Source organism: Lampetra planeri, chromosome 6, assembly GCF_965212315.1.
Source record: "Lampetra planeri chromosome 6, kcLamPlan1.2.h2, whole genome shotgun sequence".
Classification (NCBI taxonomy): domain Eukaryota; kingdom Metazoa; phylum Chordata; class Hyperoartia; order Petromyzontiformes; family Petromyzontidae; genus Lampetra; species Lampetra planeri.
The window spans coordinates 13,298,577-13,526,999 of record NC_136112.1 but is presented as its reverse complement, the minus strand read 5'-3'; the positions used below and the strand labels follow the sequence as shown (position 1 = coordinate 13,526,999).

Genomic DNA, 228,423 nt, shown 5'->3' with positions numbered 1-228,423 from the left:
TCCCCCCTCCCCACCGCTTCTCCCCCCCCACCGCTTCACCCCCCCCCCCCACCGCTTCGCCCCCCACCGCTTCTTCCCCCCACCGCTTCTCCCCCCCCCCCCCACCGCTTCTCCCCCCCCCCCCACCGCTTCACCCCCCCCCCACCGCTTCACCCCCCCCCACCACCGCTTCACCCCCCCACCACCGCTTCACCCCCCCACCACCGCTTCACCCCCCCCCCCGCTTCTCCCCCCCCCCCCACCACCGCTTCACCCCCCCCCCCCCACCGCTTCTCCCCCCCCACCGCTTATCCCCCCCCACCACCGCTTCACCCCCCCCCCCACCGCTTCACCCCCCCCCCCCCACCGCTTCATCCCCCCCCCACCGCTTCATCCCCCCCCCCCACCGCTTCATCCCCCCCCCCCCCCACCGCTTCACCCCCCCCCCCCCCCACCGCTTCACCCCCTTCCCCACCGCTTCTCCCCCACCACCGCTTCCCCCACCACCGCTTCCCCCCCCCCTCGCTCCCCCACCCCGCCTCGCATCCCCCCTAAACCACGCCCCCGCTCCTCCCAAACTCCACCCCGCTCCTCCCAACCCCCCCCTGCCCCCCCCCAAACCCCCCGCTGCCCCCAAACCTCCTCCAGCCCCCAACCCCCCTCCCCACTACCCCAACCCCCCTCGCTCCCCCCCCGCTCCTGCACAGGCAAACCTCGCTTAGCGCGACCCCATAAAACGCTCTTTGTCCTGGACACATAATTTTTTACTCAAATTTTTAATTAAAAAAATCTACAAAGCGCTTACGAGTGAGAGAACACACAGCAGCGTTGGCCGAGAAAACGTACCCGCCCCCATCATTCGCTCAGTCAATGAGAGCGATGAGTAGCAATGTGTAATAATAGGGGTTTCCCCCCTTTTTTGGCAACTAAACTGAAACCTTTTTACAAGGATTAATGTCTGCATTAACCACAATACTTGCAGTCAAAATGCAAAAAAAAAACCACTATGCTAATATATGCATTGTCCTTGAAACTGATTGGTCCACACCAAGGGACGGCTTTCTTTTGAGCCTCGACCCAATTGGTGCTCAACCAGAGGACACCAAAAGGCGTACAGCTCAAACACAATGCACTATCAAAGTAATGAGGGCTCGGGGTGGGCATCTACATCGAGCACCAATTGGGTCGAGGCTCAAAAGAAAGCCGTCCCTTGGTGTGGACCAATCAGTTTCAAGGACAATGCATATATTATCATAGTGTGTTTTTTGTTTGCATTTTGACTGCAAGTATTGTGGTTAACGCAGACATGAATCATCGTAAAAATGTTTCCGTTTTGTTGCCATAAAAAAGGGGAAAACCCCTATTATTATATTTTGGTACTGCCAAAAGAGGTCTAATGATGGAGTAGCAATGTGATTAATCATTCATAGTTTGGGTGAGATCACCGCGTGACTAAAATATGTGTCGTATACCCTGCTCCACCCGACAACAACCAATTAATAAACGTGTGTCAGAAGTGAGAAAACGTGTCGATTTATTAATAACTGTTTTTTTTTAGATCAGAGCCACCGAGTGAGGAGATGTGTGTCGTAAACCCTCCTCCACCCGACACTATTACTCATTCAACAGACCACCTAAATTAAGTTCAGCCCCGATGAAGCTTGAAGACCTGGAGTTCAAAATAACTCTCACACAAACACCTTCTAAAACACCCAATGCAGAATATCCCTGGGTTTGATCTTCCACGAAGCTCATGGTCCATCCTAAACCACATCCACTGCACAAACCGTGGCAGATGCGGATACCTGATGCACAAATGCAAAAACACTCCAATATGCGACTGTGGTCATCCAGAACAAATCGTACGACATTTCACGACGCAATTCCCCGATCCGCAAATAATACGAAGGAGACATCACAGCGACACCCTCCACTACTCCTGATGCGGTTATCTGCCTTGACCACCTGGAATGTGAAGTTGTGGTTGTTGCTCTGCATCTAGACCAACTAAAGAAGAAGAAGAAGCAGAAAACCTACCGGGTGTGTCGGGAGAGCAATACACACACATTTGTAGAGGTGATAGCTACTCATTATTCGGGGACCTACGGTACAGCGTTGCCTCCCTCGGTAAACGGTCGGGGTCAGGGAGAGGTGAGATCGGATCGTATTTACAGATTCCCGCCAGACTAACGGCCAAGGGTCAGATAAGGGGAAAAAGGATCCAAACGACAGATTTGGAAGAACCGATCAGAGAGTAGCGTGGCATTGGACAAGCCAAGCCACGAACCAGTATAAAAGTCAGAGCGCTGAGAGCTCTGGCTCAGTTCTCCCCACACGAAGACCGAAGCCCAGGCTGAAGAAAATAGGACCCTGGACCAAGCCTTCCAGCCCTTCTGGGGGCTGAGGCTCAGTGTTCCTAGAGGTCAGGGGAGAATAGGTCCTGGATAGGCAGGACCCTGGGTCCCAGCCTTCCAGCTCTTCTAAGGGCTGAGGCTCTGCGTGACCAGAGGTCGGGTACCCACCGAGCCAGCGGTGGGTCAGTTAGCCTCCCCTAGGTCCCAGCCGGAGGACGCTAGGTTATGCGGGTAGACTCGAGTATAGTCCCCGCCAAGTCCGGAGGGTGTACCTCCTTAGGTTAGCAGGTAGGCTGTGTGTAGGTCACGCCAAGCCCGGAGGCTGTACCTCCTCAGGTTAAGGGGACCGTATACCTCCTTGTGTGTTAGGGACCGTGTCGAAAGAAAGACAATAATTCTAGATTTGAAGCTTTCGTTACTGCAAGGATTCATACTCTTAGGGTTTTTTTCGGTAAAGTCACGTAGGTAAAAATTAAAATTAATAATAGAAATAAAATAATAAATCACGACGTTTCGGAGGCAACACAAGTCTCCGTCATCAGGTGGGTAAATCTAGCTATGACGGTCCCACCTGATGACGGAGACTTGTGTTGTCTCCAAAACGTCGTGATTTATTATTTTATTTCTATTATTAATTTTAATTTCATTTTTTACCTATACGTGACTTTACCGAAAAAAACCTAAGAGTAGAAAGACAATAAACAGTGTGTGCCTCAAAGGAGTCTATTCGTCCGTGATTCAAGACACTACACATTTAACAAGTCGCTAGGGGACGTTTCGTTGGCAGTTACAACCGGCATCATCAGGCGGTTGCCAAAGAATTGTGCAACGATAATTGCGCAACGATTCCGGCAATTGCTGTAGCGGTAATGCATTTGGCAGCGTTTGTTAACGAGGCAGTTTCGTGAATTGGGTGCGTCGGGTGGATGAGATTGCACGGCACATATTTTACTCACACGCGATCGGACCCAACATCAATTATTGATCACAGCGTACGTAACTTGACAGAGCCAATTCCTTTTCGTCTACAACGGCTGTCTAAGCTGAGGAATATCAATTTACAGATGTTACAAATGTAAAGTTTGTTGCAATACCCAGACGGTTTTAGATCCCTACAGGGTGATCTCCAACTACAAGTCAGTCGTATGCTAAGAAGGGCCATTGCGCGAAACGTCGCCTATTAAATATATATTTTTTACTTTTAAGGCCACTGTTGTTGATGAACGTGTTGAGCGTTATTGTTGTTAATTATACAAGTCAGTCAACCTATCTAGACTCTGAAGACGTCCGTTCCACACTATTACGTAACCGATGAGTCTATGATTAATACGTGTCAGACTTCACACTTACAGTAGTACGTACATACTCTTTGGTTCTTCCGGTAAAGTCACGTAGGTATAAAATAAAATCAATCACGACGTTTCGGGCGCAACACAAGCGTCCGTCACCTGATGACCTGATGTGACTTTACGTAACTTTACCGAAAGAACCAAAGAGTATGGATTCCTGCAGTCACGAAAGCTGCAAATCAAGTATTTGGTACCTCCGATTGTCATGATTGGCTCGGTGCGGTACAAACGAAGTTCAACATCCATACCCGAGGAGTCTCTGGTAAATACGTGACATCTCGTGGCTGATGATGGTACTGTAGCCAATATGAAATTCGGCGATGCTGCTGCGTTGGCAGTGGTGCATAATAATCACAGTTGACAAAAACTCTTTCTTAGCAGGGACATTGCCCAAAACGTCGCCGATTATATGTTCTATTAAATATTTTTACTTCTTAGGCCACAGTGTTATTGACGAAAGTGTTGAGTGCTCGTGCAATAACAGATATGCAGTCTTCTTAGGTTTTTTCGGTAAAGTCACGTAGAAAGCATAACAAATGTAACGGATAGGTCCGTTACATTTGTTATGCTCTTAAACTTTTCTACTGTACTTTATGCAAGCTATATGATTAGTGAACAGTTCCTCCCAATTGATGCTTTAACAAGGGCTCCCGTTTCTTTGATATTGTACACATTTACCATCTGGTCCAGAAGTTCTTCTCACACTTTTCATACCATGAAGGCCAGAATTTACTTCCAGTGGGGACACGTTTAAGACGGTCCATATCCAGGACAAAAAAAATGTTTTGATAAGAAAGGTTTTTTGGGTTAGATCGCGTCATTATAAATGTGTCGTAACCCTCCACCACCCGACACAGCCAGTAAGGTTTGTCACGTAAACAAAACGTGCAAATCCGTTACTTCTTCAGCTCACGGGTGTGTTGGAGAGTAAATGCACAACATTTGCTGGCTGTGTCGGGTGGTGGAAGGTTACGACACATTTATACTTACGCGATCTAACCCGTACGCTTTTGCGACCAATATCATCCATAATACAGGGTTTTTTTCCGGGTTATATCGCGTAAATTTATGCGATCTAACTTCACGTAAATTTACGCGATTGAACCGAAAAAACCTGTATTATGGCGATCTAACACAAAACTTTTATTATGAATATATTAGTCGCGAAAGCCTGCGTGTTAAACACTTTTTGGCTTTGCACATCCCCCCCCCACCACCTAATTTCAATAGTCTATTTCAATCGTAAGTTATGGTTACATTTCTCTCCCCGAAGAGCGACCGGTTTTTATGATTAAAAACTTTTTTTATTGAACTTGCCTCGTTGTCTACTTACATTCTTTGGAATATTTGACGCTTAATATCTTCGGATCTACGAAGCCTGGCGAACTGAACTCGTATACAGTCGCCTACTCGCATGACAATTCAATATTTCATTATTTTGTATTTGTTCCAGGTCCTGCCGATCCTGGGCCGATTCGTGTTTTATTACTTAATTTGAATAATTAATCATGCTCAAGTTGAGCGAGCAGGCGAGACATAGGCAACCCTGATCATGATTTACAATTAAATGCCGTAATGTTGTTCCTATTTTGATTGCCAAAATCTTCTAATTATGATTGTTGATATGAATTATTTAAATGAAAGTGCTAAATCTGTGCACGTTGAATACGGTGTTAAGATAAGCACCGTTGTGCATATGCGGGCATTATGGCATTGCAGTATATGGGGCCGTCCATAAATGACGTCACGCACCTAGGGGGGAGGGGTCAGACATTTGTGACGATGTGTGACGAGGGGGGGGGGTGAAAAATGTGACGTCACATGAAAATGCGCAACTTTCAATAAATATAGACAACACATTCTACTTAATTAAATAGACTTTTTAATAAATGTCTTTCCTACAACATCAGAGTGCAGCACTGCAGCGGCACATTAAATACGCACTACAATGACAATACTTTAAAGCGATTTGAAGCATGTTTTATTTTTTGGGTGGGGGGGGGGCAGAGCTTTGTGACGTCACATTTGAGGGGGGGTCTGACTTTTTGTGACGCCGTGTGACGAGGGGGGGGGGTCAAAAATCGTCCAAAATCGCGTGACGTCATTTATGGACGGACCCTATGTGTATTGCCGTCTTTCGTACAGAACAGTACTTAATGATTGCAAACACGAAAATTTAATGCATTGTACGTTTTGGGTTGTTATAAATGTAATTTCACTACTTTGCAATCGTGGCGATCGGTATTGTAATTGTAATAGCCGTGCTGCATGCTATAAAATTTTCATAACGTAGACTGTTGTAAAGCAATGCGCATGCTTCTATGTATTGTAGGGTCAACGGTTGACGTAGGCAAGTGATCATTGTCATCTCTACAGGGTCATACAATTTGTACCAAGTAGTCAGTGGTTGTTAAAGATGGTCCCTGGCATGAGTGAGAATGCAGGATTTCGACTGGTTGGAGATGAGCTCTGCACAATGCCCGTAGGAGCATAGAGACCTTGTGTCAATCCACTGCTGGATGAGGGCCTCCCCACGCCGTGCTGGTTGTGGAGGCCGTTTGACCATACTTCACCCCGGCTGGTCAGTGCGGATTGTTAAGGCGACCATCATAATGACGATGTTTACACACCGCACTAGGTAATCATTTTGAGGCTGAGTCGACCTAGGGGAGGCCCAGGACGGGTTCAGATAATCACTGGTGTTGGCCGTGAGCGGGAATCAAACTCGGGTCGCCATGTTCATAGGGCAGTATGCTAACTGCTACGCTACCACTCCCTACACACACCTGTACACACACCACACTACGTACGGTGCGAAAGAAGTTAAACGTACATATAGTAATCCGTTAAGACGAGACGAACCCAGCGCAGTCCCATACCAGGTTTACATGTGCCAATTCTAGATTTGAAGCTTTCGTGACTGCATGGATTCATATTCTTAGGTTTTTTCGGTAAAGTCACGTAGGTAAAACATCAAAATTAATAAAAATAAAATAAAGATCACGACGTTTCGGAGGCAACACAAGTCTCCGTCATCAGGTGGGACCGTCACAGCCAGATTAGCTGCATCAAGTGAGGCAATTCTTTTAAGGGATTACATATTGAATCATTGCCTCACTTGATGCAGCTAATCTGGCTGTGACGGTCCCACCTGATGACGGAGACTTGTGTTGCCTCCGAAACGTCGTGATCTTTATTTTATTTTTTATTAATTTTGATGTTTTACCTACGTGACTTTACCGAAAAAAACCTAAGAATATGATTACATGTGCCAGTTGCCTACAACTCGCATGGCGAGGGGAGATTGAACCCAGGTCGTCCACGATCTTAGGAGCAAGCACACAAAAAAATCCCACTGCTCCACTTCGCTCCACCGACACAATTTTTTGAATATAGACAAGAATAAAACCGTAAACATTAAATATACGCACACGCATATACAAGTTAAAGTGTTTAAAAAAGGTTTATTTGAAAAGCCATTTTTAGTGAAATTCCTAACAACTACAAGAAAGCCAGTACATGAGAGGAAGAGACAGAAACAGGAAGACGGAGGGAGGGAGAGAGAGACAGAAAGGAGGGGCAAATGATGGACAGTGAATGAGAGAGAGAGAGACAGACAAGGTGAGACGTAGAGGAAGGTGGACCGGAGGGCCAAAGGGAGATAGAGAGACAGAGAGGTGAGAAGAGAACAGGTCAATAATTGTCCCATTCCACCAAAATGTATATGACAGTTCGATAGTACATTAAAACTCACAGCACACTCCACGCCAATGAACTTAAATTACATTCAATTAACTTAAATTAACATCAACAACAAGCGTATAACTTAAATCTCAAACACATGTGCTTTCAAAATCGTTAATAATAACAACAAATTAAGTTAATAGATAAGTAGTGTACGTCTCAATTCAATATCCGTCGGTCAATTTGTCATGGTTTGTTTTGCTACTGAATGCTCTGTGGTTAACGTGTCACGATTGAACACAATCTTCAAGGCCCTTTTTGGGTCGCACACAAACCAAGGCCAGACCTTTCTTACTTAATCCTTCGGTCCTCGTGTTCATAAGGGAAGAAATGCTGTCTGCCGTCACGATTCATTGATCATCTACTCGTTTTGTCAACCAGCTGGACCTGTTTGGAGTGTTCGATGCAATGTGTGGAAATGCCAATAAATTGGTAAGCAGCTTTGACCAACAGATTTAAATTTTTAAATTTTTACTCACGGGAGGTGTATTATATATTTTTTTATGAAAAGCCATACTCTTTGCCTTTCCTACACCAGGAGTTATTAACCGAAACAATGACGATGCAATTGTTGTAATTCTGATACAGTACATGCCAACTTAATGGTCAAAGTGTGAACACTGGTAAACGTGGATTGAATTCATAATTTATTTGTAAATTTCGATTTAAAGCTTTCGTGACTGCATGGATTCATATTCTTGGTTCTTTCGGTAAAGTCACGAGGACGGCTACTTGCGTTGTGGCCGAGACGTCGTGAGAATGTTATCTTATTATGTTTTATTTTTATTATTTTATTATTTCCCTTCTACGTGACTGTACCGAAAGAACCAAGAATATAAAACATAATTGATTTGTTCGGTCAGATTGCGCATTTAAAATGTGTGCCGTAAACCGTCTACCTCTCAATGTTGCTACATGTGAGATCGTGATTTAGGTCTGCATGAGAGCCTGGGGTCCTAACCATCGTGGTGCTGGTTCAGTTTCCCTGAGCCATCCAAACACTGTGAATCCGAAGAGACAAAACAGACAGCATTACTCCCCTCTCTTAAACTAATCTTGTGCCCAAGCCACTGATTAATCGTGGTCACCGATGACACAAGCCATTTCGAACGGTTCAGTGAGACATTCATTTATCCAGTTAAATCAGCTTCTTCCAAATAAGAACACGAAGTGTAAGCCAACCTCTCGAACCATCAATTTACTGTGTACAATCGTATAACACAACCCAGTCACAAATTCGTTTTATGACATTCTGCAAAAGCTGGTCTGTCTGAAAGCATGGGTGGAATGAACTGAGCTGCGTCAGGGCTTGCGAAACAAACCGCATCAGTTTCCCAGTAATTTCCCTGTATTCACATTTCCCTGTTTTCCTGTATGTCCCCCCCTGAATAAAAGTCACGTAATTGTCAATTTCCAGTGAATCCCACTCGCAAGGATAAACCCATTCCAGTCAAAAGTTACACACATATCCCTGGGTCAGTTTCTCCCAAGCTTGCGTGCACATGGTGAGGTTAGCTTTTCTCGACAGTAGTCCTCTTATAGTTTTCCAGTTTTAACTGTGCTGCATTTTCCAGTGAAACTACCACTGACAGAACCCACTCGTTCCTACAACGCCCCACACATTACAATGCGAATTATTACAGGTATTATTATTCGTGTTACAACAGTGCCAGATATATAGCTTAAGTTGGTAGAGCAGGTGAGTTCCCAAACTGTACGATTGGGAGTTCAAATCCGATCAAGGAGCGGACACATCATTACCACCACCATAATTATCATCACTCCGGGCACAGTGGTATGGATATCACCGAAAGTATTCGAAAACACCATCTTACCACTTGTTTTGCATACAGTGCCAAAGCATAGCCGATTACAGTCAACATATCCAACAACGCACAACTGTTCTAAGAATGGGGGTCTATGCAGGGGAATCATTGTATAAAGCTGCTCATTGGTACCGATTGATGGGCAGCCATGGAAGTTTTGAAACCAGACGAGGGCCCATAAAAGAGAGGACGGCTCTTTGCAAGGCGACTCAATACGTTGCATGACCATCCCACAATGCACAGCGGCACTCACGGGGTCATGCCTGGGAAGCAGTGTGAAGGCTATTTTTGCTTTTGTGCTTTCGGACAATAATAATTATAACAATATGACCATCAGCATCATCCTCCTCATCGATTGCTATTGTAATCAATAATATATAATTTCAAAAATAACTTATATAACAACAAAAACCATGTAAATCTATAAATACTACACAACAAACACATTTGAAACCTGTATGGAAGCATAAGTTAGAAATTATTTATATTAATTGAAAATAACTAACTCGTTAAATTTTGGAAGCATTTGCACTTTCAACGAGAATCGATTCTTTGCCGACAGAACAAATCAGTCGTAAATAAATAAAAAGTGTGCACTTTAGCCCTGTGGTGTCGTTTAAACGAGCCTTCACGGAGACTTGGGAACGGCCTGATTTAACCTCGCCTCCTCACGCACATGTGAACAATGCGAGCTCAAAGTGTGTGTGCGTGTCCATGCACCCCTGAACACGTGAGCTGTGCGCTTGGCACACCAGAAATGCAGCTTCCATTGGAGGTCCATGGGCCACAGCAGAAATCTGTACCACCTCAGGCAGCATACACTTGAACAATGACAATGTCAACTCATGTGGCGCACAGTATTCGCTCGCTCTCGAAGCGAGAGAGAACAACTCGGAGGCGCCAGGAGGAACCAAAGCTCTGTGGTCATCTACATATGAAGATGTTTCCAGCCAATTAAAAAAAGTGTGTACATGTGGGATGAAATCGCAGCGATCGGAGAAAACTCACGCGTCCGAGGGGGCAACACTGTCCCAAACAGATGGAACAGGTGGAGTCCACATTTTTGTAATAATGATTTATATACATGGCCAATAGTGAATTACTTGATATCCACTCTCTTTTACAATAGGTATTATTTAAAAAAGCACTGTTATTGGCCACACAAAGGAATTTGAACTGAAAGAGATATACCATCAAAGGTGATAACATGTCAAATATCTTCCTTGGCTCATGGACTACCAATGAATCGAATCTGTAAATGGCGAGAAACCCCATCGTTACAGACTATGCCATTCTGATGAGTACGAATGACAGAACCAGTCTAATTTTCTCTTTATAGTTCTTCAGGAACTGTTGTTTTTTGTTTGCATAACGTACAAAGGCCGAGTGCTCTTTGTGCATGTCCTTGGAAAATCCCGAAGCCAAAAAACTGATAGCCATGGTCGGGCACACATCATGCAGTCCATTGGTTTATACTAGGCGCTAGCGGACCGCATTGAGATCATGCGAGAATGTATAGACATTTCTCTTTGTTGAGTGGTAAATTCAAGTACAGATAAAATACAGTTAATATCAAGGATGCATCCAGTTTTCAGAGTCGGGTCACATCCAAGTGTGCCTGATGAACTTAGAATTGTTGTGGCACTCATCTCTGCTGGTTGTCCTGAACCAGTGGTGGAAAATGTGGCACATTTCCACGCTGGGGACCTTGATTATCTGTAAGGATAACCGATGTTGGTTTCCTGTAAAATAGTACTTATCGACCCCTTAGGGACGATGACTTTAGCCTGGCCAGGATATGAAGCTGCAACTTTTTGTTTTCCCGACTGTGCTTTGAGCACTCTTCAAACATTTCACCTGGCTAGATAATCATAAGATTTGGTTGCAAAATAACATTGGTTGCAAAATCGCACGACATTTTCCAGTGAACACGTGCGCACGTTGGGCCAACACGTGCCAACGTTGGGCTAACGTTGGCCTGTGGTTGGAAACGTTCAGGAGTGCTTCGGGTGTAATTGCTTTGTCTCAGAATAAGCGATCCGACTGTGATTATCGGAGGCACCGGTTGATGCGTGACTTCGATGAAATGAAATAATCTCCCGTCAGTGAGGTAATAACCGAGCCACAAGCATGTGGATCAGGTGCACGCTCAGCTCCCGTTGCCTGTGTTAAACACCAACGTGAAGGCTCCATTAATGCCTGGGCCAGGCCAGGGTGTCGTAACCGTCGCGTGCCATCTTCTTCTTCTCCTCTTTAAATAAACGTAAAACAGTTACAATGCACAAGTCACTCTTTCCTGATTATAGCCTCAAACCAACCAAAACTGAAAACTTAAAATATTCAAAACCGTCTTAACACCATTGCATCACGCGAAACCACATTCAATAAAGTCTGCATATTACATAAATTAGCATACATTTGCATACATTATATCCAGCTCAAAACAGCGGGCGAGCGATCGCATTGGCCGGCTTAAATTATCGTAACTTTTGCATACATTAATCTGAGCTCTCCCATTGGCCAGCTCTGCATCGTTTTGCATACATCGTGCAGCCCAGTGTCGGCGATTGTTCCGATTGGCCGGCACGCCATTAAATCTACACATTTTAGTGTTTGCATCCACGAGCAACTCCCTCCTCCTCACGCGCCGCACCATCGGCTGGCATAAATTAGCATAAATTTGCATACACTTCCTACAAAAAGTTTTTTTTTTATGAGGCAAAGTACGCTCACTCCGCCTCCTCGATTGCCCCCCCCCCCCGCCTCCCCCCAGCCTGTTAGCAATGTGCGCACCGTGCACGACCCACGGCGCACCCAAAGGTGCAAAGGTCGCGCTGATCGTCGACATGTGTGACATGTGTGAGCTGTGTGAGCGCGCATTGTTTTGCCCACGGCACGCCTGCAAGTAAACACCTATTGCATATTCTCACGTCGTAATCGATCCCCAAGTAAAAGTCCCCCCAAAAAAAGTTGTATTCTTTTTTTTTTCTTCCAGATTTCATCGTTGAGTCTTTGTGTGTGGGGGGGGGGAGGGGGGGGTTTACACGTATCATATAACCCATTACACACAACATGCGTGTGTAAGCTTTTCCCTGCATGTGTTGGTAGGCTATAAACCCGTTTCGATCGGTTTGTTGATGGGGAGGGTGGGGGAAGGGTTTGTTTTTTGGAGATTTGGGCTGCTGCTGAGGCGGCGGTGACGATTCGATAGGGGGGCTACGACGACGCACTCTGCACGACGACGGATTCCACAGCGACCGACGAGGAAGATGACGAAGGCGGCGAGGCTGCCGATGACGACGGCGACGACGACGACGACGGCGAGGAGAAAGAGTTGCCATCCTGCTCGCCCCTCAAGGAGTCATCTTCCACAGTCGCTTGCACGGCCGCGTTGTCCTGCTCCCTCTCCTGTTGCTGCTGCTGCTGCTCAGGAGGTTGCTGCTGCTGCTGCAGTTGCAACTGCTCGTGCGGTAGGGGCTGCTGCAGCTGCTGTTGTGGTTGTATGCGCTGATTCTGCTGCTGCGGCGTATGTCGCTGCTGCAACTGAATCATCTCGCACTGTTGCTTTAGCAGCTGCTGCTGCAACAGTGGTTGGTGTAACTGCTGCTGTTGCTTTTTCAATGCCACCACATCCTCCTGCTGCTGCACAACATTCAGCTGCTGCTGCTGTAGTCTCCCACGCAGCTGTTGGCCCTGCTGCTGTACCTGACGTAACAACCCAGCCTGCTGAACCGTCAAAAGCTGGGGCCGTACCACCAGCGGTTGAAACTGCTGCGTTAAATGCGGCTGCTTCCACTGCCACTCCAGTTCCAGCGCACGTTGATGCTGATGCTGCTGATGCTGTTGATTTTGCGATGGCAATCGTGTTACCTGCTGCTGCTGCTGCAATGATAGCTGTTGCAACAACTGCTGCTGCTGCGGTTTTATCGGAGATTGTTGAGGTTTCATCGGAGATTGTTGCTGGATTCGAGTTGGGTTGGTGCTCACGAGGAGGTGAGGGTTGCTCTGGTTGTTGTGCGGGTACGAGAGGACGATGTTGCTGTTGCTGCTGTTGCTGCCGCTGCTGCCGCTGCTGCCGCTGTTGTTGCGCTGGTGGCGCCGACGGTGGGACTCCATCTGAGCGGTGCCCACGACGGCGTGGCCACAGCCGGCGACGGCGCAGTGGAAGTGCGAACAGCGTAAGCGGTAGCGACACTCGATGACAACCAACGTGCTTGGCCCTTCAACGACAGCAGCAGCAAAGGTTAAAATGTCATCATTTGCGTGAGCGGCTGAAGCACTGAAATCGGCACTTACAACAAACTATATTATTTTATAAAGGGAGAGGGAGTTTGGAAATAAGACGAACGATCCTCACCATTATTTATGGCGCTGGGATTTCCGCCGCCGATGCCACTGTTGTCGCCGGCCGTCTGGCTCGCCACGCACCCGGCCTGCTGCCCTGCGTCGGGGCTCACGATCGCGATGGCCGCGACAGCATCACCCGTTGGCGCAACCGTCCCCCCCCTGTCGTCCTTCACCGCCGCCACCTCCGTCGCCTTCGCCACCTCCGAACATGCGGCATCTTCACCATCGACTTCCGGTTTCGGCAGAGCTGGTGGATTTTCCGAGATGTTCCCACCCAGAGCATCGCTCACCTCCTCAGGATCTATGGGACCTGGACTGGTAGCGGCAGTGGTGGTGGCTGCGGCGGCCATCACCCCTCCATTCGCCGTCGCTTCCTCACTCCGGGTGGCTGCCATCCTTTCTGCTGGATCTGTCGCGGCCGCCGCAGCTGCTGCCACCGCTGTCAGGATCGCGGCGACGGCTGGCGCGCAGTCCACGGCCGAGCCGAACTGCCGGAACCCTGCGTTTGCAGTGGTCGCCGCAGTAGCCGAAGCTGCTGCCGTGGCATCCACGATGGCCGCCACCCCGGCATTACTCCATTCGGCGGCGGTTGCCCCCACGCCCGGCACAATAGGCACCACGGCGTTGGTGCAACCCAACGTCACCGCACAAGGCAGGACCGACGCAGCAGACACTCCCGCTATTGTAGTGCTCGATGCCCCCAATGTGACCACTGCGCTTGTCGGCAAAGGCCCAGCCACCTCACCATCGACGCCTCCGCCCCTGCCGCCAGTTGCCGTAGCAGCGGCAGCACCCGCACTCAGGATGGCAGCCACGGCAGGGGCGCAGTCGACGGCCGAACCGAACTGGCGGAAGCCTGCCGCTTGCACGGCGGCCATCTTGGCGTGCTGTTTGCGGTGGGCGGGAACCTTGGTGGAGTCGGCGCAGGCGAATGCGCAGCGCAGGCAGTGGAAGTGCGTCGCGCGGCCCGCGAACGGGCAACCCACTATCACTGTGTCGCCCCTGGAGGCCAACGGCGCCATCGCCGCCGCCGCTGCTCTCCTTGCGCTCGCCGGTTTTCCACCGCTGCCGCGTGACGCGTCTTCGTCCACTGCCGGTCTGTCCAGCGGTGCGGTCACTGGCTTCTTCAGGTCTGGTTGTGCGTCATTTTCCGCAGCGGTAGCAGCGGCACCATCCATCGCAATTGAGTTTATTGTCGTCATCGAGCCATCTTCACCGCACGAGGATGGACTGGGTGGCGCCGCCGTCTCCGCTTTCTCTGGTGCAACTGCTCGTTCACTTCCTGGTGCGGACTCGGTGGCCTCCGTGCCGCTCGGCCGTTCGCCCGCTTCCTCGTCATTTTCTCCGCCAGCTGCGTCCGTTGCGACCGCAGATTTGCTATCACCAGAGGCATCCGAGAGCTTGCTATCCATGCTCACCAACTGCTGCCCAGCTGTATTTTTGCTCCCGCTACTTTCTCCACCTCCTTCGCTTGCGTCACTGCTGTCCAACCCACAGCGATGCTGCTGCTGCGCAGAGTCGTGGCCGGGCACGGACAACACAGGGATGTAGCGTGCATACGGGCAGAGCGCACCGGCCTTATAGCGGCGGAAGTCGTCGAGCACCAGGCTGTCGACGCGCTCGTGGTGCATAGCGTGCTTGTGCATGTGTGTGCGCCCGCAGAAGCGGTAGCCGCAGCCGTCGCGCGCGCAGTGGAAGTGTGTGGCGCGCCGTGCAAAGTGGCAGCCCACGTCCGCGCAGTCGGCGCGCAGGTCGAAGCGCAGGAAGCCCGACAGGACGCTGTTGGCCACCGCCGTCTTGTCCACCGCCGCGCCGTCAGCTGCCACAGGGCTCCTATTCGCCCCCAACGCGGCCGACGCCACCACCACCACCGCCGGAGGAGCGCCGCCGATCGCTTTAGCTGGAATGCATCCGGCCTGCACCGCCTCGAACGCCAGCGGAGCGACGCACGCTCCGGCCGTGGGCGAGCACTCGCCGCTTCCGCCGCTGCTGCCGGGCACCGCCGACGACGGCGTCACGGCCGCGCCGGCGTCAAAGCTGTCGGCACTGTTCCCCCAGTCATCGCCCAGAGTCGGCGCCGGCTCCGCCTTGATGGGCACGGAGCCCAGAAACTCCACGCTGGGAACGTAACCATCGTCTCCCAGCTCAGACTTGTGGCCACCGATGCTAGTGCTGCTGCTGCTGGTGTAGCTGCTGTTGTTCGTGTTGCCGTCCATATTCGTCGCTGATCTCACCACGGTCATTGGCAATGTCTTCTTGGTGGTCGTTGTCTTGCGTCGCTTGCCGAAGGGGGACATGTCCTCTATGATCCACACGCGACGCTTTATTCCTGCCGTCGCACACGGGAGCCGCAAACAATTATTTTCAATTCACTTCATTTCGTTTAAAAGCATTTTTTTACTCATAAAGCAAATACCTAATCTTCTTGGTTCTTTCGGTAAAGTCACGTAGAAGGGAAGTAATAAAATAATAAAAATAAAACATAATAAAACAATTCTCACGACGTTTCGGCCACAACGCAAGCAGCCGTCCTCAGGCGAAGTTCTTTCGGTAAAGTCACGTAGAAGGGAAGTAATAAAATAATAAAAATAAAACATAATAAAACAATTCTCACGACGTTTCGGCCACAACGCAAGCAGCCGTCCTCAGGCGAAGTCTGAGGACGGCTGCTTGCGTTGTGGCCGAAACGTCGTGAGAATTGTTTTATTATGTTTTATTTTTATTATTTTATTACTTCCCTTCTACGTGACTTTACCGAAAGAACCAAGAAGATGAATCCCTGCAGTCACGAAAGCTTTAAATCGAAACAAATACCTAATGTTCGTGTGGTTTTTTTACACGTTTCACCAATTGTTATTCTTCTTTTCATGTTTGCACTGCGCTCGTGTAAATAAAAGTCGTTGACGTGAGGTGGAAAGATGTCCTAACAGAACTCCTACAGTGAAGAGAAAAAACGTGTGGCCAGATTATCAATTCATGACACTTTAAAGCTGGATTATTCAGAGATGACTTACAGCTAGATTTCAGTAGTATTGGCTCAGTTTTGGATGCTGTCACTAGTATCTCCTTCAAACGAACGTCATTACCATCCCTCTAAGATCAGTAAAACAAGTAACCCAAAATTGGCTGCAGTATTTCTATAAAAATCAGAGCATTGCCATAGCAAAATAGAATTTCCACCACGAAACTCAATACCAATGATAGACATGCAGGGCTGTGGGTGCCACGGGGGCGAGATATTAACTACATCACCTAGTATGCAGCTATGGGTTCGACTCCGACCATGACGCCTATATATTAGGAGTTTGCATGTTTCCCCGTGCCCACGTGGATTTTTCTCTGGGTCCTCCGGTTTTTCCCTCCACATTTCGAAACGTGTGTGTAGGGTATTTGGCTGCGATAAATTTTCACGTGATAAGGCACTTCGTTGGGCTATCATTTGTGGTGGCCAGGTTGCTTCTGAAAAAGAGCTACATAGCTCAGTGGGCCTTACCTGTTAAAATAGAAATAGTTAAATAGTAAAAATTTTTCACTGTATTTTCCAGGTCTCTGGTATAGCGAGAGGTATGCTGGATCTGGGGTGCTGGGTGTGGAGATATTTTTGACCTAGACGGTCCCAGCTGTTTAATTAACAACACAAATATAAAAAGATGCAACATAGCATGTAAAGAAGGGCCATTGCCCAAAAGTTTCCTATTATATATTCTCCTTTTAAAGCCATAACGAATTTGTTGACTTGTTTTGATTATTTGTGCTTTTGCACCGCTGACGCAGTGGGAGCATCACCAAACAATCAGCTGAAATTCCGCCCTGTGGACAAGAGCTCTATCAAATTCGAGGGCAATAGATGTTTTCTGTGCGAGCAATTTTTAATTAACATAACATTATCATTGTCAGGTGTTACCTGATGTGGGTGCAGGCTGCAGCAATGATTGACAGGAGGTAGGCGGTGCCAGACAGGGAGTAGGTAGGGCCAGGCATGAGATGGGTGGTGGAAGCGAGAGTGAATGACAGGAGGTGGAGGGAGCTTGTGCCAGTGGCTGAGGCATTGGTGTTGGAAGGGAGAAAGGCACGGGGAGAGACGGGGAGAGCGAAGGGGAGATGGGCAGAGAGGCTCCTGTGTGTGTGTGTGTGCACGTGAGAAGAAAAGGGACACACACACACGCAGAGTGAATAAACACAGGAAGCCAAGAAAAGTGGTTAAAGTGAAAATCCATGAACACACCGGTGCTAAGGTTTTAAGTGGTATCACACACACTTGTACTGCGTTAACTAGGCACACACAACTGTGCTATATGCAACACATCTATGTCCATGATCTAATTAATCAGTTTGTTAGTGGACTGGCAAGCAACTATTTTGCAACAAAAAATTACTAAAGCCGGGTTGCACATGCACCTAATCTGGCGGTTGGGCTTGGAAGTGGCACAATGGCCAATTTTTTCCCAAAATTCCATGCAGCTTGACCACAGTAGAATTTATAAGGGTCTGACAAATACAGACCTTGAATGCGCAATTCAGATGGCAGGGCGCACGTTACTTTGTTCGCAGTAAGAAAATCTATTTGGAAAATGGCGCTTTGGCGTTTAAATTCCACCTCCAGGATTTAGCATTTTTCCTACCCATTCACAACAAAACGGCCGCATTCAACAATGCCATGTGCATCGCACCACCACCACCTCCTCCCGACGTCCCGCTCGCAGTTGACTCCCAACCGGGACCAAGTTTCACGGAATTTCTGTCTTAACTGAATAATTTACGAGGTCGCAAGGATGGCTCGCCACGCCGCTGTACAGTGCACGTAATAACGGCAAAGGACACGCGGTGCGTGCACATCTCCGATGTTCCGCACTCTTGCTGTGCAAAACATACGCGGCTCAGTGAGGTATCGATGCGTTTTTGTTCTATTTTTCACCCAATTTCATCCGAATTTTGCCATTGGCAGCATCACGCCGCTCAGAACCCTTGCGGAGCGATGCATCAGTCCACATCGCAGGAAGGTTTCGCAGGAGATATCGCCGAACTACTATTTGCAAAATCTGCAGTGACTCCTTGTCCAGTCTAAAGGGCAGCACTCTCCCACCTGTTCTTCAGAGTAATGCTCATCGCATGACAGTAAAATTGGATAGGTTCGATTCTCATAGCTGGAATTCAGCAAGATTTGAAGTTTTCGTGACTGCAAGGATCCACACTCTTTGGTTCTTTGGGTAAAGTCACGTAGGTAAAAAAATAAAATAAATTAAATCACGACGTTTCAGATGCTTGTGTTGCGTCAGAAACGTCGTGATTTAATTTATTTGTATATTTTACCTACGTGACTTTACTGAAAGAACCAAAGAGCATGGAATTCAGCAAATTGAAATACAAAAGCAAATTAAATGCGATGTATATAAAAACAAATGTGCGTAGGACAATGCCGCTGGGCCAAGTACCACGAACGTCACTACACTTGAAAACCCGGTTTAATTACGGGCGGCGGAAAAAACCGAGATTCCAACCCCGGATTTCAGCGGTGCCAGCTCAGCTCTCTAACCTGTGAGCCGACACTGCACATTACGTTTGGTGTATCTACGGTGCACAGGACAATTTCAGTACCAAACACAGCCATGAGTACTTGTTAATTTAGGTCATCCTCTAAAGTCTTTAAACAATCAAACAAAAATCACCCTCACAGTCACTTATCTCCATTGACAGCCTTGTGCATGTGGTGAAATTTGCACATTCTCATGGCAGGGGCTGGTCCACAGGCCAACCGCCACGAGCTGACTTCCCACAAAGTTTGTGCTGCAACGACCGGGAGTGTGAGAAAAGCCCCGCCGTCTCAAGGCTTTGCTTCAGGAGACTCCGGGTCTTTATTGAGTCGTTTCGCAATGGCAGAAGCAGCGGCAGAAGCGGCGGCGTCGGTGGTGTTGTGTGCGCGTATTTTGTTAGGGAATCGCTTGTCACTAGGGTTGCCACCTCTTGAGGTACAAAAATCCAGGACATAATTACGGGAAGAAGAATACCTCACAATGCCAGAAGGGGGGAGAACTGCGCCTTAATGCAATTAACCTTGAGCGGTGCGGTATTGTTACGCAACTGACAAACGCCATGACTTGTAAGTGTCCCGGGGAAGACTTACAGAGTTTCCCAGGATGGGGCAACTACTTCCTCCTCAAAACGATACAATGTTCCTGGGAAAACCAGGAAAGGTTGGCAACCCTAGTGGTGATGCGGGTGAAGCCGTGATTACCTCGGGCCCTCTCCGCGTGCACGTCCATGGCGACGGGCGGAGTGGGCGGAGTCTGAAAGTGACCAATCACATGGCTCCGTGAGTCACAAGTTAACGCGGCAGGGGGGGGGGACTGGGGGGGGGGTAAGGGGGTAACATTTGGTTCCTTGAGGAAAATCTCACTTAGTCCCGTATAAAACCTATAATAGTAATAATAGTCCACGAATTACTCACATTAACCTCAACGATTGTTTAGAACTCTTTTACCAAGAGGCTATGGCTTGGATTATTAGAGAAAACCCTTGCGTACGAGGGGATTCGCACTAAAAATTCCTCACAACATTGCTCAGCAGTCGTGCCTCATATTCAGCAAACGTACAATGGGCCAACGTTGGTATGTGGTTGGAACTGTTAGACCAAAGTTGACCCAAAGTTGACCAAACGTTCCATATTTACTGGGTACAGGCCTTTTCCTAAATAAACATGCAGCGTCGGGGCCAATGTTGGTTGACGTTGAGACAACGTTCGTCCAACGTCAACCAATGTCGGCCCAACGTTTGCATGCTTACTGGGTTGTAGTCACGCAGCTGGCTGTCTCAAGTACATTAGGAATTCAACTGGGGATCCACCCAACCTCTTCATCCTCGGAGCACGAATTTACCAGCGTGGATTACAGATTTACTGGCGCAGATCACGGATTTACCAGCGTGGATTACGGATTTACCGGTGCGGTTCACGGATTTGCTTGCATGTATCACGGATTTACCGACGTAGATCACGGATTTACCGGCGTGGATTACAGATTTACTGGCGCAGATCACGGATTTACCAGCGTGGATCATGGATTTACCGGCGTGAATCATGGATTTACCGACGTGAATCATGGATTTACCGACGTGAATCATGGATTTACCGGTATGTGCCGCCACGCCCCACCCCCGTTCTAACAAGCGGCTCAAAAAAACCGAGCAGAGGATCCAAGAAAACTTTTAAGAACAGCCCTGGCGCGTGTCTTAAAACCCACCCCGAGGTGCCTATCATCCAGCAGCGCTTTAGTAACCTCCGTCCGAGTTCGGCAGGAATTACGATTGGTTTAATTTGCATTAAATCGTCAAGTAGTGTGTGATGCCGATTTGGAACTAAAACCACCAGCCGACAGAGCTGATCACATCAAGTTGTCACACCATGGGCAAATGTGCCGCCAACTGATTTGGTTTATCAGCTTCCTCGTGGCTGACACAGACAGCGTGGGGAAGCCTACTACACCCAGACACCGGTCAATAAATACCTTTGAATTAGAACCATTGACGACAGCTTTATTTATTATTTATCAACGTTAATTCCCAGTTCTGAGCTCGTGTTAAACGCCTGACGATGCTGGATGTAATCTCCAGCACAACTCAGAATATAAATTGTCAAAAATATTGTGTCTTTCAACATTCCTCCTCCTCCGGTTTTGCTGATAAACCAACACGATTTGCATACAGTATTTTCCCGCGACGTGATAACTGTAATTAATTGGCTCCATCAATAAATAGTTACAAAACGGGCATTATACCCACACAGTGATCTAACCCAAAATTTACTCACTATGAATCGTGATATTGGTCGTGAAAGCCTCCAAATAAAATTCCTCCAAAGGAATTGACGAATTATAATCAAACAACAATCCCTTCCAGCTCCCGCACACTGGCCGATTTCATAACTACATTTTCGCGGTGGACACCATCATAGGCGCATTCCCTCCTTTGCCTGCTACTCTGGCGTTGGTCGACCACCTTTGCCATCGTCCCTTCTAGCCGTGACACGTCCTGCCCAAGCCCGCCTACTTTTTTTAAACGTTGGATTTATGACTCTAAACTTGCCGCATCATCATAATCGTCATTGTCATCATCAGCCATGATCAATCGACTGCTGGATGAAGGCCTCCCCCCAAGCCTAAGCCACATCTCACAGCTGTGACGAAATGCCTGGCACCTGCACACGGGTAACCCCATCAATATCACAGATGTGACACCCGGTAACACTCTTTGGAGAAGTGACAGAAACAAAAGCAGCCAGGACAGAGCAGCAGAGTTCACGGCGGCTTCGTGTGTGGGCACGGCAGCCGAAGGTGGTCAGAGTGGGGTAGAGGGCGATTTGGCAGTGTGTGAAGTGCACGAGTGCGTGGTTGCGTTTGTGTGAGCGTTGACGTCAGAATCATAGAACTCCCCAGTAATGTAGCGGTTAGTGCGCTCCGCTATGAACCCCGCGATCCAAGTTCAACTCCCACTCATGACCAAGAATAATGACGAATATATTTGAACCAGTCCTGGGCCTCCCTTAGGTCGCCTGAGCCATAAATGAGTACCTGGTGCAGTGTGTATAACACATTAGTACTGGGGAGACAAAGATGGCCGGGCGTGGCGTTAACCACCCACCCACATCTTCATGGACCCTGCTGGCCTTCATAGGTGCTCGCTGATAACACTTGCCCCAACAACTTTTAAGACTATACTGGGGATCTTTGTCTTTGTGTGCGCGTGTGTGTATGCATATGTATGTGCATGTGTGCGTGCATACTTATGTGTGGATGTGTGTGAATGTGTTTAGTATTAGTGAGTGAGTATGTTATTCTTTTTTTAATTCTTCAGCATGTGGGGCTGCTAGTGAGCGAGTCTTTATTGCCATTCCCTCGTTGCTGTGAGCAAGGCATTGGAAGCGGTGTTCGTACTGGGCCTTCTTTTCCAGCCACTGCAGTCCAATGCTGCCACGATAGGGAGTTCTTTGATTCTGACTCATGCCAACGTTGGCATGGGATGGAACCGTTGGCCTCGACGTTAGCCCAACGCTTCCAATGTTTACTGCAGTATACACGTTTGCGTGCGCGCGTTTGTGTGTTCGCGTGCTTGCGCGTGTGTGTGTCAATATGTACGAGCATGTGTGTATCCGAGTGTGTGCATGGGAGTACGCATGTTAACACGTGTAAGCGTATGTGAGTGCGCATGCACCTATGTATGCGTATGCGTGTATGTGCATAGATTTGTGAAAGCGTACACAAAAGCATACACTTAAACACCTACTACGGAAAACTGTAAAATATGTCAGACACACATATACGCGCGTTTGTGTATGTGTACGTGCGTGTCTATACCTGTATGACAATGTGCATTTGTGCGGTTGTGTGTGCACCTAGCGTGGCACAAGCGTCGTGGTGGCGTCACCGCCAATTAGCGGCGAACGGCCGCTGTTATCGTTGTTGTACACGCACACGCGTTCGTGTTCATCTATGTGCACGTGTGTGTACGTGCATACGCGTGCGTGCGTGCGCCTGCGTGCATGCGCACCTGGTTTCCGAGGGATAGGGCACGGCGCGCGTGCTTGCGCGCGTGCGATGTCATCTGGTGCTTGAGCAGGAAGGAGAACGAGCAGCCGTCCCTGATGCAGTGGAAGTGACTGCTCACCCGGCCGTACTTGCACCCTGACGACACGGCACAGACAGGCACTGTTAGCGAGCGCCTATCACTCTTAGCGAGCGCCTATTACTGCTAGCGAGCACCTATCACTCTTAGCGGGTGCGTAGTACGGACACAGGAGGGGCCCACGACACAGCAAATAAACATGATTTCAGGACATAGACAGTTTTTTGTTCACTCTCAGAGGGTGAGAATAATGGGAAGGCAGCCAGAGGCTGGGTTACCAAAACCATGCCTGGCCACCTTCGTCTACCCAGTACTGATGTTTACACACAGCACAAGCTACTAATTTGAGGCCGAGTGGACCTCCAGGGAGGCACAGAATCGGTTCAAATATTCGTCATTGTTATTAGACATGAGTGGGAATTGAATTCGGGTCGACGGATTCGTAGCGCAGCACGCTAACCACTACGCCACCGCTGCCCACACACACGCACACTCATCACGCACGTACAACAACAACCGCCATTTCCAATTAAGTGGTGGTAACTTCACTACAACCCTTGTGCCAGGCTAGGTGTACTTTGAGGCTTCGTGACCTGTTGAAGGCTCGCTAGCAGGTCACGGGACAGACCCAGGTGCCATGGGTTGACTGACTGAGATTTGCACACACATACACACACGCGCGTACGCACGTACCGTCACGCCCGCACTCGTCGCGCTTGGTGTAGTACTTGAAGCCATTGGCCGCGCGTCGCTCGGCCTTGTCGTGCTTCTTGACGTGCCACGGCAGCTTGGTGCTCACGTTGGTGGCGAACTCGCACCCCCCGCGTGCGCAGTGGTAGTGGCCGCGTGAGCGGAACTCGCACTCCTGCGCATGGGGCCCACGTGTGTGCCACACGCAGGGACACACACACACACCTCTGATTAGCATGGTTGGCCAAGTTCAATATACATACGTAGATACACACACGGGGAGACACACGCACTCGGGGACACACGCACACACGGAAACGTGTGCATAAGTGTCATGGCCTCACATAAAGACATGGTCACGAAAGCAAAGATTGTGGTAGTCGGGGAGACAAATCGTGTTACTTAGGGTAACTGTCATAAAACATTGGTTAATCCCTGTCATTAAATGTAACCTACAAAAGGCAATTTGTAATGAGTAAATAGTCATGGTAATAAATGTTTGTAGGGAGCTGTAAATCCGTGCGTGTTACCTTGCGCAGTGTCTACACGAAAGAGAATTCCCCCCTCACCCCCACCGAATGCGTGTGACTTGGTAGCGGCCCTCCCCACAACCGAACGCGTGTGAGTTGGTAGCGGCCGTCCCCCGCACCGAACGCGTGTGAGTTGGTAGGGTCGAGCATGCGCTAGCTAATAAATAACCAAAAACAGCACTAAATCGCTAATTAAACTACTTTAAAGGTGACGGACGTGAAATCAGAATAGCGGTAGCTCAGCACGGGGCTTATGGCGTGGTACCTGACAACTTTTTTAAACATAAACCCCACGGTTTGCGAGCCAAATCCTTCGCAAGTTGTGTCCACACACAGACAGACAGACAGACAGAGAGACAGACAGACAAAAAATGACGTTTATATATAAGCTATCCCTGTTGTTTTTAAAGACAATGTCTTCACCGCAGAGAACCGTAGCGACACGACCACCATACTCTACGATAGCTTGCGCCAAACTGTGCCACACGCCCTCCCGCATGGCCTTGTGGAAGCCCCGGTACCGATACATTTATTTTAGTTTTCTTCTGGTTATGCTCCGATGACTTACACGTATGTCGTAGTTTTAGCGTTAGGGGAGAGCGTAAGACGTCGGTTTAGGTTTAGCATCAGAGTCATCTGCGCGACGGTTGGGAAAGAAGCGATCGTCTCTTGTGGGCATGGGGCAGGGTTGTTGTTGTTGTTCGGGTTTCGGGTTGGGGTTACGTTGAGGGTTCAATGTAGGTTTACCGTCTTTACCGTCGGCTTTATATTTTAAAGTCACGACAGTGAAAGAGGGGGGAGTAGTGGGGGGGGGTCGAGGTGGTGTGGGGGGGGTCATCATTGCTCACCGGTAGGGGGCAGGGCTCCTGCGCGGAGTGGTAGTGGAAGTGGCGGCGAGCGCTCTCCGTGCAGTGCGTGGGCGTCACGTGGTCGGTGCAGTGCGACTCCGCCTTGGCCGCGCTCTTGCACACGTACTTGCACGCGCCGAACAGGCAGTGGAAGTGACGTGCGCGTGCGTACTTGCACTCGGGACTCAGGCATGGGTCGCTGCGGGATGACGCAAGGGGGAGACGGAAGGTGGAGACAGACGCAGAGATTCACCCACTACCCCACCCACACTGAAGACAAAGATCCCCCGTAGAGTCTTAACGGACTTTTCGGTACGACAAACTAGAGGGGTGGGTGGTCACCACCCTCCATATCCGGCCGCTTTTGTCTCCCCTCTCCCCAATGGCAATGTTTACCGCACCATTTGAGGCTGAGTCTACCTAAGGGAGGTCCAATACCGGTTCAGATAATCGTCACTGGTGTTGACCGTGAGCGGTCAACACAATATGTATTGTTTCTAAAAATAAATATATCCCGCAGATATGGTTTCCTTAGGTCCCATGAGCCTAAGTGTAACATCATCTGAAGCTATGAACACAATTTGGGATGAATCGTAAATAAAATCTCACGTGCGTGACTTTACGCATGCAATGTGAGTTTAGGAAAATCCACACCAAACGGTCAGCGCCACCATAAACGATACAAAAGCCAAGTCACGCCGCCTCTATTCCCCAACGAGCAATGGGGGCAGCGCTGACCACTATTCGCATCGCTGAACCACTGGTGTCAAATTCCACATTCTCATGGCAGGGGTCAGTCTCTTCACAGGACAACCACCTCTCACAGTGACGCTGGATTAGTGTTTTTGATGCAGCCATTGCGAGGGTCCTCAGAGAGAGTCCCAGACCCTGGCTTGAACCCCAATTCTCCGAGGTAAATGGCTCAAGTGTTTTTTTATACGGCCGCAAACCCACAATCCAGTTTGGTGTCCCTGGCAAAGCCATGATAAAAATGCAGTGCAATCTACCCTCTCGTAATGGTCTCAATAAACACAAATACTTACTTCTCATCGAACTGCAGGAAGCCTGGCTTAATCTGTGGCTTCGATTCTTGAAGCCGGGCCGTGTGAGACTGCTGCTGATGCTGCTGCTGATGCTGCTGATGCGCTGACTGCTGCGAATCCATGTGCGTGCGCAGCAAATGCTGGTACTGCTGCTGTACTTGCACAACCGCCTGCTGCTCCTGCAGATTCATCTGCTGCCCATTCAGCTGCTGACCCGTCACCACCTGCTGCGGTTGCAAGTGGTTGTTCATCGCAAACGGCTTCAGCAACTGCTGCTGAAGCACGGGTCGTTGTTGCTGCTGTTGTTGTTGCGGCTGTTGCTGCTGCTGTTGCTGCACACCTATCAGGTCCGGCTGTAATTGAGTGGGGAGTGGTTGCCTGTGCAGTGCAGAACCCATATGCTGCTGCTGTTGCTGTGGCTGCAGGGCAGCTTGGTGCAGCGGTTGATGGAGAGACAGCTGCTGTTCCTGCTGCTGCTGCTGTTGCTGCTGTTGCTGCTGTGTCCAGGCGAGCAGGGAGGGAAGCAGGGAGCCAGTCACCACGGCGACAGGCCCACAGCCATCGACGCGGCCGTGGAAACTGGAGGAGATGGTGATCGCAAGCATCAGCAACAAACGAGGAAACAGCTCGGACATTTGCAGAGGCAACAGTGTGGGTCCCGGCACCGCCTGTCACAAAGCCTTCGCACACTTACACCCAGAATACCAAGGTCTGATGAATACGGTTGGCTACGTAGGGTGTGAAAGAAGTTCAAGATATATACATAGGTCTGCCCCACAATAAAATTCCATGTGTGTATGTCTATGTGGGAGCGGTAGCGTAGCGGTTAGCGCGCTGCGATACGAACCCAGCGACCCGAGTTCGATTCCTGCTCCAAGCCAACATCAGTTACGATTATCTGAACCTGACCTGGGCCTCCCCTGGGTCGACTCAGCCTCAAATGAGTACCTGTTGTGGTGTGTAAACATCACCACTGAGGAGACAAAGTCGGCCAGGTGTGGTGCTGGCCACCCACCCCCTTGTGTGCCATGCGGCCTTCATTCCTGCCCGCTAACAGCACTTACCCCAGTCTATTACGGCTATAAGGGGGATCTTTGTATTTGTGTGTATGTGCGTGCGTGTGTGTGCACCTTGCGTGTTTGTTGGCACCGTCCATGGTACGGAAGATAGCACCGCAGCCGTCGACACGACAGTGCACGTGGTCCGAGTGCGAGAAATCGCACGACGGCTCCCGGCACGCGCCGTCCGTAAACCTGCACCAACACGCAAAGACAAAGATTCTCCATGTAGCCTACACAGACTGTTGGGGCAAGGGCGGTTAGCGAGCACTTATGAAGGTCGGTACGGCGCACTTCTGAGGGGGTGGTGTGGCCGAAAAGCACGCCTGGCTGCCTTCGTCTCCCCAGTGCTGATGTTTACACACCACACCAAGTACTCACATCAGGTTGAAGTTGCGCCTCAGTGTAGGTTCAGAAATAACTCGCCATGGCTGGGAATATGATCCCAGGTTGCTACGATCATTGCACGACTGATATGTACATACACACGTAAGCTCGTTCGTAAAAAAAATCTTTAAAAATATACACAATAAAACAATCAAAGAAAAAAACAGTACTTTACCGTTGTAGGTATTTTTCCCATAATGCCGTTGGGTTTTCACGTTTGATGGCAGCCCTCAGGGATTGGTTGATGAAAGTTGCGCCTGATTGGCCGCTCGTCTGCAGGTTCAGCGAATCAGAGAGCCCCATTCCAGTCTGCAAGAGAAAGAGAGCGTTGCGTTGCTATGACATAATTTTTGACTGTACGACATGACGCCAATTGTGAATTCTGTTCCCCGTAACTTTTTAACGTATTGGATTTGTTTTTTGGTGTCCTCCTTGTAAGAATAAACATCACGAAAACGGTCTTCAACTGCTGTTCACTTGGCAAAGGTCTGCCGTAAAGTTCTAACCATCGTAACTTTACAATCTATAACAGCTATCTTCTTCTTGCGTATGTCACAAAGTGCTTGCCACAAATTTCGATTTAAAGCTTTCATGACTGCAGGGATTCATCTTCTTGGTTCTTTCGGTAAAGTCACGTAGAATGGAAATAATAAAATAATAAAAATAAAACATCATAAAAAAAATTCACGACGTTTCGGCCACAACGCAAGTAGCCGTCCTCAGGTGGAGAACAGGTCTGTCGAGGTGACAGAGTCCGGATCAGATCATCTGTCTCCTCGACAGACCTGTTCTCCACCTGAGGATGGCTACTTGTGTTGTGGCCGAAACGTCGTGAGAATAATTTTATTGTTTTATTTTTATTATTTTATTATTTCCATTCTACGTGACTTTACCAAAAGAACCAAGAAGATGCTTGCCACAAATGAACCACAATACCTTGCTGATCTCGTTAAGGAGCATAAACCATCATTCCAAGCCCGGTCATCCTAGCAGCGGCTTTGGCTAGCCATCGAAGACGTTCACTGCATCCAACGCTTTCAGATATGCTTCTGCGGCCGTCTGGAACACTCTTCCTTCCGATATTAGGAAGCCATTGGAGCTATGCACTTTTAAGTCGAGATTGAAAACTCATTTCTTTATAACTGCTTTTCGTCTTTAGTTTGTTGTCCTTCCCCTGCAGCTGCGATTAGCACGGTTGGCTATGCACGGTGCGAAAGAAGTTCAACATACGTACGAACATGTCTCTGTTAATAGCCACATCAAGATCTACATCCAAGTTTGTGAAAGCCACGCGATGGCCTCATGCGAGGCTGAATGAATTGCTGCGGCTGTTGCTGCTGCTACCTCCATTGAATTTGCAAAGTTGCCAGTGGTTCACAGTGCACTCTATGATTTGGCCAGGGTCTCACCGCAGTCACAACCCGACCTTCCTTCAATTTGACACGACTCAAGGAGGTGACCGGACCTGGCATCGTGCGGAGTTGATTTAATCACGCGCTCCATTGCGTTCGGAGGAAGGGCGGCACCCGGATTTCTCGGTGCTAGGATCCGATATCGAACTTTTGCTTGGGACGCCGCTGTTAATGCTTACACGGTAATAAAGACATAATTATTAATGAATTACTACTACTGACAATACGAAAACAATTTAAAAACCAGGGCACAAATTTCAAGTCTTTATTCGATCGTGTACTCGGAGAGGCGGAGGAGCACAGGGGGTCAGGGTTCGTCCGTGACCCCTGTGCCACCATGCCCTGAGCGACAGCGGCGTCCTTCAGCAGACTCCTGCAGCTAGGAGGGAGTGCGTGGCACTTCGTGTGTGGAGCGGGAGACAATGTTCCAGTTGACGGGAGAGGCCACGGAGAATTGCCACTCAGCCAGGTTCGGACAGTCCGGGATTTGGGGACGATCAACAGGTCTTTCTCCGTGGTATGTATGTTGCTGAACATCTTTCGCACCATACGTAGCCAACTGTGCTAATCAGAGATGGTCAGACAACAACCTCGGCATAATTTGAGTTACGATGCTGAAAGACGAGCACGTTTAATGGGCAATAACACTTGTTGCGTTATATCGTAATTTGTCAGAAAATGTTAAGTTTTAAAGAATTAAATTTGTAAAAAAAAATATCATGCAACAACAAAAAAGCACTTGTTGCGTTATATCGTAATTTGTCAGAAAATGTTAAGTTTTAAAGAATTAAATTTGTAAAAAAAAATGATATCATGCAACAACAAAAAAGCGGCTGAGGAAATCGTAGTGGATCGTATGTCTGTGATTAAACCTGGCAAGCCTGGGGGAGAAGAGAGGCAGAGATTGGGCAGTATGGAAAGCAGGTGGCATGTTGGACCCCGTGACCTCTCCTCCACATGGCCTGTGAATCGACTGCTGTTGCCGAGTACATTTTTATCAGGCACTCACCCTGAGCAGAAAAGACGACAGGGATCCAGCCAAGGGTCCTTCCATCAATGGCCTGCAATAGAGATGTATTGCTCATAAGCTGTCACCACAGTTATTACAATTGTGAGGTGACAGGTTTAAATACATATCATGAACATAAAAGTCAAGGTACAATGAAACATTACATTTTATGTAGAAAAGTTATATTACTCTATGTGTGTTTGAAGTTTCTATGAAGCAGATATAAAGCCTTACCCTTAAATACATATCATAAACATAAAAGTCAAGGTACAATGAAACATTACATTTTACGTAGAAAAGTTATAGTACTCTATGTGTGTTTGTAGTTTCTATGAAGCAGACACAAGGCCTTACCCATGATGCTTTGGGCTTGGGTCGGGGTTTACATTATCGCAGGGTTCTTGTTTGATTTGAACTCTGGCCGAGCCTTCCCATTGGCTGAGTCCTGGTCATTTGATGGCAGTGGGAAGAGAGCGAGGGAGCACATGAGTAGTGCCATGGGGTGTGTGCATTTCATGTTTTTGTATGTGTGTGTGAGTCGGTGTTTTTGTATGTGCATGTAAGTATGGGTTCATATTTGTTTATTTCTCTTTTTACGCAAGATTATGTGTGTCCAGGGTTAGGGTGGGAAGCCATCCTATCGCGGTTAGCTCGCTGCGCTACGAACCCAGCGACCCAAATTCTGATTCCTGCTTATGACCAAACCAGTGACAAATATCTGAACCACTGCAGAGACAAAGGCGGCCAGGTATGGTGCTGGCCACCCACCCCATTGTGTGCTGTACTGGCCATTACCAGGTAACGCTCACCGAGCTGGAGAGCTCTTTTGCAGAAGCAACCTGGCTACAAATGATAGCTCTACCAAGTGGCTTATCATGTCGAAAGTTATAGCAGCCAAAAAAATGTAAGTGCACGTTTCTAAATATGGAGGGAAAAACCGGAGGACCCGGATAAAAATACACGCGACCACGGGGAGAACATGCAAACTCCAAATATACAGCCATCAGGGTAGGGATCGAACCTACAACCTCCTGTATACCAGGCGAGGTAGTTAACATCTCGCCACCGTGGCGCTAAAAGCACTTGCCCCAAAAGTCTGTTAAGGCTATATGGGGGATCTTTGCCTTTGTAAGAGAACCGGTATAGTAAAAATACAGGTTGTGCTTTTACACGTCACAACAAACATGGAATGTAAAGTGCAAATCATCCCTTGCTCATAGGATCTAAATTAAAACGCTGTCAGCGTACGGAATGTTTCCTTGCAAATAGGAATAAAACATCCCCGACTTACCTTCAGTGTCAATACAACTCAAGCACAATCCCCACACTATGGAAGAAAACTAATCTGGTAACAGTGGGGGGGGGGGCTATGTTCTTGAAATGGAACGTGATTTTCCACAGCAGATTAACTTAAGAACCTTCGCAAATTAATGCGCTTCTAATTTTGTCCCAAAGGAATCAATAGCACGGGAGAGGAGTGCATGCTACAAAAATACCGGTTCAAAGCAAAATGCCATCATCGTCGTCATCGTCATTATCACCGGGTGGAGGGGGGGGGGCGGTAGGAGAAGGAAAAGTGATCGAGGCCTCTAGGCTCACCGTCTCCCACGCCATCCTCGTGCTCCTTCTTCACAGACCCCATCGCGGCCGCCGGCGGGGGAGGCCTCAGAGCCCTGGCCGCCAGGCGCGCCATCTCCGGCGAAATCCTGAGGCACGGGGAGCCGGCCCTCGCGCCGCCGCCCTGCGGCCCACGCGACGCCGGGCCCGACGACAACTCCGTCAACTCGTCACCATCCCCTCCGGCGCTGTCGCCGCTGTCGCCCACCTCTTCCCCTTCCTCGTCGTCTTCGTCGTCATCATCACCGTCTTCTCCTCCTCTTCCTTTGTCCTCTGCTTCCTTCTCTCTGTTGCGTGGCCCAGGTACGTGTTGCTTCGCGGGCAGCTCACCGTTGTCGGTGTAGCCGCCGCTGTCATCGTCGCCATCATCGTAGTTGGTGACGTCCGCCTGGTCTCCCAACCGGCGGCGCTTCCTCCGCTCGCCGAGCTCTTGCTGCTGCTGCCGCCGCCGCTCTCTTCGCATTCCATGCTTCCTCTTCCCCGTCTTCTCTCCATCACCTCCAGCCACCATCTCCCCCTCGTCCTCATCTTCCTCGTCCTTTACGATGATGGCCGCATGATCACCGCTGCCCTCCACCTCCGAATCCTTGCACTTTGCTTGATCTAGACTGTCGTCAACGTCCACGTCATTTTCATCATCCTCATCATCATCCTCATCATCATCTGCATCCTTGTCATCATCGTCATCATCATCGTCATCATCATCGTCATCATCGTCGTCGTCATTGTCTTCCTCCTCCCCCTCCTCTTCTTCGTTGTCATTGTCGTCTGCCGCTTCTGCGTTGCTGCCTCTGCCAAAGGTGGTGGTGGTAGTGGTAGCGGCCGTGTGGCCGGCAGAGCCTAGGGGTTTTGAGGCAGCACCGTCGTCTCCACGAGCGTCTCCAAAGCGCGTGCCGAAGTGAGCGCCGCCAACACCGGCGGCCGCTGCGGCTGCTGCCAGCTGCAGAAGCTGCACGGGAATCTGGCGCAAGGGAACGTCGATCGGGATCGGACCGAGACCCAGGCCAAGGCCTAAACCCAGGCTGATCGCCGGCATGATGCCGTGGATCTGGGAACCGGACGAAGCCTTCGACTCGGGCCTTGGGGGCACACCCGGCGCAGACAGCAGCACGCCAGCCTGCTGCACGTCCGACTGCTGCTGCTGCATTCTGAAATGCTGCTGCTGCATTCTGAAATGCTGCTGCGTCAAAAGCATGATCGACGACGGGTGGAACGCCGTCGACGACGACACCGAAGCGACAGAGGACGGTAAAGACGAACAGGCTGACGAAACGGAATTGCTGCCCCCCGCTCCGACAAGTGCCACCACGGGGCCGAAGCAGGCGCTCGCCGACGCCCGGCAGCCATCCTCTGACGTGCCCGCGTGCCCGTCGAGTGGGCAGCAGCTGCCGGCTGGCGCTCCGCACCCGTCGATGGCGCACACAGGCAGGGTGACAGGTGCCACTTGCGCGGGGCCGGCCGCAGCCTCCGTGTCGGACGTGGGCGTCGACTGCTCCGCGGCCGCGCTCATGGCCGCCGTCAAATCGGCCGCGGTCGCCGTCGTCATGGTCGTGGTCGCGGTCGTCGTTGTCGTCGCTGCCCCCACTGCTGCGGTGGAAAGTAGAAACGGGGAGCCGGTCGAATAATTTGTCGCCTGCAGCAAGGTCTCGGAGAGGCCGGGCTGCTTGCCGAAGTTTGACGCAGCCGTCGCGGCCGGGAAGAGGGTGGCGCTGAAATTCGCCGGCGCCTCGAAGCGGAACTGGGCCGTGCCGGAGAACCCGGGCGGAGTGAATGCCGTGAATGTGCTGCTGCCGGCCAGCGCCAGTTCAGCCTGAAGCGGTTTCCTATCCAGGGGCGAAGGCACCAGGTTGAGAGTGGAGATGCAGCCGGTCCCAGTCGGGGCTCCGGGGCGGTCGCAGCTGCGCACGGAGCTGCGTCGCTCATGCTTGCGCTTGTGCGACGTCATCTGGCTCGTGGAGGTGAAGGTGAAGGCGCAGCCCGAGCGGATGCAGTGGAAGTGGTTGGTGGCGCGCGCGTATGCACAGCCCGCGAAGCCGCACGACTCGTACTTGTAGAACTTTTTGAAGCCGTCGCGGGCATAGGCATCGTCGCGCACGTGGTACGACTTGTGCTTCTCCACGTCGCACTTGTTCTTGAAGGTGAAGTAGCAGCCGCTGCGCCTGTGCCGCGGGCAAGATGGAGACGGGAAGGAGGGATGTAGGGGGCAAATGAGAGGGAATATTAACCCCATTAACTGTGCTGCGCCGGCATCACACAACTCCCGAATCAGTTAAAGCCAAACAGGGCAGGCAGAGGGGGGGCTGACGACGGCATCACTGCGTTGTCTGCACGCATCTCGATTCATCCGTCGAGCATGACTGTAAGCGGCACGGCTCGGCTCTCCCAGTGAGAAAAATGGCCCGATGTTTCCTGAACTGCCGCCGATGGGGGCCGTACAACCCAACCGAGATGCGCCAAGCCAGCCGGGCGCCAGGCTTGGCACGGCTCGGTTCGGGTGTACGGCTTAAAAAGAGGCATGGGACAGAATAGAAGGTACGAAGTAGAACAAGAAGGGAAACAGGTGGACGAACAAAAAGGTGAGATGGGTAGGAAGACGGGTAAGAGACGGGAGAGAGTAATGGCAGAGAGAAGAGAGAGATGACGTGTCTTCGTGGTGGATGTAGCGACGGTGATGACGTTGGCCGGTGTCACAGTTGTCACCTGGACAGGGCGCTATATAAATATGAAATAAAATAGAATACACGTTGGGGTGAGCAATGCGGAGGTGGGACTGCAAGGCATCATGGGGGGAGGAGACGAACTCTCACGAGGCTGCGTGTGTACGGACGGCAGCCCAATCACAGCTGCTGCTGCTCGTGAGGCTACTGGCTGTCGTCAGAGTCAGTAACCCTCTAAATTATATATTTGTTTTATTATTATTATGCTTGTTTACCCAGGAAAGTCTCACCGAATCTCAGGGCTTATTTTCACGAGGGTCCTGTCAGGTTTTTGCAGTAGGGGGCGACGTTGCTACGTGTGACAATAAATCGAGGCATTTGTGGGTAATGTATTCAGCATTGTGGCATGTTTGGACAATCCACGTAGCATTGTGTGTGGTTTGTTAGCCATGGGAGGAAATTAGAGAACCTGGAGGATAACAAGGGGAGAACATACAAACGCCACACACAAAGGGCGTTGGGAATCAAACCCAGGCCCTTCTTGCTGTGAGGCCCAAGTGTAACTGCTGTTCTGCCCTGGAGCCCAACAAATGCCCGTAACTATTCTGCTGCTCGTCACGGTGCTGCTGGTCACACAGCTGCTCAGCCGCTGCTCCTTGTGGCTGTGAAGCTGATGCTGCTGATAGCGGCTATCGTACTGCTGCTGCTGCTGTTGCTGCTGCTGTTACTATTGCTGTTACTGACACTACTGCGACAACTACAAACACTACTGCTGTTGCTACTGCTACTATTGCTGTTACTGACACTACTAATGTTGCTGCTACTCCTACAAACACTACTGCTGTTACTGCTGCTACTACTGCTGTTGTTGCTGCTCCTATTACTCCAAATACTACTACAACTGCTGTTGCTGCTGCTACGAACTCAATTACTACTGCTGCTGCTGCTCCTATTACTCCAAATACTACTGCTGTTGCTGCTGCTGCGACTGTTTTTGCTGCTGCTACGACTACAATTACTGATGCTGCTGTTGCTGCCGCTCAAGGTGTAGGTGAGAGCGCGTCGCGTGCCGGCAATGGAAGTGCGTCGTCTTGTGCCCGTGGAAGGTGCAGGTGGGCGTGCCGCAATCCTCGGTGGCGCGGTAGCGCTGGAAGCCGTCGCTGATGAGCTGCGCGTTCTTCTTATGGAAGTTTTCATGCGTCATCACGTCCGACGTGCTCGTGTACACCTTGGTGCAGCCAACCTACATCGACGGCAACGGCAACAGCGACGACGAGGATGACCCTTAAGCAGGTGCGCACGTGTGTGCTTGTGTGTGTGTGTGTGCGGGCGTTCGCCACTTCGCGTGGCCTTAAAGTGCACTTAGCCTGGCACAAGCACCGTGGTGACGTCACCGCCACTTAAGTGGTGTGTGTGCCGTGGTTAGCACACCGCTGTGCTACGAACCCAGCGAGCCGAGTTCGATTTCCTCTCACGGACAATAATAGTGGAGAATACCCTGAACTGTTGTTCGACCTCCGCTAGGTCGACTCAGCCTGAAATGAATACCCTGTGTAATGTGTTAAAACATCAGCACTGGGCAGAGGAAGGCAGTTGAGCGTGGTGCTAGATAGCCGCCCATCCCCTCGTGCGCCGTACGGGGGATATTTGTCTTTTGTGTGTGGCGTGGTAGTGCAGTGGTTCGCGCACCACTGCGCTATGAACCCGGCGACCCGAGTTCAATAATCTGAGTCAACCCAGGAGAGGCTCTGGACCAGGTTCAGATATTTGTCACTGACGTTGGTCGTGTGTGGGAATTTAACTTGGGTCGCCTGGTTTGTAGCACTTTGCGCGAACCACTGCACCACCACTCCCCAAGCATATTTACACACACACTTGCATCGTAACATAGATGTAAATCATCTTGAATGCACATCCAGTGAAGAAAGTGTGTGTGTGTGTGTGTGCACATACCCAGATGGTGGGGAATGGTTGTGCAGCGGTTAGCGCTACGAAGCCGACGAGCCGAATTCGTTTCCCACTCAAGGCCAATAATGGTGGCGAATATCCCAAACTGTTGTTAGCACTGTGGAGGTGAAGGGTGCCGGGCGGTGGTGCCAATCACACCACCCCTCGGTCCACCAATCCAGTCTTCATAGGTGCCAACAGCACTTGCCTCAACATTTTTTTGGCAAAACGAGGCATCTTCGGGTGTGTGTGTGAGCATGCACATGAGAGGAGCGGTGGTGTAGTGGTTAGGCCATCGCTGTGCTACAAACCCAGAGACCCGAGTTCGATTTCCGCTCGGAGACCAACATCGGAGAGGAATATCCGGAGCTGGTGCTGGGCCTCCTCCTAGATCGACTCAGCCTTAAATGAGTAGCCGGCGCAGGAGACAAAGGTGGCCGTGCCTGGTGTTGGATACACCACCCACCTCGTGTGCCGTGCAAGCCTTCATAGGTGCTCGCTAACTTTCCCCAGCAGCCTTTAAATGCTATACAGGGGATCTTTGTGTGTGATGAGGTAATTGTATGCAGGTGTGTACATAGGCTTAGAGAGTAGATGGGTCACCACCAAAGATGAACACCCGAGGAGGGACGCATGCAAGGCTGATGAGTCAGATGCCTCCTATGACCTCCTGTCCCAGATGTTGAATAAAGTGGCCTCTTGGGATAGAGTCATCTTATTCAGGGTCTTTACTGCCCAAGTGGGTTATGATGCTAGCACTTGGGCAAGAGTTATTGCATGACCCGGGCCAGATAGGTTCAACAATAACGGTAAGAGGCGACTAGATTTCTGTGCTGCCGATGAGTGTATAATTATGAAGATAATATTGTGTATTTGCCGGCGTTTCCACACGGCGACTTGGGTGCATGCCAGGTTCACGCAAGAACATCAGTTTGGCTATTTAGTGGCTGAGCAGCAATTATAGGGCCCATATCCTTGACACCAGGATCTCATTTGTCCAGTGCTAATGATAGTGCATACGTGTGCGTGAGCATCTCTGGCAGGTGAGGCTGTGTTGGCTGGGTCATGTGGCCCGCACGCTCAGCCACTGCATGCACGAGAAGTTTCTGTTTGGCCGGAAAGAGAGAAGGCTAAACGGACCCCAGTAGCCGATGCGATGCATGAACATCTGCATCGAGGAGATGGAGGCGGTGTTGGTATGGCGCTGGCCACACCAACCCATCACAGGTGCGCCGTGCCGACCTTCATAGGTGCTACTCGCTAACAGTATGTGCCCCAACGGCCTGTTAGAGGCCATGTGGGGGCAGGGGGGGGGATGTGGAGGATCTTTGTCTGGTGTCTGTGTACCTGCATGCAGTGGTAATGGGTGCTGCGCCCGTTGAGGTGGCAGCTGCTGTAGTGCGCAGAGCAGTCGTCGAGCGGGCTGAAGCGCATGAAGCCGTGCTGCAGGCTATTGTCGCGCTTCTTGTGCATGTTGTAGTGACGGATCACGTCCTGCTTGCTCGTGAAGCGCTGGCACACGCACACACACACACGCACGAGCGCGCACGCGCACGCACGCGCAGACATGTCCAAGCACACAGCCAGCACACACGCATACACACGCGCACGCATGACCAACCACACAACCGTGCACTCGCGCATGCAAAGACGTGTCCAAACGCACACGCGCAAACGTACACGCGTGCGTACGTTCACATGGACAGACATGACCAACGACCCACCCAGAAAAACAATGAAAGATCCACTATCTAGCCTTACAGACTTTTTGGGTAAGTGCTGCTAGCGAGCACCTACGAAGGCCGGCACGGGACACGAGGGGGTGGGTGGCCAGCACCACACCTGGCCACCTTGATCTCCTGAGTGGCGATGTTTTACACACTGCACCAGATGCTTCATTTGAGGCTCAGTCAGCCTAAGGGAGGCCCAGGACAAGGTTTAGATACTCTTCACTGGTGTTGGCCATGGGTGGGAATCGAACTCACATCTCCGGGTTTTTGAGTGCAAAAACAACATAAATAAAAGCTGCCATTCGCCACTAAGTGGTGGTGATTTCACCAGGGCGCCTGTGCCAGGCCAGGTGCACTTCCAGGCCACGTGAAGTGTCCAAGGATCGCTGGCAGGAGGTCACGGGACAGACCCAGGTGCCATGGATTGACTGACTTTGATGACTGGCAAATGCATCACCTGTGCCCCCTGCTGTGCCAACTCGCTGCATTTTCGTAGCGCACCACATGCACACACTCGTGCACAAGCAAATGCACATGCACTCATACACACAGATGCACAAGCACGCACAGAAACACATACATCCAACCACACATCCATCCACAACCACGAATGTATTTGCACACACATTTACATGCACGCACGCACGCAGGCACAGTTGCAGAGTACAACTCTTGGTCTATGCGCTGGTCATGCTCCTTGTACTAGTAAGTGTGATCGTGAGTGTTGGTGAGTGTGAGCGAGTGTGATAGTGAGCGTTGGTAAATGTGACTGTTGGCATGCTGGTGAGTGACTGTGGTAATGAGTGTTGCTAAGTGAGTGTGATAGTGAGAGTTGGTGAGTGTGTGAGTGTCGGTGAGTGAGTGTGGTAGTGAGAGTTGGTGAGTGTGTGAGTGTCGGTGAGTGAGTGTGATAGTGAGAGTTGGTGAATGTGAGTGTGTGTGTGTGTCGGTGAGTGAGTGTGATAGCTAGTGTTGCGTGATAACGAGTGTGTGAGCGCGAGTGCGAGTGAGGAGCAGTACTTGGTAGTTGCACTCGGGGTCGATGCAGTGATAATGCTCCTTGTACTGGTAGGCGCAATGGGCATGGCCGCACTGCTGAGTGCTCCCGAACCTGGGGGGGGGGGGGCACGGGATGGACAGGGTGACACAGAGTTAAAGACAGAGTGAGACACCGAGGGACCGAGAGACACAGTGAAACGCAGAGAGGCATAGAGAGAGAGAGTGCTAGGCACAGAAACACATAGTGCCACAACAATTACTTTGGCAAAGACGGGACATGGACAGGAATGGAGTGAGTAAAAGTGACGGATCATACAAGAGAACCGCCATGGAGGAGAGGGAGCAAAGGGAGAGCGGTGAGAGAGAGATGTGGAGAGATATATAAATCCTTTATATGCGTGGCATCGGTTTTATTTTATTATTCATTTCTGTTTTTCTTGATTAAAAGTTTCATTTTTATCACATTGGTATTTGAAATTAAATGAAATTTATTTTTTCCTAAAAAGTGGAAAATTTTGGAAAAAAATTTTCACGAAAATTAATTGTCACGCACAACGAGTCTGTGTGCAAAATGTCAGCTCGATTGGATCACGGGAAGTGGGTTAAAAAACGACTTAAAGATTTGCACGGTCGTAAGCGCACAAGCAAGCAAGCAAGTGAACTTAATATAAAGGATTTAAAAAGAGATGAAATGACAGGGAGGGATGGGACAGAGGGTTTGGTGGGGAATGGTGGAGAGGGAGGCCAGACAAGGAGGATGGTTGGTCAGGTGGAATACAATATAAGAGAGAGAAGAAAAAAAACTATTAAAATAAATGGGAGAATTTTTTTTTTAAAATGAACGATACGGTGAAATTCGAGACGATGGCAACATTTTTTGTGGTGAAATAAACGCGCGAACGGACACATGACACCGGCAAGGTCAGACGGGAACATGTGCATGTCAATAGCACACGCGTGTGCAGAAGCACACGCACACGCGTACACACCCACCAGTGCACACACAAGCACACACCACATGCACACACACTCGCATACACCCACACATATCCATACACCCATGCACCCCCGCGCATACATACACCCACGCACACAGGCGCATGTACACAGGCACACACGCATATATATGCATATACAACAACAGCAGCCATTCACAAATAAGTGGCGGTGATTTGCCAAAATAGGTGCACTTTGAGGCCACAAAGTGTACGCGTGCATGCACACACACGTGCATGCACACACACGTGCATGCACACACACGTGCATGCACACACACGTGCATGCACACACACGTGCATGCACACACACGTGCATGCACACACACGTGCATGCACACACACGTGCATGCACACACACGTGCATGCACACACACGTGCATGCACACACACGTGCACACAGGTGCACACAAATACGTACAAAGAAAAAATCCCCCGCATAGCCTTAACAAACTGTGGGGGAAAGTGCTGCTAGCAAGCACCTATGAAGGCCAGCACGGCACACGAGGGGGTGGGTGGTCAGCACCACGCCCGGCCGCCCTTGTCTCCCCAGTGCTGATTTTTACACACTGAACCAGGTACTCATTTGAGGCTGAGTCGACCTAGGGGAAGCCCAGGACCGGTTCAGATAATCGTCACTGGTGTTGGCCGTGAGTGGGAATCCCCATAAATACATACATACACACATGCACACACATGTGTAGTGAGTCCAAGTCGCAGACGTTGTCTTGGGAGCAACACGTTTTATTAAAATCTTAGCACAACATACTCCAGGCTATTAACACAACATACTCTCGGGTGGTGACCACCCAACTAACCACGCTACGGCGGAACTAGACACGGTTCCGCTATCCCGGTCCGGACCACAAGCTGGGTCCCGGACCGCGTGGTTGGAGGCTTATTCAAGCTTGACGTGGATCTCCTGCCTCTCCAACAGTAAGAACCCCGAGCCCCTCAGGGCCCCCCTTATATCTGGCTGGGCTGGCTCCGCCTCTCGCCCCGCCCACCTTGATCTCTCGCCCTTTCCCGAAGGTTCTCGAGAGTTCTTCTTGGGCCATGTGACCACCCATTGGCCCCCTCCACCGGTGGCCCCCCTCCAGTATCATCCGGTCACGTGTCCCCAGGTCAGCCAGAGTATCATGCCCCCAACGTAACCCTAGCTGGCTGACACTCTCTCGCTATCTCAACGGGAGCCCGCACCACACGCTGTGCGTGGTGCCACCGCACTTAACCAGCGCTCACCCAAGCCCCCACTAGGGCTGGTACTACACCCCGTGTCCTGGGGTGGACACACAACAGTAGACATCCCGCCGTGGCCTCGCAGGCCCGGCACCACACAGTGACATTCTCACTCACTACACGTGCACACAGATGCCCACACAGGCACAAATATACACACACATATGAACGCACACATACTCGCATGATACAAGGAACTCTTGTAAGGCAGAGTCAACCAAGCGGAGGCCAACGAGCGGTACTCATCACTTGCCACTGATGTTAGCCGTGGCCGAAAATCACACCCACGTCATGGTGAGTGCCCTGACCACTGCGCCACCGCTCCCCATATGAACCAACACACACAAGTACATGTATGTGTGCAGGCAAGCAGGGGATACGAGTACATGCGCGTGTGGTGTGTGAATACGTGTGAAAAAGTGAGCGTGCGTCCGTGTGGTGCATTTGCCAGTCATCTCCTTCATTCAACCCATGGCACCCAGGTCTGTCCCGTGAACTCCTGTCAGCGAACCTTCCTCACTTCCCGGGGCCTCAAAGTGCACCTAGCCTGCCACAAATGCTGTTGTGACGTCACCGCCACTTCATGGCGACTATTGTCGTGTGTCTGTCGATGTATGGGAAGTGATGGTGTGGCGGTTAGCACACCCGGCGACCCAAGTTCGATTTCTGAAAACAATAGCGAATATTTGAACTTGACCTAGGCCTCCCCTTTGTTGGCGCAGCCTGAAATGAGCACCTGGTGCAGTGTATACACATCAGCACTGGGGAGACAAAGGTGGCCAAGCGTGGTGCCGGCGAAAACCACCCCTTCATGTGCTCTGTCGGCCTTCAATGGTGCTCGCTAACAGCACTTGCCCCCAACAGCCTGTTAAGGCTATATAGGGGATATTTGTCTTTGTGTGTCAGTGAAAAGTAACTGTGTGTGTGTGTACGTGTGCCTGGTTGTTTTTGCAGACAAGGCTGTTTGTGTTTAATTGCTCAAATTAAATATTCATGGCTAAAATGGAAAAAATTACTCCTCCATAAAGCATGTGCGGGTGTGGGCGTGCGTGCGTGTATGTATGTGCGGGTGCATGTGTGCGTGTACTTGGTGTGTGCGTGTGTGCTTGTCCATGTGTGTTCTTGCGTTGTGTGCGCGTCTGTGGGTGCGTTTGTGCTCTCACTTGGTAATATATTTCTGGTAGATGTTTGATTCATCTCCGTTTGGAACTTTCTCCACTGGTAGGCCGTTCCTGACAAAACGACAATGCGCACGCACACACACAAACACACAGACAGAGACAGACGTGTTGTGAGCCGGCAAGGAGGAACATTTGTAAGACAGCCCGATCGACAAACAGGTGGAGAGATGGGACAGCGAAAAGAGACAAGCGGAGAGAAAAATTTACAAAAAGTGAAAGTAGCAGAGAAGGAAAGAGAAAGGGACGAGACAGAATGATGGGACAGATGAAGTGGAATAGACAGAAACCAATGGATAGACCGACAGAGGGACAGGAGTAAAAACAGACAGAGTAGGGACGTCGGTGAGAGGTGGAGAGAGAGGAGGAGATGTTGGGATAATTGAAAGGAGAGATGCTCGATCGGACGAGAGTCGATGAACAACGGTTTCAATGGGGCGCAAAGAGAGCGAGAGGATGGCAGAAGCGGAGGAGGATGAGAAGATATACATTTCAGTAGAGGGCACAAGGAGATAAGAGAGAGAGCGCGGGGAGATAGCAGGAGATAGAGCGAGGGAGGGAAAGTGAGAGAGGTCATATTTTGTCTCGGGTCAAGGCAGGCCAGTGCAATCGATTCAATCACACGTCAGACTAAATCAATCGCACACACGGCACACACAGTTTTAGTCAATAACATAATTTTTTCTCTCCAATTTAAATTTTAATTAATTTATAAAATGGAATTACCTTAGGGACATTCAAAATGTATGCTTTTTTTTTTTAAAGGGACCACGTTTCTGCTTTATTTTTGTGCGCGCGCAGGAGCTCGAACCCGTGCATCGCGGGCCCGGTTCGGCAGTAAAGCATGTGACCCAAAGCTCAGCCAATGGGCCGCTCTCCAATTACCCTATGTAAATGGCAGATTTTTTTCTTGTGAATTGTAAATCAAGTCTTTGTGGCAGTTCCTGTTGGCAAATAAATGTTGACAAATGCCTTCTCGTTGGAAGCCAAACGACTGTTGAACAAGATGCAAAAATTGTGTGAACAAATAAAAAAAATCACACGGCCATTGCGCACACGCGCAAGCGAATAAACACCGTTTTAGCATCTCTTTTCCAACTTTACGGGGTTTTCGAGCCCGCACCGGTATTCTCTTCTGATGGGTCTTTCTCTGTCATTTATAGATTTGGCCGGTGCGACTGTCGGTGGTTTATAGCCCTTTCGGATGAATTGGGTGACCTCGCAACTTGGAAACCACGTAACGGTTTGGATGAGAATGCGTAGAGTTCAACGTCCAACGAAACAGCGAAGCTATTTTGTGCTCAACAACAACAAAGCAATTGGGAGTCAGCAGATAAACTTTTGCTTCTTCATTAAGAAATTGCTTCCCAATTAAAGCCAAATTTCCCCTGATAACATTCACAATCTTACCACCCAAGCAAATATGCCAACGTTGACTCAATGTTAGCCCCAACGTTCCAAGTAAATGGGACACCAGGTACACATTTTCGGCTGAGTTGACCTATGGGGTGGTCCAGGCCAGTATTCGAAACCAACAGCCGTAGACGATGCACACAACCAAAAATTGAAACCCGGATGCTGCCGAGGTCACCGATTCCACCACAATTCTCGATACACAGAAAGAAAGGTCACCCCCCGTAGCCATTACCATTGGTGTCAGTGCTATCAGCGAGCCACCTATTAAGTCTGGCACGGCACACGAGGGGGCGGTGTGGCCGGGACAACCTTTGCATTCTCGGTGATGAGGCTTACACACCGCACCGGGAACTCATTTAAGGCTGAGTAGACATAGGGGAGGCCCAGTTCCGGTTCAGATATCTGTCACCAAAAATAGCTGTGAACCAGGGTCGTCAGTTTCATTGTGCAGCACACTTATCACTACACGACTGCTTCCCCGTACACACAAAGACAAAGATCCGCCATATAGCCTTCACAGACTGTAGGAGCGAGCGCTGTGAGGAGCACTTATGAAGCCCGACACGGCACTCCAGGGGGTGGGTGGCCAGCAACACGCCCGGCCGTCTTTGTCTCCCGAGTGATGATGTTTACACACCGTATCAGATACTCATTTGAGGCTGAGTCGACGTAGTGGAGGCCCAGGACCAGTTCAGATAATCGCCACTAGTGTTAACCATGAGCTGCAATCAAACTCTGGTCTCCGGGTTCGTAGCACAGCGCACTAACCGCTAACACTACCGCACCTCACACACACACAGACAGACACGGATGCGAGTACACACAGACAAGCGCGAATACACACTCACTTGACGGAAGACACCGTGCCGCTCGTGATGGACTCTGCTCGCAGGAATGCAGCCGCCACAGCCGCAGCTTCGAGTCCTCCCCTCTGCCCGCTCGCAAAGTGGCCACCACCACCACCGACGACGCCGCCGCCACCACCACCACCCGTCAGCAGCAGATGCTGCTGCTCTCCCTTCACCACAACCTCGCTCTTCACCCCAAAGTCGCTCGGGAAAAAGCTTAGCATCCTGCCATGCGACAGAGCAATGCAGGTCTTGCCGCTGGCTCCGGGGCTGTGCAGGGGAGGTGCCGCCTGTCCCTGTCCCTGCCGCTGCTGCTGGTGCTGGTGCGGGTGGTGATTCTGCAATATGGCGGCCGAGTTGGCGTTGGCGAGCGCGCGGATCTGCGAGATCTTGTCGGCCCCCTTCACGTCGTACTTGGAGGGCCGTCCCACGCGGCCCGTCTTGAAGGCGATGGCGCCCCCGGCCATGAGTGGCGTCGAGCCCCCCCGTGAGCCGGGTCCCCCCGAGCCCTCCTCTCCTGGCCGAAACAGGTGCAGGTACTTGACGTTCTCCAAGTCGTACTTGGAGACTCGCCGGTTGGTTTGGGTGCCGCTGGTGCCGCCGTTGCTCCCAGCGGTAACGTGATTGCAGGTGGCCGCCGCGGCGTTGCTCGAGCTGCCACCGCCGGCGCCGTCGTGGCTCACCCGCGGTAACTTCAGGAGCTGCGGCGCGTGGGACTTGGCGACGCCGAACCCGTCGGAGATCTTGGTGGTGGCGGCGCCGGCGGGGCCTGCGGATGGCGACGTGGCGACGCCCGGCGCCGGCTCGTGCTCCTGCGGGGGGGCAATGCTCTCGCCGGCGCGCAGCTTTCGGATGAAGAAGTCGTACTTGGAGGCGCGGGCGTGGGGAAGCGCGTGCTGCCCGGCCCTCGCGGCGGAGTCGGACAACTCGGCTGTGTCGCAGGCTGGCTGCGCCTCCTCGTACGCCTTGCCGAAGTCCGGCGCTGGCTCCTGCGGCGGGCCGTTGGCGCAGGCCGCGCGAGCGTGGGCGGGGTTGCCGTTGCCATGTGGGTGCTGCTGCTGCGATGGCTGTAGGTGGTGGTGGGGGTGCTGGGGGTGCTGGTGGTGCTGGTGGTGCTGGTGGTTCGCTGCCACAGCCGTGGTTGTGGTCATCACCAGCGAGGGGGAGGAGGGGGTGGAAGAGGAGGACATGATGACGGAGGCCGCTCGCTCCAGCTCGCATCGCGTCCTCGGATCGAGGAGGCCCAGGGCACCCAGGAGGTCACTCACTCCTGAAATCACAGGCACCATCACCGCCATCACCACCTCAATCACTACTATCATCACCACAATCATCAACACTGGCATCACCATTACCACTACCACCACCATCACCATCACCACTAGCATCACCACCACTATCTTCATTATCGCCACTACCACCATCATCATTACCACCACCAACATCATCACCAACATTACCACCACCATCACTGATGCCATTTTTGAGTCTTATTTTTAGGATATTTTTTACAGTGGCTTCGTGGCTTGTGTCCACATTTAAATACTAACCAAGTGCATCATCAGTCTTAAGTTCGTATGACACGTTTGTTAATTTATTTCACATTCACAGGTAAATATACAGCGTATTTGTGAACTGATAAAACTCTCTGTCACACAAGCTTTAGGTTTTGGCACATCCTTTGCTTAGGCCAAAGACCTCAAGTCTACCACTTGTGGAAGTGAGACAATAACATTTGAGTGTTATTTCCGCTCTCAGAAGCTTTTCACATTCATCGTGCAGTGCTGCAAAGACGCAGATCCCCTATACAGCCATTAACAGACTATTAGGGCAAGTGCTGTTAGCGCGCACCTATGAAAGACGGCATGGAACACGAGAGGGTTGGTGGTCTAGAACCACGCCTGGCCGCCTTTGTCTCCCCAATGTTGATGCATTACACACTACACCAGGTACTTATTTTAAGGCTGAGTCAACCTAGAAGAGAGCCAGCACCAGTCCAGATATTCGTCACTGGTACTGGCCGTGAGTGGGAATCGAACTCAGGTAGCCGGGTTCGTAGCGCAGCGCGCTAACAGCTACACCACCGCTCCCCCACCTGTAGTACAACACTCACGCACGCACGCTCGTGCGTACTCGTAGACGGCACGCCATTCAAATGTTCCCGTTCGTGCAAGCGTACACACGCGTGCGTGATCCCATGCACTGGCGCGTGCGTATGCAACGTGTATGCGTGCTCCAACAGAAAAAAATCGAGCCGGCGCCCGTGCGCACGCACACGCGCGCGCACACTGCGCACGCACACACTTTTTGGCACACACAATTAATTCCGTGAGATTATATTATGTCGTAAATTCAGAGCCATTCCGTAGAGACCAAAAATAATAACAATAAAACTCTCCCTCCTTCGCTCTCCACGACCATCTCTCGCTCTCTCTCTCTCTCTTAGGCTCTCACTCCACTCAATGTCTCTCTCTTTCGGTCTGTGACTCTCCCTCGTTCTTCATTTCTATCTCTCTCTCTCTCTCTCCCTGCCTCCTTCATCTACCCTCTCCCGTTTTTAACGCTCCCTATGTCTTTCCCTTTCACTCTCTTTCATCCGGAGCATTAGTTACCCCATGTCCTTCCCTTGTCCACATCGTTTCTGTCCCTTCCTGGACCGCATCGCCGTATTTGGCCCTTAACATCGCCACAGATTTTTTTTTCCTCTTTCTTTCAGCGCTCACTTTTCACCATTTAATCTTCCCGTGTCCAATTAATCACCCCGCTTTAATCTGTCCATCGCATCCCCCACTCCCATATTTTCTCTGCCCTCCAGCATTTTCCTCCCAACTCTCCCCGAATCCTCTTCATTTCTCTTTCTCACCGTACGTAGTTTTTAAAGGCGACATAATTCGGCGGCGTCCAGCTCCGCAAGTGGAATGCGATGGTGTCGAATGTTAACTGCCTCGCCTGGTATACAGTAGGTCGTGGGTTCGATCCAAACCCTGATGCCTGTATATTTCGATTTTGCATGTTCTCTCTCCCCGTGGTCACGTGGATTTTTCTTCGGGTCCTCAGGTCTTTTCCCTCCATGTATCGAATCAACAACACGCATTTAGAGTATTTGGCTGCTATAAATTCCCACACGATAAGCCACTTCGTCGAGCTATCTTCTCTGATAGCCAGGTCACTTCTGAGAAAGAGCTGGACAGCGAAGTGGGCCTTCCATGGTAAATTAAAAAGAGTTCAGCGTTTTTTTTAGTTTTGTTGCACAGGCAATATTTGCGCACGGTGCTTCACTCCTCGCATGGCAATGGGCGTCCGCGTCCCACGCGTCCCCTTTATCGTTTTCTAACATCGCGGTCGAATTCAATGTCACAAATGTAAATCGCCGATCGAAAATGACGAAAAGCCAAAAGTGCAGGCATCTGCCGTAGTCATGTAAATGTCTTTTTCCCCAAATGTAATTGTTTTACAATTTCCAGCCAATGCTACGATATTGTGGATGAAGAGTTTGTGTCTTCGCACATTTAGCACTTTTGGCGTTCTCTGGTTTAACACTGGTGGTGAGACAAGGCCATAAAAAAGAAGGCTGCTATCTCTGGTGTAGGCCAATCAGCTTCAAAGACAATGCAAATATTATCAGAGCATGTTCGTTTGCAAGTTTTGCCACAAGCATGTGTGGTTAATGCAGACTTGATGCCTTGCAATAGGCGTCTATTTGGTGTTTGAACATCTTAACACCTCCTGTTTGATTGCCAGAAAGGGTAAAGGGTATTCTTTTTTTCCATCATTTTGACACTATGTTTCTGTTTCAAGATCGCGAGCCAACATTGAAATGCTTTTAAGGGATGCTAACCGCGGCAGTCCTGTGAAGAGAGATAGACTCCCCCACACAGGAATGTGGAATTTCCACCACCGGCTGAGGGTCACCAATATAAACGATCGCTGTGCCACACCTCAGTAAGCATAGAGACAGACTTCTTACACTCTGCAGCTATTACGACTACGGTCAATAGAAACGTCTCTCCACACTCAAACGAGCAATGGAGCAACATCCATCTCCACTGGTGGGTAATTCCACACTCCTATGGCAGGGACCAGTCCCTCCATAAGTGAACCGTTGCCTCGTAGCAATTGTGGCCCCTGCCAAACGAATGTGGTATATTCACAACTTACTCAACAGGAGTGATGAGTCCTCTGGCCAAATAACCGTGAATGAGCCAGAACTTGTCAGATCTTGGAAGGTAAACAGAGGCTGGAGCCTGATTCGTACTTGGATGGGAGAATGACTCGGAGCACCGGGTGTTTCAGGCTTCGCCCACAAAGTGGCCAATGAATAAAAGGACAGCAATGGATTCTTGAATCTATGTGTGCAGAGTTTTGAGCGCTACTTCTCTTGGTATGCATGGGGCTTCTGCCCACATGCCACTGACTCACTAAAGGGGGTGATGTGGCCGGGTAGTGGTGCGTTCGCCGATCATTGCAGAGGTTTGTGGTTTTAAACAAATGGCCGCCCTGGTTAATACTGGTGTGACTCTCCAATTTGTCAAATGAACCTCATGGCGGGACCCCGGAATCCCTTAAGCCCCCAGCTCTCGCATAAACTGCGTTGCGACATCATTTTATGTCTGTTGAAGGTGAATGATATGGCAATCTATTCCTCTCGACGAGCTCTACACGATGCGCTAATCAAAGTTTAAAAGTTTTGTTTCTTCTGCACATTCGTCCTCGCTGCGCTTGGACGACATGACAACAAAATAAATAAATTATTTACGATATTGGCTGACGTTTATTCGGGACCCGGGGTCCCACCATAAGGTTCAAATGTAAAATAAAATACTCGAAAATTACTTAATTGGGTAGAAACCACAGAGCATCATCGGCCTGCACAGGCAGACTATATTTATCTGTGAACATAGCAGCTTCATGATAGCCTTGAGATCGCCGCGAATATACCAACCAAACTGAATTATTAGCATTATCAATGGCAATGGACAAACTTTTCAATGAGCAGCACCCTCCTGCCATTTAGAGCATCTGTGCAAAAGAGCTTCATAGCTCCTCCAGTCTAAATACAGATTCTGATGAAAGATTCTGATTCTAATTACTACTCCCGAGTCTGTCCCACACTCGTTTGAGCGGGGGAGACATTTGGGACTTGACGCTGTGGAACAAGCGCGATCACAACTCTCTCACCGGCTGGGGCCTGCACTTCCAGGAGAGGCCTTTCCTCGGCCGCCCTCGGGGAGTGGGAAGCGTCGTCGCCGTCCGCGTCATCGGCGTCGTCTTCATCGGCGACGCCAGTGCGTGGGCCCTGCTGCCCGCCCCCCGAGTCGCCCAGGCCCAGCTCCCCGTTGGCCCAGCGCTCGATGAGCTCCCGGCGCCGCTCGGCACACTGACGGCGGCAACGGGGCAAAGGGGGTGTGAGTGGCGAGTGGCGAACCGCGCGATGATCGTTTGTTTTGTTTCACCAGGGACGAGACCTCGAGTGGCGAGGATGGAGGTCTCACTCGCAAGGGTGGCGGCCTGGGGTCACCACCACGATCGGAAAAGCCATGGTTAACGATGCGAATAGAAACCCGGGCAAAGCAATAGCGTTGCAGGAAGAAAAACATATTAATAAACGGTGCAGGAACATAATCGATATTAAATCAACTACATTACAAGTTCGAAAAGTTAGTTCGGACAAATTACTTTTGAAAACATTCTTAAAAATACTTTTAAAAACCTGATGAACATCATCATCAGCCGTGCACTGTAAGACACGTAACTGCGTTGCTACGAGGCGGTGCTATGCCCGCAGCTGAGGCCGGGTCACACGGAGACTTCTGAGTTTGCTTTACGATGGTTGCTGAGCTAAATCGCAGCACTGTGGTAATCTTGCCGTACCACTGTGGTAACCGTGATAATTTGGCAATCAAAGCCATTGCATTACAGTGTGTATTTTGACCAGTTATTTTCCGCAATTAAAAGCTTTCTTCTTTTTAACTTTGATTTAGCTTTACAATTCGTATATCATCACATTTTAAAGTTAGAGCTCATATAACCAGGGTGAATAACAATGTTTCGCATCAGGTATGGGTGGTGGGAAATCACTCTCGGGAAATAATTTAACATACAAAGAGTGGCCCCCTCAAAACTATAATAAAGCCCCGAGTCCCCCTTAAAACTTAACGTGGCACTGAGTACAGTAAGCGGGTGGCACGGGTTCATATACTGGGGTGGCACCAGAAAGAACGCTGGGTAATGGCGGCAGTGACAGCTCTGGCAGTGGTGGTACGACGCTGGCGAACCAAGCTTTAGAGGTCAGGGTGGTGGATTACACAGATCGAGGTAACTGCTTGCTTTCAAACTCTGTCTTGCAGGGATACCGTAAAGTGGGCATTGGTGTAACCATCAACTGGATCAGAACATCAACAGGCCTGATGCGCACATCTCCCTCATATGAGTGGAAAATTAAACACTCAAACCACAGCAGTGCAATTGTGGCCAAGCAACCCAAACTATGGACCACATAGTGAATCACTATAGTCTGTATGTTGAACCTCTTTCGCACCGTACATAGCCAACCGTGTTAATCGGAGGTGTGCAGGGGAAGGACAACAAATTGAAGGCAAAAAGCAGTTCTAAAGAAATGAGTTTGCAATTTAGATATAAAAGTGCATAACTCCAGTGGCTTCCTAATATCAGAAGGAAGAGCATTCCAGACGGCCGCAGAAGCGCATCTGGAAGTGCGCGATGAAGTGATTGTCTTTGTTCAATGGTTAGCCAGAAGCCGCTGCTCCTTCAATGGAGGAGGAAAAGCAAGATGACACAAACTGTCTCCTGAAGCCCTCCCCTGGCCAGCAGATCTCGACATTGGCATTTAGCTCCTAAACATATTGCCATATGCAAAAGAAAAGTGGACAGCAGGCATCAGTGCAGCAAATAGGTAGTTGACTTATATACATAAGGATTGGAGAGTGTTGTTCCTTTGACCGAGTGTGCGTGTGGGGTATTCTCTGGCTGTCTCCCCACCACCGTGCAAAACAACTGCGGATTTGGACAAAACGTCACGACCCCTGGACCCTACTCATAAAAGGAGTCCTGAAACTCAGCAAGGCTTTTTCCTGGACAAGAGGAAATTATTGCGGCATAGCATGAACTGTCGAACATGCCAACGGAACTGTGAAACGCTTATCGAAAAGTATGAAAACCACAAAGTGGAGTGCGTGTCCATCAGCGAAGGCACAATAACTAAACCTCTATTTTATCCAGCGCCATTCACACAAGGCCTCACAGCACTTTACATAAAATATCCCAACCCTTAACAAACCCTTAATGACTAAAGCAGAATGAAATACTTAACAGATAAAACCCTAAACAAATGAAACGAAAAATAATAAACACAATGTAAAAGGCACATAGTCTACACAGACGGATACGCAAGTGAAAACATGTTTTCAGATGGGACCTAAAAAACTAAACTGAGAGTTCCTAATGTTCTGGGTAAGAGCGTGATTCCACAGACATGGAGGCGCCTTGGCTGCTGCTGCCGAAGGCTCTATCACCATTGATAGCAATGGCATTTATTTGTTGTTGATATACGATGGCATACTAACAAACCCCCAATAAAAGCGCAACACAAAAATTCAATAGATTTCACTCCACTCTCATCAACTTGCATGAAGGAATTTGAGTCAGACACCAGGTTAACACCCATCCACCATACCTCCACATCTGCCATCTTTCCATCTACCTCGTCACCACTCCCCTCCGCCATCTTGTTTCCAGTGGCCATTTTGTTTTCGTCGCCATCATCATCTTCGCTCGCAGACTGTGACGAGGTTTGGGTCCTTGGCAAAGAGACAGAAATGTGTGAAATGACATTAACAAAAAAATAGCAAACATTCACCACTTTCATTCAAAACTTTTGCTCAAACTATCGATCACTGCTACTGTCAGGTGACGAAGGTACCAATATCTGAGGTACAAAGAGCAAGGGATGTCATAGGAAGAACAATATCTCACATTACCCAAATAGGAATTACTACCTCAAAAAAAGGAATGAGCCTAGAAAAAAGAGGACCTGTGGATATGCTGCAGATAGCTCTGAAGGCTCATCATAATGGCCTATATCAGACTATATTTTAGTCAAATTTAGTTTTTTTCCTCTGAAAATCGACTCCCTTATCGAATCGGAGTTCATGACTGAGTCTCGACTTATGCATTATTTAGAATTGTGTGAATCGTTCTGTACCGAGTTCGAATCCCAGCATGATTAAAATGTCTTTGTCTCATTTAAAGGACTCTATTGGTACAATAAACACCACTTCAAGTTTAATTTCGTAAAGGCCAATTCCAAGAACTAAATGACACTCACTGTGTGTGGCCGGGCCGGGCGTGAAGCTTGGCGCAGATAGCATTGAGTTTCAGGCCTCCCTTTCTGCGAGAGGCCATCATGAACGCACTCTCTCCCCTCCTTCACGCACACACGCACACAGCAGTGTCAACAAAGTGCTCGTGCCAGGCTAGATTCATTCCATTGCACAAAGTGGGCGTTGTGATGCTTCGGAGGTTGAGAGGGCACCAGGGGACAGATCCAAGCACTGTTGGGTGGAGTGATAAAGTTTCAATGTCAAGGGTTCATAGGGGCAAAGACCAGGGTTGTGTCACCCTTGAGGTACGAAAAATATGAGCATAACATGGGAAAGTAAAAGAATGTCGCGCGATACCAAAATAGGGGAGAACTAAATTGAGTGGTGGATTATTACACAAATGCCCCAAAAAATGGGGTATTCAATACCCCTGGGAAGACCTCCAGATTTCCTGGGACTGATACCTCAATCCTGGGAAAATCTGGACAGGTGCCAACCGTAGTATAAAGACCCAGGTGGGGTGCGTGTAGTGGTGAAAGCTTAGTGACAGGAAGCATACAAGAGGTGGGCAAGGTGCAGGCAATGCAATACAATTACAATAATAAAATGTGTTGTGAATGTGACCACATGTTAAGACGCTCAACTGAAACAGTGGGCATATTTGTTTTGTAGCTAGAGGCAGTTGGTCATCGGTAGAGAAAAAAAGGAAGGCTCTGAGCGTGTAAACCCACGAATGGAACTAAATTAACCTTTCCCAGCTCTTTCCAGGGTCTGCGAGTTCCTCAGTGTAACCGATAATAAACTCAACTTGGAAAGCAAAGGAGGCTGGTCTGTGTGGGTGTGTTGATGTGTCGACGTGTGTGTGTTATGGTGTATGGTTATCAGGATCTGCGTCAGTGTTTCAGGTACTGTCAGATTCGGTGTCGTGGTGTGCGTATATTTCATGCTGTGTCAAGGCATGTGTCGCAGTATGTGTGAGGACGCGTGTCAGATGTGTGTCAGACAGTGTTACAGTAAATGTGTGTATGTCAGTGTATCAGGGTGTGTCGGGCAGGAGAAGCGGTGGCATAGTGGTTAGCGTGCTGCTCTACAAACACAGTGACCCCACAATTTTGGCTCACAACCAATCATAGTTCCGAATATCTGAACCTGTCCTGGGCCACCCCAAGGTCGACTCGACCTTAAATAAGTACCTGGTACTATGTGTGAACATCGCCACTTGGGAGATAAAGGCAGCTGGGTGTGGTGCTGGCCACCCACCCCCTCGTGCGCCGTGCCGGCCTTCATAGGTGCTCACTAACAGCACTTGCCCCAACAGCCTGTGCAGGCTACACAAGGCACCTCGGTCTTTGACATTTTTACCAGGGTGTGTGTCAAGAGTATGGATGCATGTAAATGTCAGTTTCAGGGTGTGTGTCAAGGTGTGTGTGTGTGCGCGTGTGTCAGTGTCATGTGTGTGCGTGTCAGCGTGTGTGTGGCGTGTGTCAGTGTCATGGTGTGTGTGTGTCAGCGATGTGCGCGGGCGTAATGAATAAATGAGTCCACGCCGCAATAAATGACCTCACTTTGCCCAGGTTTCCATGGAAACTAAGCTCATTCTCAAAAATTTCATTATGGGACATCGATTGGGAGCGCGAGCGAGGATGGCGAGGGGGGAGGGAGCGCGCGGGGAGAGCGAGCGCGGGTGTCTGGTAATGCTTTAATTGTTGTTTCTCACCCATGTCAAAGTAACCCCAACCCTCACCCCCCCGAGGAGAAGAGAGACGTGCGAGCGAGCGAGCAACCGTGTTCGGGGCGTCTGCGTGTCACGGCGGGCTGGGGAGTGGCGGCGCAGCGGCGGTTCATGCGTCGTCGCTGTGCTCTGACCTTGGCGACCTTTGGTTCGATTCCAAGCCCCGTTGTATGTATATATGAACGCATGTTGAAGTTCTTCCGCACCGTTGTCCGTGAACCTGAGAGTGGTCCGTTCACGGACGGGGCCTCGATTGGGTTCGACTTGGCCTTCAAATGGCTACGCGATGTGGTGTACGTGTGAACGTCCGCACTGGGGATACAAAGATGGCCGGGTATGGTCCTGGTGACGCCACCACCTCACGCACTGGCACTGACCTTAATGGGTGCTTGCTAACAGCACTTGTGCAAGTGTAAACGAGAGTTTACACAAATCCACAAATTTGTCTGCTGCCTGATGATGCCGATTGTAATTACTGGCGAAACGTCCTAAAAGTTGTGGAGTTTCTCTCCAACACACCGGTGTGCTGTACTAGTAACGAATTGGCATGTTCTGTTTACGTGACAAACCTTACTAACTGGCTGTGTCCGGTGGTGGTGGGTTTAACGACACATTTACGCGATCTAACCCAAAAAAACCTGTATTATGGATGATATTGGTCGCAAAAGTCTACTACGTGTTAAACTAAACGAGAATGTATGTCAAATTGTTAATGTGTGTGTGCGTGAAACTGTGTGTTGCGCTACGAACCCGCCAACCCGAGTTCGATTCCTGATAAAGGCCAACACCAGTGACAATTATCTGAAGCGGTCCTGGGCCTCCGCTCGGTCGACTCAACCTCAAATGAGTATCTCATGCAGTGTGTAAACATCACCACTGGGGAGACAAAGGCGGCCGGGCGTGGTGCTGATAACCCACCCCCTGGTGTGCCGTGCCAGCATTTCATAGGTGCTCGCGAACAGCATTTCCCCCTACAGTCTATTAAGGATACACAGGCGATCTCTGTCTTTGTCTTTATGGGTGTTCTCTGTGTCTGTATACAGGAATATAGGGTGGGAGGGGGCGGTGGCATTGGTCAGCACTGCGACCCGAGTTCAATTCCTGGCCACAGCTATCTGAAGCAGTGCTCCCTCCCTCTCCCCCAAACCCCCCCTATTTCACAAACCCACATTAACCATGGCGGTGAAGTATCGTTTAACAACACTTATTACTGACATGAGAGTGAGGTTATAATTCGCAAGTCAATTGACTAAGGGCTGAACATTATTCCGTTATTATTATGGGTATAAGTGTGTTTATGAGTGTGCGTGTTTTGAATGTGCATGTGTGTACGTTGGTTGCGTGGATGTGAATGCGTGAATTGGCATTAGGTCAGCGTGAATGTGTTTGGTTACGTGCGTGTGATGCCGAACGATTTCAGATTCCTGCACAAATCGTGATATTTTTTTTTTCCATTGGATGATTCCCAGGTTCAATTCTCCCTTCGTGTGAATGGGTTTCTGACGTGTATTCTGCTTGGGAAGGATTCACGCAACGGAATGTGATTCTACTCGCAGTCAACATGTGAACGTTGGACCAACGTCAGCATGTGGTTGGACCAACGTCACATGTTTACTTGTTATTTTGTGATGCGAACCTAACCTATCCAATGCTTAGCTTAGCTAGCTAAGCATTGCCAAGTTCAGGGTGGCAAATCAGATTCCAAGTGGCCAGAATCGCCATTGCAATGCATGGCTAATTTATTCTATTTATTTTTGCCAGGTACGGCCCACTGAGCAATATAGCTCTTTTTCAGAAGCGACCTGGCAACAAATTATAGCTCAACGAAGTGGCTTATCGCGTGTAAATGTATAGCCGCCAAATTACTCTAAACGCACGTTGATTATAAATGTGGAGGGAAAAACCGAAGGATCCAGATAAAAAAAATCCACACGTCAACAGGGTGAGAGACACGCAAACTACAAATACACAGCAGGCGTCAGGGTCGGGATCGAACCCACGACCTCCTGTATACCAGGCGAGGTAGTTAACATCTAGCCACCGTGGCGCCAATGCCGAGTGCACACAGAACGGACCTTATTCCACCTCTGTTTCCATGTGGCATTCAGGCACGAAGGGAGGGCACACGGGACTTGGACGGCCTCGTGTACAGCCAAAGCATGTAGCTGTCCATGCAGGTGTCTTTGTATTTGTGCATTCGGCGTGCGTATGTATTACGTGTACTTTATTAGGGGTGTGTGGGGAGCGGTAGTGCAGTGGTTAGCACACTGCACTAAGAACCCGGCGACCCAAGTTAATGCCAGCCTTCATAGGTGCTCACTAACAGCACTTGACCCAACAGTCTGTTAAAGGCTATACGTACGGGAGATCTTTGTATTTGTCTGTGTGCTTGATATGTGTATGAAGTATGTGTATGATACGTGAGTGTATTAGTCATGTGTATATTAGTTGGTTGTGTGTATGTATAGGCATGTGTATATGTGTGTGTATTTAGATACGTGTACTGCATGTAGAGCTATATTAATGTGCTCAGCGTGTGTACGAGTATTAGTGGTGTATATGGGTGTATCACTTATTGTGTGTGCGCGTCTTTATGTGTATGCACGTGTACGCGTGCATACTGCCCGTAGACTCAACATGCACGTATATATATGTGTGCGTCAGAGCATTAGGTGTGTGCGCTGCATGTATATATATTTTAATGTGCGTGCGTGTGTGCGTGTGTGCGCGCGCGCGCGATCTCGGTGTGTGCCGCATGCCCGCGCGGTAATTTCCGATAAAAGCCGCCCGCTTTCACCAAAATCAATATTTTTCGCTAAAACGCCCTGGAATGACGCTGACGTGGGGGGTATTATTTATTAAGCTGCGCATCACCCCTCCCCTTCCCCCGCTGTCCACCCAACCCCTCCGTCCACCCATCCGTCGGCGCACGGCACCCTTCATCCCCGACCTCGCGGCCTTCGTTTAACCACGTGTGGGCCCCCCCTCCTCTGCCACCCTTCGTACCTGCGGGGCCATAGGAACACTCTGGATGATTGCCGTAATGACTTTACACATCCTGGCGGCCGCCGAGTGCGGAGGTCTAACGCTGCTGCGGCGTACGTGCTGTCTCTCCAACGCCGTTATCAGCCCGTAGTCGCTGTTGCTCGTTAGCTGTCCAATGGCACGCTTGAATAATTGCTATTGTTACGGCGTATGTAGCGTTTTTTTCATCCTAAATTCTGGGGGCGTTTTACATCAATAACAGTGGGGGGGGGGGGGGGGAAGAATTTAAAACAGCAAATTAAATTAAAATAGGAAATGCCTTAAAATAGGAAATTCCTTCTGAAAGGGAAATGTGTTTTTTTAAGACGGTGACGTGAAGATCTCAACTGAACCGGACTCCCCCGACAGTCTTCGGCCAGAGAGTTCCACAGTCTGCGTGCCACGGAAGCAAAGGCTGCCATCGCCCATGGGACCTGAGCTTCGGTCTGGCGATGCAAGAGGAGGTCTAATCCGCCGACCTCAGAGTCCATGTTGGAATGTAGGGGGCGCAGCAGTAGCAGCTCTCAAATATATTGTGGTGTGCGAAATCATCCAGGGTGTTAACTCCTCTCGAGGATTTGTCTGCAAGCTAGCCCCGTGCCACAACGTGCCCATCGCGTGTTGTTGTGTTAGCTTCCTTGAGATGCTGCTCCGGGCACGTGCAGCGGAACGTCGGATGTTGCGTCGACGCAACACACGGTGCAACCCGAAAACGCATCGGAGAGCTTTAAACCGCAACCGCGAAAAACGGATTAATAATAATCTTCTATTGTGAATGCATTACTATTATTATGACTCCGCTTGTTTACCCAGGAATGCCTCGCTGAATATCAAAGCCTCTTTCAGGAGGGTCCTGTCAGGTTTTTTGCAGTAGTTGGGGGGGTCAATGTTGCTGCTGTAGTAATTTAGTAATTTTGCTGGTAAATACTCATTGGGAGGTTTGGCTAATAGCAGGAGAGAACTATTGAAACTAAAAAGACAAGCAATGCTGCTATTTTACAGCAGCATTGCTGTGGCTGTGCCGCAGCAATGCTGCTGTGGCAGTCGGTATGGACAATTTAAACTATTAAACCGAACTATTTTTTTTAGCCAGGTAAGGCCCACTGAGCTATGTAGCTCTTTTTCAGAAGCGACCTGGCCACATGGCTTAACACGTGGGAATGTATAGCGGCCAAATACTCTAAATACATGTTTCTAAATGTGGAGGAAAAAACCTGAGGATCCGGAGAAAAATCCAGACGGGCACGGGGAAAAAGAGAGACATGCAAACTCCAAATATACAGCAGGCATCAGGGTCAGGATCGAACCCACGATAGCCTGTATCCCAGGCGAGGGAGTTAACATCTCGCCACCGTTGCTCCCACATACAACGACCTCCACAGGGAATGGCACCGAGTTAGGAATGGAAGCCAGGCCCATCTTGTTGTGGGGCACAAGTCCTGCGTGTTGTTCAGCAAGCCGCAGAAGCTCTGTGCGGTGGGACATCGTGCCAAACAACAAGTGAACAACGCACCAGAGGCTGCAGACACCCTTTCTCACTCTCTCTCACTCTCTCTCAAGCCTGGCTCTTTAAACAGAGTCAAGGGCTAGGCTCCAGCGCGAACTCGATCCTTGGAGTACGCTGTACGATGGTCGATCCTAGATGGTAGCTGGGCTGATGCTGGCACCTTAAGTTCCTCTTACTTATTTTTTTGGTTTGTTGTACGTATATACGTGGTAATCTGAGGTGCCGTGTTGAGTCTATGGGCAGTGTTGAGTCTACGGGTAGTGTTGAGTCTACGGGTAGTGTTGAGTCTACGGGTAGTGTTGAGTCTACGGGTAGTGTTGAGTCTACGGGTAGTGTGAAGTCTACGGGCAGTGTTGAGTCTACGGGCAGTGTTGAGTCTACGGGCAGTGTTGAGTCTACGGGTAGTGTTGAGTCTACGGGTAGTGTTGAGTCTATGGGTAGTGTTGAGTCTACGGGCAGTGTTGAGTCTACGGGCAGTGTTGAGTCTACGGGCAGTATTGAGTCTACGGGCAGTGTTGAGTCTACGGGCAGTGTTGAGTCTACGGGCAGTGTTGAGTCTACGGGCAGTATTGAGTCTACGGGCAGTGTTGAGTCTATGGGCAGTGTTGAGTCTACGGGCAGTGTTGAGTCTACGGGCAGTATTGAGTCTACGGGCAGTGTTGAGTCTATGGGCAGTGTTGAGTCTATGGGCAGTGTTGAGTCTACGGGCAGTATTGAGTCTACGGGCAGTGTTGAGTCTATGGGCAGTGTTGAGTCTACGTGCAGTGGTAGTCTATGGGTAGTGTTGAGTCTACGGGCAGTGTTGAGTCTATGGTTAGTGTTGAGTCTATGGGTAGTGTTAGTCTATGGGTAGTGTTAGACTATGGGCAGTGTTAGTCTATGGGCAGTACGTATGTATGGTGAACTTTTTTCGCACCGAACGTAGCCAACCGTGCTAATCGGAGGTGCGAGTTATCTTCGTGAGCCACCCCTCCCCCATTCCCCATCCCTCCCCCCATTTGTCTCTCATTTTCCCCTAACCCTCCCCCAATCCCCATCTCATGGCCAGGTCAGAAAGTGAACCTGGTACACCGTCGTAAACAGCTCCCGTTCGAGGAGGTAAGCCTACCCAGAAAGCTCCCCCCACCCCTCCCCCGACATGCTGGTGTTACCCGTGTATTGTAATGTACCCTCCGATGTGATCGTTGATATTCGTTCGAAGAAAGAGAAAACCCAAGAGACACCGCGACTGCCGACGTTCAATTCACAGGAGATGGCACGACTCTGGCCAATCCCCATCAACATTAACCTGGCACCATTGGAACCTCGTTTGCCAAAATAAAAGGCGCCTTTTGGCGTCATCTGGTCCAACCCATGTGAGACTAGGCTCTAAGGAAAGCTGTCTCTCGGGTGTGGACCAATCAACATCAAGGACAGTGCACATTCTCAGAGTTATGTTTTTTGTTTGCATTATAACTGCAGGTATTGTGGTCTATGCAAACATAACTCCTTGTAAAAAAGGTGTCAGTTTTGTTGCCAGATAGAAGGGTAAAAAACCAATTATCATTAACCTGGCAATCAACCGTTGATAAAATAATAAAACAATAAATAAACGATTCTAATTCAAAGGTATTTATTGACCGGTTGCCGGGCGAGGTCGGCTTCCCCACCGTGTCTGCGTCAGCCACGAGGAAGTTGATTAAACAAATCAGTTGGCCGCGACGTCACAAACCCGATCTGATCGCCTCTGTCCCAGTTGGTGGGAGGGTTATAGTTAAGGCTTGACATTGTATAGAGGCACTGCACGACGATCTCGCCCAAAAATAACAAGATGACGTTATACAGGCGATAAGAGAGTGGGTTGGTATCGCGCGTGTTGCGTGAACGAAGAACGAATTCGCCAGCAGAGGGCGCGTCTCTCCCCGAAACAAGGGGAGAATTTCACGAGGGGAAAAAAAACTTCACGCAAGTTTAGCGAAGAGTGCAAACAGGTGTGTACGCAAGTACACACACAGGTAAACACACACACACACGTGTAACATACAGCCCCACGAGCATTTACACTTTCATGAACACCACGTGTGTACGTACAGACGCACACAGCTAGGTACACATACAAGCGACAGACAGGCAACGCAATGTATACACGTACTGCTAAAATTGAGAGTGTGAACACACAGCGATGTGAACACAAAGCGAAACCGCAGGAGACAGCACATAGAGTGCATAGAGTACACGCAGTACACACACAGTACACACACAGTACACACACACAATGTTATCCCACATCCGACCGCAAAGCCGCATCCGAGCGAATGAAAACAGCCCAAAGCGAGGGAAACTTGTGCTCGAACAGGTGTTATGGGTGAGGGATCATCATGCACTCCAACATCCATCGCATCATTACGCTCAGGTCCATTAACATCACCATCACCACCCCCATCATCATCATCTCTGCCATAATCAAAAGATAAGATCCCTATCAACATCCCCACGATCTTTACTCCATCATCATCAACAACCCCATCTTCATTCAAACAATCATCACCCCCATCAAAATCATCACTCAAATATAATCAACCCATCATGACTGTCACAATAATCATCATGAGAGAGCACCTTGACTGGGAGTCAAACCTTGAATCTCAATTTCAGCAGCATTGGGTTGGCCGGGGGTGTTTCGGTGTCGGCTCACGATGGCCGTGTCAGAGCAAAACGGGAGGCAGGGACTCACCTTAGTCGGTCCTCTCACGCGTGTGTGATGGCAGGCTCATGGTGCCCTGTAAAACACAAAGACACACACGCACACAGCGATTGTGTGCTCCATTACATCTCAAGAGGCGTCTGTGACTCATCACATCAAATACAAAAAAAGTCTAAATGTCTACATGTTCAAACAAGCAAATCGGGGTTGGGGGGGGGAGGTGGACGTTCGCATGCTTTGGCTGCCATGGGCCAGTCGAAATGTCACATTTCCATGGCAGGGGCCAGTCTCTCCATGGGACGACCAATCCGAGGCGGATCTGGAAACATGCGCCCTGGACGATAGGGAGGGCGGGTGTTCCTGAAATGTCAAGCTTTAAAATAGGGCCCTGCAGCTTCAACTTAAACAAAACACATTCCACCGATTGTCTCTGCTGAATATCAATTAAGTACCAATAATACCGATTTTCGGGGATCTCAAGGGAAGAGGGACCAGTGGGGGGAGGGGGGGACGCCCCTCGGATCGTCAACTGGGACCACTGCTGACTTTAAAAACTTGAACGATCCGGGAGATATGATGGCGGTCATGGCGATGATAGGGATGTTGACGATCGTGATTGGAACAAAGGTGGCGATGATGATGATACATGATAGGGATGGTGGTGATGGTGATGATGGTGGTGATGTTGGTGACGATGGTGGTGATAGGGATGAGGATGACGATGGTGATGATAGGGATGATGATGACGATGGTGATGATGGTGGTGACTATGATGGCGATGATGATGGCGATGGCGGTGATTTGAAGGGGTCAGTGACCTGTATTGAACTTGCGATATCCTGACCGGGGAGCCCGAGGGCTTTGGCCACAGCGACGCACACACACAGCGACGGCTGGCCGCACGTATTACTATAGTCGTCGCGTGTTCACACAACACCTGTGGGCCTGCAGCACTTACTATGCATTACGATAATATAAGGTTCTGTGATGGGAGAGAAAGAGAGAGAGAGAAAGATGTAGTGAGAAGGGAGAGCGACTAAGGAAGTGAGATGGCGAGAGGGGAGAGAAATGGTGACAGTTATAATTGAGAGAGAGCGATGGAGCGAGATGCACGGAAACATAAAATGACAGAGACACACACACACTGACACACAGAGAGGGAGAGAGATGCACGGAGCGATACGGGGAGGGAGAGAACCACACAGAGAGGGGAAAAACAACAAAAACCCGGCAATCGTGCAGATAAGCGAAACGCTGACTCGCGCGATGCAAAAAAAAGTTCCCGATCGGCGTGGAACAAAGCAGAGAAAGAGAGAATTGGGAGCCGAGCTGGGCTTGGGCGAATGAAGAGAACACATTGCACGTACACAATGGGGGGTATTTGTGTGCAGGCGCCGGTGACCGAGGCTGAGACCGTAAACCCGCCGCTACTCTGGTGATCCGGTTAAATCGCGAGTGGCGCCTGGAGCCCGGATTCGATCCCAGGTTCTCCCGTGGTGACGGCTCTACTTCTCTTGACACGGCCATTGTAAACCCTCTGCTAGAACAAGACACCACCAGCCCCAGGATCTCACTGGCACGCTCTGACACCCGGTTCAATGCTCTGTCGTGGCCATTATAAACCACCCTGAGAGACACCCAGGGCCCAGGACTCGAACCCAGGTTGCCCAGCGGCACTCCCAACACGGCCCCGTTTATAAAACCAGCGAGCACCGCGGCCGCCTCAATCTCTTTTGCTGCTCAAACTTTAAATTTCCTCAGCAATGGCGTTCGCCAAACGGCGATCACATCCGACCCGGTAAGCGGCGGCCACGACAGGTTTGATTTGCGGTGCTGCTTTGCGGTGAATCGTCCAGGAACACGTGCTGCACACGGGGGGGTGGGGGGGGGGTGATGCTGTCACCCGTCACCAAAACCGAGTTAAGAACTCAATGCAAAAAGGACACGCACTTGATCGTTCGCTCGCAACTACGCCAAAGTCCCGCCGTGAATCTTAACGCGCCCCACGCTTTTGCTTCCGCAGCTGATATCAGAGCAGGACTATCGAGATCCCATACCCTCAATGTAGTTTTCCCAAGCTTTGCAGGCGCTGCGCTGACGAGCTGTTTAATTTATCGTGCCGTCATTTGGGGGGGGGAGTGCAGGAAGGGTGTAAATGGGTAGCTCCGTGCTTTTGCGTGCCACCGCTCCATTGTGGTGGATGTTGGCAAACGCATGTGAACATCTTAAATGCAAGTCCCTGCAGGAAAAGCCTGTATTGCAGTATGTATGTATTTAAAACTTATTTCGCACCGTACCTAGCCAGCCATGCTAATCGGAGGTGCGGATATCAATCAATCTGTTGGCTATGTGCAGCTATGGAGAGGTACATTATGTCTTGTACGGGGATGGCAATTATATAATCAGTCCAACTTCTTAACATTTTTTCGGCTTTTATGTAAAAAAAAAATTCCAGCGATGGGTGTGGAATTGGAGAGGCGTGCTTTTTGCGTCACGCCAGGGATCCAGCAACTGTGATGACCTAAGGGGTCATATACCTCGTGCGTATGGGACGGCCAAACCTGAGTCCACGTTATTTGACCTGAAGTTTTGCCCGATTTCTCCCGGAACTCGAGATGAAGGGCAACTCGACCAGGCCAACAAATGAGGTGTTTCCTACGACATGCCGATTTCTATTCAAGGAATACCGCAAAAGTAAAATGCCAAGACTGCGTGTTGCTGAGAAAATATACTTTTTAACCGTTAAATCATAGATATCTGCCACCGGCAACACATTTGTTTTTTTTATCGTAACACTTTTGGTGATGTATTTGTGCTGGACCCTGAATTTTAACAAAGGCAATTCAGGCCAGGATGAGAAGAAAAATCACCCCAAACTATTTGGGCTGCCGCGCGATTTAGCAGTCAGTTTGCCAAAGAAAATGTGAGGAAACGTGCTGTGAAAACGCCAAACTCGAGCTCAAACTTTGGTTACGAGGATCATGGAAAACCACTCCTTAGAGGGCTAATGCCGGTGTCAGGATCGCTACGGGGAGGGTGGCTAAGACTCACGATGGTCATGTCAGAGGACTGAGCCAAGCAACGGTGAGACCCGAGGTTGGCGTGAAGGTGTTGGTCACCTGAGATTAAAACAAGGCGCTCACGTGCAACAAGTCAGCAGACTCAGCCCGGTCACCGATGACCGAATAAAATCCCACAATTGAATTCGCTTTTTTGGTTAATCCGTACTTAATCAAGCTCCGAGGACAAACACTTTGGTTGAATGACGTGCGATGCACCGCTGTTCACAATGCGTAAAGAAGCAGCCTTGTGGCCCTGTACATAAGAGGCCTACGGAAGTCACTCCTGTTGATGTGTTCTGCCGTGTCACTGGCCAGAGCCGTTGTGAATCAGATGATGGAGAGTTCTGGAAGGAGAGCTTTCATCTCGTGACTGGACACCCCTAAAAGGCAATTGGGATGTATTCCAGCCATTCCCAATCCACTAATGGATGAAGGTTTCGTGAATTTTTTGTTGTTTTACTATACTTCTCCGCGGGTTGGTGAAGTAGTGGTGGGGGGGGGGAGTGTTCAGATATCACTGGCCAACGATTTTGGCCGTGGCCTGGAATCGAATTCTGGGTCCCAAGGTTCAGTGTGAGTGCGCTCACCTCTGCAACCACCGCTCCCACCAACCGGTGATGCGATTTGGGATAGAATGTAAACAACACATTTTTGTAGTTTTGATTTAAAGCTTTCATGACTGCAGGGATTCATATTCTTGGTTCTTTCGGTAAAGTCACATAGAAGGGAAATAATAAAATAATATAAATATAAAACATATATAAATATAAAACATATTTATATTATTTTATTAATATTTATATTATTTTATTATTTCCCTTCTACGTGACTTTACCGAAAGAACCAAGAATATTTTTGTAGTTGTTTGAGTTTGTGCCTTGACAAAAGAACTTAAGGTATTTTTGTCGAGCTGTTGTGGCTTATAAAGTTTTTTTTTTGCAGGAACTTGTAAAAGAAGCCTGCCCACGGGTGTCGCATCTCTTCCGTTCCTAAACGTCGCTGAATAATTCAGAAATTACGGAATGTCTTTTTTTGCGATGTTTTATTCTAGAAAATACACCCACCCGTAGTTTAATTAAAATAAATTACAGGTGGTAACTATGAACTGGAATTTCTGGTTGTGAGCACGGATCTTCTACTAAATGTGGGCGTTAGCGTGGGTGTGTGTGCAGTGTTGCATTTTTGTAAAATGCTAAATCGAATTAAAGGTGTGTGCATGCGTGTGTATGTGCGCATGTGTGGGGAGCGGTAGTGTAGTGGTTAGCGCGCTGCACTACGAATCTGGCGACCTGCTCACGGCCATCACCAGTGACGATTATCTAAACCGGTCCTGGGCCTCCCCTAGGTCGACTCAGCCTCAAATGAGTACCTGGTGCGATGTGTAAACATGGCCACTAGGGAGACAAAGGTGGCCGGGCGTGGTGTTGGCCACCCACCCCCTCGTGTGCCGTGCTGGCCTTCATAGGTGCTCGCTAACAGCACTTGCCCCAACAGTCTATACATGGGATATTAGATTTTTTTGTGTGCGTGTTTGTTTGTCTTTTTGCATGTGCACGCATATGTGCATGCGGCACAGTGGAGAGCACAGGTGATGCATCTGCCAGTAATCTCAGCCAGGTGAACCCACGCCACTTGGGTCTTTCCCTTGACCTCCTTCCAGCGAGCCTTTGACACTTCACGTGGCCTCAAAGTGCACCTAGCCTGGCACAAGCGCCGTGGTGTTGTTTTTTGTTGTGTGTGTGTGTTAACACGGACTGTTGGTGCAAGTGCTGTTAGCGAGCACCTATTAAGGCCGGCACGGCACACGAGGGGGTGGGTGGCCAGCACCTCTGCTGAGGCTAAACGAAAGAGTTTTGGCTGAAGTCCCCCATTTATCCGTAAAGGCCACGACAGCGGCTGCTGTGCCGACGAGCTGTTTCACGACACATGACGGGTAGGGTGTGGTCAGCACCACAACAGGCAGTCTCCCCATTGCCGATGCTGAGTTGACTAAAAGGAGGCTCAGATTTATTTCGGATTTAAATAACAAAAAACTGTACACAGAATACTGGCTTGCTAACCGTGCAGATTGAAAATATGTAATCGTCGGCTTTTGGGGAAATGGACCTTCTTCATCGCGGAGAAGTCCAACATCACCGATTTTATATTTGTACATTTCCTTTTTGAGCAGTGTTAATTATATTTTGAGTTTTGGTTTACATGCGCGAAACGGCCCATTGATGGCTCAGCTCCTACTCCCCACTTCCAAAGCAGTTATCGCAAGTTCTTTCCGCAAGACTACCGATCGAACTCGGAACGTTTATCCGAACGACTGGAGTGATTTCATCTCCAGACGTATCGATGGCCAACCCTGAGACCTTTACTTCCTGCCGGTTCACGAACCAGATTCCTAGCTTTTTGACTGCTCAGGAGGTCCCAGTGATGACCTCGCTGTCCTTGTCTGCCGAGAAACGTTCTAAGAGGAAGGCCGCCGACCTTTGAACCCTTCCACCGCCTACTGATTCTCAAGCCTAATCTTGCAGCTTTGTAAAAACGTTCGAAAATTAATTTCTTCGGGACCATTTTTTGTCTTGGTGTGACAAACATGGTTTTCAAAATTTGCAGCCCACAGCTCCGACCCATAGGGTTCGCGAGTGTGCTAATTTGCGTGGCCGGGAGTCGGAGAATGGAACACATTCAGGGGAACTGATACCTCGTGGGAGACCTTTGAGATTCCGAATTAAAATCCATGTTTACAGCCACCCTATGATTAATCCGGGTTCGAGAGTGTAGCGAGCTGGTGGTCTCAGCCTGGTCACAAAATGACTGCACAAAAAAAAACCCATCTCATGTTAAATGTCTATTCACCCATTTTGGTTTCTTCCAACACTGAGAATCAAATGGTTTGATTTTGAGATGAGACGCACACGTTTCTCGTCGATGGTGCATAAAAGGCGGCGGCGACTCCGATGTGGAGTAAGAGACAGATTGGACCGACTTCCGAAGAAGTTTTGCTCCGGGAGCCAGAAGGAGTCTCTGCGGCATCATCTTCTGTAGCCGATCTCTGACACGAGGCGATTCGCTGCTCTCTCTCCCTCTGCGCTGGTTCCGAATGGAAACGTCTTCGTCTCAGCAACGCGGCGTTGCCGATCGCGCGATCGCAAGACGGTCACAAGTCGTGTCGTGAAATCAACAACGCAAAAACTGAAGCAAAGTCGATCTCGACCAATCAGGTGACTTCCTTTCAAAAGTAGGAAAATGTGAGAGCAGTCAGCCAGCCAGTCAGTGTGTGTGTGATTGGCGATTGGCGAGTGGTGCAGCGGTTCGTGTGCTGCATTCAAAACCCGGCGACCTGGGTCCATTTCCACTTATCTTAAACATTTGTGACGAATTTCTGAACATGTCATGGGCCTCCCCGAGGTCGACTCAGCCTTAAATGAGTAACTGGTGCAGTGTGTAAACATCAGTCCTGTGAAGACCAACTCTGTCGGGCGTGGTGTTGGCCACCCACCCATTCATGTGCCAATGTTGGCCTTCATAGGTGCTCGCTCGCAGCATTTGCTCCAACAGTCCATTTAAGGCTATTGCCTTTGTGTGAACACAGCATGCGTATGAACGACGTAGAAAAGTCAGCATAGGGGAGACAAAGACGGCTGGTCGTGGTGTTGGCTCAACCATCGTTTCCGAACAACCCGAGTAGGCGCTTGCTAACAGTTCTTTGCGTTCCAGTCTAAAAGACTAAATGGGGTGATCTTTGTCTTTGTGTGTGTGTGTGTGCATGCGTCTGTGTGTGCGCGCGTGTAAGTGCGTGTGTGTCAAATTTTGTAACTTCACAAAAATGTTCCAGTGATTAAAACCGTTCTGTGACAGCAATCTATGAATAGACACCGCGAGTGTGAGTGCGCGTGTGTGTGTGTGTCCTAACCTCAGCTGTTTTTGGCCCAAATGTGTATGTGCGTGTGTCAGACAGCGAGCGTGTGAGCATGTGCAAGCGTCAGTTAGTGCGTACGCATGAAGTGTACTTGCGCGTACGGTGCACACGTGTGTGTCGACATGTACGCTCGCAACGGCATTCAACTGGGATCAATGTGTGTTGGGATCTTTGCACGTGGTATGGATGTTTGTATCATCAGTGTGTTTGTTTTGGGGAAGAAGTGGTATACGTGTGCTTGATTGTAAAGTGAAATGGAGTGTGCAGTATACGTGTGCTTGTGTTTACAGTTTTGTGTGTGTGTGTGTTTACTCGGGGAGCGGTGGTGCAGCGGTTAGCATGCTGCGCTACAAACGAGTTAGATTCCCGTTCACGGCCAACACCAGTGGCAATTATCTGAACTGGACCTGGACCTCCCCTAGGTCAGCTCAGCCTCAAATTAGTACCTCATGTGATGTGAACACCCACCCCCTCGTGTGCCGTGCCGGCATTCATAGGTGCTCGCTAACATACACATAGCAGCACTTGCCCAAAAAGTTCGGGGAAGCCAATGAGAGGGGATCTTTGTCTTTGTTGTGTTTCACTTGTTGGTGGGGAGTTTATGTGCGACATTACGAGCGAACTGTGTGAACGCGGGCATATGGTGTACACCACCCCACGGATACGATCGGTAGAGTTCGTATGGCGAGTGAGCGTACGTGAGCACGTGCGTGCGTGCGTGCACAGCGTGGTTACATATTGAGCGGCTGTGTTTAGCGGCCAACAGCCGTGATGATTATCTGAACCAGTCCTGAACATTGACTCAGCCTCAAATGAGTATCTGGTGCGCGGTGTGTAAACATCACCGCTGAGGAGACAAAGGCGGTCGGGCGTGGTGCTGGCCACCCACCCCCTCGTGTGCCGTGCTCGCTAACAGCACTTGCCCCAACAGTGTGTGTAAGGCTACACGGGGGATCTTCGTCTTTGTGCGCTACTGGGTGCGTGAATGCGTGTGTAGCGGTGTTAGTTATGGTATATAACTGTGAAATGTGAGCGCGCATCTGTGCTACGACACGCAGCACGTGCGAGCGTGTGTGTGTCAGTGTTTCAAGTGTGTCAGTGCGTGTGTGAGTGTGTCAGTGCGTGTGTGTCAGTGCGTGTGTGAGTGTGTCAGTGTGTGAGTGTGTCAGTGCGTGAGTGTGTCAGTGCGTGTGTGTGTCAGTGCGTGAGTGTGTGTGTCAGTGTGTGTGTGTCAGTGCGTGTGTGAGTGTGTGTGTGTCAGTGCGTGTGTGAGTGCGTGTGTGTGTGTCAGTGCTACTGTGTGTGTGTCAGTGCGTGTGTGAGTGTGTGTGTCAGTGCGTGTGTGAGTGCGTGTGTGTGTCAGTGCGTGTGTGTGTGTCAGTGTGTGTGTCAGGGCGTGCGTGAGTGTGTCAGTGCGTGTGTGTGTGTGTCAGTGCGTGTGTCAGTGCGCATGTGTGTGTGTCAGTGCGTGTGTGTGTCAGTGCGTGTGTCAGTGCGTGTGTGTGTGTCAGTGCGTGTGTGTGTGTCAGTGCGTGTGTGTGTGTCAGTGCGTGTGTGTGTCAGTGCGTGTGCGTGTGCGTCAGCGTGCGCGCGTCCACGCATGCGCCTCCAAACCTCAGCTGTTTTGGGATATCAGCCGGTTCGTTTTTTCCCCCCTCTTTTTTTGCGCCTTTTATGGGAAAGAGGCAGCCGCAAACAGGAGCACCTGTCTCCCTGCCTCTCTCCCCCCCTGCCTCTCTCCCCCCCTGCCTCTCTCCCCCCCTGCCTCTCTCCCCCCCTGCCCGCCCGGCCGGCCGGCAAGCCGCTCGCTTCCTCTTGGGTGTGACCTTGACAGGCGCACCACGGGCGGAGCGTGCGGATGGGGGGGGGTGTGTGTGCCGTGTGACAGTGTGCGCGCCGTGTGTGGAGTTGAGTGTGTGCGGTGTGTGGAGTTGAGTGTGTGCGGTGTGTAGTTGTGTGTGTGCGGTGTGGAGTTGAGTGTGTGCGGTGTGTGGAGTTGAGTGTGCGCGCCGTGTGTGGAGTTGAGTGTGTGCGGTGTGGAGTTGAGTGTGTGCGCGTGTGTAGTTGAGTGTGTGCGGTGTGGAGTTGAGTGTGTGCGCGTGTGGAGTTGAGTGTGTGCGGTGTGTGGAGTTGAGTGTGCGCGCCGTGTGTGGAGTTGAGTGTGTGCGGTGTGTGGAGTTGAGTGTGCGCGCCGTGTGTGGAGTTGAGTGTGTGCGGTGTGCAGTTGAGTGTGTGCGGTGTGTGGAGCTGAGTGTGTGCGGTGTGGAGTTGAGTGTGTGCGGTGTGGAGTTGAGTGTGTGCGGTGTGTGGAGTTGAGTGTGTGCGGTGTGTGAAGTTGAGTGTGTGCGGTGTGTAGAGTTGAGTGTGTGCGCGTGTGGAGTTGAGTGTGTGCGGTGTGGAGTTGAGTGTGTGCGGTGTGTGGAGTTGAGTGTGTGCGGTGTGTGGAGTTGAGTGTGTGTGGTGTGCAGTTGAGTGTGTGCCGTGTGTGGAGTTGAGTGTGTGCGGTGTGTGGAGTTGAGTGTGTGCGGTGTGTGGAGTTGAGTGTGTGCGGTGTGTGGAGTTGAGTGTGTGCGGTGTGCAGTTGAGTGTGTGCCGTGTGTGGAGTTGAGTGTGTGCGGTGTGTGGAGTTGAGTGTGTGCGGAGTGATGTTGAGTGTGCGCCGTGTGTGGAGTTGAGTGTGTGCGGTGTGAAGTTGAGTGTGCGCCGTGTGTGGAGTTGAATTTGTGCGCGTGTGGAGTTGAGTGTGTGCGGTGTGGAGTTGAGTGTGTGCGGTGTGTGGAGTTGTGTGTGTGTGGTGTGTGGAGTTGAGTGTGTGCGGTGTGGAGTTGAGTGTGTGCGGTGTGTGGAGTTGTGTGTGTGCGGTGTGGAGTTGAGTGTGTGCAGTGTGTGGAGTTGAGTGTGTGCGGTGTGTGGAGTTGAGTGTGTGCGGTGTGGAGTTGAGTGTGTGCAGTGTGTGGAGTTGAGTGTGTGCCGTGTGTGGAGTTGAGTGTGTACAGTGTGGAGTTGAGTGTGCGCGGTGTGGAGTTGAGTGTGCGCGGTGTGGAGTTGAGTGTGCGCGGTGTGGAGTTGAGTGTGTGCGGTGTGGAGTTGAGTGTGTGCGGTGTGAAGTTGAGTGTGTGCGGTGTGGAGTTGAGTGTGTGCGGTGTGGAGTTGAGTGTGTGCGGTGTGGAGTTGAGTGTGTGCGGTTGTTGAGTTGTGTGTGTGCGGTGTGGAGTTGAGTGTGTGCGGTGTGGAGTTGAGTGTGTGCGGTGTGGAGTTGAGTGTGTACGGTGTGGAGTTGAGTGTGTGGAGTTGAGTGTGTGCGGTGTGGAGTTGAGTGTGTGCGGTGTGGAGTTGAGTGTGCGCGTGTTGATCGTGGGGGTTGTGTGTGTGTGTGTCAGTGTGTGCGTGTGTGGAGTTGAGTGTGTGCGCGTGTTGATCACGGGGCGGTGTGCGTGGTGTGCGAGAGTCGAGGGAGGGAAAACAGAGGGTTGAGAGAGAGAGTGGGAGAAGAGGAGGGTGGGCGGAGAGCGTTATTTATTGGATAAACGAGTTATACACACACACTATTTTTGTCCTCTCTCTCTCTCTCCCCCCTCTCTCCCCCCCCTCTCTCTCCCCCCTCTCTCTCGGTCACTTCCCAAGGACAGAGCTCCAGCTATTAATTACATAAAACAGGAAAAACGATAAAATTATACACACGCGTGCACGCACACACACACGCACACGCGCACACTCGCACAAAGACGCACACACGCACACACACACACGCTCACATACACAAAAGTACAATCACAATCACTTAAACACTCAACCAACACAAACACACACTCTCTTACACACATGCGCACACGCACATGCACACACACACACACTTGAAACACTCACGCAGTACAAACACCCTCACGCAGGCTTACACACATTACACACACACACATGCGTAAACTACACACACACAATATCACTGAAATACACACAGACTCACCCGCATATACAAATGAACACACACATATACGTGCATACTGCCACATACACACATAGACCAAGTGTAAGATTTTACCCCCCAGGTAGCCTTTAACAGAATATTGGGGCAAGTGTGCTGTTAGCGAGCACCGACATACACACACACGCTCACCTAAGCGCACAAAAGACAAAGATCCCCCATATAGCCTGAACAAGCTGTTGGGGCAAGTGCTGTTAGCGAGCACCTATGAAGGCCGGCACGGCACACGAGGGGGTCGCTGGTCAGTACCACGCCCGGCCGCCTTTGTCTCCCCCATTGGTGACGTGTACACAGCACTCCAGGTGCTCATTTGAGGCTGAGTTGACCTAGGGGAGGCCCAGCACCGGTCCAGATAATAGTCACTGGCCATTGGCCGTGAGCGGGAATCGAACTCGGGTCGCTGGGTTCATGGCTCAGCCCGATAGCCGTTTGCACCACCGCTCCCACACACTGGGTCACAGTATCGGTTGTGACACCGACAACATCGATACGACATTACGACTGCGTTAGTCCGACTGTCATCAGCATTCTCCATCCTTGCTATTGGGTACCGCCAGCAGTAAGTAGCCGCTTGCTATCATTACACGTATATAAATTTTTTTCGGGAAGCGGGGGGGGGGGCATTACAGTGTATGGGCTCTCTCCCAATCACGTTGTAATCGCCCTGCTATCCGAGTAAAATTCACGAAGATTCAGAAACGTCCGTCCTTCCAGAATCCCCTCCGTCAGCAGCACCTCCTCGCTGTCGGCAGCAGTGGTGGAGGAGGAGGAGGGGGTAATGGCCCCGGAAGGCCACGCTGCGTACAGAGGCATCCCTTGGGGTACGGCGAATCGGGGCGATCGCCCCGGGCCCCCTGCTTTGGGACCCCCCCCCCCCCGGCTTCGACGTCACGCTATCGTGTTGGCAGGCGATGTGCGCGTCGCGGCCGTGCGGCATTCACTCCTTGCTCTCGTAGAGAGAGGACCACTCGCAGGCTCCAGGAAGTACCGCAGACGAGCGAAAAGGCAGCAGCAGCAGTAGCAGCCAGGCGGTGAGTCGGTGCCAACAATTGCCCAAGCTCTGTGGCCCTCTACGTATTAAAAGTGGTATCGGCTAATTCATGCGTTTTTACACGTGGGGGGGGGGGGGGGGAAACCGGAGCACTCACAAAAATAACCCAGCGCGCGCGTGCAAGGAGGAAACACTCTATCCCATACAGACGGAACAGGTGGATTTCACATTTTTGCTGTGCCCTGTCCCACATTCTCCTGGACAGCCTGGACACGGCTCTCCAGGAGAACGCAGAGATCCACCAACTCTCGCTGCTGCATGCACAGCGCTGGACTACAGCAGGCACTAGCATAGCCAGCACACTCACAAAACAGCTAAGTACAACTCAACACATCCACCAATAGCGTCATCCGTCCTCTGTCAGCTTCGGCGGCGGCGACAGGGCCCAACGGACTGTCCGCCATGCGTCTCTTTTTTCTCCCTGGCCAGGTGTTCTTCTTGCATTGTTCATCCTTTGCTCGGTTCTCTTTTAAGATCTCTTGCTCCACCATCTCCTCTCCGTCTGGCGAGCTCTTCGCTACATACGGGATAGTGTCCCAGCTCAGTCACGAGCTGCCCGTGGCCTTCGTTACTTCACGTCATCCCACGAGGTCATTATCGCCTTCAGCCGCTTTCTTACGTCGTCATTTAGATTATTTGGCTGCCGTAAATTTCCACGCAAAAGAAGCCACTTCGTGGAGCTGTCGTTTATGGCCAGGTCACTTCTGAAAGAGAAGCTAAAAACTAGGTAGGCTTTACCTGCTAAAATTAAAATAGTTTCATTTTATTTGCATTTTCTTGTGTAATTGGCTTACCTTTGCTATCTTTTTGCACTCCTATCGTGTTCTGTGTATTGTTTATTGTTGTAACGTTCTGACCCGCCCCGACTGGACATCTGTGAAAAAGAGCTTTATAGCTCATCAGATTCTTCCTGCGGTATAAATATTCAGATGTTTCACTCTCCGCCATCTGGAAATCTCCAGGCCTCTTCTCAACTGGCCCATCTCGGCCACTAATGTCGTCCTTTCGTCAGCCTTTCTTGTCGTCCGAACGTTCTGCACCGTCGATAACACCGTGGCCTTAAAATGAAACACAAATATATATTGACGTTTGGGGCAATGGCCCTTTTTAAAACCACATAAAAGCCATCAACCCAAAACGTCACCCGTATTTTATACATGTGCATATTTTCCTTTTAAGGCCACAGTGTTATTAATCAATGTATTGAGTTTTCAGAAACTCATGAGCTGTGTTGCGTTTGTTGCTGGCATGGGCTGAATAAAATATAAAACCCAAATGTAAACGCCGGGTTCTTTCGTGGCAGGGCTGAGACCTCACAGTTCCAGCAGCCAGAACCGGGATTAACAATTGGCGGCTGCTCAGATTTGACCCAAGAATCTTAGTATGACAGGGCCTTTTGGGCTCTCAATTAAAAACGATGCCGGAATGAAACGTTTAAGATTACTGTTTGTGGAGTGCTACCTAGCGATGGGAGAGACAGACCTATTGAAGTAACATCCCTATTAAAGTGACAGCCTTATACTGGTAGGAACCTCCTGGTTACACCAGCCCACAGGGGATTATTGTGTCCGTCGTGCAGGGAGGGGCTGGGTGGGGAGGGGCTGGGTGGGGAGGGGAGGGTGGGGAGGGGCTGGGTGGGAAATGTGGGGCTAGGTGGGGAGGGGGGGTGGGGAGGGGCTGGGTGGGGAGGGTGGGGCTGGGTGAGGAGGGGCTGGTCACCCCGTGGTGCCCTTATAAAACTCAACGTTTAACAAACTCACGCCGGCTTGTGCCCGCCCTCACAGTTGGGCATATTTGCGGTATACACCACGCCGCCGTTGACCATGGCTATTGACGTTCCTACCAGCTCCCTCCGCAGGAATGTGTTTCAAGTGTCAGGCCTATTCAAATTGGTTCTGTGGTATCACTTTCCAGGGACATTCATTGACGTTTCGTGAGATTTCTGCTGGAAAGCACATTTCCTCATCGCGCTACGTAACTCTGATCTCAGGACTGAGACGTGATTTCTCACAAAATCAGAAACACAGAAGCGCACACACATGCACGCACCCACAGATACATTCATCACAGCAAAGAGAGAGCACTTTGCTAACTCAGCAGTGGCAATCCGGCAGAGGCTACAGCGCAAGCCACACTCGGAGTCGAACCGGCGCGGCCGTGTGGAGTGGCCGTGGTGTGAATGTTTCGGCAGCCTGTTGGCATAAAAATTACGGGGGCCAAAAGTGGCTCCTTTCGCGTGGACATTTTCGATGGAAAACTGATTTACGTCTCCGATGAAATGTATGCAAATGCATAGGAGAAAAAAAACATTCCCATAAATTTGCGACCGTGGGCGCAAACATTTCGCAAATTGTTTTGGCTCGCCATCGCACACTTGCGACGTCGAGAGTAGGTTTCAAAAACTCGAAGTAAAAATCTCGGCCCTGACACAGCCGCAAACTACGGGGAAGACAGGTGGTGGGGAGTAGGTTTTAACAAGCTGGGCCAAGCCAGTCCGTCAGCTGAGACAGGGAACAGACTCTTCACTCTGACCACATCAGGAGGCACTCTCCGCTTGGTGTGAGTGTCTGTGTTTTTGTGTGTGTATGTTGGGAGCGGTGGTGTAGCGGTTAACGTGTTGTGCTACGAACCCGGAGACCACAGTTCGATTCCCATTCATGGTGGTTATCTAAAGCAGTCCTAGGTCTCCCCCTAGGTTGACTCAGCTGCAAATGAGCAATGTGTTAACATCGCCACTCGGGAGACAATGGCAGCCGGGCATGGTTTTGACTACCTACCCCCTCGTGCACCGTGCCGGCCCTTCATAGGTACTCGCTAAGAGCAATTGCCCCAATAGCCTGTGTGAGCTACAAGGGGGATCTTTGCTTTTGCCTTTGTATCAAGCCTGTAACAGCACGACTCGGGGTAAACAATCTAATTCAGAACTCCATTCTCAACCGTCTCGTTTTTTTACTGGAGTTTCAAGTAATATATCTTAGTATATGTTGGTGATGTATGTATTACTTGCATGTTCAACTTTTACCGCACCATACGCAACCAACCGTGCTAATCTCACGTTACGCGCATTCGTATACGTTGTACGTAATTGGGTTCCCGTCACCCCTCCAGCCACTAGAGGCCGCTACACTCATAACAATGTTTCGTGCAGCAACAAAAAATCGATTCGCGAGTGCAATTGTGACCCTGAATCCCGACAATTCGTCGAATCTCCTGGAAGTGAGGGCGATTCATTGCCACGCTCGATTATAATTACCACCGTCCCGTTTGTATTATTGTTTTCCTATTTTGTTCTGTGCCGCGTCCCACTGGGATTTTTATTTGCTGTTTTTCCCCTGGATTTTCAGTTTGCACATAGTCACATTGTCACTTTAAGATGTTTTATTGTTCATGTTTTTGTTTTTTGTTTGTTGCGGTTGCACCCGATTCAAGAGCCGAATGGCTCACAGGGCTATACCTAATAAATGAAACTTGAAACTTGAACTGGCGTGCACGGTTTTGGTCGCTCCCTTCGCCTCGATGTAACATCAGCACACCATCTGCATGCGATTTGCATAAATTGCAAATCATTGATTTTCACGCACACAACTTGATGCGTGTATCCTAAGCGCAATAATCAATTTTTATTACTAAAATCAATACATCATCACACATGCCTTTTGCGCATGTAAGCGTATCTGTGTGTGTATGGGGAGACAAAAGCGGCTGGGCGTGGTGCTGGCCATCCAACCTCCTCGTGTGCCGTGCCGGCCCTTTACAGGTGCTCGCTAACAACACTTTCCCTAAACAGCTAAAAAGCTATACGGGGGATCTTTGTCTTTCTCTCCGTGTGCGAGTGGACGAATGTGCATGGCTGAACACGTTTGCATACGCGCAGGTACACGTGCGAGCAGGTGAGCGCGCGTGCGCACGAGAGTGCGTGTGCTGGTGTGCGAGCGGGCGCACACACGCACACCCACGCACGCGCGCACACGCACACCCACGCACGCGCGCACACACACCCACGCACGCACCCACGCACACACACGCGCACGCACCCACGCACACCTACGCACGCGCGCACACACACCCATGCGCGCGCACGCTAATATAAGTGTCCATCCGTCCGGTTGTCATGTCAACACGTGGTCACGCTCGTTAAGCACATTATCCCACAATCCCTTTCATCTTTTCATCCACAACCGCCGCTTTCGTGGCACGTTCCCACGCGTGTCCGCGCGTCCAAACCTGGTCGTTCCAGGGCACGTGTGTGCGCGTGCGTGCGCGCGCGTGCGTGGGTGTGTGCGTGGGTGGGTGTGCACGCGTGTGTGTGTGTGCGCGTGCGTGGGGGTGTGCGTGTTTGTGGGAGGGGTAGCGTAGTGGTTCGCGCATTGCGCTATAAATTCAGCGACTCGAGTTCGATTCCCGCTCAGCCAACATCGGTGACATATCTTAACCGCTCCTGGGCCTCCCCTAAGTCGACCTAGCCTGAAATAGGTAGCTGGTACAGTGTGCAAACATCAACCCTGGGAAGACAAAGACGGCCTGGTGTGGTGCGAGCGGCCCACACCCTCGTGCTCCATCCTGGCCTTAATGGGTGCGCACTTGCCCCAACAGTTTGTGTAGACTACAAAGGGCAGCTTTATCTGTGTGCGCGTGCGTTCACACCAATACCAGTTGAAACATCTTTAGCTACCGCTAATAAAACATACAAATAAAATCATTCATCGGCAGCAGCCATGGTCAATCCACTGCTGGATTAAGGCCTTCTCCAACCCTGCCACCGCCACCGGCTACACTCCTGCGATGTAACAATCCGCCCGGCACCTGGACATAAACTGATTTCGTCGCTCCATCTCCTTTGCGGTTCCGTGCACTCGAATGATGATTTTGTTTGTTTAAGTCGCGAGCGAACGTAAACATAAACAGGGTGGTGATCCATTTATAGATGCCCCACAGATTTCCAATGGTCCTGTGGCCCCCTTCCCAATGGCCGAGTGAATATTGCGAACGTGATGGCCCCATATCTTACAGAGCGGAGCGTTAAAAGAGATTTCACAAGCCTACCGGAGATTGGTGGGGAGAGGTGCAAAGGCTTTGAAATAAAAAGTTAGTCGTCCCTGCGATTGCTCCACATTTTTTTAAACTGGGTTGTCTATAAATGGATCACCCTGTGCTCCGGATTTGTTTGTTGGCGAGGCGGCTGGATTGGATGGCTCACAATTGCGGTGTCATGTAGACACCAAGCCCATCGCCACTGAGGTCCCTAGGACTCAACGTTCCTCTCTTTCTCTCTTTCCGGCGACCCATAACGGCCGTCAACAATCTTTCACCCAGCGCCTTTCCAGGTCCTGGGATCAAGGCCAGGTTTCATCTCCGTAGATTAAAACCGGGTTCTCGAGCCGTCGTGAATCGGTGGTCTCAGCCAAATCGCCGAAGCCTGCACCAAACGTATCCAGGTTTCACAATAACGTAGTTTTTGTTCCACTCAATGTGAGTGATACGCAGTGAACTACTCCAGGAACAGACTGTTGGGCGTTGGTTGAGTGAAGCCGACTCAGAACAACTTCAACTGGCGTGATGCAAATCGAAGCTGCTTGTTCGGGGCCACGATGCCATTAGAAGCCACCCAAATCAAAATCACCGCCTGGACAGGAGATCTTCAATGACGCCGAATCTGTTGGTTTTCGCGGCTGTGCTCTGCATACGGCTTTCTGGCGCGTTTTCCGGCCGTACCGCGTTACTGTTCAGCACCACGTCCGATGCGTCACTCCGCGTTCTGTGGCAGCTTCTTCGGGGAATACCATCAAACGTGGTGCCGAACAGCATACGGGGACAACAAAACACGCCGAAGCGTTGTTATAAGACTTTAAATCGCCACCGTGAGCACTACGGTAGCGAGATGTTAACTACCTCGTCTGGTATACAGGAGGTCGTGGGTTCGATCCCGACCCTGACGCCTGTATATTTGGAGTTTGCGTGTCTCTCTCCCCGTGGTCGTGTGGATTTTTCTCCAGGTCCTCCGGTTTTTCCCTCCACATTTAGAATCAACATGCATTTAGAGTATTTGGCTACTGTACATTTCCACACGATAAGCCACTTAATTGAGCTATCATTTGTGATAGCCAGGTAGTTTCTGAAAACGAGCTACATAGCTCAGTGGGCCTTACCTGGCAAAAAAAAATAGTTCAGTTTAATAGTTTAAATTGACCATACCGACCGCCACAGCAGCATTGCTGCAGGGCAACCAACACACGACGGTTAAGCTGTTGACATGGCCCAGCAGCATTACATTCACCGCTTGACACAGAGGTCCGTAGTTCGAATCCATTGGCTGCCCTGGTTATTCCTGCCGATGTAAATAACCGTAATGATACTGCGCACCGCCTGCTTCGCAGTGGACCCTAAAGACCCCCTGACATAATTCGCCAAAGAGTAGGTCGGTGCCAGGATCGCAAATTTGCCAAGTTTCTCAAATGGGATTATACACGGCAGCAATGATTGTCCCTTCCCTGCAGACTAATGCCCCAGGTCACTCTTGCAAATGAGACTCATCGTGGTTTCTCTTGAGTTCTCACCTCGTTAGAGAAAATAAACTTGGACAAATTTTTATAACCAAAGCCGTTGGAGTGATACCAATGTAGTGCTGCGGTGTCCGACCTCCGCCAATCATTTTGAAAGTCTCTTTCTCATTAACGGAACTCCTCACTTTGCACAGCCGTGGACTCACAGCCCGAGGTGTCTAAAATATAAAGGTGGCATACCTGAAATTGCTTGCTTACGCCATTGCTGGCAGGAGTGCCTCCACTTGAGGGAGCTGTCCTAGAAATACCCCTCTATAGGGTATGTGGCGTATTCTTGGAATAGATGGGAGTACCCAGATTTTACCCTACCACACGCAACCGGCTGACCGCCTAACCTGAGAGCGCTTGTACCCATTGATACTGCTGGGTGGATGGAGGCGGTGGGTGAGGGGCATTTAAAAAACAAAACTTGCCAATGTATTTAAAACTACCACGCTGGAAGATCAGATTAAATCGGCGACCATTGCCATTCGGGGGCCGTGCTAACCGTGCAAACACCACAGCAAGCATCCCCAGCCGGTGGACAGCTACAAGAGCTGACTGTTTTGTTTGATGCACCTGCCCGTGTAATGGAAGAGGCCGCTGGTAAAGAAAACATATGCGGGGAACGGACGACCCTGTGGTTAAGTGGACGCTAGAGTGTACGCAAGCGGTGTCATCGTTCGTGGGGTCTGGCCATCATGTACGCGCCGTGACGAGATGTTAGCTACCTCGCCCGGTGTACAGGAGGTCGTGGGTCGATCCCAACCCTGAGTCCTCCGGTTTTTCCCTCCACATTTAGAATCAACGTGCGTTCCGAGTAATTGGTTACTATACATTTCCACGTGATAAGCCACTTGGCTGAACTATCATTTGTGGCCAGGTCGCTTCTGTAAAAGAGCTACATAGCTCAGTGGGCCGTACCTGGTAAAATAGAGTAAAAGAGTAAAAATAGTTTTAAAAATAGTACCCGCAGCATCCATGCCCCTGCCGCGTGCCAGGGTGCGTTTGGCCGGGGAGCAATGTTGAGTTGAGCCCCTCCCAGATGCCGGGGTCCGTGCGCACGATGATGGAAAAAAACACTAAATGGGCACAATTGTAAATATATCTCATAATCCGATTGGGGCTAATCGACACAGCCAATCAGAATTAAGCACTAATCCGATCAGCCAATCAGCAAAGAGCTTAATCCCACCCATACACACGCGTGGGCGCGCACATACATATGCGTGTACACATCCCTTACATACACACACATGCATCCTCACACACACACAATGGCCACACATCCTTACAGATTGGCTCGCACACTCCTACATACTCAGCTCAATCACACCCTTGCTTATGCACTCAACAAAGACAACGATCCCCCGTATAGCCTTTAACAGACTCTTGGGGCTATTAGCGAGCACCTATGAAGGACGGTACGGGACACGAGATGGTGGGTGGCAAGGACCACGTCCGGCTGCCTTTGTCTCCCCAGTGGCGGTGTTTATGACGCATCGCACCAGGTACTCATGTGAGGCTGAGTCGACCTATGGCAGGCACAAGACCGGTTCACTGGTGTTGGTGGCCGTGAGCGGGCATTGAACTCGGGTTGCCTGGCTCAAAGCGCAGCGCACTAACCACTACACTACCGCCCCCACCGTACACAGCCGCTTACACAGACACGCTCAGACACACACATACACAAACGCCCTCCTTTTCAACCTCTACAGGCGATTTTATGGTTTAGTTTTTGGTCTTATTTCTATTTTGCTGTGTTTTATAATATTCGTTTTGACTTTGTCATTTTGGTGACCCGGGTCAGCCCACTCTCGCAAATGAGACTCATCCTGGTCTCTTGAGTTCTCACCTGATTCAAGCAAAACGAACCTGAAATATTCGTGCTATTAGCAAGCTCCTATCAGGCCCAGCCGCCATACACACGAGTCAAGTGGTGATGTGACCCGTAACCGCACGGACACGCCTGCCCACCTGGTGCTTAACTCTTTCAGTCTGAGTCAACCTATGGGTGCCCCAGGTCAGTTTTAAGTCCACCCTGGGTCTGGCTGAAGTGGTGGTGCAGTAATTCACGCACTGCTCTACGAACCCCTGTGCGTAAGTTCGATCCCTGGCTGTTGCTAACATCAGCTGCGATTGGTTTTCCGAACTCCTGTCTTTACCGGCCTGAGCTGACCAGCGTGGTGAAGTATGGTCAACTTCTTGGTTCTTTCGGTAAAGTCACGTAGAATGGAAATAATAAAATAAAAAAAATAAAACACTATAATTATTAATTTTATTTCCATTCTACGTTACTTTACCGAAAGATCCAAGAAGATGAATCCCTGCAGTCACGAAAGCTTTAAATCGAAATTTAAGTATGGTCAAAACAACACCCAGAACCATCACAGTGTAGTGAGTCCAACTGAGTTGCAGACGTTGTCTTGGGAGCAACACTATTTATTACATCAAGTTTCATTAATCAGGTATAGCCCTGTGAGCCCTGTGAGCCATGCGGCTCTTGAGTCGGGTGCAACCGCAACAAACAACATATGAACAAAGAACATCTTAAAGCGACGACGCGCAACAGAAACATCCTGGATAAGCCAGCAAATCTTCCAAAAAAAACCCCACCGTATTACAACGCTGTGTGCAAAAATCCCAGTGTGATGCAAGTCAAACAATAACAACCATAAGACAATTTAGATTAAAGTTATCAGGCCAACTCCGCACTTCCGCAAGAAACATGGCTTAACCATATGTTTTCGAAATCACCAAAATAAAGCTATAAAATCAATGTAACAACAGTAATCATAGGAACTGTGATTCAAATTTAACAATAAACGATATACATAACATGTACGACCAAACTTGCAGCCATAGCTAGCAGCATAACACTCCCAGTGTATGATGTGTGAGTGAGTCAGTGGTAGTGTGAGTGAGTGTATGATGTGTGAGTGAGTCAGTGTATGATGTGTGAGTCAGTGTAAGATGAGTGAGTGAATCACGGCCTCCTCCACGCCATCACGGCCTCCTCCACGCCATCACGGCCTCCTCCACGCCATCACGGCCTCCTCCACGCCATCACGGCCTCCTCCACGCCATCACGGCCTCCTCCACGCTATCACGGCCTCCTTCACGCCATCACGGCCTCCTCCACGCTATCACAGCCTCCTCCACGCCATCACGGCCTCCTCCACGCCATCACGGTACAGACAAAGGAGGCTCGAGACTCAGTGAGTCAGTGGTAGTGAGGGATGCTCAACACAACATAACGTAACCTACACTCGGGTGTTGAACGCCCATCTAACCACGCTATGGTAGAACTAGACACGGTCTCGCTATCCCGATCCAGACCACGAGCTGGGTTCTGGACCGCGTGGCTAGAGGCTTCTTCAATCCGACGTGGATCATCTCTCACCAACAGTCAAGAACCCCGAGCTCCACACGGGGCCCCCGTTATATTGGCCTGGGCTGGGGCTGGCTCCGCCTCTCGCCCCGCCCACCTTCTAGATCTCTCGAGCTCTTTCCCGAAGGCTTCCGAGAGCTCCTCTATACCACGTGACCACCCAGCGGCCCCCGTCCACCGGTGGCCCCCCTCCAATATCATCCGGTCACGTGTCGGCAGGTCAACCAGCGTATCATGCCCCAACGTAACCCTGGCTGGCTGACACTCTCTCTCGCTCCCTCACCGGGAGCCCTCACCGCACACTGTACGTGGTGCCTCTGCGCTAACCAGCGCAGGAGTCCCAGCGTCCACTAGGGCTTGTAATACGCCCACTAACCGGGCTGCACATAATGACAACATATTATCCGCCGTGGCCTCGCAAGGCCAGCACCGCACAGTGACATTCACAGTCATTACAACGGTGTCGCGAGGCCTTCATCCCTGTAACTAATGGGCTCTAACCTGGCCAAACACAAGTACACATGCAGCCTCATGACAATCTACTGCTTGACAAGGGCCTCCTCACACTGTGTCGAACCTGGGGGGGTCATTTGACCATACTTCACCACGCTGGTCAGCGATGGTGGGGGACCATATGCACTGGAGCATAGCACAGTCATCATCAAAATCATCATGGTCCATGGGCACATAGTCCGTAGGTGTTCACTGCACATTTCGTCATTTGTTTCCACTTTCCTTTGTCTTATACAAATATGCTCAAGCAGTGCCACATCTTTCTAGCACCAACCCCTTATGTCGAATCAAGTCATTATCTGGAGTGATGCCACTTTCCGGTTTCTTTCCACGTCTCCATACAGCACACTTTTAATGTTCCTGTTGTTGTCTAACCCACATAATGGTGTCATCACTGCCTGCATCATCAGGCCATCTTCTATGTGCAACCTTTTTCTTACTTCTATATTGGTCACTCTTTGGGTGCGGCTTAGATGCAGCAGTATCCTTCTGTGGTAATACATTCGAATGCCGACATCTTGTCTCCGTCAGTCTGTTTCAATGTCCAAGTCTCGCAGGCATGCAAAACTGTTGAACATGCACGCTCTTTCACCGTGTTCAGTTTGGTCTCACAGCTGACTTTAGCACTAAACAACAATGGATATTGCTGGACTGCCGTCTACGGCCGATATCACCACTATGCAGGCGCAGCCCTGCTTAGCTTCCAAGAATCGATGAGATTGGTGGGGTTGGAGGGGGGGGGGCACATTCCCAGGGAGATTTCATCACAAGCTGGCTAGTTGTAGCTGGACAAGAGCAAAGGTGATTTTTCTCTCTCTCCGTTCTGCCCGCCAGTGGAGATACCAATTGTCCAATGTGATGATTTACTGGAATCAACACTTGGTTTGCGAGGACTGCAAGGAATGTGTACGAGTCACAACAGGTGGCATGCGAAGCTGTACATACACACACACACTGACAAACAAAACAAAGGTCCCCAGTATAGGCTTTTATATAAACTATTTATGCTTGCGTAAGTGCAGTTGGTTAGCACTCATAAAGGCTGGCACGGCGCACAAGTGTTTTGGTGGAGTCAAGAACCACGTTCGACCGCCTTTGTCTCCCCAGTGCTGATGATCACACGCATCATGTCAGTAAATCATTAGGACTAAGTCATCATTCGAAGAGACCAAAGCAAAGTCTGATATCAATCACCACTGATGTTCGCCATAGCCTGGAATTGAATTCAGGTCACCAGGTTTGATGCACACTACGATCAACTCTGTGCCGCCACTCATCACAAATACACACACCCTCATCACAAATACACATACACTCGCACACACACACACTCGCGCACACACACACACACACACTCGCGCACACACACACGCACGCTCATCACACAACACTCAAAGACAAAGATCCCCAGTATTGCCTTATAGTACAAGTGCCGTTAGAGAGCACCTGTTAAGACCAGCACAGCACATGTGTGAAGGGGGTGGAAGGGCCAACACCACACGTGCCCATACTCACACATTCCCATACATGCATGGCACTCGGACACGTGCACACACACACAAACAAAGGTTACCCGTATAGCCTTCAACGGACTGTTGGGTTAAATGCTGTGAGCAAGGACCTTCAAAGGCCGTCATGGCACACATGTTGGTTGGTAGCCAACACCACGTCCGACCGCCTTTGTCTCCCCAGTGCTAATCTTTACACACTGTATCAGGCACTCATTTAAGACTGAGTTGACCTAGGGGAGATCCAGGATCGGTTCACGTATTGGCCACTGCAATTGCAATCCCCATAACGCACATGAACACTCTCATACACACTCATGTTGTGAGGCACACACACACACACTGCAATGCTCACACGTGCACTTATTCAGATATGACAAAGACAAGCTTACACGTACACACTCACGCATGGCACTCCCATACATACGCACACATACACTCTCCCATGCACACAGACACGGCTCTGTGTTCATATAAGGAGTTGATGCCACTTATTCCTAGAAACTCTGATAACCGAGACAAGCACTGGATGTGCATGTGTCTGCGTGCGTGTGCGTTTTTAGAAATGCACAAAATACACACACAGCTGCAGTGAAGTGTTACGGCTCGATTCCTGGCCGTGATTCACATCATCACCACTGGCAATTGGCAAGTTGACGCCTGAAAGTGGGTTTCAATTCATCAATAATAATATAATAATTTAAACTCGTAACGCGACGCTACCGCGTGGTGTTCACTTTCCCCTGCTCTCGAAGACGGAGGACGACTCAGAGGCTCGAGGAGGAACCAAAAACGAGAGGGAAGGCAGCAGCAGTAGCAGCTGTGAGCCGGTGCCAATAATTGCCCAAGCTCTGCAAACCTATCCATACGAACCCTTTTCCGTTCCGATGACGTAGTGTACATCACCAGTTTTTCTTCTGATTCCATTTATTATGTACGTGTACATCATCAAAACGAGACCGGTAGAAAAACTAAAATAACACTATCCGTACTGAGGCTCCCACAATGCCATGGGGGAAGGGCACGTGCCACAGTTTGGCGCCAGCTATCATAGAGCGCAGTCGTGTCGCTACGGTTCTCTGCGGCGAGGAACAATATCTTTATTAAAAAAACGATGCTACGCCTCTCTAAATAAAACTAACGGTGAGCCGCTTGCATGTTCCAAGATTCAGAGGTGAACGGGACTGACCCTAAGACTTGCAGACGTCCCGCAACGGGAATGGGTTGATGTGTTATCCGCCAATTTACTACGATAATGAGCCAAGAATGTCTGTGTGTCCCGCGCGTGACGTCACTCCACGTCGGCCAGCCCCCCTCATTAATAATCATGAACAGGTGACGTCCTCCACATGGACCCCCCCCCTCATTATTAATCATGAGCGGGTGACGTCACTCCACATGTAGCACCCCCCCCTCATTAATAATCATGAGCAGATGAAGTCACTCCACAACGAACAGCCCCCGTCATTAATAATCATGAATAGGTGACGTCTTCCAAATGGACCCCCCCCCCCCCATTAACGATACTTAGCGGGTGACGTCACTCCTCATGGAGGGGGGGGGGCGAGTCGCCTCCTCCCCCCTCCTCAGCGTCAACTCACAACCCTCTCTCTACAAAGGCAGAACCCTCACGTTAAGCGATCTCCTGAACGCTGTTGAGACATAGAAGTAAAAAGGACGTCATGATGAACAAGGGATGATAACCTTTAAATGAAATAGGTCTGTGTCACCGCGCCCTTACAAACTGCACACGAATTCATGCAATGAATATCTCGTCGCGGTCTGCTTTTCGCTTGCAAGTTTCAGATTTACTGCAATACACCCGTCCTTGGACGGGCAAAAGGCTAGTTAATGATCATTTATACACGTGAATAGAAAGCGGAGCACCCGGAGAAAACCCACGAATGTGCGAGGGGAGAACACTATCCCATACGCCCATGGAAAGGAAGTTTTAAAACATCTGCGCACTGATCCACTAACCCTCGCAGCATAACGTAGCGCAAAGTGGCACTCATCTCCGTTGGCGACCCTGAATCAGAGGTGGAAATTCCACGTTCCAATGGCAATAGTGAGTATTGTTTATCCACAAAATAACCGCTATTGGCATCCCACAAAGTGGTTATTATTTTATCAATCCTGGAAGGATGATGGGCTGCATGTTACGTGATTTATAGGTTATATATGTACTCTAAACATGACATAATTCCCAGACACTCTCTGTGTGGAATATATATTACATAAGTACTGACATGTGTAAGTTATAAACACCGAGTGGACACATATACATACATGCATACAAAGACAAAGATCCCCCGTAACGTCTTAACAGATTGTAGGAGCAAGTTATTTTAACGAGCACCAATGAAGGCCGGCACGGCACACGAGGGGGTGGGTGGGTGGCCAGCACCACACCCGGCCACCTTTGTCTCCCTAGAGGCGATGTTTACACACCACACCAGTTACACATTTGAGGTTGAGTCGAGCTAGGGAAGGCCCACGACCGTCACTGGTGTTGACCGTGAACGGGAATGGAACTGATTGCCAGGTTCGTAGTGCAGCGTGCGAACCGCTACAATACCGCTCCCTTACACACATAGATGTTACCACACACAAAGATTACCCATATAGCCTCCTTAAAATTTTGAGGAAAGTGCTATTAATGAGCACGGTGTACGAGGGCGTGGTGCTGTCAGCACCGTGCTTGTCCGCCTTTGTCTCCCCAATGCCGATGTTTAAACATTACACTCGGTACTCAATTTGTAGTACTGTCGACCTAGTGGAGGCCCAGGATCAATTCAGATATCATTCACCACTGATATTAGCCATGGCCATGGAGTTCAACTCAGGTCGCCGGGATTCATAACACAGCACGCTAATCAATGCGCCACCACTCCCCACTCTCACATACACACAAAACACATGCATATACATATGCATATATACACACACACTAGTGCATACACACAACAACAACAAAAACATATATCCCCCGTATAGCCTTCACAGACCGTTGGGGCAAGTGCTGTTAGCGAGCATCTATGAAGGCCGGCACGGCACACGAGGGGGTGGCTGGCCAGGGACCACACTCAGCCGCCTTTGCCTCCAAAGTGGCGATGTTCACTTATTGCACCAGGTTACCCATTTGAGGCCGATTCAAAGTAGAGGAGGCCCAGGAATCCTTTCAGATATCTGTCACTGGTGTTGGCCATGAGCGGGAATCAAACTCAGGCGCCGGGTGAGTAGTACAACAGCGCGCTAACCACTGCGCCACGACCCCCCACACACACACACTCCCGTGTATACGTGTGCATAAAAATGTTGGCAAATTCATAGGCATAGCAACATGTATTGTGTGCGCAGGCACAAACACGCACATGTTCACACACTGCTCGCAATACGGCCCTTCTCTCTCCACAATAATTATACAGATATTGTTACATTTTACTGCTATCTGGTTAATGCTATTTTAGGGATTTTTTTTATCTGTTTTGCAAATTTAGAGGCATTTTTGTGGCAAGAGCGTGAAATGTGCGATAATAACGGAAAATACCACACTCAGGCGAGAGAGGGGCAGTGACAGGGAAGAGACACGCAAGGACACACGGAGACACCCAGCATATGTGGAGACGCGCACAGAGACACACGGAGAGACACAGGGACACACACAAACACACAAAGGAAGACAGAGAGAGACAGCTCTGGAGAGGTGAAGAGACACAGAGAGAGACACGGAGACAGACACGGAGACACACACAGGCATACGCAAACAGGGAGACAGAGATACAGACAGAGTAAGGAAATTGATAGAGGTGGAGAGACACAGAGGGGAAAGAGACACGCAGGGACACACAGACTGGGCTCCACAAAGACAAACACAGGGAGACAGAGAGAGAGACACAAGGCAAGAGATGGAGACCGGTGGAAAGACACAGTGAGAGGAGGAAACAGAGAATAAGACATTGCGCTAAGAAAGATAGAAAGACACTGAATGTCTCCATTAGCGTACACCAAGACAAAGATCACCCGCATAGCCTTAATTGAGTTTTGGGGTGAGTGCTGTTAGTGAGCACCTATTAAGGCTGGCACGGCACACAAGGGGGGGGGGGGGGGGGGTATGGTCAGTACCACACAATGCCAGGAACTCATTTAAGACCGATTCATCTTTAGAAGAAGCACTCCTACGAACCTGCAGAGTTCGATTCCTGTCGATGGCCAACATTGGCGAGTGATGTCTAAATCAAACCTGGGTTGCCCCTTCACAAACCCTCACCGGGGCCAGCAAAGTGAAGTTTGGTCAATCAACCCCAATGACCAACACGGCGTGGGGAGGCCTTCAGCCAGCAGTGGATTGACAAAGAACATAGGCTGTAAAGTAAAGTAAGATGATGCTGCCGCTGCTACCGATGACGATGATTATGGTAGTCATGGAAATAATGAAAATGCTATTGGGGCAGATGATGATGATGATGTTGCTACTGGCTCAACATTGGGCCGACGCTCCATATCTACTGTGATGATGCTGGTCCTCCTACCGATGCTGATGATAATGATTGCGACGGTTATTTATAATCACCGAATTCGATCAATAAATCACCGTCACCCATCATCATCGTCACCATCATCTCTAATATGTTTTTGCTCTTCATCGGCCAAACAAGATCATCATCACCATCATCTTATCTTTAATAGATGTATATATAGCGCTTTATTCGAAGGCGCTTTACAGGCATGATAAAAAAAAATTGTACACGAGATAATACTGGTTGAGATAAAGTGGCGGTGTGGTTACGGTGACAGTTAGGAGGGTAGGCGGGAGAGGTTAAGGATAGGTTAAGTCGGGGTTGGGGTAGGGTTAGTAATAGGGTTACGGGTGATGATAGGGGTTGGGGTAGGATTAGGTGTTGGGATAGGGGTTGGGTTAGGCGGTAGTGATAGGGGTTGGGGTAGAGTTAGGGGCAGTATTAGGGGTTAGGATACTGGTTGGGGTAGGGTTATTTGTTGGGTTAGGGGTTGGGTTAGGGGTGATGACAGGGGTTGGGGGTAGGCCTGGGTCATAGCCGGGGGAAGAGAGAGAGAGTGGGGGAATAGCGGGTGAATTGTCTAGGCTAGAAGAGACGTTGATTTTTGGGGGCTGAACGGCAAGCAGGCTATGGTGAAGATGATTGCTTTACGCGCTGCAGCACGAGTTGGTTCCATCATAGGTGGGGGGGAGCAAGGAGATGCGGGAAAATGAACGAAAGCGTGACCCGGGTGTGATGACGGAGCGACAGAGGGCTACTTATTATTATTATTTACCGCTTTCTATTAACTCACTTTGTCTGTTTTTGTTGTTGTCGTTGTTGTTGTAGTATCCTAAAATCTTGTAACTCAATTTTAACCCACTTCCCAATGTGGTATCGACTGCAAACTTGGTATACTTATGTCATACTGATGACAATACTATATTGTATCATAAAAAAAAAAATTAAGCAATCTTTTTTATATGTTATATTTCGCCTTGGCTCTAATTGTCCACGCTCAACTGACGTTGGCTGTAATTGCCCACGGCCCCTTACGTTGTGGTAAGCTTCGGGGCCACTTCCTGCAGGCGTGGAGTTCTGCCATTGCTAGTAGGGTACATTTCATTAAAGCGTGTTTAAAAAAATAGTTTAAAAAAAATATTACTTATTTTATCAACACCGACACAGTCGGTCACACCTTGACCGCCAGGGCGCCGGGCACACACACACCAGGTATCCCGTCGCCTTGGAAGATGAAGGATGGTTGGGGAAAAAAATATAATGAACAAAATATAACGATGATGATGGAGATGGTGGTGGTGGTGACGAAATCCTTAACAAACAGTTAATGTTTAAGAACTCTCTCGCTTGGTTGTCACGGCAACCAGCTAACTACATTACCGGAGCGTCAGTGAGACGCTGCCCTGGCAACAGAGTAATTGTGTTAAACATTAATGTGTGCGTATACGTGCGCGTGTGTGTGTGTAGATGCGTGTGTGTGTGTGTGTCTTTGTAGGTGTGTAGGTGTATGTGTGTCTTTGTATGTGCGTGGGTGTAGGTGTGTGTGTGTCTTTGTAGGTGCGTGGGTGTAGGTGTGTGTGTGTGTCTTTGTAGTTGCGTGGTGTAGGTGTAGGTGCGTGGTTGTAGGTGCGTGGGTGTAGTGTGTGTATGTGTCTTTGTAGGTGCGTGGGTGTAGGTGTGTGTGTGTGTATTTGTAGGTGCGTGGGTGTAGGTGTGTGTGTGTGTATTTGTAGGTGCGTGGGTGTAGGTGTGTATGTCTTTGTAGGTGCGCGGGTGTAGGTGTGTGTCTTTGTATGTGCGTGGGTGTAGGTGTCTGTGTCTTTGTAGGTGCGCGTGTGTGTGTCTTTGTGTGTGTGTCTTTGTAGGTTCGTGGGTGTAGGTGTGTGTGTGTCTTTGTAGGTGCGTGGGTGTGTGTGTGTGTGTCTTTGTGGTGCGTGGGTGTAGGTGTAGGTGCGTGTGTGGGGGGGAGCGGTGGCACAGTGGTTAGCGCACTGCGTTACAAACCCGGCGATCAGAGTTCGATTCCCGCTCGCGGCCAACACCGGTGACGAACATCTGAACCTGTCCTGGGCATCTCCTTGGTCGACTGTGTATACATATCAGCACTGGGGAGACAAAGGCGGCCGGGCATGGCGCTGGCCACCCACCCCCTCGTGTGCCGTGCTGGCCTTCACAGGTGCCCGTTAACAGCACTTGCCCCCAGTCTGTTCCAGGCTATGTAGGGAATATTTGTCTTTTGTGTGTGTGTATAGGTGTGTACAAGGGTGTATGTAAAGGTGTGTGTGTCTTTCGTTGTCTGTGTGTAAGGTGTGCAAGTGTCTATGTGTAGGTATATGTGTGTCTTTATTTGTTCGTGCGAGTTTCTATGCAAAGGTGTGTGTATGTCTGTCTTTATTTGTGTGTATATGTGTATGCGCGTATATAGTTGTGTGTGTAACGGTGTGAGTGTGTCTGTGTAGGTGTGTGTGTGCGTATATAATTGTGTGTGTCTATGTAAAGGTGTGTGTGCGTATATAGTTGTGTGTGTGCATGTAAAGGTGCGTGTCTATGTAAAGGTGTGTGTGTATATAATTGTGTGTGTGTGTATGTAAAGGTGTGTACGTGTCTATGTATTGGTGTGTGCGCGCGCTTATATGGCTGTGCGTGTGTGTATGTAAAGGTGTGTGTGTGCGTGTGTCACAGAGAGTGTGTTTTGGTCTATTTCCATGGAAACAGGGTTGGGCTATGTCACCAGCCTTTAAAGAAACACAAACGCAGCGTTACCACTCATACACGGCCAACATTATCACTACAGTAATACACTTACGTACACGGACATGGGCACACACACACACACACGGTTCGCCGTTCAGCACTATATACTGCCAGGGTAGTCCTGTTTGAGAGCACCTATTAGTCTTGCGCAGCACACATTTGAGGGTGTGGGGTGGAACCAGCACTGTGCATGCCCGGGCCACCTTTGTATTCCCACTGTTAATGTTCCTGAGCACTTCACAGGACAATTTATTCAGTTCAGGCTGAGTAGATCTAGGGGAGGACAGATCCAGGTGTAGATATCCACACGTGGTATATGGCCAGGGACTGACCCCAGTCTGAAGGGACTGTGGTGTCCGTGCAAACTACTTATGATATCACTGCCGACTAGTATATACTACCACACTGAATCACATAGACACAGAGACAAAGACACACACACACACCCCGTGTAGCCTGTAAAGAGACACCAACACTTAGACACATACACACGTGTAGACACATACAGAGACACATATCTCACATTTAGCCTCTAATAGTCCAGGGAGAAGTGCTGTTAGCGAGCACCTGTTATTTTGTATACAATGTATCGATTGCACATGCTTGTGGAATACTCTGTCGGTGTGTGTGTCCTGACACAAAGCCAAAGATCCCCCACAGAGCCTTCAACAGACTGCTGGGGAAAGTGCTCTTAACGAGCACCTATAAAGGCCGGCAGGTGTGTAAAAATTTAAGGCTGAGTCAACCTAGGAGAGGCCCAGGACCAGATTCAGATATCTGTCACCGAGGTATGTCGTGCGTGGGAATTTAACTTGGGTCGCCTGGTCCGTGGCGCTGTGCACAAACCACTGCTCCACTGCTCCCCAAGCACATCTACACACACACACTTGCATCATAACGAAGATGTCAATCATCTTCAATGTGTGTGTGTGCACATACACAGATGGTGGAGAGCAGTGTCGCAGTGGACAGCGGACATTCCCGCTCACGGCCGACATGGGTGAAGATTATCTGAACAGGTCCTGGGCCTCCCCTAGGTCGACTCAGCCTCAAAATGAGTACCTGTTGAGGTGCGATGTGTAAACATCAGAACTGGTGAGACAAAGGCTGGGTTGGGTTGGCCACCCATCCTCTATGCGCTCGCTAATTGTACTTGCCCCAATAGTTTGCTGAAGGCTACATGGGGGAATCTGTGTTTACATACACACTTACTGTACGAATACGATTCTAGGAAAAGGCATTTGTGGGCTCGGGAAAGGCATTTGATTCTGCAAACACTGATACAGACCCAAGGGCCCTCATGGAAATACATGGCAGCAATCAAAACCCGTTTGCAAACAGAACGGCCACACTGAGAAGTCACGAAACACAAATCAGAGCGAGGCAAGGAGACGCCGCTCGTTCTCACCAAGGCGATTTGCGTCAACAACTTCGAAGATGTTTGCCCAAAAACTGGATTAGGATAAATAAATCGATTGTCCTGCTCGCTCGCTCAAAGACGGAGAACGACGCAGAAGGAGGTGAGGGGGGACCGCAGACAGCGGGGGAGGCAGCAGCGGCAGCAGCAGCAGACACAAATCTAACCCCCCCCCCAACCCCAAGCTCTGCGGTTCTCTCAATATGAAGGTGTTATCGGCCAGTTCACGAGTGGTGACATGTAAGGAGAACGGAGCACCCCGGAGAAAAAAAACACCCCAATGCCAGGGGGGCAAAGGCTCTACCCCATAAAACGTGGAACCAGTGGGGGTCCATGTTTGGTGCACTGGATTCTCCGAGCGAGCCAGGGTATGGCACCTCCTCGATGCCCGTGGGAAAGGAGCGTCACAGCACCTGCACGGTGATCCATCAACCCTCGCTGCCTCCACAGCACTGGACCACAGGCCCCGCGCAGCAGTGTAGCCACCACCACTACCACCCTCCGTCCGGCTTATAATAAAGATGAGCGGTGAAAGAGCGAACCGACTCAGATTCACTAACCGATGGAAATTAACGACCGAGAAACTATTGGATTGACAAACGAATGAGGCGACACAGTTGGGCGTGAAGATCACTCCGAGCATGGCACAACTGGGGTGCAACAAGTTGGCCACACAAGCAGGAGGAAGTCAGTCACGGGGGGAACACAACTGTGAGACACGACGGAGTCCGTGTGACACGGGAGGTATTGCACTCGCGCGATCTGCTCCGAAAACCACAATGACGAGATCACAACAGGAGGGCCTTGCACACCGAGGGCTTCCAAGGCCCTCCTGCAGGTAGGGTTGGCTCCTTTGCACCCCCCTGCCCACCCCTTCCCCCCCACCACGGAGTGGCCGAAACCTTACGCCCCTGTGCGGCGACGTCGCTCCACAGACTCTGGTCACCTGAGCGTGGCCTTGGACTAAACCTGGGCGCCGTGGTGGTGAGGTGTTAACTACCTCGCCTGGTATACAGGAGGAGGTCGCGGGTTCGATCCCGACCCTGACGCCTGCTGTATATTTGGAGTTTGCGTGTCTCTCCCCGTGGTCGTGTGGAATTTTCTCCGGGTCCTGTTTTTTCCTCCACATTTAGAATCAACGGGTGTTTAGAGTATTTGGCTGATATAAACTTCCAAGTGATAAACCACTTCGTTGAGCTATGATTTGCGGCCTGGTCGCTTCTGAAAAGAGCTGTAATAGCTCAGTAGGCCTCACATGGTAAATTAAAAAAAGGTTTTTTTTTAGTTTCGTTTTACGCTCAGTGGGTGATAGAGTCCTCAGCAACAGCAGCAGCGAGGTGCCTCCTAGTCTGAGGAACCTCACTCTTCCCCAGAACATTCGGGAATCTCGGTCGGTTGAGTCTTTTATGTCTCTGTTTTAAGTCACATCCGTTTTCTCTTGCGTGTCCGTCTGTGTAGGTTTTTTTTGGCATCAATATAGGGTTTTTTTTATCCCTTCTAGTTTTATTCGTTAAGGGTTTGTTGAGGGTCAGTTTGATTTATGTATGGTTCTGTGAGGCCTCGCGCGAATGGTGCCACGTAAACTCCGGGTTTTAGTTAACTGGTGCAAATACGGAGGGTGTACGGCAGAATGAAAATTATGATGGGTAAAGAGGTGAGCGAGAGGCAGGTTGAAGCGGCTGCTTTCGGAAAGCGTAACTTCATTAACGACAAGCGACGTAGCAAATGTGCCCAGAGAAGAGCATGGTCGGCCGTGTGTCGCTGCTGTCGTGATGTACGAATCAGGAACGTGGGACTTGGACAAAAGCCGAGAGACATATGCATTAAGAATAATTTAAAGAAACGTGGTTTATTATGATTATTATTAGTACCGCAATTCACAAGAAGGCCTCAAAGCGCTTTAGATGAAGCTTAAGTTATGGAGAACGCCTGTTGTGAAAACAGGTGAGTGTTAAGAAGCTATTTAAAAAGTGTAACAGACTCCCGAATGGACCGAGAAGGAATGGAATTCCACAATCACGGAGTCTGACTGCAAAAATCTGTCTCCCACAGAAGAAGGTTTGGTCTTGGTTATAATCAGTTTATACCAGAATCAGCAGATCTACGTTTTTCGCAGTGGAATATAAAACTAAAGCTGATTGGTGGTCAGATCTGTAGCATTCCACAGTGGAGTAGTGCGAGGGAAGAAGCCGAGAGAGGAGTGAGGTGACCTGCAGTGTGGTGAGTGAGTGGGTGAGTTGTTGTGACCCGCAGTGTGGTGAGTGAGTGGGTGAGTGAGTGAGTCAGTTGTTGTGACCCACAGTGTGGTGAGTGAGTGGGTGAAGAAGTGAGTTAGTTGTAAACCGCAGTGTGGTGAGTGAGTGAGTTGTTGTGACCCGCAGTGTGGTGAGTGAGTGAGTGGGTGAGTGAGTGAGTCAGTTGTTGTGACCCGCAGTGTGGTGAATAAGTGGGCGAGTGAGTGAGTTAGTTGTAAACCGCAGTGTGGTGAGTGAGTGGGTGAGTGAGTGAGTGAGTTGTTGTGACCCGCAGTGTGGTGAGTGAAACCGTCAGTCCGGTAGAGGTCTAGTCCTAAGCATGAGTGGAGGAATCAATGAGCGAAGTTCACGGGAAACAGAAACAGTAGTGGCAATAAAAGAGTGATGAGGAGGCGACTGGCCTCCAGCGAGTTCCTGGAGTGAATCACTGAGTGCTGGATCATCAATCAACCGTGACCGCTCTCCACGCTGAATTTCTATCAACGTGCGGTGAGGTAGGAGACTGGGTCCCCTCTCCTATTATGTTGGCAACCGTATCAACAGAATCCTCCATCTCCTGCACAGCGAGGCTCACCACGTGTCAGTCGTCTCACATGCTCGTACGTTCCAGCCCTTGGCGCTGAACTCAGCGAATTAATCAAAGAGCCACACGTCACTTGCACCGAATACGCACGCAGCAGCCACTGGATATGGTCGGCGGAGCGGAAACACCCGCATCTGCTAGCTAACGGTGAACGAGCAAGGAGGCGGCGCTCCTGAGACGTTGGCGGAAATTCCACGGTTATGTGGCAGTGGCCAGTTGTGTCGTTTTTTTTATTGGTGCAGTCACCAGTGACGGGGAACTGCGCGACGATGCTCGTGCAAACATTCAGTGCCATAAATTAAATTGTCACGCTCTGTCTCTCTGTGAAAAACAAATAACCCGTTAGTCTATCGTCTATTTTTTGTACTGAGAGAGACCCAAATAATTAAGGGTGAGCATATGGTAAAATCAGCAGCATTCGTTTGGCAGGCATGACTCTGCTGATGATCCCCAGAAGGTCAAAACCCGGTCCCATAGCTTGTCCTCTTAATGTTGCTGGTTAACATACGGCTAGAAGACCTGGCGACTGATAAGCCTCATCATCATAGGCCTTGTGTCTCGAGAGACAATTTATTTTGCGCCTTACGAGGTCAGCTGTAGGTTTTGCAGCGCCTAGAATGACTTAGTAGGCCAATCCTTGAGTGACGATCCTTGCCACAACAATTGCAAGTGAATGCGGTGGCAGCTCCAGAGGTGTTTGTTGCTTGTTCTTTACGTCGCTCCCTCTTGGTCTGTCAAGCGGTGTGTCTTCTCTCCTCACCTCTCCTGAGGCCTGTTTTCACAGCCTGCTGCCAGCTGAGTCGGTGACCGGCAGTTTTCTCCCAGTCTACAACACATCTTATTGTGTAAGCGAATAGACTTGAACGGAAGGGCCAATTTCATTCTTGGGGTGTGCTCTTGAAGGCTGCTCTCCCCGGATCGCCGTGGCAAGCGCTGCTCCTCTCTCCTTCGCGATGTTTCGCCTCCCACGTTGGGAGGAATCTTCAGAGGCAGCGTCTTCAGCCATGGCTATGCCGAAAGAGCAGCTTTTGAAGACCACGTCCCATACATCGCGCTGTGAAAACCTCCAATGCATTTATCCGTTTGGGTCTGACTATGGGCGGTTTCCAGATACAAGCGCGCACTCCTGAGTCTGTGACTCGCACCTGGGACGCTGCGCTTGCTTGGCTGTGAATGTGATGCGGGATGCAGCGCAGCAAGTAGGCTTCGGAACCGGCTGTCTAATACACGGGCGTTGTTGGTTTTGTGTTCTCCCTGCACCCAGACGAATTTTCCCTCTGTCACTTCGCTTTCCCTCCCACGCGTAAACACTCAATACGCATCGATCACACATCGCTAACGGGGCGACCCCCTCCTGAAAAACAAGAGTCTCGGCGAAAATTTCCCCCGCGTGAATGAAGGACATTCATGCTGATGATGATAACGACAACGACGATGATGATGATGATGATATTAAGCCACCTCACTCCAATTCTGGCTCTGAATTTAAACTCCCAATCTTACAGTTGCCAAAATTCTTGTGCCACAGTAATTAATTGCACTGCAGCTAAGAACCCGAGAACCACGAGTTTGATTCCCCGGCCATGGCGAAGGTTAAGTGGCGAGCGGCGTTTACGTCTGTAGTTGGCCTCTGCTAGGTCGACTCAGCATTAGAATGAGGTGGGGTCAGTCCTGGTGCTGGTCACGTCATTGCTTTGTCTGGCATGCTCGCCTTAATAGGAGCTCGCGGAGTGCACTTTCCCGAAAAGTCTAGTAGGCTACACAGGGAACCGCTGATTTTTGGTGTTTACAGGACTTTGGAGTCCTGAACTCTAAAACATTACACATTTTTTTTTATTATAAACAACTCCATTGACGGCTATTTCCTACAACAACATCCAAGCATCATCATCATCATAACGCCTTGGCGCCTGTGTAAAGTGGCTTTGGGCTAACTGATGAGAGGTAAAAAGTAAAAAAAACCCACACAAAACCAAACCCAGGTTTTTGTGGAGCACAACACCTTTGCGTGTTCACTGAAGAGCAGCGAGCGGGTGAATCTGGACCCGGTCTCTTTGTGGCGAGCTCAGGTGGCGGCGTGGGGAAGCCGCTGACCTTAAGAGCGCTCTCTGTCTAAAGATTGTTCTCTGTTATTATTTTCTTCCCCCTTTCAGAAAAAATTTCCGCTCGTCTTGTTGCGCTGCGGACTTTCATGAGCTCCTCCAGTATGGCCGTCTGGTGGTGTTAATGTTCGCGTAACATTTAGATGGGGTGCAACAACGGTGACCCAGCACTTCGCACGTTTGGGCTACAAGCCCCGGCAACCCGGGTTCGATTCCCGGCCACGGCCACCAGCAGCAGCTGTGAGCAATTGCCGAGCCAGTCCCTGAACCCTCTCGCCCGGCACCCACCCACACTAACCAGCATGTTGAAGTATGGTGAAACAAATAAACACCGCCCCCCCCCCCCCCGCCATAGCATGACAACAGATTTCCAAGGGGTTGGCGATAATCGTTTATGTTGAGCCGACACCAGACTGAGTTCTTCTTCATTGAGGTGCTGCCTTGATGTAGGGGTGGCGTTTGTGAGCGCTGCGGGGCTGAGAAGCTACCCTCGAGAGAGTGGGGGGAGGGGGGGGGGCTACCCTAGCGACATTGAGCAACGTGTGGACATGGCGAGAGACACGGAACTGCAGGGCACCTCGTTGAGTCTCTTGGCTCCTGGACAAGCCGGGCCACCGTGGACACCACCATCGTCACCACCACCACCACCACCACATGCCATGGTCTATCCACTGATGGCCATACGATCATCACCACGTGCCTGAGACTGGACAAATGTACCGGCTGTGCAGCTAGGATTGCAGGAGGAGGCGCAGAAGGAGCTCGACAAGGGAGGAGATGCTCTCTCCCTTTGCCAACCCATACGGACCAACGTGAAGTGTGGTGAAGAATGGTGAAATAATTATTATTTATAATATATATAAGCCAGCAAACGATGCATACACACAGCGCACACGCGGCTACGCAGGCAATGCCACAAACACAAAGATCCCCCTTACAGCCTTGACAGGTAGTTGGGGCAAGTGCTGTTAGCGCTAAGCTGTGCACTACCACTTCCCATATGCTACAAAGACTAAGATCCCCTGTATAGCCTTAATACACTTTTGGGGCAAGTACTGTTAGCGCTAACCTGTGCACTACCACTCCCCATATGCTACACACGCACAAATACAGGAGGCCAAGCGATGAAGAAACACGCAATTGCGTTCAACTAAATATTTGGCGATGGTGCTGCTGCGTTGGCAGTGGTGCACAAGCACAATTAACAACAACAACAACAACTCGATGAATAGGAATAAAAGTTCATCATAAGCGACGTTACAGGGCACTGGACTCTCTTTATGGCTCATAAACAGCTACACGATAGTCCAACAAGCAAACACAAAGGTACACAAAACAACAACAACAAGCTCTGACCCCATCATAATGAACCACATGGTGAACCCACAACACAAAGATCCCCCGTGTAGCCTTGACAGACTGTTGGGGCAAGTGCTGTTAGCGAGCACCTCTGTAAGTCAGCATCACGGCTGGCCACTGCTCCACCGCTTCCCCACTATCCACACAGCCAAACGTATTTACAGAGAACAAAAATAAAGATCCCCCGTGTAGCCTTGACAGACTGTTGGGGCAAGTGCTGTTAGCGAGTAACACCTATGAAGGCCGGAACGGTACACGAGGGAGTGGGTGGCCAGCACCACGCCCGACCGCCTTTGTCTCCCCAGTGGCGATGATTACACACCGCACCAGGCACTCATTTGAGGCCGAGTCGACCTAGGGGAAACCCAGGACCGGATCAGATAATCGTCAGTGTTGTTGGTGGCCGCGAGCAGGAATCGAACTCGGTTGACTTGGGTTCGTGTGCCACCCACGAAAACACGCGCTGTCCCCCCCCCCACCAACAAACGCGGGCACATTTTGCAGAGAAAACACGCGCGTGTGCACGTTCATACATAAATAATCACACACATTAACACGCACGCACACACACACATTTTCCGCAATAAAAATCGTAATTTTGTTAAAAGCTGTGAGCGACCTCTTTGGAAAGGGGAGCACGGGATTGGGGGAGGGAGCGTTCGTGGGGGTGGTGGCGGAAGAGGGGGGGGCTCTGTCATTAAAGGAAAAAGGGCATTTGTATGATGCCTCCACTAGTCCAGAATGTCTGTGTGGAACACCGGTCATATCTCTGACACGGTCTCTTTCTTATCTCTGATATTGACTGCTTTCTCTAACACTGACGCCTATCAACAACACTGACTCCTATCTCTAACACTCGTATCTCTAAAACCGTCTCATATCTCTAAAATTTACTCCTATCTCTGACACTTACTCCTATCCTTATTTTATAACACCGGTCCCACTTCTAACACAGCCTCCTATCTCGAATGCCATCTCCTGTCTCTTACACTGGGGACTGCCCCCCACCCCCATCTCTCCCAGTACACTCGGACAAGAAACAAGTGACTGTATAAGCGTGCGCATTGATCCACGTCTCCCATTATTTACCCAGGTGAGAACCCACCGAGATTCATCATCCCTTGAACAAGTCTCTAATTACTCGGTAATTGGGACGCACTTTTACAATTCACTTGCTCCGGCTCGTCATTTTCCAAGGTGAGATTGGAGAAACACCCGTGAATAAGATATTGGCTTTCGGAAGTGAATTGCTGCAGAAGGATTCTGCATCTAAGCCGCACCCAAAGAGTGACCAATGTAGAAGAAAGAAAAAAGGGTTGCACGTAGAAGAAGATGACCTGATGATGCAGCCAGTGATGACAAGGAAACTGGCACTGTGTGGACATCATTTTGTGTAGGGTGGACAATAGGGGAATTAAAAGTGTGTTGTTCGAAGAATTGGAAGGAACCGTAAAGGGAGGAAGACCTAATGGCTTGATGACGACATTAGAGATTGGTGCCACAAAGATGTGGCCACTACTTGAGCGTATTGGCACAAGACAGAGGAAAGTGAAAACAAGTTACGAAATGTGCAGTGGACACCTACGGGCTTTCTGCCCATGGATCGTGATGATGATGATGTGAATACATTTGGAACATTTCACAAAGGCGGTCCCCAATACAAAACGTTACACTCCATCAGCTTTCCACACACACCCCCTGTTGCCGTTGAAATCTGAGAAAAAGATCTTTATAGCTCATCGGATTCCTCCAGTATGAATACAGCATTTGATTCTGAAATGCATGAGAGGTGCTGGGAGACGTCTGCCCTTTGCTCTCACGCTCTCACGCTCTCACTCTGCCTCTTTCTTCCATCTCTCTCCCAAACGTTACTCTGCTCTCCCCTCTCGTGCTCAGACTTGCAGTAAGAGTGATGCATTGTTTGGAAGACGCTGTTTTAAACATAATTCACATTTTCCCACAATTACACGGAACCACCCCCAAGACACCACGCGCACACACACACACACACTCATACATCCACGCACATACAGAAGCACTCACATACACACATACACACATACACGCATTAATGCATACAAGCACACATACTCACACACACACAAGGACACAGATTCCCCCGTATAGCCTTAACATACTGTTGGGGCAAGAGCTGTTATCGAAGGCTGGCACGGCACACCCTGAAGGGCTGGGTGGCCAACACCGCGCCCGGCCTTGATAGGCGCTCACTAAGAGAACTTGCCGTAACAGTCTGTTAAAGGCTATATGGGGGATTTGTGTCTTGGTGTACGAGTATGAGTCAATGGATGAGTGTATTTATGTAGGGATGTGTGTAGGGGAGCGGGAGTGTAGTGGTTAGCACGCTGAGTTTTGAACACGGTGAGTTCGATTCCCGCTCACGGCCAACACCAGTGACGATTATCTGAACCGCTCCTGGGCATCCCCTTGGTCGACTCGTCCTCAAATGAGTACCTGGTGCAGTGTGTAAATATCGCCACTAGGGAGACAAAGACGGTAGGGCGTGGTGCTGGCCACCCACCCGCTCATGTGCCGTGTTCACCTAAATAGGTGCTCGCAAACAGCACTTGCCCCAAAACTGTGTTAAGAGTATATAGGTGAGGATCTTTGTCTTGTGTGTTTATGAGTGTGTGTGTGTATTAATGTATGCGAGTGTGTATGAGTGTGTATGAGTGTATGTGTGCATATATACGTGTGTGTGAGTGTATGACAGGATGTGTGCATGAGTGTATGAGTGTATGTATGAGTTTGTGTATATGAGTGTATGTGTGTATGAGTGTGTATATGTGTGTATGTACGTGTGCATGCGTGTGTGTGTATATGAATGTGTGTGTATATGTGTGTATGTATGTGTGTATGAGTGTGTGTGTATGAATGTGTGTATGTGTGTATGAGTGTGTATGAGTGTTTGTATATATTAATGTGTGTGTACATGTGTGTATGCATGTATGAGTGTGTGTGTATGAATGTGTGTGTATATGTGTGTATGAGTGTGTGTGTGTATGAATGTGTGTGTATGTGGGTATGTATGTGTGTATGAGTGTGTGTCTGCCGTTAGCTGACGCCACACAAATTGACAAACCCTTAAATCTAGAAGCGCGAGAGAGATGTGGTCGTCCGTCCTCTCTTCCAGTAAAAATGGAAAGGGGGGGGGATAGAAAAAAAACTCAATTAATAAATTACCTCACGTTGCCTGGCAACGGGATTTAAGGGATTCGGTGGAAAATGGAAAAAAAATGGAAAAAGCTATAAATTATAAAATTACATCATTTTCGCTCGAAAGTAATTTTGAAAATTGACAGGTTAAAATTATACGTTTTGTAGACGCATGCAAGCACGCACATTAATACACAAACACACACTGACAAAGATCCCCCATATAGCCTTCAACCGTTGGTGCAAGTCCCGTTAGCGAGCACCTATAAAGGCTGGCACGGCACACATGGGTGGCCCGGCCGCTTTTGTCTCCCCAGTACTATGGTTTATACTTGGCACCGAGTGCTCATTTCTAAGGTTCAGTCCACCTATAGGGGAGGAGGCCCAGAATGAGTTCAGAGATTCATCACTGATATTTGGCCTATAAGCGGGAATCGAACTTGGGTAGCCCGGGTTCGGAACACAGTGCACACAAACCACTCCACTACCACTCCCCACGGACATCCACGCGCGCACGGTCGCAGTCAAGAGCCTTTATTTAAACAGATGAGAGCCCTCTTCTCGTCATGGGGTCTCTTTTGCAAGAGAGTTGAGATCAATGTAATAAGGGGGAAAAAACTGGGTTAAAAATAGTCAAGGGGATAATTCATTAATAGTGTATCTCGAGTTAGATAACGTAGTGTACGATGTCAGTTGTTTTGTTTGTCAACTATATCCCTCCACCAGCCGACAGAGGCCAAAGTTATCATGTTGCCACGTCACGGGCAAATGTGCCGATGGATTTGGTCTTTCGGCAAAACCGGAAGACGGAGAGGAGGAGGAACGACGAAAAGGCCATGCAAAATGTGACAATTGTCATCACTAGATTTGATTGGCTCCGATCGGGTGGTGGAGGGCTTTAGCAACAACAACAAAATTACATTACACATCAACGATCTGACTCAAAAGAAATTCATTACGAATGGCGATACTGGGCGTAAAAACCTCGGTATGAAAACGAACGTCATAAATAAGTAGACTTTACATTGCACTTATAAACATTCACACACACGGTCATCGTGCGCCAGTGGGGGAAATTCCACATTTCCGTGGCAGGGACTCACAGCTCCCCATAGGACTACCACTGTTGTGGTTGCTCATTCTATTGACCTGCCCGGAGTAATGACGGGTCAGAAAAAAAAAACCACTGACCTAGGATTGAACTCGTGCCCTTCTGACCGTGCAGGTCAATCTCTCCACCACTCGACCCCTCCGGATGAATTTAATTAAAATTTCAAACGCATATCTGCAAATTCACAATCGGCCCACTCCATGATGAAAAACTGTGCCGCTACAGACACTGCTCACGGTGTTGTAAACAGCCTGGTGTGGCACTGCAACAGTGTCCTGGATAGTATGTGAACCACTGATGCGATTTAAGCTTTGAAAACATTTTTCTCTTCTTGGTTCTTCTGGTAAAGTCACGTAGAATGGAAATAATAGAGCAGGTCTGTCGAGTAGCCTACTCGACAGACCTGCTCTCCACCTGAGGACGGCTGCTTGCGTTGTGGCCGAAACGTCGTGAGAATTATTTTATAATGTTTTATTTGTATTATTTTATTATTTCCATTCTACTTGACTTTACCGAAAGAACCAAGAAGATGAATCCCTGCAGTCACGAAAGCTTTAAATCGAAATTTAAACTTTGAAAACATTGTTTATTGAAAGTCTTCTTTTTAATAGTACATGTCGTCGTGTCTCTGAATTGTGATTCTTGAATATGTTCTCGTTCAGTTTGAATGTTACGTTAGAAACACTAAAGTCTGTGCTCTCCATCTTTCCTGGGTGAAAAGTGGGTGAAGTTTTTTGGCCAATCCTGGCCAGCTGGCTCAGAAGCTGAATTAACTTCACGACTGCAGTGGGAGCCGTGAAGAAGGGACGCTACCCCGGCGATCAGCCCCTAAAGCGTTCGCGTGGACACAACGTGCCCTTGTTAAGCACTGAAGTTGGTTAACTCCACGCTTTGTCATTAACGGCATTTACTCGGCAAACGTCTGTTGTCGGCCGACCAAAGCCAGTGGTGGCGCTATATGTAACCACACAAACCAAGCTCAAGGGACCCTGGAGTCTTGCATTAATAGTGGCGCCTCAAATATCGTCCCAAATTTAAATACGTAGCAAAATATTTCACGTGAAAGCCAACGAATCTATCTCGACTCCATTCTGTCTGCATCACTATTCTTTCATCTCACTAGTTCTCTATTTTTACCGACATGTATAATATCTAACGACACCGCTACCTTTTATAAGAAGCAAATAGACTCCCACAGACTCACACAAGACACCCAGAGACTCACAATGACAGCCACATGCTCGTCCAGAACCACGCAGCCAAAGATACACACAGACTCACACGGAATCACACTGCCTGAAACACAATCATACAATCGCACAGATGCACACAGACACACACACACTATCTTCTGTCATCGCATTTGGATTTTTAAATGGAAGAGACCCCCAAAAGTAATGTCGATGGGGTCAGCACCCCCCACTGCCCGAGGACGAACCCCCGTCTCGTGAGCGTGGGTGCAAGTTCAGCCGAGATCTGTCAATGGCCGCACAGTTCTGTATGGGACAGAAACCCACCCCGCAGACTCACTAAACTTTCCACCCAGCGGTTTGAGCGGTGGGGAAATTAGAATCGTGAAACGGCGCAGCGATTTCATTCAAACGTAAATAAATGCAAATCTGCCGGATGTGTTATCCCCCACATTATCGTCCCTTTTAAAAGCTTCATATATTAGTTTTTTTTCGCCTATGACATTAACTTCGCTTGAGATGCTTCGTACACTTCTGAATTTGGAAGCCGTGCGTCCATGAATTGAGCAGCTGTGTTTACGCCAGACGTTAACATGGAATGCTAAGAATCATGAGAATCCCTTAGTCTAGTTCTCGGAAGCTTAGTCATTACCAGTGGACCCTGGGAATCCTTAAGGGTGCCATCGTCTGGCTCTCGGATCCTTAGATAATACTCACAATTCATTTGAAAAATCCTAAGGGTGTTTTGGTCTGGCTCTATACAGCTTCAGGCACTAACTCTGTCCCCTTCCCCCGTACCTCCGATTAGCAGTTGGCTACGTACAGTGCGAATGAAGTTCAACATGCATATGTGCTTGAAACCCTAAGAATGTTGAACCCCAAGCCTACTGGGTGAGACTGTGGCAGAGAGATGAACTCACAACCGGAAGAGCTTAGAGATCAACTTGGCCAATTGTTCTTGAGAGGTCGATCAAATATTCACAACTTTGTGATTGGCCTATGCCACAAGAATGCAGAATCTCCCACTTTTATCTCAGAGGGACACACTTTGACTCTTGACCTCGACTGGGAATGCTCAGTGCGCCTTAGCCTGACCGACTTTGCATCGGGCATTCACGGTAAACCCTGAGCATCTCGTCGGCGCCTTAGTCTGGCCCAGCGAGCTTCGATAAATCTCATGGAATATTTGGTTGCAAGTATATAAATAAACCCATCGGGGGCCCCAAGATGTCGGGTCTGCAAATTGAGTCACATGACTCCCGGTTTCCCATAAATCTAATTTCGATATTCAATGCTCAATTTTTGTATGTGCCCTTTATTTCATTATTTAGAAACGTTAACCCTTGCTCAGGCCCAAAAAGCGAGGCTCAAATCCGTGACTGTTGGGGGCATGCGACATTTAACTTCCTCCAGCGATTCGCTGGAATTTGGAGTAACAGGTCAAAGGTGACAATTCGATTCTTTACGAGCTCCTTAACATTGCATCCATCACGTCGCTTCTCATTTGTTCCCTCTTCTCTATGTTCTGCCCCGGTTTTTTCCATAAGGCTAAATATCAAATATGTGTGTAAACTGCATGAAATTTGTACCACCAGTAGATCAACTATCGTCACGAGCATAACTCCATGCACGTGCTTCCGAGTGTAAGCATCAATTTTATATTTATGCGTCGTGACACGATCGATGCCCTCCTGCTCTCTTACCTCCCCCACCCCTCCCTTGCTGCTTTCTTAGGGACTCACACGGACTCAAACAGATTTACACAGCCTCACACAGCCTCACACAGCCTCACACAGCCTCACACAGCCTCACACAGCCTCACACAGCCTCACACAGCCTCACACAGCCTCACACAGCCTCACACAGCCTCACACAGCCTCACACAGCCTCACACAGCCTCACACAGCCTCACACAGACACCTGCAGACTCACACAAAACCACACAGACTCGCACAGACACTAAAAGACTTCCACAAAATATACACAGGAATTATTCCAACATCTCAGTGTAGGACGCACCTGATAACGTGAGGATCCGTGAAGCAATTCTGAATAAATAAAGGACATTTATGTATGTATAATTCACTGTGCAAAGCCTGTTGAGTCAATGGCACTGGGTTATGCCTATCCATTGTATGATTTAGACACAGGGCCCTCATCATGTGCCTGGCTATTGTAATTCATAAAATGGATAACATCTCCAGGTCCAATAAGCCAAATTATTGGCTTAAAGTTCAATTTAGTTTTTTATGTTTTTCAGGTTTTATAGTACACGTTGCGAGCATTCAAAACGACGCCTCATTCTGTGAAAGCGGTAGAACGGCCTAGAAGATGTTCACTGGACGAAATATGAACATCACATTCCGTTCCGCGTCAAAACTGGCAACACGTCCTAATTTTGCATGGTGCTGTGAACCACCTCTTCAATAGAGGGGTCCTTGCCCTTCACAACTGTCAGTTCACCAACATCGGTTCAAAGAAAGTTGATGAGACACCGCATGCAGATACCGGTCCACAGATTGTTTTTCTTACGTTGAATCAATGCTGCTGAAGTTATCAGACATTATTAAAAGTTTATTTCCCCCCAAGTAAAAAAGCCCATCGAGCCGAGACGCTCTTTTTCAAGGGCGATTCAGCCGGAAGACATCAAAGCATACCACAATTACAGGTTTATAAAATAAACTTAACGAGTGCAATTATGTTGTAAAATCACATTGACACTTAACCTTCCGTGAATTTAATAGTCAGTTAAATTGAGGACAGAGACGGCAGAATGGAGATGCCGCCAAGAGACGAAGCTAGATATTTCCAAAACTTTTGGGGCAGCTACATTCAATGCTTTTGAGCATTCCCAGAAGGCCACGGGGGGCTCATGGGTTGCGTGCAGAGACAGATGCAGAAGGGAGACACGTTGCCTGCGTATCTAGCTTGTCATGAACACAACAGATGCGGTTTATCTGGCCGTGGAGTGCGACAGTTAGAACACTTGACCCACAAGTTCAAATCCTGGTCGAGGTTAACTCAACACCATTACCATCATCATCGTCAGCCTAGTCCTCTGTCTGCGGTGCCACTTCAAAGGAAGTGAACAACGTTTACCCTGCAAAGAGACCAGGGTCCCGGCCAGAGAATCGGGAGGTTTCCACAGGCACATCAAAGTTGCCATCGTAAGCGAGTGCCACCATCATCCATGGACTGGTGGTCAATAGATGTCTTGATATGGACTGGGCCACCCCCCCCCCCACTAGGTAGACTCAGCCTTAAATGAGTAGCACCTTTGTTGGGTGACAATGTGGTTTACGAGCACCAGCACCGGTGATACAAAGGGCAGCAGGGCATTGTGTGTGATGCTAATTGCACCACTACCCCCCTCATAAATAGGTGCTCGCTGACAGAACTTGCTCCAACAGCGAATCTCTGTGGGTTTGTGTGTGCATCTTGACTATTTTACAAAATATACCCACACTGAGCTTGTGTACATACCGATTCAATGTGCGCATGTATTATGTATGTAAGTATCTATGTGTGTATATGAATGCGCGTTTATGTATTATTAAGGACCACCACTTCGGCAGGCATTATAGAGCATTATACACTTACACCGAGGTGCGTACAGTACAGTGGCTGGCCAGGGAGGGAAAGATGTTTGTTTCCCGTCAGAGGAACGTGGAATTTCCACCACTGGCTTAGGACCATCGTCTATAGGGCTGACCCACACTCGTTTTATGTGGAGAGAAGATCCTTGACCTTGAATTGAGATGATCGTCGAAGTTATCAACTTTCGACTGCATATTCCTTATTCGATGCCCCACGATGGATTGATGTGAATCAACCTTAAAGAATACCTACTTGTTAAGTTAACCTTCCAACCTGCTTTATTGAAGACAATTTTAGCGGGAGACGTGGGCGATGCCTGCACTGCCCTCCGCTGCCCACATCAAAGCCCCCGCAGCTGCCTATAGCACCTGTTATTACAGGGTCGTCACCCGTCCAAGCAATGCCCTGGCTTACCCGCCGATTATTTTCTTAGATCTGATGGAAATGGGGCCTATTCCAAGGAGATGTGGTCAGAGGCTGTGTGTGTACACAACGTCTGTATCTCAATAGGATAGTTGAGGATGCTTGCTATAAATGTGGCACCGCCAGGCGAGTGGAGGAATCCATTTTTTTCCCCTCCCAGAAAATCTGAGAGCTGGCGAGGTTCAAATTTAGTAAATAAAATACAGTGAAGCGGTGGCTCACGGATCAGAGCACGGGGGGGGAGCCAGCACCACTGAGATCCTGGTTTGGAAACTTTGGTTTCAGCCACAAGTGGTTAATCCAGGGTTGTCATTAAAGTGATTTAACCGGATTTGCAAGTGTAGTAGAGTTGACGGTCTGAGCCGTTTCACGAATGTACTGAACACCAAAAACACATGTAAAAAGCTAGTTTTTTAAAGCACACACTTTATTTACACTGTAAAGTATAACATAAAATATTTTGACCTCACAAATTAATAAAAAATTATGTGCTGAATAAAAGTGGATGGTTTGCATAACGAAAATCTCATTAATTTTTCGGGTAAAAATAATGAAATTTCTACTTGAGTGCAAATGAAAGTGCCTCCATTGAAAAACTTGTTTTGTACCTCTTTTTACCGTGAAGACCATTTTAAATATTTAACTGCTATTTTATTTTACCAGGTAAGGCACACTCCAGCTATTTAGTTCTTAATCATAAGCGACCAGGCCGCAAATGAAAGGCCAACAAAGTGGCTTATCGCGTGGAAATTTATAGCAGCCAAATGCTCGAAGCACATGTTTCCAAATGTGGAGGGGAAAATCGGAGGGCCTGGAGAAAACCCCACGCGACAATGGGGAGAACATTGCAAACTCCAAATATACAGGCGCGAGGGTCAGCATCAAACCTACGACCTCCTGTATACAAGGCGAGGTAGTTAACATCTCGCCAAGCAGATCTGAGCTTGGGCAGTGCCGGAGATGGGTGTCTACCATGCACAAACAGGTTGTTATAGGGTTGTGGGGCCACGTTATGGTTATATCCAGTTGTACTGTACGTCTATGCTGCCCGTCTGTACCAATCTGCATTGACCAGCCGGGGTGAAGTATGGTCAAACGGCCTCCACAACCAGCAAGGCGTGGGGAGGCCCTCATCCAGCAGTGGATTGAAAAAAGGTCTCTATGCTCCTACGGGCATTGTGCAGAGCTCATCTCCACCAGTGGCAATTCCACATTCCCATGGCAGGGAACACCTTTAACAACCACTGACGACTTCGCACAAAGTGGTACAAATTGTATGATCCTGTATAGATGACAATGATGGCTTGCCTATGTGAACCCTTGACCATACAATAAAAGCATGCGCATTGCTATACAACAGTCTACGTAATTAAAGTTTGATAGCACGCAGCACGGCTATTACAATTTGAATAACGATCACCCCGATTGCAAAGTAGTGAAATTACATTTAGAACAACACGAAAACGAATAACGCGTTTAATTGTCGTATTTGCGATCATTAAGTACTGTACTGTATGAAAGACGGTAAGACACATTTAGACTGCAATGGTAGAACGATGCGTGCATATTTAGCACTTTAATTGAAAGCACTTATATCAACAATCATAATGAGGAAATTTAGGCTATTAAAATGGGGATAGGATCACGGCATTTAATTGTAAATCACGACCACGGTTCTCACCTGCCCGCTCAACTTGAGCATAACACCTGTTGCCCTCAGCATGTCGGAACGGGCGCGACAAAACAAACGACATTTCAATTCATTAAGATTATAACTATGTAATTATTGTACCAATAGCAATCGCAGTAATTATTAGACTTGTCGTAACTGTTGTAATTGTTGGTCACGTGCTCAGAGGGAACCACAGCGGCCGCTCCGGCGCCAAGACGAGCGGCGATGTCAGCGCGGCCTCTCATTGGTCAGAGGCAACCCCAACAGCAGGCGCTCTGATTGGACGAGACGTTAAGCTGCGTGGCTGGGCGTGACCATTCGTAATTTCAATAAGGCAGTGGAAGGGGGTAAAATGTACGATTGTTAATTATTAAAATTAATACTCTTAGGTTTTTTCGGTAAAGTCACGTAGGTAAAGAAAATTAAAATAAATCAATTAAATCACGACGTTTCAGAGGCAACACAAGTCTCCGTCTTCAGGTGGGACCGTCACAGCTAAATTTACTGTATCAAGTGACCTACGTGACTTTACCGAAAAAACCTAAGAGTATGAATCCTTGCAGTCACGAAAGCTTCAAATCTAGTATTAAAATTAAGTAAAAAATTCATAATAAAGGTTTTTGGGTTAGATCGCGTAAGTATAAATGTGTCGAAACCCTCCACCACCCCACCACCTTGTCGCACACGTTCCTCATAATTAATGGCAAAGTAAACTAAAACTAAATACATTTTTTTGGTACGGAGTGTCTGCGGTTCGAGCAGGAGGAGAGGGAACGCGATAGATGCTAGAAGGAGGCGCGCGAGCAGTGACGTGAGTCTAAATACATAAAAATACCTTGCCAGGTAAGGCCCACAGAGCTGTATAGCTCTCTTTCAGAAGCAAACTGGCCACAAATGACAGCTCAACGAAATGGCTTGTCATGTGGAAATTTATAGCAGCCAAATACTCGAAACGCACATTGGTTCTAAATGTGGAGAGAAAAACCGGAGGACGCAGAGAAAAATCGACGCGACCACGGGGATAAAGAGAGAGAGACATGCAAACTCCAATTATACAGGCTTCAGGGTCGGGATCGAACCGACGACCTACTGAATATCAGGCTCGGTAGTGAACATCTCGCTACCGTGGCGCAAAGGTGCAGCTCTTCAACTGCTTGCTTGTGCCACTGCTGCCAGAAGTGCCTCAACTGCACAGAATCTCTGTAGGGATCGCCCCTCTAAAGGGTGTTGGGCCTACTGCTCCACGCCGGGCAAAGGTTTTAGAGGCAGGAGGTGGCGGTACCCACATTTTACCCCACTGCTCGCGACCTGCGGGGTTGAAGCAACTTCCCCGTTGCTTCACCTGCGACCTCTAAATTGCGAGTCCACAGTGCCAACCGCGGCGTGCCCACGTCATCCGGCTTCCCTCGCTCCGTGCGGTAGTAGATACACTCCAACAAAAGGGCACACAAAGGGGAAATCGCGTAGTGCGGACCGCACAGTCAAACAACCCACGTTCGCATTGCACGAGGAGACGGCTACCTGCCGAGTAGCGCGCACGCTACACACAGTAGTACGTGGAGTATACAGCAAATCTAGCTGTGACGGTCCCACCTGAAGACGGAGACTTGTGTTGCCTCCGAAACGTCGTGATTTATTATTATTTTATTTCTATTATTACTTTTATTAATTTTAATTTCATTTTTTACCTACGTGACTTTACCGAAAAAACCTAAGAGTATGAATCCTTGCAGTCACGAAAGCTTCAAATATAGAATTAATACACACACACTATTTTGTCCCATGTCTGACCGCATAGCCGCATCTGAGTTAATACAAACCATATAATATCGCGAATTTTGCGTAGAAATAAAGTTTTGCTGCGTTTACGCAAAATCGCACGGAGCAAAAGGGGAACCTGTAACAGTTCCCCCGCTTTCACGAGGCGATGCGTTCCTGGAATCCCCGTCGTAAACTGGACCCCTATTTTCCCACAGACAGTATAAATAGTAGGAACATCACTTTTTGGTGTTTTCTTTTTCCCTTTTATCGGCCACATTTAGCAGGGCTTAAGAGGTAAAAAATACACAAAAACAACTGTTGGGTTGACAAAAGATCCACGCCAAGCAAACATCGGAAACCAGACTGACTGGTCCGAGTCGTGTCAGAAGCTGCGTCGCAAATCAAGTTGCCGAGTCGTACATCGATCCATCGGTGGCAGAATATAAACGTCGTAAAACCGTAGACCGCCTGCACATGCATAAACGCAATCGGAGTAACGTTGGCCTTGCGACGTTTCACGCGATGGTGCACGGGGCCAAACGTTCACCTCGATTTCGTGCGGCTGCGACGTCGAGGACGGTGTCGTCGTCGTTTGAACGTCGCGCAGCTTGAAGCACGGAGATTCCCGGGAGCAGCGTGGACGGACGACGTGTGGGCTGCGTGGGGCGGCGGCGGCGGCGAAGTGGTGGCAGGGGGGGAGGAAGGCTTCGTCGGGGCGAGCTGTGAGAACGCGGGAATAAATAATTAAAATTAATAATCGCGCCGACGACCGCGCTTTCTCTGCGCGGACCTATAATGGCACAAAAAGTAACAGAGTCATAATGAGCCAACGTGCAAACGAAAACCGTCCAAGCCAGCCCAATGTCTGAGCCTCAAGTGGGCGAATATTGATACTTAGATTTTTTGGGGGGGTTGGGGGAGGGTTTAAACCAGATTTCTGTTTACTTTTCCCGACTTCCCGCAGCCCTGCTGGTTGTAGACGTTGGTCAATGCCCCATGGTCACTATTATAACTTTGGCGAATGTAATTTTACAAGGGAACAGTTTGTTGACCTTTATGTAACCGAATGTCCTTTATTTAAACCAAACGGGGGTCCGATCGAGCTTCAAATTTGTCTATTTTGGTAATTTGAGGACAGAGTGGCTTTAGCTATCTATCGACACATTTTATGTATACATAAACTCATCCTTATTAAGTTGTGGATACGTTGTTTTATGTGATTTTATGAAACACAAATTGACCACCTCTTTTAGCAAAAGAGGATGATGGCGATGATGCTTTGGCTGTTGCTGCTGCTGATGCGAATTCCACTAAATGGTGAAGTTTCTGTTGCCACTTTTGCTGCGGATGAGACTGCGGATGGTAATGCTGCTGCCGATATGATAACAATGCGTCTGCTACTACAACTGCTGCTTGTGCTGCTACTACCACTGCTGTTGTCTGTGACCCCGGCAATGACTTAAACTCACGATCTCACAAAAGGAAACTTTGCTTCATTCTTCACCACCACCACCACCATTATCACCATGAACCGATTGGCACGGTTGGCTACGTACGGTGCGAAAGAAGTTCAACATACATACAGTCGAGCCAGATTCCTTCCTGAAGGAGCAATGTGATTGTTCCACCACACGGCCGTAAGCAATGTGAGAGGCGCAGCGCTGCCACCACTATAGCAAAACAGTTCCCTCCAGAAAAACGCGATTATGCGATCGCAAGATTCCACGCAAAATCAGCCAAAGTCCGCATATTTATGCGGGGGGGGGGCGCGTTTTTTCAAAAACGCCGCACTTTCGCCGCATAAATTGCAGATTTCCGCGCGCAAAATATGCGGGCTTGCATGATTTCATAATCCCCGCATTTTCGTTGCAAAAAGTCACATATATCTTAGCAGAAAGTTGAAAAATGTTGCGTTTACTTCACACAAGCGCAGCCATTTCCCCTGTTGCCATGGGAACGTTATGAAGTGACGTCACTCATTACGCGCAATCATTGAAAAGCTGCAAACCCCGCGATGCCAATGAAACGATGATGAAGAGTTTATGCAACTTTACAGTTGTAAGATTGCACTTTTTTGTTAGTAGTATGTAAATTTACATTACTGTAAGACTGTACTGTTACTGTATTGCTTACGTTACTGTGCACTGAAAACACTTATATTAACAGAAGATGTCTGTTTTGTATAGCTACCTCTGTAAAACAGGAAGCACACATTTTATTTTTTAATATTTTATTTATTCATTTTTACAGAAGTTGTAGCATATTCATTTTGTAAAGCTACAGAACTTGTTCGACTCAATGTTTTGTAAGTTTGAGCCATCTGTTTGTTAAGGTCTGAAATAAAACAAGATGAGAACTTAAATATTCCCAGCACTTTCTGTGATGTAGTATGCTTGCTTATCATAGGAAGTAATAAGAAATGACTCTTTACATTAAAGTAGTAGCCTAGTGAATAGGGTGTTGGGGGAATCACTTTTTTTTCTCTTTTTCATCAAACCGCAGTTTTTGCAAGTTCCCGCAATTTTTGCAAGTTCCCGCAATTTTTGCAAGTTCCCGCAATTTTTGCAAGTTCCCGCAATTTAATCGCATAAAATTGCATAACTATCCCGCATATTCCATCGCATTTTTTAAGAAAACGTGCCGCATAATCAACGATTTTTGCCCGCAACAATCACCAAAAAACTCCGCGTTTTTCTGGAGGGACTGGCAAAAGTGCCATGCCACAGATCGCATCCTCTAAGCTAGCGTCCCAAACGATGAAATGCCCCCATCAGCAAATTTGCAATTTATTGAGGACAAACGTTCCCCCTGCTTTTTTTTTGCGTATTGCGCAAATGCAGCTGATTTTGTGTCAATCGGATGAAACCTTGTGCAGGCGGTTGGGGGTGAGTGTGTGTGTATTACATTATGCGTATGCGAGTTTGAGAGTGTACGTGTGTGTGTGTGATGGTACACAAGTGTGTGTGTTACATTACGCGTGTGTGAGTTTCAGTGTGTCCGTGTGTGTGTGTGTGTGAGGGTACACAATTGTGCGTGTGGGTGTTTGTTCAAAAGTTAATGTTTTCACGTGTTTCGAAGTGTGTGAGTGGGGAGCAGTGGCATAGTGGTTAGCACATTGCAGTATGAACCCGGCAGACATCCAATTTAGGTTCCCGCTTACAACCAATGACAATGACAGCGAGTGTTTGAACATATCCTGGGTCTCCCCTAGGTCGACTCAGCCTTAAACGAGTACCTGGTGCACTGTGTAAACATCGCCACTATGGAGACAAAGGCGGCCGGGCGTGGTGCTGGCCACGCCCAGTGCTCGCTAACATCACTTGCCCCAAAAGTCTGTTACGGCTCTACGGGTGGGATCTTCGTCTTTGTTTTGTGGTGTGAACACTGCTTCACCAACTGTACACCATGTGGACCCAGGTTCCAATCCCGTCCATGCCTGCACATCACCACCACCACCACCACACGAGCACAGTTTACTAATCTCACAGTCCCCATCTCTCCTTTGGTGAAGCAGGCACCGAGCCTGCTCTCCCCTAGGGTGACTCAGCCTTAACGAGAACCTAAATGCAACACACGCTCGTCAAAAAAAACACCGCCCTAATAAGCAAGAAGATATATTCGAAGTTTCGGGCGATGTTATGAGGGAGGACCATTCCCCGAAACGTCTAATGTTAGATATTTATTTTGTATGTGTTGAGTTTGTGTTTTTTGTGTGCTTGTGTAACCGCTGCCAACGCAGCAGCGGCAACATCAGAAATAAATGTTGAACTTAAATCCATTTCATCCCGTCAAAAATCAGCCCTGGAGATACAAAGACGATTGGGCGTAAGCCTTTGCCACACTGTGTGTGTGTGTGTGTCTTTTTGACCTTAATAGCTGCTCGCTAACACCACTTGCTCCGTGGGTCGATGTGGGTGAAGATGACATTTCTGTGTGTGTGTGAGAGAGTGTGTGAGAGTGTGCGTGTGTGTGAGAGAGGGAGAGAGTGTATGTGTGAATGTGTCACATTTTTTTTCAGGATTTCATAATAAAAAATAAAAAATAAAAACCGAAAAATAATTAAACGGAAAGCTCATAAAATCATGAAAAGTGATAAAAACGTCAAAGCGTGAAAAACGCGCACGTGAGCTCATAAACTCACACACACACATCAACACGTACACTCATACATACACATATACACACCAACGCACTCATACAAAGACACTAACACAAAAAAGACAAAGATCCCACCGTATGGACTGAACATATTTTTGGGGCAAGTGCTGTTAGCGAGCATCTATGAAAGCCGACACGGGACACACGAGGTGGTCGGTGTTAGCAGAACCAATAATCCTTGGCCACCTTGGTTTCCCCACTACTGATATGTTACACACCGCACCAGGTACTAATTTGAGGCTGAGTCGACCTTGGGGAGGCCAAGAGTCTGGGTTCAGACATTCAGCACTGTTATTGGTCGCGAGTGAGAATCCAACTCGGGTAGCCGGGTTCACAGCGGAGTGCAACGTTCACAGCTACGCCACCGCTCCTCAATATACACAAAAAGACAAAGATCCCCCGTATAGCCTTAACAGACTATTGGGGCAAGTGCTGTTAGCGAGCACCTATGAAGGCCGGAACGACACACGAGGGGGTGGGTGGCCAGCACCACGCCCGACCACCTTTCTCTCCCCAGTGGTGATGTTTACACACCGCACCAGCTACTCACTTGAGGCTGAGTCGACCTAGGCGAGGCCCAGGACCGGTTCAAATAACACACGCACGTTGAGCACCATGGGTTACACGTGTCATGTACGATCTTATTGCGAGGCAGCGCATGTCTTTCTATCACGGACGGACAAAACAAATAACGGAACTGAGCACACGGAGACACTGACAGACGGACAGACTCCTCGCACGTGGAGACAGTGAGAGGCAGAGGAACAACAATGAGAGACGTGAAAGGACATAAGAGTGAGAGAGAAAGACACACACACGGATAGTCACAGGGACCGGAATACGCACGTGGAAAGACAGACGCGGAGACAGACGCACAGACAGACAGAGGCAGACACAACGTGGAAAGAGACGAGAGACAACACAGAGGTGACACAACAAGAGACACGGGAGCAGTAGAAAGAGCTGGAAAGACACAGGAACAGAGTGGGGAGGACAGAAACACGTGGAAAGCCAGACACGGAGACAGACATGGAGAGATCGGGACCAGACAGACAGACACACACAGGCAAAGCGTGTCACTGAGAGACAGGGCGGCGCTGCGACATATACATAAGGAAAATGGCAAGGACACAGGGAGACGGACATACGAGAATACAAAAAACAAAACATACAAAAACAAAGATCGTTCTTGACCCATCACCTTATCACCCCCCTCTAACCGTGACGTGTCCTGCACAAGCCCCACTTAGCATACTCAAGTTTAAATGATGGCACTAGCCAGCATACGCTCTCTAAATGCACGTCTTCCTCTGTACGCATCGCGCGCTTTCAGATGGTATTCTGCGGCCGTCTGGAACGCTCTTCCTTCCGATATCTGGAAGCCACTGGGAGCTAGGCACTTTTAAATCAAGACTGGAAATGAAATTCTTTCGAACCGACGTTTGCGTTTAGTTTGTTGCCCTTGGGTTGGCTACGTATGGCGCGAAAGAAGTTTACATGCGTCTCAACGTCTCTCTGCCAATGTCATTTCAAGAGCGCACGCCTTTAAGCGTGGCCTCTTTGCGCACTTTTTCAGACTTTTTGATCCGTTTTTTTCGTTCAGGGGCCGTTGTTTCACATAGTCACTTTAAGATGTTTTCTTGGTCATGTTTTTGTTTTTTACACGCTTTTATTTAACTCATTATGTCTGTTGTTGTTGTTGTATCCTCAAATCGTGTAACTCAATTTTAACCCACTTCCCAATGTGGCATTGACTGCAAACTTGGTATACTTATGTCATACTGATGACAATACTATATTCTATCATAAAAAAGAAAATAAAAAGTATTTTTAAACATTATTTTTCTATATGTTATGTTTCGGCTTGGGTTTAATTGTCCACGCTCAACTGACGTTGGCTGTAAATCACCACGGTGCCCTTACGTTGTGGCAAGCCTCGGGGCCACTTCCTGGAGTCGTGGAGTTCTGCCATTACTAGTAGGGTACATTTCATTAAAGCGTGTTTAAAAAAAAGTATTTTTTTTATATTACTTATTGTTTGTTGCGGTTGCACCCGATGCAAGAGCCGAATGGCTCACAGGGCTTTACCTAATAAATAAAACTGTCTGAACCATGCGTCACAGCAGGTTGTAGCGCACTCGTACGTGCTCTTCTTCAGGCACGTTTAGGCACACTGCTTTTCACGATCAGATTCTCAAAAAAACAAGCATTCGCGGTTATTTTTCTCAATTCACAAACGTGGAAGCACAATTCTCCTCCGTCCTGCGGCTGATGCAGAGCAACAGCTATCATTTTGCACTGGGGGTGGTTGAGCCGGGTAATTGCGCCGGGAGTAGCCGAATGCGTCGCTGTGATAACGCCTCCTTCTCCTGCGTTATTTGTGAATCGGCCATTGAGGTCGTTACGGTGTTCCAACGATTCTGTTCTGGGTGATCGCAGTCGCATCCTGCCCGAGAATTATCGATTGAGAAATCCACACGCGGAGCAAGTGAGGCACGTTGGCCCGACTCCCTCCTCCTGGCTTCAACAACCCCGCACTGATTCACGTGGTGAAGTATGGTCAAACAGAGCCCCCTCCACCATTCTATGTCCCAACACAACGTGGGAAGAGAGGCCTTCGTGACAAAGAGCTTGCACATCCACGTGTGGGTATAAAACAATGCGCATACTACCATCTGTGACTGAGTATGCGAGTCCATACAATCTTTGTCAAACTGCCTATATGTACATGTGTATAAATCCTGTGCCATGAAACATGAATACATTTCTGCGGAGGGAGCTGGTAGGAACGTTGGGTTGCTGGGTCAATGGCCAGGGTCAACGTGGGCATGGTGTATTCCGCAAATATGCCCGACTGTGAGGGCGGGCACAAGCCGGCGTGAGTAGGTTAAACGTTGCGTTTTATAAGGGCACCACGGGGTGACCAGCCCCTCCCCACCCAGCCCCTCCCCACTCAGTCCCTCCCCACCCTCCCCACCCAGCCCCTCCCCACCCTCCCCTCCCCACCCAGCCCTCCCCACCCTCCCCTCCCCACCCAGCCCATCCCTGCACGACGGACACAATAATCCCCTGTGGGCTGGTGTAACCAGGAGCTTCCTACCAGTAATAAACGCGCGTACAGGTGTCTGTGGCTATGAGTGGGGAGCGGTGGCGCAGTGGTTAGCGCACTACGCTACAAACCCGGCATGACAGAAGTTCATTTCCCTCCCCTCAAAACCTGGCGAGACACAAGTTCGATTCTCGTGCCGGCACCTTAATAGGTGCTCGCAAACTGGCACTTGTCCCAACAACACTTCGTACATTAAAGGCCACGTATGCATCACACGTGTGATGCACGCACGCGTATGCAAAGGCACACGTGCACTCGATGTAAGTGCACGTATACGAGTGTGTGAGAGCATGCATGTTGCATGTTGTGGGGAGCGGTTCGGAACGGCCACCAACACCCAGTGACGATTATCTAAACCGGTCCTGGGCCTCCCCTAGGTCGACTCAGCCTCAAACGAGTACCTGGTGCGGTGCGTTCAAAAAGCGACCGGGCGTGGTGTTGGCTACCCACCCCCTCGTGTGCCGTGCCGGCCTTCATAGGTGCTCGCTAACAGCACTTGCCCCAACAGTATGTCAAGGCTATACGGGGGATCTTTGTATGTGTTGCATGTATATGGAGCGGTGGTGGGGGGGGGAGTCATTAATTAGTAATGGCAGCGAGCGGGACAACAATAACAGAGGTGCTCTCCCGTCGCCGTGGCAACTCCGCCGTGTGCGCCTTTTAAACAATGACGGGCGCCGAATGCACCCCCCCCCTTGTCCTTTCTCTCTCCCCTTAAAGGGGGGGCGAGGGGGGGCAGGGGGGTAGGGGGGGCGGGAGGGGGTAGGGGGGGCGATAAAGGGTAGGGGAGGCAGGGGGGCGAGGGGGGGGGGTAGGGGGAGGCAGGGGGGCGAGGGGGGGGGGGTAGGGGAGGCGCAAGGGGGTAGGGGGGGCGAGGGGGGGCAGGAGGGGTAGGGGGGGCGAGGGGGGTATGGGGGCGAGGGGGTAGGGGGGGTAGGGGGGGCGAGGGGGAGTAGGGGAGGTGAAAACGATTCACAAATTCGCGACCGCGTGTCGGGGAGACCCTCCACCACCCGTCCGTGAGTGTGGTGGGTGAGTTGGGCAGCGTGGGGTGTGGGGGGGGTAGCAACGAATACCGCCCTCGTCAAAACTGCAGGGCTCAACGATTTGGGAAAAATATCTAATTGCGACTTTTCTGACAGATATCGCGATTTGATTTGCGATTAACATTTTTTAAGTCAAGCTTCAGTTCAATACTTACTAAAACATGTGATGGAGCATTACCACATGATGATAACTTAAAATGTATTATTTGCTTCCAACATGAATTTAATTCAAACAATTAATTGAAATAGAACAATCAAAACATAGAGCAATTGTTAAGTTAAATAAAGCAATTATATAAAAAAAATTCCAATTCCAATAAGAAAGTAAGAGGACTTTTCAAATCGCTAAAAAAAATCGCAGTCTTTGCGATTTGCTCATCGCATTGTTTCAAATTGCGATTTCGATTTGAAATCGATTAATAGTTCAGCCCCAGACTGGGCTTTGTCTGACCGCCCCCACCCGCCGTTCCCAACAACAACAAACAACGACACCCCACAATAATATTTGTATACGCTATTCCTAAGAGGCGCTGCTCTATGCTCTTTGTTATTTGTATATCCTTTGTTAAATGCCTTGTTTGCTCTCGATTGAAGGGAAAAAAATCTGTTTACTTCGTCTTCAAAAGTCCGTGTGTACTGGCGTTATAAAGTCCGCATGTACTGGCGTTAGAAAGTTCGTGTGTACTGGCGTTAGAAAGTCTGTGTGTAGTGGCGTTAGAAAGTTCGTGTGTACTGGCGTTAGAAAGTCCGTGTGTAGTGGCGTTAGAAAGTACGCGTGTAGTGGCGTTAGAAAGTCCGTGCTACTGGCGTTAGAATGTCCGCGTGCAGTGGCGTTAGAAAGTCCGTGTGTAGTGGCGTTAGAAAGTCCGTTTGTAGTGGCGTTAGAAAGTCCGTGTGTAGTGGCGTTAGAAAGTCCGCGTGTAGTGGCGTTAGAAAGTCCGTGTGTAGTGGCGTTAGAAAGTCCGCGTGTAGTGGCGTTAGAAAGTTCGTGTGTACTGGCGTTAGAAAGTCCGTGTGTAGTGGCGTTAGAAAGTCCGTGTGTAGTGGCGTTAGAAAGTACGCGTGTAGTGGCGTTAGAAAGTCCGTGCTACTGGCGTTAGAATGTCCGCGTGTAGTGGCGTTAGAAAGTCCGTGTGTAGTGGCGTTAGAAAGTCCGTGTGTAGTGGCGTTAGAAAGTCCGTGTGTAGTGGCGTTAGAAAGTCCGCGTGTAGTGGCGTTAGAAAGTCCGTGTGTAGTGGCGTTAGAAAGTCCGCGTGTAGTGGCGTTAGAAAGTTCGTGTGTACTGGCGTTAGAAAGTCCGTGTGTAGTGGCGTTAGAAAGTACGCGTGTAGTGGCGTTAGAAAGTCCGTGCTACTGGCGTTAGAATGTCTGCGTGTAGTGGCGTTAGAAAGTCCGTGTGTAGTGGCGTTAGAAAGTCCGTGTGTAGTGGCGTTAGAAAGTCCGTGTGTAGTGGCGTTAGAAAGTCCGCGTGTAGTGGCGTTAGAAAGTCCGTGTGTAGTGGCGTTAGAAAGTCCGCGTGTAGTGGCGTTAGAAAGTCCGCATGTACTGGCGTTAGAAAGTTCGTGTGTACTGGCGTTAGAAAGTCCGCGTGTAGTGGCGTTAGAAAGTCCGTGCTACTGGCGTTAGAATGTCCGCGTGTAGTGGCGTTAGAAAGTCCGTGTGTAGTGGCGTTAGAAAGTCCGTGTGTATTGGCGTTAGAATGTCCGCGTGTAGTGGCGTTAGAAAGTCCGCGTGTAGTGGCGTTAGAAAGTCCGTGTGTAGTGGCGTTAGAAAGTCCGCGTGTAGTGGCGTTAGAAAGTCCGCATGTACTGGCGTTAGAAAGTTCGTGTGTACTGGCGTTATAAAGTCCGCGTGTAGTGGCGTTAGAAAGTCCGTGCTACTGGCGTTTGAATGTCCGCGTGTAGTGGCGTTAGAAAGTCCGTGTGTAGTGGCGTTAGAAAGTCCGTGTGTATTGGCGTTAGAATGTCCGCGTGTAGTGGCGTTAGAAAGTCCGTGTGTAGTGGCGTTAGAAAGTCCGTGTGTAGTGGCGTTAGAAAGTCCGTGTGTAGTGGCGTTAGAAAGTCCGCGTGTGGTGGCGTTAGAAAGTCCGCGTGTAGTGGCGTTAGAATGTACCGTGTGTAGTGGCGTTAGAAAGTTCGTGTGTAGTGGCGTTAGAAAGTTCGTGTGTAGTGGCGTTAGAAAGTACGTGTGTAGTGGCGTTAGAAAGTTCGTGTGTACTGGCGTTAGAAAGTCCGTGTCTACTGGCGTTAGAAAGTGCGTGTGTATTGGCGTTAGAAAGTCTGTGTGTACTGCCGTTAGAAAGTCTGTGTGTACTGGCGTTAGAAAGTCCGTGTCTGCTGGCGTTAGAAAGTCCGTGTCTACTGGCGTTAGAAAGTCCGCGTGTACTGGCGTTAGAAAATCCGTGTGTAGTGGCGTTAGAAACTCCGTGTGTTCTGGCGCTATCTAATAACGCACACCTGTACGAACTGTTCGTCTCGTTAAATAAGCTCTGCGGACTCTTTCCTCTCCGCTCAACGAGACGGGTAACACAATCAACTACAGAGGCTCTGCATGCACCCTCCATGTACGTCCTGCGTCCTCACTCCGTCATTACAATTTGTCTTAAAGACCCTCTCCGTTAAATAGGTTCTAGGGTGCTCTTTCGACTAAAGAGGTCGCTGGCTCCTTCTGTACGCTTATTAAGATGCCTCGTGAACTCTGACCCATTAAAGAGGCTCTGTAAAACCTTATATCAATTCAAAAGGCTGCGTGGACTGTACTACTGAGACATTAAAAATCCCACCTATACACTCCGTCACTTACACTGGTCAACACACTTTTTCTGGCATAAGGTATTCCAACGGTTTTAAGGTAATTTTGGGGTGCTGATTCCAAATCTGTCATCAGTTTCTATCACATCAGGTTTTTGAGATATCAAATATTGCATTTTCAATAAAAACTGCAGAAGAAAAATATTTAATAAATGTGGATATCTACATAAAATTATATTATAAACACACTATCCTAAAAATACAGCACCATATTTTAACACTAAAGCAGTCACTGACTCGCAACAACTTGCAATCATAAGTGACAGAGTTAATTTCGGGTAAAATCAATGAAAATGGGGTATGCCGATAGCATAAAAATGAGATGTGATAGAGCAAATCTGAGATCAGATTTGGAATCAGCACCCTGAAATTAGTCTAAAACAGCTGAAAAAGTCCAGGCCAGAAAAAAATGTTTTTTTTTTCTTGACCAGTGTTATTAAAGATGCCACACGCTCTTCGTCATGTGTTTGTATACTGCATTCAAGTGGATCCCCAGCGTCCCCTTCAACAAACGAGGTTCTGCATCCTCTCACTGTTGCACGGTACTCTCATGCAGAGGCTGTGCGTTATATGTTAAAGAGGTGGTTCTGTTTGTTAAAGAGGCGGTGTCTTGTACTTGCATTGCTAAATTAATTAGAAGAAACGCCGCATACACTCTCTCTCAACCACATCATGTGAATGAATGCCCCGTGTCTACCTGCACACGCCTCTAAAGCCAATCCCTGTGTGTGCCACACAGCATTCACACAACGGGATCTTGTCAAGTGTTATTTGGTGACCGGGCCCGTCAATCCGCCGCTACACTTGAGAACCCGGTTTAATCGCGGATGCCGAGAAACCCAGATTCGAGTCTATGACGGGGCCATTATGGAGCCATCCAAAGAGAGCCATGGGGAGAGACACCCCCGGTGCCCTGGGGCTTGACAAACCCAAAGCTCTCAGGAAATGCAGCCTCAGACTCTTATCTGGCCATTGTGAACCCACACCATTGAAAAAAAACTGTGCAACAGGCGGAATTTGGTTAAAAAGCTACACGCCACCACCACCACGACGACGAGGCAGGCGTGTGTACACTGCAGCACACACGGGTGTGTTGAGGGCCAGGAAGGGGAGGGGCAGAGAAAGATGAAATAGGATCGGTGGATTTGACTGTGGTAGTGGAAAAAAAAACCGCCCCGGTGAGGTCTGATCACGATCCAGCGCTTTGGAGGAGGGTCATGGTTGGCGGATCACACAACGAACCTCAACCCTGCTGGACTGTCAGGTTGCCAGCGTACGTGGCAGTATGACAAGTAGGTTACGTGACCGAATCGGCGTGGACTTTTGAGTGCTATTCCCGTGTTTGAGGTTTTGGCCAAGCCTACAGATCCACGACCCTCCTGAAGCAAGCGTCTTGAGACTCGGCGTTCACTGGACGTGTACAGGAATATAGGTTCACATTCGACATGACACTTTACAATATGACACAGGGAAATATACCACAATGATGCATTCGTAATTCTAATTTCTACTCTTTGTCACGAAAAAAATAACTTCAAAGCCTCACTGAGTCCTCCCAAGATTCCTTTTCAGGAGGGTCCTGCTTGAGATGTTTAGCCGGTTTCTTTATGATTGACGTTATAGCCTACTTGCTGTACTTACGTAATCCAGCAACCCTACATTGTGAAGTCGCAGGCTGCATATCAACTTCATCATCATGAACCACCATCATTAATCATCATTACCAATAAACATCAATCACCATCATTAATCATTAATAATCACAATCCATCAACATCATCAATTCACCATCATTAATCATTAATAATCATCCATCAACATCACCAATCACCATCATTAATCATAAATAATCATGTTATCATCAGTCATCACCATCATTAATCATTATCAATAAACATCAATCACCATCAATAATAATGAATAATAATGTCATCAATCATCACCATCATTACTCATCATTAATCATAATCAATAAACATAAATCAACATAATTGATTATGATTAATGATGATTAATAATCATCACAATGAATCACCATCATTAGTCTTCAATAATCTTCATCAATCAACATCATCATCAATCAACACCATCAATCATAATCATCAATCATAATCATCATCAATACCCAACATCATCATTACCCCCCCCCCCCCCCCCCCCCCCCCATAGAATAAACAAGAAAAACACTTAGTGTGGGAAAGTGATTGTCCGGTGATAAGACCGATCCTCGCCAGAGGAATGAAGAAATTTCCACCGTTAACGCAGAACCGGCAGCAGACAGAGACACAGAGAGATCAGCACCGCCCAAAGATCCTTTGAACATTTGTGGGACCGAGACCTCTTTTAAAAAAAAAATATGAACATAAAGTGGCGCTGTCGATGACAATCACGATGGTGGCGATGACGCCGGTGATACATTTTCACGATTTGCACGATGATTACAACCCCCTGCGTGACTCACGAAGGTGAAGATTCTTTTTTGCTGTTGCTCTATGGCTGACGCTATTGTTCATCACCAGCAAATCCGTGTCTCCCCACCGCCTCCGTGTTCCGTGCGCCGTCTCGCCCAGCTCTCCATAACGCGTTTCCGTGACAACGAAAGGTAAACTCACACCCTAACAACGACTCAAACCAGAAATTCTAGATTCAAACACAAACACGCACATTTTAGGCATTTAAATATTTATGTACACACACACACGCGCGCACGCAATTATATGAGAGAATTGTAGAAATGTAATGCGGCTTTTTAAATAATTCATGGGGCGTGTGTGTGTGTGTTTGTGCAAATGTACACTCGAATTCGCACAAACGCACGCACGCACACGCGCACACAGATGACACACACGCACTTAACCTTACAGGACTGTCAGGGCAAGTGTTGTTAGCGAGCACCTATTAAGGTCGACACAGTGGCGTTGGCTTGAAGTGGTGATGGAGATTTGCACAAAGACCACGAGAAAGATCCCCCGTGTAGCCTCAACATACTTTTGGGGGCAAGTGCTGTTAGCGAGCACCGATGAAAGCCAGCACCGGCACACGAGGGGGTTGGTGGCCAACACCACGCCCGGCCGCCTTTGACTCCCCAGTAGTGATATTTACACACCACACCAGGTACTCATTTGAGACCGAGTCGACCTAGAGGAGGCCCAAGACCGATTCTGATAATCGTCACTGGTGTTTACCATGAATGGGAATTGTACTCGGGTCAACTGCTTCGTAGCCCAGTGTGCTAACCACCGCGCCACTGCTCCCACACAAGACAAAGATCTCCCGTATAGCCGTCATATATTTTTGTGGGCAAGTGCTGTTACCGAGCACATACGAAGGCCGACACAGACACACATACGCAACCCACCCCTGTGACTATCCCAAGGCAGAGTAAACCTTGAGGAAGCCCTGGGCTGGCAAATGAGTTCGCGACTTGCCACGGGATGTTGCTGCACATCCTGGCCAAGAATCAAACCATGGCCACGGCCATTGCCGCCCTGTGTTTAAACCACTATGCTTCCACTCCCGTCGCACACACGAGCACGTGTGGAGTCGTTGGATCACACCGAGATGGAGAAGCCATTGTGACCCGTCACATTCACACTGCCTACACAGCAAGGAGGCGGTGCCTGTGGGAGGCAGTACAGCAAGTTGGTTACTACTTTTTTCCCGATAAGGGCTACCCCCTTGCAATGAAGTCCTTGAATTACCTCCCCGGGTACGTGTGGATTTTCTCCTCCGGTATCCTCTCAGAATGCAACAACAACAAACACCGCACCAAAAACCCGAGAGAGAAATTGGGCCGAATGTCGCCAGCACCAAAACCGTCCTGACAAAGAGCCTCGGAACCATCAGTGAGGCTTTGCCGGATAAATATCGCATCAATTGTCTTATATATTTTCTAGCAAGAAACCTGTCCTGGAATTTCAAACAGAAGTTTTCTCCAATGGACACAAAATAGTTTGTGAATGAAAAAAAAGCAAGTCCGGGTCTCGCTCAAACAACGTGCAGTGCTGTGGGTGGGGGGGGGGCACGAGAAAACACTAGGACACTAGTAACTTTTTTTTAAAACTAAAACTAATATTTTTTACTAAGTTAGTCCCACTGAACTATATAGCTATTTTTTTCGAAAGCAACCTGGCCACAAATGGCAGCTCAGCGAAGTGGCTTAGCACGTGGAAATTTATAGCAGCCAAAATAGCCAAAATGCGTAAACGACACATTTATATTTATATTTACGCGATATAACCCAAAAAACCTCTATGATAGAAAATGGGGACCTAATCAGCTGGCATGATGATGATGATAATAATAGTACAGTACAGTGTATACATTTCTAAAGTGTCGCTTTGTGTGCAAGCGTCTACAAAAACGACCAAATGGTGACCCAGACGTGGTCTTGTTGAATGCTCGAAAGGTGAAATTGTTGGGCAACCTTCAGCTTGCGTGCGGGTGACGTTTCTTCTATGGGGGTCGCATGGAGTGGACCAACTTTTAAGATGACAGCAACAGGCATCTTGTCGCGGTGGCGAGATGTTAACTGCCTCGCCTGGTATACAATGTGGCGGGCAAAACCGGAGGAGCCGGAGAAAAATCCACGTGACCACAGGGAGAGAGAGAGCATGCAAACTCCAATTATACAGCAGGCGTCAGGGTCGGGATCGAACCCATAACCTCCTGTATACCAGGCGAGGCAGTTAACATCTCGCCACCGCGACAAGATGCCTGTTGCTGTCATCTTAAAAGTTGGTCCACTCCATGCGACTCCCATAGAAGAAACGTCACCCGCACGCAAGCTGAAGGTTGCCCAACAATTTCACCTTTCGAGCATTCAACAAGACCACGTCTGGGTCACCATTTGGTCGTTTTTGTAGACGCTTGCACACAAAGCGACACTTTAGAAATGTATACACTGTACTGTACTATTATTATCATCATCATCATGCCAGCTGATTAGGTCCCCATTTTCTATCATAGAGGTTTTTTGGGTTATATCGCGTAAATATAAATGTGTCGTTAAACCCGCCACCACCCGACACAGCCAACTCGTAAGGGTTGTCACGTAAACAGAACGTGCCAATTCGTTACTAGTACAGCACTAACCGGTGTATTGGAGAGCCAAGCCACAACATTTACAAACTGAACACGACGTTTCGCCAGTAATTACAACCAGCTTCATCAGGCGACAGCCAGATTGTATCTGTTGTGGCTTGGCTCTCCAACACACCGGTGTGCTGTACTAGCGACGAATTGGCACGTTCTGTTTACGTGACAGCCCTTACTTGTTGGCTGTGTCAGGTGGTGGCGGGTTTTAACGACACATTTATATATTTACGCGATCTAACCCAAAAAAAACTCTATTATGGATGATATTGTTCGCGAAAGCCTACGTGTTAAACTTCCCATTTTCTGGTTAGAGGATATAAATCGATTAAAACACGCATTTCCCCCACTGCCAAAGTGGTCTCACGTGAGGTTAACCTCTGACCTATTACAGAATGTACGTTTTTTAATGTTTTCTGTGTGTGTGTTTATGTGTGGTACTGTATAATGATGCGAGTTTACATTAGTGCGTATGTTTATGAATGTGAAGGAATATGATTGTGTAAGGATGTTTGTAAATATGCATATGTAGTCGTGTGCAGGTGTACATATAGGAGTGTATAAATTCGTGTATGTAGAGCTATAAGCTTGTTTATGAAGGCATATCAGTTGGTTGAATGTCTTTCTCCATCACCATGTCTATTTGAGTGTGTGTAGAGTCGACTAGAGTGTGTTTTATGTGTGTGTGTGTTTTATGTGTGTGTGTGTGTTTTATGTGTGTGTGTTTTATGTGTGTTGGAAGTGTAGCGGTTAGCGCGCTGCACTACGAACCCTGCCGCACAAGCTCGATTCCCACTCACGGCCAAAACCAGTGGGCCTCCCCTAGGTCGACTCAACATGAAATGAGAAACTGGTCCGTTGTATAAACATCGTCACTAGGAAGACAAAGGCGGTCGGGCGTAGTGCTGGGGACCCACCCCCTCGTGTGCTGTGCCGGCCTTCATAACTGCTTTCTAACAGCACTTGCCCCAACATTATGTCATGGCAATACCGGGATCTTTGTCTTGCTTTATGTGAATAAGTGTGTTCATGTCGTAGTGTGCACATGATCGTGGTGTATGGAAGTGTATAGGAGTTGTGTATTTAATGATTAACAAGCAAACGTATCCAGGTGTATAGCAAGGCCGTAGCCATGGAGTCAACATTGGGGGGGGGGGGCAAATCTTCCTGGGGGTCTGGGGGTCCCCCCCCAGAAAAAAAAATCTAAATTTGAAAACGAATTTCCTGCCTAAAATATTAAAAAATTCATTTACACATAGGATTGACTTTTTATGTATTTTTTACAATAATGTCTAATAGTGTATTGTATTACATTGCTCTGTTTTTTTCTTTTTTTTTACCTTTTCTTGTGTCATTGTATGTAATGGCAGAGATTAGGGATTAATAAAGTACAACCATAACCACAATAATATAAACAGAAATACATTTTATAGCAATATATTGGCGGGGGGGGGGGACATTTTGAGAATATTTGAATATTGGGGGGGGGGGGGGGGGTGTGTGTGTCCCCAACATATATTCTAATTATGGCCTTGGTGTATAGAATCTGTGAGTGTGAGTATACTGGGCACAGTGTGGATGACTTGAGTGCATGGATGTATGTACTTGAGAATGCATGAGTGTGCGTATTTGAGAGTCGAAAAGTATATTACATCAGTGTCTATGAGTGTATGTATTTCAGTGTCGATCAGTGTATATATTCGTCTATGAGTACAGTACATCACATGAGTGTGTATGAGTGTGTGCATTTGAGAGCATGCGACGGTGAGTGAGTGAATGTATGTGAGTGTGCATGAGCATTCGAGAGCTTAGTCAGTGAGCTGTGTTACGAACCTGGTGGCCTGGTTCGATTCTCGCTCACGGTCAACACCAGTGACGATTATTTAAACCGGTTCTGGGCCTCCCCTAGCTCGACTCAGCCCCAAATGAGTACCTAGTGCGGTGTGTACACATCGCCACCGGGGAGACAAAGGCGGCCGGGCGTGTTGCTGGCCACCCCAAGCCCTCGTGTGTCTTGCCGGCCCTTCATAACCGCACTTGCCCCAAAAGTCTGTCCAGGCTTGAAGGGGGATCTCTGTGTATCTGTGCGCGTGCGTGCGCGTGTGTGTGTTGTTCGTGTGCATTAGTCTCTCAATCTGGGCTAATTCGGCCGAAACCGGATTATATTGATGACCAGAAAAATCCGACCTTCACAGAAAAGACACGGGGGGGGGGGGGAAGAGAGGGAGAGAGAGAGAATGGCGAGAGAGGGGGGGGAGAGGGGATTTGTGGGGAACCGTTCCACGTGCAGGGTTAAGGCGACAGGGGACAGCGAGCAATGACAACGGGAGACATACGGGGGGGGGGGGGCACGGCTCCCTCTCTCTCTCTCTGGACGATGATGCGTCCCACAGTCCACAAAGTGAACAACGCAGCGGCTCTTTGCGGCGATTAAAGCCGCTTCGTGTGGGGCGTTTTGGGCTTATTTTTAGGATTGATTACGCACCAAACGCACGTACGTACACATACACACACACTGGCACGTGCGTACACACGTACACAACTGTGTACACACAAAGGCAATGATCCCCCGTGTAGCCTTTATCAGACTGGTGGGGCAAGTGCTGTTAGCGAGCACCTATGAAGGCCGCACGGCACACGAGGTGGTGGGTGGCCGGCACCACGCCCGGCTCCCCACTACACACACAGACCAACATTCATTTCATCGATACACAACCCATACATGCTCCTACACACACCAGCAGTCACATACTCTCACCCGCACACACACACACGCACACTCTCACGCATAGCACACACACACGCACACACACCACACTCTCACGCATAGCACACACACACATTCACGCACACAGACTCACACTCGGCTCACACACACACAGGCACTGCACACACACACTGGCACAGCACACACACATGCACTAAGAACACAATCGCAGCACGCACGTTCACCACACACACCACCAACAGCACACACACTCACACACACTGGCACCACACACACACCACACACACACACACTGGGACACCACACACACACTCACACACACTGGGACACCACACACACACTACACAAACACTCACACCACACACACACACCATACACCACACACACCAGACACACACTCACACACTGGCACCACACACACTCACACACCACACGCACACACACTGGCATACACTCACACACACTGGCACACACCACCCACACACACTAGCACACACCACCCACACACACTGGCACACACACACACTCACACCACGCACACACTGGCACCACACACACACTCACCACTCACACCACACTCACACACTCACCACACACACCACACACACACCACACACCACATACTCACACCATACACACCACACACACACAAACACCACACACATACCACACACGCACCAGCACACACACCACACACACACCACACACACACACTGGCACACTCACACAGTGGCACAACACACACACTGACACAACACACACTCACACACACACAGTGGCACACACACACGCACACTACACACACAGTGGCACACACACTGGCACACACACAGTGGCACACACACCACACACACACCACACACACCACACACACACTGGCACACTCACACACTTAAACACGAGGCGCGCACAGCACTGCGCGCGCTTTGGGTTGAGAGGCAGCGATAGTGCGCGATAGTGCGAGCAGGGACGCGGTTATTTTAGGGACTGGAACGCGCAGAACGCACACACACATGCGGATTTATAAGGAAAAAGAGAGAGAGACAGGGAGAGTGGGAGGGAGAGCAGCAAGGAGAGAGAGGGGGGTAGAGAGAGAGGGGGGGTAGAGAGAGAGATGGAAGGGGTTAGGAGTGCAAAACGTGAAATCTTTCGTGAAATCTTTCATCTACATAAAGCAAAGCATTATAAAAAAAAACAACGAAATGATGAACGAAGAAAAGTTCCGACTACACCGAGCATCTTTTTGTTTCCTGTGATCGTAAAAAAAGAGAGTGAGGTTTGGGATGGAGGGATTGAAAGAGTTACCGATGGAGAGTCGTTACGGACACACATCACAAACAATTGCATTTGGGCTTCGTCAAAGAATCAAATTAATATTTGATATGCAGATGCACACGCTGAGTTCAGTGTTATATACAGTGCACACATGTATTAGTTATACGTGCGTGTTTGCATAGGAAATACACTGTGTGTGTGCGTCGTCATGGATATGTGTGTGGATGACTTCATGGTGTATATAGTTTATTTATGAACGCTTATCAATCAGTACGTCACCAATCCGTGTTGACCAGCGTGGTGAAGTATGGTCATTTAACCCCAGCGGGGGGAGCTGCGCATGTTCACGTAACTTGGGGAGCGGTGGCGCAGTGCTTAGGGCACTGCACAACGAACCCGAGTTCGATTCCTGCTCTATACAAAGACATAGGCAAAGATCCCCCGTGTAGCCTTAACATACTGTAGGGGCAAGTGCTGTTAGCGAGCACCTATGAAAGGCCGGCACGGCACACGAGGGGGTGGGTGGCCAGGACCACGTCCGACCGCCTTTGTCTTCCCAGTGGCGATGTTTACACACCGCACCGGGTACTCATTTGATGCTGAGTCGACCTAGGGGAGGCCCAGTACCGGTTCAGATAATCGATAATCGTTACCGATGTTGACCGTGAGCGTGAATCGAACCCGGGACGCCGGGTTCGTAGCGCTAACCGCTACACCACCGCTCCCCACACACACGTGTGTATTCACATACACACGGTGTGTATCCCATCCATCGATGTGTGTGTTCCACTCCACGTGTGTGCACGCAGATCCACGTGTGTGGGTTCATCATCACGGCACATGACATGTGCGTGTTGTTCTTGTGTGTGAATTGAACGAGAGAGTGTGTGTGTGTGGAGCGGTGGCGCAGTGGTTAGCGCACTAACAGCACACTGGACGATGAACCACAGTTTCGAGATGAAAATTGAACCGGTTAGATTCACCAACTCCACCAAGACCACCCACTAACCTCCCTCACCACAAACCGGTGCTAACAACCGGCGTGGTGAAGTATGGTCAAGCAACATTCGGGGGGGGGTGGAACCTTTTTCATCCATCAGTGGATTTACACAACCGTGGGTTGTTTACCGATGCCAAACAGAGTGGGGTTGCGTGCGCGTGTCCATACATCATGTGCACGTGGTGTGCACAATGCTTGTGGCGTATATATTTATATGCAATGACATGTCCCCTTGCTCTGTGGTTCATTGCGTTTTAACTTCTGGCTTCAGAGAAACGGGAGAGGGAGTGGAGGGGGAGGAGAGGAGAGGGAGTAGGAGAGGGGGGAGAGAGAGTGGGGAAAAACTTTGCGAAGATTGTCCTTGTTTGGGAAGGGGGAGAGAGGGCCAGGCGACAGGTGTGAGGCTCTGGTCTGTGTCAATCACGCGAACACACACTCGCATACATACACACACACATACACACTCACATACACACTCGTACATACACACACACTCGTACATACACACTCAGATACATACACACTCGTACATACACACACAGATACACACATACACACACAGATACACATACACACACAGATACACACATACACATACACACACACACTCATACTCCCCCCACACACTCACACACTCGCACACTCACACACTCACACACTCGCACACTCACTCACTCACACTCAGATACACATACACACCCGCATACACACCCAGATACACTCTCACACACACACTCAGATACACTCTCACACACACACACTCAGATACACTCAGATACACACTCACACACTCATAAACACGCTCACATGTACTCAGATACACACACTCAGATAAACATATACACATACACTCTCACACACACTCTCACACACATTCAGATACACACTCACATATATATTCACACACACATACACACACTCACATACACGCTCACTCACACTCACATACACACACACACACTCGGATACACACTCACAAATATACACACTGGCATACACACTTATACTCTCACACACATACTCGTATATACATACACACAATTCACACTCAAAAATACATGTACACATAGACGCATACACACAAATTCTCGTGCAAATGTGTACATACACACATTTACACAATCACACATACACGTACAAATAACCTTTAACAGACTGTTGGGGCAAGTGCTGTTAGAGAGCACCTATGAAGGCCGGCACGGTACACGAGGGGGTGGTGGCCAACACCACGCCCGGCCGCCTTTGTCTCCCTAGAGGCGAAGTGTACACACATCGCACCAGGTACTCATTTGAGGCTGAGTCGACCCAGAGGAGGCCCAAGACCGGTTCAGATAATCGTCACTGGTGGTGTTGGCCGTGAGCGGGAATCGAACCTGGGTCGCCAGGTTCGCAGCGTAGCGCTGACCACTACACCACCGCTCCCCACGTCATTACACAATCACAAACATACACTAACACACACATACACAAACACATCAACACATACACACTTTAACACGTACATACATATCTATTCGTACGCTTACTGACTTAACACACATGCACTAACACACGTGGACATTCACACACTAACACACTTAGACACCCACAAACACGCACGAGATGAACACACACACACACTTGTACACACGAAACACTCACACGAATATGCTGACACAACAATGCACACACTAACAGACACACACACGATACTAATCGTACACACAACTAAACACACACACACCGTACTAAAACGTACATACAAAGACAAAGATACCCCCGTATAGCTTGACCAGGCTATTGGGCCAAATGCTGTTATCGAGCAGCCCCTATGAAGGGGGGAGGGGGGTGCAACAACAACAACGCCCGACCGCCTTTGTCTCTCCCCGGGTGCTGAATATTTTACACACCGCACCGGCTTAAACCTGGGGGGGGGGGGAGGGGTGGTGATGTCTCCGTGGCCGTGTATCAAAAACATTTTGCCACTCGTCAATGATGAATGATGAATCGAACTCAATGCGCCGCCGGGTTTCGCGTTCCTGTGCGCTCATCAGCCGCGCCACCGCGTGCCCACAAACAGCACCACCACGCGCCCCTATTGGGATTATCTTCGAAGTTTTCATCATCGATTGTTCAACAGTCAAGAGGAGTCTCTAACCTCAGCGTCGCCCCCCCCCCTCCTCCGGCTCTACGTAACTATAAATTCTGACTCACCGTTGGAATGTTCACATTCATGTGATGAAGAACAAGTACATCCTCGAATATAAATTATTAAAAAAAACCTCCACACTGGGCGGCGTTGAGTTCCACATTCATATGGCAGAGCAGATGCTGTTGTCACAACAAAACGACAACCGCTGGCGAAAGTCTTCAAACGGTGTCAAATCCACGGTTCTATGGCGGGGCCCAGTATCTACATGCGTAAAATATAATCCAGCCCTACAGTAGAAAGCAAATTCGGTATATGTGTGTAATTGAATACGGATGTATACGTACACACAGATACACTGACAATGAGTCCCACTGGAGCCGCACGGGCTGCTGGAATCAGTGTTGTTAGCGAGCACCTATTAAACCCAAAGCGTGACACACGTATCTCCTATGTGTATATTTATATGGGTTGACGAAAGTGGCCCAACTATACGTGCGGAGTTTGCGGTGTATTCCCCTCGGCGTGTGGAGGTTTTCTCCGGGTACGCGAGGAAATTGCCCCCCCCCACCCAAGGAGGGGGACATTACCTCCTGACAAATGGGTCTCCAGACTCCGCGATGTTTTCCGGGGCTAAACCGAGAAACGGGGGATCGCCTCTGACAAAATTTCTCGCAAGACCTCGGATGCCAAGCAGGGGTTGAGCCTGCATGGATGGTGCTTGGATCACTGGCAACACCATCTGCCCACGCCAACCAGCGTGGTTGAAGAATGCTCATTTAAAACCCTCACTGCCAGCAGAGGCGTGGCGGAGGCCCTCATATACACCGGTACACGACACGTGTAAGTCCCTCTTTATGTGGTCCTCGTCACGGTCCTCGTCACGGTAACGTGGAATTTCCACCATTGCCAAGTGGACAGAAACGAATGTGATCGATCGCCTTCGCTCGCTTCGACCGAGGTCGACCTGGACTGATCACACATGCGACACAATGGCCAGTGCGCGTGATTATCCTGTGCAGTTACACAAATCATGAACACGATGAACACTCACACACACGTTGTACTGCATTGTAGATTGCCAACAGCCTAGAGAGGCCGTTACGCAGTTAAGTCAGCCCTGCCTCTTGGACGTGTGGCGTGCAATATATTAAACGACAATACTACTCAACGTTGGCCAACGTTGGCATGTGGTTGGAACCGTTGGACGAACGTTGGCCTAACGTTGGTATGTGGTTGGAACCGTTGAACGAACGTTGTCTCAACGTTGTCATTTGGTTGAAACCGTTGTACGAACGTTGGCCCAACGTTGGTACTTGGTTGGAACCGTTGGACGAACGTTGGCCCAACGTTGGCATTTGGTTGGAACCGTTGGACGAACGTTGACCCAACGTTGACCCAACGTTGGCATATGGTTGGAACCGTTGGACGAACGTTGTCTCAACGTTGGCATTTGGTTGGAACCGTTGGACGAACGTTGACCCAACGATGACCCAACGTTGGCATATGGTTGGAACCGTTGGACGAACGTTGTCTCAACGTTGGCATTTGGTTGGAACCGTTGGACGAACGTTGGACGAACGTTGGCCCAACGTTGGCATGTGGTTGGAATCGTTGGACTAACGTTGGCCTAAAGTTCCATGTTTACTGGATATATGTGTGTGTATATAATTTTGTATACGTTTGTGTGCTGTGTGTGTATACACATCCGAGTTAGTCTTGTGTATTGTACGTATATTTTAGTGTGTGTGTACAGTTGTGTGTGTGTTTATATGCGCGTGGGTGTACGTGCTGTATAGTTGTGTCTGTATGTGTGTTTCGTGTGTAGGCGTGGTTGTGTTGTGTGTCGTTATGTGGGTGCACGTGTCAGTTGTGTATTGTCTGTGTCTCTAATTCTCTGTTCCCTTCTTGATACGAGCTGAACGTGTTTCTGTGCAGCGAGTTCGCGCCTAACTCACTCCACAACAACACTCTCACAGACACACGGTCTCACACACACACACAGAATCTCACACAGACACACGGTCACACACACACACTCTCACACAGACACACGGTCACACACACAGACTCTCACACACACAGACTCTCACACACTCTCACACAGACTCACACACACACTCTCACACAGACACACACAGACTCACAGACACACACTCGCTCACAGACACACACACAGACACACACACACAGACTCTCACACACTCTCACACAGACACACACACACTCGCTCACAGACACACGGTCACACACACAGACTCTCACACAGACACACACAGACACACATACACACTCTCACACAGACACACGGTCACACACACACACGGTCACACACACACACGCTCACACACAAAGACAAAGATCCCCCGTATAGCCTTAACAGACTGTAGGGGCAAGTGCTGTTAGCGAGCACCTATGAAGGCCGGCACGGTGGCACGCGGAGGGGCTGGGTGGGTGGCCAGCACCACTCCCGACCGTCTTTGTCTCCCTCGCTGGCGATGTTTACACACCGCAAACTCATTTGAGGCTGAGTCGATCTAGGGGAGGAGACCCGGGAACCGGTTCAGATAATCGTCATCGTTGTGGGTGGCCGTGAGCGGGAATCGAACTCGGCTCGCCGGGTTCGCAGCGTAGCACCACTCACACAGGTAAAGACAAAGATCCCCCGGATAGCTTCGACAGACTTGTTGGAGGCAAGTGCTGTTAGCGAGCGCCTACTAAGGCCGGCACGGCACAGCGTGTCACACACACAAACACTCACACACACAGACACACACACTCACACACACTATCTCACACACACTCACACACACTCTCTCTCACACACACAGACACAATCTCATACACACACACACTCCGTGACATACACACCGTGACATACACACAAACTCTCTCACACACAGACACACTCACTCACACACACTATCTCACACACTCACACACACTATCTCCCACACAGACACACTCTCACACACACACTCCGTGTCACACACAAAGATAAAGATCCCCCGTATAGCCTGTAACAGACTGTAGGGGCAAGTGCTGTTAGCGAGCACCTATAAAGGCCGGAACGGTACACGAGGGAGTGGGTGGCCAGCACCACGCCCGACCGCCTTTGTCTCCCCAGTGGCGATGTTTACACACCGCACCAGGTACTCATTTGAGGCTGAGTCACGCACACTCTCACACACTCTCTCACACACAGACACAATCTCATACACACACACTCCGTGACATACACACACTCACACACATACACGCGTAACACACCACTCCCACGGGTCGCTCCATCTCTTGATAATAACTTTAGCGCACAGTGCGAGTTTAATTATATATAGCTATGATTTACACTGTACACACACAAACAATGAGACACAATGTGTCTCTTGGCACACACACGGACACGTGCGCGCGCGTGTCCGTGTCTGTCAGGGTATCATTGTCTGTGTGTCCTAGTCTCACTGGCGGTGTATGTGTATCTGTGTTGATCTCTACGTGTCTGTGTATCTGTGTGTTATCTCTACGTCTCTCCTATATTGTGCGTCCGTCCCTGCCTCTGTCCGTCGTTGTACAGAGATGTTCCACTCTGAATCATCTGTATTGTGTCCGTGAGTTTCTCTTGCAGCGTCTATGTATCTCACCGTGTCTCTCTCTATCTCTCTCCGTGTGTGTGTGTGTCTCTCCCGAGTCTCACTCCGAGTCTCCAGGTGAAACTTTTTCGACAAAGGGGTAAAGGAAGCGATAATGCCACTCACCTCTGCGCTGCGCGGAGTCACCGACTGTGCCTCTCTTTCTCCCCTCCCCTCCTCTCTCTCCTCCCCGTGTCCCCTCCTCCCTCCCCACTCTCTCCACCTCTCCTCCCTCTCTGTCTCTCTCGAAATCTCTCCTCCCTCTTCCGTCCCTCTCTCCCTACCTCTCCTGCCTCTCTCTCTCTATCTCACCTCTCCTCCCTCCCTCCATGTCTCCTCCCTCGCCCCCCCTCTCTCTCTCCACCTCCCCTCTCATTTTTTTCGATCAGAGGGAACCAGAAGATGCTCAGTGTAGTCGGCACTTCGCTTCGTTCATCATTTAGTTTTTTAAAGCTTTGCTTTATGTAACCCCCCCCCCCCCCTTTTTTAAATGAAATATTTCACGTTCTGCTCTCCTTACCCCCTTACATCTCTCTACCCCCCCTCTCTACACCCCCCCCCCCCTCTCAGTGGCGATGTTTACAAAGCGCACCAGGTACTCATTTGAGGCTGAGTCGACCTACACTCACCCTCCCTCTGACAACTCACCAGCCCTCTCACACAAACACTCTCAACATGCATACAAACAGCCTCCACCAAGTCGCTTGTGCCAGGCTAGGTGCACTTTTAATTCCGCGTGAAGTGTGGAAGGCTCCCTGCTGGACTGGCAATATGTCACGAGGCAGACCCAGGCACTGTGGGTTGACTGACTGAGATGATGACTGACAGACCCTTCACCTGTGCTCCCCACTGCGACAAGTCAAGTATTTGCGCACACACAAAGACAAAGGCTCCCCCCCATGTAGCCGGAACAAACTGTTCGGGGCAAGTTCTGTTAGCGAGCACCTATGGAAATCCGGCACGGCACGCGCAAGAGTGGCTAGCACCACGCCCGACCACCTTTGTCTCCCCAGTGGCGATGTTGACACACTTGAGGCTGAGTCGCCACGCACACGCTCACGAACACTCCCCCCTCTCACTCTCTTGCGTCCACGCCTCTCCCCACCCCATCTCCCTCACTCTCACTCCGTCCCTCTCCCCGAACTCCCACCACTCGACGCAACACGCATCAGCCGCTCACTTGCTCGCTCTCCATCTCAACCCGCTCCTCCATCTCCCTCGTGTGTGTGTGTGGTCGCCTCCTGCTGGACTCGCGGGGCACAGTCCACGCACGCTCATAGCCTGGCTCAATGAGCCCACGTGAGCGTGCAGAAACGCGCGTGTGGACATATATACGTCGGAACTTTTTTCGCACCGTACGTAGCCAATCGTGTTAATCGAAGGTGCGGGGGAAGGACAACAAACGAAAGACAACGAGCAGTTCTCAAGAAGTGAGTTTTCAATCCTGATGATTTCAAAGTCCATAGCGCCAGTGGCGTCCTAATATCGTAAGGGAGAGCGTTCCAGACGGCCGCAGAAGCGCATCTGAAAGCTCGCGACGCAGTGACCGTCTTTGTTCGATGGCTCAGCCAAAAGCCACTGCCGCTGCTGCGAGGATGACCGGAGTTTGCGTGATGGTTTATGTTATTTTACGAGATCAGCGAAGTATCGTTCATTTGCGGCACGCAGGTTGTGTGTAAGGGGCCGACCATAAATGACGTCACGCACCTAGGGGGGGGGGCAGACATTTGTGACGATGTGTGACGAGGGCGGGCGGGGGTTGAGAAATGTGACGTCACATCAAAATGCGCAACTTTAAATAAATATAGACAACATGTTCTACTTAATTAAAAAGACTTTTTAATGAATGTTTCCTCTTACAACATCAGAGTGCGGCGCCACATTAAATACACACTACAATGACAATAGTTTAAAGCGATTTGAAGCATGCTTTTTTTTTGGGGGGGGGGGGGGATACAAAAGAATAAAACGTGAAAATTGTTCTGCCACAGCCTCACAAATGTTTACTCTAACGTGGTTCAGCAGTGTCTATAACACGGACAGTCGTGGCCATATCTGGCCGCTGGGGTTGCCGATGCTGACTGTTTTGTTTTGGTAACAACTCGCAAAGGGAAATGCAAACATTGTGAGCTACCAAATCGCTCACACCAGGGAGATGTTCTTATTTTTGGTCGGTGCTTTGTCATGAAAACAACTATTCACCAAATTGCCAGAAATATGTAACATATTCCAGCGGAGGGAGCTGGTAGGAACGTTGGGTTGCTGGGTCAATGGCCAGGGTCAACGGCGGCGTGGTGTATTCCGCAAATATGCCCGACTGTAAGGGCGGGCACAAGCCGGCGTGAGTAGGTTAAACGTTGAGTTTTATAAGGGCACCACGGGGTGACCAGCCCCTCCCCACCCAGCCCCTCCCCACCCAGCCCCATCCCTCCCACCCCCACCCAGCCCCTCCCCATCCAGCCCCTCCCCACCCTCCCCACCCAGCCGCTCCCCACCCTCCCCTCTCCACCCAGCCCCACCCCTCCCATTTTTGGATGCACGACGGACGGACACAATAATCCCCTGTAGGCTGGTGTAACCAGGAGGTTCCTACCAGTATTATTCTCAGTGCCAACGTCCTCAAACATTCAACGATAGTTTATAACAACAGGAGGAGGCCTTCCTCCCTTATTGGTCCGCAATACATTACAGTATGGCAAATAATGCACAGGTAAGTCCTCGTTTAACGCGGTAGACGCGTTCCTGAAAAGTGCCGCGTTAAGCGAAAATAATGTAATGATGCAGTTTGGCGAGATTACCGTACGATGTACTACGCACACACATCACTGTGCTCAGCTGTGCAGCTCAAGAAAGTAGTTCGTCGTCGATCACTCAGAAACCGCCAGAGGTGGGACAAAGTCATTGTTATGCAAGTCCAAGTCGAGTCGCAAGTCATCAAATTCATGACTCGAGTCTGACTCGAGTCCAAGTCACATGACTCGAGTCCACATCTCATAGGTGGGACAAAGTCATTGTTATGCAAGTCCAAGTCGAGTCGCAAGTCATCAAATTCATGACTCGAGTCTGACTCGAGTCCAAGTCACATGACTCGAGTCCACATCTCATAGGTGGGACAAAGTCATTGTTATGCAAGTCCAAGTCGAGTCGCAAGTCATCAAATTCATGACTCGAGTCTGACTCGAGTCCAAGTCACATGACTCGAGTCCACATCTCATAGGTGGGACAAAGTCATTGTTATGCAAGTCCAAGTCGAGTCGCAAGTCATCAAATTCATGACTCGAGTCTGACTCGAGTCCAAGTCACATGACTCGAGTCCACATCTCATAGGTGGGACAAAGTCATTGTTATGCAAGTCCAAGTCGAGTCGCAAGTCATCAAATTCATGACTCGAGTCTGACTCGAGTCCAAGTCACATGACTCGAGTCCACATCTCATAGGTGGGACAAAGTCATTGTTATGCAAGTCCAAGTCGAGTCGCAAGTCATCAAATTCATGACTCGAGTCTGACTCGAGTCCAAGTCACATGACTCGAGTCCAAGTCACATGACTCGAGTCCACACCTCTGGAAACCGCGGTGTAACAGGCGTGTGCGTTACACATTATAAGGAGCACATTCCGCGCTGTGCGAAGTGTTCCCGATTGGGAGAACCGCGTTATATCGAAAACGCGTTGTATGAACACGCATACAGTATTGCAAATAGGCATACCTCGGTATACGACCGCTTTGGAATACGTCGAATTTGGTATACGTCGTGTTTTGACGAGAAAAATGTCTTGGGATACGACGTCTTGCTTGGGATACGACGCGCTTGCTAGAACTTGTATGGGTCGGGATGAGTCACCGTGTACCTGCGTCTACCCCGTTCACGACTCCTCCTCTTCCTCACCACCATCCTCGTAGGCTATCAACTCCTCTCAGCAAGGTAAAGTGATGTTAAATTGTATTTTTATTTCAATTTATTTATGCATTTATTTTAATGTATGTATGCATTTTAGTAATAAGTAGTGTCTAAATTATTTTATACAACCCCATTAATGTATAATATGACATATAAAATATAATTTCTTATACTCTGGAACGGATTATTTACTTTCCGTTTATTTCTTATGGGAAAAATTCGTTTGGTATGCGTCATTTTCGGTATAAGTCTTACCTTCTGGAACGAATTAACAACGTATACCGAGGTACCACTGTAGTAATATCAATTCACACATTAAACATTTACATTTGGTACTTTTACGTGTAAATAACAAGTAACACTTGGCTGCTGTACGAACTAAACACTATTTACCACTCTATTAAGTACACACGTACAATTCAATTACGCTTAGGATATCGCTATAGTTTAATTAATCAGTCGCCATCAACCGCGAAGCAGAGATGCAGCGAGGGCTGGCTGATGTTCACTGCATGTGCAGTCGGTTTAGATTATCTGATGAGTTTTAGAAGTCCACAAACTTGTCGAAACACATCTGGCAGTTTAACACATAATGATGCTAGTTGTAATTACTGGCGAAACGTCGTACTCCGATTGTAAATGTTGTGGATTTACTCTCCAACGCACCTGTGTGCTGTACTAGTACCGAATTGGCATGTTCTGTTTACGTAAAAACCCTTACTAATTGGCTGTGTCGGGTGGTGGCGGGGCTAACGACACATTTATATTTACGCGATCTAATCCAAAATAAGAAATATTTAAAAATACTTTTTTTTTAAACACGCTTTAATGAAATGTACCGTACGAGTAATGGCAGAACTCCACGACTCCATGACGTGGCCCCGAGGTTTGCCATAACGTAAGGGGCCGTGGTGATTTACAGCCAACGTTAGTTGAGCGTCGACAATTAGAGCCAAGCCGAAACATAACATATAAAAATTATGTTTAAAAATATGTTATATATTTTTTATGATAGAACCTAGTAATGTCATCAGTATGACATAAGCATACCAAGTTTGCAGTCGATACCACATTGGGAAGTGGGTTAAAATTGAGTTACAAGATTTGAGGATACGACAACAGAGTGCGTTAAATAAAAGCGTGTAATTAAAAAACACCTGTATTATGGAAGCTTTGCTAAGTATGGAGATGCGTTTGTCAAAAGCGATACAACATAATGCGTACGTTTCATTGTCTTTCAAAAGTTAGGAAATGTTCCGCTGACAACTGGCAGGGTAACCTCTTGCCATGTAACGTGTTCCATTAGATTTCCATGAGAGGTCTCATCTTAGCTAATCCATGAAAGGCAATAAATGTTAAAATCCACACACAAATCGTCATTCTTTGTTGCACATCTATTTATCCCACACACACAAATCAAGACTTTATTTTCGTGATACGGTATACTTCTCCGATGTGTTCACCACGGAGATGGAGCGATGGGCCATGGTTGCGTGCAGGCGATTCCCCAGTGCAAGTATGCAACGTTGAGCCACCGTTGGCCCAACGTGGGGCGCCGGCTCTATCCAAATGCCAATTACGGGCCCACCGTTCCATGTTTACTGGATTGTTCCATCGCAGGACCGTGAGAAACGGTGACAACTTGGTGTGGCCTTCATTCGGTAGTGGATCGATCACGACTGATGATATTTGGTGGTGGTAGAATATAAACAGAGCAATAGTCTGTTGGGTGCTTATTAGGAATGTGAACTCAAATGCCAACGTCTACCTTGAATTAATAGCAGTTGGCAGTTTAAACCACTCTAGGGCAATGGTTGGATATACCAACTACCATGCGAATCAATGGTGCCACACATTCAATGGTTATAGTTCACCGTGTGCTGCTAATCCACATGTCAATGTTGCCATGAGCTCAATACTTTCTCCTAAAAGCAGTGGTGACATTGTACATCAGTCAAGCCTGCCACATCAGCAAGTTTGGCTTTGTGCTGCATCGCTCACAGATTTTTTTTATTGTAATGATTATTTCAAAGCTTCCCTTTCTGTTGTAATGGCAAAACAAATGTTGGTATTTTATGGCAGTACGACTTGTCTCCTGTTAAGTAGAATAACTTTTTTTAAAATCAATAGTACATGAAGAAAACCACATTTAATGGGTAAATGTTCGTCAGAAAAGCACACAGGTCCAGTTATAGTTTTACAGGTACTTTTTATTTACAAATATTTTATGTAAAAAGATATTTTCACATTTAGGTTTCACACCACAAGTAGGCCTCAGCTCTCCTCCTAGATCTTCTGCCCAATTCAGGTGAGCTCAGAGAAGTGGTTTCTAGGCGAGAGGGGAGGATGGGTTCTGCTTTTGAGCCCATTCAGCAAAAATATTTATGCTCGACACCAGTAAAAAAAGAATTAGTGTTCGTAAATAATTCCTGCCGCAAACACCAGAACCATTGGCATTGGTTTAGGCGGCCATGCCTTGCTGACGATGCTCTGTAAAGTAGAAATCGGTCTAATATAGCCTCAATAAATGCTATTGTGCAACATTGATCTGGAAGTAGGCCCATATTCCTGGAGTGATTCATTTCAACCACCCCACCTTCCCAACGTATTTAATTTATTAATGCAATAATTTGCTGAAGCGGCCAAAAGAAGCATTTTTATTGTGAGTGGCTGAGAAAAATAACATATATTCACATTCACATCATGCCTGTGCGTGTTTGTGCATGCGTATGCGCTTGTGTGTATCGGCGTATGTGCGGGCCTATGCATGACTGTGAGCATAGGCGTGTCCGCGTGCGTGCTCGTGTGTGCTCGTGTGTACGCGTTTGTGTACACGTGTGAGCCAGTGTATGTGTAAGCATAAGCGCGGTGTTTGCATGTGAGTATTGTATGTGTTATTGTGTAAGGTTTTACGGGGGATCTGTCTTAATTGTTATGTGGGGAGCGGTAGTGTCATGTTTAGCTCGCTGTGCTACAAAGCCGGTGACCCGAATTCTGATTCCCGCTCACGGCCAACACCAGTGACGATTATCTGAACTGGTCCTGGGCCTCTCCTTAAGGTCGCGTCAGCCTCAAATGAATACCTGGTGCAATGTGAACATCGCCGTTGGGGAGAAAAGATGGCCGGGTGTGGTGCTAGCCACCCACCCTCTCATGTACCGTACCGGCCTTCATAGGTCATCTCTAACAGCACTTGCCACAAGTCTGTAAAGGCTATACAGAGGATCTGTGTCTTTGTCTTTGCGTTAGTACGTGAGTGTGTATGTGTGCGAGTATGTGAGTGAGTGTGTGAGTGAGTATGCGAGTACATGAGTGTGTGTGTCGGTGACCACTAGCTCTCCGCCTTCTCCTCCACTCGCGAGGCCTCGGCCTCCGCTCTCTGCTGCTTCTCGTGCTGCCGCTGCTTCCTCTCGGCCGCCGTAATCGTCATTGGGTGCAGCGGCAGGTACCCCGAGAGGCCTGCGTGAGCGAAGGGGAGCAAACGGGATCGGGGTGAGTGAGAGGAGACCCCCCTTGGTCACAGCAACTCTCACCCTCCCCTGCCCACCACTGCAACCTGCTTTCTTCACAATCAGACTGTCAGTAGAACTTCTGCCCGCAAGCAGAGCTCCCAAAATGCTGCATCTACGGAGCAATGCCAGGGCAAGGAGGGAGCAGCATGGGGAGCAGGTAGGAGGCAGAAGAGGCTGCGGTGAGAATGTGGAAAGTAGGGGAAGGCATGGAGGAAGCAAGGACAAACAGCAAGCAGGGGAGAGGAGTAAGGGAAGCAAAGGGAGCAGGGAGAACGTTGGGAGTGCGAATCTTGGAGTAAAGACAGGAAAGGTGAGGAGAAAGCAGTTGAAGAGGGAGGGAATACTTGGAGCAGGGAACAGCAAAGAAGAGGCAGGGGGGATTATAATGAGTGGGCAGGCGGGGAGGCAGAGGGAACGTAGAGCGTAAAGATCGCAGGGAGAGGAGAGGCAGGGAGTAGCCGGGAGGCAGAGGGAACGGGCAAGAGGAGAACTTGCAGCACGAAGCGCGCGGATGGCTCTGGGGTGGTGGGGGGGAGGGTGGGGAATGAGAACGCACCGAGCAGCTTGGCGACGGGCGTGGAGAGCTGGGCACCCGACGCGAGCCAGTAGGAGATGCGCTCCAGGTTCACCCCCACGAGGCGCTGGCCCCACGCGTTGGGCATGGGGTCGTACGTGCCGACCTGCCGCGCCGGAGGAGTGATGCTCAGCACGGGCGCACGCAGCCGCGTGGTGTGTGTGTGTGTGTGCGTACCCACGCAGGAGATAGCGACGACAGTGCCAACGATGATAGTGTATTTTTTCTTTTGTATGGCAGGGAGTCATGTTGAGGTTGGTGAGCGAGCCCTCGGACAGCATTATGTTGAATATCTGAAATGCTGCCAGCGAATGATCAAATTGTGCCGTGGTGTGACTATGTGGTCCATGCTTTGAATTTACTCACCACAGTCACACTGTGGATTATTCGCAAGTGTCCATCAGTGTAAGAGACAGTCGCATCTGGCGTGTGATGTTCTGAATTCATGATGATGGACGTGAAGATGATGGTAATCATGATGGTGGGGATGGTGGAATTGTCAATATTGGTGATGACGGTGGTGATGACAGTGAAGATAATGAAGATGATGATATTGATGGTAATGACACTGGTGATGATGTGAATAATGACGATGGAGAACTGAGTGATGGTGGTGGTGGTGACGACCACGACAATGGTGCCGATGTTAATAATGGTGCTGCTGGTGATGGTGGCGATGCTGATGCTGCTTTTTCCCATTATGATGTGAGAACCAGTGATGATGCTGGCGATGACGGTAATGGCAGTGTTGATGTTGCTGGCGATGCGGGTACCTGCTCCAGGTAGGGTGCATCACGGGCACGCTTGTTGAACATCGTGACGATGTTGTAAACCGGGCGATTAGTACAGCCGCCCAGCGCCATGCGAATAACGATGTGACCGCTCGCGTAGCGACGGCACAGCGCCAAGCCTACACGTCCAGACACCGACCGACCGACACAGACACATCAACACACTCATCCTCAGACCCCCACCAACACACTAAATCGTCACACTCCAACAACAGAGCTCGTCACATTCATCATCACATCGCATCGCCACACATAATACACCTCATCACAACACCTTATTAGCACACTCAATATACTCACACTCAACAGACTCATTAACAAACACACATCATCCCAGGCCAACATTCATTACCAACATATCATAAACACTTAATACACTGAAACCCACTAATAATCAAAACACCACACCTCATCAGCACACGAGATGACATAACCGCTTGTACAAAGACACGTTCACGCAGAACACGGCACACTCGCAATCGCAGCTTCATGAATGCATCTTTGCTCAACGCATTCAAAAACACAATCAATATCCATTACACTCATCGCACTCTTCAACGCAGCATATTGATACATTCACACTCAGCGCCGCAACCTCTTCAACTAACCAGGCAACGGCTGCTCACATAACGCAACAGCGCCACACCTGCACATGCATACAAAGACTAACAAAGACAAAGATCCCCCCCCCCCCCTAGCCATTACCAGAATGTTGGGGCAAGTGCTGTTAGCGAGCACCTATGAAGGCCCTCACGGCACATGAGGGGGTGGGTGACCAGCACCATGCCTGAGCGCCTTTGTCTCTCCAATACACACTGCTCTAGGTACTCATTTAAAGCTAAGTCGACCGAGGGGAGCTCCAAGACCAGTTCAGATATTCATCAGCAATGTTGGCCGTGAGCGGGAATCAAACAGGGTTCATCAGATTCGTCGGGTAATACGTTAATCATTGCGCCACCGTTCCCCGTGTGAGTGTGCAACTCTTGATGACGTTCATAATCAGGGGCTGGAACAAGTTGATTCCCTAGATTCTATGCATTTCATCTGCATGGAGTGATGATTTTATTCCCAAATCAAATATTTTTTTTCTTCCCATCAGTCAACTAAAAGTGAATCTGATTCGTAATTTATTTTTTGGTTCAGCCACATAATTGAGTGATCTGGCAACATGTTTGTCTCGTAACCCTCTTACCACACGACGCGTGTATAAGCGTTTAACGCGTCAATTATGACCGTTTCAGCTCGCACCGGAAAATGTTAAATACGTCACAACCAAATTTAGTAATGACTTTTGAATACTTTTTTTTACATAATTATTATTGAGGATTACATTCACGACCATGTATTTAACACGCAATAATCTCACAATTCACAACACATGATTCGATCTCTATTTCTCAACACTGCCTCCAGTGGCTGCTGAGCTTACACGAACCATGGCAAATATACAATACAGTACTCTAATCGATTCTTACATGCGGAATTCCGTGCATGTATCTTTCAAGTGTAAGAATCGCTTTAAACTCGACCTAAAACGTAGGTGCCAATAGCCAATGTAATGATCCTTGCTCAACTTCCGAACTCTCCCACTCCCCAATGTTGAAGGCAGTTCCAGCGAAACACTGTCCCGACACTGATTTCGTTAAGTTTTATGCCACTAGTCATCACTATCATTGAAACGTGCGAACCAAATAGTTAAATGTCGTGGATTACTCTCCAAAACACAGACTGGCGTGCTCAAGTTGTTTTTTCGTGACAACTTAATTAACTTCCTGTGTCAGGTGGTGGAGGGTTTACGACACACATTTAAACTCCCGCAATCTGACCCTAAGAAATAGGTTACGAATCATATTGGTCGCGAAATCCTGCGTGTTACATTTTTTTTCTAATTCAGCCACGAAAAGTCTGAAGCCACTGGTGACCGGGAAGCTTCATTGGTCACAACTTGATTATCACATTGGCACGTATAAATAATATCTTTGTGAACGTGGCAATTTTGTCGGGTGGTGGAGGGTTAATGAAAATAATTTTGGAATAATGCCACCATGCGGACGAAAACTATGGGAACAAAACATCGGTCAAACGTTTTCAAATTAACTTTAGTTTAACAATCCCTTCATTACGGGCCTATTGAATGACATTTGTTGTTCCGCTGCTGATGGATGGTACTCATGTAAATGGTGCTGATAACGAAGATGATGGTGATGGTGTCAATGCTGCTGAAACTGTTGGTGGGAGCGGCAACCCGATTTCAATTCCCGCTCACGGCCACCACCAGCGATGATTATTTGAACCGGTCCTGGGCATCCCCTAGGTCGACTCAGCCTCAAATGAGTGTGTGGTGTGTAAACATCACCACTGGGGAGACGAAGGCGGCCGGGCGTGGTTCTGGCCACCCACCCCCTCGTGTATCGTTCCGGCCTTCATAGGTGCTCGCTAACAGCACTTGCTCCCAACAGTCTGTTTAGGCTATACGGGGGATCTTTGTCTTGGATGAATACGACTCTCGCCTCCTCCACCACTGAACCCACCACATCCGGGAATCCAACCCAGCTCCTCACCTAGGTGCACCATGGTCACCTTCTTGCTTGTGTCTCTCTCTTTCCGCTGCACAGGCCCTGTACAGCAGCAACAACAGCAGCAGCAACAGCGATTACACAGTACCAACAACACTCATCCTTTCGATTTAAAGCTTTCGTGACTGCAGGGATTCATATTCTTGGTCCTTTCGGTAAAGTCACGTAGAAGGATGTTGATTGTTTGTGTTGCAATTGAAACGTCGTGAGAATTTATTTTTTATTTGTATTATTTTATTATTTCCCTTCTACGTGACTTTACCGAAAGAACCAAGAATAGCACTCATCTTCTTCCCAAAGGTTGTCGTGGCCTGCGTTGTCAGAGTAGGCCCAGGAACCCTCCGCCCCCCCCCCCCTCGAATGGGGGGCTGTGTAGGGGCACCCTCTAATGGAGGAGGCCCTTTCGCCAGCAGAGGCGTGAAACACCTTTAATCAACCCTGAGCGACCTTCACCATTTACGGAACCGTGGTGGGGTAAAGTGTGAGTACTATCACCCACAACCCGAAACGTCCGGTTATAGCAATGGAAGAGGAGTCGGTAGGCCACCAATACCACCGCCATTCGCCACCACGGCGCCTGTGCCAGGCTAGGTGCACTTTGAGGCCACGTGAAGTTGTCGAAGGCTCGCTGACAGGAAAGTTCACGAGACAGACCCAGGTGGTGCCATTGGTTGACTGCTGTGCCAGGCTAGGTGCAGGAGGTCACGGAACAGACCCAGGTGGTGCCATCGGTTGACTGCTGTGCCAGGCTAGGTGCAGGTCACGGGACAGATCCAGGTGGTGCCATTGGTTGACTGCTGTGCCAGGCTAGGTACAGGAGGTCACAGAACAGACCCAGGTGGTGCCATTGGTTGACTGCTGTGCCAGGCTAGGTGCAGGAGATCACGGAACAGACCCAGGTGGTGCCATTGCTTGACTACTGTGCCAGGCTAGGTGCACGTCACGGAACAGACCCAGGTGGTGCCATTGGTTGACTGCTGTGCCAGGCTAGGTGCAGGTCACGCAACAGACCCAGGCAGGTGCCATGGGTTGACCGAATTACATGACAGGCTGATGCACCAGCTGATCGACCAGCTGTGCCCCCGACTGTGCCAACTTGCTTTTCATTTTATCCTCCCGGCACTCCGCTCGTTGTTGTGAGCGTCGTTGCTGCTACTGCCCAGTAGCAGCAGCGTCCTTCCCGAGCCTCCTCCTCCACCACAGAGGCCGATCTTGACACCCGCGGGGTACCAGTCGTCGGCAGCTCCACTCAGCTCCACGTCCTTGCCGCACCGCATCAGCTCCATCTCTTCCCCGGGCCCCCCTCTTAAGCGGTCAAAACAGAAGCTGCCTGGCCACGCGTGTGGGTGGCCGGGCCAGGCCCTGACTCGAACAACCCCCCTCGTGTCGCTCTCTCTGGACTCCTAAACCCAGAGCTTCCTTCCAAGCAGCGGCGTGGGCACGCGATTTCAGGGGCTGCGCCTTGGCATTTGTGGGGTGGCAGCCGCGTTGGGGGGGGGAGGAGGCCCCGCGTGTCTGCCACCCCCTTAGGCCTAAACGCCTCCCCAAGCACCGCACCGGTACAATTGCTCAGCTTAGCAATGAAGAAGGGAAACCCACACACCCACCCTCACCCACCACACACACCACGTTCAACTATTTAGTTTTAATTAACAGTCTCAATAACAAGGCCCTCACCTCGGGAGACGGAAGAGGCCTCGCGTGCCCGGGCCCAGTCCTCAATGACAGCGGCGGGCGGGTGGGGGGAGTGGTGACGGCGATGAATATTCATGAGCGTGACGTCACAGGCCCCTCCCCCTTCCCCCGGGGCCTTGTTAATTATTCATGAGCCCCCCCCTCACCCCCCGCCGCTAACACAACGCGTGGCTGTGTAAACTCGGCTCGAGCCTTTCGTGATCGCAGGAATTCATATTTTTTGGGTCTTTCGGTAAACATTGACACCATTGGAACCTCCTTTGCCAGTAGCAAAATATGATAATTGTTTTTTTACCCTTTTATCTGGCAACAAAACTGACACCTTTTTTTTACAAGGAGTCATGTTTGCATTGACCACAATACCTATTCTGATGGTGCATTGTCTTTGAGTTGTGCGCCTTTTGGCGTCATCTGGTCCAACACCATGTGAGACTAGGCTCTAAGGAAAGCTGTCTCGGGTGTGGACCAATCAATTTCAAGGACAGTGCATATATTATCAGAGTTGTGTTTTTGTTTGCATTCCGACCGCAGGTATTGTGGTCGATGCAAACATGACTCCTTGTAAAAAAGGTGTCAGTTTTGTTGCCAGATAGAAGGGTAAAACTATTATCATATTTTGCTACTGGCAAAGGAGGTTCCAATGGTGTAAATGCTTACCCCGAGCTCTCATACTCTGATGGTGCATCGTCTTTGAGTTGTGCGCCTTTTGGCGTCATCTAGTCCAACACCATGTGAGACTAGGCTCTAAGAAAAGCTTGTCTCGGGTGTGGACCAATCAATTTCAAGGACAGTGCATACATTATCAGAGTTGTGTTTCTTGTTTGCATTCCGACCGCAGGTATTGTGGTCAATGCAAACATGACTCCTTGTAAAAAAGATGTCAGTTTTGTTGCCAGATAAAAGGGTAAAAAAAACAATTATCATCTTTCGGTAAAGTCACGTAGATGGGTTCAAAGGACGTTTCGATCGCAACGCAAGCGTTCGTCATCAGGAAGACCTCTTCCTGATGACCTCTTCCTGGTGACGGTTGCGTATGATGACGATGGCATGCGCGAAATCTGAAATGGTTCCAATAAAGTTCGTTATTTAGCCGTGCTTGTTATTCAGCCGCGCGATACCACGTCAAGGGGAGTCGAGTGAAGGATGTCGTGGAAAATAACGATCTGGGGGTTGTCCGTGAGAATCGAGTCCATCGTGTTTGCTTAATTCACCACCTGGGTTCCATGCATGTCCACTTAATGGACTCCTTTTCGAAAAAAAAAAAGTGATTATAGCCATGCCTCCGTTTGTATGTTGAACTTCTTAGCGTACGTAGCCAGCCGTAGCAAAAAACGTAGCCGACCGTGCTAATCGGAGGTGCCTCTGCGAGCAATCTCGAGTCTACAGACAGGCATTCTTCTCTGATAAAGAGCTGTGAATTGAAATGAAAGAACGCAGACAGAGGAGAGAAGCAGAGCACAGATAAGACCATCGCTAATGGACCGCAGGTCACTTGGAGTGGCAGTGGTGGCACATAACAGCAAGTTGTTCAACGAGTGCTGCTGCATTTGATTATTTTATAAACATAAACATGCTTCAGTTTGTTTTTTAATACTCTAGGTAACGTCATTAATGATGCATGATCATGATGTAAGACAGCTTGAAAGCCCAGTAATTATTCATGATCCTGGGAGTGTGTCCCAGGGATGATGCGAACAGATCCACGGACTCGAAGGCCATTGATGCAAGCCGTGGGTCTAAGGCGCTCATAATGGCCGTGTCAGCAGAGGCTGAGCCAGCGCCTCGGTGTTTGGGTTCCGAGCTTGAAGATGGGTTTCACGCCGTCTCGGCTCATAATGGTTGTCTTGGACAACGAGATTCATAATAATGAGCTTTGTCCATCCAGAAATGAGACTTTTTCAGGAGTGTTTCTGAATTGCGATGTTTGTTCAATTTCATCAACGAAACTAGTCTCCAATGAGCTCTTAGATCAGCTCAAAATTGATTACCAATTTTAAACTTCAATGACTATGATAATCGTCGTTATAATCATGGATGTAATTAGCATCAGAACATTGTGCTCGAACTTGCTATTATCTTAATTAATTTCACCTTCATTGTAAATATTTCCATCACCATAATTTCACTTGACTTGTAATCTTGGCAAGATGCAGAGATGACGGTGTTTTGGGCCGAGAGAAAAATTAAATGTGAAACCACCGTCAAGACGTGAATTTGTCCCTTGGGCCTGTGGCTTGGCTCCCCATCACCGAGCCTCTGGGTAAGCCACATCACTGATCCGTCCCGTCGAGCGTGCAAAAAAAAGACCTCCCGAAAGGCTCAATTCACTTAGGATGTTTATTTATTGTACTTCTCAAGACAACATCACTTAAATTTCTGGCGACGCTCACTCATATCTCGTTAATTTAATTACAGAGCCTCCTCTCTACACCTACAACGTGGGCGGTTCGGGACGCAATGACGTCGAGACTCACTCTACCGCACGCGGCACCGACACCTCGTTTCAACATTGCCTACTGAGCCCCGAGCAGGGTAAGGGGGGGAGGGGGGGCCTGGAGGAGACGCAGTGCGGCTGGCGGTGACGGCTCACGCAGCTCGCCCACGGAAAACGAGGTTGGTGGCGGCTCCGTACGAAAACCACAACAGTTGTCTCCTCGTGCAACAGTTGTGGTCGCTGCCAAACGCTGTCCATCAACAAAACCCAACACCCCATCCCCCAATCCACCCACCCCCCAAACAACGATGCGTCGCTCGCGACGGCGTGAACACACACTGGGCAACGACACAGAACGTGGTTCCATCAATTGGTTTGCTGGACAACTTTTTACGCGGTGCCACCCAGACTAGATCTCAGAGATTCACATTCAAATGACATTTGAGTTCCGTTTGTGGAAAAGTCTTCCCCGTGTTGCTAAACATATCACGCGATCCCTTTGTGCAGGGTGCAACATCGTGAAATCGTGACATCATTAGGCCGGGAGTGGTGGTTTGGTGGGTAAGTTACCTTCGATGAAAAATGAACACGTAAAGCAGCATAGATTTGTATTTATGCTAACGTGCCACCTCAGATCCACGTCGGAGGGAGGTGATGGATCATAATTATCAGGTGGGCCAGTAGCCTTCACTCGTCAGCCTTCCCCAGCAACAATGCGCTGCCGTTTCTTCAAATGCTCGACGACGACAGGAACGAGAAATTACACCATGGGGCAATACGTCATCACATACTGACATCACAAAACAGACGCTGTGTCATGTTTGACGCGGTGTTTTGCTGCCCTCCGGCATCGTGGGACACCTGACACTCATTGCACGCTCGAGCGCAAATGGAAGAGACGCTATATATATTTTTAAACCCCGCTCGCCAGATATGACTTACGGCGTTTGCATCCAAACTTTTCTGGCTAGTGACTTCCAAGATTGGCAAGAGCTACGGTTGACCACCAGCAGGCTCACATGGCTGCCACGTTGGTGGTCTGCCAGGTTGGTGGCGAGTAATGACGGCTTTGGATGTGGGTTGGTTGTACGTGAATATCGATCACCGTACAACTGGACGTGACGGCGTTATTTGTTAACTTGGGGATGGACGCGCTACGGGCGCTTTCTCGAGACAGATTGTGCTTGTAAAGGTATAGTTAGATGTACAAAGTGTTAAGCAGGAAATCCTCATCGAGTCTTTAACATCGTTTAAAATCAAGGGTCAAGTTCTGGGCGTTTGCCTAATTGTGATTTCTGTTGAGGTTTAATGAGTGTCTGGAGAAAAACCGTGCGTACAAAGAATAACAACCGATACTTCGATACACAGTCGAATCTTACTTGCTGTACAAGCGGAGGGCACATTTCTGTACTACCTGAACATTGACCAAACCACAGGTGAATATCCCACATCTCATCATGATTAACCGTGACTCCAATCCCATGCGTAATCCACTGACACCACCATTCACGCCAACAGAGGGCTCACACCAGACAGCATTGTCAATCAGCCAGCCTAGGCCACTGTTAAGACCCCAACCCTAACCATAACCCTGGACGCAGCTCAGGGCATCTGTCGTTCATAGTCACAATCTACCCAACCGTTGATTAAATATTAACCGGCGCTAGGAGCTGAAGAGACCAAGGATTAGAGGTTAGAGCTAGGGTCATACTGGCCATTTACCCAAGTAAACAGAACCTTTGTAAAACATTTATTGAACAACAAAAAACACGTCGTTACGTTTCCGCATTGTGGGATTACCAATGGGTGGGTATTTTACAAAACTCCCAATACAGTCCCCAATGCAGTTTGTTCACGAGACCAAAATGGAGAAGGCGCACTATTTGGGGCATGCAGTATCGTCGAGTGATACACGTGGGTATATTGCATCAATACCCGCAATGCCAGCATCGGTGGTAACTGCTGGTTTATGCATTTGCCATTTCAAAGTATTAATACTGTATCCTTTCCTCGATGAGCTTTTAAAAGGTGTATACAAAATATGTGGCTTGTTGGGAAGCTCATACATTTTTTTCAGAGTTCAACATTTATGCAATTAACAGTGTGATCAAGTACAACACAAACATGTGCAGGATTGTTAACATCTGCTGGGGTATTCCTGATTGGGCATGGGCTGAATTAGTCTTAAAGCCACATTGAAGTGACTGCTTAAATCATGTTTCTGTCGACAACACCATACACAACCTATATAGCCCGAGCGACCAATCCAGATCACAACTCTTCTCGTCAATACTGAAAACCTGACTTGGAACGGTCCCGTCTCCTCCAACAGAGAACCCTCATCTCATCCGATATTTTATCCTCAAATCATCCAATGCAGAACCCTCTCACCACAATCATCTCGACTCATGTGATGCAGAATCTCCATCTTCCATCGATATAGAATCCCCCACCCCCAACTCACCTGATACATAACCGACAGCACATCTCATCTCATACAGCACTTGCTGTATTTAATACTTATCGCCTGACCCCATCCAACATATAACTCTAATGTCACACAATACGGCACACTCAAACAACACAACTGTGCCCCTTACTCTTGCCCAAGACCGAACACAGAATTGTACTGCCCCCTTGTTTCGGCACCAGCCACATGGGTCGTAACCCGACTCGTCGTACTGCCTCCTAAAGGCACCAACTAGATGCCAAGAATACCACACGTCTCACGCACGTCATCATAATCGCTGCCCGCACCACAACGGGAATCTCGGGAGCGGTCGTTACCCCCACGAATCCACAAACTCGGCCTCCCGAGTGGCCGGGAAGGAGAGGGGGGGGGGTCAAATGCGTCCACCCACGGCGCTCACAATCATCCCGCTGCAACAGACTTGGAAGTGCCGCACTCAAGCTCGAGGACGTGAGTTCGGCTCCCAGCGTGGGCTTCTTTGGCCGAACTCGCGTAAATGTCCATAGGATTCCGCGGTGATGAATGCGGTTTGTCCACAATGTATGGGGTTCTGAGACAGGTGGAGACGGTGTCAAATAGGTGGGGGGGGGGGGGTAAGAGTCAGGTCGAGGGACCCCAACCCGAGGCTAGGGTTTCTCTTTGGCAGCTTCTCTGAACCAGGTGGTTCCATCGCCCACTACCATCGTTGATCCTTTCACATCGACGGTCGATGCGCGTCCTATTCCACAGGCTACTCTTAAGCCTCTTTCCTCCATCAAAGCGCCTCTGCTCCATCTGAAGATACCTCTATCTCGGTCATCTCTTCTCAATTTGAAGGCCTCGTCTCCCCCCCCCCAATTTCCCACAATTGTCAGCGATTGTCCCATCCCGTGTTTCAGTGCTCCCTGTCAGCTCCTCGTCAAGGGTTCCCACTCCCACCTACCGACTTGCGTACAAGATGCAGTCACACACATGATTTAAATTAAAATCATGATTGTTATCTCCTGCGTACTGGGCTTCTCTCTGTATATCCTTTAAATTGGCCTCTTTTATCGCTCTTCTCCACCACGGCTCAAAACTCATCATTTACGAAAAATCCCGCTCTGTGCCAACAATCACCCTCCTCCCTCCCCGGAAAGACACACAAACACGCGCACACGCACGCGTGTCCCCCTTGATCCTCTCTGCTTACACAATCCCCACCCCTTTACTTGGTACCCCACAAGCCCCCCCACCCCCCGCAAGACGTCACATGACACCGATAACCGAAAGAGCACAGCATGTAGAAGCACAAAGTATGGACGAACGCTAAATCACGTCGCTGTACAGTTGTGCCGGCCGGGCTTTGTATACGAAGTTTTAGTTAGTTTGTGTAATATATATTTATTCAATGTATATTTATATGTTTTGTGCGAGTGTCGGGTTTTAAAAACGTAGTTACACGCGCAAACGAGAGCTAAAAAAAAGAGATGGAAGAGGTGAGGACGACCGCCACGACAAACCTGGGTGGGGGACGCGAACCCTCAACACGGGTCACTTGCATGAGCGCGACACGGAGGGGAAACACAGCGTGGCCTCGAGTGACACAGCGTGGCCCAGCGTGACACAGCGTGGCCTAGTGACCCAGAGTGACACAGCGTGACCCTGAGTGACACAGCGTGGCCCAGCGTGACCCTGAGTGGCACAGCGTGACCTAGCGTGACACAGCGTGGCCCAGTGACACAGCGTGACCCAGCGTGGCCCAGCGTGACCCAGCGTGACCTAGCGTGACACAGCGTGGCCTAGAGTGACACAGCGTGACCCTGAGTGACACAGCGTGGCCCAGCGTGACCCTGAGTGGCACAGCGTGACCTAGCGTGACACAGCGTGGCCCAGAGTGACACAGCGTGACCCAGCGTGACACAGCGTGACCCAGCGTGGCCCAGCGTGACCCAGCGTGGCCCAGCGTGACCTCGCGTGACACAGCGTGGCCTAGAGTGACACAGCGTGACCCTGAGTGACACAGCGTGGCCCAGCGTGACCCTGAGTGGCACAGCGTGACCTAGCGTGACACAGCGTGGCCCAGAGTGACACAGCGTGACACAGCGTGACCCAGCGTGGCCCAGCGTGACCCAGCGTGGCCTAGAGTGACACAGCGTGGCCCAGAGTGACACAGCGTGACCCAGCGTGGCCCAGCGTGACCCAGCGTGGCCTAGAGTGACACAGCGTGACACAGCGTGGCCCAGAGTGACACCGCGTGGCCCTGAGTGACAGCGTGGCCCATCGTGGCTCAGAGTGACAAGGCCGGGCCAGTGTGGCCTAGCATGACACAGCGTGGGGTGTCCCGGTTACATGGAGGGCCCGGTGCAAATTAAGTCGAGGTTCCTTTACGAAAACGAGAGATTCATAATGGCCACTGCAAGCGCACGCCTTAAGAACACACGCCATGTCGATTGCTTCCACGCACGTGCATACGCAAACGTAGAGGGTTGCACACGAATGTGTTGACAAGTTCACAGGCAAACATGAATATGCGTGTGTGAATGCAGCGCATGCAAGCGCAGAGGCGAGGGGCCAAGCAGGCGAGTCCAGATGTACTCAACACAACGGCTGTTGCTTTGTAAGATGCTTTATATACACACATGAACACAAGCTGCTTGCATATAAATGAAAACACGAACTACACACACATGTATCCTGAATAGACATATACACTATAAGTACACACCAACGCACACAAACTCAGGTACAGAATGTGAACACGTGCCCACCTACACAAATACATTACCATGCACAAACTCAAGTACACACACAAATACACTCTAGCACACCGACACAATACACACAAAGTACACACATTCATCGCATACCAACACAAATGAACACGTATGCAAACAAATTAATGCACAAACGCACCCATTATTATCTCCATGTGTGAATTGTACAGCATGCCTAGTCCCGTGTGCATGGACTGAGCTATGTTGACTGTGCTGATTTAGTGTCATTCTCCCCCTCTCTCTGGCCCCCGAGGCTCCGCTGGACAGCGTTGAGTTCTGCTCAAGAGCACGGATTAGTGTTCATACCTCCTGCCAACGCGGTCACATTACCACCTATTTGAACAATCATCGTATCCAAGATAAGCAGTGCGACCTTGCCAATTTCATTTTACCAACCGACATGAATTTCATTCCAAGCCAGGGCTAACACCAAGGGTGGTCAGCAGGCGACACGGCAATTGGTCAGTCGGCACCCAGCCCCTCCACGGGCAGCCCATCAACAAATCCACGCTTGCCAGTGCGGTGAAGTATGGTTAAACAGCCCCCCCATGATTGACGCAGTGTGTGGGAAGGCCTTAATTCATGGACTGACAAAAGGGCTGTAATTATTAACGATGACGAGAGTTCGAAGTTTTTTACCCAGGAAAACCTTTAATGAGTCTCAGGACTCCTTTTAGGGAGGGTTGTGCTTGGCGCGCCCAGTGAATGCCTTGTTTAGAATTTTTATTCCAGGCAGTAGGAAACCAGAGGGCCCGCGAGTAACAACACGCATAATACAAAGGGAAGAACAACCCTAAAATCCCTACGTGCAGTTAGGCTGAAAACTCCTTGCTGTACTGCACTAAAATCGACTGTCTGCCTCATATCATCATCATCATACAATATAATGGAGCAAGTTTGAGTTTGTTACCGTCTGTCCGTATATATTTTTAAAGCCCATTTTTTAAACCGTGTAACACATTGTGAAACAATATTCTTCAATTAAGTATTGATTTTGTGTAGTTTTAAATGTCGGGAAAATAGTCGATTGAAAATTTGGGAAACATTACAACCCATTTACAAAACCGGATGTAATGCAATACACATTTATAATGTGTATACAGTATAAGGCGACCATTTCAACGATTTACGACACAAAACTTCATTTACGACCAAATATTTCGACATGACTGAGCACATTTGAAGGGTGATATTTCGACTGTGCAACGTAGTATAAAGTCGGTGAGGGTTTTTTTCTTCTTTCAAAAGGTCAAGTCACTTAAGCACAGCAAGGAAGGTAAGAAAAACATATTTTAAATATTCATAAAAATTGACGTATATTTCAGTAAACATTTAATGTTCAGTACTGCACTGTACACTTAGCACTCTTGGCCTATCAATTTATAGCACTAAGGGACTGCTTTCTCACATGTTATAGCATTAAGAATGGTTAAAACTGCATATATATTTAACTAAATCACATATTTCTGGACTTTTTTGCGAAAAAAATCGGTTTCTAGCCCGTGCTCAGAGACGTAACCCCCATAACATTGCGTCTATGGCAACCTGGGGTCCGAAAAATGATCTCATTTACGACTGGGTATCCAGCGGCGCATTGTGTCGTAAACGCGGACACCGCCTGTAGTTCTCTTTCAGTTTGATGAACGTACAATTCGCGGAAAACTCGACATTAACGTCAATATCTGAATTTTCCCACAATCTTGGAATTTTACGGAGACGTCGGAGTTTTTGCGGCAATCTTCGAAAAGATAATTCCCCCGACTTCTAACGGGCAGCTTCTACACTTCAAAACGAGTGGCATTTACCTACTTCCATTTGAGAACCTCCGCTATCTCTGTGATTTTGTCTTTTTTATGGCCTGAAAATTTACTTCAGTGATACCACATGCCTTGCAAACCATGGTAAATTTGTCTACAAACTGTTGATTTGATCAATGAAATGACAATTAACTGTTTTCCTGGTGAAGAGTCTACAAAATTTCCGATACAGTCGACAATTAATTCATCAACTGGCTCAACCTCACGTGCTCAAACTGAAGGTTGGCTCCTACATGATACTCCTTTGGAATTTTGATTCAAGCAATGGAACACGCTACATCTGGACAAGGAACAATCACATAATTGAAGCCTTGGTTGGATGTGAACTTCACAACAAGAAGCCCTCGGATTCCACTGGCTCCTGTTGAAAACATAATTCCATTCTCGATGACAAAAACAAATTCCAATTTATCCTGCTTTTCGGAGTCACTGCCGATAAGAGCCTAGGACAAACACTGCAGAAAATTGGAATTTTCCTCCCTTCTGGCATATTTAATCACGCGCAATATTGCGTGGCAACCTCGCGCGTTGGATCCAACGAAGCTATCAAGATTCTGGCTCAGAAGGCTTCGTATCTGGACACAGATGGAAAATGCACAGATATTGTGGCCTATAAAGAGATTGTGTAAAATTATGTTTGCTTTTGAAATACAAACAAAAAAATCCTGAATGTTGTTAATTTCTTACTTACAGTAGTTTATACTTTACTATTGTATTTAAGTACCTTAGTTTAGCCTTCATAGGTTACAATTGAAGCCCGGGTCCCCTTAAGTTCTCTGGAGAACCGAGGAGATGAACGCCCGTAGGGCCCGAAGTTTTCTAGTTTGTTTAATGCGCTGCGATTCTTTGAGATGAGAGGACTGAAAATAGCAAGACGAGGAATGGGCGGTGGAAAAAATAAGCACGCTAGTGCAGGAGCACACAAACGCACGCCAGAGTTACACGAGCATTAACACACACACACGTTTATGGTATTTACACACGTACACAGCCAGGCGCACAGGGTCACGCACGAACGCCAAGCAGGATCACAGTGGACACAGAGAGAGCGGGCACTCGCAGAGCCAGCCTCTGGCTATGAATCGCATGTTGTTAATGCACTGCGAGCAAAGTGCGGGCTACCCCTGGAAGTCAACCGGTGGTCGCAAGTTAGTGCCTCTCTATGCTCAAGCGTGAATGGGTTAACGCTTCTCTGCTGGAGGTCAGTGGAAAAAAATCCACATTCATGTGGCAGGTGTCAGTCCATCCAAGGAACACCCCGATGTCGACTTCTCACCACGTGGCGCTCATGGTGTTGTCCCTGGAACAATGATGATGGCGACGATGGTGACGATGATTGGTCGAGACAGGGATTGAACTTGAAGAGGGCAAGGTTTTGAGTCAGACTCTCTACAACAGTGCCACTCGTACTGTTTCCCCTTCACTATTTATTTGTACATTTGCTCTCTATTATGACTCTACTCCTGCTCCCCACACTTATGTTCCAGACTCATTTATTTCTGCACCTTTCTGGTGCTCTCCCCTCCACTCTCTCCTCCCACGTGCACCGTTCTTTTTAGAGAACCTCTGCAACAGACGGACACTCTCCTCCCTCCAACTCCCCACAAAAAAAAGCTTAAAAAAACATCGGCAAGTCAACGCGTAAATCTCAATTCCCAGACAGGCAAACGGACGGAGAGACCGACGGCACGCGAAGGACCGGGGTTGACAAGGGTTAAGACTCTCGTGTACAGCACACAAAGAAAGACACGTGCGCGAGGACGCTACAGGCCAGCATCAATCGGGTAAGTGACGTGCCTTCTCACGCGACCCGGGCAGCGACCGCGGTGCTGTCTACGGTGACGGCACCAGGCGACAGCGTAGGGAGGGGCGAGTCGGCGCGTGGCCACGGCCGCCACCCACCGCCGCCGCCACCGCCCCACGTCGGCTACACCAGGCTGGACTGGGTGAACACGAGCCACTATCTGGGTAACGAGCGGCGTGGTGAGTGGGCGAGCAGGTGGATGGGTGTGCTGGTGGGGCTGGCGGGGCTGGCGGGTAGAGGAGCAAGTTGGTCTCTCACAGCGGTTTCTCGTTCTCTTTCTTCAGTCGGCTGCACACGCAAAGACACGCGCGCACGCACGCACGCGAGCTCAACCCTCGTCTCTACACGTACTGCAGTATTTTCAGTGTCGCTGTATGTCTCGTGTGTGTGTCGGTCCGCCTTCCGTGTGTCCCCATGTCTTTCCTGTCTCGTTCGTGTCCTGTGCTCCGAGCTCCCCTGCATGTGTCTTGTGTCCGTTTGTGTTCCCGTCCGTTCCCCTGCGCATCTCTGCGTCTCAACAGATCCCACTTGTGTCACGTGCGTCCCTGTGCATCCCCACATGTACCAGAATACCCGTGTACATCTCCCTATTCACACCTGCGTACATGCGTTTACACATCTCCCTATAACAATCCCGATTTTACAGTGCGACCCTGTGCATCCCCGTGTGCCCGTCTGTCCCTGTGCATTCCTGTGCGTCACTTCACCACGCATCGCTATCAGCCCCCGAGCATCCCTTGCCCAACCCTGAGCATCTCCGCGCGTTCCTGTATGCCCGCCCGGTATCTCACCGCCTCCCCCCACCCCCCATCAGCTCCCCCCGCAGTGCGGCCACCTGTAGTAGTCGTCGTGGGCGCTGGCGAGGTGCGCGGCGGCGGCGTGGTGGGCGTGGTGGGCACTCGCATGCAGCCACTGCTGCTGCTCCAGCGCCAGACGTTGCATCTCGGCGCTCTGATGCACCGCCTGCAGCTGGTGCGCTGCAGACATGTGTGGCGGCAGCGGGGGCAGGTCCCGGTAGCCAGGGGCTGCACGCACACGGATGCAAACAAACATGAAATGAGGGGCCGTCCTAATCTAATTCAGAGGCTGATCCATTTTCTAAGTGAAACTGCTATGCAACAAGAGGTTTTTTTGGGTTAGGTCGTGTAAATATGTGTCGTTAAACCCGCCACCACCCGACACAGCCAACTAGTAAGGGTTGTCACGTAAACAGAACGTGCCAAATCGTCACTAGTACAGCACACCGGTGTGTTGGAGAGCCAAGCCACAACATTTACAATCTTGAGGACGATGTTTCGCCAGTAATTACAACTAGCTTCATCAGGCGACAGCCATATTTGTGGAGAAGTCCACCTGTTTCGTTCCTCATATAAAGGCGTCCCTGTATGCCTGCCTTAGTCCCCGCTATGTATTTAGAGTCAGCTGTGGCCAATACAATGAGCCATGTTTGGGTTCAAACTACACAGTTCTAGATTTGAAGCTTTCGTGACTGCAAGGATTCATACTCTTAGGTTTTTTCGGCAAAGTCACGTAGGTAAAAATAAATAATACAAATAATATAAATAATAATAGAAATAAAATAATAAATCACGACGTTTCGGAGGCAACGGAGACTTGTGTTGCCTCCGAAACGTCGTGATTTATCATTTTATTTCTATTATTATTTCTATTAATTTTATTATTTATTTTTACGCACGTGACTTTACCGAAAAAAACCTAAGAGTACAAACTACATAGCTCTAATAGAGCATAAAAAGTCAGCTAAAAATATATATATACTAAAAGTTACTTGGTTCAGCAGCGGGTGAGTATACGTTATATTGCCTTCTTTAGGTATTGGATTATCCACCACATGAGTTAGCCAGCGTTTGGTCCTGTACCTACATTCGTGTGAAGAGTTACTGTAACATTACCGCTCTATCTGGTGTCACGGGAATGTGTAAGTTTGGAGATGATTTGCTGTAAAATCTCTCAAAGCTGGCCTAGATTAAGCCAGAATTCGGAGTAAGCCTGTAAGCTCCCTGGAAAAAAACATTCCGACGGGAATCTTGTTCAGCGCATAGTCGGAGGCGTTCGTACATTTGTACACGAAACATTCTAAAGCAACGTACAAGCACTGAACTTATCTGCTGGAACAGAATTATCTGCCGATTTTGCGTTGGCAGTGGTGCAAAAGTAGAAGAGAACAACTCAACAGTTTCATCAATAACACTGCCTTTACGTGCCATGAAGAGAGGGCCATTGCCAAAAAGGTCGCCGATTATATACTTTGCCTTTTAAGGCCACAGTTGTCATTGAGGAATGTGTTGAGGTTTTTTGTTTTGATGTTGTGTAGAATTCGGGAATCCGTTACCTTGGATGCCCCAGCTCTGTTCGTGCTCCCTCTAGTTTTGTTTACATTTATTTTTTGCGTTTATTTGACAAATAAGAGTAAATGCATCAAGCGCATTGCAAAATCTTTTCAGCCTCCACCCTCGGACTCACGTTAGCGGTGAGCGATTAAAACTGTCCAGAAGTGATCTGTTGTTGTTAAATTGTAAATATTGCATTGTTATTCAGTGTTAATGAAATGTTTAAGTTGTTAATACCATATAAACATAATTTAAATGAATTGCCATGTGATATCAATAGTTTTTCAAGTTAGGCCACGTAATCATGTAGCCAAATTTGTGCCGTGAAACTCTCCACCACAATTCTCACAGCCAAAGTTCGCAAACTATTTTTTTTTCGACTTACCTGTGAGCCAAACAGAGTAACTTATAAAATTAAACACTTGTAAAGGTGAACAATGAATTTGTACGTCTGGCGGTGGTTGGGATTTACGACAAGAAAAAAATTGGGCCAGATTCATTACGTGGCCTAACTTAAAAAAAATCAATTATGAAGTAAATTAGCTGTATTAGGTTTACGTGTGCACAGTGAGTGAGGGCGCGTGTGCGCATTACCGAAGAGCGGATGCCGAAGGAGCTCATGCTCGGGTCCGGTGGGAGGTGGCGGCCCCATGAGGGGCGAGGCGAGGGGCCCTGGTGGGTACGGGAAGCGTCCAACGTGAGGGACGAGGGGATCCATCAGTGGATGCACGCCTGAGCCTGCAGTGAGAACACGCGAGGACATGTGGGAGTTTTACAGAGGGGACACGACACACGCACACGGGGTCACAGGAAGGAGGTCGTGCTTACATACACATGCGCATGACACAAGAGGGAAGACACGGAGAATAATACCACAGAACACCGGCAAACACATACGGATTACCGTTCGCGCCAGAACCATGACAGAGACAAACATGGAGGGTATATGGACAAAGATCTCCCGTATAGCCTTGAACAAACTTTTGCGGCAAGTACCCATTTAAGTCAACCTCAGGGAGGCCCAAGACTGGTTCAAGAATTTGGTCAATTGTCTTGAGCAGGAATCGAACTCGGTCGCAAGCTTTATAGCGCTTCGTAGCGCAATGCGCGAATCACTACACAACCACTCCCAATATGTGAACACACAGACATACATGGACAAGGCAGTGTTAAAATACGCCTCTGAAAACAGACACATGCGCCGTCAAATGCACAGACTGGGGGCTCGTCCGGGCTGGCGTGCGGTCGTACCTGGATGGATCGAGTCCGGTTGGTGCAGATGCAGGTGCGAGTGGATGTGCGAGTGCTGGTGGTGGTGTGGCGTCACGTTGTACATCTGCAGACGCGCCGCTGCGATCGGGTCGTTGGCCGCGAGCGAGGCCAGCCGCTCTGCGTGAAGCCTCTCGGCGTACGCCATCTCCTGCCGCGACTGAGCAACGCCGCCCGGCACCACGCCCAGCCGTTCCGCAGCACCCCCGGCTCCCGAGCCGCCTCCTCCGCCGCCGCCGCCGCCCCCTCCTCCGGCGCCGCCCGCGCCACCGCCCCCCCCTCCGCCTCCGCCGTGGCCGTGCCCGCGCTCCCCCGCGGGGAACGCGGCGAAGTGGTGCGGGTTCACGCCGAGCGAGGCGTGCGCGCCGGCGCGCTGCAGCGCAAAAGGGTCCAGCGACCCCGCCGGGTTGAAGTGCAGCGCCAGCGCGCTCGCCATCGACGCGCCGCCCTGCGTGCTGGGCCCCGCTGGTGCAGAGCCCCCGCCGCCCGCGCCGTCCATCTCCGGTGGCTTCATCTCGTAGCCCGGCTTGAAACGCATCTCTCGCAGGTCCCGCTCGCTCGACTGCTGCTGCTGCTGCTGCACGGAGGCCGCCTGCTGCTGCGCCTGCTGCTGGGCCTGCTGCTGCGCCTGCTGCTGGCTGATCTGCTGGCTGATCTGCTGGCTGATCTGCTGCTGCTGTTGCTGCGAGTACATGTGTGCCGCCGCCGCCATGTTGTGCGGGTGGTAGAAGATGGTGGCCACGTCGCTGCTGGGGATGGCGAAGAATGGGTGGTGGTGGTGGTGTGGGTGGTGGTGCGGGTGGTGGTGCGGATGGTGGTGCGCTGCCTGGTGGTGGTGCGGGGGACCATGCCCGGCTGCGGCAGCGGCCGCAGCCGCAGCTGCCGCGGCCGCCACCCCCGCCACCCCCGAGCGCACGAGGGCGCTGCCCGAGGTGGGGGAGAGCACGTGTGGGCGCGCATACTCGCTGAGCGTGCGCAGCGCCGGCGTGTCGGGGCCCAGGTACGGGTGGACGGCCGCCACGGCCGCAGCCGACTGTGGAGTGTCGTAGGGGGTCCCGCGTAGGTGGTGTGGAGGGGGGCCCGGCGGACCCGGTGGGGGGCCCGGGGGGGGGGGGTCCGCCAGATGGGGGGCCGTCCAGACCAGAGCCCAAGGACGAGCGCTGTGCGTGTTTGTGCGAACAGAGTTTAGCGCGTGCATGTACGTGTGTGTTTATTTGGGTATGTGTGTTCACAGTTGTGTGAATGGTAGTTTTCATATGAAAGATTCATGTTTGCATGCAATTGATTTTTGTTTATGTGGACATGTGATGGAATATTCATGCGTGGGAGTACACACGCAAGTGTGTGTGTGAATGTTAAGTAATGGGGAGAGAAATGCAATGTGTTAATGCCATCTTGCCAAACACAACCCCATACATTTAGTCTTCATTACTGTCGAAGAAATAATAACAGGCTACACTGTGGTGACAACTTCTAACGGTGGTAAAACCTGTATGTAGTTTGTCATATATGATAACATGCATATTCTTTGGGTCTTTCGGTAAAGTCACGTAGATAGGTTCAAAGAAAATAACAAAAAACTACGACGTTTCGATCGCAACACAAGCCTTCAGGAAAGACGACCGCTTGTGTTGCGATTGAAACATCGTAGTTTTTTAAATATTTTCTTTGAACCCATCTACGTGACTTTACCTAAAGACCCAAAGAATATGAATTCCTGCAGTCACGAAAGCTTTACGTTACGATAATATGCACTTGTTAAATAAAGGTGGTTTTAAGGCTTTCTATCGAAGCCTGTAGTCAACCTATGATCAGCAAGGAGTTGCTCATTCTCCTTTGTTGCCCCAGTTATCTGGAACACTTCCCTCTGCCATTTGTGCTGTCGACTACATGCCCCTGTTCAGTTCTAGGCCGATCCATGACTGATTGCTTCAGTCTACAGAGAAAAGATGCCCAGTTTCTTTACAGCATCTTGAGTTGCGTCCACATTCAGACACAAATTCACACCGTATTTTATTGACATTGAAGGAACGATGTTGTACCTGGCCAACTCGTGCTATGTTAAGAGGGCTCGGGTTCGACTCACAAGTATAAGACTGCAAGTTAAAATCCTGGTCAGGGATCACCTCAGCCCATAATTCTCATCACCATCCTTTGGGGCAACAATGGTTGTCCAACGGAGAGACTGGCTCATGCAAATGGGACGTAGAATATTGACTACCAACTCTGGGCCACCACTTTACAACCTAAAATTTGGCAGTGGCCTGTCTTTCTTTCAGGCAATAAGACCCCTGGATAGATAAAAGCAGCTATGGTGCTCTTGGCATCATGGGGTGCCACGGTGGCAAGATATTAACTACCTCGCCCGGTATACAGGAGATCATAGGTTCAATCCCGACCCTGATGCCTGGATGATTGGAGTTTACATGTTCTCCCTGTGGTCACATGGATTTTTCTCAAGGTCCTCCGGTTTTTCCCTCCACATTTAGAAACATGTGCTTAAAGTACTTGGCTGCTATAGATTTCCACGTGATAAGCCACTTCGTTAAGCCATCTGAAAAGGAGCTGTATCGCTCAGTGGAACATACCTGGTAAAATAATAAAAATTAGGAAAACAATTGTATAGTTTAGACTCACGTCGCGCTCGCGCGCCTCCCTCTCGCGTCCGTCGCGTTCCCTCTCCTCCCGCTCGCGCCGCAGACGCTCCGCGCCGTCCTCACGCTTCTTGGCGAGCTTGGAGCCCGCAAGGGGCTCGAAGCACAGGTCAGTGCGTGCACACGAGTTGTAGCCGCGGTCCAGGTGCTTCGTGAAACTGCGCGAGTGGGGGCGAGGGAGGGGTCGGTGACAGATAGACGCATGTTAAAGTGGCTGTCTCTCTCTCCCAATACAAAGACTGGGATTCCCCCTCCCGCCCCTCGTTAGACTAACAGACTGTTGGGATCTAAGTGATGTTAGCGAGAACCTTTGAAGGCCAACAAAGCACACGAGGGAGCGGTGTGGCTGGCACCACTCCTGGCCGCCTTTGTCTCTCCGGTGCGGATACTTAGGCACTGCACAGCGCCAGGTACAGCACCACATCAGGTACTCATTTAAGGCTGAATCGACCAAGAAGAGGCCCAGTAACGGTTCAAATATTGCTCACCTATGTTGAGGAAATCCAACTCGGGTTTCCGGGTTTGGAGCATGGCATGCTACCCATCACAATACCGCTTCCCACAACATTCATAGACCTCAACATTATATGATAAACAATCTAATGATTTTCTAGAAGAGCTTGCAAGCTGACACTTAGCAAAAACATAGAATATATGTACACAAATCTGAAAAAGATTTGGCAACAAATATTTTAGAGCTAGTGAAAGTTTGTACTTTGAGGCTTGGAAGAATGAAGATATATTTAAAAATTATTTCAAAATCCAAAAACATGAGATGGGGAGAGGTATCGACACCATCCTTACAAAGGTCGATTAAATAAGCACAACTCTGTATCTCGTGAGCAAGTGGTTATACTTTTGGGAAACTAGTGCCTGCCATGGAAATGTACAAAATTTAACCATCGAATCAGGGCTGCCCCACGCCCAGACTTGAATAAAAACAAATGTTACATGACAGCCAGAGCAGACAGAGAAAGTGAAAGGTGCCGTACCGTGCGCTGGCGCTGACGTGGCTCGGCGTGTCCACAACGATGGGCTCTGGGGAGGGGGTACGTCGCACGGGAGGCGGGGGACTTCCGGGAGATCCCGGCGACTCCTCCGCCGCCATGGAAACTGCCGCCCCCACTGCCCCCGTAGCCGATACCGAGCCCCCTCCCTCCTCCTTCACCATGCCGAATCCGGGAGGGACGGCCGAAGGGAGGGCGGACGGCGCCGATGAGGAAGAGGACGAAGCCGTCGCGGACGGTGGCGGCAGAGATGATGCGGACAGGCTCGCCGGGGCGCAGCTAAGCGACGACGAGGAGACGGACGCCACCGACGCCGTGAGGGACAGGGCGGCCGCCCCCGCTGACCCCATCATCGAGGCCGATGACACGGCGCCCATCCCGCCCACATTCGACATCAGCCCGGGATTGGCGGCCAGGAACGGCGGGATCCCACCTGCTCCTCCGCCGCCGCTGCCGGAACCACCTCCGCTCCCGCCCTGCGGCTTCCCGCCGTAAGCCAAAGCCTGAGGGTCGCCCAGCGAGTGCGGGCCGGACTGGGTGAGGGCGGGCGGGTGCGCCGGCCCCATCATGGATCCCCCGCCACCGCCGCCGCTGAGTGGGCCCGGGTAGGCCGAAGCGAGGGACTCGCCCAGCGTGGCAGGGCCGCCCTGCTGGCCCGCGGCACCGCCCTGCGTGAGCGCCGGTGGCGGGTGTGCCTGCATCTGCAGTGGGGGCGGCAGCTGAGGTAAACCCTGACCCGGGCCCATGCCCTGCGTCGGCCCCCCCGCCGCCGACGCCGCCGCCGCCTCCCTGCGCAAGGGCCGACAGCGGCTTCAGGGCTGGCGGCGGCGGCAAGTTCAGGTTGGGTGGGGGCAGCTGCCCCCCAAAGTGGCCCGCGAGGGCGCCGCCGCCGCCACCGCCGCCGCCGCCACCGCCACCGCAAGCTCCACCCGACTGACCGCTTGAGTTCGATTGCTTTGGTGGCAGAGGTGGGATGGGAGTCGTGGGCGGGGGAATCGGAACGCCCGAATTGGCAGCCATGTTCGAGGGCAGGTTCTGCTGCTGTTGTTGTTGCATGTTTGCCGGCAGGCAAGACGAGAGGCCCTGCATAGGGGCACCGTGCCCTCCCGGTGGCGGTGGAGGCACAGGCGGTGCCTGGCCCTGCGAGTGCACGCTCATCGGGTGCTTGTGCATCGCACCACCGCCACCGCCGCCGCCACCGCCTCCACCGCCACTCAGGTGTGGCGCCATCAAATTTGGGGGCCCCCCCCACTCCGCTGCCGCCGCCGCCACCAGCACATATCGACATGCCGCCACCCGGCTTGTCGTAGGCCGAACCTTGCCCCATTGCGGCCAGATTTCCTTTGGATGAGCCAAAGACAGACGCCGCCGAAGAAGGAGGCAGTGGCAGAAGCTGAGCTGGCATCACTCCAGCCAGAGGCGGCGATGGTGCGTGGACCCTGGCCTGCTCCACATGGTGCTGCTGGTGCTGGTGGTGATGGTGATGCCCACCGAAGTGCGCAGAGGCGTGGTGATGCTGCTGCTGCTGCTGCTGGTGGTGGTGTTGGTGCGGGCCGCGCTGGTGGTGTTGCTGCTGTAGGTGGTGCAACTGGTGGTGCTGGTGCTGATGCTGGTGGTGGTGGTGGTGCTGGTGCTGGTGGTGCTGCTGGCTCAGGTGCGGCAGATGGAGCGACGACGACGAGGACGACGATGACATAGACGACGAAAACGTCTGGGACATCATGAGGCCGCTGCCGACACCGCTGACGCCGCCGACGCCACCACCGCCATAGACACCGCCGATGGCCTGGGTATGCAGCGACAGCGACGAGGAGAGGGATGACCCCGAAGAGGAGGACGAGGACGACGCCGACACCACGCTCATGCTCGCCGCGCCGCCCGCACCACCGCCGCCCACGACGGACACCGATTGCTGCATGGAGCTTACACCGCCACCAGACACCACCGAGTGAAACGCCTGCGCCACTGCGCAGCTGCCCATGGGGGCCACGTTCATCTGCGCCACCGCTGCTGCCGCCGCCGCAGCGGCAGCCGCGGACGGCGGTCCGCACGGCCCCACGTTCGCCACCGCGACCGGAGGCACCCCCCCGGATGCGCCGCCGCCACCGCTGCTCATGGCCACCTGGCTCAGGCTGGATCCCAGACCTCCCATCAAGGTCGGCATGTTCAGACCGGCGCCGCCACCGCCGCCACCACTGCTACCACTACCGCCACCTCCGCCGCCGCTGCTGCCGCCACCACCAGACAGGAGGCTACTGCTGATGGAGGTTGAGGTGCCGCCGGGAGGTATGGCGGTGTTGGAGCCGAGTCCGCCGTTTGTGGCCGGGCTGCCGGGCATGAGGCCGCTGATGGGGGCCATGAGGCAGCCGCCCTGGTTGAGGCCATTCGCAGCGGCGGGGGCTGGCGGCGTGACGGTGGAGGAGATGGTGGGCACGATAGTGGCATCGGCGTTGTGGGTGGAGCAGTCCGAGTCGGACTCGGGCTCGGGCGGGCTCGGCAGGCTGGGTGAGGTGCTGCGGTTGTCCTGGTCGATGTCTTTGAGGTCGTTGATGAGGTCGTCGTTAAGGCTGGGGGCGTCCGAGCTGTCGCCCTCCGAGGGAGATCCCGGCGGAGACGTGCTCTGTGGTGGGCGGACACACACAGGGATGTCACGTACACAATGTACACACATATCCGTCATATATTCACCACGTCTGCATGCACACATCATATATACACACAATGCATGTAACGATGGATTAATTCATACATAAATGCACCAACACAGAAGTACAGACACTGATACCCCTCTCCACTCATATGAACTCGAGGCTGCAGGGTTCAAAGCACAGTGCAAAAACCATGCATACATACATACACCTACAACAGCATAGAGACCACGGTGAATAATGCGCATTCATACACATGCCCATCTTCTACACAAGTGGAAGAAAAAAAGACAGCGCCACCTGAAAATGCGGAGCAGAACAATCGATGGAATACACGGTCAACCGCTGCCCACCAAGACGACTGAACGGTGGCACCAAAGCGATTCATCGACTCACAACCAATGCCAGTCAACAGATAGAGAAGCTAGAAAAATCACTCGCTTATCTCTCTCCGCAAGACACCGCACTACGGCGTCCGAGCCGAGCCAGGTTAGGTGCATTGCCGCTACATGGTCTCAGTCTGGATGCCCACTTTACACAACCAGGTGAGAGCCTTGCTATGCCTCAAGCGTCTTTGTCACGTCACAGAGCCGCGGCTAGAGGCCCTGAGCCCTGTGTGCGAACAGCTGTGCGTGCGACGCCTCTGCCACGGGGAGAGGCGGAGACCGCTCGTTGGCGCCGGGCCAGAGGGCACAAACTCACGGGCGTTTTGGGCTTCTTGGGCTTCTCAGCGTCCTCGCCATCAGAGAGGCTCTTGTCACGCAAGCGCTTGCCGGCATGCGGAGGTGGCGTCTCCGCCTCCGGGGCCTTCTGTGGCATATGCACACAAGCATACAAAGATCCCCTCCCGATCCCGTGTAGCCTTGATCAGACTGTTGGGGCATGTGCTGTTGTAGCGAGTAGCACCTATGAATTCCCGCATGGCACACTAAGGGGGTGGGTGGCCAGCACCACCACACCCGGGCTGCCCTTTGCCTCCCCAGTGGCGATGTTTGCACACCGCACCAGGTCTGAGTGATGATGGTAGCGAGGATGACAATTGTAAGATTTTTTAAAATAAAGGTTGCTAAGCACAGGGCCAGAGGCTCAATTAGGCAATCGGCCAAGAACTAACAGCACTATTGACAGTGTGCTTCTTGAATTGAGAAAGGTTATAAGAAGTTGTGAAAAGAGACAATGAAGAGACAGCATGAGAAGAAATAGATTTTTCCAAGACGGAGGTACTCTGCAAACCGACCGACTACCTTCAGAGATTTGTGCATGAAGCCATCCAGATATATAAACAGACACAGAAGATGGGTATAAACTGAGCAATCATTGGAAGGATGTTATTAACCAGGTAAAGTCTTAACTGACTGTGAAGTTTCCATCCTACCTGCCTATGTCAGCTGTTATTTCCGACTCTGTGTGTGTCTCTCTCTATGCCTCTCTCTTAGATCTCTCATGCTCACATGTCCTTTGGATTGCACCTCTCAGTCTCACATGCCTTTTGGATTGCACTTTCATGCTCACGTCCTTTGGATTGCACTCTAATGGTGCTAATCTCTCATTAACACTGCTGTTGTGAGCATATGCGGGCATGATACTCTTATGCGGCGACAGAAGCTCATTCATGCTAATCTCCCTCCCTAATCAGCTCTCTCCCTAATCTCCCCCATTAACACAACTGACGTGCTTACGTCCGTGGATGGAATTCCTTACCAGCTCAGACCCCGCTTGCTTGCCCATCGTCACGTATATAACCTTGTTGTAACAGCTCTCTCGCTGGTTCAGCAGTTCCACTGCTGGATTATATTTTTTCCACCTGAGGACGACCGCTTGTGTTGCAATCGAAACGTCGTGATCTATTTTACCTCATATACCTATGTGACTTTACCGAAAGAACCAAAGAGTATGGATTCCTGCAGTCACGAAAGCTTCAAATCAAGATAGAATGAGAAGAGTTTTGACCTGCAGTGTGGTGGTCGAACACAGTATGGTCGATGGGATGGTGACGTTAAGGGATGAAGATGATAATGACACTGCCGCTGGTGTCACTGATGACGATGCTGCCGCCGTCCACGCCGATGCTGTTGCTGACGCCGATGAAGATGATGACGACGAAGGTGATGGTAGCGGCTGTGCCATCACCTTGCTGTGTTTGTCGAGGTCCGTGCTGTCCGTGCTGGTCGCCCCAGGCGATGTGCGGCCACACGCGCGGGAGTCGTCCGCTGTTGGCTCCCCAGCCTGAGCACGGGCAGACTAACATGCGGGGACGCACGGGGAGGCACGAGGAAGTGTGGGGATACGAGGAGAGGCACCATGACACGTAGAAGGTCATCGGCACAGGCAGTCATATAGAAGAACACAAGAAGTACAGGAAGGCACAGGGAGGAGTGGGGAGTTACAAGGAGGACCAGAGATACGCAGGGAGGTGCAGAGGTGCATGAAGTGACATGGAGAGAGACCGGTCAACATGGGGATGTAAGGAGATTTACAGAAAAGGACGAGGAGGGATGCAGACAAATGGAAGCACCGACAAAGGGGGATGTATGCACACACTTGCACGCACATTTCACCACGCGTACAAAGACAAAAACCCCCCTGTGTAGCCTATATAGACTGTTTGGGCAAGTGCTCTTAGCAAGCACCTATGCTCACGAACACAGTCATCGCACATTTAGGTACACCCGTGAACATTTGCATACAAACTTGTATAACAACAAAAACAACCGCCATTCGCCACTAAGTGGCGGTGACGTCACCACGACGCTTGTGCCAGGCTAGGTGCACGTTGAGGCCACGTGAAGTGTCGAACGCCCGCTGGCACGAGGTCACGGGACAGAACCAGGTGCCACGGGTCGATTGACTGAGATGAATGGCTGATGCACCACCTGTGCCACCTACTGTGCCAACTTGCTGTGCTTTAGCCACCCGGCGCTCCGCTCATTTTTTGTGAGCTGTTTAGGCATGCGGTGACTGGGCATGCAGGCTACATGACCCAGCCAACGCAGCCTTGCCTGCCGTAGAAACTCACCGATGCGACTTTGTCCAGATTTCTCAAATATTTGTGAGCTCCTCACATAATACAGCCTGGTTATACCCAGGATGGATCGTAGGCAGGCCAGCCTAAATGTTTTTAGCCGGGAGGGAATGACTGTGGCCGAGAAGACCTGAAGCTTCGTGTGGAGCGACAGACCAGGTAGCTTCCACACAACGTTACGCAACCGATGAAAATATGCCGCTCGACAGATTCGGAGTTAGACCTCTGCTGTCAAACCGGAGCCGATCATGAGCACACTGCCCAGGTATGAGAAACACTCCACCCTCTCCACAACTGCCCCATCACCAATTGGGAGTTGTGGGGTGGAGTGTCCAAAGGTACAAAATACCCAGGCAGGTGCTTAGTTTTGGTGGGGCTGCTGGTAAGGCCCCACCTCTTAGTGGCAAACTCCAGGTTCAACAGCAGCGCCTCCAACTCCTCCTCTGAGTGAGCAGCAATTACCAGATCATCGGCATACATAACATGGTTGAGCAATAGGGAGCCATCCCTTGACCACACCCAGGCATCGATCAGCCTCCCAATGTATCTGTACCAGATGGAAATTCCTCCGGTACAGCGATTGAAGGATTCACGAACTACGTGGTCAAAATAGATGTTAAATTATGTGGGAGCCAGAGGACATCCCTGTCGCACCGCAAGGTGTACAGGGAATGACTCCCGGCCACGTAGTTTAACCCGGGCCCGCTCACCATCATTAAGGTCCTTAATGATCGTGAGCAAGAGGGTCAGGGACTCCGAAAGCTCGAAGAACAACCCAGAGCCCAGGCCTACTAATGGTATCATAGGCCTTGACCAAATATGTATACACACTAACACACACATGCTCGTCATGCTTGTCACTCTCGCACGTGCACATTACTGTGTCCCCCATGTCTGTACTCACTGTTCGGCTGCGTCGAGTTCGCATGCTGTGTTTTCCAACGGGAGGAGTTGCAGCGCCTCCGCCTGCAACAACCACAACCCGAGTCAACCACCTGCAGCCACCGTCATCACCAACCACCCATACCCAAACACTCGTGCAAACACAAAATCGCATACAACAGCCACCAGTAACAATCTTAATCAATGTCACTAACACACACAGTGATGACTGTGCGGGTTTTTTTTTACTATTTTTTATTTTACCAGGTAAGACCCACTGAGCTATATCGCTATTTTTCTGAAGGAACCTGGCCACAAATGAGAGCTCGACAAAGTGGCTTATCACGTGGAAATTTATAGCAACCATGGGAAGAACATTCAAATATATGGGATTGAACTCATGACCTCCTGCATACAAGGCGAGGGAGTTAACATCTCGCCACCGCGGTGTGTGTTAGTGAGATGGAAGGTGGGCAAGGAGTGTCTAAATAGCTAAGCAGGTGGGTGAGTGAATGATTTAGTGATGGTGAGGAAGTGGTTGAGTGAATATGAAGGGGAGTTGAACGAGGAGTGAGACAGGAAGTGAACCGAGTGAATAACAAGGCGAGCGAGTGAAGACTTAACAAGTGTGAAAAAGCAGATGAGCAAGCAACCAATTGTGAGAATGAATGAACCAATGATGCACGCGTGCGAGTGAGTTGCATGAGGGACCGAGCTATTGAGGCGAGCGAGTGAATGAAGAGGTAAAAGCGCTGACAAGCGGGTGGCGGCAAGAGAGATTACCTGAGAAAACTGGTGAGTAAACGAGGGAGGGAGTGAGTGGGCGGGCGAGTGATAAGACAGGAGAAAACGGTGAGCGTTTCATTAAAATTCACGCACAGAGGGGAGCGAGCAAGCATGCGATTGAGATGCAGCCATGGGCTTGAACTCTGACCTGCACTGCCGGGCACCCCGGGCCCCTGGTTGTTGGGGGCGGTGGCGTCGTCGTCCCGCACGGGTTTGAACATGAACGGCGGTGGTGGTGCCTGGTGCTGAATGGGCGGCATCTCCCCGTACTTCTTGAAGTACAAGCGGCAGTCGTAGCACAACAGCAGGCGGTCGCGCCCGCCGTGATGCCAATCGCGCGACGCTGTACAAGACAAAGATCCCCCGTATAGCCTTAACAAACTTTTGGGGCAAGCGCGATTCGGGAGCACCTACGATTGCTGGCATGGCACATGCCTGGCCACCTTTGTCTCCTGAGCGGCGATGCTGACACATCGCACCAGGTACTCATATGAGGCTGATACGACCAAGAGGTGGCCCGGGACTGGTTGAGATAATCGTCACTGGTGTTGGCCGAATACAATTATCTGGTAGCCGGGTTCATAGCTCAACACGCCTATATTATCGCTCCAAGCAGAAAGATCCCCATATATCCTTAACAGACGTCTGGGACAAGTGATATTAGCGAGCACCTATGAAATGCCGGTACAGCACACGAGGCGGTGAGTGCCCAGTACCATGCCGGGCCACCAGTTCAAATCACCATCACTGGTGTTGGCCGTGAGCAGGAATTTAGCTCAGTTATCTGGGTTCAAAGCGCAGGATGCTAACCGCTACACCACCCTCCCCACGACCTCACACACAAGCATGTACATGATTGCAAAGGCACACACCCATTCGTACGCGGAAATACAAACAAACGTGCTAATTATTTAGATTGTTGTGGCTGTTTACGATTCTGTACGTTGTGGTTGATGGTGATTGTTGTGGCTGTTGCTGTCTTGAGGTTGTTTGCAATGGTTGTTTGGTTTGCCGAGATTGTGATTGTGTTCACCAAGGTTGTGTGTTTTTATGTTGTGCTTTAATAGTGATGTGGTTCTGGTGAGGTTGTTGGTCGTGGTTGCTGTTGTTGTGGATGTTGTGGTTGCAGCTGCCATGGTTATGGCTGTAGTTTCTGTTGTTAGTGTTGCTGTGGTTATAGTTGTTGTTACAATGTTTGTAATTGAAGTTATGGTTGTGGCTGCTGTAGTTATGGTTGCTCTGATTGTAATTGCTGAGGTGGCTGTTGGTATGGTTGTTGTGTTTGAAGTTAACTTAAGATGTGGCTTATATGGCTGCAGATGTTGTTGTTGTGGTTGCTGTGATAGTGATTGTAATTGCTGTAGTTGTAGCTGCTGTAGTTGACATGGTTGCAGTGATTGTGGTTAAATATGCTGCAGTTGTAGTTGCTGTAGTTGTGGTTCTAGCTGCCAGGGTTGTAGTTGCGGTTTCTGTGGTTGCAGCTGCTGTCGCTGTGGTTGCAGCTGCCATGGATGTGGCTGTTGTTGTTGCTGCCGCCGCTCTCACTGGTGGTGAAGCAATGTCTGCAGGCGTAACCACGCAGCTCCTGGTCACTGTCTTCACTATCAAAGTCGTCCTCACTCGCAGAGCTCAGATCCACTGCAGGGAGACATGGGAGACACGAAGACACGACCACAGAGATACATGGGGGGGGACACAGGGATACGGAGTCACGGGGACACAAAGACACAGGTATGTGTTACAATTACCATTATCTTGATTAGCAAACAGGGCCAGTGGGCTCAAGATTCCCACAGCAAGCTTACAAAGGCAAGCGAGCACTCAACGGGCTGCGTGTCCCACTTTCCAAAGAGAAATACACATTTTTAGCAGAACGGCCTGTGACGAAATGTGCTTGAAATTGTTGGCTCCGAATTATAAAATATATGGAGGTTTATTTTCTTTGTCTACCTGAGATATATGTGCGTGTGTTGCTGGGAAGAACTTTTTACAGGGTTTTTACAACTTCTTTTTGAATAATAAAGTGGATAAATAGCAGGTCGTAAAGGATGTTTGCCCAAATAATTAACAAGGGTTATGGGTCCTTTGAAAGCAAGGTGGGAGGGGGGAACCAGCTCAAGGATCAGAGGGAGGAGGCAACGGTTACACAATAGGTTTTGTTTATGCCGTGGTGCCTTACACTGCCATAGTTGCGTGCTGCAAATGGGGCCTCTTGCATAGGGCAACTTTTTTTTCATTAAAAAAAACTAAAGAAGTGTACGTTTTATACCTTGCCAAAAAATATTCGGGGGGAAAAAAAGTTTCACAATCGTGTCCCTCCTGCTGTAGCGGGAAGGGAGGAGAAACGTAGCCAAAACCCACAGACGAGATGAAAGAACAAGCGGTGCTGTGGACCGCTCAAGGTGCGGCCTGGCATGGGCGCCGATTCTCAGTAGCCGTGAAAGCGCAGCAATTTAAGAATAAACTAAACGAAAACGAGCGGCAGCTCGCTGCTTTTCTAAACGACAGCTGTGGAAGGACGCCGCCATATTTAATCTGGCCATTCGCCTGCCATTACAACAGCAAAATTGAGAACAAAAAAACACGGCACATGAGCACCGGGGTCATGCTACAGCCACGATGCAAATGTTGACTAAAATTACACAGACTCGAAAAATAGAAATCTGAAAACACTCTTGTAGTATCCACTAAAGTTATGGGGCCTTCGGCGTGAAATCTGAACATCGTGAGATCTAATTCCAGGTAAGGGATCAACTAGGCCAATGATCCCTCCACCACTTTTACAGAAAGTCGAGGGATTGATAATTATGGTGTACATATATATATCTGTAGCCTGTTGCCAATCTACTGCTAGTTGGTCTCGCTATACAATGTCAGTCATGGCGGTTGTTTGACCATACTTCACCATAATGGCTGGTAAGTGTCGGTTCGTGAAGGAGGATATAGCCCAGGACCAGTTTTGGTTAGCACCCGCCACCAATGTTAGCCGAGGTCAGGAAACAATCTCAGGTCATCAGTTTGGTAGCACAGTTCGCTAACCACTGCGCCACCGCTCTACCCAATTACACTGCGCATTAACAGGACACACGACGATGAGGCATGAGCTGTGTGCACATGCGTACAGAACTCGCTGGAGGGCGGCCGTGATTGGCTCGCTGGGGGCGTTGCCGTGGGGATGGTGCGGGTCTTGATGCGGCGGAACACGGCCTGGCGGCGGTGACGGCGGTGCGGGCGCGAGTGCGACGCCTCGGGCGTCTTCTTCCAGTAATAGTAGAATGTGACGAGCTCGCCCTGCACAGTGCAAGTTGGCAATTGTTGGACGCGACCTCTCAGAGCGTCAAACGCTTCAAGACTCAACCACGGACGACGAGACCATTCCACCGCTTTCCCACCGGACACATCAGAGCCACGCCAGCATTGGTCCCTCGCGGTACGGGCGGTGGTTGTACCAGATATTTGGCATGCTGAGCCAGAACCAAACAGTGTAACTCTTGCGTCACAATACTTCTGAATCTGGCTCAGGGCCAAGCAGAGCCAGGTTAATGATTTCCGTCATAAAGAGCATCAGTCATTTTACTTGATGGTGTAAAACTGATTTCACAAGTTCATTGACTAGGTCAGCGACACAGTTCGGATTCTGCAGTTAAAAAAACAACCTGTCAACTCCTGGATCACTCAGGGCCGGCTCGGTACGGTCCAGGCATGGCTCAATTGTACAATGGAAAAGTCAAACACAACATTCTGGAAACACTCACACCGCTGATGAGATCTCTCTCGTTTAAAAAATTTCCCAATCGCCATCACATCATGAGATGAAGGATCCATTCAGATGTCTAGCAGAGCAGCGCACCCCTTTGTGTTAGACAATGGCCGACAGAAGCGGATATCAAAGAACTACTATCCCTCTGAGATTCCTTCAAGACACGGGCACTTGATTTAAGATTCAATCACAAATTTTGTGAACAATCAAGACAAAGACACACCAGACAACACAAGAGATACAACTACAGGTCTCTCGAGACAGCAGATAACATGAAAGGCGGAACCAGTAAAAATGTGTTCACTGGAAACACAACCAATGATGATTGTCATGGTCGTAGTCTCAGCCCCCTCCCCGTTGTTTTGACTGTAATTGTGCGTCATGATAGTGGTGGCGGCTATTTGCAGTGCTCTTGTCCCACTGTGTCCTTGCTATCATTTGTGTAGTGTATCTTATATTTAGTTGCTGTTACAGTTAAATTAGCTATGGTGTGTATATAAAATGCAATGTGTTATTTTATACAGCGATGTTCATGTAAATTGCATCACACAATGCTGTACATTTTCTAACGCGCGTAGTTTTTTTAACACGGGAAAGCACAGACAAGCCAAAAGGTAGCCAGAATCGGTGCCGTTAACAATTGCCCAATCTTTGCCGTCTGCCAAAAGGAGGCGAAACTTGCCATATATAATCCAAATTTATTAATGTGCCGGTCAAGTTTTGGACCATTATGCTGGAACACAAATGGTCTACTCTTGCGAAAGACGTCGCATGATCTTTGACGTTCACTACGAAGCACACGATGCGTAGTATTATCATGATCGTTACACCAGCAAAAATAACTAGGGAGCTTTGTGGTTGTTAGAATTGTAGCGGTGGTGGTGATGGTGGTGTTGGTGGTGTTTGTGACAGGTGCGTTGGCTGTTGCTTTGTGCGTCTCTCACCGTCTCTTTGTGAGGCAGCAGCTCTTTGCGGATTCGGAAAAAGTTCTTCCCAAACTGCCTGAGCCCACGCACAAAACGTTTCTGTGGAAGCAAGCAGGACATGGGTTAGAATATGTAGAGAGAATGTATGTTAATTTGCATTATGTAGGTAGCAGAGTGTGTGTGTTGTGCAAATCTGTGTGCCCTGCTGGCCTTAATGGGTGCTTGCTGATAGTACTTTCCTCAAACGGTCTGTAAAAGGGTTATGTTGTGTATCACATAGACACGTGTGTGTGTGGGTATGTACAGTCTCATCGTCACTCCAGCGCTTGTCCACGGAGCGAGGGAATGGTTTGAGCAGCAGTGTTTGCAAGGCCTTGCCCCGGTCATAGCCGCTTGCATGCAGCTGCACACACAGGACACAGCGACACACACGTAATGCAGGACACAAGTCACTCAGTCATACAGATACAAAGACACACATGGAACGCATTGACCCGCAGATACAGATACCGATATACATACACATACAGAACGCTGGGACAGATGCGGATATACATAGACAAACAAAGACAAGATCCCCATATAGCTTTAACAGACTGTTGGGGAAAGTGCTGTTAGCGAGTCACATCAATCAAGGCCAGAATGGTACACGAGGTGGATGACCAGCACCAGGCCTGGCCGCCTTTGTCTCCCAAGTGCCGATGTTGAAACACCGTACCAGGTACTCATTTGAGGCCGAGTCAACCTAGGGGAGGCTCCGATCCGGTTCAGATAATCATCATTGGTGTGGGCCGTGAGTGGAAATCGAATCCCTGTCGCCAGGGTTCGTAGCACGGCACGCTAACCGCTACACAACCGCTCCCCTTAAATACAGACACACACACGGAACGCAGTAACAGATAGGCATACGCACATGCAGATACACACACGTGGAACGCAGTTGCAGATATATACGGAACGCAGAAGCAGATACACGCACACATGAAGATATGCACACGTACGGAAAGCAGCGACAGATACAGCACGTCTCGTTATCACATGGCTCATTAAAACGTGGCTCCTTATAGCACGGCGCCCATTATCACGCAGCTCATTATAATGCGTCTCATTACAGCACGGCCCGTCATCCCATGGCTCATTATAACACGGATCGTTCGTGGATCGTTTGGGGCCATACCACGTCCAGAGCGTTGATGGTCGTGTCATCCCTCGAGGCAGCGAGGCATCCGTCCTCCGTGAGGCCCCCGTCGCACATCCCCGCATAGGCAGCCATGCTCCTGCAAACAAAGACCCCCCCCCGTATAGCCTTATTAGACTGTTGGGGCAAGTGCTGTTAATGAGCACCTACGAAGGCTGGTATGGCACACGAGGGGGTGGGTGGCCAATACCACTCAAGGCCGCCTTTGCCTCTCCGGTGGTACTCATTTGAGGCTGAATCGACCAGGGGGAGGCCCAGGACCGGTTCAAATAACCGTCACCGGTGTTAGCAGTGAACGGGAACTGAACTCTGGTTGCCGGGTTCGTAGCGCAGCGCTATAACTGCTGCGCTACCGCAGGAGCATGTGTGTGTGCTTGCTCCTGCACACACACATCATGGGCCAAGGTCTATCCACTGCTGGATAGGTAGGAAGGCATACCTACGCTCAAACCATTCACCATGGTTCTGCCATGCCACTATCCACCTGATCCGATTTCCTCTCATTGAATTGAACTGCTTATCTCAGAAAATGTAATTGCCATTTGGTAGCCTACATTTTGGAAACTATCTTTTCATGTTATTATGAACAGGCTTGAGAGTGCATCTTCTTGTGGACAGCCCTTGAGAGTGCATTTTCTTGGTGAGATCGCATCTTATAGTCTGAATCATCTTCATATTTGTATTTTGTTGTTCTTTGAGCAATCCCAAAGCAGCAGGTCTTGTTTTGTAAGTGTTTTATTGGTGCCGTTTTTTTTTATTAAACTTGTTGGCACAGAAAAGCTTCACCGAGTCTCATGACTCTTTCAGCAGGGTCCTGCCAATATTTCTCAAGTCGTACATTTCTATATTTTAAAAAATAATATTCTTTAAAAAAAAATCCTTTCTGGTGTCTCTATAAAAAGAAGGGCCATTGCCTCAAAACGTTGCCTCAAATATACTTTTTCTAATACGGTCTAATTGATGAATGCATCAAAAGTCTTTTTGTTATATTCTTTTAATGCCTTGGTGTGCAAAAGCTTGGATGACTGCTTACAAATCCCATTACGGAATCAATAAAAGCTAACCATGACGGTATTTGATACTCATTTGGATCGGACTGATGGTTTGTAAGTGGTCATCTGTGGAAAAAACTTTTCCTAAATGCAGCATGTGCACTTGATCGGCAGGCCTCTAAAATATCAGTACATTTCTATACATCTCATAGGATAATTACAGACCATTTACCTCCAAGCAAGCACATATACCGTACATACACAGACATGTGCACAAATGCCTACGAGCACATACTGCAGATTATACAGATCATAAATCTCGCTGCAGTTGGAAGATGACACATGACCTACAAGGCTTTCTCTTGCTCTCTCCTCGTGAATATTCAGTTTTAGGCCTAAACAAAAAAGCATCATATGCATTCACACATGTATACATACACATCAATATTCATCAGACTATTGGGGCAAATTATGTTAGCGAGCACCTATTAAGGCCGACATGACACGCGAGGGAGTGGTTTGGCCAACACCACGCCCGGTTGCCTTTGGCTCCTCAGTGCTGACGTTTATGCACAGTATCAGGTACTCATTTAAGGCTGAGATGACATGGGGCAGGCCCAGGCTCTGTCAAATATTCACAACTGTTGTTGGCCATGAGCAAAAATCGAACTCAGCTTGCCAGGTGTGTAGCTGTGCATTCACTACTACACTACTGCTCTCCACAAATACAAAGAGGCACACACACATACAAAATTAAATAATATGGGAAAGGTATTCTACACAATAGTTTGTTGTGTGCGGTCATTGGTAACCGGGCTGAGAAAATAACGAGTTGCGCATGAGAACTTAGTTTAATGAGAACTCAGGTGGCTGAAACCCCGACTCGAACCCTGGACCCTCAAGCGATTTGACTGGGTACCTCAACACGTTCATTATGAGCCACCTCATTTAGATTAAATAATGCCCTTCGGGCGGGAAAAGACACCCAGACTCCTCAGTCAGGTCAGGACATTAAGTGGCTTGGCAGCAGCAAAGAGCGCCTCTGTTTTTTTTTGCTTCCATTTCCCCTGCAGACAGCGGCTCGCAGAGTGGAGTTATGACATCAGTAGTGGATCGATACGAGAGCCTGCGCCGTGTGCAGACAAATGAGATTAATTCGTAGCAGGAGGCAGTAATGCTATGGTGGGTGCGTGTGTCTGTGTATGTGTGTAAGGGAGCTGTGTCTCAAATATTGGAAGAAGTCACCCCCTGTGACTGGCTGGCTGAGGTGCCATCTGTTGAGGAAAGGCGATCCATAGTCTGAGACCAGTAAAGGCACCGGGCAGAGATGATCTCCCAAGCGAAATGCTGAGGGAGGGTGGCGTTTGTGCACAGGCTGCCCTACATGACATCATAACAACAGTCTGGACCACTGGACGGGTTCCGCAGGATTGGAAGGATGCCCTGGTGGTCCCCCTCTTTAAGAAGGGGGACCACACAACCTGTAACAACTACAGGAGAATCTCACTCCTCACTGTGCCGAGAGAGGTCCTGGCAAGGATTATTCAACATCGCCTTGCTAGGCACGATGAGGAGAGGCCTGCGAAGCCCCAATGCAGTTTCAGGAAAGGGCGGTCCTGCACAGATTACATATTTTCTGTCCGTCTGCTAAAGCAGAGGTGTAGGGAATTCCAACAAAACCTACATCTCTGCTTTAAGACATGGTCAAGGCCTATGATACCATCAGTAGGCCTAGGCTCTGAGTTACTCTTCGTGCTTTCGGAGTCCCTGATCCTCTGCTCACGATCATTAAGGACTTTGATGATGATGAACGGGCCCGGGTAAAACTACGTGGCCGGGAGTCGGAGCCATTCCCTGTTCCCCTTGGGGTGCGACAGGGGTGTCCCTCTGGCTCCCACATTATTTAACATCTTTCTCGACCACGTAGTTCGTGAAGCGGCGATGTTTACACATCGCACCAGGTACTGATTTGAGGCTGAGTCGACCTAGGGTAGGCCCAGGACCGGTTCAGATAATCGTCACTGGTGTTCGCCGTGAGCGGGAATCGAACCCGGGTCGCCAGGTTCGTAGCGCAGCGCGCTAACCGCTACACTACCGCTCCCCACTTACAACACACACAGACACACAGACACATACGCGTGCACGCATGGGTATGCGTGGATGTTAATATCCCTGCGTCTCACCGTGCCGCTCGCAGGTACATGATGAGGTCGCAGTCGGAGATGCCGGGGATCCAGACGCGCTCCTCGAACGCAGTGCCCTCGCCGCCACTTTCAGAGTCCGGCACCAGTGAACCCGGGGGAACCAGCAGCTCCGGCAGCTTCGCCTGCACACGCACGCGCGCACACACACACAATGCTCCCCCTATATAGCCATAACAAACTTTTGGGGCAATTGTTGTGGGTGGCCAGCACCACACCCGACCGACTTTGTCTCCCGGGTCACGATGCTTACATACAGCATCCAGATACTGATTTGAGGCCGAGACCACCTAGGAGAGGCCCAGGACCTGATTGGATAATCATCACTGGTATTGGCCTACCACATGCACGCAAACACACGTACATATACAGCAACACAGACACAGGAAGACGAAGACCATTTGATAAAACTGAAAATTCGTATCTTTATAACTGCTTTTTATGTTTCGTTTGTCGTCCTTCCCTCGCACCTCCGATTGGCACGGTTTGGCATCGTACTGTTAAAAAGAATTTCAACATACATGAATACATGTAACTTTCAAAACTGTTAGGGTGCTGGGGCCAGGAATCAAACTGAGGTCGCCAGGTTCATAACGCAGTGTTTTAACTAGCTAAGTATACTCACACACTAATCAACAAAAGCAGACACACACAGAAATGCTGTCACCATAGCACCTGTGCCAGGCTAGGTTCACTCCAAGGCTACAATGCGTGGTCTTTACCTGGTGGCTTGGTCCAACTCTGATCTCTCCCTGGGTGCTGTTCAGCCTCCTGTAGCAGGACAACACATCATCACAGCATCACCACACGACATCGCAATCACGCGAAACCCACGCACACGCATGGCAAACATCACGTTACCACCATCACCGCCGCCTTTGCCAACTCACAGTCTCCACCGCACCAGCAACGTCAGTGGATTGCTTTCTGCCGGGCTGTCACGCACCGTGCGCTGCTAAATGCGTCTTGAAACTGAATGTGAGGCCAAGTGACCTACAAACCCTTTGTCCTAAAAATAGCAGCATGTGATTAAATCCCTGGTGGTGCCACAATGAAATGAGTTACTCTTTGATTCTGGATGCAAGTAGCCAAAGCAGACAGTGCAAGTGAATGACATTTGTCACGCGCAGGACAACGGCGCAGATGTGAAAAGGCGAGTTAAGTGAAACATTTGTTGAAAATGACAGTTGGCGAATGAAACCGTAAAGCACAAAGAGGTGAATGGACAAATAAAACACAGCAAGCTGCATTAAAAGCACAGGGAAGAGCGTTGCTGTGCTTCGAAAGTTAGCGATGTACACCAAAGTTGAGATGGCATTCCTGTTTGTTAAAAAGTTGGGTTTGTGAACATCTATCGAAAATAACAGTTCCGCCATCACGCACAAGTACTACGCTGAATGTGGGTGGTTAATTTGCTGAGGGCGGATACGTAGCGGTCGGATAACCAACATTGTACTGTACACCGACCCGCATACCTCCCCACAGCTCTTGCAACTATTATAAAAAATGGTAAAACACATTTCACACTCCTGAAGATTTAGATCCCACAGTGTGCTTGCCTAAAGACTAACTCAATTTCCTCGGAATTAGACGTGCAAGAAACCACGGAGAAGTGCCAACAATCGCCCACACTCAGGATGTCTGGAATACAGATGTACATCTATTACTACCAACACAAACATCATCAGAGTGATTAGCCCGAGATCATCAACATCCACCGTACCTATAACCCTACATCCTTATACCACCAATAGGAGATCTGGGGCTCGAGCCCAGGCTGTAGGAGATCTGGAGCCAGAGTTTCCTCACCTCGTCTCGGGGTTGTATCCGAGGATGTAGAAGAATGTGTCGGACTTTGCTTTGAAATCCTTTGCAGCAAAGATGTCCGAAAAGTGCGACACGCCACACTTACCCCTATAAAAAAACACAAAAAAACAACAGCTGACATTCACCACTCTAGTCCTGTGCCCAGGCTAAGTGCACTTCGAGGCCACCTGAAGTCTCAAACGGTCTCTGGCAGGAGGTCACAGGATAGACCCAGGTGTCATGAATTAACTGAATTAGATGATTAGCAGATGCACCACAGCAAACGCTGGTGTCAAGGAAATTAGTTCATGTTCGCTGTTCTGCCACTACAAAGACCAACAGATGTTCTTGCTTGGACCCGGAATGCATCCAAGGTGTTGTGTGGATGCGTCAGTGGTGGCACAACGTCTTGGTGATTACAAGCCCACGGGCTGCATGAAAGTCTTTTAGCCTCCTAATGTCATTACTAAGCTGACTTGGCCCATGTCTTCCAATCCAAGCGATGGCGTCATGACCCGCTTTGGAATTAGGGTCACCTAATAAGAGGACTCTCTGCCGAGGGACTATTTTAGCCAACATACAGGACAGGTCAAAGAAAGCTTTTTACCCATCAGCTTTGCCTGCTCCCCTAAACAGATATTCACCTTCAATGAGGGTTAAGGCAAACACCACCACAATTCCCCAACTCCTTTTGATAGGTAGGCGAGACCACAGCAGCTGCCTGAGACTTATGACTTACCACACATCACCACCATGCTCCCACATTCATAAAATGTAATCAGATGAAAAGCCACTTCAGACTAAAAGCCAGTTATTTGATGTTATTCTGCCTTGGTTATAGGACTGTTCACCCCTTGTGGTGACAGGAGCACAAACCAGTCCACTGGACCTCCTGAATTACACATATGTCAAGGCAGGACTGGTCCAGTTCCCGAAAGAAGAATGGTAGCCCCTTCACATTCCACCCCCCACCCAGTGAATGTTTTGACATTCCAAGTGGCTAGCGACAGTGATTGTCTGTTGATTGTGGAGGCTCCTGAAGTAAAGGGGATTCTGTTCTCTGGGTCCATCTAACAGTGCTTGGCCATCATAAACGTATTTCATTCAGAGACATCGGAAAAATTCCTGCATTGGTTTTAATGACTGTGGTTATATGGTAAGAGAATAACCTAATGTACACAAAAAACACGTAACTAAACTCAGACGCACATACTAATACATATATACGTATAGGTATACACACAGGCACACGATGAGCTGAAGAAATCTCTGCATGGTGTGTTATAGACAGAGCTGTTTGGCATGCTAGAGGTGGACAGCTGTTGAGTGTATGCAAATGGATATGGGACATGCCGTATTAATAGACGGCTGAAGGGCATGTTGTATGGATAGACGGCTGTAGGGGGTGCTGTGTGGATTGACGGATATACGGCACGCTGTACGAAAAGTCGGCTGTAGGATATTCTGTATGGATAGGTGGCTTATAGGAGGAATGTTGTGTGGATAGACGGCTGGTGTTCTGTAGACAGCTGTAGGTTATGCTGTATGGATAGACTATAGGGGTGATGTGTGGATAGATGGCTGTGAATGGTCTGGAGACAGCTGTAGGACACGCTGTATAGATAGACCGCTGTAGGAGGCGCTGTGTGATGGATAGACGGCTGTCGAGTGTAGTTTCGAGGTAGGTGTAGAGTAAACGCAGGCAGCTGTGGGGCGTGCTGTGCGGTGCGAGCGTCGTACCGGAGTGCCGACGCGTGGTACGTGTCAATGCAGTCCGATATGAAGAGTTCCCGGCTCCTGATGACGGGGTCCACAATCACGAGGTCCCGGCCAGAATCTAAACAATAACACCAGCAGCAGCAGCGACTGTCATTCACCACTATATGTATAACTTATTTCGCACCATACATAGCCAACCGTGCTAATCGGCGGTGCGGGGGAGGACAACAAACTAAATGCGTAATAATGCAAATAGGAATTTTTTGCATAGCTTGAGGTGGCGCAACAGAAATTCACCAGTGCATATGCGGAGAAAGAGTGGTCAAATGGCCCTCGAGAGTGCTGATGGCAATCCCACAGCAGCCGTACCAGGCTAGGTTCACTTTGAGACCACCTGGAGTAGGTAGGTAGGTGAAGGTTTGCTAACGGCAAGCGATGACTCGCTGATAGGGAGGCCACGGGATCGACTGAGGAGTTACGCGCTCAAGGACTGTGGTGACGAGAAGATGCACCATTGCACCCGTTTAGGCCGAGGTGACCCAGTGGATGACCAGAGTAGATTGAAATATCGGATACCATTGTTGATGTGTCATGGCAAGGGATTTAACTTGAGCATTCAGGCTCGTAGTGCTGCGAGCTAGCTATCGATATTACTCTTTGAACTCCGATCGTTTTTTGTATTGTTTGTTGTTATAAATTTCTGACTCGCCCCTGCTGGACATCTGTGAAACAGAGCTTCATAGCTCATCAGATCTCTCCAGGACAAATAAAGATTCCGATTCTTAAAAGTGAACACAAGTGTTCACCCATATATGCATGCGAACATGCACACCACAAACACGATCAGTGTACAACGCAAAGATCCCCAGAGTATAGCCGACATACTGTCAGGGCAAGTGCTGTTAGCGAGCACCGATCAAGGTCGGCACAGGGCACGAAACGGTGGTGTCGTTCGACCGCCTTTATCTCTCTAGGGTTGGTATATACACACCACGCCAGGCAATAATGTAAGGCTAAGTCGACCTAGGATCATTTCAGATATCTCTCACCGCTGATTTTCACCGTGACCACGAATCGAAAGTCCGCCGCCAAATTCCTAGCAACATGCACACTAACCACTGCGCCGCCGCTCCCCAGGACAAAAGAAAAGACGCACAAAAACACACGCACATGACACACGTGTGCATGGGAGTATACCGTTCTCATTGTGCCGATCTTGGACTAGTAGTTGGTAGACTGAGTCCGGCACCTCGGACTGCCGGTAGTACCACTTGACGTTCATCATGAGGTGGTCCCTCTTGCTCTGCAAAACCCCACCCCCCACATTCCTTAGACCTTGCACAAAACACTGTCGTCATGCAGAACTTTTAGCGAGGGAGTGCGTAACTATGGCATATCCCACATTAACCACAATGATTTGTTGATGGAGGGATTGTTGAAAAAAGGGCATGGGGCAAAGGGGAATATTGAATGCGAATAATTGACTTCATCAAGACGAGACAACATCAACAATGTCATCGACAGTCACAAAGGCAAAGACCCCCTAGACAGCCTTTAACAGACTGTTGGGGCAAGTGCTGTTAGCGAGCAATAATTGAGACTGGGATGAGTCTGGCACAATGACCGGTGAGGCCAGTACCACACTTGGCCATACTTTTTCTCCCCAATGCCGATTGCTCATATATCACACCAGGTACTCGTCTAAAACTAAATCAACCTAGGGGAGGATCAGGACCGGTTCAGATATCACTCACCACTGATGTCAGCCGTGGCCGGGAATAGAACTCGGTGTGCTAACCACGGCGCCGCCACTCCCCACAATCAACACAAACACAATGAAGACCAACAACACCATCGACATAAACAACAAAATTAACATCACCGATCCCATTAACAATATCAACACCATTAACACGAGGAATGTAACGATTAACAGACTAAAATATTTTCTCAACAACAAAGTTCACAAACTCAAATTTGTGCAAATTACATTGGAAATGTTCAGATCTGGCCAGGTGGCCTGGCGGTAGAATGGGCGAGTTCAAATACTTGTTCGAGGTTGACTCAACCAATCATGCCTTCGGGGAGGGTTGATAAAATCATACCAACTTGTCAGGAAATTGTTCTACGGGTAGGCTCACCCCGGCCATAGGAATTTGGAATTTGCAGCAAGGGGCTCAGGGCTATAAACAGAAGACCATCCGGCCTCAATGCTCATTTGAGCAGGAAATCATAATGACAGCAACCTCTCAACTTGAAATGCATCACACAGAATTCGCTTACGCTCTAAGAGAGAACGACTCGGAGACGCGAGAAGGAACGAGAGCCGAGTGGGAAGGGCAGTAGTTAGATGGTGAGCCGGTGCCAAAAATCCCACGCCCCACAAAGCTCTGTCGTCCTCTATATATTAAAATGTTATCGGCCAAATAATAAGCGATTACAAAATCACTTGGACTTGTTAGTTTTAGGCTAATGGTACAAAACGAAGCAACAAATCGAGCAGGCAATAGAATGAGAAAAGAGTAATCAATATTTGCATTGAACTGTGTTAAATTGCACTGATAATAATCGTTACATGCCTTATTGACAACCAAGCCACCGCAATCAAGATAACACAGCGCAGAGGGTTTGAGTACAGTGCTCACAAGTTTGAAGTCCTGGATGCTGCAGATGAAGTAGGGGATGTCTGGCCGTCGCGACTCTATGTACACGCAGTCTGCAACATGCGCACACGCAAGCAACAAAGATTCCCTTACATCCTTCATACACTGTTGTGGTAGGTGCTGCTCGCGAGAGCCTATGGAGGCCAGCACAGCACACCAGGAGATGGTGTGGCTACAACCATGGACGGCCACTTATGTCTCCCCAATGCTGATCTTTATACACCACGTCAGGTACTCTTTTAAGGCTGAGTCGATCTCGGGGAGACCCAGAACTAATTCAAGTAGTCTCCTCTGTTAATGGTCGTTAGCAGGAATAAAACTCGGGTCGTCGAGTTAGTAGCGCAGTGCGCTAACCACCGCACGACTGCTCCCCATCGCGCACACAGGTAAACACACACATGTAAACACACAACGACACACGTTTGTTAAATAGCAGGATCAAGAAACAACTTCTGGTATTGTGAATACTGTTCTTCTTGTTTACATTTGCTATTGCAGTATCAAAGATCCCCCGTATAGCCATAACAGACTGTTGGGGCAAGTGCTGTTAGCGAGAAACTATGAAGGCCGGAACGGCACACGAAGGAGGGTGGGTGGCAATAACTACGCCCTGCCGCATTTGTCTCCTCAGTGGCGATGTTTACGCATCGCACCATGTACAAATTTGAGGCTGAGTCGACCTAGGGGAGGCCCAGGACCGGTTCAGATAATCGTCACTGGTGTTGGCCATGAGCGGGAATCGAACTTGGGCCGCTGGGTTCGTAGCGCAGCGCGCTAACGGCTACACTACTGCTCCCCATTACAGTTTCACACACTGTATCAGTATCATGAAACCACCGAGGTAATTTGGCAGCGCGTGATGTCTCTTGTGGTCTTGCGTCAATTGTGCCGTTGTGGTTATTGCGCGGTTGGTCTAATGGTGGTCATGTGTGTGATGGTAATTTTTTTGTTGCCATGTGGTCGTTAGGTAGTCCTCCGGTCTCCAGGCTGTGAAAACCGTAACTACAGTGCCAAATACAGGCGTTTATTGTTATTTAGATAACAGGACACTGTAATCAGTCTTTTATTGATCTGTCAAAACCATGTGATAGGGTTGACCAACAAATCGTATCGCACAGATAAGGCACCTGTGGCATCAGCAGTAAAGCAACGGGTTGGTTCACAACTACTTGGAAGATTAGATGAGATGGCCTGAATTTGGCATCAAAGGGTGACCACCTGCGGCTGTTGTGCTCTGCTGATGTGATTATGTTCATGTCTCGACCTGATCCCATCTATGTTTGGGACGAAAGTAAAGCAGGCCCCATACCAATTATCAACACAAAGTAATAATAATAATAATAAACTTCCCTTTGTCAATCCACTGCTGGAAGGCGGCCCTCCCCCCACATTGTTCATCAGTCATGGGGGTTGTTTGATGACACTTCACAACGCTGGTAAGTGCGGACTAGTGCACGAGGGCCCGAAGACCGGTTAGGATATAATACGCCACCGATTTTGGCCATGGCGAGGAATAAAACTCACGTCGCTGGGCTCATAGCACAAACCACTGCGCCACTGCTCAACACCCAAAACAATGTATTTAAGACTATCACTGAATAACAATGAAACTATGCACTTCAGAATTAGAAAACAGATAATCTCTTCGGGAGTTAACCTCCGTGAATTAACAGTGAACACTTAATGTGGATCTACCATCAAAAATGTGATGTGCTCTAAGTAGTTGGCGATCGGTTGGTTAATCGTCGAAACGTTAGCCCAACAAATAAGCAGACAACACACCTTACTATTCCTGTCTCCCCACAATAATAAATACATGTTTTTGTTTCAAATCCGATTGACCACACAACCTCCTTGGAAGTATTTGTTTTATTATAAACTGTAAAAAAACGTGGAAACCATTATTAAGTTATTAAAAAGCTATGTGTGATTGATGTACAGAGGTGTCCACCCAACTCATAATCTCTAATCTAGACCTTTCATGCCAATTACTGAAGATGGTGAAGTGGCCTACAAATCGGCTCATGCTGCAGCCAAAAGAGGCTTCCACTTGGCCCACTTCATCTCTTGAGGACGGTCACTGTACCCATCACTGCGAGCTCTGTTGTCACCGGTAATCTCTCAGTGACAGCAATAAAAGGATATTGGACAGAGTGTATATGGAGGTGTGGTCATGGTAGTAACAACCACCTTCCACGTGCCATTCTGTGCTCTCTGATCTTTGTTACGTTATTTGTGCGTTAACAAACGTAAGTTGATTTAGTTGTTGGAGCATTTGTACAGTTGGTGTTGGTTTGGTTCATGTGTTGTTGTTCTTGTGGAGTCAATACCATCAGGCTGGTACATGGTGGCGTCGTCAGTAATTTATGTGGTGGTAGAGGTTTTAGTTGTTTTGTGCTGCCGTGTAGTTGTTGCTGTGTGTTTCGGCAATGTGGTTGGCGGGTGGTGATTGCGGAATTGTGCGAGTTCTGTTTTTGTTGTGTTACAGTTGCGGCGTCATTCTTGTGTTTTTGTCACCGTGTGGTAGCTGTATTGTGATTGTTGTGCTGTGGTTGTTGCGTGCTCTCGTACCCACAGGCATGTAGGTAGTGGTGCTGTCTGTCGTGTGTGTGGTGTCAGCAGGTGATGTGCCGTGTTAGTTGTGCTGTGGTTGTTGTGCTGTGGTAGAGGTGGTTTTGTGTTACCGTACCTCCAGGCTGGTAGATGGTGGCGTCATCCGTCGTGTACGTGGCGATGTCTCCGTTGTCGTTCCTCTGGAATCGAGGTTTCCTCTTCGCCGACTTCCGAGGCTTCGACTTCCGGCCCTCATCAGGGAGGCCTGAGACCGGAAGAGACACGAGATGCGCAATGCTGTAATAACAAGCACGGAAAACACAACACACACAGCACAACATACAAACACGCAAAACTACACACCATACACAATGCTTGTTTATAAATGTGGAGGGAAAAACTGAGAAAAATCCACATGACCACAGGGACAACATGCAAACTCCAAATATAAAGCAGGCTACAGGGTCAGGATCGAACCCACGACCTCCTGTATACCAGGCGAGGGAGATAACATCTCACCACCGTGGTGCTGGGGGGCAGCAGAAGAGTAAGGAGTAACACACAATCTGTGCAAAATTTTGCACGTGTGATGCACACGACAAAGTGTAAGTAACCATGAATAAGAAAACTGGTGTAACCATCAACCGCATCAGAACATAAACAGGCGGATATGTACATCTTCTATTCCTCCAAAAGATGAAGAGCAAAACTACACAAACTCTCTCGTGAAGCCCCCTCATGGCTAGGAGGCCTCAACATTGGCATTTATCTTTTGAACGTATTTCCAAATGCAAAAACAGAATACAAAAAAAACCACGGCGCACTCAAAATGGATAAGACTGTCTCACAACCATAACACACACAACAGCAAGTGCGGCAATCAGCACCCACAGCAATGCTTATGCTGTACACAGCAGCACATAACACACATTCACCTGCCATCTCCTTCTCCATCTCATCCTCGTCCACGCAGTCACTGTCAGCTCCTCCTCCTCCGCCGCTCACTCCGGTCACCACCCCCCCGCCCCCAGCACTGCCACCCCCACCGCCGTCCACCGTGCAGCTCCGCCTTCTGCGCCCGCTACCGCCCCCACAGTGCACCGGGGCCCCCCCACAATGCACGGCGGTGGCGTTGTTGGCAGTGGCGGGCGGGGCGTGCCCGTCACTCGACGACCGTGAGGAGGCCATGATGGTCCACGAGCCTTGCCGGCGGTGCGTGAACGTCGCCGAGCCGCCCCTCTTTCCCCCGGACGAGGCCGACGAGGAGGAGGAGGCGGCGGCCGGAGGGGGCTGCTGCTGCTGCAGTTGCTGCAGTGGCGATGAGGGGGGCTGCCCCCCCCCGCCGGCGGCACGCGCCGAGGGCCCGCTAGTGCGCCGCGATAGGCACACGGTCAACCGAGGGCGGCTCACCGGCGCACCTCCCCCGCTCCCCGCCTCCGCTATTTTTCCTCGATGGCTCGCAATTATTTACCGAGACGGGGCCAAAAACGCATGTGTCGGCGGGCCCTACGGTGCATCCAAAAAGAAGCCAGAAGTACAATGATTTTTCGATCGAGTTTTGAAATCGATAGGGCAATCGAGGGTTTGTCTTCACGTTGAGCTAAAATGCTTAAATGTGTTTGTGATTGTTATGCCTCCGAGTCACATTTGTGCAGAGTTTGTCGCAAGTGAGGTGTCGACTCAGTGCTTAAAACACTTGGCGCTGGAGATGTTTGTAATGGTGGTTTTTGTTTTCAGCCTTTGTTCGTGCAGATTTAGCGCCTTATTACAAAACTAATGTTAAAATACTGCCGTGTTATTCAACTGCCATACATCTTAAAATATTTTTTAATCCTTCTTAAGCTGTATTAAAAAAAAATCACGTGATTGTAAGGTCGTATAAATTCAAGTTAACTTTAATGGCATAACAATGAGCTCAACGACACCAATGTTTCCTTCTGTAAATATTATTTGTCAGCTCCTGTGTGCCCAAGTGAATGCTCTTGGCCCCAGTTCTTGTCGTTGTTGGTATCGTTGTTGCTTTTTGCCGTGTAGTCGGAGCGCTTGTGTCAGTCAGTGTGCCGATTTATCCACAACTCCACCTAGCAGAAGAAACCACAAAACAAACATCAAGAATGAGTCATTACACACGAAACAATGAAACACACAAGATAAAGATCCCCCCAATAGCCTCGTCAAACTGTAGGAGCAAGTGCTATTAGCGAGCACCTACAAAGGCCAGCAAGGCACACGAGGGGGTGGGTGGCCAGCACCACACCCGGCTGCCTTTGTCTCCCTAGTGGCGATGTTTACACACTGCACCAGATACTCATTTGGGGCTGAGTCGACCTTGGGAAGGCCCAGGACCGGCTCAGATAATCGTCACTGGTGTTGGCCGTGAGCGGGAATTGAACCTGCGTCGCCAGGTTTGTAGCGCAGTGTTTAATTTAAGCTAATCTTCTGAATTAACGAGACGGAACACGCGGAGATGAAAAAGACAACGCAGTACAGACGAGACACCGTACAGCTCAGATAATACAGAAACACAGAACAAAGAAAAGACTTTAGACAAGACATACAGTAGACTCAAAAGATGTTACTAATGTGGCAATTAAACTAGAGCGTTAAACAAGGCAGTACACAAGGTAAACGGCACAGACCTGAGACAATACACATCGAAAATTAGAAAGGCGACAACACGTATAAAACACCAGCACAAACGAGATAGTAGAAACAAGACTAAAAAAAAATCTATTCTGGAATCAAATCATAACCCTGGAAATGAGAGAGTTTATCGACTGACGTGGGGAAGGGCCCAATCATTACATACATAGTAGCCAAATCCACACTGTCCCCACAAACACCGCTCTTGAAAGTGCTAAACGACCTAATGATGACTGCCAAATGATGCACTGTTGCCGAGATGCACACCACTTCATTGCAGTCCTGTAACTGACGACCCATCGCATCACTGCCCTTGTGCTACACCTAATCCCACGGTCATTGCTGTTGATTCAGGGCCAGTGAATCTCATTTCACCAAGGCCAGCGCCACCATCATTCAAACACGTTCCTTTTTTTGGCATTTCCCCAATTATTTTACAACTGCGCTCTTGACACTCTTCCGCAAGATGAAAAAATTTCAATTATGAAATCTCACAGAAAGCAGTGTAACATAACCCTATGTTGGAGAATGGCCCTTGGTAGGCGATATCACAGAACTGCTTCTAAGATCCTTTCAATTGGCTCGTATCCACCCGAGGCAATTTATCATTGTACAAGCGCCGCTGCTACAGAGGTGATTGTCCCATGAAAACCAGAGCTAGAAATTTACCGTTAAAATGAAAGAAAAATTGTATTCAATGGGTTTTTTGTGCAGTCATTGGTAATCAGGCTTAGACCATCGACTGCACATCTGAGAAGCTGGTTTATTAATCACTGGTGGATGAAACCCAGACTTGAACGCATAATCTATGCAGTGCCAGCCCAGCGCTGACATCATATTAGCCCGAGCCAAGCCTGTCACCTCAATTCGACTCTTGTTTTGACCCCTGACATCCAGACAAGCCTGACTCTTCATTTACACTGACATCCTTGTCACCCTGATTTATTATTTATCCCAAGCTTCTCAACAACACAGCTTGCTGCTTACGTGCGTCTTCATTCATTAAACTCATAATCCGCCGTGCCGTGTCTGAACATGATTTGACAAGCTAAGATTATCTTCATTTTATTCCTCTCCATCATGATCATATTACTAGAGGTCTAAAGACAACACACTGACAGACCAGTCTCCGGTGGGCTCATGAGACAATAAACTGACAGACCAGTCTATGATAATGTTATGAGACAACAAACTGACAAACCAATTTCTGATCGGGTGCTTAAAAGCATAGTTGAGGATAGCGCTCTCCGACAACAATCTTTAGACATCGGACTGACAAACGAGTGTCTTGTCAGCCCCATTAAATTAAACCCAACAAGACCTGAAACTGGAACCTTGCTTAATGGGCCTAGCCCTGCCAAGCTTATGACATTAATTCAGGCATCTGGCTCTGGTGAACGTTGTCCACACCCTGCATCGTTAGCAAAACGCAGTGGCATGTAGCACAGCGGCGAAACGCCGTTATAACCGACACTGTTGCAGGCACACATGCGGCAAAGTGTTGCCCTGCAGCAGTTTATCCCGGGACCCAGTTGCTATTTTGAACGCTGTAATTTCAGTAAAAGAGTTGAGAGCACAGCGCTGCGATTGCTAAAGATTGATGCGGCTGAATTTTTGCAGCGTACGTAAAAATGGCCTAACAGGACATGAGGGCTTCGTCGTGTTTCAGAGGCAACGTCGTTAATACGGAGGAATAACGGCGCTGTGAGAGTTAATGCTCCGTGGAACCTGGCATCGCAGCATCAACATGACAGAGACATCCCCTGGCATCACCACAATCATTTTGCAGTAAAACAAACGGCACAACATCAATATTGGAATGTCAAAAGCGCATTACCACCATCACAGCGACAGTCGACGTCTACGTATAAAAAAAATGCAATCACCATGTTAACATCGCCACCAACATTCTCATGCTGAACATCGTCATCACCAAACTATCATAACCACGCAATCAACATTGCGTGGTTACATTCACATCACGAACATCAAAATCACATTTTATATGCTATTATCGATATTACTGGCATTAAAAACGTTAACATCACATAGAATTAAAAAGATTGTTGTTAGCGTGAAACTATTGCTGGCATGACGCCCGGCCACCTTTATTTCCCCAATGTTCATGTATACACACAGCAGCGGGTCAACATAGGCGAGGTCCCAAGGATCGCCTCGCATATCATTCCCCATTAATGTTAGCCATGGCGGAGACTCAAACTCAGGTCTCTGGGTTTGTAGCCGTAGTTGTGTCTGTGAATAACTCGACACCCCCCCCCCCACCCTGCTGGCCCCCGCCCCACCAATGCACCCCGTGCAGCTGACACATTTACAGCCGCATGCATCAGCACACACGCGCATTAAGGAGCACTGGACCAACTAATGTCCGCAGTAACTGTATTATCCCCACAGGTTTGCATATTTGCCCAAACAAAGTCCACGGTGAACCATTTCTGCTCCCTTAGCGCTCCCTGCCAGCCACCCGTTTCCCTAACTCCCCTTTAACACCCAGTTGGTTGTTGTACGGATGCCTTGATTCAGAAATTAATATCGATCCATAAGCTCACGACACGTGCATGATTCCGTGCACATTGTAAGTAATGTGTTCCGAGTGACCCCTGCAGTCACTAGAGGCCGTTACTCTAACCGCAATGCAAAATAAGAATCGATTCTTGCCACATCGAATCACGACAATAAATAACAATCACTGCGTGAAGAGAGGTCACTGCTACCTTCTCTGCTGCTCACAATTTCTGGAAACAACACAGCCCCCCCCCTCGTCCTTATGTATAATAATCATGTACAGTACTGTACTGTACTCGGATGGATTTTCATGTCGGTGACCCACGTCAAATGAGGCTCTCGAGTTGTCTCTCTGAGTTCCCACCCTGGTGAAATTAAATAAACGTGAACATTTTTTTCCCACATTTTACCAGGTAAGGAGGCCCACTGAGCTCTTTTCAGAAGCGTCCTGGCCACACAAATGATAGCTGCTCCACGCAGTGGCTTATCGAATGGAAATGTACATCACCCAAATCTCCAAAATGCGTGATATTCATTCTTAATGAGGGGGAAACTGGATGACTCGGAGAAAAATCCACGCGACCACGGGGAGAGAGAGAGAGAACATGCAAACTCCAAATATACAGGGTCAAAATCGAATCCACAAAACCTCCTACATACGAGACGAACGTGGAGAGGTAGTAGTTAACATCTCACTATCGCGGCACCCCCGATTTTTTGTGAAACCATGGGAGGGGGTGGAGATGACATTTGGATAACAAGTACAGTATCTTTTTATAAAGGGTGGGTGGGGGGTCATCATGGTTGGGGGATGTTTGGCCAATAACTTAGAGTGTGTGTGGGAGGTTATCTGAGTAACTCAGCAATACAAACATGCATGAGCTACACGCACGCAATGCATTACACTGAATAAACACGCAGACACTACACATTATAAACTTGGGCTTACACAATACTATACAAACACACACTATAAACATATCGACTGTATTTCTCCAGGATAAATAAAGGTTCTGAGTCTGTATATGCCAGCGTAAGCCACACACACTTAAAACGCACACAGACACTATACACAAACTAAACACACGAATATACAGTATTGTACACACATAATTCAACACGTAAAATATTCTACACACACACAATGAGACACCAAGTACATAATATAAACGTGATATTTAAGTACTGTTCTACACACACACATGCTTTAAAAGCCTGCCATACACTATACACCAGTTATCATTATCATCGTCAGCCATTATCCATCCAATGCTGGATAATACTCCCAAAGTAGTCGCAGTCTCTAACGATCCGGTGATGTAACAATCCATCGAGCGTTGATACAAATGAGCCAATTTCATCGCTCCATCCACTCTAAATCCCTCCTTTGGATGCCGCTCCATCATTACTCTCTCCCACCAGCCATCCTTCCAGCGACGGGCCTTGCCCAAGCCGCACTCAGTTTCCTTAAAAGTCAACATTTTCCTGAACCCGATGTATGTACAACTAAAAAAGAAGCTATATTTATCTTACAAGATAAGGCGCACTGAAATTAGAGGTCAACGAAGTGGCTTATAACGTGGAAATAACATTGCAGCCAAATACTCTTAACGCACGTTTCGAAATGTGGAGGGGAAAAGTCCCAGAGAAAAATTCACGGCGACCACGGGGAGAACTTGCAAACTCCAAGTCTTCAGGCGTCAGGGTCAGGATCGAACCCACAAACAACCTCCTGCATACCAGGCGATGACGATAACGTCTCGCCACCGCCATCAGGGCGCCACGTGGTGAGATGTTAACCACTTCGCCTGGTATACAGGAGGTCGCGGGTTCGATCCCAACCCCTGACCGCCTGCAGTACATTTGGAGTGTGCACGTCACTCTCCCCCTGTGGTCGCGTGGATTTTCTCTCCGGGCCGTCTGGTTTTTCCTTCCACATTTAGAATCAGCAACGCGCGTTTAGAGTATTTATTTGGCTGCTTTAAATTTCCAGATGATGACGATAAGCCACTTCGTTGAGCTATCATTTGTCGCCAAGGTGCTTTTGAAAAAAAGAGCCGTATAGCTTAGTGGGCCTTACCTGGAAAACATTTTAAAATAGTTCAGTATACATACTTTTACTGCTGGATGCGGGCCTCCCCCCGCCGTGCGGGTTGTGGTGGGGGGTTAATGGACCATACTTCACCACACAGGTCTGTGCGGGTTGGTTCGAACCATAGAGGTATAATACAACCATTGCTTTTGCCGCACTGCCCTATACTACCCACCCACCATGCATCTCCACTTATGCATGTGTGGTGTATACATACAGTATAATATTGTGGGTGGTGAGCAACACGCCCATCCGCCTTCGTCTCCCTCGTGGTGATGTTTACACACCTCACCAGGTACTCATTTGAGGTCGAGTCGACCTAGGGAAGACCCAGGGGACCGGTTCAGATAATCATCAACGGTGTTGGCCGTGCACGGGAATCGAACTCTGGTGGTCCGGTGAGTAATCCATTTAAATACAAAAACACACGCACTTTCACCACAAATAGTGCAAAAATACACAATCAGTAACAACACATTCACTCGCATACACAAATACAAAGTTAATATTCCTCAATCAAATCATACCGTATAATACTATACACATATGCACACTTAAGTATACGCCTTAGTATATCCATACCGCACACAATTAAAACAACACGAGAACTCTACACATTTCAGACTTCACGTAAATAACCACAGGCGTGTAAACATAACCAAACACAAACAGTACAGATACACAAAGACTTAAATACAGACGCATGTGAATTTTACATTGTGCATGCTATATGCTATACCAATACGTTTAAACAAACACACAGGCATATAGATTTACACACCTATACAAAGTACACACACAGAAATACACATGTATACAAAGACATGATAGATTTTACCCTTTAACGGACTGTACAAGGCTAAACGCTCACAGCACGTGTAGGCACACAAAACCACAGACACAACCGCTTATACATAAACACAACCACACACAAACAGACAATAACACTCACACATGCATACAAACACGTAAACATATAAACACACACACACATTAACAAGAACATAAACAAATATGCTAAACCACACACGTTGAAACACAAACAAGCAGTGTACATTCACTCAGTCTACACGCACATCAAGAACAAAAACTACACACGTAAACATAAACAAACGAAAATATCACACGAACACCAACAGGCTGGTGCCAGACTAGGCACACACATACATGCAAAAATACACATACACGCACAAGCACATTTATAAACAGACAAAAAACACACAATCACAAAAGAAAATCCCACGTATAAACACACGGTACTCTACCTTACAAGGATACACACTGAAGCACACGCATTCAAAACACACAAGCACAGAGATGCACACGTGCATATACATTCATCTCACACACAGAAAATCAAGACGCAGCACACCACTTCCTGGCATTCGTCAATGCTGGCTCCCCACCAACACCACTCACTGCTCCTTATGATTAACAGTGACACCACAGTAACTAGAACCAACACTGCTCCTTATGATTAACAGTTTCACCACAGTAACTACAACCAACACTGCTCCTTATGATTAACAGTTTCACCACAGTAACTACAACCAACACTGCTCCTTATGATTAATAGTTTCACCACAGTAACTACAACCAACACTGCTCCTTATGATTAACAGTGACACCACAGTAACTAGAACCAACACTGCTCCTTATGATTAACAGTTTCACCACAGTAACTACAACCAACACTGCTCCTTATGATTAACAGTTTCACCACAGTAACTACAACCAACACTGCTCCTTATGATTAATAGTTTCACCACAGTAACTACAACCAACACTGCTCCTTATGATTAACAGTGACACCACAGTAACTACAACCAACACTGCTCCTTATGATTAACAGTGACACCACAGTAACTACAACCAACACTGCTCCTTATGATTAACAGTTTCACCACAGTAACTACAACCAACACTGCTCCTTATGATTAACAGTTTCACCACAGTAACTACAACCAACACTGCTCCTTATGATTAACAGTTTCACCACAGTAACTAGAACCAACACTGCTCCTTATGATTAACAGTTTCACCACAGTAACTAAAACCACCACTGATCATTATAACTATGCCACCACAGTAACCACCATCGCCATCACTGATCCTTATAAAAGTGTCATCACATTAACCACCCCTGCTCCATATGATTAACAGTGCTTCCACAGTAACCACCATCATCATCACTGTTCCTTATGAATAAATGCCACCAGTCACCATGACATCGATCCTTATAACAGTTCCACCACAGTAATCATCACCACCACTGAACCTTATAACAGTGCCACCATCACTGTTCCATATGAATAAGTGCCACCATTGTGACCACCAGCACTGCCCCTTATGACAGTACCACCACAATCACCACCATCACCACCTCGTTATTAGTACCACCAAAGTAACCATCACTGTTTCTTACAATAATAACAGTACCGCCACAATAACCACCATCACCACTCGTTATTAGTACCACCAAAGTAACCATCACTGTTTCTTACAATAATAACAGTACCAACACAATAACCACCATCACAACTCGTTGTTGCAGTACCACCACCGTAACCACCACTGTTCCTTACAATGATGACAGTACCACCACAATAACCACCATGACCACTCATTATTGCAGTACCACCACAATAACCACCACTGATCCTTACAATGATAACAGTACCACCACTATAACCACCATCACCACCTCGTTATTAGTGCCACCACAATAACCACCACTGATCCTTAAAATTAAAGTTCCACCACAGGAACTACCGTCACCAGCAACTGTGCCTTATAATAAGTGACACCACAGCAATCACAACCACGACTGCTCCTTCTAAAAACAGTATCACCCTAGTAAACACCACTGCTCCTTATAATAATACAACCGGAGTAACCATCAACACCACGACTGTACTCCTTATAAACAACACCGCAATAACCACCACTGCTCCTTGTATCAGTAACGCCACAGTAACCACCACTACTTGTTATAACAAGAGTACCACCACAATAACCACCACTACTTGTTCTAACAAGAGTATCATCACAATAACCACCACTACTTGTTATAACAAGAGTACCACCACAATAACCACCACTACTTGTTCTAACAAGAGTATCGTCACAATAACCACCACTACTTGTTCTAACAAGAGTATCACCACAGTAACCACCACTACTTGTTCTAACAAGAGTACCACCACAATAACCACCACTACTTGTTATAACAAGAGTATCACCACAGTAACCACCACTACTTGTTATAACAAGAGTATCGTCACAATAACCACCACTACTTGTTATAACAAGAGTATCGTCACAATAACCACCACTACTTGTTATAACAATAACCACCACTACTTGTTATAACAAGAGTATCGTCACAATAACCACCACTACTTGTTATAACAATAACCACCACTACTTGTTATAACAAGAGTATCGTCACAATAACCACCACTACTTGTTATAACAAGAGTATCACCACAGTAACCACCACTACTTGTTATAACAAGAGTATCGTCACAATAACCACCACTACTTGTTATAACAAGAGTATCATCACAGTAACCACCACTACTTGTTATAACAATAACCACCACTACTTGTTATAACAATAACCACCACTACTTGTTATAACAAGAGTATCATCACAGTAACCACCACTACTTGTTATAACAAGAGTATCGTCACAATAACCACCACTACTTGTTATAACAAGAGTATCACCACAGTAACCACCACTACTTGTTATAACAAGAGTATCGTCACAATAACCACCACTACTTGTTATAACAATAACCACCACTACTTGTTATAACAAGAATATCACCACAGTAACCACCACTACTTGTTATAACAAGAGTATCACCACAATAACCACCACCACTGCTCATAACAGCACCACCACTGTAATCACCACCCAACGCTGTGCTCCTTATAAATAACACGTGCCACCACCAGTAACCACCATCATCATCATGACCACCTTAACGTCCAACAACAAGAGGGACAACAAACCACAGCGGCGGCACCAGCAATCACAACAACAACAAATCACCACCATCATCACCACCACCACCACGCCGGAGTAGTTTCACGGCACGGGTCACCCAGCACCCCAAAGGCCGCCCGCGTCTTCCTCACGCTGCCAAACACAACGAGGAGAAAACAATCATTACAATGCATCTCTCACCGGCGGCTCCGTCGCCGCCACCGTGGCCGCGTCGTCCTCCTCCTTCCTTCCTCCCTCCCCACCACCCCCCTCGTCTCGACGCGCACGTCGGCTCGGCCCAAAACACGCGCCCGCCGCCGCCGCCGCCGCCCCCTCTCCAGCCGTCCGTCGAGTGACGACCCCCGCCTCCGATCTCTGCGCAAATCTCCCCGCCGCCGATAATCGCCGAGCGACCCCCGGCCAAACAGCGGCGGTGGAGGCAGCGGCAAAGGCAGCAAAACGGCAGCAACAGCAGCGGCGGCGGCCACTCGCCCCTGAGAACAAAGGCGACTGCTGCTGCCCTCCACGGCAGAGCCACAGCTTCCGGTGGCGAGCTACCGGAAGCCGGTAGACGTCTTCCGGAAGAATCTTCCACTTCCGGAAGACGGTTGGCGACTTCCAAAAGGATATTCCACTTCCGGAAGCCGCGGAAGTCCGTTGGGCGCGCAGGCGTTTGAGGGCACGCGATCGTTTTTTTGGAGGGGGAGTGGGGGGCGGGGCGTTGTTTTGTCATCTTCCGGAAGACGTCTTCTGTCTTCTGTCGTTCACCGCCGAACGCCCCCCCCCCACTCCTCCACCTCCCCCGCCCCCCCTCCCTCGCCCCGCCCCCTCCCTCCCTCGCCCCGCCCCTCTCCCTCGCCCCGCCCCCCTCCGTAAAGAAATCAACGGTGGAGTCAAGATGGCCGACGCGCTGCTGGTGGGAATTCTTCCTCTTCCGGAAGATGAGCACGGGTGCTTGGGTTTTTTTTGTCTTCCGGTAGAAGGATTCTTCCGTATTGATGATGTGAAATGATGATGATGGTGGTGGTGGTGTCAATACTCTGAGGTTTTTTCGGTAAAGTCACGTAGGTAAAATATTGTAAATGCTTTAAATCTTGACTTAAAGCTTTCGTGACTGCAGGAATTAATACTCGTTGGTTCTTCCGGTAAAGCCACGTAGATAGAAAAAAAATATAAAAATTATCACGACGTTTCAATGACAACACAAGCAATCTTCATCAGGTGAAAAAATAGCGAGAGCTGCTTAGGCAGGATGTTATTTAGATCTAAATCTAGATTGATGTTATCAAGGTTTGTGATGGGTGTAGCCCAATGGTCATAAGCGAATAAATTTGCATGTTAATGTAAGATCGGAGAGCTGAGCTACCTCCACTACGACAAAGCTACAGAGGAGACAAAGATAGACAAAGATCCCCCGTATAGCCTTGACAGACTGTAGGGGCAAGTGCTGTTAGCGAGCACCTATGAAGGCCGGAACGGTACACGAGGGGGTGGGTGGTCAGCACCACGCACGACCGCCTTTGTCTCCCCAGTGGCGATTTTTACACACCGCACCAGGTACTCATTTGAGGCTGAGTCGATCTAGGGGAGGCCCAGGACCTGTTCAGATAATCGTCACTGGTGTTGGCCGTGAGCGGGAATCGAACCTGCGTCGCCGGGTTCATAGCGCAGCGCGCTAACCGCTACACTACCGCACACGCATATAAAATGCACATCGGACGAAATGTTCTCGCTTACAATCAAAGTTCACGAATGCTTGTGTTGCGATCGAAACGTCGTTTTTTGTTATTTACTTTGAACATATCTACGTGACTTTACTGAAAGACCCAAAGAATATTAATTCCTAGAGTCACGAAAGCTTTAATTCAAAAGTTAGCAATGATCAGAGAAGATAATTGCTAACTTTGGTTGTGAGCTGAAAGAATAACAATTGGCGTGAAAACGCTTGTGCACGTGATAATTCAATGTGTATGGCTGTCCCTTGTGGCGGAGGGTCAGATGATTTGCGTGGCCTCACACAAAAATCAATAACGAATGAATCCTCCCCAACATCGGCAGCAAAAACCTACCTGTTGAGTTGGCCTCGAGAAAATGTCATTGTCTAACAATAGTCTACACCAGTGTTTTTCACTAATTTTCAGAGGGAGCCACATTCGCCGTTAAGACGTCAGTGTTGAGGGCTGCCTCACATTTTCAGAGGGGGCCACATTCGCCGTTAAGACGTCAGTGTTGAGGGCTGCCACACATTTTCAGAGGGGGCCACATTCGCCGTTAAGACATCAGTGTTGAGGGCTGCCACACATTTTCAGAGGAGGCCACATTCGACGTTAAGTCGTCAGTGTTGAGGGCGGCCACACATTTTCAGAGGAGGCCACATTCGCCGTTAAGTCGTCAGTGTTGAGGGCTGTCACACATTTTCAGAGGGGGCCACATTCGCCGTTAAGACATCAGTGTTGAGGGCTGCTACACATTTTCAGAGGAGGCCACATTCGCCGTTAAGACGTCAGTGTTGAGGGCTGCGACACATTTTAAGAGGGGGCCACATTCGCCGTTAAGACATCAATGTTGAGGGCTGCCACACATTTTCAAAGGGGGCCACATTCATCGTTAAGACGTCAGTGTTGAGAGCTGCCACACATTTTCAGAGGGGGCCACATTCGCCGTTAAGACGTCAGTGTTGAGGGCTGCCACACATTTTCAGAGGGGGCCACATTCGCCGTTAAGACATCAATGTTGAGGGCTGCCACACATTTTCAAAGGGGGCCACATTCATCGTTAAGACGTCAGTGTTGAGAGCTGCCACACATTTTCAGAGGGGGCCACATTCGCCGTTAAGACGTCAGTGTTGAGAGCTGCCACACATTTTCAGAGGGGGCCACATTCGCCGTTAAGTCATCAGTGTTGAGGGCTGCCTCACATTTTCAGAGGGGGCCACATTCGCCGTTAAGACGTCAGTGTTGAGAGCTGCCACACATTTTCAGAGGGGGCCACATTCGCCGTTAAGACTTCAGTGTTGAGGGCTGCCACACATTTTCAGAGGAGGCCACATTCGCCGTTAAGACGTCAGTGTTGAGGGCTGCGACACATTTTCAGAGGGGGCCACATTCGCCGTTAAGACATCAATGTTGAGGGCTGCCACACATTTTCAAAGGGGGCCACAGTGTTGAGGGCTGCTACACATTTTCAGAGGAGGCCAAATTCACCGTTAAGACATCAGTGTTGAGGGCTGCCACACATTTTCAGAGGGGGCCACGTTCGCCGTTAAGACGTCAGTGTTGAGGGCTGCCACACATTTTCAGAGGGGGCCACGTTCGCCGTTAAGACGTCAGTGTTGAGGGCTGCCACACATTTGAAACCGTTGCGTCAGAAGCCACACTAAAAGCCACCAGGGGACGCCAGTGGCCCACGGGCCTTGCAATGACGAACACTTGTCGACACCGTTGCAGAATCGTCAATCTCCACAAAAAGTAACACATTATCACTGAGTGGAATTAATTTGCAGCTCGGGGTGTGTTAAGGGTCTGATGGGCTAGGAGGGTGAACACAATACCAACAATCTTATCTAATTTCTTAAAAACAAATCATGAAGCACAAATCAAGGACAACAATTTAACATGAAGACTAAAGCTAGACAGCACATCAGCACTCCGGTTTTGCACACTCCGCTGTAAGTCTACGCAGAGGTACAGGAGGGATACAACTTCCTTGGAAGCTTCATTTCTTCGAGCACTTTCTTCTGTGGCCAGAAAGTTGTGGCAACGACAACCGTACGGGCAGGAGTGGAATGGGTCTCTTGGGTCGTCCCGAAGACGAGCAGGAAGTCCGATGGCCCTCTCCCTGACAATCGTGGAATCACTCTTCAAGTCTTCTCGCACGGCCTGACGACTTCGGATAACGCTCTCAGCAGTTACCACCAACCTCATCCACCACCTCCCATTATAGCTTCTGCTCCACATAGCGTGTCTGGGACAATGAGTAACACTGCTCGTCACTAATAGTTAATACTCTCGGCACGTGCTCGTTCGGTTCGAAACCCCCTGGGTTCAAGGCGTGATTTGTTCATGGACCTGGGTTCAGATGAGTATACTTTTTTTCCCTATCACGGTTGCCAAGTACAGAAACATCATGATTGAAAGTAATATTTAAGGGTGAATATGGTGTCTTGAATTGAGCAAAGCTACCGTAAGAATTCGTGAAAAAGAGACGATGGGAGGGAATTCCAAAGTACAGCAGCGCTCGAGAAGAAGCAGAAAGAGACGTGTGATATGTCGTGTGGTGATTGAACACAGCGTGGTTGAGTCGAAACGGTCAGCCAAATAGATCTGGTTCATGGAAACAATAACCTTAGTCATCGCAACATCAGAGTGATAAGGAGACTGATCACCGGAGAACGAGTGAATCACCCAGTAACACATTCCTGCGGAGGGAGCTGGTAGGGACGTTGGGTTGCTCGGTCAATGGCCAGGGTCAACGGCCGCGTGGTGTATTCCGCAAATATGCCCGACTGTGAGGGCGGGCACAAGCCGGCGTGAGTAGGTTAAACGTTTAGTTTTATAAGGGCACCACGGGGTGACCAGCCCCACCTTCCCCATCCAGCCCCACCCTCCCCACCCAGCCCCTCCCTCCCCTCCCAGCCCCTCCCTCCCACCCAGCCCCTCCCCTCCTCACCCAGCCCCTCCCTCCCCACCCAGCCCCTCCCTGCACGACGGACAAAATAATCCCCTGTGGGCTGGTATAACTAGGAGGTTCCTACCAGTATAAACGTTGTCTACCTTAACAGGTGCTTGTAAACTACATTTGACCCTCAAACGTCATAGGGGTATTACATAATACTACGGCGCGAACAATTTAAACCCTTGTGCCATGCACATGCACAGCCGTTGAGTCAATTAACTGCTGGATGAGGGCTTCCCCACGCTGTGTGTGGCCGCGGAGGTTATCTGACCAAACTTCACGAAGCTGGTCAGTGCGGGTTGCTGGCCAGGCACATATAACTACAGTACAACAATGTATTTTAGTCCACTGCCATCTGCTACAAACCACATTGTCCAATATTGTCAAATCTCGGATGCGAAGCATGGTTGAGGCTGGATGGGCGATCTGCATGCATGAAACACGTGCTAGACTAGCTAGAGGCTGCTGCGGCGCTACAGTGTCAGCAGAGGGCAGTGCAGCTGTTGCACAATAGCGACACTCCCCACCTGCGTCAACCCGCACTGACCAGCAGCACCGTCCATAGGGAGGTGCAGGGCCCCCCCAGACGCCTGCAAACTAAACCAGAAGTATTACATCTGACGCCTCCCAAAGTGCGGGGCCCGGGGCAGACGCCCTGATTCGCCATACCCGAGGTATGCCTCTGCCGTGTCAAATAACCCATGTGACCTGCTCGGCAGGGGGGGGGGAGGCCCTCATCCAGCAGCGGATTGACAAAAAGGCTGTGCGTGTACAATGTACACGGGCTTCCATTATCATTGCTCCACAGTATCATTTGTTGATTGAGCAAGGGAGCTTGCACCTTGTCCAGTTTTCCTGGGTGGGTCTCATCAGTAAGTGACGAACCTGGAGGTTGTAAAGCAGACACTGGAGATTACGCTGTCAAATCGTTGTAAATACATACCGTCTTTAATTCTGTAATCTTAGATACACTATACAAACACAATTTAAGCCAACAACAGTTAAATCTGAAAACGCATGATGCAACAAAACAAGCGGCGCTCATGGCCGCAAAATACTTTCATTCGTTGGTAAATAAAACAATCGACAATCCTCGAAATAACCATAAAATCGCAATACACACATGCAGCGTTGCGTGTGCTGTACATGCGCATGTGCAGTCGTGCTCACATACGTGGCTTGCTCGTATTGAGTGCATGTGCCGTCATAGGTGGTTCTGGGGGTTGTACGGGGGGAGAATGAGAAAATATATGAAATACTATGAAATACATTCTTTGAGAGAATGAAGCCTGAAAACGAAAGGGCATGGTTCATAGTGCAAAAGTTCACCATGAAAACTACTCCTGGTGACCTCGTGCCATCTCGTTATCGGACATTGTCTCGCCTAATAAAATGTGTGTTCGCCGATTACATTAGCCAACTACAATACTCTCCTAGTATTGACCTTGCACTCGGTCCCCCGCTGCGTCAGGCTTCAAAAAGCTTGCAGAATTGGCTGCATGTGAATCCCAGTTGCTAGACATAACCACCTGTAATATATCCGTGCATCTCAGTGCGTCTGTGTATCGCAGTATGTCCTCGGGAGTGCTGCAGTCTCCCTGTGTCTCCGTATTTCTCCATGTGTTCTTGTGTCCTTGTGTATCTCAATGTTTTCCTATTAGTTGCAGTGTATAGTCGTGCATTGGTACCCATAGCATGACTTTATTAGCCATGTAATGTTTCGCCTTCCTCGCAATTCCGTGAGCTTTAATGGTCAGGGATTTTGATTCAGTAAAAAATATTGTCAATAAAGTCAAAAAAATGCTAAAAGTCCTTTCTTTATCTTAGATCCATGACAGATTTGGGCCATTTTGGTCTAAGAAAACATGTAACCTCCTAATCTGCAAATTTACCGTGGATTAAATTAGCCACTTGCGCATTTACCCTGTAATCTGCTAATTATTTGTAGATTAATCGCGTGGCTCTTTTCCCCAAGATTCGTGGCACACTGCGCCGGTGCGAAAATAACTCGTGCATTATTTTCTCTAACCTCTGCAGTGTGCCGCAAATTACAGGATGCTCATTGATATGGTCCCCCCCCCCCCTTTCCAACATCAACGTAGATGACTGGATTTCTGCTGTACATTCGATGTATAGGAATTAAGGGGAAGCGGTGGTTCACGTATAATGCTATGAACGCGTAGACCGGAGTTCGATTCACAGACATGGCTGTCATCAGTGGCGAGTGATATCTAAACCGGTCCTTTAGTGCACCTTCCCATTAACCAACCCGAACTGAGCAGTGTGGTGAAATATGATCAAACAACCCCTTTTGACATCCTCTGGTCTAGCACCGTTTGAGACGAAAGAAAGCTGTCTCTGGTGTGGACCAATCAGTTTCAAAGACAATGCATAAATGATCAGTGTGTTTTTTTTGTTTGCATTCTGACCACAAGTATTGTGGTTAATGCAAACATGATTCCTCGTAAAAAGGTTTCATTTTTGTTGCCAGAAAAAAGGGGGAAATCCTATTCTTATAACCCCATGGTTGACATGGCGTGAGGATGCCATCATCCAGCAGAGGATTGGCTAAAGTCTTTAAACAATTTTTTTTGAAAGAAAAAACTATTCCTATACAGTAGATGCAATTCAATGAATTGATCGTGATTTTAATTGATAAGTTGCATGCCCAGTCTTTATTAAATCAATTGAGTCCATTTGTGCCACTGCAAGTCCCACTCCATCCTTCAATTGTCTCTGCTAGTTCTCTATTCAAGTTAAGTTTTTGCATGTCCCAATGTGAACCAGTGTCGAGACTCAGTGTGTCCACGTGTCTGTGTATGCCCATGGCTCGCCGCACATTTCTGCACGAGCCTGTGCATCCCTCTGCATCTCTGCGTGTCCCCGTTCGTCCCTGTGTATCACTGCATGTCCCCCTCGTTCATCCGTGTCTCGCTGCGCCTTCCTGCGTGTCCCAGTGTGTCTACACCCCGCTTGGCTCGGCAGCATTTGTGTCAGTTGTGCTCGTCTCGACCACGGTCGTCTCGACCACGGTCGTTTCGACCACGCTCGTCTCGACGCCGCTCGACTCTGTGCCGCTCGACTCTGCCGATCTCGGCTCAGCCGTGTTGGCCGCGCGCAGTTTTTTCTTGGCCCGAATGTCGTTCATGGCCTCTTCGATGGAGCGCTTGTCTAGCTTGTTCACCGTGGGCACTACAGGAGGAGGGAAGTGGTACGAAGCCAATCATTACAATGCATCTTGCATTTACAAAATGTCTAAATGCCACCGTAATTTCAAGTTGGTGCACAGTATGCACTGCCACAGAGTGACGAATGCTGGATGTTGCTTATATGTGTGGAGTGATGGTGCAGTGGTCAGTGCACTGCGCTACAAATCTTACCCGCCGAGTTCCATTGCCGGCTTTGGCTAACATCAGTGGCGAGTGATATCCAAACCGGTTTGAGCCACTCCTAGGTGAACTTCGCTTTAAAAAGAGTACCTAGTACGGTGTGTACACATCGGCACTGGGGAGACAAAGGTGGCTGGGAATGATGTTAGCCACACCACATCCTCATGTGCCATGTTGGCCTTCATAGGTGCTTGCCAACAGTACTTGCCCCAACAGTCTGTTAAGGCTATACGGGGGATATGTCTTTGCTGTGCGAATGAGACAGTCACCACAGCCGTAGGCGACGTTAGCGTGCAGCGTGTGTGCCGCCTGCTCGGCTGACTCCGTGCCGATCAGGTGCCGGTATTTGTCTCGGTAGTTGAGCTGCGGCTCCGGAGCTGCCGTCCCCGGCCCCTCGGCTTTCCCTGCCGCCTCCTCCTCCTCCAGCCGCTTTCGTTCCTGTACACAGACACAACCCCCCCCCCCCATATTGTCATCAACAGACTGTTGAAGTAAATGTTCTTAGCAAGCACGAGGGGTTGGGTGGACACAGCATCAAGTCCGGTCGCCTTTCTTTGCACACCGTGCCAGGTACTCATTTGAGGCCGAGTAGACCTAGGGGAGGCCCACAACCAGTTCAGATATCCGTCACCAATGATGGCCATGATTGTGAATCAAACTTTCCTCTTTGGGTTCATATCAAAGCGCGCCAACTGCTGCACTACCGCTCCCCACATACCAAGCGCACAAAGACATGCCCCTGGTCACACACGCACTCGCACAATCATGAGTTTTCACCCTCATGTGCTGCTAGTCCCGCATCTCCTCAAGATGACCCCTTCTGACTTGCCACCACAGGGCGGCACTCATCTTTTAGCCATTGAGGGACGATGACGATTCTAAGAAAGATGACGATCATGAAGATCACGATGATGACGATGGGTTGTTGACCCCCAACCAGGATTTGCGACCTCCGGGTTGCGAGTCAAGTGATCTAACCACAGAGACATGTGGCGGACATGTGGGTTGACGGTGCGGGAGGTGAAGGGAGACCTGCAGCTTGAGCTGGTGCAACAGAGGGTCCCATTCTTCTCCCCGTCTGTACGCCTCCAGCTCATCATCACATGGCGCAAACTCCTACAGAAACATCAACATCACGATTACCACCATTAACATCACGATCGCCATTAATGTCACCACCATCAACATCATTATTTACACCATTTACCAACATCAACACATGATAAGCCACTTCGCTAAGCTAACATTTGTGGCCAGGTCACTTCTGACAAAAGAGCTATACAGCTCAGTAGGCCTTACCTGGTAAAATAAAAAAAGTTTAGTTGAGAACATTCCACCTAGCTCCTGCACACAAGCCAATCTCTTCACTCCATCTCTGTGGTACATGTACTCTCATGCACGTTCCCTCCTTTTGCTGCCACTCCATGTTTGAGTGTCATTAACCAGCCATCATTTGTTCGAGCAACATATCCTCACCAAGCTCACTTAAATTTCGATTTAAAGCTTTCGTGACTGCTTGGATTCATCTTCTTGGTTCTTTCGGTAAAGTCACGTAGAAGGGAAATAATAAAATAATAAAAAATTAACATCATAAAATACAATTCTCACGACGTTTCGGCCACAACGCAAGCAGCCGTCCACAGGTGAAGAACAGGGCTGTCGGAAAGACAGCGTCTGAATGAACACCACCAAGCTTGGCAGCGTATATTTAAGCTGGGTTAGAGGAGGAGAGCGCCTTGACAAAGGAATTTACATATGTGACTTTACCGAAAGAACCAAGAAGACAAGCTCACTTACTCTTCTTTACACTCAATATGGACCATAAGATCAGCACACAATGGCCTACTCTTGCAAATGACGTCACATGATCTTTAACGTGCATTGTGAAGCAGACGGCGTTTACTATTCTTACAGTTGATACACGTGGAGTAATAAACAGGGCGGCCACTGGATTTGAATCATGAACCTCTGCCAAAAGTGGCAAACGTGCTACCGCTGGGACATGTAACCACTATAATCATAATCACCACCACAATCACAAGTGAAGTCAACATCACCAACACTGCCACCATCATCAGCAGCATTACCACCATCAGTGGGAGTAGCCTGGTTGGCATGGGCCCTTGTGCAAGGCATTAAATGAGGCCTTTCGTTCAATTTTCCCCTCTTCGTAGGCTGACACCTGGGCCCCTCTGGTCCATGGGACCCAGTGCAATTGCACCGCCTGCACACCTTCGATTAGCACGGTTGGCTACGTATGGTGCAAAGAAGTTCAACACAGCTATGCCACTGGCCACTGCTATGGATGTCGCCACACTCGCGCCACACCTTCTTGAAGACCATGACGTGTCGGCTTTCCTCGTCATCGCCAAACGAGAACGAAGCCAGCCCCGCAACCTCCGCCACATCGTGCCTGCATGTGCAGGGAGACGACAAGATATTTGATGACACGTGGGGATGTATGAAGACGTGGAGGAAAACATGAAAGACATGGGGACACTTTGGAATGCATGAGGAACACATGGGAACAGGTGGGAAAGTATCAAATATAGCGCACGTAAAGAAAAGTAGGTACACGTGAAACACCACTGCGTACAAATGGGACACACGGTCACACTCGGTGACAATCAGAAATGCACGGAGCCAAAGGGGACATGTGATCACGTGTGGAGGGTCATATGGAGACACAACGGGACACACAGGCACAAAGTGGGGATGCACGGGAATTCACAGGGGATAGATAGGGGCAAACAGGAATGCACAGGATGTGAAGGAACACAACAATACACAGGGACACACAAGGATATAGAGGGCCACCGGCATACATATGTATGCACGGAGATGCAGGAAAATGCACAGGGATACTCATTGATATCAGGAGACGGACAAGGATATGTTTTGTGTACGGTGCAATGCGTACAGTATGCTGCGCTCCAGCTTTCCCATTGGCTCAAAGCGTTTCTTCTTCTCAGAGCTGTCCTTTATGAAGGCGGTCACTCGTGCCTCCATCTAACCCAGACAGAGACAAAGAAATAAAAAGGTAAACACACAGACAAAAAGAAACAGAGAAAGGCATGATAATGGAAGGAAGAGACACACAGAGAGGCACAGACAGAGAGGGTGAGACACTTAACACAAAGGGGCACAACATGAGAGAAGAGTAGACACATCAATAAAGGATGGCGAGAGAAAAGGAAAAATAATTGGATAGGGGGAAAGCACAGGTGGGTCACAGAGGGAGGGACCAACAGTGAGAAAAAGGCACAGGGAAAAAAATTGAGATAAGGAGAAAGAAACAGGAAGAAAGTGAGAGAGAGGCAAAGAGAAAGGGAAGGACAGAGAGAGATACGAGTATACAATAATAGTACGGTAATCTAATTTACAGGATGTTGTGTAAGATACACCAGGCTGGCTCCTCCCACACGTTACGACTAAATCATTGGCCGATAACACCTTAATATACAGGGGACTACAGAAGTTTGGGGGGGGGGGAATTTGTCACTGGCTGAATTTACTGGTTGTCTATGGTTCCTCACACCTCAAGAGTCGTTCTCTCTTTTCGAGAGTGAGCATGTTACAAGTTTAAACGATTATTCAATCAGATCCTCAAGTCTAGTACATTCATGTTATCATCCTGGTCACCAATGACTGCACAAAAAACCCACCATATTAAATTAAAGTTGAACTTAGTCCATGTTATTTAAACTCGGAAAATAAACCAAATGTTGGTTTATTTGATATGCAACTAATACTATTTGTGGGGCATAAAATGGAGTCCCAAGTATGGATAAACCTTTTTCGATGTATGTGTGTTGTCACTATTAGATGGAAATATAGAGCCTATGTGTACTTCTAAATAGCATTTTAATATTACAATTGCACTGTTTTAACTTGTGTGTATTTCGTTAACGAAAGTCAAATACTTTGATCGTTAGTTGTGCAATATCCCTTAATGATCCTGTATTTATTCTCTGTAATATTGAGGTTTTGTTTTTGTTGTTGCTGTGCTCACACATTGCACGATGGATCTCCCTTGTAAAATAGCCAGGAAACTGGTTAAATGGGATTACCTGTGTAACACATTACAATAAACTTTAAACTTAGGAGGTGATTCAGAAGGAATTCGGGGTAATCTTCCAGAGCTAATCTCTGACACAACATAGTAACACTGTGAGAATACCTTCATCTCAGGACATGTTATAGAGAAATTGGAGTTTTACTGGCATGAAAAGCAACTTAAAAAATAAAACATTAAATGTAAATAACCTAATGAGCTCTTATCTATTCGCTGCAAGATGAAGGCCTTCCCACATTCCTTCATTGTCTGCAATGCTACAATCCAATTCGCTCCTGCACATGAGCTAATCTCATTTCTCCAACTCCTCTGGTTGCCATTCGATCACCAACCTCCACCATCGGCCAGCATCCCTTCAGTGTGAGCTTTCCAAATACTATATTCTTGAGAGTCCATGGACTCTTATTCTCTTTTGTTCTCTGATCCATGTGTTCCTCTTCCTGTCTCTCAGTGCAATTCCAAGCATCCACATCCCCATGCTTCTTTGCGCACTTTCATCTCACACATGGAAAAATATTGATGGAATATGAGTGGGGCAGTACCACAGTGGTTAGTTCACTACGCAATTAATCTGGTGACCTCGGTTAGATTTCCGGCTGACATAAGAGGCAAGTGATAATTATTTGAACTGGTCTTGGGCAATTCCTTCCCCAATCTGCATTGACCAGCGACAGAAAATATGGTGGTCAAGGTCGAGCATAGCAGGGGAGATCTTACTCGAGCAGTTGACTGTCAAAGGGATGTAAATGTGTTTGTCTTAAAGATGCCTGCACAAGCCCCTGTCTGTCTTCCCTCTTCGTATCCTGGTGCATGGGCCCTTCCAGCCCATGGGCCCCAGTGCAATAGCAACCCCTTCGCACTGTTCTATGCCACTATCTGGTGCGCAAGTGAACTAGTACACACACCTGTTTCCTGAACTCTGCCTTGTGTTTCCTCTCCTGATCTTGAAGGGTCTGTAGACGGGCTGCCTGTTCTGCGAACCCAACAAACGGATCACCACCACCGGCACAACAATCACCACGACACGAACCCACAATTACACCACATACAACAATACCAACACAACCAAACCTCCAATGCCCCTAACACAACAAAAGCACCAGAAACACAGAGACACGTGGGATTAAACGTGCAAGACTCAGGACTAACATAACAAATCAGAGTGTGGAAAAGTGTAACTCTGAAAAACACATTTGAATTTGAAATTATTTGATTTGTTACACGGATGATCCGTTTAAGGCATGTTGCGCACGAGATGAGGTAATTGATTTGGAGTAACCAAAACACCCTAGCCCCCAGTGCCTGACCACCCGTAGCAACAAGTTACAGAACTCTCGACACAGAGACGAATGTGAGAGAAGCGAAACCCGTTCCAACACTCCCCCCACCCCCATCGCTACAATGTTTTCCCTGCCAGGTCGTGCGCCTCGCCCGGCCGCAGCGTCCAGGCAAGAGCGTAGGCACCGCGGAAAGCTAGGCCGCACGCACAGCGACCCCGCGAACGCCGGCGCTGAGGAGCGCAGGAGTTGGGTGTGAGAGGTGGAGTCCGCCACGGGGAGATACCTCGGGCTTTCTTGCGCGACTCCTTGTCGCCCACACTGGGCGGCTTCTCCATGGAGCTCAGAATGGAGCCGAGCAGATCCATGCTTGCAGGGAGCCCGGGCAGTGGGTGAGGACTGCTCCGCTGAACCTAAGGAACAGAACGTGGATCGATTCCTACTTTGGGAATCGACGGTGGTCAATTTCGGTTAGGGAATCGATTCGATTTGGCAGTTTTCAGTTCAGAGTCCGTTATTAAATCTTGATTTGAAGTTTTCGTGGTTCTTTCGGTAAAGTCTATAACTATTCTTAGTAGGTATAAAATAAAATAAATTAAATGACGACGTTTCGGGCGCAACACAAGCGCCCGTCACCAGGTGGGGCAACCACAGCAAGAAACAATTGCTGAAGTGGGCACTTGCCCACTGGTGACGGACGCTTCTGATATTTAACTATGTTGAGACTGTCAACCCCATATGGCTTACCCCGTATTCTTGTACAGTACAGGCAAATTGAGTGTTTAGGTCCATACGGCGTACAGCCGTTTCAATACGGGCAAAAGCAATGTCGGTATGTTTGTGTTTCTACCTTGTGATTGGACTTTGTAGGATGAACATTGAGATGTATAAGGGCACAGGGTGACCAATAAGGTCTGAATTGGTCAGTAATAAGGTAGGTACTGATGAGAGGTTAACAGGTATGATGTGGAAATGTTGGACTTATTTCGCACCGTTCGTAGCCAATCGTGCTAATTGGAGGTGTGTGGGGAATGACAAACTAAATCCGATGAGCTATGAAGCTCTTTTTAAACAGATTGTAAGTAGGGACAGGGTCAACCTCTTACCACGGAAACTCTCTCTCCCACTTCAGCAAAAAAATATTGCTGTGGTTTTCCCACCTGATGATGATTGCTTGTGTTTGCAATCGAAACGTCGTGATTTATTTTATTTTATACCTACGTGACTTTACCGAAAGAACCAAAGAGTATGGATCCCTGCAGTCACGGAAACTTCAAATATAGATTACAAAGACCGATAGGAGTGTAAAATACAAAAGAGGTAAGTGAGTTACTATAAATAACAATATATTGCTGTTGCTTTCTTGCAACCGAGAGAGGAGAACGATCAAGAGGCCAAGTTGAGTCTCGTTTGCAAGTGACCAGGAGGTCATCCAAAAGCAAAACAAATGAAGTATCTTTTGATGTAAAGCTTTCGTGACTGCAGGGATTCATATTCTTGTTTTTTTTCGGTAAAGTCACGTAGAAGGGAAATAATACAATAAAAACTATAAAACAATAAAAAAATGTATCACGACGTTTCGACTGCAACACAAGCAATCATCATCAGGTGTGAAATCCACAGGAATAAATCTTGTTTTTTTTTATTTCAAATTTTCTTGCTGTAGATTTCACACCTGATGATTGCTTGTGTTGCAGTCGAAACGTCGTGACAATTTTTGTTTTATATTTTTATTATTTTATTATTTCCCTTCTACGTGACTTTACCGAAAGAACCAAGAAAAACGAAGTGTCGTAAAATAAAACTAAAGCAGACACTTTGAGTGCAAAAACAACTGCTTTGCATGAAAAATCGTGCACAAAGCGTAAACTTGTTTAACAATAATATTCCTCGCAGCAGAAGTCAGCTTGGGTGGATTTTTTTCAGACGGATCACAATTTACTTTTCTCTGTGTCTCTGTGTGTGTCTCTCTGCGTGTCTCTCCCCCATGTGTTTCTCTATGTGTTTCTCCCCCATGTGCCTCTCTCTCTGTGTTTGTCTCTCTCTCTGTATGTGTGTCTCTCTCCGAGCTTGCATTCATTCACGCCTGATGACGGTTGCTTGTAGTGCAAACGGAATGTCATATTCTATTGTTTATTTTCTTTTCTTTCTACACGACTTTACCGAAAGAACCAAAGAGTAATTCATCCAGTCACGAAAGCTTCAAATCAAGTTTGGATCATAATTAAGTTACACAATTAAGGTATAAAAAAGTTGAACAAGATATAGGGGTGACTATCGATGTGTAAAGAAATAACGATTCGTTGATTCGGTTTGAAGTTTAGGTTCACCAGGTGAGAAGAGCGCAAGACCTGGGTCACCAACATGACAAAAGCGATAAAGTGAAAACATGTACATGTACAACGGTGCAGAAAATAGAAATTAGAGCCAAAACAACCAAACAAAAATGAACACGAAACAAAACTCTACACACTCGTCATTAACACCGCTGAAAACGGACAGTATGCGAAATGGCCCTTCTTCATAGCGCATATAATTTAGATAAATTATCACTGGTAGAACTCTAACACAATAATTTAAATTTTCGCAAAAAAGTTGTATCATTATATATTTTTAAAATATAACTGACGCTGTTAGCAGGGATATACATATTAATAGCTATATTTCCGTTCACAATGCATTCACTGAATTATATAGATTAAAATCTATGTTCAGAAATGTTTCGCAATGTATATATTTACAAATGTACAGAGTTGGGGAACATGGATAGAGAACGCGGGCGTCAATGTACAACAGACGTGCCCATAGAGGCGGGGCCCGTGTTGGGGGAGTGGCGTGAGAGGGGGCGGGGCTACAGCTGGAGGGGCGTGGCTACGCCTGAAGGGGGAGGGGCTGTGCAGCTGAGCGTCGTCACGTGGGCAGGGCGATTTTTCTGTGACGTCACAAACCTAAATTGGTGACGACAACCTGGAGCGGGTTTGGGCCACCACGACGGCTGCGAGCAGCAAAATCGAGTCTCCCAAACTTCAAGAGATTGTTTCTTCTCAACGCAAGGTAATAATAACCTATGTATTTATTAAAGAAAACATAAAGCTATGATATATACCAAAATTACAAGTATCGGACGTTTCGGTCGCAACACAGGCGGCCGTCTTCAGGTGAGAAAAAGTATCTGCTGTTGTGGCTTTATATAGGCACGGGAGGGGGGTGACAGAGGAGTTTGGCTGTAGGGGTTAGGCACGGGGGGGGGGAGTTTGGCTGTAGGAGTTAGGCACGGGGGGGGGGTGGGAGTTTGGCTGTAGGGGTTAGGCACGGGGGGGGGGGGGGAGGTGGAGTTTGGCTGTAGGGGTTAGGCACGGGGGGGGGGGAGGAGTTTGGCTGTAGGGGTTAGGCACGGGTGGGGGGGGGAGGAGTTTGGCTGTAGGGGTTAGGCACGGGGGGGGGGGGGGAGTTTGGCTGTAGGGGTTAGGCACGGGAAGGGGGGGAGGAGTCTGGCTGTAGGGGTTAGGCACGGGGGGGGGGGGGGGGAGTTTGGCTGTAGGGGTTAGGCACGGGAAGGGGGGGAGGAGTCTGGCTGTAGGGGTTAGGCACGGGGGGGGGGAGGAGTTTGGCTGTAGGGGTTAGGCACGGGGGGGGGGGAGGAGTTTGGCTGTAGGGGTTAGGCACGGGGGGGGGGGAGGAGTTTGGCTGTAGGGGTTAGGCACGGGGGGGGGGGGGAGGAGGAGTTTGGCTGTAGGAGTTAGGCACGGGGGGGAGGGTGGGAGGAGTTTGGTTGTAGGGGTTAGGCACGGGGGGGGGGGAGGTGGAGTTTGGCTGTAGGGGTTAGACACGAGGGGGGGGGGGGGAGGTGGAGTTAGGCTGTAGGGGTTAGGCACGGGGGGGGGGGGGGAGTTTGGCTGTAGGGTTTAGGCACGGGGGGGGGGGGGGAGTTTGGCTGTAGGGGTTAGGCACGGGGGGGGGGGGGAGGAGTTTGGCTGTAGGGGTTAGGCACGGGGCGGGGGGAGCCACACTCCTCCTCTACCCCCCTCCCGTGCCTAACTCCTACAGCCAAACTCCTTCCCCCCCCACCTCCCGTGTCTAACTCCTCCAGCCACACTCCATCCCTCCCCCTCCCGTGCCTATATAAAACCACAATAGCAGCATATTTTTCTCACTAAACGAAAGTTTTTGTTTATGAAAACATGGCAAATGATATAGACCGCAGTTTGAAATATGCACGGGCACATATATGCACGGGAGGTCTGCGCTTTGCCAGTGGATAGGAACGCCGGACAGAGTTTGGTTCAGAGACTCGGGGAATTAACCCATCAGTGTGGAGCTTGTAAATGTTATCTCCACGATGTGTTTTTTCTCTCGATTCTCTGGTTTCATTCCAATACGAAGCAAAACTCTCATTCATGGAATTTGCTCAAACATCCCAATGCAGCAGCACAATCCTGAGAAAAAGTCAGTGATGCTTTCTGGGTGAAATAACTGGGATGGCGAAGAGGGAAAGAGAAAACTGAAGAGTGGAGATGGTGGACAGACGTATTCATGTCCTGTCTGTACTGCATACCTATGCCTGTGCTTTAGCTTTATCACGTGTGTATGAACCCAGGGGGCATGCCGGTTTGAGTTAACCCCATGTGGATTTTTAATTGAAACTGATTTCAATTTAAAGAGTAATGAGGGGTTAGGAAGCTACTGTCGAAACGGCCACCTGTACTGATTGCTCGCACTCTTCTTCACCACTCCCTCTTGACCAGATGGCGACAAATCTCCTCAGCAATCGCTATGCGGTTTTGGAAAAACTGGGTGAAGGAACATTTGGCGAGGTGTTCAGATGCTGGGACCACAGGAACCGCAAGGAGATGGCCCTCAAGAAGATTGACGTCACATTAAGGTGAGAGAGAGAGACCAAGTCATGATGTGCTTCACAATCTTCACTGGAAAGTTTTCCTGCAACACAAACTCACGTGTGCCTACCGAGACAAGAGGCAAGAATAATAATGATCCTATTTCCGACATTCTCGGAAGTATATTCTTGGTTCTTTCGGTAAAGTTACGTAGAAGGGAAATAATAAAATAAAAAATATATTAATTCTCACCACAGCAAGAAACCACAGCAAGAAATGTCCTTACCGTGGTTTTCACACCTGATGATGATTGCTTGTGTTGCAATCGAAACGTCGTGAGAGATTTTTATTTTATTTTATTATTTCCCTTCTACGTGACTTTACCGAAAGAACCAAGAATATGAATCCCTGCAGTCACGAAACCTTTAAATCGAAATTCTCAGAAGTGTTTGTATTTCTTCACGCAGCATCACGGACGCGGAAGCATATAACGAGGCTGGCTTCCTCAAGATGTTGAGACACAATAGCATCCTCCGGCTTGAGGAAGACTTTGTCGTGGGAGATTACCATTATCTCGTGTTGGACTACATCAGGTAAGAACACCAAGTCCATTACAACCGTGGCACTTACAGGATGTGCACAACTACAAGCTTGGCAGCTGCTTAATCTAGATCAGTGCTCAATAAATAAGCTATGCTATACTGCATTGTTAAGAAGCAGCTGCATTAACCATTTCATAACCAGTTTGTTAAAAAAAAAGCTATCTGCAGTCAGCACGTATTCCATGCATTGTTACACCTCGAATGTCTTACCTCACCTTTAGTGTTCTAGGACTTGCCGTGCATGTGTGGATGTGCTGGTGCCTTTGTGCTTGATGCTGTGTTTAACCATGTTGCACTGTGTGTGTTGTACGTTTTCCCTTGTCAGCACGGGCAGCCTCTTTGACGTGGCGAACGCGAACGGAGCGTTTACTCTGTCCTCCGTCAAGAGATATGCCCGGTCCCTGATGGAAGTGCTGGCCTTCCTGAAGAAGAACGGCGTAGTCCATGGGGACCTCAAACTGGTAAGGGTTTATCATAACATTTATTTTAGAGGAATTAAGCAGGTCTAAGGGACGCTGCCACGGTCTAATGGATAGCACACTAGACGTTAAATCCAGAGGGAATCGATTCAATTTGATCTCCCGGCATGGCAATTACAACAGTGGACAGGTTCTGAAATCCC

The 228,423-nt window shown here is 49.2% G+C and overlaps 4 protein-coding genes across 6 annotated transcripts; all 4 read right to left on the bottom strand.

The window, feature by feature from the left end:
- Nucleotides 1-7,126: 7,126 nt before the first annotated feature.
- CASZ1 (castor zinc finger 1) lies at nt 7,127-141,134 on the bottom strand. 3 transcript variants are annotated; one of them, XM_078595594.1, is made up of 24 exons: nt 141,077-141,134; nt 114,521-114,693; nt 62,130-62,175; nt 53,159-53,257; nt 52,508-52,631; nt 49,993-50,191; nt 44,815-46,084; nt 42,536-42,604; nt 39,160-39,250; nt 37,757-37,921; nt 35,533-35,705; nt 31,788-33,964; nt 30,543-30,633; nt 30,189-30,240; nt 27,943-28,076; nt 27,453-27,575; nt 26,323-26,901; nt 25,280-25,478; nt 23,905-24,076; nt 23,137-23,270; nt 19,832-19,883; nt 17,504-17,716; nt 13,610-15,928; nt 7,127-13,472 (listed from the first exon to the last, which is right to left on the bottom strand). In XM_078595594.1, the coding sequence occupies exons 4-24, from the start codon at nt 53,236-53,238 to the stop codon at nt 12,469-12,471; spliced, it is 9,420 nt and encodes a 3,139-aa protein (XP_078451720.1). In that variant the 5' UTR covers nt 53,239-53,257; nt 62,130-62,175; nt 114,521-114,693; nt 141,077-141,134; the 3' UTR covers nt 7,127-12,468. The 3 variants fall into 3 exon arrangements, with proteins under 3 accessions (XP_078451720.1, XP_078451721.1, XP_078451722.1); XM_078595595.1 differs by having other exon boundaries at nt 37,757-37,906; XM_078595596.1 differs by lacking the exon at nt 17,504-17,716.
- A 5,907-nt stretch (nt 141,135-147,041) lies between these two features.
- MRPS16 (mitochondrial ribosomal protein S16) lies at nt 147,042-154,077 on the bottom strand. Its single transcript, XM_078595592.1, has 5 exons — nt 153,980-154,077; nt 152,288-152,344; nt 149,709-149,845; nt 148,918-149,041; nt 147,042-148,308 (listed from the first exon to the last, which is right to left on the bottom strand). The coding sequence occupies exons 1-5, from the start codon at nt 154,071-154,073 to the stop codon at nt 148,181-148,183; spliced, it is 540 nt and encodes a 179-aa protein (XP_078451718.1). The 5' UTR covers nt 154,074-154,077; the 3' UTR covers nt 147,042-148,180.
- A 2,243-nt stretch (nt 154,078-156,320) lies between these two features.
- On the bottom strand, nt 156,321-209,494 carry LOC144719556 (arginine-glutamic acid dipeptide repeats protein-like). The gene is given in 27 exon segments (XM_078595591.1): nt 156,321-165,545; nt 166,093-166,282; nt 168,203-168,346; nt 168,860-169,991; nt 169,993-170,037; nt 171,515-171,689; nt 172,524-173,302; nt 173,304-173,786; nt 173,788-175,158; nt 175,889-175,996; nt 177,317-177,427; nt 179,113-179,174; nt 180,025-180,219; nt 181,422-181,514; nt 182,999-183,167; nt 184,581-184,661; nt 184,867-184,965; nt 185,740-185,839; nt 188,936-189,078; nt 189,676-189,724; nt 190,763-190,867; nt 192,500-192,596; nt 193,676-193,781; nt 195,124-195,194; nt 197,831-197,959; nt 198,630-199,775; nt 209,151-209,494. Coding segments are annotated over 26 exon segments (6,324 nt in total). The 5' UTR covers nt 198,883-199,775; nt 209,151-209,494; the 3' UTR covers nt 156,321-165,511.
- A 6,788-nt stretch (nt 209,495-216,282) lies between these two features.
- On the bottom strand, nt 216,283-222,788 carry SPAG7 (sperm associated antigen 7). Its single transcript, XM_078595590.1, has 7 exons — nt 222,651-222,788; nt 221,993-222,060; nt 219,933-220,021; nt 219,341-219,425; nt 218,045-218,128; nt 217,282-217,450; nt 216,283-216,815 (listed from the first exon to the last, which is right to left on the bottom strand). Exons 1-7 carry the CDS (start codon nt 222,730-222,732, stop codon nt 216,586-216,588), a joined length of 807 nt encoding a protein of 268 aa, XP_078451716.1. The 5' UTR covers nt 222,733-222,788; the 3' UTR covers nt 216,283-216,585.
- Between the last annotated feature and the right edge of the window lie 5,635 nt (nt 222,789-228,423).

Bases quoted from the DNA above. Each gene is read 5' to 3' on its own strand.
- CASZ1 (XM_078595594.1), bottom strand. From the start codon at position 53,238: ATGATGGCCTCTCGCAGAAAGGGAGGCCTGAAACTCAATGCTATCTGC. The intron at 37,922-39,159 runs GTACTGCTCCTC...TGCGTGTGCCAG, and splicing joins ACCCCGAGTGCAACTACCAA to CGCTTCACGAGCAAGCAGGA. The intron at 30,241-30,542 runs GTAAGGCCTTGT...TCTCTATTGCAG, and splicing joins CCAAGCCCAAAGCATCATGG to GCCATTGATGGAAGGACCCT.
- MRPS16 (XM_078595592.1), bottom strand. From the start codon at position 154,073: ATGAATATTCATCGCCGTCACCACTCCCCCCACCCGCCCGCCGCTGTC. The intron at 149,846-152,287 runs GTGAGGAGCTGG...CTGGACGTGTAG, and splicing joins GGTGACCATGGTGCACCTAG to GCTTGGCGCTGTGCCGTCGC. The intron at 149,042-149,708 runs GTACCCGCATCG...CCGGCGCGGCAG, and splicing joins ATGCACCCTACCTGGAGCAG to GTCGGCACGTACGACCCCAT.
- SPAG7 (XM_078595590.1), bottom strand. From the start codon at position 222,732: ATGGATCTGCTCGGCTCCATTCTGAGCTCCATGGAGAAGCCGCCCAGT. The intron at 219,426-219,932 runs GTACGCATTGCA...CTGCACATGCAG, and splicing joins AAGCTGGAGCGCAGCATACT to GCACGATGTGGCGGAGGTTG. The intron at 218,129-219,340 runs GTGTGGCGCGAG...ATGTTTCTGTAG, and splicing joins ACGTCATGGTCTTCAAGAAG to GAGTTTGCGCCATGTGATGA.